We start from the raw sequence: 288,358 nt of genomic DNA, 5'->3' as shown, positions 1-288,358 counted from the left end.
CACATTCCACAGTTTTTACTCACAAAACAGGAACAATCAAGGGATTTCAATACCAATTTCGTGTTCGTGAGCATACTAAATTTTGTGTTAGACCATACGTAATTCCAGCACATTATAGGGACCGTGTTAGAACAGAAATACAATCTATGCTTGATGAGGGCATTATTGAGCCTGCAGCAAGCTCATACAACAATCCGTTACATGTTGTTGAGAAGAAAAATGGATCGATCAGACTTGTCTTAGATTCGAGACAAATCAATACTATCATTATTCCTGAAACAGACAGGCCGCAGACGATGGAAGAACTTCTTCAAAATTTTAATGGTGTAAAAGTGTTGTCTTCCATTGATCTCAGATCCAGCTTTTATCAGATCGAACTTCATCCAGAATGTAGAAAATACACAGCTTTCCTTTGTTTCGGCGTTTGTTATCAGTTTCGGAAACTTCCTTTTGGTTTGAACATTTCTTCAGCAGCATTCATTCGCGGGTTAAATTCCATATTACCTGAGTTCTTAAAACGTCACATCACCTTATATGTGGACGATATTCTAATAGCAGAAGCTTCATGGGAACAACATAACCGCATACTCAACAGTTTGTTACGTATTTTTGCAGAATCTGGAATTACAGTTAACTTGGAAAAGTCTGAATTCGGTAGGACGAAGGTGAAGTTTTTGGGACATATTATTTCTTCTGAAGGCATTCAGCCGGATCCTGAAAAGTTAGAAGCAATCAGAGCCATTCCAGTTCCATCTACAAAAAAACAAGTACGTAGTTTTTTAGGTCTCGTAAATTTTTACCGTCGTTTTCTGAATATGCAAATTCTAGTTACACCAAAACTTTGTTCTCTCATTGGAAAAAATACTATTTGGAACTGGGACGAACAAGCACAGTTGGAATTCAATTCTTTGAAAGAAGCGTTACTTCACGCGCCAATACTAGCTCATCCAGATCTGTCACAAGATTTCTGCCTTAGCACGGATTCTTCCAAAGTTGGTCTTGGTGCCCATTTATTTCAAGAAGCCATAGAAAATGACACTACCATACAGAAAACCATTGCTTTTGCTAGCCGAGTGCTAACAAAATCTGAAAAAAATTATTCCGTTACTGAATTAGAAGCTTTAGCTATCGTTTGGGCATTTAACAAATTCCGTTTCTTTCTTTCTGGTAAGCACGTAAAAGTATACAGTGATCATCGTGCATTACAATTTCTTATGTCTTCAAAATTAAATCATGACAGGCTAAAACGTTGGGCATTGTTTCTGCAAGAATTCCGCTTCACAATAGTCTACATTCCCGGCAAGGAGAACATTGTTGCGGACGCGCTGTCACGCGCACCGGCTGAGCTTGAGAAAAGTAACACAGAAGGCAACCTCGAGAAAAATTTCAGTATTCTTTACATTCAGAAAGTCGCCTTTGAAAACTTCATCACCACATCTTTAAAGGACATTGCTCATGAACAAGATAAAGATCCGATTTGGAAAGACATCAAAAGTAAATGGCATGAAAAGACACACACTCAGATTCGGCATTATTACCTGGTTAGAAACAACATACTCTTCAAACGCTGCACTGTTGATGACAAGCTATGGGTACTTTGCATTCCAAACGATTTTGTTAATAAGCTCATTTGGTACATTCATTTCAGCTACGCACATTTTGGCCCACGAAAATGTTATCATATTCTTCGAACGACTTGTTATTTTAACAATATGGAAAAGCGAATTCGAAGAGTCTTGTCTATTTGTAAACTTTGTCAAAAGGCGAAACCATCTACTATCTCACATCGTGCTCCGTTGTTTCCTATTATTCCTTCCAAATTAAAAGAATTTGCTGCTGTTGATCTCTTGGGACCCCTTGTCACAACATCGAATGGATTTTCGTACGTTCTAGTCGCTGTTGAACTTACTTCAAAATTTGTTTCTTTCACTCCGTTACGTAAAGCCACTGGACGGTCTGTATCCAACGCCTTTGTTAAAAATTTCTTACGTGAAGTGGGACACGTTAGTAAAGTCATTTCAGATAACGGACCGCAATTCAGATCTGCTGTTTGGTTACTCATGCTTCGGAATCATAAAATCAAACCTGTTTTTATTTCATTGTATTCACCACATTGTAACCCGTCTGAACGGATTATGAAAGAAATCAATAAGCTTTGCAGACTTTATTGTCACAGAAAGCATCAGCATTGGGACAGATATTTACACTTATTTCAAAATGTCCTGAATGAAATGCCTCATGATTCCACTGCTTTACCACCTACTCTTGTACTGAAGAATGTAGAACCTCCGAACAGAATCAGAGAGCTTGTACCTTTCCCGAATACACGTAAACTTCGACACAAAGACATAATTGATTTGGCTCTTAAAAATATAAAATCTGCAGCAGACAAAAAGGAGAAAACTACACGGTAAAGCAAATGCAAAGAAATTATATATTGGTCAGAAAGTTCTCATTAAAGCTCATTCATTGTCACATAAGAAGAAACACTTGAGTCACAAATTCTTTCTAGTTTACAATGGACCTTACAGAATCCGACGTATACCACATGATAATTGCGTTGAAGTTGAAACTCTGCGTACTAGGAAGAGTAAAGGTTTACACCACATTTCTCATGTAAAACGATTTATTGACAGATAATCTGCTTTTTAACTTTGTTTTTGCAATTTTCACTTCACACCACTTGTACAATTTGTCACACTGAGAAACTGGTAACATGCAACTATGTTTTAAAGCTAACTAACCATCCAGTCAAGAACATAGGTAACTTAGACAAGTAATTGCGAATGCATTATTATTGTGAACAGACGACACATTCCTCCTTGTTAGTTGCACGATTACATAACGAATATACGGCTTACATACTTAGAACATATACCAGCACTGCTAATGAAATTTTCATGCAACATTTTGGTTTGCTTGAGAGTGGATTCAGGATTTGAGGTGCTTTCTGTGAAATGCCAGATGACACAGTGGTTAGTTTATGTGACAGCTACACGATTTTATCACGACGCTGCTAATGCGTGACAATTTACAATGTTGCTTTTGCGGTGTATCTGTTTTATATCTGCACAGTTTTTTCTGAATTCTTCTATAAAGTAAAACATGTTTTAGTGGTGACTTTTGTGCTATTGCTACAAGGAGACAGCCTTTTCCGTAGGACAACAATACGTTACAGCACAGTACTTTCCTCATCACGGCAATAAGCGTAATAAGTATGATATCTATACGCAAAGCATTTCACTTTTGTGTATCATGAGGTAAGTACATTGACTTCTACAGAACTTAGCTTTCGGAGGACAATAACTACGACACTTCCCAGAGATTATCTTACAGCAAGACGCATATTTAGCGCTACTGGACACGTATTTGAGTGATTAATTTTGTACTTAAAACATTTATTTTTAAAGATTTTTGAATTACAAAGAAAGTTTTTCGTGATACATTTCATTCCATTGCTGTAATCTGTAACACCTGAGGATACAATTACAAAACCTCAGGGGGGTACACGCCTACTTTGTGTATCATGTGTTTGGCAAGCACAAGGAGCCCTAGCTAATATGGTATTTGCTTATACAACTTTACACATCGGTACCATATTTCTCTAACACATAAATTACACAACTATCTGATCATTTAACTGAGAGAGACAAATCTTTTTTACTACGTCAGTGACAGATGTTTACGCAATTGCACAGTTGGGTAACTTCACACTTACGAAATTGTATTTTGTCTGTACTGTGTGAACTGTTCATATTTTTTGGTACCATTGTGATACTATGAAAGCTTTGAATGATGTATTTGGTGTGAGATCATGATTTTTAAAGTACGTTTGAGGTAGATGACACTACTGAAATGAGCAGAGAATTTTCTTTAGATTTTGAAACAATTGCAGAAAGCTACGACGTTTTTGAGATTTGACTGAGGTGTTATGGTGTTATTTTTACGATGACTATGTGTACTATGCTGTTGCGGTATGTTTATGATCAATAAGCTGATGCTATATGAGTTATTTGAGTATGCTATGTATCTGTTATGATGAAATATTGAAAAAGTGTCGACGAATAAGGTAAGGTGTAATGAATAGAAGTTAGGGACTCTTGACTTGTGAAAAAGGTTGTTGGAAACCAAGAATCGTACTTTAAGAGTTATGAAATGTATGTAAATGCGTGAATGTATTACAATGCCGACGAAAATTTTTTGGACTCTGTTATGTCAATTGGATTTTGTCTCTACAGATTTGTAACGCAAATTCTTGACCTGTGAAATATTTTTATATGAGACTGTCACTGTAGCGGAAACTGCTGTCGTAAATATTTCCGTAAGAAAGTTAAGTGACCACCTGCACATAATGCGACGTGGGCACCCAGGTGTGTCAGACACCTGGAGAACAAGCCTTTTCAGACGCTCAGGTAGAAAAGAAAGCCATTAGGGTGTGCCAGAGGCACAGGTGGAAGAGAAGGACAAAGAGAGGCCTATACTACTGTTAATGACATTCCTTTGTAGAGGGCATCGCTAATGCGACACGCTCGTTACTTGAAAACATATGATTTTTGTAATGCGTTGTGGGCACACAGCTGTGTCAAACACCTGGAGAATAAGCCATTAGGATGTGCCTTTCATCGCTAATGCGACACCCTCGTTACTTAAAAATTTATGATATTTACTGAAATGCCTAACAAAATGACAAGAAATATTTTTACATCTGCACACCTGATTATGACAAGTGTCTTTCTACGAGAGTTGAGAGCCATTAACTTATGAAATGAAATGGCACATGACTACTGAATGATATTTTTATGCTTTGGTTTGTGTAATTGCTTATTTCATTTGATGTCTGGTTTCCAGCTGTGTTGCAGCATTGCTTTTATAAAATGAGATGCATTTGCTAATGTGAACTCTTTCTGTCAACAGATCTATTAAATGATAATTTTGTAATCCACATTCTTTAAAAAAGGAGCACTTGGAAAGGAAAGAACAATAAGAAGTAACTCGTAACAGTAACACTTAATTTTCTTTTCAGGTACATGGTAATATTTTTTTACAATAAGTTGTTATGGTGCACCACTTTAATTACATAGACATTAAGATGACCACTTTAATTACATAGACATTAGGATGTGAATATGCATTTTCCTTGTCTGCATTGTTGTTTTTACTGTAATATTTTTTCTGCTTGCGCTATGTCATGTTTAGGTATAAGTTGCTGCTGTTTGCAAGGCATAGTGTTATTGAATTTGACTTTTGCTAATTTATGCTGCTCGCTTTGCCAATTTGCATTTCTTTGTCATTTCTGTTTGTGTTGATTTGTTGTGATGCTGCATTGCCTCGTCCTTTGGTATATATATCTGAGCTCAGTAGATTTAAGTTAGCTTAAGAGGGGGTAGACTATATAAGAAACTGACTATGGAGAATAGGTAAAGAATGCATTGCGAAGAAAGATTTGGGCCCCAATGAGTATTGTACAATCAAAAATAATTATTTTGAAAGAAATATGGATAGAATACAGGAACGAGGTATAGGTAGGATTTTCTTGGAAATAAATGATGAGGTAAGCAATGTGTGAACATATAAATACAGAAAGCATGCTTGGATAGGATTTTTTTGGTGGAAACAAATGTTGAAATAAGACGAAAGATCTATCGAATGAAGTTGTGGGGTGGACTGCAGTACCAAATGTTACACTGAAAACAAACCCTGTCCTTTCCTTTTGTGTCATCCCACTATGTGTTTGGGTACCCTTGTGTATTTGTGTTTTTCCTGTCTTTATGTGTTTAGCTGATGAGAGCTTTGTTGTAGACTTTTTCTAATAATATGTTATTTACTTTGTAAAGATGCTTAGACATTATTTATTCTGTGTTGTTTTAATGCTCATGTGTGAAGTTGAATTTTTAAAAGTGATTCTGATCTTTTATGTATGTACTCATGTCATCATTCCTGTAACACTGATGTATATGTTTATTTCTATTGTTTTGTAAAGCCTGCACTACAAATATTATCTGTATTGTTATGTTTTTAATGATGTATTTTGTATCTTTGTAATTGTATTCTTATGTTATATAATTGTAATTGACACCAGTTACTCAAATTAAGTAACTTGTAAGCATTCATTTCACTGCACACATTTCTGTTGGTCATAGTATATGGACAATATGTGAGAAGTAGGGACTGTTAGTGTTTGCACGTGTGTTAATAATTCAGCAAGGGACTGGATAACAGCATTGCTGGTTCTAAGGACAATTCCAAAAACTTTGTGAGTGCACAAGTGGTGGTTATGGACTTGCTCTATTATCCGCAAGACTCTTCAATGGTGATTGTGCACCTGCACAGTCGCAACAGATGGCTGCTGGCCATCTCTACAAGGACAACAGTGGGTCTGCTCCTCTGGTGGCCCACCAATACCATACTCTCTACCAGGACTACAGTGGGTCTGCTCTGTGATGACCTACCTACCAATCTTCTTCAAAACGTCGAATGACTCTGCTGTGGGTTTGCTCTGTTGTGGCCCATTACCTGTCAGCATGTCAAGAGTCAGCACTGTCTTACCGTTGGAAGGACAATACTATTTCTTCAAGACTGCATGGAAATCCACTACTTCTATGTGCAATTTCTTTTACTAATGAGACTTTGTGAAAAACAAAAACTGTAATTACTATTATGATGAACAATCTGGACTGTCTTTATGGACTGTGAGAAAATTTTAGCTTTTGACCAACATTGTATAAATAAGTGTGTGCATTTGGTATCTTTGTTATTGTAATTATGAAAAATTTTATCAAATCTTTATTGGCCACTGCCCAAAAATATTTTGTAAAATTTTTTGTGGGGAGCATGGGGGCTGTGTAAGTAGGCTGTTTATGTTTTCTTTATGTAAGTTTGCTGTTTATGTTTTTTATTGGCAACGTTACATAGCACTCTATATGAAAATCACTGGCTGTGCTGTGTGCAGTATGTGGCTAGTTTGCATTGTTGTCTGCCATTGTTGTCATGAACTGCTATAGCTGGATGCGAACAGCGCGTAGCGCTGGGCAGTTGGAGGTGAGCCGCCAGCAGTGGTGGACGTGGGGAGAGAGATGGCGGAGTTTTGATAATCTGTAAGACTGAATGTCAATTATGAATATTAAGGTAAATACATTGTTTGTTCTCTATTAATATCTTTCATTTGCTAACTATCCCTATCAGTAGTTAGTACCTTCAGTAGTTTGAATCTTTTATTTAGCTGGCAGTAGTGGCGCTCGCTGTTTTGCAGTAGCTTGAGTAGCGAAGATTTTTGTGAGGTAAGTGATTTGTAAAAGGTATAGGTTAAAGTTAGTCAGGGCCATTGTTTTGTAGGGGTTATTGAAAGTCAGATTGCGTTGCGCTAAATAATATTGTGTGCCAGGTTAAGCATAGTCTTGTATAAATTGTTCTAAGGGGACGTTTCACATCTAAAATTGTTCAAAGGGGACGTTTCACGGTGTTAATGCTTCCATCATGGTGTAGGGGTCCATCGTGTGTAGCTTCTGGTGACAGTTGCTAGTGACTGAGGTACATCACGGATCTCTCGCGTCCTCAGGTGTTACCTCTCGAGTGAGAGTATCTTGGTGTCATTTTTCATCAGGACAGTACCCGTCCACACATGCCACGTATCTCCGTGAATTGTCTGCATCATAGCCAGGAATTCCCGTGGTCAGCAAAATTCCGAGATCTGTCCCCACTAGAACATGTATGGGACCAGTTCATATGTCAACTCCATCCCGGTGACAGTAACCAGGATATCAAGGGCCAGTTCCAACAGCTGTGGGCCAGGGTACAAGGGCTTGATGAGACCCTTCCCATCAGAATCAGTCCATTTATCCAGGCCGGACGGAATACAATGTCATACTAATAAATGAGCTCATACTGCCAACTTCTTTGTCAGTTTGCTTATGTTTTGTTAACTCTCCAATAAAAACAGTTACCTTCACAACCTGTGAAGTTTTATTTCATTTCGTCATCCTCTTCTGTGTGCTTCAGTTTTTTTGTCTGGCACTGTATTTTCGGAACAATTTAACCCATTATCTAGATGAGTTGTGTGAAAGTCCTCACTCTATTCATAGCTATATTGATTGCAGAGATATTAACATCAACTTCATTTCTGAAATGCAACTTTGGTAGTTTTACCGCTAGTATCGTAATTCCAAAAGAGAAAAAATCAATAACGTTTCACACTTCAAAGCCCGATTACTAATCTCGTTGCGATTACAATTCTTAGAACTTATGCTTAGTCTGTTTTGAACTGCTGTCTTATGCCGAAGTTATTGATTCCGTATCCAAATAAGGAAATACGAGAGGATCACGAGTAGTTTAGTCCTACACTTACGGGTATCCCAACAGGCGGGGTCTAACAAGAATGTCATTTCAGAGAATGTGAAAAAAAAGTTATCAGAAGAAACTGAAACACTACTCAGAGGGTAACGAGTGAGCTAGGAACGAGATGGGCGAACGAAATACGGTAGATGTTCTGCCAACTGTTGATCGCACTCCACGTGTTCCACCCGAGAAAATGGGAGTGCCTCTGCTATTAGTCAGCCCGGTTTTGTTCGCACTTTGCGTGCAAACAGCTTCCATAGATTTTCAGTCCGCCCAATAACTGCAAACCTGTATTGCATTAGACGATTGCAATTCGAATATTTAAAGCCGTAAATGGAATTTTAGGGAAGAGTTTTGTTTAGTGATTTCATTTTTGTTGCTGTACCTGAAGCAAAATTTGCAACGTAAGTATGTATCTTGACATTAATCTAATGATGCGAAGTTATTATTGAACAACCTTTATATCTCAACTCTCTCCTACAGATACATTCAATATAAGACACTTCTTTCACGACTCTGGCCGAAAAAAGAGCAGATATGTTACCGTAGTTAACAGGTCAATCACTCTTAGATGCCACGTCCTCCGATTTTCAGTTGGTTTGTTGGTCCCACCACAAGCAGCCAGCTTTGATTAGTATCAGTATTGAATTAAGCTTCTTTCAACAATTCCTCTTTTGTCAGTAGACCGTCTTCGTGGCGTCAAGTCTGACGCAACAGTTCCATGTATCAACATGAATTTCTGCAAAAGGCAGCAATTAATTTTTTATTCAAAACAGAGAAATGTTCAGTTCTAAATAATGTAATTATTTCTAAATTACTAATCTAATTTTGTCTCTTTTCGATTACGTTACTAGCAACAGAATTTACCACACTTCCATTTGAAAACCCTAAGTTAATACTGATATCTGGCTACACAACAATAACATCCCTATAATGGACTGGCTTGCACAGAGTGCTGACCTCAATCCTATAGAAAACCTTTGGGGTGTTTTGGAACGCTGACTTGGTGCCACGTCTCACCGACCGACATCTATGTCTCTCATTCACATCTACGTCTACATGGATACTCTGCAAATCACTTTTAAGTAAGTGCCTGGCAGAGGGTTCATCGAACAACCTTCACAGTTCTCTATTATTCCAATTTCATTTAGCACGCGGAAAGAACGAACACCTATATCTCCTCAGTGCACCATTCCGTGAAGAATGGGCTGCTATTCCCCAAGAAACCTTCCAGCACCTGACTGAACATATGCCTGCGAGAGTGGAAGCTGTCATCAAGGCTAAGGGTGGGGGAACACCATACTGAATTGCAGCATTACCAGTGGAGTGGCCACAAACTTTTCACCGAGATGTCCGGATACTTTTGATCACGTAGTGTATAAGGTAAAGGTGAAACACTTTTGAATTACGATTTTCCACACGAATTGTATCATGAAGGTGTATGTAAACTTAAACGTGGTAGTACTGCATTGCTATGGCAACTGGTAGCAAGCAGTTCATTATAACAATGAATTTTTTTACTCTGTCACGGATGTGGATGTAATAGAGGTACATTTAGATACAGAAATACTACAGTATAGCTGCGTATTAGTTCCTAAATGAGTAATCGTCAGGATCCAGTTCCGTAGCCGCTGTCTCTAACGTGGTGGAGGGCAAACTTCTGGTGGATGGAAGAAATGGTTCAAATGGCTCTGAGCACTATACGACTTGAATTCTGAGGTCATCAGTCACCTAGAACTCAGAACTAATAAAACCTAACTAACCTAAAGACATCACACACATCCAGGATTCAAACCTGCGACCGTAGCGGTCGCTCGGCTCCAGACTGTAGCGCCTAGAACCGCACGGCCACTCCGGCCGGCGGTGGATGAAAGACACTTATATAGTTGTTATTTGTCCGGCATGGATATGTGAAATGACTGCGTACAGATCCTCATCACCAGGCTTTTCGCCAGAAACGTAAGTGAAATTTCAAGCCTCTCCATGGCACCTCATGAGCTGAGGGCATGATTCACTTTTGCTGGGGATATGTCAGTCGGTAAAGATGCTACGAGTATATTCAGCAGTCCCCTCAGCACCGCTTGCGAGGAAGAAGCTAAAAAGGAAGCCCGACCATGTTCTACAATGCCCTTAGTTTCATTCAGCACTTATCCATAAGACGTAAAAAAGTTCGCTACGTTGCATAAGCAGTTACTGTAGTTTTCCACACGCGACGTGAATACACTTCACACTTCTCTTCCAAGTTGGAGGCAGGTAATGGAAAACCACTCCTACCAGTACCGCGCCAAAGAAATTACGCGGGTTCCTCCGAATTGCCACCATAGAAAGATAGTAAAGTGAGATACATAAATTTAGAAGCTGGGATAGTATGGTATATAGACTCAACTTTTAAACTCCAGTTACAATGAAATCAGCAACAAAAGCAGGCTGAGCTGGCAATAGAACAGGAAAAACAAACATCAGTTGTAGCGGCAGCTGGCTACTGCAAGAACAGCACCTGCAACAGTATTAAGAGCAAACGTAGTCATTGTTAACCAAAACATAAGTTATATCACATTCGTCTCTGCCATTGTTGTCTATCTTCACTGAAGTTTTAAATGAAAGAAAGATCTGCCATCACCGTTTGCAACGGCATTTTCAAGCTTCCCTGGTAATCAGAACAACAATGCACTGAATTTTCGTGATTTTTTCCTGATATACTTATTATGGAAACTGAAGTCAGTAGCTATCTCAAAGCCTTTCAGAGATTTATGATTTGTTCACTGCACACTTTTCATGCCAAAAAATGATGTGCTTACGGGTTCCACTTCTTATACCAGCTGGAATTTTCTCGGTTGCTGAATTGAGAGGAGCTTGCAGGCTTCATCATATTGTTTGTGATTCACGATCTACAAAAGTCCCAACAAACAACTCTTGTACATCAAATTTACCTCGTCTAGAGAATATTTTTCAGGACAAAAATGCAGATTGCAGTACTGAGTACGTTAAACAATGTTCTATTCTGTCCTCGGCCGTTGCGTCAACCTCATAACTTGGCACATGTAGCCCAAACTGTCGCAGAGAAACAATTGTTAAGTCGCATTGACTTTGCCCAGCATCGTCTTCAACGCGTGGTTCTAATTAATTTTTACCTTCTTCCCTTAGACTTCCATCATACCTGACTTAGTTTAAGTCACACATTTGGCCTGACTGCTTTCATAAGCGAGATATACGACTACAGCATCAAAGCGCTGGCCACATCTGAAATTTGTGTCAAAGGGCAACACTGTATGGCTGTAATGTCTCATTAAAGCAGCTTGCAATCTAGTGTTGAATATCTAAGGAGGGATGGTCTCAAATAATCTGCTTCTTCCAGTGCAAATTACGTGTGGACTACGTTGTTGGTGGACGTAAGTGTACCCATATCTTCGGTAAATTTAGAAATGTATGTCTGTCATCACTACAACGTAAACCGCACGCGTGAATTCCGATTAACCTTTCTGAAACAGCATTTACAATGGGTGGATTAAGAGTAGTCTGGAAGTGTTGTTGGGTTCTGATGGTGTTGGTTTGTGGGACGCTCAGCATCGCGGTCTTCAGCGCCCGTATACGACCTCAATCTTTCCATTTCCAGTCTCGCCGCGTCTCGAATGATGATGAGATGAGGGCAACACAACTACCCAGGCCCGGGGCGGAGAAAATCCCCGACCCGGCCGGGAATCGAACCGGGGACCCCGTGATCCAGAGGCGGTAATGCTGGCCACTAGACCACGAGCTGCTGACCTGGAGTCTGGATCTTAGTGCTCTCAGTGAGTCAGATTAAATGGTCGCAGCGGTGACCGCATTGAGGAAACAGCTTCAGAAGATTATGAGAGGAATTACCCGTCGTGAATTCAAGGCAGTTCTTAGTGAAAGTTTTTTTTACTAGGAACCGGCAGTAAAACTAAAAATAAAATAATTTTTTTGGCTCTTCTAATCCTTTATGCCCCACTATTAAAGTGCAAATCTCTGACGGTCTCTCGACTGTCCTCGGTAAACTTAATGCGTAAAACTGGTGAAAGATTAGCAACTTTCAAGAATATCCCCAGATGAAAAGCACAGCTGCCCGCTCACCCCAAAAAGGAAATGAAATGCAGTAATAAAAGGAAATCATTCGCCGCTTTCATGGAAAAATAGCTGACTGTCAACTCTATGAAAAATCCTATAAAGCTACAGCCGATTCACTGTCTTTGGTATCGATGTAATCGCCCCAGAGCGGGAACGACTACATCATATGTGGGTCCTACGCATCTCTTTGACAATCAGTCTCTTTCTTGGCGAAGGCAGTGGAGGATATTGTAGAAATCTAGGAATATATGCCAGTTTGACGTGACAAGTTCACCGAACATGTTTTATGCAACTCCGCCGCGAAGGAGATCGTGTTTGTATCTGGCGGAGTAGTAATTAAAATAGTAAAGCACAACAGTGTGCTATCAACAATAAGGAAGTTTCGCTAATATGATCGCAACTGAATAACCATACCTCCGAAAGCGCAGTATATTCAAAGGGCACTTCCTCTACGTAGAACGGTGGAAAGAAGTTACTTGATAAATTTATCCCATGATGTCATAGCAACTCTCGGTGAAGACGAGGAGAAAATGCAGCACTTGTTGAAATGAATGAACATTCTGGTGAGAACAGAATATGGATTGAGAGTAAATATGCAAGAACTGACGATTGGCAGAAATGAAATAAGCAAAGAACTTAACATCAAAATTGTGAAGTTAGGTAGTATCCCTACCTTGGAAGCGAAATAATAAAACAACAAAGAGCAGAGCTGCACATGCAAATAGAGCATTCCTGGCAGATAAAAGTCTACTACAGTCAAACATCAGCTTCAATTTGAAGAAGAAGTTCTGAGAATGTACACTACTGGCAATTAAAATTGCTACACCGAGAAGAAATGCAGATGATACACGGGTATTCATTGGACAAACGTATTATACCAGAACTGACATGTGATTACATTTTCACGCAATTTGGGTGCATAGATCCTGAGAAATCAGTACCCAGAACAACCACCTCTGGCCGTAATAACGGCCTTGATACGCCTGGGCATTGAGTCAAACTTAGCTTAGATGGCGTGTACAGGTACAGCTACCCATGCAGCTTCGACTCGATACCACAGTTCATCAAGAGTAGTGACTGGCGTATTGTGATGTGCCAGTTCAAATGGTTCAAATGGCTCTGAGCACTATGGGACTTAACTTCTGTGGTCATCAGTCCAGTAGAACTTAGAACTACTTAAACCTAACTAACCTAAGGACATCATACACATCCATGCCCGAGTCAGGATTCGAACCTGCGACCGTAGCAGTCCCGCGGTTCCGGACGATCTGCCAGTTGCTCGGCCACCATTCACCAGACGTTTTCAATTGGTGAGAAATCTGGAGAATGTGCTGGCCAGGGCAGTAGTCGAACATTTTCTGTATCCAGAAAGACCCGTACAGGACCTGCAATATGCGGTCGTGCATTATCCTGTTGAAATGTAGGGTTTCGCAGGGATCAAATGAAGGGCAGAGTCACGGGTCGCAACACATCTGAAATGTAACGCCCACTGTTCAAAGTGCCGTCAATGCGAACAAGAGGTCACCGAGACGTGTAACCAATGGCACCCCATACCATCACGCCGGGTGATACGCCAGTATGGCGATGACGAATACACGCTTCCAATGTGCGCTCACATCGATGTCGCCAACACGGATGCGACCATCATGATGCTGTAAACAGAACCTGGATTCATCCGAAAAAATGACGTTTTGCCATTCGTGCACCCAGGTTCGTCGTCGAGTACAGCATCGTGGGCGTTCCTGTCTGTGATGCAGCGTCAGGGATAGCCGCAGCCATGGTCTCCGAGCTGATAGCCCATGCTACTGCAAACGTCGTCGAACTGTTGGTGCAGATGGTTGTTGTCTTGCAAACGTCCCCATCTGTTGACTGAGGGATCGAGACGTGGCTGCACAATCCGTTACAGCCATGTGGATAAGATGCCTGTCATCTCGACTGCCAGTGATACGAGGCCGTTGGGATCTGGGATCCATTATGGTGTTCCGTACCCTCCTGAACCCACCGATTCCATATTCTGCTAACAGTCATTGCATCTCGACCAATGCGAGCAGCAATGTCGCGATACGATAAACCACAATCGCGATAGGCTACAATGCTACCTTTATCAAAGTCGGAAATGTGATGGTACGCATTTCTCCTCTTTACACAAGGCATCACAACAACGTTTCACCAGGCAACGCCGGTCAACTGTTGTTTGTGTATGAGAAATCGGTTGGAAACTTTCCTCATGTCAGCACGTTGTAGGTGTCGCCACCGGCGACAACCTTGTGTGAATGCTCTGAAAAGCTAATCATTTGGATATCACAGCATCTTCTTCCTGTCGGTTAAATTTCGCGTCTGTAGCACGTCATCTTCGTGGTGTAGCAATTTTAATGGCCAGTAGTGTACATTTGGAGCACAATATTGTGGATCACGGAATGCGAGAAAACCGGGAAAAAAGAGAATCGAAGCGGTTGCTGCAGCAAGATGTTGAGAATTAGGTAGACTGATAAGAAATGAGAAAGTTTTCTGCAGAATCGATGAGGAGAGAACACACGGAAAATATGGACAATAAGAAAGGACACGGGGGTAGGACATGGGTTAAGATATCAAGGAATAAAGGGGCTAAAAGCTGTAGAGGGAAACCTAGACGGAATATATTCAGTAAGCAATTTGGGACGTAGGGTGAAAATGCTACTCTGAGATGACGAGGTTGACACAAGAAAGGAATTCGTGGCGGGTCGCATGAAACGAATCGGAAGACAGTATAAAACACATAAAGTTAAATATCGATGCTACAGACTGAACACTCGCACGGCATCATACTCGGTAAATCCCTGGCAGGAACTGCTCCGTCCAAAAACTGCGTGTTTGGAATAGTGAGGTAATTTGCGTCCTCACGATTGTTTTGCGTAAGGTGATATGGATAAACGTTCAAAAGATTTGGGACGTTTGCAAACAAGAGTTCAATATATCCTATTACATCTGGCAGCCAGTATAGAAACGGTATTACCCTAGCGAGTAGCTGGAGCGTAACATGACGCCTGGGTAACCGCTGTCGGAGTTGGCCCGGGTATTAGCAGGCGCAAGGAGCTGCAGAGTTTGATCAAAGACTGACTGCTGCCTGGCCTCATTAGCGACACCTTTGAAGTGGCGGAGCCCCGCTCTGCTCTCCAGCGATCATCTTCATTAGACTCCAGCTGCCGGCACCTCCTCTGCTGCCGACTCTCCGTCCTCGCCCCGCCCCCCCCCCCCCCCCCCCCGCATCCTCTCTGTATCAACCAACAGTTAACACGGCGCTTCCGTAGCGACATACATCACTGACTCTTTTCGGTTTTAGACTTGGACGGAATTAAGAAGTATTGATAAAGATTAGTCAATCTAAAACGGACGTAACCTATTCTTTATTTTGGCTTATTCCGATTTACTACTGCTCTTCGGTTAAACTGTTTATGGAAAAACTTACATGGACTGTCATTCGGTTACGTATTCTGTAATGAATGCCACAGTGTCCTATAAGTAAATACGCAACTGATACCTTACGTCATCTTGTCAATTACCTTGTAAACTTTGAAAGTGACATACTGCACTTAACAAGTAAACATTCTATAGCAAACGTTCACCAAAACACATCGTAAAGTACTAGAATTAAAGCGCCACACACCCGTCCATTTAATTGAACCTCTACTCAGTCTGTTTCTATAATCTCATCTGCTAGATAGCATCCGTTTCTAAGAAAGTTTGAGTGATATCGCAAGTATGGGATACAAGCACACTTCAGTCCCATACAAAACAAGTACATATTAAGTGAGACACATAAACAGATAAAATATCTGCAAATATTATTTATCAAGAGCTGCTTTAACAATAGATAAGATTGGTATACCATTGAAGATGGATATGTGGGTAGGCAGTGCAACTTGGTTATACGAAAAACTAGTAAATCTGAAGCGTGTCGACTTATTATTGATAGAAATTTACGTCTGTCTGAAGTCGGAATGTCCTTGGTGGAAAACTGTCATTATTAAACAGTACAATAAACAAGTAAATGATCCCTCATTGGAAGGAAGTCAACGTCAACACTGAAGAATGAGTGATGATCAGGCTTGAAATGACGCAGCTGTAAACAGTTTCGACTTCAAATATTTGTTAACTGATTATAAATTCCATTATTGTTTCACGAGCACTGTCTTTAATAATGCGCGTTCACAGCATCATTAGAACAAAATTGTTGAATCTTTGTCACTAGTGTCTTCAAAATATCGGTTGTTAACTTCTAAACATTAGATCAATACACTTTCTTATGTGACAATTACGTAAAGTTCTGACATTGAAACTGCCCTTAACAGCACAAATGGAATTTTAATTTGAGGTGTTACTGAAGGACAACTGTGAAAATGTAAGCTTAAAACTGACTCAAAATTATGTAAGACCCTTTACTAATACATTTCTGTAGCAGTTTATTTGTATTGCATTGATTCTCCTGAGCAATGAAATGTCGGTTGACAAAGTGATTGCAGAGATCTGCGTATGGCAGCAACCTACCTGAGACTTCGACCATAGATTCTAGTAGACTGGCCTTGCTGTGCAGAAGCTATAGGGCTGGTGTGGCTCCAACATAAACCACGTGACTGTTGGCAAAACGTGGCGGGATTTCAAATCAGCGGTCTGCCATCCTATGTTTGTATCGTATTTTCTCCACATTTTTCAATTGACTGCCAAACGCTTCCGACAAAAATTACTTTTTTTATTTGCCAAAAATTATGCCAGAACTACATTTGACTTGGATTTGTTCACAGTACCATTTATAAAATCTAACAAATACATCGAACGCCACTCTGGTGGGCAGCGGGACGAAATTACTATAAACTATCAATTAAAGTAAAATGTCGTTAAAATTCTTTTAAACAGTAAGAGTGGGCTCGTGTCATAACTTTAAACATTGGATTCGCAGCGTTTCGAGCTCTAGTCACTTATAAAAGAAGATGGGATATGTGAATTATGTCAACAATAGATGCCAAAATTGCCGACTTTAAGAGCAGGTCCATTTTAGAGTATCAATTTTAGGTGCACTTCAAAGGTTCAGTTCCCACTATTTTTACAAAAGTTTAAACTATCAGTTTAAAAAAAAATATGATTTACGGAGCTTAGGCCTCTTCGATTTCATATGTTCCGGAAAATCAAAAAGTGTGGGGATAGCATCACTACTTAGCCAGTTCCCTCCAGTCTTAGCCCTATAAAAACATCAGGTTTAAAAATGACAGAAACTGTAAATATAAATTATAAATATACATTGTAAATAATGGAAATGAGCGTTTGGCGTCATTGGCCGGGAGGCCCCTCGCGGGGCAGGTCCGGCCGCCATGGCGCAGGTCTTATTACATTCGGCGCCACATTGGGCGACCTGCACGCCGGATGGGGATGAAATGATGATGAACACAACACAACACCCAGTCCCTGAGCGGAGAAAATCTCCGACCCAGCCGGGAATCGAACCCGGGCCCGGAGGACGGCAATCCGTCACGCTGACCACTCAGCTACTGGGGCGGACTTGTAAATAATAACTAACCATCAAAACACTTCTCCTCGAAGTGCTTCGAGCAAAGGCGCTTATGTGCAGATGGCTTAAAGTTTTTCCGTATGTGGGCCTGTATCCAAAGCTGCCTTCGGTTTTCATTCTTAGTGAACCTATGAGTAGGAGCGAGAAACAGTTATACTTACTTCTGTAACCGAATTATCACAGATAATTTCCAAAATGTAATATGAGTTTGACTTTACAGGCATCACTTTCAACACTTTTAATTTACGTGATATTCTATTTCAAGTGTAAAAAACATATAAAAGTCACTTCAGCAGATTTCAATAAACGCATCTACATTATCATAGAAACACGTGTGAAATGTAATGCCATTGCCCCCGACAAAACGCTGAGTACAGCCATAAGCGCTACACGAAACAACCATGTTTTGCCAACATCCACGTGACTTCAGCCCAGAGATGATGGAGCCACGAAAATGACGTCAGGGCCAGTCTATTATATTTATGGTCGAAGACCTGAGACGACTGCTGCAAGATCTTTGGTGCCGACGTTCAGCTGTTTCGCCGATCCCCGGTCCGTCAGAATACACCACAAATAAAACTTCACTGGTTCAGAAGCAAACGCGACAAGACAAATCGAGTTAATTTCATGCCAAGAACGCAGATTCCCGTAAACGACAGTGGACGGTCAGCCAAGCATCAACCCCGACGCGCAGACCGCCCGTTTATTTTTGGCTTAACCGAGATTAAACCTTTGATGAGCTCAGCCCCTCCACTTACGAGTATTCCAATACAGTTATGACATACCAAACCAGACCATAGACAGCTCACTGTCCCAAGTGAAGGCAGTTTATTTCACTCTTAATGTTCTGCGTAACACGTACTTGCAACGCAACGTAGCTCACTTTCGCTCCTCAACTGTCTCTTCATTATATTATTCACATATATTGAATTTTCTAACGGTCAGAAACTCCTGAAGTTGTAGCAAAATTACATACATATGTGGAATTAACATTACACAATAGATAACAATAGCGAGTCTACATAATACATTACACTGCATTTGCACGTACTAAACCATTACAATACAAGATAAACAACGTAAACAAAGAAAAGAGAAAAAAAAACACAATAATAAGTTGCATCTACCCCTGGTGTTGTACGGACTTATGCGAGCCCACTGAGGTTCGGCGGTCGTTAGTGCAAGCTCCCTGTCACATTCACGAACTCAGCACACAGAAAACCAAACAACCGAATCTGTGCTCAGATAGAATCCATCACTATCGTACAACCATTAAGCTGATAATTATGCACTCTGCTGTGTACTAATGCAGCTGAAGTTTCATTATCAACAAAATGAAAATTTAATTAAATTCATAATAATACAAGACAACCCATTTAACTTTCAAGTTTAAGGGTACATGCTCATGGAACTGACCAAAAATTTTAAAAAAGAACGTGGTCTATAGAAAAGAGCATTTCATGTTGATTCCAAAAATGTATAGTTTATGGCCATTATCGGCCATTATCATTTTACATTCATTCTAAAATTGAGGTTGAAAGTTATGTTGCACAGGGGCCACGCCCATGTGTCAGTTTGAAGTGCGTCAGAATACGTGTTGAATTATTTTGTTCTTCCTTTTTTTCCGTCGTTAGTTACGTATCGTTAACACAGGTGTATTGTAGAAGGCACTGACTCCCAGAACCAGAGAACAGGCATGTTTAGAAGGCTATGGTTCGAATGTAAACAAAGATCTGAGAATATACGATTTCGGAATTTCATATGCGTGTAGTTTTGTGGTTATTGTCTGTTGCTTTGTTTCTGCGTGTGTGTTTCCTGTGCTACAAATGCTGAGAGTAAAGAAATTTAGCCCCAAACAAAATCTTCGCGGCAACCAGTTCCAAACACAACCGAATAATACACATCAGTTGCTCTAAAAGTCGCCCACAGAAACTGTGTCTACAGGCAGTGTTTCTAGACGTAAACTTCCGCTTTCTGAATGTAATAAGAACAAGCCTAGTAGTATTTTGACGGGCAGTAAGGACGGAAATGTTACTGTGAACCTAAATATGCTGTCTAGACTTTCGAGGAATACTGTGAAAAGTAAGTACTGCAATTGTGAAGATAGTATTGACGTTTCTGAGGACATTTCAGCAAGTAAGGGACTTTCAGTTCGGGTAGTGATTGCCTGTAACTCGTGTAAGATGCACAGTGATACCATGACATCGCAGAAGAAGAAGCAGTAGCCTTGTCTGAGAATACAGACATTGTAGCAGCATTTGATGGATCTTGGCAGAAGAGAGGTCATACTTCTCTGAATGGGGTTGTAACTGCCTCATTTATAGAAACTGGTAAGATACTAGATTATGAATGTCTAACAAAGCACTGCCAGGGTTTTTAAAGTAAATTTATTGGCATCCACGTTTATGTAAAGAACTTTGATGGCCGAAGTGGAAACATGGAAACGAAAGGAGTTCTAAACATTTTTAGAAGGTCAGAGGTCAGTCGTGGTGTGAGGTATGTAGGCTACCTTGGGGATGGAGACTGTAAAAGACACACTACTGTTGTTAATGACAGACCACATGGGAACACTCTGATAGAAAAGCTTGAATGTGTTGGGCATGTACTAAAAAGAATGGGAGCTCGACTGAGAAAATTATGTAAAGACTTCAGTGAAACAAAAAAACAGTCAGACGGAAAACACATAGGTGTTCCATGTAGTCTTACAAAAAGTGAAATTGTTTCTTTGACTAAATATTATGGACTAACAATAAGGTGAAAAGTAAGAGATTTGGAGAACATGAGACGAGCTGTTTGGGCAACATGGTTTCACAGAGTGTCAACAGATGAAACCCCACAGCATGGTTTGTGTCCAAAAGGAGAAGTTTCTTGGTGCAAGTACTGGTTGAGCAATGTTACAGGTATACAATATACCCACAAGCATTCCTTACCATTTGCTTTAATGGAGGCAATTAGGCCTATATATATAGGGATCTGGCAAACAAAAATCTACTTAGGAAATATATGCACGGTCTCTCTCTGAATGCAAATGAATGCTTCAACAGCTGTATATGGGAGACAATACCCAAAACTGTATTTGTTGGGCTGACAATGCTGAAAATTGGTGTAATGGATGCAATAATAACATTCAATAATGGTGCAATTTCAAGGATCAATGTTATGAAGAAATTGAACATCCATACGGGAAGGAATATGGCTTCAGCTCTAACTGATGTTGATAAGCGGAGGGATAACCGAAGCAGAGACAGCTGAAGAAGCTGCTACAAAGGAGACAAGCATAAAGAAAAGGATGAAGAGAAAGAGTATGGAGGATAAGGAAAGAGGAGGACAACTGGAGTATGCAGCTGGAATGTTCTAAACGAGCATAGTGGTAAGTTAGTAAAACTGTAAATCTTCTCTTGCGAGTTACCGAAAACTTCAATTTTCATCATTCAGGTACACTTTTCTCCCAAATGACTGAAGTGAAACTCACAAAAATTCGTAAAGATGTTTAGAATTACCTCCTCTACCTCCCTTGCCAACTATTTCTAGAAAAATTTATAACATGATGACGATTTCGGTGATATTTGAGCTACATTTTTAAATATTTTTGTTATGGTAAAATAACTTACTTGTCTTTTTCACAGATGAGCATCAGGGAAGGGAATTGGAGGCAAAACACTTACGTGAATGTTGTCTGTACTCTGACTCTTTCTCCAAGCTGTGCAGCCAGTACTTCCAAAGAAACTGGTATCGCAGTGGAATAGTGTTCCATTTTTCATACTATTATAAATATTGTTGTCAGTACCAAAATACAATAAATATCTCAATTGTTTTTGGGAAATGCTTTGACTAATGACCCTAATTGTGTACAAGAATTTTGAGCTATCTCCCATTTATAGATGAGTTGCACTATGACGGTGAAGATAATTCTAAAACTGCAGTCAGTTCAGGGCGTAACCCCTTAGAAGAAAGCAATATGTTTCTCGTTTGGCACCTCTGTAACATTGGAAACACTGTCACACTGAGACTGCAAATCAGTGCGCAATAATACACTGACTATATTCTTTTCTATCAGCGTCACCTCATCAGAATGTTGTGGGGAATATGAAAGAATGAGAAAAGTTATTTTCAAATATAATAATTTATTTAGTGTCAGTTACTGTGATTTAAATTGAGGTTGTATTGAGCCACAATTACTTTCAACGGAAACGTAAATAGCAATATGATGATAATTTCTAGGTTTCTCTGTATCACCAACGTGGTAATATTCAAATTAATAAAAACTGTATCGGTGCAGAGCGCACCTGAATGCACCATGGAAGACTGTAGCTTGACATGCAAATCACTTTCCAAAGCGCTTCCACTGAATAGTATTAACTCCAGATCCCATTATGATAAAGAAATAAGGATAAAATTCTGCGAACACGACTGGTGTTGCGTGAGGTCAAGGGGTTACCCGATCTGCAAGTTTCGCAGGAGAGCTTCTGTCAAATTTGGAAGGCAGGAGACAAGGTACTGGTGAAAGCAAAGCTGTGAGGACGAGTCATACGTCGTGCTTGGATAGCTCAGCCGGTAGAGCACTTGCCCGCGAGAGGAAAAGGTTCCGTGTTCGAATCTCTGTTCATCACACAGTTTTAATCTGCCAGGAAGTTTCATATCAGCACGCACTCCGATGGAGAGTGAAAATTTCATTCTGAAAGTATGTTGATTGGCCCTGTCATCTGACATGACCTTCCAAAATAATGAATTATGAATTCAGCAACTACCAAATGAAACAACAATTCAGTTTACTACGATAAAGTAATAATAATTCTTAAGTAAAACTTCGGCACATCTGCCTAAGGGATCTGGCGGAAGATTCATTCTAATCAGGAAGCAAGTCATCAGAGTAATGCTTGAGGTCACTGTAATTCTATAAAAAGGACTTTACTGTCCCTACGGATCGTCTGACTGTCACACTTCTGTCTGACCATATCGATATTTAGGAAGAGGCTGAAGCGATTGTATAATCAGTCATTGGCGGCGCGCCACTGACCCGCGCCTACGGCTGATTTCTAGCCACCCGAAATCTTTTTAAGTCCCTCAGCTCATCTGCTAAGGGAGGGACCTTGGCGGCGACGAGTGTTGGCAGAGGAGATGACTCCTGGTGCTCAAGCAAAGAAGAAGTCAAAGTTTCGGATGATGGGTATTGAATTAATTTGTACCGACTGACTGTAAAATAGAGAACTCGTATTTCTGCATTTCGCATTCTTTACTCTATTCGTACTGGCTGAGCTACAGATATTCTGAGCACCTACCAGTGATAAGATTCATAAAAACGTGCTGGTACGTCATCTCAGTGTGCTTCCAAATGGCTTAATACTTATATATGCCATGAAAATCGGAATACAAATTTAAATTAAGATAATTCACTGTCACTGGTACTAATATGTATTTCAGTTCCCTTCGGTGATTAATGATTGCAGTTTAATGTTTTTGCATATTAGTTATAGGACCGTTTTGGAAAAAATGACTGTGTGACGTTGTCGTCTTGGAAGGCGAGTGTGTCCTCACAAGACTCATCACGAAGATTTAGAAGAAAATCCAACACTTCGTCACTGACAGTATTGACGTAAATGCCCTGGTGTATATTCAGAGTAATATAAATGAGTTGTCCCATCTCATGGTGCAGATAACACCCCAAAACATCGCAAAACAAGTACAGTATGACATTGCAGGTGAAACATCTCATTAGGTACATAATCGGTGCATTTGTCGACTTGTACCATTTGGAAAGGGGCCACACTATGTGCCTCCAGTCATATGCTGTACAGTTTGTACGCTATTTGGTCTCTTAAAGACGCTCAGAATTACGCACCACTATATGCAGTGACTTCTTCGAGATATTTGACTTCAAATGCGCAGTGCGTGCCGTTTCCTTCGCAATGTTCGGTCGTAAACTCGTTGAAATGGACCAGCATTCACTGGCAGCAGAAATTCCTGTTGGGTAACAAACCGACTGTCGTTGACATGGTGTGACACTCGTCACTGGTCGCTCTGATGATCATTATTAAGCGGTGTTATGTGGTAGAGAGTGGTACACCATTTCTTGTAGACAAACTAGACAACGCTGATGGACCAACGAATGTGAAAACTACGTCACAGTTCGGCATTGGGGACATCCGTACAGTACAGGTCCTTCGGTGCTATTGTGACACTATACTCCTATCCCGTGCGCACCTTATCTGGTATGCATTTGGCACTGATCTCATTTCTATAGATGACAATGCGCGACCAAATGGAATAGAAGATGTGTAGGAGTTCTTGAAACGAGAGGATATTCGGCGAATGGAGTGGCCGCCCATTCCAGCGAATTAAATCCCTACGAGCGCTTGTCGGATGAGAAGGGTAGGGGTATACCAGCACAGTCACATGCGCCAACGAAGGCCAAACAATTGACAACTGCGCTGGTGGAGGAATGTAATTCCCTACCACAAGAACTCCAAGCTTCTGGCCAGCATGGTTCAAATGGCTCTGAGTTCTATGGGACTTAACTTCTGAGGTCATCAGTCCCTAGAACTTAGAACTACTTAAACCTAACTAACCTAAGGACATCACACACATCAATGCCCGAGGCAGGATTCGAACCTGCGACCGTAGCGGTCGCTCGGTTCCAGACTGTAGCGCCTAGAACCGCTCGGCCACCCCGACCGGCTGGCCAGCATGGGAGTATGTTTCAGAGCATACATTGCCTTCCATGGTGATGTGACACATTGTTAAGAATATTGTCCCGTCATTTGTAATGCCCTGGGGCTATCATGAATTGTGGTGCTTCAGTGTAATCTTTGTCTTTGAATAAATGTATCACTTCTGTTCGTCTCATTGCACCTTTATTTCAGTTACCTTTTCCGGCATACTGTAGCAGTTATTTATGTGTATGGTCCAAGTTTCATCGAGCTATGTTATTTGCCAGTGTGTAAGTAGGCTGTTCAGGTTTTTATGTTGGTAACACCACGTAGCGCTCTGTATGAAAATCACTGACTGTGCTGTGTGCAGTCTGTGGCTGGTTGGCATTGTTGAAATATTCGCTTTTGTAGTGTTGGGCAGTTGGATGTGAACAGCGCGTAGCGTTGCGCAGTTGGAGGTGAGCCGCCAGCAGTGTGGGGAGAGAGATGGTGGAGTTTTGAGAGCGGATGATCTGGACGTGTGTCCATCAAAGGCAGTAAATTTGTAAGACTGGATGTCATGAACTGATATATATATTATGACTTTTGAGCACTATTAAGGTAAATACATTGTTTGTTTTCCAACAAAATCTTTCGTTTGCTAACTATGCCTATCAGTAGTTAGTGCCTTTAGTTGTTAGAATCTTTAATTTAGCTGGCAGTATTGGCGCTCGCTGTTTTGCAGTAATTCGAATAACGAAGATTTTTGTGAGGTAAGTGATTCATGAAAGGTATAATTTATTGTTAGTCGGGGCTATTATTTTGTAGGGATTTTTGAAAGTCAGATTGCGTTGCGCTAAAAATATTGAGTGTCAGTTTAGGCACAGTCATTTATAATTTTTCTAAGGGGACGTTTCAAGTGACATTCTATGGTGAAGTAAGTTTCGTCCTTAAGTTTTCCTTATCACTGTATCAGGTGCTCCACTTACGCCGTCCTCTGCAGTTTTATGTTTCCCGCACACGTTAGTGCAAGAAGGGTCCCTCTTCACTACCGTCGAAAGCGGAAGTGCACTTACAAGCTAACCTCCACCGAATTGTGCCGCCACCTGCGTGCGTTCTCCTCCTGGTTCCGTTCTGATACTGTCGAGTGGTAGTCTGGTTACAGTTCGAGTCAGGGCTTACAGTCAAACAGGTAACACCGAAGACTATACCGATATGATAGTGAACTGTAGGGAGACGAATCGCAATGCAGCTGAGGCCCGGAGGCTGTACTCACAACGTTTTCAAACGCGACGTCTCCTTTCTGCGTTTGTTTTTAGACGTACAGAGATGCGTTTAAGAACCAAGGGAGCTTTCCTCTTAAAAAATGTCATGGAAAAACCGATCCGCGGCGCACCCGATGTTGCCCGGAACGTTATTACGTATTTTGGAGCACATCCCACGCACAGTAAACATAATTTAAATGAAAATAACGTGTACGTTCAATGTAGTGTCAACGGAAGTGTTTCGTGCTATTGGGTTTAGGTTCATTATTAGTTTTACCTATCGTAATAATAAAAATAATATGGTTATTATTAATAATATTATGAAAGTCATTAGATCTAGCCCAGTAATGCCTATTTCTCATCGTAACTAGGACAAAAATGTATTGCAGTCGACTTGAGGATATCGTGGTCTTCGGTACAAAGGATTCTGTAGGAATGAAAATGGCACACCTTTAAGCTGCATCTACACCAACTACTATATTGTATGTATTGTACTGTATGTTAACCGGGGACCTAGAAACGACGGAGAGACTCCGTCCCTTGCCGGCCGCGATGGTCGTGCTGTTCTAGGCGCTCCAGTCCGGAGCCGCGCTGCTGCTACGGTCGCAGGTTCGAATCCTGCCTCGAGCGTGGATGTGTGTGATGTCCTTAGGTTAGTTAGGTTTAATTAGTTCTAAGTTCTAGGGGACTGATGACCACAGCAGTTGAGTCCCATAGTACTCAGAGCCATTTGAACCAGACTCCGTCCCTGCCGCAGCCGCAGTGGTCCACAACCCCACGACGATTACCGCAGTCCACTTCACCCCTGCGGCCCCCCACACCGAGCCCAGGGTTATTGACCGGTGCGACCCCTGGTGGACCCCAAATGTTTGCGTAGTAGAGTAATGGTGGTGTACGCGTACGTGGAGAACTTGTTTGCGCAGCAATCGCCGACATACTGTAACTGAGGCGGAATAAGGGAAACCAGCCCGCATTCGCCGAGTCAGATGTAAGACCGCCTAAAACCCATCCACAGACTGGCCGGTTCACCGGACCTCGACACAAATCCGCCGGTCGGATTCGTGCCGAGGACCAAGCGCTCCTTCCCGCCCGGAAAGCCGTGCGTTAGACCTCACAGCCAACGGGCGGGCTGAGAACTACTACATGGAAACGATTTCTAAAGTCGGGTATCTTTTTGCAGACGTCTAGTAAACGAAGTAGCCGTGAATCCGGATTTCAAAAAAATGTTCAAATGTGTGAAAATTCCTAAGGGGCCATACCGCGGAGGTCATCAGTCCCTACTACACACTACACACTACTTAAACTAATTTAGGCTAAGAACAACACACACATCCATGTCAGAGGGAGGACTCGAACCTCCGGCGGGATGGGACGCGCAATCCGTGACATGACGCCTCAAACCGCGCGGCCACTCCGCGCGGCAATCCGGATTTTATCAGGCAGATTTTATGGGGAGATTAATGCTATATCTCCAATGACGCCACTGTCAATAGACACACTCCACAAGACTGCATTCCAGATAATCCTTACTGGTTACGACCACATCACATGCAAGCGCAGTAGGATGTTAACGTATGGTGCGGCATTCTAGGTGACCACATCATTGGACCTGTTTATTTGGCTCCTAGGCTAACTGGTCGGCTGTATTTGCAATTCTGACAGAATGAACTGAATGTTGGGCATCTCCTAGAAAACATCCCACTTCAGTCAGCACTGGTTTCAGCACGATGGTGCACCACCCCATTGTGATAGAGGGGTCAAGGAATATCTCAAAAATGTGCACCCCGAACCTTGGATAGGTCATTCGATGGCTAGTGAGATTTAACGTCCTCTGATTTTTTTCTTATGGGGTTACACGAAAGCCAGTATTTACGAAACGGAACCGAAAAATCCAGATGTGTTTAAAGTATAAATACGTCACGCTTTCGCTTCAGTATCTGCAGAAATGGTTAGAGGTGTCCATCTTAATACCGAGAGGCGCTTACATCAATGCACACAACAAGGCAGATATGCATTTGAACGTTTGTATTATGAGTAACGCAATTATAAAGATCTGTCGGTCTATAAGACAGATTTAAAAGAACATCATTTATGACATTCATTATATTCATTGTTCTTTATTGCAATCAAAGATATGACAGCATTTGTGTAATACTGCAAATTGTGGAACTCGAATTGGTGCGTTATGTGTTGTTAATAAATTAGCTGTCATAGGCTGACATGCCTTGAAACAGATAATTAATACGCCTTAGCCCTTTTAGGTGTTGTTTTGATCATTCTTTTAGGCAGATACCTTTCTCGAGCCCAGAAATCGAACCCGGCACCCTTCCGATAGAAAGCAACTTTTCTAGCGACGAGCTAAAGAACGAGTCTAGCTGTAATATGTTTGTTTTCAAATGCTGGTCTTATGTTTAACAGGATCTCCTTTCTGTTGGTGTGGAGTCCTCTTTACTGTTCTGCATAGGCAAACCTTTCGGCGTCTGTAATATCTGGGATTAACTAACGTCAACAGGGGACGGCGTTTGTGAGTCACCTAGTACACGTGCTTTGCTAGTTTTGAGGGTTCTGTACCCCAGTCGGTAAAAACGGAACCGTCACAGGATCACTTTGGCATCCGTCTGTCTGTCTTTCTGTCTGCCTGTCCACTTTTTCCTCAGGAACTGATAAACGTATCAAATGGAGATTTATTAGTTGTATGGATCCTTGGTGGTGCAAAAAGTTAAACTTCTAAGTTGATGCAATCAGAAGATACCGCCTCCCATTGACATACAATCATGAAATTTCACAAGAATCAAGATTTCAAATTACATGTACAGGGAAAAAAATCAGAAAAATTGTTAATTTGCAATTATATCGCGCGAATTATCATTTGTTCTCCGAACTCAAAATTAAAATTAATACTTTCTCCAAAGTCTCAGAATTTCCGGAACAGATATCTTGCTAGTATGAATGTCGATAAAAGGGAAAATTCGCTGAGATTCTCGGTTCGAGTCATGGATGAACAGTCTAAGTACATAACTGAGTTTTCATGGAACCCTCGTGTGGGTCCAACTCGGATCTGGCCACTTTTTTTTTTTTGGCTACGAAGAAGTAAACAAAAGATATTTTTTTGTTTGATTATGCAGTCACTTTGCCTTTTTTATGGGATTGTACACTCCTGTTCAGTGCACCACCAGCAATGTAAGATAACTTTTTGAGAATGTTAGCCACTCGCACAAGCGAAAGGTGTTACTGGCCACTAAACGTGTTAGCAAAACCACGCACAGGTCGCACGCCCTCGTGTTCCCAGTCCCGTACTGGAGCAGCCCTCTCCGATGGGATGTCGGCAGAGCTGTTTGGCGGCGACTTAGCAAAGGGCAGAGTAATGGGCTACGTCCTGTGGCGGCCGTCGCCACGAGGGGCAGGTGTGTCCAATTAAAAGGGCAGCTCGCGATGCCTTCTTGCTGCCGGACAAGGCGTTGTGAGGAAGGGGGGTAGAGGGGAGCATGGTTGGGCACTTTCAAATGCGACCGCCCTTCAGCCTCAGTACAAATTAGCTCAGCGACAAGCACGTAATGGCTGACGCGTCCTGCATCCGGAGCAGCGCCCTTATCGCTCTGCACGCGTGGCCATCAGCGATCCACCGCCGTATCACCAGAGGCAACCATTCACCACTTAACATCCAAATCCAGTTTCAGCCTACAATTCTGTTTTAGGTATTGGCAGAGAGTTCAAGAATGTCAGTAATTCATTACAGACGGAATTTTTTTTCACTTCAGCTATATTTGCCATTACTATAGCTAAGTACTGGGCGTAACATTGATGTGTATTTATTCCTATCTTCTATTGATCTGTCTCTGTTCATCTCCCCCTGTCCTCTCTCTGTATCCTCCTCTCCTCTCTCTGCCCATCTCTCGCTCCTTCACCTAGATGCCCATGTCTTCTTTCCTTACTCTACATCCCCCTCTCCCATCTCTCTGTCCCTCTCTTTCTCTTCCCTTTCACTGCCCATTTTGCCTCCCTCCCTCTCTGTGCATCTCCTCCTCCCCCTATCTATCTCCTCCTTCACCCACTCTATCTGTCCATCTACATCTACATCTACATCTACATCCATACTCCGCAAGCCACCTGACGGTGCGTGGCGGAGGGTACCTTCAGTACCTCTATCGGTTCTCCCTTCTATTCCAGTTTCGTATTGTTCGTGGAAAGAAGGATTGTCGGTATGCCTCTGTGTGGGCTCTAATCTCTCTGATTTTATCCTCATGGTCTCTTCGCGAGATATACGTAGGAGGGAGCAATATACTGCTTGACTCTTCGGTGAAGGTATGTTCTCGAAACTTTGACAAAAGCCCGTACCGAGCAACTGAGCGTCTCTCCTGCAGAGTCTCCGTAACGCTTTCGCGATTACTAAATGATCCTGTAACGAAGCGCGCTGCTCTCCGTTGGATCTTCTCTATCTCTTCTATCAACCCTATCTGGTACGGATCCCACACTGCTGAGCAGTATTCAAGCAGTGGGCGAACAAGCGTACTGTAACCTACTTCCTTTGTTTTCGGATTGCATTTCCTTAGGATTCTTCCAATGAATCTCAGTCTGGCATCTGCTTTACCGACGATCAACATTATATGATCATTCCATTTTAAATCACTCCTAATGCGTACTCCCAGATAATTTATGGTATTAACTGCTACCAGTTGCTGACCTGCTATTTTGTAGCTAAATGATAAAGGATCTATCTTTCTGTATATTCGCAGCACATTACACTTGTCTACATTGAGATTCAATTGCCATTCCCTGCACCATGCGTCAATTCGCTGCAGATCCTCCTGCATTTCAGTACAATTTTCCATTGTTACAACCTCTCGGTACACCACAGCATCATCTGCAAAAAGCCTCAGTGAACTTCCGATGTCATCCACCAGGTCATTTATGTATATTGTGAATAGCAACGGTCCTATGACACTCCCCTGCGGCACACCTGAAATCACTCTTACTTCGGAAGACTTCTCTCCATTGAGAATAACATGCTGCGTCCTGTTATCTAGGAACTCCTCAATCCAATCACACAATTGGTCTGATAGTCCATATGCTCTTACTTTGTTCATTAAACGACTGTGGGGAACTGTATCGAACGCCTTGCGGAAGTCAAGAAACACGGCATCTACCTGTGAACCCGTGTCTATGGCCCTCTGAGTCTCGTGGACGAATAGCGCGAGCTGGGTTTCACATGACCGTCTTTTTCGAAACCCATGCTGATTCCTACAGAGTAGATTTCTAGTCTCCAGAAAAGTCATTATACTCGAACACAATACGTGTTCCAAAATTCTGCAACTGATCGACGTTAGAGATATAGGTCTATAGTTCTGCACATCTGCTCGACGTCCCTTCTTGAAAACGGGGATGACCTGTGCCCTTTTCCAATCCTTTGGAACGCTACGCTCTTCTAGAGACCTACGGTACACCGCTGCAAGAAGGGGGGCAAGTTCCTTCGCGTACTCTGTGTAAAATTGAACGGGTATCCCATCAGGTCCAGAGGCCTTTCCTCTTTTGAGCGATTTTAATTGTTTCTCTATCCCTCTGTCGTCTATTTCGATATCTACCATTTTGTCCATCTCCCCTACCCCGTTTTCTCCACGTTATCATCCGTACCACAGTAGGAGGTCTTGCTTCTAATCACCACAGTATTTACTTCCAGATACGTAGACGAAAACAAAACCGCAACAGCAAGAAGGAATTGTACGACATAAACGAAAGTTGGTAAGCGTGTTTCTAAGTCTGAAAGACTAAGTCTGTTCAGATTTCCCGTCAGTTGCATAGGAGTGGCGTTAGTAGCGCCACTAAAGGATGGAAATCAGGCCTGGTTTAAATACATGCTGTAACGCTGATGAGCGTTAGTTACCTTTGAGATTCGACTTCCTGAGTTGATGTTAGTAAAAAATGCCTTTAAGGCGACAAAGAGACCATTATCAACACCTCACAAAGTTCGAAAATGGTCGTGTAATAGGTCTACGAGGAGCTAGATGTCCTTTACGTGATACTGCAGAAAGCCTTGGGAGAACTGTAGCCTCTGTACAAGACTGCTGGCAGCGAAGATCACGAGAGTGTACATTCGCAAGAAAACCAGGCTCCGGACAGTCACGTGGCACTACCGAGAGGGGAGACCACAGTTTTAACATAATCCATTATGGAGTCGAGGTAGCAGTTGTCGTTATACTCGTTATCACTGTTAGCATTCAACCCCGATTCCTATACATATATTTTAACAACGCGTTTCAAGAGACAATGCTCCCATCATCAGGTTGTACAATCTATGTCATGAAATTAATTAGTCCGTTTAATTTCATGACATAGATTTTACAACCTGATGATGGGAGCATTGTCTCTTGAAACGCGTTGTTAAAATATATGTATAGGAATCGCGGTTGAATGCTAACAGTGGTAACCAGGAGACCACAGTGTTCGGCGTATGGCTCTGGCGCATTGTAATGCATGTGCAGCAGTAATCTGGGCAGCAGTTGGCACCACTGTGACGCAATGGACTGTTACAAATCGGTTACTTCAAATACAGCTCCGAGCCAGACGCTCTGTAATGCGCGTTCCATTGGCCACGACCAAACGAATTGCGATTTCAGTGTGTCAAGCGAGAGCTCATTGGAGGGCAGGGTGCAGGACTATTGTGCTTTATGGTTCCATCTCGATGCCAGTAATGGTCGTTTGTTGGTTAGAAGTAGGCCAGTCGAGGGCCTGCAACCAACCTGTCTGTGTGCCAGACACCCTGGACCTACACCTGCGATTTCATATGACAGTAGGAGCTGTTCGTGATTACCCCACGCATACTTACTGCAAATTCGAACGTCATTCTCGTGATACTACTTGTTGTGCTGCCTTTCATGAACATCATTCCGGGTGGTATTTTCCAACAGGATAACACTTGCCCATCTACCTCTTTTGTAACCCGACATGGTCTACAGCGAGTCGACATGTTGCCTTAACGTGCTCAGTCACCAGATCTGTCTCCAGTCGGGCATATACGGGACATCATCGGCCGACAATTCCAGCGACATCCACAAACAGCATTAACCGTCCCCGTATTGACCGACCAAGTGCCACAAGCATGGAACTTCAGCTCACGAACTGACGTCTGGCAGCTGTACAATGCAATGCATGCACGTTTGCATGCTTACATTCAATATTCTGGTGGTTACATCGATTATTAATGTCCAAATATTTCACATTTACAATGGTTTATCTCGCACTTGCATTGTCCTGTGATCTTGCAATGTTAAGCACTTAAACATGTGTCTAGACAAATATATTCCCGAAACTTCATTACGGTACATTAATTATTTTTTGGTGTTGCGATTTCTTTCAGTCAGTGTAGTAAATAATATGTGTACCAAATTTGGTTGTATTTGATCTGGTGGTTCAGAAGGAGATTTTTATCCGTGGTTTTGCCTGCGTATACGCATGTCATATATTTCACGGATATTTAACATGTTTCACTCTTATTTTTGCACATAGACCCCCTGTATCTCTAGCCAATCTCCCCATACAGTTTCGTTTCCACACAGCTCAATGTTCATGACGCCACATCTCCTGAACTATGACTTGGGCAATAATATGATTTTGTACGTACATTTAGCGGCATATATGGATATTGCGTGCGAAATGTTTCGCAAATAGAATTAGTAGAAAAGAAGTAATAAATGTGAACGTTATGTATGATACGGCAGTGTTTATCACATCATATCTCCTGATCAGTGTGTTGTACATTGATACAATTTTGCATGTACATTCAGTGGTACGTGTGGATATTGTCAGCAAAATGTGTCGCTACTCCGGATAGTAGTAAAGTAGTAATAAGTTAAAACAGCACACCTGATACAGCAGTTTTACAGCATGAATCACGAAAATGTAATAAGCTATAAACGTCTTTTCCTTTCATCATTTTCTAGACGTGTTCATCGACGAAAATTTTCTTAAGGCTTTGAAATTATATGTAAAGTTTGTTGCAAATCTCTAAGTGCTCTCATTTTCGAATAATGGTCAAAAAAATTGGGTATGCGCGCATTGTGACCTACACTTCTTTTTCACCCCCACCCCATACTACCTCTTTGATAGTTAGGTGATTTCTTCACCCACAGCGATGCTTGCCAATAGTAAGTGATACGTGTTCAAACTTTGGTTGAAACCGATACAGCGGTTTAAGAGGACATGTGGAACATACATACGTATACTTTTTAATGTGTCTGGATTTAACTAGTGGTCTAGGGATAGCGTCTTTCACTACTAAACAAAATCCCTTGTGTCTCGTGTTCGAATCCAGCCACTGCTTAAATTCGGACATCGACAACAGCGGCCGAGAATTTCCGATATAAGGGAAAACCGTCTTTCTACCTGTGACCTTGTCAAAGAGAAGCAGACAGAATTTCGGGGGATGGGGGGGGGCGGGGGGTGGAGAGAAGGTTAGTACCCTGTTCTTCAGGTGGAGAACTACCCCGAAAGGAGGGAGAACCAGCGTTTAACAAAATAATAAAAGCGCAGAAATCAATGGAAACGTCTCAGTTAAAGATACATCACGTGTCATGTGGCTTGTATTTGGAAAAAGTGTCATGGTGATCTCTCCACTAGCAGATGTTTCCAGTTTAGTCACGTTCGGGGACTGCAAAATGAGAGGTAACCATGAGAGCGATACGGAATAGCGAACCAAAGAGTAACAGTCTATGAGCCGGAGCGTGGAATGGTAGGAGAGACGGCAAGAAGGCGGTGTCATCAGCATAATGCAGGAGGTGGAGGGGAGAGGACAGAGCCATGGGGTACACCCATGGTGAGGTACAAGGTGCGGGAATCGGCGTAATGGTTGGTAATGTAAGAGGGGCTCCGTCCAGGAAAGAGAACCCGTATATATATATTGGCAAGCAAAGACCTTCTAAGGACACAACCCACAGATATCAACTCTTTCTCATAGATGTTGGCAATGGGGACGCAAGAGGGATAGTCAATACTACCCTTGAGCCAGTAGCGCCAGACAGAACAGTCTACTAACTCAATGGCACCATGGCTCAATTGTCACTCGTCGCCTCTGATTCCCAATGTAGCTGACGCCAATAGTCCTTTTCCTTTCCTTTCTCCCACCCTGCACCTGTAATTTACAAAATATGTATCACAGCTGCGGATTTTGAAAAAAAAACAGACCCCATGCATTCCTTTATTCTAGGAGACACTGCACAGAGGTATGGGATTTAAGCCAGGATTTTGGCACAAGTTGCATTATTTAGGAGTTTCACGTCACCACCTCGTCTTCATTTGCTAGCTTAACACTCCAGATGAAAAATTCTTGCACCATCACCATTTTTTCAGAATAGTTTTATTTTATTATCCTGGTGAACTTACAGATTTACACAATAAATCAAAATTAAGGTATAAATGAAATAATTTACGAAAGTTAGAACATGACACATTAATAGAAACGCAAAATAACTGTAATACATGGGATTAGACTCCAACAAATCCCGCATGCGAAGTAGGCACTCTCTTGTATCTTTTACAAAATTTTGTTTTTGTGGGTAATCATAATTAAAGACTTTCTACTTGATGAAATGCTTAAATCTTTCTTTACCCTTTCACCCTTGATGATGCTGTTCCGTCCTTCTCAGATGCCGTTTCTAATATGCTACCAAAGTAAATTTCTCAAAATACCGTCTCCATGTACACTTGGGAATTAACTACGTTAGCAAAGCAACAATTGTTGACTACGTTCTTCAGGTAATTCCGGAGGAACTACATCACAGTGGTTTTTTTTTCTTCTCTTTGAATAAAATTCTGTATCTCCATAGTTTACTTTCGTACTTTTCCTGAGCAGTGCTAATCTCTTTCGCACCGATTTCCGTTTATTCATCTGTTCACTGCAAGTGAATATGTGGACACATCATCCTATATTTTAAATATGTATCACTGTCGTACATTCCTATGTGACACAGTTTTTCATTTGTTTGCACCGACTTGCTGATGCAGATATCTGAGCCACATATTATACGAACCGGCTACCACGATGTCGCCAAAGTGGAGTGGCTCTTTAGATCAGTGTCACGGGTTCCTTTCTATGGGTCTGCAGTTGGCGAGAGGTTTAACATGTGGGATCCAGAACGCTCAACGTAACTGAGTTGGCAGTGGCTCCTGGCGAGCTGCAGCCGAAGTGATGGATGTTGAAACACACGCCAAAAGTGTGCAAGGTATTTCTCTAATGGATTTGGTTGAAGGCCAGTCTCCGACAAAGCGGTGGAGCCACTTAAAATGTTTCTCCACGTGGCCCTCTATCTAATTTCTGTCTCCGTGCTATCATTCAGCTGCTGAACAATCGCTAGTTATGTAGAATCGTTTTTGATTTTCATTTTAAGATTGTCTTGTACTTTGTTAATATTTAACAATTTTCCACTCCGTATTTCCTTATCTATTATTGGAAGTTGATGAGGCACAGGTTGTGACTCAAAAGTTACGAGAAAATTTTAAATTTTCATTTTCTTTAGTTTCCTGTCTTAAAAAATACAAATATCTTATATCAGTGTCTCCACAGACACCTACTTTCGTAATTTTTCAATAGATGGCTGCTGTAGTTGCCGTGGGCTACAGGGAATATAAGACACTTCCATCAAAGTTCAAAGAAACTTGGGCATGACTTCGCCTAGTGTCGCATCGTAGACTGTTACCCTAAATTTCAGGTACTGCTGTTTCAAGCACTTCATTTTTATAACTGGTACCTGGCATCAAGACCAAGATAACAGGCGAAGAATGGTGTATGATCTACAAACATCGCCAGTTCACTTCACTTAGCAGAATGTACCAGCATTGTTCTCTCTCTCTTTTATCTTCCGCTTTTTTGTAAGTTGAGATTGTGGAATACGCAGCATGTTCAAAAAGTATCGGAAATTTCCATTTTTTTAAAAATAATTTTATTTATTCGTCTCCATTTATCTTATCTCTTTCAAAGTAGTCACCATTAGATACTATACCTCATGCCAGCGCATCTTCCAACCCCCGAAACACTTCTGGAACTCGATCTTTGGGGTAGCACTTAGCTGTTTTAGCGATGCGCTTTTAATTTCATCTAAGCTTGTTAAACGACACCTTTTAATGTACACTTTCCATATCTGGTGAATATGGAAGCTGGGGAATCATAACAGTGTTGATTTTCGTCAGAACCCCACGACAAGCAGTGAAGTGGAAGCGGGTGTATTACTTCTACATCTACGTGATTACTCTGCTATTCACAATAAAGTGCCTGGTAGAGGGTTCAATGAACCACCTTCAAGCTGTCTCTCTCTCTACCCTTCCACTCTCGAACGTCGCGCGGGAAAAACAAGCACTTAAATTTTTCTGTGAGATCACTGATTTCTCTTATTATCATGGTTCAAAAGCCACGAATTGTTTCGCTACAGCTCCTGGAGTTGTTTTCGGATTGACTCCCACAAACGACGTTGAACTTGTAGATAGTACCCCTTCTTGATTGTCTGATCTTTTGGCGAGAACCCATGATGCACTGTGCCGTTAAAATCGACGAAAGCATTACATTCGACAGCACTTGCCGAGCTTTCTTCGGTCTTGTCGATCCAGAATGACTCCACTGGGACGTCTGAACCTTTGTTTCACCGTCATACCGTATACCCATGTTTCATCACGTAGCACGACATGTTTCAGTAGTTTTGCGTCATTGTTGGCCAGTTAGCGACTCTTGAGCAACTTCCATTATTTTTGTTCGAAATTCAACACTTTTGGCACAAATTCTGCTGTCACAAGTTTCATAACCAAAACATCCGAAAACATTTCATTGCATGAGGCAATTAATACGCCAACGTCATCAGCAACTTCTCTGATTGTGAATTGGTGATCCATCATAATCATTTCTTTACTTTTTCCACGTTTTCATCGATTGTTGACGTACTGGCGTTCAAAACGTTCGTCATCAGTTTCTTCACAGCCATCTTGGTAATGCTTATACCACTCTTAAACCCTTGCTTTGCTCACAGCACGCTCATGAAAAGCAGTATTTAACATTTTTAGGACATCGTTACTTTTTATTCCATTTTATAGCAAAAATTAATGCAAATTCTCTGATATATTTTTAAAACAGATCAATAATCGCCACTCGTAAGCAAATACGTGTTACCTTCTTGACATCTGTTCAAATGTTCAAATGTGTGTGAAATCTTATGGGACTTAACTGCTAAGGTCATCAGTCCCTAAGCTTACACACTGCTTAACCTAAATTATCCTAAGGACAAACACACACACCCATGCCCGAGGGAGGACTCGAATCTCCGCCGGGATCAGCCGCACAGTCATTGACTGCAGCGCCTGAGACCGCTCGGCTAATCCCGCATCCAATGTGGCTACCAGTGTACAGATACTTTTCAGACAAGTTTACCAATACGACAATGCAAAAATCGCACGAATCGAACTAATACGACCCCTGAAATTCCAAAATTCCCGATACTTTGAACATTTTATGTAGTATACTTATTGCTCTTATTATTTTTAGTGTGCGAAACTGTGTACTGGACTAAATTTTGAAGCAGGTTTCATGTCTCTTTCAACGAGGTGACTAGTAACCACACGCAAGTGTTGACGTGGGATGTGTGAAGTCCAAACAGCCGTGTGAATTGATCTCTAGGCGTGAATTTTTTTTTCTGTCATATTTATTTCTGGGAAAAAGCTGCAGCGTGATTCGGGTTTCACCATAAACTGTAGTTCTCCCATCCGGTTCGATTATACAAAGACAACAGCAAGCCAGTAACCTTCCCAGCAAGGCGCAGCACTATTAGCACCATCAGTTTGATAACAAGCGCTCTCTTGATACGAATACTCAAGTCTTGAGCATAAATTGTATGTAATTACTTATTCTTAAAGTAGCTCTTCGACAGGCAATTCTTTTATGCAGTACTCTAGCGCTCCAGGACAACCAGTGTGTGCCGGCCGTTGTAGCCTAGCGGTTCTAGGCGCTACAATCTGGAACCGCGTGACAGCTACGGTCGCAGGTTCGAATCTTGCCTCGGGCATGGATGTGTGTGATGTCCTTAGGTTAGTTAGGTTCAAGTAGTTCTAAGTTCTAGGGGACTGATGACCTCAGATGTTTAGTCCCATAGTGTTCAGAGCCATTTGAACCATTTTTAAGGAAGGGACCTCCAGACGTAAGTGCATCCTATTTGTTGTACGTTGTTATGACTCTTCCATTCCGTTTTGGAAGTTTTGACTGTTGAATTCCTTTGTTGTAACGTAGTTCATCACGTTCATTTATTGTTTTCATTTCTGTGAGAGGTCTATGCTGCATCTCGGCTGCTCTCACTATTCATCACATTTACTAACGACGGTAACATATTCTTACCACATGACTCATATTCTGTAATAAGTGTATAATACGACAACTGCCAAGACTACAGAAGGAAAAGAGACACGTCACAGACCGGACGGAACGCTCATAATTTTGTGGGAAAAAAAGTGTGGCTCGAAATACACTCCTGGAAATTGAAATAAGAACACCGTGAATTCATTGTCCCAGGAAGGGGAAACTTTATTGACACATTCCTGGGGTCAGATACATCACATGATCACACTGACAGAACCACAGGCACATAGACACAGGCAACAGAGCATGCACAATGTCGGCACTAGTACAGTGTATATCCACCTTTCGCAGCAATGCAGGCTGCTATTCTCCCATGGAGACGATCGTAGAGATGCTGGATGTAGTCCTGTGGAACGGCTTGCCATGCCATTTCCACCTGGCGCCTCAGTTGGACCAGCGTTCGTGCTGGACGTGCAGACCGCGTGAGACGACGCTTCATCCAGTCCCAAACATGCTCAATGGGGGACAGATCCGGACATCTTGCTGGCCAGGGTAGTTGACTTACACCTTCTAGAGCACGTTGGGTGGCACGGGATACATGCGGACGTGCATTGTCCTGTTGGAACAGCAAGTACCCTTGCCGGTCTAGGAATGGTAGAACGATGGGTTCGATGACGGTTTGGATGTACCGTGCACTATTCAGTGTCCCCTCGACGATCACCAGTGGTGTACGGCCAGTGTAGGAGATCGCTCCCCACACCATGATGCCGGGTGTTGGCCCTGTGTGCCTCGGTCGTATGCAGTCCTGATTGTGGCGCTCACCTGCACGGCGCCAAACACGCATACGACCATCATTGGCACCAAGACAGAAGCGACTCTCATCGCTGAAGACGACACGTCTCCATTCGTCCCTCCATTCACGCCTGTCGCGACACCACTGGAGGCGGGCTGCACGATGTTGGGGCGTGAGCGGAAGACGGCCTAACGGTGTGCGGGACCGTAGCCCAGCTTCATGGAGACGGTTGCGAATGGTCCTCGCCGATACCCCAGGAGCAACAGTGTCCCTAATTTGCTGGGAAGTGGCGGTGCGGTCCCCTACGGCACTGCGTAGGACCCTACGGTCTTGGCGTGCATCCGTGCGTCGCTGCGGTCCGGTCCCAGGTCGACGGGCACGTGCACCTTCCGCCGACCACTGGCGACAACATCGATGTACTGTGGAGACCTCACGCCCCACGTGTTGAGCAATTCGGCGGTACGTCCACCCGGCCTCCCGCATGCCCACTATACGCCCTCGCTCAAAGTCCGTCAACTGCACATACGGTTCACGTCCACGCTGTCGCGGCATGCTACCAGTGTTAAAGACTGGGATGGAGCTCCGTATGCCACGGCAAACTGGCTGACACTGACGGCGGCGGTGCCCAAATGCTGCGCAGCTAGCGCCATTCGACGGCCAACACCGCGGTTCCTGGTGTGTCCGCTGTGCCGTGCGTGTGATCATTGCTTGTACAGCCCTCTCGCAGTGTCCGGAGCAAGTATGGTGGGTCTGACACACCGGTGTCAATGTGTTCTTTTTTCCATTTCCAGGAGTGTAGATTTGAAGACGGGTCTCCTATGTTCTAGTCCAACATCGTCACCACACAACCACGATTCTAATTCGCTCGATGTTACATATCTTGAGCTTGGCCCTTTCAAGGTATCTATTTTGCTTCTTTCCTCACAGTTCAGTACACGTTCTTTCCGTTTTCATGCTTGATCTCTGTTCAGTTTTTGACGGGCTGTCTATTGGCCCATTTTATCACTAAATCTGAGGAGTGTGTGATTTAGAGTTTCCCTTGTGAAGAACAACTTGGCAAGGCTTATAAGTGCATGACAGTTTTGCGCCACTGACCAGAGTTATTGCACTGTGACATGTCCCATCAAACTGTGTCAACTCAGTGGCAGGGAACTAGCAGTTTATGACACAGCGCAGACCTGCGTAATGTCTCTGAGCTGTGGAGCGAACGAATTCAGACATCTGGAGGCAAATGGGCCCTACTTTGAAGGCCCCAGCTAATTGAAAAGTTCGGTAAACGAATAATTTTTCAGAATTGAGCTCGTTCTTTTGTGTCAGTCAGTACATACGATAATTTCCCGCGGTGCACAAGAACAGCCCTGAAGGAAAGTACTCACTTATTGCCAACGAGGAGATCGATTTGGGTAAATCTTTGAACGATTCTTTCGTCTGCTCTTCGGAGCTTTTGTGGCGTCTCACTAAAGGCTGCGGCCGGAATTCAAGCATTCTTAGGGATGCACGGCTTGCAAGAGACATTAACCGAAGGAAGTGAATCGAGGACGATAAATACACTCTAAGGGAAAAAAAAGGAAAACAAAAGATTACAGTTTCAGAAAAATTGAATGATTTATTCAAGAGAAAGTGCTTCACAAACTGAACAAGTAAACAACACGTTGGTCCACCTCTGGCTCTTATGCAAGCAGTTATTCGCTTTCACATTGATTGATAGAGTTGTTTGATGTCCTCCTTATGGATATCATGAAATATTTTGTCCAAATGGCGAGTTATACTGTCAAAATCTCGAGCTTCTTGCAGAGTCCTGCCCGTATTGCTACTAACGTTTTCAGTTGGGGAGAGATCCAGTGAATTTGCTTGCCAAAGTAGGATGTGCGGGCGGGCATTATCTTGCTGAAATGTAGGCCCCGATTACCAGCGAAGACAGGTCTGGGGACGTTCCGAAAAGCCGTGGGATACCAACCTGACTGTCTCCCACCATACAGCCCAACAGCCGGGACTAATGGTCTGGGATGCCGTTTCTTTTCTGAACAGGACGCCTTTGGTTGACACCCGCGGCGCCCTTACAGCGCAGCGGTACGTCGATGATATTCTACGATCCGTTTTGTTGCCCTTCATTGCAAGCCATCCTAGGGCTACGTTTCAGCAAGATAATTCCCGCCAGCACACGGCAAGAGTTTCTGCTGCTTCTCTTTCTGCTTGGCAGTACAACCTTGGCCAGCAAGTTCATGGCATCTCTCCCCCATTGTAAACGTCTGGAGCATTATGGGCAGGGCTCTGCAAGAAGCTCCAGATTTTGACAAGCTAAGGCAGCAACTGGACAGAATTTGACACAATATCCATCAGTAAGATATCCAATAACTCCACCATTCAGTACCGATTCGAATGATTGCTTGCATAAGAGCTGGAGGTGGATCAAAACGTTATTGGCTTGTTCTATTTGTGAAGGTCTTTCTCTCCAATAAATCATCCAATTTTTCTGGAACAGTAATTATTTATTTGTCTGTACATGTACACCACAGTACACCAAATCTACGGAATTCCCTCCCATTCGGCTAACTCTTCCTGGTGTGTAGCCTATTTTTTCAGAGTGTAGTTTAGACAAGAATAGAATAGATGCTTTTGAAATGTGGCTCTATAAAAGAATTTTGAAAATTAGATGAATAGGCCGAATAAGCAATGAGAATGTTCTGAATCGGATTCTGGGTAGAATAGGAGTGTGTCACCGCTTGACTAAAAGAAGTGATCGGATGACAGGCCAAATACTGCGCCATCAGGGAATCGTCAATATGGTATTGGAATAATGGAATCATCAGTACAGTAATGCAGTAATGGAAGGGACTGTATGTGTGTGTGTGCGTGTGTGCATGTGTGTGTGTGTGTGTGTGTGAGAGAGAGAGAGAGAGAGAGAGAGAGAGAGAGAGAGAAGAGGGGTGGGGAGTGGTAAAAGTGGTAGAGATACACCAACGCTTGGATACACTAAATACAGTAGATTCAAAGGATGTAGGTATGTAGACAGCAGTAGGTATTCAGAGATATATGGGCTTGCACAAAATAGTTTAGCGTGGAGAGCTGCAGCTGATCAGTCTTCAGAGTGAAGACCACAACAACAACAACAACAACATCTTTGAAGATTAACTGGAAAACCTTCACTATTTCACTCATGAAAACAAGTCTAAAAAAAGTCGGCAGCGTTGCCATGACTCGCGAGACGGTCAAACTTATCATTATTCCCAAATCAGCAGTCTAGTACCATACAGCTACCTACCAACATTCAGCAAGATTCCGAGACAGTACCACTGAACTGAAAAATGTACGCTGGTAACAGTTTACACATGGCCTCGAGCTGCTTGGTAGCAACTTTTGTCTACGATCTCAGCAAAGTCAAAACAGAATAATAGTTCGAAGTATGTTGGTCAAAAGACAAAAATACCAGACTTCATTGTTGACTTCAGTTAGCGACTCTTGAGCAACTTCTACGACAGAAAGAAATGGAATTTATTGGCTTCAATTAGATGTTGCAAAGTCCATCTCATTCATTAAAGACTACCTCCAGCCTTCAACTGGATCTATTATACGACACAAGGCCTCTGCCAAACTAACTCTGTGAAATTCCTATTGTCTTACATTGCATTTCATTACCGAAATTTCACGTTTTACTCCGACACTGCACATAGCCGAAGTAATTCACTGACTTAAGCAGCGCTGCAGAAGTCAATTGCACCGACCAAGAAGCTGGTTCTGACGGAGACATTTGTAAAGGATGAACCATATGGCATGCTAGTGAATCAGTAGAACGGGAAGACGTAAGCGAGTCTTGAGAACGAATCTCGCTCTGCCATGGATGTGTAGTGGAACCACAGTTGATGTGCAAAACATAGAATTTTCTTTAATATTAATTATCACAGTCCATTTTTGGCACAGTAAACACTAGGAGGAGCCTATGTGTCACGAGAGTTTTAGTATAGCAATACTACTACGCAGTAAATCAATTAAATTGCTAGACAAACAAATATTGGTAAGCTACCGACGATGTACGAGTAACTGCAAAGTTTTATGAAGTGTACAACAGATTTCGGCTGCTTGCCACAATCGCCACTCAGCGATAGTACGTACTCGGAGCCTCTTCTTAGGTGACAGTCAGCGTTAAGACGTATTCAGTACTCCTCCGCCTGTGATTGTCGGTTTTACCATGCTCCCGAATTTTATTAACTTTTTGAAATGAATTATTACAGACTACTTACTTGTGACTGTTTTACGGTGTTGGACAATAAGCACATCGTAATGACATCCTTGCACTTATTTCAAGTAAAAAACGTACCCGCTATCCACTTATAATCTCAGGTAGCCTGCTTACATCTGCTGAAGGATTTAATGAACTACAGAAACTACTTCCAGTGACATCATCAACGAGAGATTCACTGAACGCAGGTAGGAGGAAACCCTATGCGCTAATTCATTTCATCTACGTACATACTCCGCAAGACACCGTTCAGTGCGTCGATAAGGGTACATTACACCACTACTAGCCACTGTTCCAACCGCAGATAAAGTGAAGGAAAAGCTACTGTCTTTATGCCTCTGTACGATTCATAATTTCTCTTATCTTCGTGTCCTTATGCAAAATGTACGTTGGCAGCGGCAGGATCGTTCTACAGTCAGTTTAAAATGCCGGTCCTCTAAATTTTCCCGATAACGTTCCTCGAAATGAAAGACGTCTTCCCTCCAGACATTTCCATTTGTGCTCCCGAAACACCTCCGCAATACTTGCATGTTGATCGAACCAACCATTGATACTCTATGTGATCAAAAGTATGCGGACACCTCCAAAAACATACGTGTTTCATATTAGGTGCATTGTGCTGCCGCGTACTGCCAGGTACTCCATATCACCGACCTCAGGACCCATTAGACATCATGAGAGATCGGACTGGGAAACTCCGCAGAGCTCAAGGGCTTCGAAAGTGGTCATGTGATTGGATGTCACTAGTGTCATACGTCTGTACGCAAGATTTCCGAATTCTTAAGCATCGCTAGGTCCACTGTTTCCTATGTGGTAGTGAAGTGGAAACGCGAAGGGACACGTACAGCACAAAAGCGTACAAGCCGACCTCGTCTGACAGAGACCGCCGACAGTTGAAGAGGGTCGTAATGTGTAATAGGCTGACATCTATCCAGACCATCACTCAAAAATTCCAAACTGCATCAAGATACACTTCAAGTACTATGACAGTTAGTTGCAAAGTGATAAAACTTGGATTTCATGGTCGAGAAGCTGCTCATAAGCCACATGTCACGCCGGTAAATGTCAAACAAAGCCTTGTTTGGTGTCAGGAGCGTAAAGGACGATAGAAAAGTGGGAAAACGTTGTGTGGAGTGAGGAATTACGGTACACAATGTGGCGATCCGATGGCAGGGTGTGGGTATGGCGAATTCCTGGTGAACGCCATCTGACAGCGTGTGTAGTGCCAACAGTAACATTCGGAGGCGGTGGTGTTATGGTGTGGTCGTGTTTTTTTTATGGCAGGGGCTTGCAACCCTTGTTGTTTTGCGTGGCACTACCCCAGCGCAGGCCTACACTGATGTTTTGAGCACCTTCTTGCTTCCCACTGTTGAAGAGCAATTTGGGGATGGCGATCGCATCTTTCAACACGATCGAGCACGTGTCCATAACGCACGGCCTGTGGCGGAGTGGTTACACGACAATAACATCCCTGTAATGGACTGGCCTGCACAGAGTCCTGACCTGAATCCGATAGAACACCTCTGGGATGATTTGGAACGCCGACTTGGTGCCAGGCCTCACATACCGACAGCGATACCACTCCTCAGTGCAGTACTCCGTGACGAATGGACTGCCATTCCCCAAGAAACATTCCAGCACCTGTCTGAACGTATGCCTGCGAAAGTGGAAGCTGTCAAGGCCAAATGTGGGCCAACACCATACTGATTTCCAGCATTACCGATGGAGTGCGACATGAACTTGTAAGTTATTTTCAGCCAGGTGTCCGTATACTTTTGATCACATAGTGTATGTGCATTAGTGGGAAATTCAATCCATCAGCTGCTGCCTAGACACAGCCGCAATTCACCAAACACTAGTAGAAACCAGCAGTAGCGTTCAGAAGAGACAAGAGGACGAGTCCATAGTAACTATCGGGTATGATATGTTGCAACTTACTACATCATAAAGATCATAACGATACAATTTTTGATCCAAAACAGACACGAGGAGGACACCAGTATAAACAGATCACTAGCAATTGCGCCTGTGTCATTCTTTTGTATCGGACGTCGTATACTCATAAAATACAGCTTTCTGTTGTGTGCCTTCTCTAATACATGGTAATGGAGTTCATTTCTCTCTATTTTATTTCACAGCGTGGTATTGATAAGCTTAGTTTATGATTTTCGTATGCAAAAATACAGACAGATCATTGCACTTTCATTTTCGAACTTTGAACAGACAATGATTATGCGTCTAATCTTGTCACATTCAAATTCAACAGTTACTAATTTTTTGTGTCATTTTCTAATTACAATATAAAATTAAAACATTTCTATATAATTTCATCACTTTGTAGAATTAATTTCTATAAGTCCATATTATTATAATAAATATATGAAAAATAAAACTTAGAATAAAATTATTATTGTTTGTAAACACACAAAAACCATATTCCAGTACCTTTGCATGTAAGTTATATCGATAATTCGCTTCGTATCGAGATTTTTGGTGGAAGTGTTGGAATCACACTTGTAGCACGGAAAGTGGTGAGTAAAGTTGGGGGTAAAAAATCAGATTCACAGTGAGTGACAGAATGCAGTTATACAGTTTCCTGCTGTTACTCAACCAATAAGTTAAGAATAAATTGAAGTATTATTGAAAATGATATCTTAAAATTATACTGCCTGTCAAAAAAAAATGTAGCACTCAGCAAAAACTTGTTGATATCAGTGCAACTTTGTACGGGTACATGCCTTCAGCGTGTGAGATGGTCATAACTGCAATTTTCTGCTACAGGTACAAGGCTACCAGAGGACACCACGTTGTAAGAGTTTAGGTTTTTTTACCAGACCCGTTAGGGTATACAAGGCGAGTGAACAGCGCTAGATGTCGAGTGGTCACTGTGAACGAAACTGAGATGCAGCAGATTCGTCTGAGACAGTGTTAGCAGCACCTGACAAAATTTGAGAGAAACTTAAATTTGGGTCTCCATTTCACAAGCTGTTCGAGTCGTGCTATACTGTTAAGCTTATCCATTACGGAAGTTTTAGAACCCATGACTCTTTATTCAACATCGATACAACCAGTCACTTTTTTTAAATAGTTATTTATTATTACATCGACCGGTTTTCGAACTTTTTGACGCTCATATTCAGAGGGTTTTCCGGAAGATACATAACTATTTCAAGCATAAGGCTTGGTGCTGTCTCTGTGACAAGAAGGTAGAAAATGCTTTAATGTAGCGCCATAAGTATGGTTTGTCTGTCGATTTGATTCCAAAATTTAGTTTTGCCTGCTTCCATTGTGATGGCCAGTTGGTACCGCATCACACACTTTTACAAAGTATAACTGTGATAACGAAACTTTGCCGGCATTCGGAATGTGCTGTACAACTGTTTCTTATTAAAAAGATCTTGACATGAAAATAGGACATTCGTCTATTTTGCTAAGACATATTATTTGTTGCTGTCGGCATGTATTAAGGTAGTTATAAGGGCAAGTAGTTTCATCAAAACTGGCGTGAACATGAGAGTCCAAAATAAATGAATAAATAAATCAGTACAAGCACAAACGGCAAGTGATTTGGTGTCTTATATCTATTGTCTAATAATAAAGGAATAAGTCAACAGTTCAGCTGAAGTTTTGTTCTTGTTTTTAGATATAAAGTTCGTGGTCATACAAATAGCTGCAGTTAATTGCAAATATTATAACTCTGTATTATTTTATTTCTGGGCATTCATGATAATGCCAGTCTACAATAACGTAGCCTATTTGCTCATAAACTGACGGCATTATCCCTGCTGTTCTGTTCACTTTTACTTGACATATATACTGTTCGGGTCAATATGACCCGACATATCAAAATGCTTTAGAAACATAAATTTTGGTACAGTTTTAGCTATCGACATTGTTGTTCTATTCCAGTACCTTGTTAGTAATAATAATAATAATAATAATAATAATAATAATGGTAATAATAATAATAATAACAATGCATACAACTTTATTGAGGGATATTTTTCATTTAAATATGCACATAAATTTGAAACAACAGACAGTTTCCATTACAGGCATTCAACTTAGAAAGCACTACAGTTTTTCCATACTTCTATTCTTATTGTTGACAGTTTAGACGTAAGTATTGACATTTTCTAACAACAGACAGTTGTCATTACAGATATTCATCTTAGAGCACACTACAGTACAGAACACACTACAGTTTTTTTATTACATTCCAACATAGAAAGCACTACAACTTTAGAATCCTCTCTTCTTACTGATTGTAGTTTAGGCACAAGTATTCACATAAATTTGAAACAACAGAATTTTCAATACAATCATCTTATAAAATACTACAGTTCTTTTCTTACTGCTTGCACTGTGGACACAAGTAGGTTACATGTTTCTTGCAAATATGTTTACTACATTTTCCACACACCATGTTTGTTTTATTGTCATTACTTGATGGACAGAACTTACAGCGTGCACGTTTTGTAGATTTTCTTGTTGTTACCGATTCTGACACACCACCCACATCATTCGGGTTTTGGATGCTTGTGACCATTCTCAAAGAATCTTCTGTTCTTGGGAAATGCGTTCTTGATGCAATATGTTCTTTTATCAGTGACTTTCCAAGTTCCTCCAAGAATATTCTCCTTCTAGTCAATTTGCTTGCATTCCAATTAGGGTCAACCGAAATCCACAAAACGTATGCATTATAAGCAGAAACATCAAGAATATTGTAGAAAACTATCATTGGCCACCTATTACTTTTTCGTTTGCATGTATATGTACCTAATAACTGATCAAGCGTGTCTACAGCACCTTTGGTTGAATTATAGTCCAAAATCATTTTTGGCTTCTTATCAGCCCTGTCACTGATTTCCGCATCATGGTGGAGAGTGCTCATAAGTACAACATTCTTGTGTCTCTTAGGAATATAATTAACCACAGTAGTGTCATTTGTGAAGTAAAATGAAGAGCTGTGTACCTCCTTGTTGGTCATTTTGTGTGGAAGCTCCGGCTTATTTTTCCGTATAGTTCCCAACATAGTCAATTTCCTTTTCAGAAGCAGCTGCCCCAAATTGTACGACGTAAAAAAGTTGTCACACGTGATATTCTGACCACGTAACTCAGAAGTGAGATCAGATACCACCCTCATTCCCTGATTTCTTTCTGGTGCCGCTCCACTCACCTTTCCTGTATAAATTTGGGCTTTCAGTACGTATGAAGTTTTGCTGTCACACATGGTCCATATTTTGATCCCATATTTTGCCGGTTTACTTGGGATATACTGCTTGAATGGACAGCGACCTCTAAATGCTACTAACTGCTCGTCAACAGTAACATTTTCTCCTGGATTATACAGTTTAGGAAGGACCTCTACCCACTTCTCCCAAATACTACGAATTGCGGCAAGTTTGTCAGTACGTCGTCTTTCCTCTCTAGTAGATTTCTTGTCAAATCGCAGGACACGTGATATCTTACAGAATGTTTCATGAGACATGGTTGCTCGAAATATGTTTCGCCCAGTATCTTTATCCCACAAACTTTTTGTAGACTCCCCATGAGATCGATATACACCCGCTAGGAGTAAGAGTCCTAAGTATGCATGGAAAACAGAACCATCAATATCTGTCCACTGTTCACCATAAACTCGCTGCCCTTCAATATTTGTCATCTCTATTATTTCATTTTGAAGCGCTGTGTGAAATACTGCTTCAAATGAACATTTTACATCAGATATTCTGCTGACTGCATACCTGGTAACTCCTGGGGTACTCTTGATGATGTTCGAAGCTGGTAGGCGACCATGTTGTGCTGGTGGATGCAACTGCCATTCTATATTCCCATTTTTAGAAAGAAAAGTCTCTACACTATTTTGTATGGGCTGTGGACTGTCGTAACTGTCATCGGAACACTCGCTTTCAGATGCATTGCTGATGTGATCTTCAAACTCAGAAAGTGATCCTTCATCTGGTGAGGCATTTACTATTTCTTCCAACTCACGATCATTCAATGGTCTCATCGCCATGGTGTCACAAGTCAAACTGGGCAGAAACAAAGCATTCCAATTATTGAGAACTGCCAATTATTATTTCCTGGGGAAAGCAACAAACAAGCCCATTGTTGTGAACGCATGGAGCTTTAGGTGATTGTTGAGAGTAAGTTGGAATGATGCAGTCACTATTCCCACACAACACAACAAAAATAATTTTCGCCATTTCCAGATTTTAGAAATAAATACGAGTTACACTAAACATATTTGTGTCGGGTCATTATGACCCGAACATTACATATGCAACTATTACAGTTGAAGCCCAAACTTCTTAAACTTTTTTAAAACCTTTTAAAACACATGCTGCTCATCCATTTTCAGACAAAGTCACAAAGTTTCATAAATATATATTGGTATTTACATAATGTAAAATAACGTTCATATTCGTTTCGGGTCATATAGACCCGAACAGAACAGCAGGGTTATATGTTAACACACGAATAGAAATAATATAGCATATCATTTAAAGTTTGTTCTTGTAGTAATTTATTTATTTATTTTATTTTGGGCTCTCATGTTGAGCTCTAATGCTCTGCTCCCTGGATTCGGGTAGGCGTACTGGCCGCGGGTCGAATCCGCCCGGCGGTTTACCGACGTGGGTCAGTATGCCAGTCAGCTGGATGTGGTTTTTAGGCGGTTTTCCACATCCCACTAGATGAATACGTTGCTGGTCCCCACGTTACGCCTCAGTTACACGACTCGCAGACATTTGAACACATTCGCACAATTTCATGGCGTACACTAGACGCAGACGACTGCGGTAAACTAATTTCGTCCCAGGGGGTTCGGGGTGGTGAGAGGAAGAGCGTCTGGCCACCCTGTGCAACTAACGCTGCCAAATCCATAGTAACAAGACCGACCCCGCATTGAAGCGGGACAAAAGCCCCAAGGAAATGATGATGATGATTTTCGGCTCTCATATTAATATCAGTTTTGATTAAAATATTTGTCCATATGTCGACTTTAATACATGCGAACAAAAACAAAAAATATCTCTAAGCACAGTAGGCCTATGTCATATCTTCATGTCAACATCTCTGCAACAAGTAACAGTTGTACAGCACATGCTGGATGCTGGCAAAGTTCCGTTATCACGGTGTACGTACATACATACTGTGTAAAAGTGTGTGATGCCGCACCAACTGGCCATCACAATGGAAGCAGACAGATGGATACCGACAGAAAAAGCCGTCCACACTGTAGCAGTAAGCACAGAGCTAAATTTTGGATCCAAATCGGCAGATAAACAATACTTATGGCGATGCACACGGTCTGTGAGCAGAAACTCTCTAAATTTTTCAGTATTTTCGTGGATTAGAGCAGTTGATGGAAGTCCAGAATGAGGTTCATCATCAATCGACATATGGCCATTTTTAAATGGCGTAAACCACTTGTGCACTTGAGTTATATCCACAGCCTCTTCTTGGCAAGCTGGTTTCAACATTAAAAGAGTTTCAGCAGCATTTCACCGAGTAGAAAACAAAGTTTCACATCTGCACGTTGTTCACTTAAACTTAACGAAACAATAACAAATCGCGCTTGCAAAAAAAAAAATCACTGCATATGAACAGAACAAGCCAGGGCCAGGTCGACGCACAGGCGTCACTGAACTGGCAATTAGTTGCGCTATGCACGCTAGCGGCAGAAATGCGTACTACATAAGCTCCGCCCATGGCAATGTTAATCTGGTTATTTTTCGGGTATCCCTTGTATATTGTGGGTTGCATCGCCGCCGATTTGAATGTGAGGCGTCTGGAGCCCATTTGTACCGACACTGTACGAAGACAATTGCACTGCACTGTCTCAACAGCCGACAGTCGGCATCACATATCGTGCCTTCCCTTGAATTTAAGCTGTTAAGTTTATAACGTTCACCACTTACAGTGGCGCCGTTTTCCAAGCAATGCGGGACGCAGCCGGCGAAAGCCCCGCACGTCGTCCCACCGGATCCACGTGTGCTTCGGGTTATTTGTTTACTTATTTTTTTGCCGGCAGGTGTCGGCCCCGGGACCTCGCCCGCTTTACTCGGGCCGCTCGCCGCCGGCCGCGGTGCCCACTCGTTTCCCGTATCGCCGGCTGTCCGCAACCTGGCCGGCTATCGGCGATCTGGAGCCGGCGGCGTATTAATCGCGGGCGCGCCTATTAGAGAGCGGCGCGCCGGCCGCCTTTGTGCGGCCGCGATACAAATTAGCGGCTCGTTACGTTACGCCCCCGCGACTGATGGCCGGCCGCTATCGAGCCGTGTCCGCCATCTGTCTGCCGCCGCGCCGGACACGGGCCATTCCCAGCGAGCGCGCCGCGGCGGCGGCTAAGCGCTCCCACGACTGCGTCCCGCTAAAATAAAGCGCCCTCCGGCTGCAGCACAAAGGAACGGACGACTAAAATATTAGCAGTGTACATCGACGCCTACTCAGGTGCTGACCTAACCTCGTTACGTTGTACCGAATGAGCTTATCAGTCCAGTCACATTGATGTCACCACCGCTTAAGTTCGATGTCAATGTGCAATAACAGCTCACAGACGGCAGGTGGCAACTCTAGTACTGGTGGGTATATAAACGGTGTCGCACGATGAGGAGAACAATGCAGTCGTTGTCGTTACAAAATGGTTCAAATGGCTCTGAGCACTATGGGACTGAACTTCTGAGGTCATCAGTCCCCTAGAACTTAGAACTACTTAAACCTAACTACTTAAACCTAACTAACACGTCCATGCCCGAGGCAGGATTCGAACCTGCGACCGTAGCGGTCGCGCGGTTCCAGACTGTAGCGCCTAGAATAGGGTGTCCAAATTATTTTCGGTGAAAACAGGGACACATTCACCCGGGAGCCAATGGACACCTCATTCCACATGTACCCAGGTTGCTTAATTTTAAATATTAATGTTTTCTTGATACATTTTGTTAACCCGATTATTATAACTAATAAGAGGATACAAAAGATTGATATAATCTAGATTATCTGTATAATTAATGACATTTAATAAACGTATACAGTAATAAAGAAATGTATTACGATTTCACAAAATTTTACGGGCATTCAACTTTTAATCAATTAATATTAACATGAGCTTTAATATTACTCAGCACTTGTAGATGGAATTGACTGTCCTTGGAGAAAAGGGTATTTTTCACTGCCTCCAGCCTTCTTGATCATGTCTTTGTTCTTTGAGACACAGTGATAAAACTCGGCACAATCCATTTTGTAGTTGTACAGGATCTGCAGGATTGCTTCAAGAGAGTCCACCTCCATTCTGTTTCTTTCATCAGTCCACTGGATATTCATGAACGAAAATATTCTTTCCACATTGGCATTATGGGCTGGGATTGCTAATAAATACCTTGCAATTATTACCAACTCAGAGTAATGCTGAAGACAGTCACAGCTTTTAAAAAAACTCACCCACTTCTCATGACATTCCAATGGTGTTTTTTTTTCATCATTCCACTTGTGAAGACTTTCTTCAACAAAATTTGTCAGTATGCCGAATTGATCAAAGAGAATGGAATCATCGATTTCAATCTCTTTACTCTTCAAATAAGAAACTGTCTCTTCAACACTTTCCCATTTTGGCACTCTCTTCAGTAACATCCAATCAAACAGCGGCGATGAGGGTAAATATGAGGCCCTCCACTTGCTGAGATATTCTACACAAGTGTCATAAAACGTGTTAACTTCTTCTCTAAAACTCATTTCCGCTGCTTCTGATACTTCTGCTCTTTTAAGGACAGATTTAACATTAAAAGAAATGAAGTGCTGTTCTCTCCTCTTAGTAACAGTTTCCAGAGTATTTTTCAAAACATCATTTACCTCTATTACACTTTTCGTGCTTCCCTCAATTTCCTTTTATCCCATGCTGCAAACTGCTAAGCTGACTGTGAATGAACCATAAGTAGGCTTCACTCAAAGGGTTACTGAAAAACTGAACCAATATTTTGGGGGCTTTGTCTTCATTTAGGAAAAAATCTTTTAAAGGTTCAAACAGGCGGATTACTCTTTCAACTGCTGGAAACAGTGACAACCAGCGAGTTTTCGAGTGACACATTACATTCATATATTCAGTTCCCACATAATCACAGAACTCCGTAAGCCTCTCTGTTCTAACAGTATACATGTAACAGTGTGAGTATACCTTCATTACGATAGTTTCAACATCACAGCTTAAACTGTCAGCAGATTTCTGCACGCTATTGTGTAAAACATGTGCAGGGCACCCTATGCCTTCAATGTTTTCATGCAATGTTGCCTTTAATTTGGTAAATACGTTGCATTTGTCTTGTCTTTTTAAACCACCAAAGTTTGTGTTGGTGTTATCTCCACAAAATGCCACACATTTATTTTTCTCAACTTGAAACATTTAGATAGCACTCATGCAAAATCTTGAAATTTCGTCAGATGTTTCATTAGGTAGGGAACTCACCTTCAAAAGTTTGGTCTGAATTCCCTGATTAATATCGAAAAACTGAACAACAAACTGAAATATTTTAGTGCCCTTATGATTGCTGGCATCAGTGGATATCCCGTAGAAAGAAGACTTTTTGATGTATCCAAGGCTTTCCTTTACACTCTGGGGAGCAATAACTCCTTTCACTTAGGCTCACACTTTAGTACTTACTGAACTAAACTTTTTTTCAATGGAAGAATCATCAAACATAATGCTGTTAAGCTTATTAGTACAACCACTAGATCTATAAGTTTGGTGATGTTTTACCGTGTGGTAGGCTAGTGTAAGCTCGGCTGCTCGAACTTTCGTCTCTTCACTTGACTGATGTTTCACAAAATAATTTTGTAGAGTTTTAGTGGAGCTCGGTGCACTGTATCTGTTAATGTATTTCTTTGACCTGATGTGATCAACTGTGTCGGAACGTCCACCATGACTTATACTAATAAAACAGTTACATTCGGAACACACTGCTTCGTAATCAAAACGACCTTTCTTAATGAAATTCCATTCCTTGGAATAACAGTCACTGAACTTGTAGGCACGTTTCGGCATTGTGTTTCACAGTACTGCAGCAATAATACCACTAATATGAGAAAAAACTATTGCAGTTTGTCTGGCAAAATATCAACTACTACACTGTTCTGACAATGAGTGTGTAAGTGGCGCGGTTTCATAGCTTGTTACAATAATACAACTTACTACTTGTTGGCCAAAGTACCGCTCAAAGTAAATTATTGCCTGAGTGTATCAATACTGATACTGTGATTACTAGTATGGGACAATGGAGGTTTTAGACAAATAAGCTAAAATATATTAATTTCTTGTGTTGTATTTCCTTTAATATAGCGAAATCCCAAAAATTTGAGAAAGTTTCACGAAATGTATTTAAAAACTGAATTCCGGGACTTTTGAGCGTCCCGAAACAAATTTTCGGGACACAGGAACATAGGGATGAAAACCGGGACAATCTCGGTTTTCCGGGACGTTTGGTCACCCTAGCCTAGAACCACTTGGCCCACACCGACAAGCCGTTCTTACACGCACACTGAGCGATTTAACTGACGTTCAGATGGACACGATCAGTTGTTTTAGGGCAAAGGGAGTATGCATTTCCGAAACGAATAAGTTCTTAAGTTATTTACGTGCCTCCGTGGTTAAGGTATACACTGCACGTCACGATGGCGCTACAGAAACCGACGCCAAGGCAGTTGTAGTGCACTATGGGCCGTAGATGACACTGATGAATGACGGCTGCGGAGATGACCACAGGCGAACAGATGTGCAACTATTGGGAAACTGACCACCCAGGTGAACCAAGAGGCTATCAACGATGTATCGCCGCGCGGGATTAGCCGAGCGGTCTGGGGGCGTTGAGTCATGGACTGTGCGGCTGGTCCCGGCGGAAGTTCGAGTCCTCCCTCGGGCATGGGTGTGTGTGTTCGTCCTTAGGATAATTTAGGTTAAGTAGTGTGTAAGCTTAGGGACTGATGACCTTAGCAGTTAAGTCCCATAAGATTTCACACACATTTGAACATTTTGAGCAATGTATCCTCAACGAGCGTTCAGATAATGTTGCTGCGTATGGGCTTCCGCAGTAGGTACCTGATTCACGCACCCGTGTTGGCAGCTGTTGTTCGGCGATGGCGTCGGAATTAGCACGCCAGTACCGCAGCTCGACGTCTACTGAGGAGCGATAGGTGGTCTTTTCAGACGAATCACGTTTTCTGCTCCATCGGACAGGTGACTTATGGCCTGCACGGCCCTGCCGCAGATGGCGGACAGGTTCAGGCTAGAGGAAGAAGCGTTATGGTGTAGGGAATGTTTTCGTGGGATTCCCTGGATGATCCTGTCATTCTGGTGTGCTATGGATAAATAAAAATATACTTCTATCCTTGGGGACTAAGTCCACCCCTACATGCATTTTCTTTTTCCGCTGCACCATGGCACTTACCAGTTGGACAATCCAACGTGTCACACAGCTCTTGGTGCATGTGCGTGATTCGAGTTTACCATACTCCCCCTACCAGCAAACTCCCCGCATGTTCGCGCCATGGATAACCGAGAAACCGGTCGCAGTTGACCACAATACTGGAGTCGCCATGGTTCTACACCCATGACGATACATTCTACAACGTCACTGACTCTGTTCCTGCAACTCTCGCAGCGTTCCGCACTGCAAAAGCTGGTTATTAAGGACTTTGATAGGTGGTCACATTAATGTGACTGGACCGTGTAATTAACAGTCATTGCTTACACGTGTGGGATTGTGAGTCAAAAAATTAAATAAAACTCACCGTCTAACAGAGTCAACAAATTTGCTCTCAAATACTCTCCGTGTACCTTTACTTCCATGCAAAATATAGGACCAAGAAAATTTAATCAACATCATGCTCTCCAGTTGAATGAAATTCTCACACTAGGTGTCAAAATCGAAAACAGTGCGGACGGCAGTTCCCGGCCAATCAGAACTAAGTACATTTACAATAGGATCACGCACACGCAGTATCGTGGCGGTTGGCAAATCTTCTCACTGTGCAAAAATACTTACAGGTGTCCTACAAAAATATGGACACACGCCGAGCGACGCGTGCTTCAACGTAAATGCCTGCAAGTGGACCACGAAGGGCGCCTGTTCTCTGTCATCAATTCGCTGCAATTGTCAGTCGTCGTCAGAACAGTGTTGCGTATTATTGTGAGCGCATTACGTCGGAAGTAAGTGGATTCGAACTTAGACAAATTGTTGGTGCTCGTACGGTCTATGCTCTGGTAACCAAGGGAGCCGAAGTGTTTGTGTTTCAAGAGACGCCGTATCGTAGATTTATACCGTATACAGGATAAGCGGGAAAAACATCATTGTATAAGTCGCAATGCGGGCGATTTGTTGAGTGTTCATGACAGACGGTCACTGAAGAGGACTGTGACGAAAAATAAGGGGATGACAGCAGCAAAAGTCACTGCAGAACTGAATGTCGCAACTCGCGAACCCGGTCAGCACTAAAAGTAGATGAAGGGCGAGCTGGAATTCCAAAAGCATACCTCAGTGATGTAAATGTCAGAAACAGGAAAACGTGGTGCCAAAGCCATGAAACCTGAACTACGGAACAGTGGAAGAAAGTAATTTGGTCAGGTGAGTTGGGTTTCATACTTTTTCAACTTCTGGCCAAGCTTACGTCCCAACAGTCCAATATGGCGACGGTTCGGTGATGATTTGGGCAGCCATGTCGTGGTATTCCATAGGCCCAGTGGCGGATGCATATGGGGAACAACAGCATTGCCACCACCGTCGCCCCCGCAAGTCAGCCCGCACGCTATTCGTTCGTATCTTCGTATTCGTTCGTCAGTCGGCTCGTCTAAATCGAGTTACCCAGTAGTTGTACCTACCTATGTAGCACGCTCGGCCGCGTCATCATATTTTATACATTCTGTCTGGCACATATCTACACTATGTGATCAAAAGAATCCGGAAACACGGCTGAAAATGACTTAAAAGTTCGTGGCGCCCTGCGTCGGTATTGCTGGAATTAAATATGGTGTTGGCACACCCGTAGCCTTGATGATAGCTTTCACTCTCGCAGCCTTACGTTCAATCAGGTACTGGATGGTGTACTGGAATAAGGCAACCCATTGTTCACGGAGTGCTGCACTAACGAGAGGTATCAATGTCGGTCGGCGAGGCCTGGCACCAAGTCGGCGTTCCAAAACATCTCAAAGGTATTCTATAGGATTCAGGTCAGGACAGTGCAGGCCAGTCCATTGCAGGGATGTTATTGTCGTGTAAGCACTCCGCCACAGGCCGCGCATAATGAACAGGTGCTACATCGTGTTGAAAGATGAAATCGCCATCCCCGAAATGCTCTTCAGCAGTGGGAAACAAGGAGGTGCTTAAAAATCAATGTAAGCCTTTGCTGTGATAGTGCCATGAAAAACAACTAGGGGTGCAAGCCCCCTCCACGAAAAACATGACCACACCGTAACACCACCGCCTAGGAATTTTACTGTTGGCACTACACACGCTGGCAGATGACGTTCACCGGGCATTCGTCATACCCACACCCTGACATCGAATCGCCACATTGTGTACCGTAATTCCTGACTCCACACAACGTTTTCCCACTGTTCAATCGTACAATGTTTACGCTCCTTACACCAAGCGAGGCGTCGTTTGACATTTACCGGCGTGATGTGTGGCTTATGAGTAGCCACTCGACATGGAATACGAGTTTTCTCACCTCCCACCTAAGTGTCATTGTACTCGCAGTATATCCTGGAGCAGTTTGGAATTCCTGTGTGATGGTCTGGATAGATGTCTCCCTATTACACATTACTGCCCTCTTCAACTGTCTACGGTCTCCGTCAGACAACAGACCGAGGTCGGCCTGTACGCTTTTGTGTTTTACGTGTCCCTTCATGTTTCTACTTTCCTATCACATCGGGAAGAGTGGACCTAGGGATGTTTAGGAGTGTTGAAATCTCGCGTACAGACATATGACACAAGTGACAGCCAATCACCTGACCACATTCGAAGTCCGTGAGTTCCGTGGAGCGCCCCATTCTGGTCTCTCACGATGTCTAATGACTACTGAGGTCCCTGATATGTAGTACCTGGCAGTAGGTGGCAGCACAATGCATCTAATATGAGAAATGTATATTTCTGGAAGCGTCCGGATACTTTTAATAACATAGTGTAGCTAACACATACCTATGAGACAGTCGAGGCCGCTCTAGTGATCTCGATACGTTATTCCGTCTGGCATTTGTTCGAGGAAAGTCGCGAATATTCTACTGTTTTCTTGTACAGAGAACCTTCGATAAGTAGTGTTATAAGTACGTACTATTCATCGAATAGGAAGTTAGTTTACATTCAGAAGCAGAAATATTAAGACTGAAGAATGACTTAAATAAGAAGTCCTAGTTGTAGCAAGTGCAAGTGTGAAGATTAGTCAAGAGTGAGGGTGATCAGTTGATTGTGAAGTATTAATAACAGTAATTCACAGTAATTTCTCAGTAAAAATGTTCTTACGGGACTCTTAAAAATATTTTTACTAATAATGTAACAATAGTTTCCCATACATATCCCTTAATACTAGTCAGATATGGGAAACAATTGATGCGTATATTTCTGATAATAGTGATTTTCGAGAAGATTCCTAAAAACACGTTGTTACTGAAAAGCCCGCTAAACCCCCTGGGCAGAACAGGTGATCAGGATTGTGGAAAGGGCCAAATGAGGTGTTGGTCAGGTTCACTCAAAATTGTAATTTATTTTAATTTAGAAACACCTTTAAACCAAAACGGCACATAGCCGAACCTTTAGAACTACGGGTTTCAAAAAGGCAATTATTTGACGGCTGAAGGCCTCCAAACAAGAAATCCTAAAGCAACAAGATAAATCTCAACTGGTAAAAACATGCAGTTCAAATTGCAAATAAAATAATTAACATATATACACACAGCGAGGCTGAGAGCCTCAAGGCAGCGGTGAATAGACAAACATAAACAAGATGCAATACAAACAGCTGAAGGCCCACAGTAAAAATTTCAAGATTTTAAAATAAATTACCATAACCTTTCAAAAGGCAGGAGGCCCACAATTGATTATCCAAAATTCAAAAATACATAAAATCCAGTAAAAGCAAGAATTTTTTAAAATCATGGTTATGATAGACTATAAACGGACAATTAAACACCGATGAGGAGGACAATAAAGAAAACGGCACTCAGAAGCTTACAGGGAGGTCGGTTTGTTCTGCTCTCTTTCAGTTACGTGAAACAGATGGTAAACCCAACTACACTTCTCAAACACAAAAGGTACGAACGTGATTATCCACAGTGAAATATGTATTAGCTGTCAAAACTACAGACCATGTTGGACAGCGGCAACAGGTTACGTTAGTGGCCAGGGCAAGTAAGCGGAACACTAACGGCCACAAGGCAGAAAATTACGCTGGTACACTTGAATTTGAAATACGGTAATATAGTTAACTTCACCCAAAAAGAACACTGCTTGAATTTACGTCAGTGGCCAGGGCAGGTAACCAGAATACTATCAGCCACAAAGCAGAAAATTTCGCTGGTGCACTAGAATTGTAGTCAACCAATATATGTAGTTAATTGCACCGCACAGCGGCTCGATTTCACCACTACAAACACTCTGTGTTGCTCACAGGAAAAGTTCCCCAACAGCGAACCAACGAAACGAACGGCACAACATGAACGTACGTGGCTTGGCTAGTTGAAACCACCACTCAACTTTGACGTCATGTGTCGGTGAACCACGAAGTTGGTAACGATCGGACAGCTTCACACACGCTTCGACACTGCGCAGGGACCACCAGCGGACCCAGCCGATTGCACCGCGCGGAGATAACTTCCCTAGTCCGCAGCAACCGAACGACTCCTCTCAGAATGCCGACAACATCTAAAATAATCGTCAGTGGAAATAACGCCAACCTTACACACAACCTGACAAACACTTTCACGAAGACCTGACCGATACGCAACAGTAACTAAGCACAGACGAAGACAAATCGGGAGTCGATGCGCAAACACACACACACACACACACACACACACACGCACACACAGCCAACTCATGAACGATCTGCGAGCCACAACGCGTCGTCCGGGAGGACGACCGACCGACGATCCACCAAGGCTGTGGCCCGGCTCAAGGGATGCGTGGCGGCAATGGTCGGGCGAGCCATGTCAATGCAGACCCCATGGCTCCAACCCGACTGCGACAGTGCCCCATTGCAATTCCCCGACTGGCAGGTCTGGACTGCGCTCCAGACGCGTTCTAACTGTCTGGGAGCCCGAACTCGCGACCCGAACTGCCTTACGACAGACAACGACCGGGAAGTAATAGCAAGTCAAACAAATACAGGGCTATTACAAATGATTGAAGCGATTTCATGAATTCACTGTAGCTCCATTCATTGACATATGGTCACGACACACTACAGATACGTAGAAAAACTCATAAATTTTTGTTCGGCTGAAGCCGCACTTCAGGTTTCTGCCGCCAGAGCACTCGAGAGCGCAGTGAGACAAAATGGCGACAGGAGCCGAGAAAGCGTATGTCGTGCTTGAAATGCACTCACATCAGTCAGTCATAACAATGCAACGACACTTCAGGACGAAGTTCAACAAAGATCCACCAACTGATAATTCCATTCAGCGATGGTATGCGCAGTTTAAAGCTTCTGGATGCCTCTGTAAGGGGAAATCAACGGGTCGGCCTGCAGTGAGCGAAGAAACGGTTGAACGCGTGCGGGCAAGTTTCACGCTTAGCCCGCGGAAGTCGACGAATAAAGCAAGCATGGAGCTAAACGTACCACAGGATGGTGCTCCACCGCACTTCAATCATGATGTTCGGCATTTCTTAAACAGGCGATTGGAAAACCGATGGATCGGTCGTGGTGGAGATCATGATCAGCAATTCATGTCATGGCCTCCACGCCTCCCATGCGATTTCTTTCTGTGGGTTTAAACCTCCTCTACCAAGAAACGTGCCAGAACTGCGAGCTCGCATCAACGATGCTTTCGAACTCATTGATGGGGACATGCTGTGCCGAGTGTGGGAGGATCTAGATTATCGGCTTGATGTCTGCCGAATCAGTAAAGAGGCACACAGCGAACATTTGTGAATGCCTAAAAAAACTTTTTGAGTTTTTGTATGTGTATACAAAGCATTGTGAAAATATCTCAAATAATAAAGTTATTGTAGAGCTGTGAAATCGCTTCAATCATTTGTAATAATCCTGTATATTATGAGAGAGGATATATCGATAAGCGCTACTAACGCCGCTCACGGTCAGGTAAAGCTGCAACTCAGTGACAGTAGTAATTTAAATTAACGTGGTGAGATGCAAGTACGTTAAAAACAGCGTGTAAAATACATGATGGCGTGAACATGAGCCACGCACGGCTCAGTTACTATACTGTATAATCAGTTTAAATAAAACTTTCTTAACCTTTGCATGTGACTTGATTATTTTTTATTATGGTAAAAGTAAAGGTAGCTCAAGATATCTTTAACGCCCCCTCCTTGAGGTTTTTCTGCATTCGCCACTGCGTAGGCCCCATGGTTACTCTGCAATGCCGCGTTAATGCCAAGGATATGTCGTTGTTTTGGCTAATCAGATCTATCCCATGCTGGAATGTTTGTCCCCCAGCGGTGACGTTGTGTTCAGAGACGACAGGGCCACTCTTATCACAGCTCGCATTGTCGAGGAATGGTTTTGCGAGCACGAGGATGAATTGCCGCATCCCCCTGGCCACAAAAAACAAGAGATCTCAGTACTATTTAGCCTCTGTGGTCTGCTTTGGTGAGAAGAGAGCGTGATTGCTATCTACCTGCTTAATGGTTACGTGATCTTGCCACTATTTTTCCGGTAGTATAAGATTTCCTTGAAAACTTTATTTATCCATTCCGGGACGAGCAGAAGCTGTTTTGAATGCCAACGGATTTCCTTCGTCGTATTAGGCATTCATAATGTGTTGTGTTTTCGATGTTTCCTCGTTTTTTCGCAACCCGTGTAATTACTATGTGGAAAATCAGAACCTGAAAACCATCGTTAGTGCACTGAATTAATCGCGTTCTTTTACAAATAATCATAAAATTGTATAGTGGACGGAGGCATGTGGAACTACCACTGGATTTATATGCTGTTACTGCAGCAGCCTTTGACAGAAATTAGTAGTAAGAAAGACACTGCACTCCAAAAACTGAAAACAAGTCCGGAATTCATCTTCTAAGCAGAACAGCTTATAGTCGAAAGGAGGAACACTGACAGAGACTCACCGAATTACAGGGACCTCAACAAAACGTAAAGACGATCAAAAGAGATCAGAAAATACAAAACACAAGACCATAAAACCAATGTGATAACAGAGCCCTTTGATCCAGTCAGTGAAAATGCAAGGTTATGATCCACAAAATTGGGATGGTCGAGGAGAAGTTTTACTCGAAGAGATAGAATTATAAAAACTTTCAACGTCTTTTATCGGAAGCTCTACAGTCAATCAGTGACAAGCCGAAGCCTTCGAGATGAATCACGATGACATGTCGTGAATGTGGGATCTTAAGAACTGGAAGCTCTCGATAAAAATGAAAAGGAAGCACCTCTGAAAAAACTCCAGATCTCTAAGGCGCCAGCAGTTCAGGTCAAGAGAAATATGCTTAATACTTGAAAAGAGAAACTTGAAGAAGCACTTCAAAAATTAATAAAGTAAATGTCGCGAGGAAGGGAATAGTCCGGATTCACAGAAAAATGCACAGACGTCGAGGATTACAGGCCTATTACCCTTTGATCTATCTTTTGTAAGCTGCTAGTAAAAATCATTAATCTTGGAGAAATGCATAACAATATATTTATTCACTACCGGTTTCAGTCATGGACCGTCTTCACAGTGCTTGCAAAAAAAATGGAAACAAAGTGAAAACTGTAAATATCAACACAAATCACATTTTCATGAGAGTTATTAGTAGGAAACCTTAAGTGTAATTGCGAAAAACATATTGTGACAACACACGTCATGCGTACTATTCAACCAGAAAAGTATACCACATTTCTGACTTGAAAACGTTAACATAATACACAACGCTATAAAATTAGCTTAAGCTAGCAGAAAACATTGAAAACAGGGAAGTGTAACAGCAGTACGTGCACAGCACCATTGCTCAGGCACAACAACACCCAGTAGGCTAACACACAAGTGTCGATCAAAGAAGCGACAACCCAAAGTCAAAGTCAAAGACCAAGGTCAAAGAATAAGTTCCAAAATATGTGTACACTATAGCACAGTCCAAGAGAGATACGCATGCACTCAAGCTCCAATAAAACAAATACAATAAAAGAAGATACAAATGTATAAAAACACTTTTTCTTCGGTACATTTTTTTATTATTTATTTATTTTTTCCTTCTTCTACTTATTCTTTTCCTATTTTATTTTTCACGTTTTTCAATACAATATTATGTAATGTAATAGTCACATGATACTATTACAATGTTACATGATACAACGTCACACGATGAAACAAACCTGGAATTTTCTGAGAACCACAACATATAAAAATAAACATTATGTATAATTTTAACATTTTCAAGTCAGCAATGGTGTATAATTTTCTGGTTAAACAGCAGGTATGACGTGTGAAGTTGTCTCAGTAGATGGTTCTCTGAAGCATACTTAATTTTTCCGAATAATAATTCTCATGAAATTGTAATTTTTGTGTTGATATTCACAGTTTTCAATTTGTTTCCATTTCTGTGCTAGCACTGTGACGATGGTCTGTGATCGAAATCGATAATGAACATATATAACGTAAGACAACACAGTGTGTTATCATGCATTTCTCCAGGTATATCCATGCGTTGACAGTCGCCTGAAAAAAAATTTGAAAATCATTACGAATCACCTGAGTCAGAAATTTGACGTTTACAAGCTATTCTCACCCGCTTGGTTCAGAAAAGGAGTCAGAATAATTGACCATATCCAAACAGAACCCTCACTGATAGAGAAATGAACGGAGTACAGTATCTCACTTCACATGGCCTTTATGGACTACCAGAAAGAGTTCGACACGATCGAAAGCTGGGCAGTATTGAGAGCGATCAACAGAGCTCACATTGACCACAGATTTACGAGAATGCTACTCTACGTGTTAATAAAAGAAAGACTGTATGACTAGAAAGGTTCCCTTGAGAAGAAACATCAGACACGGAGACAAAAATTTCACGTAAGTTATTCGCTTTGGCTCTGGAGGGTGTGCTTAAGCTTCTGTCGTCGTGATAGATCGAAAACGTCCCAGACTTTCTCCGCTTTGCAGATGATATCATTTTTAGCAGCGACACAAGCGGTTAATAATGACCAATATTCAAAGGTGCTTCCCAAACAGTAGGCCTCAGAATCAGTATGCTGTCTTTCTGTAGTTACCATAGATACTGTAAACATATTTAGACAGTTATGTTAATGAGTTATTCATGTCCTCACAGATGAAAAAGCAACACACTAGCCAAGCTGTAACATAAACAATCAGCGTTCTTATTTGTCACCACCCTTGCACTCGATCGTTCAGTTTTGATATTAGAAAGCAGGGTCTCTCAAAGAAAAATACGTACATGGGGTACATACACACTGAAACATTTACTGTTTGCTCTCCAGAATACTGATCACTGGCATCCGAGTGTATGAATGTGGACTACACAAAACACAGTTCTACTGAAAGAGAATTCCTAAGTCGATGGAAATGGACCGCTTGCAGTCTCGTACCAGCGATCACTTTTCTTGGAGTCCAACTGTTTATCAGGGTAAGCATCCAGCTCTTAAATATTCCATAAGTCATGGTAGATTTAGTAATTGTCTCATCATTGCACAAGATCTGTGTTTATTTGCACAAGGAATATTGTAGCATTCATAGCAATTCGTTAAATTAAGTGACGCCATGGCGCTCAATTACACATTTCAGCATAAATAAAATCAGTCATGGCACCTTATTAACCACGCAAACTCTCTGAAACAACCTAGCATAAGACATATCATGTTCCTTTCTCCCTAAAAGACCAACCAGTTCAAATTAAAGTTCACTCTTCTTTTTTGCATACACAGTTAAGGAAACGCGCAGTGCGGAAGTATCTAGTTAAAACTCAGAATCGCTTACAGCGAACTTGTCGTTAAATAACGTGTTTCTTTCGTTGTCGTTCGACAAATACTGTACGTTCCTACAACTGATTCATTAGGATGCCCTTCGTGGGAACGAGATTTTTTTCATGAACATATTTTGCCTCACTAAGGCTACGTTTACTGACAAACAAGTATCAGTAGGAAAAGGAAGAGAAGGAAAAGTAGTATGTGAATTTCGAATGGGGGAAAGGAATGAAAGAGCAAGCCGCGTGGTAGAATTTTGCACAGAGCGTAACTTAATCATGTCTAACACTTGCTTTAAGAATCATGACAGAAGGCTGTATACGTGGAAGACGCCTGCAGACACTGAAAGATTTCAAATAGATTATATAATAGTTAGACAGAGATTTAGGAACCAGGTTTTAAATTGTAAGACATATCCAGGGGCAAATGTGGACTCTGACCACAATTTATTGGTTATGAACCGTATATTAAAAATGCAAAAAGATGGCATTTTAAGGAGATGGGACGTGGATAAATTGAAAGAACGAGAAGTTGTAGAGAATTTCTGAGCGTTAGGTAACGATTGACAACAACGTAGAAAAAAAAATACAGTAGAAGAAGACTGGATAGCTCTGAGAGATGAAATTGTGAAGGCAGAAAAGGTTCAAGTAGGTAAAAAAAAACGTGGGCTAGTAGAAATACATGGGTAACAGAAGAGATATTGAATTTAATTGATGAAAGGAGAAAACATTAAAATGCAGTAAATGAAGAAGGCGCAAAGGAATACAAACGTCTCAAAAAAAGAGGTCGACAGAAGGTGCAAAATGGCTAAGCAGGAATGGATAGAGAACAAATTTAAAGATGTAGAGGCATATATCACTAGGGGTAAGATAGATATAGCCTACATGAAAATTAAAGAGATCTTTGGAGAAAAGAGAATTACCTGTATGAATATCAAGGGCTCATGTGGAAAACCTGTTCGTAGCAAAGAAAGGAGAGCAGAAAGGTGGAAGGAATATATAGAGGGTCTATACAAAGGCGATGTACTTGAGGACAATGTTATGGAAATGGAAGAGGATGTAGATGAAGATGAAATGGGAGATACGATACTGTGTGAATAATTTGACAGAGCACTGAAAGACCTAAGTCGAAACAAGGCTCTGGGAGTAGACAACATTCCATTAGAACTACTGATAGCTTTGGGAGAGCCAGCCCTGACAAAACTTTACCATCTGGTGAGCAAGATGTATGAGACAGGCGAAATACCCTCAGACTTCAAGAAGAATATAATAATTCCAATCCCAAAGAAAGCAGGTGTTGACAGCTGTGAAAATTACCGAACTATCAGTTTAATAAGTCACGGCACTAAAATACTAACGCGAATTCTTTACAGACGAATGGAAAAACTGGTAGAAGCTGACCTCGGGGAAGATCAATTTGGATTCTGTAGAAATATTGGAACATGTGAGGCAATACTGACCCTACGACTTACCTTAGAAGAAAGATTAAGGAAAGGCAAACCTACGTTTCTAGCGTTTGTAGACTTAGAGAAAGCTTTTGACAATGTTGACTGGAATACTCTCTTTCAAATTCTAAAGGTGGCAGGGGTAAAATACAGGGAGCGAAAGGCTATTTACAATTTGTACAGAAAGCAGATGGCAGTTATAAGAGTCGAGGGGCATGAAAGGGAAGCAGTGGTTGGGAAGGGAGTGAGACGGGGTTGTAGCCTCTCCCCGATGTAATTCAATCTGTATATTGAGCAAGCAGTAAAGGAAACAAAAGAAAAATTCGGAGTAGGTATTAAAATCCATGGAGAAGAAATAAAAACTTTGAGGTTCGCCGATGACATTGTAATTCTGTCAGAGACAGCAAAGGACTTGGAAGAGCAGTTGAACGGAATGGATAGGGTCTTGAAACGAGGATATAAGATGAACATCAACAAAAGCAAAACGAGGATAATGGAATGTAGTCGAATTAAGTCGGGAGATGCTGAGGGAATTAGATTAGGAAATGAGACACTTAAAGTAGTAAAGGAATTTTGCTATTTGGGGAGCAAAATAACTGATGATGGTCGAAGTAGAGAGGATATAAAATGTAGACTGGCAATGGCAAGGAAAGCGTTTCTGAAGAAGAGAAATTTGTTAACATCAAGTATAGATTATAGATTTAAGTGTCAGGAAGTCCTTTCTGAAAGTATTTGTGGGGAGCGTAGCCATGTATGAAAGCCCATCCTGTTGGTAAATGAAGCTGTTCGACTCAGTCTCCAACTGTCGGAAAAGGAAGATTTCAAGCATATCGCGAAATCGGCAAAGAAAAACGGACCATACACATTTTCCCGTGAAACTGCATAAAACACATTAAATTTTGGAGAGTCCGTCTCATGTTGTATAACTTCATATGGTTGTTCCGTATCACATATTCTTACATTATGACGGTTCACACTGAGCACTATGGGACTTAACATCTGAGGTCATCAGTCCCCTAGAACTACTTAAATCTAACTAACCTAAGGACACCACACACATCCATGTCCGAGGCAGGATGCGAACCTGCGACCGTAGCGGCCGTGCGGTTCCAGACAGAAGCGCCTAGAACCGTTCGGCCACGCCGGTCGGCTATGACGGTTCACCTTTCCATTTAAATGGAATGTTACTTCGTCACTAAACACTAAACGTGGAAGGAAACTGCCGTCCTCCGTCTTGCCAACAACGAAATTACAGATCTCCACACATTGTTGTTTGTCACCTTCACGAAGAGCTTTCAGTACCTGGATTTTACGTGGTTTCATGCAGACGGACATCGGGGGCATGCTGAGCTGTCGAGCTGCATGACGACCGAATTTCAGCGGACTCCTTGTGAAACTAAGGCAGGATGCGTTCGACGTGTGTGTCAGACACTCGGAGACGGCCCAGCGATTTGCCTTTACACAACAACCTGTTTCTCGGAATTGTTCACGCCATCGTCTAATGCTATATGCTGTTGGAGGATCCACACCATACATAGCACAAAAGTCACGCTGAACAGTTATTGCTGACCCGCACTGCGTAAAACGTAGAAAACAAAACGTTTTCTGTTGTGCCGACACCATTTTTACTAGAACTGAAGTGGGTGCACACTGCTGATACCTAGCGGGAAACATGTAAAACTCGAGTGTGTGCTCTTTCTAACAGTACTTTGTTCAAGCTCACATCTCAAATAACATAATAGTTATGATATTTTTTAAATCGGGTCATTGTTATTGATACACCTTGTACTTTATTTCTGGTAAAAAGGGTTTGCATGCTAACGATTATACGAGGCTGACCATTACTAGTAGCTCTGTTAACAATGAAACAACTAGAATGCCATGGCATACTTAGTGAACTTCAAGTCTCCCCATTTGGGGTACATCTCTAAGGGAAACCATCGAAAACCTCGAAGGAGACGAGTCAACCTTGCGCTTGTTTCATAGTTTGTTAACTTTCTGCACACAGTTTAAACTGTCGGTATCAGACACTAAACCATTTTATGTAACCACATGGGATGCTACTCTTGCAGTGTGAATAAAATTTGAATAATAAATAGTAATCTAAATCATAATAAACTGTATTCCGTTATCACAAAATTGTGAACAGATGTTTGCTGGTATTGAACAGAGTTTCATCCATTAGCTATACTAAACAAGGTTCGGTGGCAGGGAACAGACAATTAGTATAAAACATTTGGTAAGGCCGGTATTACACTATCAAATTTCTTTGTCAAAGATTTGATCAAAGATGTGATCCAATATTCCGTCCAATATATTTGACAAAGATCTTTGACGTAGCGCTAGAGGGGGTATTACACTGTCATCAAATTTTTCGTCAAAGTTCAAGATGGCTGACAACAACTTGTTACTAACCGCAGCAGTTCTACGTACTCCAATTGCATTGTGTGCACATGCGGAAAAGAAGTGGGGGAAAAAATGGAACCATACATACGAGGTTGACAGTCTTAAAAGTCCTGGGATTACAACTTGATAACAAATTCAGTTGGGAGGAGCACACCACAGAACTGCAGAAAGGCCTTCGAGTGTTACCAGACATATGAAACATAAAAATGAAAAAGCTTGCATACTTTCATTCCATAATGTCATATGGGATAATATTTTGGGGTAAATCTTGAAGTCAAACAAGTTTTCAAGGTCCAAAAGCGTATAATACGTATTATTTGTGGAGTAAATTCACGGACCTCATGCAAAAACCTCTTCAAAGAACTGGGTATACTAACTACTGCCTCTCAGTATATTTACTTCTTAATGAAATTTGTCGTAAATAATATATCTTTTTTTCCAACAAACAACTCAGTTCATACATACAATACCAGGAACAAAAATGATCTGCACAAGGACTTAAAAGCGTCTGTGATCTATTCTGTTACTCGTTTTTATTCTCTATGGGTGTTTTTAGTATTTGGAAAAAGGGACCGATGACCATCGCAGTCTGGTCCCTTTAATCCCACAAACCAACCAACTTACTTTAGTTCAAAAAGGGGTCCACTACTCAGGAACACTCATCTTCAATAATTTGCCAGGAAACATAAAAAATTTAGTTAGAAATAAAGATCAGTTTAAAAGGAGCCTGAAAGACTTACTACTGGCCAACTCCTTCTGATCCATTGGCGAAATTTTTAATAGAAACAAATGATGTATTGTATTTATTCACACTATTAGTATTGTTATTTCAGCTTTAAAAAAATCGACATGTTCCACATCCACGAGGCTCTCCTCAGCACGGATCTATGGAACGAAAAACTAATCTAATCTGGGTGAAGCCATGGGTTTTACGACGACACGATAAAAACATTCAACAAAACTTGTTTCGTGAGCTTACAGTGGAAGACGTCAAGTCGTACATCAATTACTTAAGAATGGATGAGCATACATTTCTGTATGTGCTCAATGAAGTGTATCCTCATATCACAAAGCACAATATTCACTTAAGAACTGCTACATCTTCTGAAGACAGGCTCACTATAACACTCCCATTCCTTGCTACAGGAGAGGGTTATGTTATGTTAGGTTAGGTTAGGTTAGGTTAGATCAGGTTAGGTCTCCAATCTTCTTAATCTATTTTTGTATTCAGGGTGCCTCACGTTGTAAAGCACCTCATCAGCTTCAGACATCTCTATTAATTTTGTAGTTGTCGGCACACACCCATAGTATTTATTGGCAATGGTTATAAAAACACTACAGACGACAGTACGCTGCAGCGATGCTAGCGCTCCATGTGGTAACATGTCACATTGCAGTGAACAGAAGACAAGCGGTTTCTTTGATCAAATATACAGCGAGTCCCTAGATTTGATCAAATATTGGACGACATTTGACAAAGTCCCTATTACACTATCAAATATCTTTGACAAAGATATTGGACAAAAATATTGGACAAAGAAATTTGATAGCGTAATACCGGCCTAAGTGCCAGAGGATGAGATGGAAACAAATGGAAATCTGGTCGTATCTGAAGGGAAGGTGAAGTTCTAGTTGACGCCAGAAGCGGAGGCCTTCTTGGTAGTGAGGTAGTTGTGGATGGATCAGAAACTGAGTTGATTCTCAGTGATTGTCATGAAAGCAGTACCGGGAAAGTAGGTATGCACATAAATTATTTATAATTAGTCCACACACGGAAATTTTTGGAACTCCTCCCTGCACATCCGGAATCCGTGATTCAAGGAAAATTTTACTTTAATATCAAAACATATTGGTAAAATATTGATCCCCTTGTCGCCTGTGAAATGGTGATGACCTGTACCATTGTCACTGATTTTTCACAGAATAATCACGCGTTAGCAAGCATGCACATCACTTGAATGAGGCTCTCATTAACATAGTTGGTTCTATCGATCCGACCAACCCACCGTGCAACTCAAAATCTTCCACATACAGCAGGACACATCAACAGGTTGTGCGTTCTGATCGCTTATAGCCCCACCTAATGCAACTGAACGGCACTTGAACAGTCATTTCAGCTCTTGTAAATGACACATCTCCAGGGAAGTTCATTTCTGTTTGTCTGCAGATATGCACTTCCATTTCCTACTATCCGTGTAATCGCATGTCACACAGTTCCTACATTCAATAACATTTGTTTGAAGTGGAATACGACATCCGACTCAGAAAACTCAGTTCTGGAACACCATAATTTAATTGACTAAATCAGTCATTAAATGGATGACTCACACGCTGGCAATGTTCTCAAGACAAGACACACGCTGGCTTACCTCCATTACGTATCACCAATACAAGTCGAACCAATGAACAATAAATTTGGAAGCTGCAGAATTTCTCTTTTCATAAACATTTCTGCAAGAGGGAGATAACCTATCTTGCCTCTGCAATGGCATCAGTCTTTGATATTGCTATATAAAGATTGACTTTTTCTAATCCTGACACACTGTCACATGAAATTAAAGTATAAAACTACACAAAATCTTTCTCTTCCCAAAGGCAGAATCAGTTCGAATCCATATTATTTAGACAAATTAAAAGCCTGTTCTTCCTTCGTGATAAGTATCATAAACCTTACTGTAATACCTGAAACTCAAACACATGTATATTAAATTCATATTATATACAAGTCCCTACTCTCTTAGCCTTCTGTACAAAAAAATCATCATTAACCTCTTAAATAATACAAGATACATGCAGATGCTGTATAACTTATTTTCAATTCATCATCATACTACAATAACGAATTCTCTGGTTAAATCTCGCATCGTGCAAAATACTGTTTTAGATCTTGGCGTGGGTAAAGACATTTTATTCTGTACGTTCCACGATAGCCAAGTAAATATGTTTCTGAGCGTGGAATTCTTAATATACTGAATGATCTGTCATACAAAAGCTGCCACTTTCTGTTTCTTTTAGTCACTAACGAAGACTAACGATGCATCCTTAAAAGCACTAGTTCTCCAGTTGCACATATTAGCCTTTGTCATCTTCAACTCTCATCAGACTTTTTTCCATTGTATCACCTTTGCTGTTAAATTCACTAGTGTGGCTCTTACCTTTCCTTCCCAATGATTATTATCTCTAGGAACTTTAGTTATCTTATTGATCCACTCATTGTGCTCTTCCTTCCCATACCTTAGTCCTGCTGGGGTTTACCCAGCAGCTGTGCTGCACACATTATTCATCATCTCTTTAAACCTCTCAATGTAGTCAATCCACACAGTTTCTCCTGCATGACAATAGTGACAACAGGCACACATAAATCGTTTTAGCTCCCAGAAAACCCACGCTATGGGAGAATTTCTCTAATGTTAGTCTGTGCTACAGCATTTCTCCAGGAAAACACATAAAACTGGAGGCATTGTTTGATAGTACTGCAAACAATTCCCCGGTACACAGCAGGAAGTCTTTAAACAATCTTTCAAGATCGATGCACAAGTTGCTGTCTTTAATGGATATAGCTTGACATATTTACTAAACACGTCGATGAATGCATCTATATAGTGACAGCATATCCTGCCTGTTGATACGGGATGGCTCTTGGTATGGGGCTACAAACCTCTATACAATCATTAGTCAGAGGCTTGTCAGGCACAACATATTGTGTGCAGTCCTAAAGCATCGGCTGCACACTGACGAGTGCAGTGGTTTGGAACGACATCAACAAAGTGCTGATGCATATACCAGTGGGAAGAGCGGGCAGAGCCACACCTCTAGGAAGACAGAGTTAGCGCTCCATGTCAATGCTGACTTAAGCAGCCGCCCACCACTGGGCGCCCAGTTTGGTGACAGACTTCAAGAGCATCAGTACTGAGTAATAGGAAAGCACTACTTAGCCTGAATTCTCTGAGTGGTAGTAGAGTGTGCAGTACTTGCATATAGGAGGAGAGGAATCAAGTTATATTATGCTCATTGTCTTTTTTAGAAATAAAGTGTATCATGAGATATGCACAAATCATTTTAGATTCCAGCATGTTCCCTACTTCCTTGTTTGTGTCAGTACTGGCTCCCACTGTAGCCGACACAACAGAATGAAGTGGACCTTTATTCCTCGATTGTTTGGATATGTCTTATGAAAAATTTGACACAGTTTTGTTTCCTCATCACTTCATGTATAGTGTCTGTGGAATAACAGTAGGTTCTTATCTTAGTCAAGCAATTGAGTACTTCAGAGTGGCGTCATAAATCATGAGTATACTAAATAAACTTCCATTTGTACTCTGATCGAATACAAATGACCAGTTTCTTGCAATCTCACTCCCCCTGTGGAACGACACCTGATAGATGCTGTGATAGAATTTATATAACAATTATTCAAATCCTGTTGAAGTTGTTGTCCTTTGACCATCAATGATCTTGTTCTTCATCTACATCTACGTCTACTCCGCAAGCCACCTGACGGTGTGTGGCGGAGGGTACATTGAGTACCTCTATCGGTTCTCCCTTCTATTCCAGTCTCGTATTGTCGGTATGCTTCTGTGTGGGCTCTAATCTCTCTGATTTTATCCTCATGGCCTCTTCGCGAGATATACGTAGGAGGGAGCAATACACTGCTTGACTCTTCGGTGAAGGTATGTTCTCGAAACTTCAACAAAAGCCCGTACCGAGCTACTGAGCGTCTCTCCTGAAGAGTCTTCAACTGGAGTTTATCTGTCATATCCGTAACGCTTTCGCGATTGCTAAATGATCCTGTAACGAAGCGCGCTGCTCTCCGTTGCATCTTTTCTATCTCTTCTATCAACCCTATCTGGTACGGATCCCACACTGCTGAGCAGTATTCAAGCAGTGGGCGAACAAGCGTACTGTAACCTACTTCCTTTGTTTTCGGATTGCATTTCCTTAGGATTCTTCCAATGAATCTCAGTCTGGCATCTGCTTTACCAACGATTAACTTTATATGATCAATCCATTTTAAATCACTCCTAATGCGTACTCCCAGATAATTTATGGAATTAACTGCTTCCAGTTGCTGAGCTGCTATTTTGTAGCTAAATGATAAGGGATCTACCTTTCTATGTATTCGCAGCACATTACACTTGTCTACATTGAGATTCAATTGCCATTCCCTGCACCATGCGTAAATTCGCTGCAGATCCTCCTGCATTTCAGTGCAATTTTCCATTGTTATAACCTCTCGATATACCACAGCATCATCCGCAAAAAGCCTCAGTGAACTTCCGATGTCATCCAAAACCTCATTTATGTATATTGTGAATAGCAACGGTCCTACAACACTCCCCTGCGGCACATCTGAAATCACTCTTACTTCGGAAGACTTCTGTCCATTGAGAATGACATGCTGCGTTCTGTTATCTAGGAACTCTTCAATCCAATCACACAATTGGTCTGATAGTCCATATGCTCTTACTTTGTTCATTAAACGACTGTGGGGAACTGTATCGAACGCCTTGCGGAAGTCAAGAAACACGGCATCTACCTGTGAACCCGTGACTATGGCCCTCTGAGTCTCGTGGACGAATGGCGCGAGCTGGGTTTCACACGACCGTCTTTTCCGAAACCCATGCTGATTCGTACACAGTAGATTTCTAGTATCCAGAAAAGTCATTATACTCGAACATAATACGTGTTCCAAAATTTTACAACTGATCGACGTTAGAGACATAGGTCTATAGTTCTGCACATCTGTTCGACGTCCCTTCTTGAAAAAGGGGATGACCTGTGCCCTTTTCCAATCCTTTGGAACGCTACGCTCTTCTAGAGACCTACGGTACACCGCTGCAAGAAGGGGGGCTAGTTCCTTCGCGTACTCTGTGTAAAATCGAACTGGTATCCCTTCAGGTCCAGCGGCCTTTCCTCTTTTGAGCGATTTTAATTGTTTCTCTATCCCTCTGTCGTCTATTTCGATATCTACCATTTTGTCATCTGTGCGACAATCTAGAGAAGGAACTACAGTGCAATCTTCCTCTGTGAAACAGCTTTGGAAAAAGACATTTAGTATTTCGGCCTTTAGTTTGTCATCCTCTGTTTCAGTACCATTTTGGTGACAGAGTGTCTGGACATTTTGTTTTGATCCACCTACCGCTTTGACATAAGACCAAAATTTCTTAGGATTTTCTGCCAAGTCATAGAACTTTACTTTCGAATTCATTGAACGCCTCTCACATAGCCCCCCCCCCCCCCTCACACTACATTTCGCTTCGCGTAATTTTTGTTTGTCTGCAAGGCTTTAGCTATGTTTATGTTTGCTATGAAGTTCCCTTTGCTTCCGCAGCAGTTTTCTAACTCGGTTGTTGTACCACGGTGGCTCTTTTCCATCTCTTACGATCTTGCTTGGCAGATACTCATCTAACGCATATTGTACGATGGTTTTGAACTTTGTCCACTGACTCTCAACACTATCTGCGTTGAGCCGTCAGGTACTCTGTAATCTGCTTTTTGTCACTTTTGCTAAACAGAAAAATCTTCCTACCCTTTTTAATATTTCTATTTACGGCTGAAATCATCGATGCCGTAACCGCTTTATGATCGCTGATTCCCTGTTCTGCGTTAACAGTTTCAAATAGTTCGGGTCTGTTTGACACCAGAAGGTCTAATATGTTATCGCCACGAGTCGGTTCCCTGTTTAACTACTCAAGGTAGTTTTCAGATAAAGCACTTAAAAATTTTCACTGGATTCTTTGTCCCTGCCACCCGTTATGAACGTTTGAGTCTCCCAGTCTATATCAGGCAAATTAAAATCTCCACCCAGAACTATAACATAGTGGGGAAATCTACTCGAAATATTTTCCAAATTATCCTTCAGGTGCTCAGCCACAACAGCTGCTGAGCCAGGGGGCCTATAGAGACATCCAATTATCATGTCTGAGCCTGTTTTAACCGTGACCTTCACCCAAATTACACTCCGGGAAATTGAAATAAGAACACCGTGAATTCATTGTTCCAGGAAGGGGAAACTTTATTGACACATTCCTGGGGTCAGATACATCACATGATCACACTGACAGAACCACAGGCACATAGACACAGGCAACAGAGCATGCACAATGTCGGCACTAGTACAGTGTATATCCACCTTTCGCAGCAATGCAGGCTGCTATTCTCCCATGGAGACGATCGTAGAGATGCTGGATGTAGTCCTGTGGAACGGCTTGCCATGCCATTTCCACCTGGCGCCTCAGTTGGACCAGCGTTCGTGCTGGACGTGCAGACCGCGTGATACGACGCTTCATCCAGTCCCAAACATGCTCAACGGGGGACAGATCTGGAGATCTTGCTGGCCAGGGTAGTTGACTTACACCTTCTAGAGCACGTTGGGTGGCACGGGATACATGCGGACGTGCATTGTCCTGTTGGAACAGCAAGTTCCCTTGCCGGTCTAGGAATGGTAGAACGATGGGTTCGATGACGGTTTGGATGTACCGTGCACTATTCAGTGTCCCCTCGATGATCACCAGTGGTGTACGGCCAGTGTAGGAGATCGCTCCCCACACCATGATGCCGGGTGTTGGCCCTGTGTGCCTCGGTCGTATGCAGTCCTGATTGTGGCGCTCACCTGCACGGCGCCAAACACGCATACGACCATCATTGGCACCAAGGCAGAAGCGACTCTCATCGCTGAAGACGACACGTCTCCATTCGTCCCTCCATTCACGCCTGTCGCGACAAAACTGGAGGCGGGCTGCACGATGTTGGGGCGTGAGCGGAAGACGGCCTAACGGTGTGCGGGACCGTAGCCCAGCTTTATGGAGACGGTTCCGAATGGTCCTCGCCGATACCCCAGAAGCAACAGTGTCCCTAATTTGCTGCGAAGTGGCGGTGCGGTCCCCTACGGCACTGCGTAGGATCCTACGGTCTTGGCGTGCATCCGTGCGTCGCTGCGGTCCGGTCCCAGGTCGACGGGCACGTGCACCTTCCGCCGACCACTGGCGACAACATCGATGTACTGTGGAGACCTCACGCCCCACGTGTTGAGCAATTCGGCGGTACGTCCACCCGGCCTCCCGCATGCCCACTATACGCCCTCGCTCAGAGTCCGTCAACTGCACATATGGTTCACGTCCACGCTGTCGCGGCATGCTACCAGTGTTAAAGACTGCGATGGAGCTCCGTATGCCACGGCAAACTGGCTGACACTGACGGCGGCGGTGCACAAATGCTGCGCAGCTAGCGCCATTCGACGGCCAACACCGCGGTTCCTGGTGTGTCCGCTGTGCCGTGCGTGTGATCATTGCTTGTACAGCCCTCTCGCAGTGTCCAGAGCAAGTATGGTGGGTCTGACACACCGGTGTCAATGTGTTCTTTTTTCCATTTCCAGGAGTGTATTTCACATTTAGGATCTCCGTCAATTTCCTGCGACACTATTGCACTTCTTATTGCTATAAACACGCCTCCCCTTTCACTGTCCAGCCTGTCTCTATGGTATACATTCCAATCTGAGTTTAGAATTTCATTACTGTTTACATCTGGTTTCAGCCACCTTTCTGCCGTAGTGCTATATGGGCATTGTGACCGTTTATTAATGAGAGCAGTTCTGGGACCTTTCTATAGACGCTCCTGCAGTTTACTATTAGCACATTAATATTGTTATTCCCTGTTGCATTTTGCCTACTCCTACCTTGCCGCGTCTCAGGAGGCGTCTTATCGGGCCTAAGGAGGGAATTCTCTAACCTAAAAATCCCACATGTGCACTCCACACGTACTCCGGTACCCTTGTAGCCGCATCCGGCGTGTAGTGCACGCCTGACCTATTCAGGGGGACCCTAAATTTCTCCACCCGATAGCGGAGGTCGAGAAATTTGCACCCCAGATTCCCGCAGAATCGTCTGAGCCTCTGGTTTAAGCCTTCTACTCGGCTCCAAACCATAGGACCGCGATCGGTTCTGGGAACGAAACTACAAATAGTTAGCTCCGATTCCACCCCGCAAGCGAGGCTTTCCGCCTTCACCAATTCCGCCAACCGCCTGTACGAACTCTTGCAGCCTAGCCATGCTTTGAAACAACACCAAGTAATATTTCCTTTTAATACCACCCTGTATTGCCAAAATTGGAAATTTTCTTCCTCTGAAACTGTTTCTTGATTCAACCCTTCCTGTAGATGAGCTGTAGCCTCAGCAATAATGTTATCTCTCCCACTGATATAGACCATTCTAAAATCATACGCTTGGAAAGCCACCACCCATTTGCAAAGTCTTCAACGCAACAATTTACAGGTTTCCAGAAACTTAATGCCTATTGGTCGCAGTATTCTACTGTTTGGGATCTGTACGTGCAATAATTGAACCTCAGATAAGCCAAATGACTGACAGTGCCTCCTGCTCAGTGGTAGTATAGGATCTTCCAGAGGGAGATAATATTCAGCCCACAAAGGAGAGGAAGAGACGTGCTCCCAATCCTAGTGAAGATGCATTGCTCAAAAATCCAAATTCAGTTGATACAATAAATTTCAGTTGACCAGTGTGATCTTTATGTCATTGAATGTTGAGTGACAGTCCTCTGTTCATTGCCAAACTGAGCTTTTTTGCAACAAGTTAGATAATACTTCTGTGTTTAAACACTGATCTGGGTCAAAATGATGGAAAAACTATGCAAACCTGAGAAACAGTTTTAGTTGCCTTTTCTTTCTTAGCATCAGGAAGTTCCTAATTGCACATATCTTTTCAAAGTCAAGGAAAAATTCCCTCGGAATCAATCATATGGACTAAAATTTTATTTTTTCTTGGACAAAGTGTGATTTTCGCATGTTAACTGTTACTCCTGCCCTTCGAAAAGTAACTAGTACCCAAGTTAAGATGGACAGATGTTCTTCCCATGTCGAGGTATCGATTAATAAGTCATCGACAAATAATGTCAGGCAGCTCCATAACACTGGTCACAGTACATACTATACAACTATATCTACACAGATGCTCCGCAAGCTACCGGCGGTGTGTGGCAGGGGGTACCTTGTACCGCTACTTGTAATTTCCTTTCCTGTACCACTCGCAAATAGAGCAAAACGTCTGTGTGCCTCGGGATGAGCCCTAATTTCTCGTATCTTATCATCATGGCACTTACACGCAATGTATGTTGACGGCAGTAGAGTAGTTTGGTAGCCAGCTTCAAATGCTGGTTCTCTAACTTTCCTCAATACTGTTTCTTGAAAAGAACTTCGCCTTCCCTCCAGGGATCCCAATTTGAGTTCTCGAAGCATCTCTGTAACACTTAAATGTTGTTCAAACCTACTGGTAACAAATCTAGCAGCCCACCTCTGAACTGATTCTATCTCTTCCTTCTTTCCGATCTAGTATAGATCACAAACACTTGAGCAGTACTCAAGAATAGATCGCATCAGCGCCCTATATGTGGTCTCTTATATATGAACTACTCTTTCCCAAAATTCTCCTGTAACTAACCTGTTTCTACGGGTTATTACGTTATTATTGAGAATGTAAATACTTATTGCTTGGGAAGTTAACGTGAGAAGATTAGGGTCGCCACCAACTCTAACCATACAACTAATCGAAGGTTTGGTCGAGCCGGAAAATAATTAATTTGATCACAGACCAAAAACTTACAAAAATGCATACGTTGTGATGTCGCTCATAGCGGATACAATGTAACTAATAGTATTGCCCGCGCACTGTTCACGACAATCAAACATTTAAAATAAAATAGAAAATGCATGAACACTGCATAAGATCAGCTCCCAGAACACACCCGAAAATAAGACTTAATCTAAAGCACTTGTTTTAAAATAAAAAAGGAAACTAATCACTGGACCTGTGCGTAAGGAAACGCGTTGGATGTGCTAATGGGAAAGCTATGAGGTGAGTGGCTTAGGTGCAAAAACGTAACCTCGGAAAATTGTGGATAAAATCATTTATTCCTAAGACATTAAAGAAAAGCATCGATACATTCACCGTTATAATCTACTCCTAAAATCATTGGTGTGAGTCATTCATACCACTGCTGTTGCCTGATCGCGATAACTCGTAAAGCGGTACACGTTTCGCAGTACACCCGCGTGCCCACGTTGTTTGTGGAGACGCACTTCGTAGGTATCCTGTCCAAGTTGCAACAATATCACATCACACAATCATGAGCGGTTAAAGTTCTTTAAAACAAGCATGAGACCGCCCAGTTAGTGATGACGGTAGCCCAACAAAACTTTAATGTTCAACCACGTGGTCGGCTCCCCACAGACGAAAGATACATTAAGCAAGGAAAATTTACGAGAAGGCAAAACTATTAATATTTAGAAAAATGAAAGCTTATACAGGCACAGCTGAAGGCAAACAGACATTCATACAGAAGCGAGTGCTCACTTCTTATCGACACCTTTGTGTGGCGCTCTTCCGGTGGATCCAAGTCTGCTATAGAAATTTACTAAGTGAAACATCTGCCAAAGTTTTGCATTCCTTGCTGCGACAAGGCAAAGCAATCTTTCAGAGTTGAAAAGCGAGACCAAAAGCTAACAGCTCTCCCCTCGCCAAGTAACAACGCACCACGCGGTCAGTCTAACTCACCCTTCTTCGACTGGAGCACAGCTGTGGACGCTTCCCGTACCGGCGGCAGACTGCCTCCCGCTTCTTCTCCAGCCTCTTCCACGCTCCGCGTGGCCTGGAAAACCCAAAGATGCCATTTCCACCACCAACCTAACGCAGGTGGAGTTCTCACAAGTAGCGAAAACCTCTTTGCCTACTTGACCACTACGACAGTTGGCTATTCTGTACAACTGCTGCTGAATCTGTACGACTATCGCAGACTTTCTGCAGCAGACTACGCCACCGTCTAGCAACGTGACACACAACCACATTCATTCAATCACACCACTATGATAACTAAGAGAAAAGAGAAACAAGGAAGGAAAGAGAAATACTAATGAAAGGTGGCTACAGGATCCTTTCACTCCCAATAAACCAAAGTCGACCATTCGCATTCCCTACAAGAGTTCTCACATATTCATTCCATCTCTTATCACTTTTCAGATATTTAAACGACTTGACTGTGTCAAGCAGAACACTAGCAACACTGTATCGGAACATTACAGGTTCGATCTTTCTACTCATCCACATTAACTTTCATTTTTCCACGTTTTAGGGCTATCTACTATTCATCCCACCAAATGGAAATTCTGTCTAAGTCGTTTTGCATCTTCCTACAGTCACTCAACTTTGACACCTTACCGTACACCATGACATCACCAGCAAACAATAGATTGCTGTCCACCTTGTCAACCGAATCATTTAGGTATATGGAGAACAACAGCGCTGGGATGAACAGTATAGCGCTAACGTTGAGATCAAATGGCAGCAATTCTAACTGATAATTTGTACCAGCATATAATAATGCTATATACATTCTTGACACCTCTCAAAGGTAAACCTGCCATTATGAAGTTCATATGCCAACATTGGTTCGGTATTTAACTTCAAGAAATTTATAGGTAAGCTCGCCAATATACTCTGGATGTTTTTCTTTTGGCGCTATCATTGTGTTCACCACTTGGCCGTCAAGGACTCAGCTGACATTACAACCAGGTTTCGGTAGCACCAGGACTTGACTGCAGTAGGGTCCCTTCGAGATTGCGATCGAATTCATCTCAATCATTCTGTTGATTTCCCCTTATATGTTTGTTTCAATTTCCAGGGTATGATCTAAAAACTATGGCAGAAGGTTTTGTGAGGTAAAACTTCAAGGTTACGTGAATATCCTTTGATGATATTGGGCGTTTCCTTGAAAGCCTTGTAATAGCTGTTAAGTATGCTTGAAACTGATTCTTCTGCTCAGTTGTCAGATGCTTTGGTCCTTCTCTTACTTTTCCAACACCTAATCCTATAAATTGAGTACTTTAACCTCTTTCTCCTGACCTCTGGTGGTCTATCTACTTCCATCCCCTCGTCAGTACCTATCGTGTGTGCCTTCCTTCCACAACTGTCTAGTAGGACTATCGTGTCATCAGACTTCAATAAAAACTTTACAGCAGAAAAGTTGATTTTACCGTCCTTATCACAAATTCACGATGTAATCGAGTACTTAAACCATGAACACATATGGAACAGCTGCAGTTCCTAGTTTTGATGTCAACAGTGTTTGCATCCTTACTGGCTGAGATCGATTACACATGGCACCAGCTCTCCTACAGTTATTCACAGGAAGAGTTGAGTATTTCCTTTATTGAGACAGGCTACCAAAAAGCCTGCTCAAGGTGACATTAATAATTGCTGCATTATCCAACATTACAGAAAAAGGAATTTCTGCAGTTGTTGCTTTTAGGTGAGTTATTGGTGTGGGCTGATAGCTTCACATCTATTTGCATCGTCACAGAGTTCACCAACTGAGTTTACACTGCTATCATATCAGAAGAATTGAATCCTCTGCTCATAGCCCCTTAAAGTATCTTCAACTGCTCCTCCTGGGTGTGACGTGGTGGCAGTTAGTTTAATGTGCTAGTTCCATGTTGGACACGCTCAAATTACATGTGTTATTACAGGTACGTGCTCCCCCACAGACCTGGCTCTGTTGCTGTTATTGAATCCGGTGAGTCAGCTAATTCCACTGATTGTTATTGTTCGCATATAGATTGTTGTTATAAATGGGATTGAATCTTTGGTCCAATCTTTTTTGTCTTCCTCAGATCTAAAACCTAATCCATTACCATTCGATCTGTTCTGGTAATTATAGTCATTCTGACCATTGCTTCAATATTTATTGTACTGTGGTGGGTTTTGTCGACTAGTTATCTGATCTTGGAACAAAAAAATGGTTCAAATGGCTCTGAGCACTATGGGACTCAACATCTTAGGTCATAAGTCCCCTAGAACTTAGAACTACTTAAACCTAACTAACCTAAGGACATCACACACACCCATGCCCGAGGCAGGATTCGAACCTGCGACCGTAGCAGATCTTGGAACAGATTGAAAGTATTTGCATCCCCCCTTGACGTGCTTGGACCTTACAGATTTCCACTCCCTTGTTCATATCTTAGACTCTTATCTCCTTGAATAAAGTAAATGCAATCTAAGACAGACGTAAATTTCTCCACATTATCTTCATTCACATGCATCAGTTGATCTCGTATTTCAAATGGTAGTTTCGCTTTTAATATTCACAAGGGGTCTTTATGTGCTATCTTTTCATCCCAATAACGGACCCTACTCATATTTCCCAATATAAATCCTTAGATTCCCACATGTATACGAAAACTTGCATATTCAATCTCTTTTGCAAACCACATGACCAGTATTCAGAGAGAAATGCGCATTCAAACTTCTCATATGATTTATAGGTATCCATCATGTTGGTAGCCAAAGGGACTGAACCTTATTCATTTTATCTTGAATTTTTTCTGTTGGTCCATGTTTGTATAAAACAACAACATGGAATTGTGGGCCCACTTTGATGCAAAACACTTATGTCTTTATTTATTTTATTTTCTTTCCTATACTGGTACCAGCGACAATATCGTCATCATCAGTGGGTTTTTTCTTTATTCTAACACGTGCAAAAATAGCATCGTTATAAACATTACGTATATGTGTATGTTTGGTTTTAAATAATGTATTCTGTGAAAAGTTTCATACTATTTTATTTACTTTAACTCACAGAATGTCTCTTACGTTTGTTACCGTTATTTCGGAATATTTTCTGTGGTTTTGTTGTCATTTCTTCGGCATACACCAAGTCATCTGCAAATGTGTGAGCGGCTGTTATTAACGAATATGAAAAAAATGAACTAATATACGTCAGTGTTATATGATTGGGAGTTGCATTAGTTTGGTGGGTACAGTTTTGGTGTGCGCTAGGTTTTTACGTAATTTGTCTTAAAGTCACATTCCTTGGTCAGCTTGTAGTTGCTTTTAAGCTCAGAAAAATATAGCTTTTGCACCTTGGTTAAAATTCAAAACATTACACCATACTACTGTTCGCGTGTGTCGCGAGAATGTTTTGCATTTTACGAGAAGATTTTGAAAATTATAGCGGGAGTTCTGACGCCTTCTGTTCCTTATTTATGTGCAGTGTGTGAGCGATTTTGTGTGTATGTGTGTGTGCGTGTTTCCTATTCTGTGTCCTGTGTCAGTTCTCTTAGAACTATGAAGAGTGTGTTGCTGCAAAGTGTTGTGTTTTCATTTATTGCGTTTTTCCTTTGCACTGCAGTCTGTTGTGTGTAATAATTTTCTTCTGTTGTCATTTTCGCTGTAAATTGTTGCTGTGCTTCGGGATGTGCAAATCAGTTTCGATATTAGTGGAATGGTGGTTTTTATCCATTAGGTATTCTGTGAAAGTGGAATGTGTACTGGCAGTCTTCAGAGCTCTCCTGTGCTCTTTGTACCTTGTTTGGAAGTTCGTGCTTGTTTGTCCTATGCACTGGGCCTGACAGGAGCTACATGTGAGTTGGTATATTCCTGCATTGCTGAATTTGTTTGAGATTCTTTTGTCTGATCGTCGCCATTGTTAAATTGTGTTGTTTGTTGTAAATGTTATTGGTATTCCTTGCTTTTCAATATGCTTTCAATTTCATGTTATACTTCATTATTGTACGTTAATGTGTACCAGCTGTTTCTTTTTCCTGATGCGGCATTGTCTGCTATGTTGTCTGTGTGTTCTGCCTCTGTGTTTTCAGACCTTTGGTTGTGCTCCTGAGTGGGTGACCACCATCATTATCTTTCATTTTTACCTTGTTGCTGAGCTAGTTTATGGTGTCAATTTTGTATTCATTTTCACCAGCCATTTCTTTGATTACATTTAGTTCCTGTGTGCAGTTTACTGGTTTCAGCATCTACAGCATCAAGACGGACCCACAATCCCATATTGCTCTGCAGCGTACCCTACGACATAGCTTATCTTTTGATAATCAGTCAACACATGTGGTAAAACACCTCTGAAACCTCTTATAAAAAACTAGGTTAATAGTTCTCCTGTCTGCTGAGAAATGTTGAATTTAGCTATTCTGAAGCAATTATTCTTCTGTCAACAGAGCCATTTAGGGTTTCTATAGATCCTTGTTGTCTAAATGGATTGGGACTGCGACTGGTCAAAGACTTGAGTAACTGAAATACCGAGGCCGTAATTTTATTAATTATTTTCTTTCTCTACCTACACATGTAACTAGGTATGTCATCTAAACATCTATGCTATTATAGGAATCGCTAATTTCAAATGGGTACTATAGATTTATGAAACTTCTTTCTAGATGTGGAGTCACCACACCTCTCGTTGCAGGGTGGTGCTTTTAAATAAGATATACTCCTTATCCTTCCCCATCCTCTCCCTATCCCAATACTGCGCTCTGTCTCTAACGTCCTCGACATCTACAGAACTTTATACCCTAAACTTCATTTAACTGCTGTTTATGTGTGAAAACTTGGTTCTTTCATTGAATTATTCAAAAATTCACATATCAAACGAAGACAATAACATGAACCAACTTGAAGAAACAAAAACCTATTTCCAGAGGTGCACATCCCCAAATGATATCCCAAATGACTAAACAGATCTGCACAAAAAAATGTTTCTATGAAATTTTCATAAATTACTAACATTACAACCTACACATAAAGTATAGTCCTGACAAGAAAACAACAATAATAATAAATAAAAGGCCATAATTTTCTGATCTCCATCCCAATGTTACTATTTGGTACCTGCATACAATGTGAATTAAAAAAATCAAATGGCTCCAAGCACTATGGGACTTAACATTTGAGGTCATCAGTCCCCTAGACTTAGAACTACTTAAATCTAACTAACCTAAGGGCATCACACACATCCATTCCCGAGGCAGGATTCGAACCTGCGACCGTAGCAGCATCGCGGTTCCGGACTGAAGCGTCTGGAACAGCTCGGCCACAGCTACCGGCCAATGTCAATCAATTACATCTTGATTTGTTAAGAAAAAAAGCTCAGATATGTGTGAAATCTTATGGGACTTAACTGCTAAGGTCATCAGTCCCTAAGTTTACACACTAGTTAACCTAAATTATTCTAAGGACAAACACACACACCCATGCCCGAGGGAGGACTCGAACCTCCGCCGGTACCAGGCGCACAGTCCATGACTGCAATGCCTTTAGACCGCTTTTTTTTTTTTTTTTTGGATGGTCAGGGCGTGGTACACGCCGCACTAGCAGTGGGGTCTGTTCACGGCACTGCCAGTGCGTCGAGGCCCAAAACCCCTCCTACCCATTTTTCATGTTCCCTGTTGGGTCATAGCACTAAGTGTGCAGAAATCTTAACACAAATATTCCCATTCTCCGATGTAAGAAAGACAAAGAAACCTCTTCTCTGAGTAGAAACTGAACACTGATAAAAAAAAAAAAGGTTCCGGAAGCAAGGTTAAAGTAAATAATAATAAGGAACCAAGTGACTTTTATTTTTCTTCTGTTCGTTCTCGTTCAAGGTGTTGTAGTGGTTTCACATATTTAACCAACACCCATTCTTTCAAAAATGATCTTCAGCATGTTGCCATAGTGCTTCTTGTGGTTGCTATACGTGCTGATTTCTGCATATTCACACTTCATGTAAACGCGGAATTCTATCTCGTTGTCCGACCCAAGTGTGTGGATGACATAATTAACATATTTTCCCAGTAACCAGCTAATGTCGTTGGTTTTTAATTTCGGAAAGTATGTCATGTCTGGTCTCAGGAGGAGCGACGGCGTTATATATTGCGTAGAGGATCTGGTGAGAAAGGCGATTTGTTGCCTGATCCAATTCCAGTTATGCACATTGCCACCACAGGTGAATCTGTGGCTGAGTGTATCCACCAGATTGCATTTTCCACAAAGGTGTGTCTGGTTTAAACCGATCCCATATAGTCTCTCGTTGGTGCTGATGACATTATTAACTGTTTTGTACCGTGCGGAAATAGCGTCTGTAGATAACCCGGCATAGTTGATGTTCCGCCATACAGCTTTCCAGTCACAATTTGGGAATTTCGTTTCAATTTTGTTTCTACCCTCATTTAACTTCCTTTCAAGTATGATGTCGCGCGCTGTGATACGTGTGTTGCTTCTGATTTCGTCACTAAGATAACTTGCTTCGAGGAAAAAGTTCCTCACATACTGCAGACGGGCATTAATCCTTCGCACATCAATCGGCGCTTGCAGGCTATGGGGTGTCACAGCCTCAAAGAGCTTTGCGGTTATACATTGTGGAAGTTCTCTGAGTATATGGAAAGTCCGTTTGAGGAACAGAGCAGACGCTTTATTGCGAATATCCACCAAACCGAGGCCCCCATTTCTGACATCCAGTATAACCGTTGTCGCACCAACCCTGAATATGTCTCCTCGCCATAAATAATTGGTAACAGTGGACATGATCCCTTTCGCTACTAGTTTAGGGATTGGAAATACCTGCGCAGTGAAATACGCTTTAGACAAAACGCAGGAGTCGATGAATCTGACTTTTCGCACCAGGTCCATAGTTCGATGGATGTTCTCCATTACAGCACCATGAACTTTCCTCCTAGTTTGCGTCCAGTTAAAAGCAGCCATCCGCATCGGACATGCCATTAAGGTTATTCCCAAAGTTTTATGTTTGTTGTCTTGTTTTGCCCATGCCAGTCGAAGGTGATCCAGGCCCCGTAGATTCAATATTTGACTTTTGTTTTCATTTGCTGTCGCTCCCGACGCTAGACAATACCTTTGGATTTCTCTTTCCAGTGTAACTGTCTCCTCCTTATTCCTTACTACAACGCCCACGTCATCAGCATAAGCTCGTATGACAGTTTTCTCACCACTCAATGTTATGCATGTTAATCTTGCGTGGACAGTGCGGAGGAAGGGCTCTAAAGATACTGAAAATAAAAACATTGATAAGGGACTGCCCTGTGGAACCCCTCGCCTTATCTGTATGGGTTTAGATGTTTGGCCATTGATTGCTATTTTCGCATTTATACCTGTTGCAATATTCCTTAGCATGTTCACAATCTGGGGGTGGAAAGCCATTCTTGACAGCGTCGCAAAGAGGTATCTATGACTAACGCGGTCAAAAGCTTTGTTGAAATCTATAAAGATTGAAGCACATTTTATACTTGTCACTGAGGTAATTGCAATGACGTCTCTGTATGCAGATAGACTTTCGAATATCGTTCTGGTCGGGGAACAAGATTGGTGATGACTCAATATTTTGTTGGAAAAGGCAGAGAGTCTTTTGTTGATAATACGCGAAATTATTTTGTAATCAGAATTTAGAAGCGAAAGAGGCCGAAAATTGTTTAAGTTGGTTTTGCCTTTACTCTTAGGAATCAGTACTACACTCCTGGAAATGGAAAAAAGAACACATTGACACCAGTGTGTCAGACCCACCATACTTGCTCCGGACACTGCGAGAGGGCTGTACAAGCAATGATCACACGCACGGCACAGCGGACACACCAGGAACCGCGGTGTTGGCCGTCGAATGGCGCTAGCTGCGCAGCATTTGTGCACCGCCGCCGTCAGTGTCAGCCAGTTTGCCGTGGCATACGGAGCTCCATCGCAGTCTTTAACACTGGTAGCATGCCGCGACAGCGTGGACGTGAACCGTATGTGCAGTTGACGGACTTTGAGCGAGGGCGTATAGTGGGCATGCGGGAGGCCGGGTGGACGTACCGCCGAATTGCTCAACACGTGGGGCGTGAGGTCTCCACAGTACATCGATGTTGTCGCCAGTGGTCGGCGGAAGGTGCACGTGCCCGTCGACCTGGGACCGGACCGCAGCGACGCACGGATGCACGCCAAGACCGTAGGATCCTACGCAGTGCCGTAGGGGACCGCACCGCCACTTCCCAGCAAATTAGGGACACTGTTGCTCCTGGGGTATCGGCGAGGACCATTCGCAACCGTCTCCATGAAGCTGGGCTACGGTCCCGCACACCGTTAGGCCGTCTTCCGCTCACGCCCCAACATCGTGCAGCCCGCCTCCAGTGGTGTCGTGACAGGCGTGAATGGAGGGACGAATGGAGACGTGTCGTCTTCAGCGATGAGAGTCGCTTCTGCCTTGGTGCCAATGATGGTCGTATGCGTGTTTGGCGCCGTGCAGGTGAGCGCCACAATCAGGACTGCATACGACCGAGGCACACAGGGCCAACACCCGGCATCATGGTGTGGGGAGCGATCTCCTACACTGGCCGTACACCACTGGTGATCGTCGAGGGGACACTGAATAGTGCACGGTACATCCCCATTGAGCATGTTTGGGACTGGATGAAGCGTCGTCTCACGCGGTCTGCACGTCCAGCACGAACGCTGGTCCAACTGAGGCGCCAGGTGGAAATGGCATGGCAAGCCGTTCCACAGGACTACATCCAGCATCTCTACGATCGTCTCCATGGGAGAATAGCAGCCTGCATTGCTGCGAAAGGTGGATATACACTGTACTAGTGCCGACATTGTGCATGCTCTGTTGCCTGTGTCTATGTGCCTGTGGTTCTGTCAGTGTGATCATGTGATGTATCTGACCCCAGGAATGTGTCAATAAAGTTTCCCCTTCCTGGGACAATGAATTCACGGTGTTCTTATTTCAATTTCCAGGAGTGTATTTTACTTTCCTTAAACTCTGCAGGGACCGGTTTTCCGTTCAGGACCTCATTTGCCATGGAAGTGATCTTGTCCCCAATTATAGACCAGTAGCGGGCATAAAACTCCACAGGGAGGCCATCAAGTCCCGGAGATTTGTTGAGAGGTGAGTTACGCACTGCCCCATGCACTTCATCTTTAGTAATAGGTGACAGGATGTCAGCGTTGTCTGTTCCCGACAATTGTGGACCTAAAATAGTGAGAAAGTCCTCGAGAGCTGCATCTTCCACTGTGGTAGGGGCATATAAGGTTTCATAGTACCTGTGGACTTCGTCCAGTATTTGTTTCTGGCATGTGAGCCCGGCTAATCCCACGCGGCTTGATTTGTTCATTCTAAAATGCTAGTACAATATAAGAACCTATTAACTAACTTGTTCATTTACTGATTTGGTCATGTCAAAAAAAAAGGCCACACTTTCCTGTAATTTGTTCACCTCGTTAGGCATTTAATCCACAACCTTCAGAGTGGATACACATTTCGTTCAACCTCCAGTGTCAATTTAAAATTAGCGAGCATGGCGGACTGCGAAATGATGGCTCTGGGTAGGAGTGTGAGTCGGCTGGAAGCCTGCCAAGGTAGCCCACGCATTTGCGATAAACAATGTGTCTCGATGGCGCAGTGATTAACGCATTAACGCTGGTTCGAGTCCCAGTCCGCCACACGTCTTCACTCATCGACGCTGATTCTGCACAAAGCTGTTATCATAAGTTCCTTCCCTTTCCTTTCCTTTATGCCGCCTCCATCTTCAGTTACATAACAGCTGCGAAGAGTATTCCATTTAATGTACTGTTTTCTAGCATCAGTGTAAATATTTTTGGTTTAAACTTGCTTGATTTGCTCAACCAGGGGATGCAAGACATTGTGTTACAAATCATGTTTTAGTGCTTCATACTAATGCTTCTCACTTGAGCAGTAAGTACAGTGAACTTTTTGAAGCAGCGTTAGGAAGAGTTAAGGATTTTGAAGCGCATGTTACTGTTAAGGGTAATGTGCGACTTCGACTTTCTCATTCTCGGCCTGTCCCCCATGCAACATGTTAGCAGGTTGCGCAGGAACTGCAACGATAGAAAGAAAATGTAGTAATACAAACCATTTCTGTAAGTCAGTGGGCATGACCTTCGGTCGTATAATAAAAGCCATTAGGAGTTTTATGTCTGTGTGCTGAAACACAGAGATTTATTTCGTCAAAGCATCAATATACCCTCAAACAGTCTTGGATTCGTTTTCTCTCCCACAACCAGAGGAATTAATTGAAAGACTGGCACAAGGCAAATTCTTTTCCAAGACTGATTTACTTGAGAGATACTTACAGTTACCGGTGGATGAGCAGTACAAGCAATATTTTGTGATCAACCCTCGCCTGATTTTACTCCAGTTTCTAAGACTGCCTCTCGGAACTGCTTCTGCTCCTGCTATTTTTCAACGTTCCCTGGAATAATTAACAGCACAGGTCCCTTCATGTACAAACTACTTGGATGGTATTGTTGTTACAGGTCATACAGGTGCTGAACATTTGGCAAATTTATAATGTTTCTTTAAAGTATTTGCTGTTGCTGGACTGAAGTGTAACAAGGAAAAGCGCTTCTATTTCCTTGAACAACTTCAATATTTTTGATACGTTATAAATGCTCAGGGTATTCATCCTGCTTCTTCGCACTTGTTTACTATTAAAGATCTGCCTGTGCCTTGTAACATCAAGCAGCTACAGGCCATCATGACTAACAACAAACTCACATATTACATTACGTTTACTGTAAACGCTGCACAAATTGCTACTCCACTGAACTGGATGCTCCAGAAAGGTGTTCCTTTTGTGTGGTCCTAAGAATGTCAGGGAGAATTTCATCAGTTAAAGAAGGCATTGTCAAGTCCTCGTTGTATGATTCATTTGCATCAAGCTAAGCCCGTTGTGTTACCTTTGGATGGATATTCTTACAGGATTGGAGCTGCGCTCTCGCGTAGAATTGGTTCGTCTGATCGGCCTGTTGCATAAATTCTCAACAATGCGGAGTGCTGTTGTAGTCATAAAAAAGGGCGAGTCAGGAAAAAAAGTACATGCTTTGCGGGGTGACAGTACTGGTGACTATGAACAAAAAACTTGAAATGAATATGCGCCCTTTTTTTAAACGCATCCAACACACACCCGTTGGAAAATAAAGGGCGCTAGTCGAGTTTCCTCCTTCACCAGCACTGATATGTGAATATAACATATAACCAAAGCGACATTAGGCTACAGAATGTTGTCTTTACCGACAATTTCAATGGTGAGGGAACTTATTGTTCAAATTTTCCAAGTGTGTGCTCAAGGAAATCATCATACAAATGAGTGTAGATCAGCAACCTAACAGCTTTCTACAGGAGCTGCAAAACGCACTGTAGTTGACATCTTTTGTGAGGAAATGTACACAATTAAACAAAACAATGCTTCATTTACTATTACCTACATTTCTTCTATTCCTCACAGTCTTCATTGGTTTCCTGTTAAGAACAGGACTTACGTTTTTTTTTCAGAATCAGTTGTACTATTACCCCTGAAGTACCACTTCATTAAATTTCATCAGCCTTTAACGGCTTTAACTAGACAGCTTTTGAACGCTGACTTGTTGTCTCAGTTACCATTTGGTACTGACATAGCATTGGATTCGTCTGAGCAATCATGTTATCAAACCGATACACAAGGTTTTGAAATTGTTCAAAATTTCCCTCTCGATTTTTCGAGTGTTGCTGAGGCAGCTGCTTCCGTCCCAGCTCTTTGCATAATTTTGCAATATGTGTGTCATGGATGGTGACATAACCTGAAAGAACTTCCCCAGCTAGTGGCGTGTCGGTACCTTTCGCATCGTCACGCGCTATCCGCACTGTCAGATGTTCTCCTGTCGCATATATAGAGAGTGACTATGTATGGGTTGTGACTCGTCATTCCCTCCAGTGGAAATTTTTGTCTTCATCCCACCAAGTTCATTGGGGTGTACTTTGTATAAAGCAACTCGACCTTCGTCAATTTACTTGGCAGGCCGCGGAAGCCCAGATTTAGAAAATGTCCTCCATTCGTAATGTCTGTTCAGAACATTCATCAACTCCGCCACAACACTTTTTTCAGTGGCCACATCCGTCCAGACCGTGTTAGCGCATTCCACACAAGAAAAGGCGATGGTTGTTGGTTGATTGGTTGATTCGGGGGAGGGGGCCAAATAGTGAGGTCATCGGTCCCATTGGTTTAGGGAAGGATAGGGAAGGAAGTCGGCCGTGCCGTTTCAGAGGAACAATACCGTCATTTACCTGAAGTGATTTAAGGAAATCCTCTAGAATGCGGGCCCAGTGTGCTAACCACTGCACCACTTCGCTTGGTGATGGTTTTTGGCAGCAGACGCATACAGTAAATTTCCTTTTGTAGTCCCCATGACATCCAGCAGTACTGCTAGTACTGTATCTATTTTGTCTTCTACTCTGTGTCTTGAAGGTTTTCCTGAGGTCCTTGTCTCAGACAATGAACCGCAGTTCACGTTAACCGATTTTCAACACTTTTGTGCTGATAATGGAATAGACCATATAACTACCCCTCTTTTTCATTCTCATGGTAACGGTGAAGCTGAAAGGTACGTCTGAACGTTCAACAATCTGCTGAAGAAACTCCTTTCCCTCCACACATGGGAGCAAGGTTTAAGATTTTTCTTTCCTCCTGCTGCTTCTTATCACGTGACAGGAAGTCACTGGAAGAATTACTACACTGTCGTTGGCACAAAACGCTATAACATCTTCTGTGATGGCAGTGGATCATTTCGTTTCGCCGAGTTGGACAAAATTTCAGCCTTACGATGAAGTTTTCGTTAAATTTTGTGGCACAAAACAGCGTTGGGAGATCGATATCATAATGCAAGTCTTGGGTCGTTCTGCTTAGTCTTTCAAAGTTCCTTTAGGTTGCATCGGCGTCATCAGAACCGGATGTGGCGTTCTTACATCAGTAATTTTGCCGCGGGATTTTTGCCCTCAGACTCAGCATGTCGCTGGGTCTACAGCAGTCATCTCTGCCTCTCCGCCTCTCCCTCCGTAGCGGTCGGCGCGGCCGACACCTTCCAGAGGGGTGCCTAGGTGGTCGAGGTCGCGTCGTCGCAGTCGCCGTCGCCATCGTCGACGCCGCCGACGGTCCTGCAGCCTGAACCGAGGTGCGTGGAAGGACGGCCGCCAGACAGCCATCACGTTACTCCTGAAGTTCCACTTGTGTCAACACGACCACGGAGAGTGCATCAGTGTGTGCGTCAGCGTGTGTTCCCGGTCTCTCGCAAGGTGGATATTGGAGGGCGGACACGAGCTGCCATCCGCCGTCGTTACACTCGCCGCCTTCTCATCTACATCCATAGTCAGGCCTCGGGGGAGAGGTACATGGAGAAGAAAAGGAAGTTGTATGTTGTGTTCAGTGATCTTGAGAAGGCTTTTGACTGTTCCAGATGAGTCAGACTGATGGAAATCCTAAGGAAGCATAGAGTTGACTGGAGAGGTAGACGACAGAAATTCATGCTTGAACCAGAGAGCAAGAGTAAGAATAGGAGGTGTGATGAGTGAAGAAATTGAATTGGGAAGAGGTGTAAGGCAAGGTTGTTGTTTATCACCAACACTGTTCAATATCTATCTGGAGCAAATTATTAATGAAAGTTTTGATGGAAGGAGAGGAGTTTGTATAGGGGGTCGGAGAGTGTAGTGTATTAGATTTGCAGACGACATGGTTGTGATGGCAGAGAGTGAAAGAGAAATGGAACAAATGTTGGATGATCTAAACACAAAATTAGAAGAATATGGAATGAAGATTAACGAGAAGAAAACGAAAAGCATGATAACTGGAGGAAAGGGGAGAAAATGCCGTATGAAAATAGGTGGAGAGGAAATAGAGCAGGTGATTAACTTTAATTACTTGAGAAGTGTAATAATGAAAAGAACTGCAATGGCAAAAGAATGATTCAAGAGGAAACAGAAATTACTTTGCGGACCACTAAACAAAGATCTGAGGAAAAGACTTGCCACATGTTAAATCTGGAGAGTTGCAATGCGTGGTGCGGAGACCTGGACATTGAGGAAGGAACATGAAAGAACATTGGAGGCACTAGAGATATGGATATGGAGAAGAATGGAAAAAGTGAAATGGGAAGACCGAGTAAGGAATGAAGAAGCATTCGAGAAGAAAGAAACATGTTGAAAGTCATCAGAAAGAGAAAACGGAACTGGATTGGACATTGTTTGAGGAGAGATAGTTTATTGAAGAAAGGAATAGAAGGAATAGTGGAGGGAAAAAGGAGGAGAAGGAAAAAGGAGGAGAAGAGGAAAAAGAAGATATCAAATGCTGGACAATATCAAAGTCTTTCAGAAATGAAAAGGCTGGCTATGGACAGACAAAAATGGAAGAGGCTTAACCCATGACAAGATCTGCCGTAAGGCAGAGCACCACACTACTATTACTACCACACCCTCCCCCCCCCCCCCAAAAAAAATAATCACCACACTCATCACGTGACCCACTACACTACGATACTGCTGAGGTTTTCCTTGCGGGGGGGGGGGGGGGGGGGGGAAGGGCGGCAGAAGAACCTGATTTCGTCCGAAGAACGAGGTCTCATGTCAAAGTTGGTACCTCACGACATAACCACAAGAATAGTCGCTGCCTGATGCAGCAACGAATGAGGGACATTGGCACAAACACATCTTTCAGACGTCACATACGCCATCACTGCCAGAAGGTTACTAACGTCACGGCACAGTGCCATTCAGCTCCAGTCTATTGTCATCAGTTAAGATGACAGCATCATCTTACTTCAGAGCCAGCAGTGTGAGATGTATTACAATTCATAACCGCCCTGAAATTTATAGTCAGTTATACACTGAGAAGAGATTAGCATTCAGTATTGTATCAAATGATAAGTTATGTGTTCAGTAAAGTAACAAATACGTGGACATTCCTGTGGAAACGGGTTGCTTCCAAGTTGAATGTTTTAGACTTTTCGTAGTTTAAGAAAGTGGTCTAATATTTTGCGTGTGTTTTAGTATCCACTCGACTTTCTCCAGAATTAACTATAGGCACAAAGGAACTAAATATATTATCTGTCAGTGAGCATTGGTTCAAATCAATGGGAAAAGTTGAAAATTTGTGCCAGACCAGCATTCGAACCCAGGTCTCCTGTTTACATGGCGGATGCGCTGATCACTACGCCACCCGGACACGATGGTCATCTCAACTTATCGGACTATTCTAGCACGAGCCACGTTCTCAATTTATCCACACACTACTAATGTAGTGCCCATTGTTCACTATCCTCATTACTCGTGGGATTTCGCCGATCCCCGTAAGAGTGAGAACATGGTGTACATCCGCCTTAATGATATTTTTTCATATATTGAGCGAATAACCTTAAATTATCTTGAATATAAGTTTTTTGTGTCAGCTGTATGATTTATTTCCTGCATCATGGCCTGTCTCTAAACTGAACAACTGATTTACTCGTATATGGAAAAAGAAAGTTAGTTTGAGGCTTGACGCCCAACAGCCACATCAATTTCAGAGGACGTCCATGTTTCCTGTACAACACCTTTGGTACTTTTTCGAACTTCTGGAATAAAAATCATTACACTACGTTATATAAGATTATCCACAGCTCTGCATTGCAGTGCACTCCGATTACTGCATTTAACCTAGTACCCAAACTTACGTGCAATAAAGTTTCTTGAGTTTGAGACCAGATTTATTTCCAGAAGAGCCTATGGACACACAGAGCAGTGATAAAAATTACCGAAGACACCGCAGATAATTAGATGAAACATATTTCATTAAGAAGCAAGTAGCATTCCATTGCAAAAACTGAGCTCCAGTTATCTTTATCTACAAGATTGAAGGAACTTAAATAAATAAGGTTGCCATGACATTCCGAACAATCATCAGGTATGTAAAAAGTAGAACCACAAAATACCCAAATGATTATAAACTGGTTGCTGACACATCATCTTTTTACGTTCAAATGAGTCTTGTTGAATCACCAGTCTCGTGAGTGGTTTGATGTGGCCCACCAAGGATTCCTTTATCTCCTCTTCGTCTCAGAGTAGCACTTGCACACTACACTCTCAGTTATTTGTTATAAGTATTCGAATCACTGTCTTGACTGCAGTTTCTACCGCCTACAGCTCCAGTTTGTATAAAAGACGTTATTCCCTGATTTTGTGAGACATATGTCAGTGCCAGAATGAGATTTTCACTCTGCAGCGGAGTGTGCGCTGATGTGAAACTTCCTGGCAGATTAAAACTGTGTACCGGACCGAGACTCGAACTCGGGACCTTTGCCTTTCGCGCGTAAGTGCTCTACCAACTGAGCTATCCAAGCACAAGTGCTTGGATAGCCTAGTTGGTAGAGCACTTGCGCGCGAAAGGCAAAGGTCCCGAGTTCGATTCTCGGTCCGGCACACAGTTTTAATCTGCCAGGAAGTTTTACATATTTCAGTGTTTTGCACACGTTCCTTTCCTCGCTGATTCTATACAAAATCACCTCATTTCTTGTGTCGTAAATTCATCTAATTATGGATATCGTTCTATAGCACCACATCTGAAACGCTTCTCTTCTTTCCTCAAACTCCATGATTCACTACCATATCAATCTCTAACCCAAACGTATATTCTCAAAAATTTCTTCCTCCCCATACTTGCCTGCTTTTGATATACACCTTACATTGTCCACCATGTGTTAATTTCTTCCAATGTTTTTAATTTTTTTAACTTTGCTGATTGCTTTCTTGATGTAGTGGACTGACAAGACAGCCAGTCCACAGTGACGGGTAACCGAAAGGTATGCGTTTAATTCACGCAGGCTTGCTTAGGTCTGAAACAGGATACGTAATGAATGCTATAAAGAAAAGTACGTAGCTGCTGGAATACTTAACTTTAATCCATCATTTGTATACAGCATTCTTGATGATACAAGCGAGACTCTCTCTAGAAATGGTTAATAGCGCCTTGCTAGGTCGTAGCCATGGACTTAGCTGAAGGCTATTCTACTTCTCTCGGCAAATGAGAGAAAGGCTTCGTCAGTGTAGTCGCTAGCAAAGTCGTCCGTACAACTGGGGCGAGTGCTAGTCAGTCTCTCTAGACCTGCCGTGTGGTGGCGCTCGGTCTGCGATCACTGACAGTGGCGACACGCGGGTCCGACATGTACTAATGGACCGCGGCCGATTTAAAGCTACCACCTAGCAAGTGTGGTGTCTGGCGGTGACACCACACTTGATGCACTTGATGTAGGTTAAACAGTAGGGGCAAAAGAGTGCATCACCTTCTTATACCCTTTGTAGCCAGAGCACTTCGATTTTGCTCGTCCATTCTCATTGTTCCCTCTTGATTCATGTATGTATTGTACATAATTTGTCTTTCCCGATACCTTACTACTATTTTTATCACAATTTCAAACGTCTTGCAACGCTTTACATTATTTAACCATTTTTCTAGGTCGTAAATAGTTTGAATGTATCTTGATTTTTCTTAAGTCTGGATTCCATCATCAATCTAAATGTCAAATCTGCCTCTCTGGTGCTGTTACCTTTCTTAAATCCAAGTTGATCTTCATTTTTATAGATTCTGAATTTTCTTTCCCTGTCTTCTGTATATTATTCTTTATAGCAACCATCATGCATGACCTACTAAACTGACTGTGCGATTATTGTAACACTTGTGTGCTCTTGCCATCTACGGTATTGTGTGGGTGGTGTTTCTTTCGAAAGTCTCATCGCATATCTTATGTCTCATAGTGTCTAACAACGAGCTTGAATAGTTGTTTGGTTGTCAGTTCCCCCATTGGTTTTAGGGATTTTGAAGAATGTTATCCGTACCTTCAGCCTTATTTAATCGCTGCCTCTAATACTAGATCCCTTATATATTACATGTCGACTGTTATTTCTACTTCTGTCACATGAGACTGGTGGTCCATTCCATGTACTTTTTAGCAACCCATTCAGTGAGCTCCAGCTATTAAATAAAGAACAAGAAAGAGATAGTCAAACAGTACCATGATATTTTTAAGCTTTAATACTGCATGTAGCAGAACAGGCACAATTAGAAGTGAAGACTTCTTCACATTATTTGTACGCAGCAAACACAAAAAAGAACGTGAAAAGATGGAACGAATGCCTTCGTAAAGTTGATACAGGAAGATAACAAACCAAATTTAAAAATAATTAATGTAAAAAATGCGAAGGAAACTGGCAGACCAAGGGAAAGATATTAGTGACAGGCACAAAGTCGTCGAATGCATGATGGGGAAGAGGAAAGGAAAACCAAAATATGTTTTATTTCAGGAAAGAAGAACGCACTGAAATTCTTTTGCTTATAATTAGTGATGAAAAACATTTAAAATCAATTTTTTTTCACTGTGCATCACCCGCGTTTTCGAAACCCAAATATAGTAATAATCGCGAAACTTCGCCGGAGCCATTTTGGGTAACAGCTTTTAAATCACTATGGCCCCCAAGCAATTTGTAGATTTTTTTCAGAAGCGGACCACGCACAGGCCCTGCTGCTACGCGAAAGGCGACCTAAACTTATTTCAGTAGAACATTTTATTTTTCCTCATACATCAGTTTCCAAATTTTGCAGCTATCTCAATGAATTGGAAGAAACACATTAATGATGTGCTGAAAAGGTTAGGTTCAGCTAATTATGCTATTACGGTTATTGCAAATTTTGGTGATAAACATATCAGTAAATTAGCCTACTACCCCTATTTTCATTCACTGCTTTCATATGGCATCATATTTTGGGCAATTCGTCATTAAGAGAGAAAGTATTCATTGCACAAAATCGTGTAATCAGAATAATAGCTGGAGCCCACCCAAGATCACCTTGCAGACATTTATTTAAGGAACTCGGGATATTCACAGTACCTACGCAATACATATATTTAATAATTAAATTTGTCCTTAATAACCCATCCCAATTCAAAAATAACAGCGAAGTGCATAGCTACAACACTAGAAGAAAGGATGATCTTCACTATTCTGGATTAAATCTCACTTTGGCACTGAAAAAGGTGAATTATGCTGCCACAAAAATCTTTGGTCATTTGCCAAATAGTATTAAAAGCCTGACAGATAGCCAACCAACATTTAAAAGCAAATTAAAAGAATTTCTGAGTGACAACTCCTTTTACTCAGTAGATGAGTTCTTAGATATGAAGTAGTAACTGTAAAAAAAAAAAAGAATTAATTAATTATTTTCTCTAAAGAAAACTTACTTTAAAGTGGCACTTTCCACATCATTATGAAATGTCGTATTCATGATCTATGTAACATGGATTAATGTATGCATGTAATGTATGTATGTATGTACAGGGTAGCATGAGAACGAAGTGCCTCGGAAATGTCCGGGAATTCTGTGAGTTGTACAATCAGCACAAAATACTGTTCAGTTGCTTCTGTGACGGACTCCTGTCGTCTGTAGCCGTATCACTTGGTTGGCACCATTTTAGCCAAGCAAAGACGCACATTCCCAGATTCATCGTACCTGCCATCAACAAAAAATACGACACGGTCCATAAATTCACAGGTAGAGCCGACAAACCATAGGATGTTGGGTAAGGGAAGACAGTAAGGAAAAAAAAAACTGTCCACTGAGAAGGAAGATAACAAAGACTGACATCCTGATCGTAGGTGGAAACGACTGAAAAAACAACATTCACTTCATTTACACGCGCTCATATCTGGTGTTGACAGTTGCACTGGTAAGTGAAATACTGCTAATGGTGAGTACACAGTTTGATTTTATATCGTCTGGCTGAAATCGGTCCAATGGTTTAGGAGGAGACGTAGAACATATATACCTGCACTGAAGTGACGAAAGTCATGGGAAACCCCCTGAGATCGTGCCGGACCTCCTTTCGCCCGACATAAAGCATGAAATCGACGTGGCATGAACTCAATGGGTCATTGAAAGTCCTCTGCAGAAATATTGAGCCACGCTGCCTCTAAAGCCTTCCATAATTGCAGGATTTTGTTCACGAACTCACCTCTCGATTATGTCCCACGAATGTTCAATGGGGTTCATGTCGAGGGATCTGGGTGCCCAAATCATTCGCTCTAATCGTTTAGAATGTTCTTCAAACCAATTGCGATCAATTGTGGCCAGGTGACATGGCGCATTTTCATCCATAAAAATTCCATCGTTATTCGCGGACATGAAGTCCATGAATGGCTGCAAATTATCTCCAACTAGCTGAACATTGGCATTTCCAGTCAATCATCGGTTCAGTTGAACCAGAGGACCAAGTCCATTCCTTGTAAACACAGCCCACACCATTATGGAGCCACCACCAGTTTGTACAATGCCTTGTTGACAACATGGGTCCATGGATTCATGGGGCCTGCGCCACACTCGAAACCTACCATCAGCTCTTACCAACTGAAACTGGGACTCATCTCAGCAGGTTATGGTTTTCCAGGAGTCTAGGGTCCCATCGATATTGTCACAAGCCCAGCAGAGGCGCTGCAGGCGTTGTCGTGCTAGAGAGCCTGTATACAGAGAGAGGGCCATAGGTGAAGTTGCCCGTGATTGGTTGATTAGCTTTGGCAGAAAAATGGCGCCAAACGTCTCTTCGCGCTTCCTATGTTCGCCGTGCTTTTGAGTTGAATTGAAGTTCAGAGGACTTTTGGAAACGATTAAATGGTATTTGAGTTATTGTGCATGCATGTTCGATTTAGTTGTATATCGTTTTTAGTACGTAATTAGCGTTTGCGATCTTAAATACGAGTTGAAATAATGAAGCGTTTTGTGATGAAGTCGGTAGGCCTACATGTTTGAAGTAAAACCGTTAGTAATTGTACAATATTGTTTTGGACATCTGTAATTCGTTCTGCAGACGTTCGTAAACTATGCCAGGTTGTGCTGCATTTGGTTGTTCCAATAGAGGCGAAGGTGGACTTCGCATGTTAGCATTTCCGCGCAATGAAGAAAGACGAAAGCAGTGGGCAGTCGCAGTGAACAGGGCTGACATAAATCAAACAGGAGCCTTGTGGAAACCAACCAAATACTCTTATCTATGCGAAGTAAGTCGTTTTTGCTTTTTACTACATATAAAACAACTTGCAATATACATAGTTAAATTTGTAAACAGACATGTATGTTGGCTGTGCGAAAATTATTATAACACATTATTCTTATAAACAAAGGCATTTAACGAATGATTTCGCAATATTGTCTTGTGCTTTTGATTCGGTGAGTGTGTACTCCACTACTCCACTACTGGCAATTCAAAAGTCCCGCCCGCAGTTTGGCAGAAAAATGGCCGCCGTATCGTCCGGTTGGCCACTCTCTCCCTATACAGGCTCTCTATGTCGTGATATTAGCAAAGGCACTCGCGTCGGTCGTCTGCTGCCGTAGCCCATTAACGCCAAATTTCGACACACTGTCCTAACGGATACGTTCTTCGTACGTCCCGCGTTGATTTTTGCGGTTGCTTCGCGCAGTGTCTCTTGGCTGTTAGCAGTGAGAACTCTATGCAAACACCGCTGCTCCATTCCTAAACCTGAAATCAACATTTTTATCTCTGGAAATGGTTATACTCTGTAGATGCACAAGTTTAAAATCTTTGATCCAACAAAATTTCACTGCACGACATACTTATTTTTGTACCTGATGACGGCGTAACAGCCGAAAACCGGTTTGTGAAATAAATAGTAATAAATGTTATGGAATACTGCACCAGTATTGTGTATTCACAAAATATTATTTTAAAAATTTTATATATTTTGTTATTAAAACATAATAAACTGGACTCCGCTCCATAAAGCGAACCTGCAGGTCTTTTGACTTTGCATTCTCTTGAACTCTAGTGGGACGAAATATAAATAGTGGTTTAGGCTTGTACCGGTCTCTAGTGGGGTGCACAAGTCGCTCGCTTCACTTGTTACGTAGCAGTTAATCATTAAATGGAAATGGAAAAAAGTTTTTACATTGTGTGTCTTTCCGAGTTAATTAATTTTGAAGTTTTCCAATCAGGCCGTTTCTTTTTTATAATAACTTGTCATCATACACTGCTGGCTACCCAAAATGTGACACCGTGAGGGAAGCATCCAAATCAGATGAAACTGGCAGCATGCATTTGGCGCGACGACAGTTGCTCATGATTAGCATTTGAGCGCAGGCGCACATCACGGGCGCCAGTATCACAACCTGCAAGCGCCATATAAAGGGGAAACTGACACCCATTTGGACGTACTGGTTCATCCGTGCGGTTCTTTTGCGTAAAAAGCTTCAGTATCCCTCGTAGAAGACATCGAGTGAGTGTCTTTCGAGTACATTTCAGAGTTCGACCGAGGAAAGGTATTTGTCTATCGGGATGGCGGATTATCCTTCAGAAAAATCGGTGGATGTGTCGGATGGCACCAAGCAACTGTAATGCGGATGTGTAAACGGTGAATGCAGGAGGGAACGAGAGACCGACGGGTCCGATACCACCCACCTCGCTGCACCACGAGGAATGATGACGAGAAGATGGCAGTGATGGATCGCTCTGCCACGTCACGAACCACATCAAACAAAATTCGGTCTGTTGCGTAGCAAGCCGTGTCCGCGCGTACCATTCTTCGTCGTTTGCTGCAGCGACTGTCCGCAATGCGTCAATTGCTGCGTTCACCGGTGAGTCAACGCCTTAGGCGTTTGCGTCGGTAATGGCGCCATGAACGGCGGACGTGGACAACCAAAGGGAACGACATTGATTTTACCGACGAATTCCGATTCTGCCTACACCAGCACGATGGTCGGATTAGAGTCTGGAGACAGCTTGGTGAGAGATTGTTTAACTGTTGCCTCATGGATCGCCATACCTATCCTGCACCCGACGCTATGGTTCGGGGTGGTATTGAATTCCGCTCCCGCACCCCCCTAGTAGCTATTGCCACTACACTAACGAGCCAGTGTTACGTCTCTGAAGTGTTGAAGCCCGTTACTCTCCCATACCTTTGGAGCTTACAGAAAGCCACATTTCAACAGGACTATGCGCCCCCCTCCCTCCCTCCCACCCTCCCCACTCACCGCCCCACCGTGGCACTCAGTGTTCAAGACTTCTTCGTCGCACATCGGATTGCATTGCTGCCTTGGCCTCTCTCTTCTCTCGATATCTTGCTTATCGAAATCGTCTGGTCGGTGATTGCGGGACGACTCAGCCGCGATACACCGTCCGCTGCTACACCAGACCAACTTTGACAAAATGTGGAAGCAGCAGGGACTGTTACACCCAAACAAGACATCTTCAGTCTCTCTTTGAATCGATGCCAAGGCAAGTAGCAGCGGCTATAACCAGCAATAGCGGCAACACTCAGTACTGATGATAATTAATCGAAGCCCCCAGCTGCCAACAGGTGTTGTTGAGCTGTTGGGAGAGCTGAACATGTGTGCCCCGACCGGGACTCGAACCCTGGATCTCCTGCTTAAATGGCAGACTGTCTATCCATCTGAGTCACCGAGGGCACAGAGGATAGCGCGACTGCAGGAACTTATCCCTTGCATGCTTCCCGTGAGACCCACATTCCCAACTGTCCACAACATTCTTAATGTTCCTAAAAGATATTTGCCCATTCACTCGGTACTCGCGCCAACTAAGGTGACAATTCCCGTAAGAGTTCGGGCAAAGTGTGCGCATTCGCACATAAGAAGGTAAGTGGCCGGGTAGCCTTTAAATATATGAAGATAGTAACTGCTCCGAAAGAACAGATACCAATAATTACCACGCAGCTTCTCTAGAAAGAAATGATAATTAATCGAAACCCTCAGATGCCAACAGGTGTTGTTATTATACCTCAATTGGGACAACTGAAAATGTGTGCCACCACCGGAACGCGAACCCGGGATTGAGCAAAATATCCTTTAGGAACATTACGAATGTTGTGGACTGTTCGGAATGTGGGTCTCACGGGAAGCGTGCAAGGGATAAGTCCCTGCAATCGCGCTATCCTCTGTGCCCTCAGTGGCTCAGAAGGATAGAGCGTCTGCCATGTAAGCAGGAGATCCCGATTTCGAGTCCTGGTCGGGGCACACATTTTCAGCGGTCCCCATTGAGGTATATCAGCAACACCTGTTGGCAGCTTAGTGTTTCGATTAATTGTCATTTCTTTCTACAGAAGCTGCATGATCATCATTGGTATCTGGTCTTTCGGAACAGTTACTATTTTCACTCTGTACTGATCTCGTCATCTTCCTCACTTCAAATGGGGCCATATTTTCCGTAGTGACTTTTGCACGTGTTATTTCCCAAACCAGTCTGGCTGCAATATCTCCGGTTCTTCTTGATGTTGCATATTGGGTGGCCAGCAGTGTATTTTCTAAGAGTAAAATGTAAATGGTGTACAACACTATAAAAAAATGTTAAATACTTTTAAAACATAGATTTTTACTATTTTCTGTTTTCTAAAAATCAAAAGCAAAATAGGGTTCTTGTTTTAGGCAATTTTCTCTGTTGAACTCGTAGGCACCTGTGGGACGTTAAAACTTATGGGTGTTCGCGAGTGAAATTTTGAGGTTGGGACGGGCGGGGGGGGGGGGGGGGGGGGCGGGCGGGGAGGGGGGAGAGAGGAAGTAGTTATAAACTGTGAGCCCCGTCACCACCCCACTCCGAACCTTCTATCACCGAACCCTTAATCCCCACCACGCGAGGTAACTACAAACGTGTGCAGTGTTAGGCTGCTGAAGTTCGCTCCTGCTGCTTTGCTACCTCTGTGTTGGAAATCACGACGGCACCCTGCACCCAGGCAGCTGCGCCGGTGGTCAGTCGTAGTTAATAGCGGCTGTGACCTGAACTGACAACTCGGTTCCGAGGTCGCGTATCGCGACGGGTGGAATGGGCCCTGATAGGGTCGGCTACTCGCAACAAATTAGAGCGCTCGCCGATGATGTCTATCGGCGCCGGCTCGGTCTACGAGTGATGACACCTGCTCCACCCTGCCCTCGCCCATCAGGATAGGGACAGCCTACAGCCTGTCCTCTACTGAACAGGCCCATTCCCGTTCTCCACCGCCAACCTTTATTCTCTCAGAAATGACGTGAACTCGTCGAGTAGATAGCCGACGACCCAAAAGTTACTTCTGAAAGACACACAAAAAGTAAATGAAGGGGGCGCAGATTTATAGATCAACGTCTCTGACGTCCTAAAAACCCTTTAAAGCTATCTTAGTAAATAAAACAGATAATCATGATTATGTGAATGTGCACCTGCTTACTTTACTTCTGGATTGTCTCCCTCTCAATGTATACAGGATGGTCCATTGATAGTGACCGGGCCAAATATCTCACGAAATAAGCATCAAACGAAATAATTACAAGGAACGAAACTCATCTAGCTTGAAGGGGGAAACCAGTTGGCGCTGTGGTTAGGCCGCTAGATGGCGCTGCCATAGGTCAAACGGATATCAACTGTGTTTCTTTAAATAGGAACCCCCATTTTTTATTACATATTCGTGCAGTACGTAAAGAAATATGAATGTTTTAGTTGGACCACTTTTTTCGCTTTGTGATAGTTGGCGCTGTAATAGTCACAAACGTATAACTACGTGGTATCACGTAACATTGCACCAGTGCGGGCTGTATTTGCTTTGTGATACGTTACCCGTGTTAAAATGGACCGTTTCCCAATCGCGGAAAAGGTCGATATCGTGTTGTATGGCTATTGTGATCAAAATGCCCAACGGGCGTGTGCTATGTATGCTGCTCGGTATTCTGGACGACATCATCCAAGTGTCCGGACCGATCGCCGGATAGTTACGTTATTAAAGGAAACAGGAAGTGTTCAGCCACATGTGGAATGTCAGCCACGACCTGCAACAAATGATGATGCCCAAGTAAGTGTTTTAGCTGCTGTCGCGGCTAATCCGCTCGTCAGTAGCAGACTAATTGCGCGAGAATCGGGAATCTCAAAAACGTCGGCGTTGAGAATGCTACATCAACATCGATTGCACCCGTACCATATATCTATGCACCAGGAATTGCATGGGGACGACTTTGAACGTCGTGTACAGTTCTGCCACTTGGCACAAGAGAAATTATACGGGACGATGACAGAATTGTTGCACGCGTTCTATTTAGCGACGAAGCGTCATTCACCAACAGCGGTAACGTAAACCGGCGTAATATGCACTATTGTACAACGGAAAATCCACGATGGCTGCGACAAGTGGAACATCAGCGAACTTGGCGGGTTGATGTATGGTGCGGCATTATGGGAGGAAAGATAATTGGCCGCCATTTTATCGATGACAATCTAAATGGTGCTATGTATGCTGATTTCCTAAGCAATGCTCCAACGATGTTACTACAAGATGTTTCACTGCATGACAGAATGGCGATCTACTTCCAACATGATGGATGTCCGGCACATAGCTCGCGTGCGGTTGAAACGGTATTGAATAGCATATTTGATGACAGGTGGATTGGTCGTCGAAGCACCATACCATGGCCCGCACGTTCACTGGATCTGACGTCCCCGGATTTCTTTCTGAGGGGAAAGTTGAGGGATATTTGCTATCGTGATCCACCGACAACGCCTGACAACATTACTCGCTGTTGAAAGGAATGTTGTTACACGTATTGCCAAATGCACTGAGGTTGACGGACATCATTTTGAGCATTTATTGCATTAATGTGGTATTTACAGGTAATCACGTTGTAACAGCATGCGTTCTGAGAAATGATAAGTTCACAAAGATACATGTATCACATTGGAACAACCTAAATAAAATGTTCAAACGTACCTACGTTCAGTATTTTAATTTAAAAAACCTACCTGTTACCAACTGTTTGTCTAAAACTGTGAGTCATATATTTGTGACTATTACAGCGCCGTCTATCACAAAGCGAAAAAAGTGGTCCAACTAAAACATTCATATTTCTTTACGTACTACACGAATATGTAACATAAATGGGGGTTCATATTTTAGAAAAAAAAAACGTAGTTGATATCCGTTTGACCTATGGCAGCGCTACCTAGCGGGCGAACAATAGCGCCATCTGCTTTACGCCTTCAAGCTAGACAAGTTTCGTTCTTTGTAGTTTTTTAGTTTGACGCTTATTTCGTGAGATATTTGGCTCTGTCACGATCAATGGACCACCCTGTAGTCTCTTCATGAGTGTAAGCTGTTACACACCCAAAAATTCCATTCACAGTAAAGATATATGTGCGTAAGGTAACCTTACGCTCACAGTTTTAGAACTAAATCTGTCTGCGAGAAGGAGAAGCGAATCTGACTGCGAGAATGTAAGTATGTCCTGCCTCAACCAATACTGTCTGTTAGGAAAAAGTAAATTGACTCTAAACTTCAATGACCCCGTGAAACTGAAAACTCTTATCCCCTGAATTTGGCTTACCTGTGTCGCCGTGGAAAACGCCATGTAGCTGCTAGCGAAGAAATAAAGGTGCTTGTCAATTACTGAGCTGCTACTAACTAAAGAGAATCGCGGTAGTGCAATGTGTGACATCTCAAATACGAGATCTGTTCAAAAAATTCAGGAAAATTCGTAATTACGCGCCTGTGGTGTATTGGAGCGAAATGCGGTTGGCATCCCTGAACACGCCTGTGTTTAATGTGAAACTTCCGGGAGTTTCATTGTTGTATGACTGTTAGTTACTGTTCCGTACTGTATTGAGTAGAACGTTGTGTCGTGAATTTCGAGACGGCAGAGTTGGAGGAGCAATGCGTCTGCATTAAATTTTGCATGAAACTCATGAAAACTTCTACAGGGACGCACCAAATGATGCGGGAATCCCACGCTGATGAGTTCTTGACCCGCCCTCGATGTTACGAATGGTTCACAAGGTTTAGAAATGGCCGGACGAAAGTTAAAGATGACTGTCGTTGAGGACAGTCTTCAACGTCTACCGACGATAGTTATGTCTGGAACGTCAACGAAATTGTACGTGCCAATCGAAGACTGACCGTCCGAGAGATGCAGAAGAGTGTAACATTTCAGTTGGATCATGTCATGGAATTCTGACACAGCCACTTGGAATGCATCATGTTGCCGCCGAGTTCGTCCCGCGGCTCATGAGTCAAGACCTTGCAATCCGTGAAGAGCTTTTGGATCGCGAAAATGAGAACGATATGTTATTCAAGAGAATCATACTTGGTGACGAGACGTGGAACTACGGTTGTGATTCTGAGACCAAGGTTCAGTCTCACAATGGATCGGGAAAAGTTCTCCAAGACCAAGAAAAGCTCGTCAGGTCAATCAAATGGAAAGCCATGCCGATAGTTTTCTTTGACTCTGAAGGATTAGTTCATCATGAATTCGTGCCACAGGGGCAAACTGTTAATCGGTGGTACTAGCCGCGCTTGTTGCGACGCCTGCGAGGAAATGTGAGAAGGAAACGGCCCGAAGTGCAATGAAACAATTCATGGCTCTTGCATCACGATAACGCACCCGCACAATTAATCTCTGTTGGTGCGTGACTGTTACACAAGAAATGAAATCACTGTATTACATCATCCTCCGTACTCTTCAGATCTGACCCCTGCGGACATTTTTTCTTTCCAAAGTTGAAAACTCCGTTGAAAGGACGAAGATATGCAACGATAGACAAGAGAAAATAAAATTCTTAGACGGCGTTTCGCTCGATCCAGCAAGGGGCGTACCAAGACTGCTTCCTGAAGTGGAAACCGCGTTTGGCAGCATCGTATCAATTGTGGAGGAAAGTATATCGAAGAAGAGCATGCAAAATAAGTAAAAGGTACGCGTATAAAAATTTTGTTGACAAAATTCCAGAATTTTTTGAACAGACCTCTTACGTGCTGTGCAAACTTGGTTTTCATTTAATTTGTCTCTCATTAAAAAAAGAATGCACCAGGTACTGGGAGCTGGATAATGACGTAGGATTATCTGAGTTCTGTCTAGTCAAAAATTCTTCTCAAGAAACTGAATTAAAAAAGTCATCTTGTAACATTCATTTTATAAAAATTATGAGAAAGATTACGATTACATTGGATGAATTCTTAACTGTGGAATGGATACTGAACTCGAATTGTCGTGTTGTATGTTGTAAGTGCAAGTAGTATGCTTACTCTGTCTTATTGCTAGCAAAACTTTACACGAATTGATTGGGCAATGCAACTCCCAATACCAATAACGAGATACAGTTACTGTAAAATACATTCAGCCCCTTAGGCACTGAATCATCTGGCCCTGTTCAAAACTGATAACTTTGGTCCATGTGCACATAACAAATAAATTAAAGTGTCTTACCTCTTACGCAGCAACAGAGTAACGCGATATATTCTGGTCTCTCATAAAAAATTTGGATATGCTAACTACAAGCTCAGCAGTGTGCAATGCTGGCCATAATACTAGAAATGCACTTGATAATTCTTTTGGCTGATAAACGAGAACATTTAAGAAAATTTAACTTCTTTAAAAAAATATATGACCTGGACTGAGAGCCGGTACTGATTGTGGTGAATTACTAACACTCAGTGGTTTCAGCAAAATGATATTGCAAATTGAGTTTGTCTTTTCGAAAACATCCGACAATTGAAGCTACATTACTCATAATTGATTCACAAACAATGAGATTTAAACAGCAAGTATTATCTATCTTCATTAACCTAACATAAATGCAGATCATCATATAACACACAGCTCTATTAACAAATCTTAAATCATTACAAAAATGAAATATCTAACTAGCTTCTTTATCAAAATCGTTTACGTACATTCTGAGGTCACTCAACAATTGAAAATTATCAGCCAACTCATCTATACTAACGAGCCCGCAAAAACAGAAATCATAATTATTTGACGCTTTTATCTTATTTACATGAAGACTTCTGCTTCAATGTTCAGCAATATTGACATACCTACATTAATCTAACTCTTGGTGGCTTCACACACCACACCCCAAAAACTGCCTACTCCATCGCCTTTCCCACACAGATAGCTACCTACAACTGTGCGCTCAGAACACATGACGGATCCATTTGTACGTGGAGCTCAATTTTCTAATATAGTTCATGAAAAATAACATGTAATTTCACATGTAGAAGAGATTGTACGAGGGTGAGTATAATGAAAACCTTAAATTTGTAATAACAAATCAAAATTTCGCGCCCTTGTCCTGTAAGTTGGTAAGCGTGCTACAAACAGCGTGCAGAATGGCCTACAGGTGGCAGCATAGTGCAGATGCACACATACAGTCGTAGTATCAGTATAAAGATGGTTGCCCCACTTGCGACTTGCACCAGGGAAGGTTTTTGCATAGTGAAGGTGTGAAACCGATTGAAATTCATTGACGAATGATAGTTCAGTGCGGTGATGCATGTTTGTCACAGCAGCAAGTCTACGAATGGAGTAGGAAGTTCGCAAATGGTGTGACCTTAGTGGAAGATGCTCCTAGTCCAGGTCAGGCACAACCAGTTGTGACTCCACAGAACATTGCAGTAGTTGAAGCCATAGTGAAGGAAAACCGCCGAGTGACACAGAATGACATTGCAGCTTGTTTACAGATTAGTCATGGGTCAGCACACCAGGTTGTGCATAATGTGCTCCAGTTTCACAACGTGTCTGCAAGATGGATGCCACGGCAGCTGACTCCTGAAATGAGAGAACGACGTGTTGATGCTTGTGAAGAACTTCTTCGGCGCTTTGAACGAGAAGGTGATGGCTTCCTTGCAAAAATCGTTCCTGGGGACGAAACCTGGGTTCAATTCCACCAACTGGAAACGAAGAGAGCGAGCAAGGAATGGCGCCGTTCCTCATCACCAAGTGATTTCCATATATTTGGACCACTCAAAGACGCAATGGAAGGAAAGAAGTTCCGTTCTGATGAAGAGGTACGCCACGCGGTGCATGAGTGGTAGCGCAGATTATTAAAAGAATTTTTTTCTAAAAGAAATGTATGCGCTTTGTAAGCGCTGGAGGACTTGCATTGAGCGTGGGGGTGATTGTGTTGAAAAGTGATACAGCTTTTTACCACTACTGCACAATAAATAATATTTTAAAAAATATTTAAAGTTTTTATTTGACTCAACCTCGTTTCTTTGGCACCGCTGAACCAAAGACGTCCATAACCGCGAAAATGTTACCGGTGCAGGATTTCGTGAACGAACTTACCACTCCATTACGTCCTACAGATTTTCGATGGAATTCATGTCGAGAGCGCTCTAATTTTCCAGAAAGTTCTTCAAATCAATCGCGAACAAATGTGGGCCAGTGACACGGCGCATTATCATCCATAAAAATTCCATCCTTTTTCGGAGACATGAAGTCCATGAATGGTTGCAAATTATCTCCAAGTAGCTGAACATTATTTCCAGTCAATGATCGGTTCAGACGGACCAGAGGACACAGTCCATTCGACTAATACACAGCGTACACTATTACGAAGCAACCACCAGCTTGCAGAGTGCCTTGTTGAAACCTGGGTCCATGGTTTCGTGGGGTCTGCGTCACACTCGAACCCCACTATCACCTCTTACCACCTGAAATCACGACTCATCTGACCAGAACACATTTTTCCAGACGTCTAGGGCCCAACCGATATGGTCACGAGCGCAAGAGAGGTGTTGCAGATGATGTCGTACTTTTAAACGAAGGCAGTCACGTCGGTCGTCTTTTGCCATAGCACATTAACGCCGACTTTTGCCGCTATGCCCTAACGGACACCTTCGTCCTAGGTCTCACATTGATTTCTGCGGTTATGTTACGCAATGTTGTTGTCTGTTAGCACTGAAGTCTGCACGCAAACGTTGTTGCTCTCGGTCGTTAAGTGGAGGCCGTTGGTCACTGTGTTGTCAATGGTGAGAGGTAATGCTTCAAAATTGATTCTCCCACACACACTTGACACCTTGGATCTCTGATTACTTAATTTCTTAACGAGTTCCGATATGGAATCTTCCATTCGTCTAACTCCAGCTAGCGTTCCGCATTCAGAATCTGTCTATTTCCGTCGTGCGGCCTTAATCGTGTCGGTCAGCTTTTCACGTGGATCACCTAAGTACAAATGACGGCTTCGCCAGTGCACTGCCCTTTTTACATCTTGTTTACGCGATACTATCACCATCTGCATATGTGCATATTGCTATCCAATGACTTTAGCCGCACGGTGTAACTGTGCGGCTTAAGGCGCCTTGCCACGGTTCGCGCGGCTTCCAAATCGCTCTCGGGCATGGGTGTGTGTATTGTCCTTAGCGTAAGTTAGTTTAAGTTAGATTAAGTAGTGTGTAAGGCTAGGGACCGATGACCTCAGCAATTTGGGCCCATGAGCACTTACCACAACTTTCCAAATTTCCATGACTTTTGTTACCTCAGTGTACAACTACCTGGAGGCGACATAGCGAATGTTCCTTTGCCGTCGTCGAATTCTGTGTTGTTTCAGACTCAACATTTAAAAAGCTCACACATGGCTCTTCCCCTAATTAACAATAGCCGTGAAGCGCTGTTTACTGAGTCAGCACCTTTATTATCGTGACCAAAGACCATCTGAGACAATATTTCCATGGAGTTGCATGGATTTCAGCCTTGTATTCGATAGCAGAGGCGTCCACTATGAGGGACTGCTGACTGGTGCTTTGTCTCCTGTTACCGCGCTCTCCACGCACCTTCCATATTTTCCATTGGCGCACTTTTGCCTCCTTAACACAGAGGGACGTCCCTCTGGCTTCTCCTCTTCTGTCTTTACAACTCTATCGATATTTACATAGACCAGCAACCACTCAATATTCTCACGGACTATTTAGTTTCCTGTAACAGTTGCACGTATATTCCTTAATGGTGCTTAGCTTAAAACGTGTCCGTTGCTTTTCAAACGATTGACACAACATTGCCGTCAGCAGTTACGTGAAATTTGCTTTATATTCCGAACCTGGTAATCAAGAGCATTAAATGTTCTGAAAAATTATTTGTCGGAACACTGTCTTATACATAAGAAAACTGGGTCCTATTTTTATCTTTGGTTTAATTTCACTTATTTCCCTAAAAATGAAGAATGATTACAATATTGTTAAATTTAATTTACTTTAAAACTGCAAAACTGCTACGGTCTATAGTAAACTCGGAAACACTTAATTTGGTCTTTTACTGGCCGTGAAAAAGAATGGACTTTACCTTCGTAATAATTGTAATCAAAAAATTATTGAACTTTGAGAAAAATAACTTACCACAGGTTCTTAATGAATGTAATGAGCAAATAGTAATTAGGCGTAAAACAGCTTTTGAAATTCACGCTAACAAAACGAAAAGTTTCTGTTTTTTACTTCCCCAGTTTTTATGACTGAAATCTATGTTTCCCTTTCTATTCAAAATGAAAGAGGATCTTCAAATAACATAGTCGTAATATGTAGTGTATTTTTATGCTTTAATGAACAGTCAGTCTGCACACTTAAATATAACTCACATTTAGTAAGACAGTTCAGCGACAGCGATAAAAAAGAGACGTATTTCCCAACACGACCTAAACGTAAGAGAATAAAAGCGCAAGAGAAAGACAGCTAAAGAGAAAGTGAGCTTTTCACACTTCTACATGTCTTTTTGTAATTTTCCAACAGTTTTATCTTCGCGTTCTTACCTGTTGCTGATCTAGATATACAGATTAGAAATGTGTGGAGGTTGTGGTTGTGGTAACTATAAGGGTAAGTAAGTTGCTGTTCGTACTGCGAAGTGAACTATGAAGTGTTTCGTCAGCGTACAGCATGGGAAGAAGCAACCGCAACAACGCAGACGGATACTGGGTCGATGGCGATTTGGTAGTCGTCCAAAATACAGGGGACGACTGGATTGAGATCCATCGGACCAGATAGAAGATCTCCGTTATGGATGCAAAATCACACCGATGGATAATAATAACTCACTTGAGATCCGGACATTCTGTACGAGTGATCAGGACAAAGTGTGGAAGGTGATGAATAACTATATTACTGAAGATGCAATTAAGACAGTTCTTCAGAAGAAGACGCCACAAGTTATGGCTCAGTTATGAGGACTAACCTGGATGTTCGATGTGAAAACAGTGCGACAGGCGCTGATGAACCGTGGATGGGATGGCATGGTAAAAGTTCACAATCGAAGTAATAAGAAGAAACCACCGCTGTTCACTCTCGCAGTAGATCCGACTACTGATGCGGTTACTTTGAAGAAGACACAAGACATCTTGAAGGCGACGGACTTGGTTGGCTTTGGAGTAACAATAGAACCTCTCCCAGCTAGATTTGACACTAAACCACGATGTTATAAATGCCAAGAGCAGGGGCATGTTGCTGAATATTGCTACAATAAAGTGAAATGCGTTAACTATGCCGGTAGTGATGACAGCCGCATCTGTATGCAGAAGACTGAAGTTAATCCAATGTGTGCCCGCTGCGAGCTGGAGTGGCTGCAAGGCCTTCAGAGTTACTGACAACGTTGGAGATAAGAAACAAGAGAAATCGTTAAGAAGAGGAGGAGACGAAGAAGACGCGAGAATCGCGGGACATCATAGCCTGGGAAGTGCCCCGGAAGGCGGCTCTGAACCCGGTCTCCAACCATCACCCCCTGCCAGTGACAGTAGTGGTGGGGAGCCGGGGCTGGCGGAGCCGAGACACCGAGATGGAGGGGATTCTGAAATGGAGTTATTGGTGAAGATAGAGGCACTCGCCGATGTTGCAGTGAGGAAACTTTTCCATAAGCTCGAGATCAGGCACCTGAAGAGAATAGATGAGATGGTTCAAGCCGCAGTTGACAGGTCAAGATAGCACTTTGCGCATTTTTCATTCCCATCCTAGGTTTTTAGAGAGGTTTTCCTTAAGGAAAATCCGGGAATAACATTTCCTCCTGTGCTCGGCAAGTGCTATACCTATTTGCTCTTGCAACAAATCCTACCCTAATTAAAACAAGTAAATGGTGTCAAAACAGAATAAAAGTCTACAGCTGAAAAGAGGTAAGCTCTAGATGCAGCCAACCCTCAGCAGAGGGGATGAAAGATGTAAAAATGACCTCATTTACAATTTGAAGTCGTTACTAGGTCGAGACATCAAAGCTTTTCTTACTTCGTGTATACATTCACTGCCAATGTCACCATGTGATGAATTAACTGCCCTTGAAATACGGTTTGCCTTATTCACGGTTTGAAGGAGTTAAGGTTGTAGCATTTTCGTGAATTATTGTAGCCAAAATAATTAGTTCAACTCGTAAATCTGACTAATAAGCAACCTAAATTATTGTTAGAATTCTTCACATATCATCCGCCTCAGACGTCACTGTTTTAATTTGTAGTTTATGTATACATTCGCTGTCAATGTTTCCAATTGATTAATTAAGTTCCGCTGAAGTCTGGTTTTTCTCATTTACGGTTTGAAGGAGTTAAGATTATTGTAGTCAAAGTAGAATTAGTTCAACTTGTAAATTCGACTAATAAGCAACTTAAATTATTTTCAGAATTTCTTACGTATCATTAGCTCTAAATACCACAGTTTTAATTTGTAGTTTATGTATACATTCGCTGCCAACGTTACCATGTGATTAATTTTGACTTTATTTTTACCCTAAATATTTCTGCTGTATTGAATGCATGGATAAGCATTATCAGAATTGTTCACGAATAATTAGCTCCAGATATCACAGTTCCAATTTGTATTTTATTTCTACATTTTCTGCCTAAGTTGCCACATAATTAATTTTGACCTAAGTTTGTTAAGTGTATTTCTGGTGTGCTGAATGAATGGATAAACATCGTTTGCGTATAGATTACGCGCTGAATGTACAGGTAGTACTATAACAAAGAGTCATACATGTCGGGTTCCGTTATCTTTTTGTGTGTGTAAGAGTAATAGTTTAAACGTTGAGCGGATACATAAGAATCGGTTTACCAGTGGAAAGATAAGAGATTATTGAAGAATCAGTTTATCCTAGAACAACAGTTTACTAAAGAAAGGGCAGCAATCGTTTTAGCGAAGGGTAAAGATTTAGCGAAGCGGATAAATGTCCTTCGCTTCACAATAGATGATAGTCTCTTGCGCGATTTTTTTCTTTTTTTTTGTGACAGGGTTACTTATCTGCAATATACCGAGGAAACCTCAAGAAGAGCTGCCTTTGCTCGAAATCTGTAACGGCGATGGAATTGAAAATCATTTAAACATTAAATCTGTTTAGTGGCTACTAGAAAATTTCGCATGAAGGAAAATGTCGGAAATATTCATGATACACTGCTTTTGACGATACAATTTTGTCATGCTTCAATACCATCAGAGGCTTAGCACTTTTAAATCAGGGAAAAATAGCGGTATAATGCACAGCTAATTATTTTCCGCTAAAGTTAGCAAAAGACGTTTCAAAACTACTTCAGTTTGAAACTTTCACATAGCTGCGAAAAGGTCTGTGGAGTACCTCGGACAGGACATAATTAGTACTTGGTTCGTGAACGAGAAAAATTTGGCCTCGCTATTCTGGATCCCAGCGCAAATTGTATCCCTTTTCCTTAACATAAAAGCACTACAGATGTTTAAGTTAAGCACGTAGTCGAAAAATTAATTTCTCCGGAAGCAGAGTATGCGCACTGAAGCTGTGGAACAGAAATATTGCCTGCGAGCCTGTGTTTCTACAATTGTCTGAAACTGTTTGGTAATGTAAAGAATATTATTTGCATGCCATGTAAAACAAGTTGCTGGTTCCCAGCCCTGAATTTTTGCACAACATTTTCTCATTTCTTTCATCTCGTCTTGTAATTTTATATTTAATTATCGTCTCGAATTTATCTTCACCACTGCCATTATTTTTCACTTGGCCTTTTGTTTCGTTTTACGACGGGGTTATAAAATGCAGCCCTCGCTGCACATTTGTACCTAACCATCTTTCTCGCCTTCCTCATCTCTCCCCTTCTTTCTCCGCTGAGTCACATTAAAACATCTGGATATTACAAATCAACACATCTCACTGAATAATATTTCATCTCTACCCGCATAGGTACCGAGGTTGCTGACTCTAGAGGCTGAAATCTCAATGAAATTTGTCTCCATCTGTTGATTCAAGTAAACAGATTTTAATCATGTCGGGTTTCTTCGAATGTACAGGAAGGTATATAACGTTGTCCATGGGCTTTTTCCCTTGTATTGTGCAGTGTAACTAGGTAAAAAGTTGTCAGAAATATTTTGTGTAGTGCTATGGAAACTAGTTAAAGTAGTTAAACGTGAATTAAGTCATTTGTAAGATATACCGTTGACTAAGGAAAGAAGGCGTCTAAGATGTGATCTACCGAACAAATGAAGAGAAAAGCAGGCAAAAGTTTAAATCTGCGGAAGGCGAAATATCTTTAGATAGTATTCCAGCAGCGCAAGATGAAAGCAGTAAAGCGCTAATGAGAGATGAGAAACGGTGTTAATGCGCACAGTTATTTTCAAGGAATTATTTTGCTGTCTAGAATCGGTAGTCTTTCGATTGTAATTTTGAGACACGAAGAAAAACTGTGTGATAAGATGAGACTGCATAGTACCAGTGTTTCTTGATTATAATTTTCCTAATGCTAATTTTCTGACGCTTAGTGTTACAACAAAAACACCGCTATCTGGAAAGTCTGAGAACCTCCCAGGACTCTGGTGAGTCTTCCCCCTGGCATGAATAAGACTGATGCGCAGCTCAGACGTTTATTTACACCTTTCAGAAAACGTGCGTGTTGTTTGCATCTGATTGGAGCAGGCGACAGACGTAATTATTCCACAGCCAGTAATTAGAGTTGAAGACAGATTCACGCAGTACGCCTAAACCAGAGATCATCGGTCGACTGTCTGCTTGCTTTCATCAAAGAGGTAGGAGAACCGTCGTTTGTTTGTATCACGTCGGAACTTAACTTCGCCGCAATGAATTTCTGTGGAGAGAAGCATAAATAAATGATAGCGATAGGGAAAATTAAGTACAGAAACTAAATTACCGTACTCATAACTGAAGTGTCACGAGCGTCTTTGGATATAAGAAGCGTAGAATTAGGCACAGGAATTTCAACTGCACGAAACATACTACGTTAACTACGAAACAAATGTTGCTGCAGTGTTTTAGTCGTTGTTGTTGTTGTGGTCTTCAGTCCTGAGACTGGTTTGATGCAGCTCTCCATGCTACTCTATCCTGTGCAAGCTTCTTCATCTCCCAATACCTACTGCAGCCTACATCCTTCTGAACCGGTTAGTGTATTCATCTCTTGCTCTCCCTCTACGATTTTTACCCTCCACGCTGCCCTCAGTACCAAACTGGTGATCCCTTGATGCCTCAGAACATGTCCTACCTACCGATCCCTTCTTCTAGTCACGTTGTGCCACAAACTCTTCTTCTCCCCTATTCTGTTCAATACCTCCTCATTAGTTATGTGATCTACCCATCTAATCTTCAGCATTCTTCTGTAGCACCACATTTCGAAAGCTTCTATTCTCTTCTTGTCTAAACTATTTATCGTCCATATTTCACTTCCATACATGGCTACACTCCATACAAATACTTTCAGAAACGACTTCCTGACAGATAAATCTATACTCGATGTTAACAAATTTCTCTTCTTCAGAAACGTTTTCCTTGCCATTGCCAGTCTGCATTTTATATCCTCTCTACTTCGACCATCATCAGTTATTCTGCTCCCCAAATAGCAAAACTCCTTTACTACTTTAAGTGTCTCATTTCCTAATCTAATTCCCTCAGCATCACCCGATTTAATTCGACTACATTCCATTATCCTCGTTTTGCTTTTGTTGATGTTCATCTTATAACCTCCTTTCAAGACACTATCCATTCCGTTCAACAGCTCTTCCAAGTCCTTTGCTGTCTCTGACAGAATTACAATGTCATCAGCAAACCTCAAAGTTTTTATTTCTTCTCCATGGATTTTAATACCTACTCCGAACTTTTCTTTTGTTTCCTTTACAGCTTGCTCAATATACAGATTGAATAACATCGGGGAGAGGCTACAACCCTGTCTTACTTCCTTCCCAACAACTGCTTCACTTTCATGTCCCTCGACTCTTATAACTGCCATCTGGTTTCTGTACAAATTGTAAATAGCCTGTCGCTCCCTGTGTTGTACCCCTGGCACCTTAAGAATTTGAAAGAGAGTTTTCCAGTCAACACTGTCAAAAGCTTTCTTTAAGTCTGCAAATGCTAGAAACGTAGGTTTGCCTTTCCTTAATCTTTCTTCTAAGGTAAGTCGTAGGGTCAGTATTGCCTCACGAGTTCCAACATTTCTACGGAATCCAAACTGATCTTCCCCGAGGTCAACTTCTACCAGTTTTTCCATTTGTCTGTAAAGAATTCGCGTTAGTATTTTGCGGCTGTGGTTTATTAAACTGATAGTTCGGTAGTTTTCACATCTGTCAACACCTGCTTTCTTTGGGATCGAAATTACTATATTCTTCTTGAAGTCTGAGGAATTTCGCCTGTCTCATACATCTTGCTCACCAGATGGTAGAGTTTTGTTAAGCCTGGCTCTCCCAAGGCTGTCAGTAGTTCCAATGGAATGTTGTCTACTCCCGGGGCCTTGTTTCGACTTAGGTCTTTCAGTGCTCTGTCAAACTCTTCACGCAGTATCATATCTCCCATTTCATCTTCATCTACCTCCTCTTCCATTTCCATAATATTGTCCTCAAGAACATCGCCCTTGTATAGACCCTCTATATACTCCTTCCACTTTTCTGCTTTCTCTTCTTTGCTTAGAACTGGGTTTCCATCTGAGCTCTTGATATTCATGCAAGTGGTTCTCTTATCTCCAAAGGTCTCTTTAATTTTCCTGTAGGCAGTATCTATCTTACCCCTCGTGAGATAAGCCTCTACATCCTTACATTTGTCCTCTAGCCATCCCTGCTTAGCATTTGCACATCCTGTCGATCTCATTTTTGAGACGTTTGTATTCCTTTTTGCCTGCTTCATATACTGCATTTTTGTATTGTCTCCTTTCATCAATTAAATTCATTATCTCTTCTGTTATCCAAGGATTTCTACTAGCCCTCGTCTTTTTACCTACTTGATCCTCTGCTGCCTTCACTATTTCATTCCTCAAAGCTACCCATTCTTCTTCTGCTGTATTTCTTTCTCCCATTCCTGTCAATTGTTCCCTTATGCTCTCCCTGAAGCTCTGTACAACCTCTGGTTCTTTCAGTTTATCCAGGTCCCATCTCCTTAAATTCCCATCTTTTTGCAGTTTCTTCAGTTTTAATCTACAGTTCATAACTAATAGATTGTGGTCAGAACCCACATCTGCCCCTGGAAATGTCTTACAATTTAAAACCTGGTTCCTAAATCTCTGTCTTACCATTATATAATCTATCTGAAATCTCTAGTTATTCCGGCCTGTGTGGCCGAGCGGTTCTAGGCGCTTCAGTCTGGAACCGCACGACCGCTACGTTCGCAGGTTCGAATCCTGCCTCAGGCATGGATGTGTGTGATGTCCTTAGGTTAGTTAGGTTTAAGTACTTCTAAGTTCTAGGGGACTGATGACCTCAGAAGTTAAGTCCCATAGTGCTCAGAGCCAGTCTCTAGTTATGGCAAGGAAATTAATGAGTTAACTGAAAGTTTTCGGAAGTCAGGAAAACTTAGGCGATTTCAGTTTGCTGTATGATGAACTACAAATAAAGCCGCACAAAATAATACTTCCAGTCTTAACCAATAGAATCTAGCAGTGAACTATACCTGTTATTAACCCTCCGAGACCTAATATTTTTCTGGAGTAAGGAAAATTTTTCTTCCAAACCTACTTTGTGCACTTGACTTCATTTTATGGACTAAAACAATTAATCTCGAAATATTTTCTATTGTAACAAATAGTGAAATGATTATTCAATAATTACCATCCAAAATAACAATAACAATATTCAATTATATAGTGAAATATGGCGAACCAACCACATTTCTGTATTCTGTTGGTCAAGAGCTGCTGCGCACTGCCACGTTGACTTGCTGATGTTTTCGAAGTGATGCCCAACAGGTGGCAGCATTTGTACATGATGAAAAGCTGAACATCCGCAGATGTGAACCTCAGGTTTGCATTGGGAAGAAATACACTCCTGGAAATTGAAATAAGAACACCGTGAATTCATTGTCCCAGGAAGGGGAAACTTTATTGACACATTCCTGGGGTCAGATACATCACATGATCACACTGACAGAACCACAGGCACATAGACACAGGCAACAGAGCATGCACAATGTCGGCACTAGTACAGTGTATATCCACCTTTCGCAGCAATGCAGGCTGCTATTCTCCCATGGAGACGATCGTAGAGATGCTGGATGTAGTCCTGTGGAACGGCTTGACATGCCATTTCCACCTGGCGCCTCAGTTGGACCAGCGTTCGTGCTGGACGTGCAGACCGCGTGAGACGACGCTTCATCCAGTCCCAAACATGCTCAATGGGGGACAGATCCGGAGATCTTGCTGGCCAGGGTAGTTGACGTACACCTTCTAGAGCACGTTGGGTGGCACGGGATACATGCGGACGTGCATTGTCCTGTTGGAACAGCAAGTTCCCTTGCCGGTCTAGGAATGGTAGAACGATGGGTTCGATGACGGTTTGGATGTACCGTGCACTATTCAGAGTCCCCTCGACGATCACCAGTGGTGTACGGCCAGTGTAGGAGATCGCTCCCCACACCATGATGCCGGGTGTTGGCCCTGTGTGCCTCGGTCGTATTGTGGCGCTCACCTGCACGGCGCCAAACACGCATACGACCATCATTGGCACCAAGGCAGAAGCGACTCTCATCGCTGAAGACGACACGTCTCCATTCGTCCCTCCATTCACGCCTGTCGCGACACCACTGGAGGCGGGCTGCACGATGTTGGGGCGTGAGCGGAAGACGGCCTAACGGTGTGCGGGACCGTAGCCCAGCATCATGGAGACGGTTGCGAATGGTCCTCGCCGATACCCCAGGAGCAACAGTGTCCCTAATCTGCTGGGAAGTGGCGGTGCGGTCCCCTATGGCACTGCGTAGGATCCTACGGTCTTGGCGTGCATCCGTGCGTCGCTGCGGTCCGGTCCCAGGTCGACGGGCACGTGCACCTTCCGCCGACCACTGGCGACAACATCGATGTACTGTGGAGACCTCACGCCCCACGTGTTGAGCAATTCGGCGGTACGTCCACCCGGCCTCCCGCATGCCCACTATACGCCCTCGCTCAAAGTCCGTCAACTGCACATACGGTTCACGTCCACGCTGTCGCGGCATGCTACCAGTGTTAAAGACTGCGATGGAGCTCCGTATGCCACGGCAAACTGGCTGACACTGACGGCGGCGGTGCACAAATGCTGCGCAGCTAGCGCCATTCGACAGCCAACACCGCGGTTCCTGGTGTGTCCGCTGTGCCGTGCGTGTGATCATTGCTTGTACAGCCCTCTCGCAGTGTCCGGAGCAAGTCTGGTGGGTCTGACACACCGGTGTCAATGTGTTCTTTTTTCCATTTCCAGGAGTGTACTTCTGTTACAGCTAAGACACAGTGTAATTTAATATACACATTTGTAGCTAGTCACATTATAAGGTAATCACTGAACTTCAAATCTTCGAAGAATCGATATCCCTTGTGTAAAACAAAAACAGCTGCAAACATTTGATAATTTGCAAATAAGTTGAAGTGTTAAATATTTTGCTTTAAGTCTGTAACCGAGAAATTGTTTAGGCAAGATTTGAAATTATGGTTCAAGCGTCTTTGGGAATTGCTAAGTGCTCTCATATGTTATTTAACACTGGGTGAATTTAGTCTGGGAAACCTGCTTTGTAGTTTGAGCCAAAGCTAGTTTACCACGCTTCTAAATGTTTAAAACGCCATACCTGCTGTAGTATGTGTCGTACCGCTATATAATTTTGAAGGTACATTCAGTGGTATACGGGGAAAAGGTCTGCGGACTGTATTGCATATAGAGACAGTAGTAAATAAGTAATAAATTAATGTAAAGCGTGACACAGACGTTTGACTGCAGAAACTGTGAAAATGTAGATTGTGAATTTTTTTTTCCTTTGGAAGTTGTATGTATGTAATTTTATACGTGATTTCCTTGTGTTTGGGTATCTTAGGATACACATGCAACATTTGTATCGTTGAGTTATGCGCGTGCAGCCATGTCAGAGACGTTGCGCTGCCCAGAGACTAGTCAGGTCATCTTTGCTCTGCGGAGATGCTCGGATGTTGAGTATGCTAAGTGTTGATCGCAGGAGAGGAGATAGGGATGTATAACGGGGGTATCGTGGCAGTGAACTTGTACGGAGAGGACGCTGAACATCGCGCTCTTGGGAATTATTTTATTAATCTGGTGGAATATATTATTATTACAAAAGGAATATTATCATTATGTATTGAATGAGGTGGATTTACTAAGACAGACACTATTTTCAGAAGACTAGCATTTAAGGTAATCAATGAACATATTTTACTTTATTACAGTAGCATTTAGTTAGGCATTCTTGATTCAACATAGACACACTAAACAGGAAGTTTATAATGTTTTGTCACAGTCGGTGTTAATCGATTTGAAAGACAAAAAGAGTTTAATGATTAGTACGAAGCTTTTAGTGTGAGAATCAATTTTCGTGTTGAGTTACATTTTTGTCTTTCTCCAGTATTGATGTAATGTAGTTTTAATTTCTAACGAAATATTTTCTTATTGTTTGCTAAGGTCACTTGACACATGTTTAAGGCCTGTGGAATGCAACTTCTGCTCTGGAATGACAGTGGGCCTGATATGTAATACCTCATGGAACTGTCTACCAACATAAAGTGTGCGCCTTTTAAATGCATCACAACACCACACATGAACAAAACTTTCATAATGGTCCAGGTACTCAATTTTATAGGATAGAAAACATTTTTAAATTACCATGTTGCTCATTTCCAGTTCACCAAAGCAATAGTTAATTCCATATGTCAGTGAATGTGGTAGCCACAATGCTAGTCACAACAGGTGAATCTAGTCTTATGGCACTTTTCTTGCAGAAAAGCACCAGTGCTGTTTGCTTTTGCCATCTACATGTCTACTTGCTATACTCCTCCATGTAAGTTAATTTTTTAAAACTGGGTTTTAGTTCATGAACTACAGTAAATTAATCCTGCTGCCTTGTAAGCAATCAATTGTAGTTTACCAGTGTAATCCATAGACATTATAAAAATGTATATATGTATGCCCCACATCTCTTCCTAAACCACTGGACTGATTTCAGCCGAACTTGGTACACATATTATTATCTGGAAAGAAATATTGTGGGGATAAGAACCAGCAACCTCAAATTAACCAGCATATGGTGAGGGGGTGGGGGGAAGATGACATGGACACGGAGGTGGGGGAGGAGGAGACAGACACAATGAGGGGAGGGGGAAATGGCCAAAGGAAGGCAAGAGTAGTAGCTGAACAGAGAGAAGGTGGAGGTAGAGGAGGAGAGTATGAGGAGGACAGTGGAGTGATGGAGAAGAGGAAGTGAACAGAGAAAGGTAAGAAATTGACAGATAGAGGGATTAGAAGGAGAAAAATGGAGTGAGGAGGAGACATAGAAACAGGAGGAGATGTACTGGAAGATGGAAGGAGGAGGTTGGCAGGAGGGGGGGAGGAAGAGGAAGAGGAAAAGGAGGAGGAGGAGGAGGAGATGTCCAAGGGGGGATGAGGATATGTGTGGAGGGAGGAAGAGGATATGGGGGGGGACTTGGAGGGGCAGAGAGGGAGGGGCAGGAGATGGGAACAAAGGAGATGGCCTAATGGAATAAATACCTACCTGATCAATGCCAGGCACTCAGCTAGTGAAAATATAATGTTCAAATTGTGCACTGTCTACACTAGATGCAACTTCTAATGACAGACATTTTGAAAGATGCATGATCAGTAGTGACATGTGGTGTGGGGCAGAAATTTTAATAGTCTTTTAGGATGAAGAGATCAATTTTTTGACTTAACATGTTTATTTCCATCACTCAACTAACTGTCATTTCTTCAAAGACTTTTTAAGTCTGTTTTAAAGGAAATTTTCTTCTCTTTCCATTGTCACCAGCCATAATACTGGGACACTGTAACCACAGTCTATACACAGGAATTTGTAATTTGAGTTGTGGGCATTAAAGGGAAGTAGTATTTCTATTTTGAGGGCTCGAATGACCCTTCATAATGAGATTACAACAAATCTGATATGATATTTTGACTCTATAGAAAAATATTTTACATAAGAGTGGAAAATTTCAACTATTTCTTATTTCAGTTTTAGGAGATATTTAATAAATTTGAAACTCCGTATTGTAAATGAACCAACAAACCACATGTGCCAAATTTCATACAAATTAGAGCTGGTGGGTTTTGCATGCTGTGGCTCATTTGATATGGAATGACACACCAACTTCTAGTGGGTCATTCATCTGTCAACATTCACTGATTCTCTCTTATAAATGGTTCTAATAAACTTGGACTTCCTATGCTGACCTTGTGATCCTCCTGTTGCAACATTTAATAAATTCTTTACTGGCCGATAGTAGACGGTGCAATAAATGTGCAGTATATACCAAGTGTAGAATATGACACGGTGTTTCGCCAGAGGCAGGTAGTTATAGGGTCTGATGGCAGAGTTTTAATATTGAATAAAATAGTATCACAGCAATTTGCCATGTTTATCATGAGTTTCTACTTCTAAATCACATGTAACATCTGTTAAAGGTTTACAGGCAATCTGTCTATACCATTAGCTATTAACAAGTCTTGTCTTGCAGTTCATATTGAAGTTTCCAATAAGGTAAAAGCTCTTTCTGTAAAAAAAATACTTTGATACTTTCAGGAAAGTTCATGGTTCATGGTGTGGGTTCCTGTAGTCATGAACCACGGGCAACGTATGAGCGCCCAAGTAAGTGGTCCCGACAGTCGGGATACCAGTTACTTTGGAATAAGGCTGGGCATCTCGGACATATTCTGAGTCGTGGTCACCTTTGTGCTCATATGGCAAAAACTACCAAATCCACCGGTTAGTCCCTCAGTCGTTAGGGGTAAAACCCAATGGGACTCGGGGCAAGTAAGGCTAGCAACCTGCTTCCCTGGTACATTAAATATGATGCTGGCAACCATCAGATCAAAATGCCTCGGACCTTTGGAGGTGACGGAGTCCCACCTCTAACTGACAAACCAGGGACTCCTAAGATACGACTTGGCAAACAAATGGTAATGAGATGGGGAGCTATTAATATCAATGGAGGCTACTCTGGGAAGAAGGTAGAGCTGGCAGAGGCTGCAAGTAAGATGGGACTGGACGTTTTAGCTGTTAGTGACATTCGGGTAAGGGGTGAGAAAGAAGAGGAAGTGGGAGAATACAAGGTCTACCTGTCAGGAGTCAAAGCAGGAATAGCACAATGGGGTGTAGGGCTTTATATCAGGAAAGAAATGGAACCCAGCGTAGTTGCAATAAGGTATGTAAACGAACGACTGATGTGGATAGATTTGACAGTGTCTAGCAAGAAAATTAGGATTGTGTCAGTATATTCGCATTGTGAAGGGACAGATCAAGATAAGATGGGTAGTTTTTATGAGGCACTCAGTGATGTAGTTGTTAGAGTAAAGGACAACGACAGTGTTCTGCTCATGGGTGATTTTAACGCCAGGATTTGAAATCGAACAGAAGGGTATGAAAAGGTTATGGGTAAATTTGGAGAGGATATGGAGGCCAACAGGAACGGGAAACAACTCTTGGATTTCTGTGCCAGTATGGGCTTAGTAATCACAAACTCCTTTTTTAAACATAAGAACATTCACCGGTATACTTGGGAAGGCAGGGGAACCAGATCTGTCTTGACTATATAATAACAGATCAGGAATTCAGGAAGGCTGTGAGGGACACACGTGTATTCAGGGGATTCTTTGATGACACTGATCATTATTTAATCTGCAGCGAAATTGGGATTGTGAGGCCGAAAGTGCAGGAGGTCAGGTCCATATGTAGGAGGATAAGAGTGGAGAAACTTCAGGATAAGGAAATCAGTCTCAAGTACATAACAGCAATCTCAGCATCCAAGAAGAAATCGTGGAAAGACTTTGGAAACAGGTTGGAGACAATGGGTCAAGCTGCTGGAAAACCATTCTGGAGTGTAATTAGCAGTCTTCGAAAGGGAGGTAAGAAGGAAATGACAAGTATTTTGGACAGGTCAGGAAAACTGCTGGTGAATCCTGAGGATGCCTTGGGCAGATGGAGGGAATATTTTGAAGAGTTGCTCAATGTAGGTGAAAATGCGATCAGTAATGTTTCAGATTTCGAGGTAGAATGGGATAGGAATGATGATGGAAATAGGATCACATTTGAGGAAGTGAAAAAAATGGTCAATAGACTGCAGTACAATAAAGCAGCTGGGGTGGAAGAATTTAAGTCGGAACTCATCAAATACAGTGGAATGTCAGGTCTTAAATGACTACACATGATAATTGAAATGGCCTGGGAGTTGGGACAGGTTCCATCAGACTGGACAAAAGCAGTAATCACACCAATCTTTAAACATGGAAACAGAAAAGATTGTAAAAACTACAGAGGTATCTCTTTAATCAGCGTTGTGGGTAAAATCTTCTCAGGTATTGTTGAAAGGAAAGTGCGAGTATTAGTTGAGGACCAATTGGATGAAAATCAGTGTGGGTTTAGGACTCTTTGAGGTTGTCAGGACCAGATCTTTAGCTTACGGCAAATAATGGAGAAGTGTTATGAGTGGAACAGGGAATTGTATCTATGCTTTATAGATCTAGAAAAGGCATATGACCGGGTTCCTAGGAGGAAGTTATTGTCTGTTCTACAAGATTATGGAATAGGAGGCAAACTTTTGCAAGCAATTAAAGGTCTTTACATGGATAGTCAGGCAGCAGTTAGAGTTGACGGTAAATTGAGTTCATGGTTCAGAGTAGTTTCAGGGGTAAGACAAGGCTGCAACCTGTCTCCACTGTTGTTCATATTATTTATGGATCATATGTTGAAAACAATAGACTGGCTGGGTGAGATTAAGATATGTGAACACAAAATAAGCAGTCTTGCATATGCGGATGACTTAGTTGTGATGGCAGATTCGATTGAAAGTTTGCAAAGTAATATTTCAGAGCTAGATCAGAAATGAAAGGACTATGGTATGAAGATTAGCATCTCCAAAACGAAAGTAATGTCAGTGGGAAAGAAATATAAACGGATTGAGTGCCAAATAGGAGGAACAAAGTTAGAACAGGTGGACGGTTTCAAGTACTTAGGATGCATATTCTCACAGGATGGCAACATAGTAAAAGAACTGGAAGCGAGGTGTAGCAAAGCTAATGCAGTGAGCGCTCAGCTACGATCTACTCTCTTCTGCAAGAAGGAAGTCAGTACCAAGACTAAGTTATCTGTGCACCGTTCAATCTTTCGACCAACTTTGTTGTATGGGAGCGAAAGCTGGGTGGATTCAGGTTACCTTATCAACAAGGTTGAGGTTACGGATATGAAAGTAGCTAGGATGATTGCAGGTACTAGTAGATGGGAACAATGGCAGGAGGGTGTCCACAATGAGGAAATCAAAGAAAAACTGGGAATGAACTCTATAGATGTAGCACTCAGGGCGAACAGGCTTAGATGGTTGAGTCATGTTACACGCATGGGAGAAGCAAGGTTACCCAAGAGACTCATGGATTCAGCAGTAGAGGGTAGGAGGAGTTGGGGAAGACCGAGGAGAAGGTACCTGGATTCGGTTAAGAATGCTTTTGAAGTAATAGGTATAACATCAGAAGAGGCACCAATGTTAGCACTGAATAGGGGATCATGGAGGAACTGTATAAGGGGGGTTATGCTCCAGACTGAACGCTGAAAGGCATAATCAGTCTTAAATGATGATGATGATGATGATGATGAGGGTTTGCTAAGCCTTAAATGGCGAAATTTTGTAAGCGGATTACTGTCAAGAAATTCTTTTGACATGAATTTTTTAAATACATTTTCTTGCGCAGAATTTTTTACCAGAGAGAACTCAGATTTTCCTGCATCACTATGCAGCCCCTGTTACCTGATGAACGTCCTTTGCAAAAACAGACATAATGTCTTATGGGATAACAGCAATCAGTGATTTTATAATTTTACTTAAAATCCGTCTTGATTGCAATTTTTTTTTATTATTACAGGAGTAACCCGTCCAAATCCAGCAACTTTCACATGCTACGTCACATGATGTGACGTAGCATGTGAAAGTTGCTGGATTTGGACGGGTTACTCCTGTAACTGAAATATCAGATCTGAATATGGTTCTGAATGAACCGAAACCGGTCATATGAATAATAATAATAAAAAAAATTGCAATCAAGACGGATTTTTAGCAAAATTATGAACGTCCTATTTTTATGAAAGTTCATCAGAACCACGTTTACACTGCACGTATTTAAGAGATCGCATACTACTACCGCAATTCTCTGTAGTTAGTAGCGGCACAGAAGTTGAGACACCCCTTTACTTGTACTGGGGCAATTGCACGGTGGTTCACATTGTGACGCAGGTAAGCCGACTGCAGGGGGTAGGAGTTTTTACTTTCACAACTGTGTTGCGTTTAGTTATTCTCATTAACGTTCATAGTCAATTTTTTTTTTTTGTTGTAACAGACAGTGTTGGTTTAGACAGGGCATACTTCATTTACATTCTCGCAGTCAGATTTGCTTTTCACTCTCGCAGGCAGATTAACTGCGAATGGTTCGCAGCTCGAGGTAGTGCGGTAGCGTTCTTGCTTCTCACGCCCGGGTTCCCGGGTACGATTCCCGGCGGGGTCATGGATTTTCTCTGCCTCGTGATGACTGGGTGTTGTGTGATGTCGTTAGGTTTAAGTAGTCCTAAGTTCTAGGGGACTGATGACCATAGATGTTAAGTCCCATAGTGCTCAGAGCCATTTGAACTGTGAACGTGAGGTTACTTTATGTACACGTTTTTTCTCTATGAATGGAATTTTTGGTGTGTATCAGCTTACACTCATGAAGAGACTATATATTCAGAGACAGACCATCCATAAATAAAGAAAAACAGGCGCACATTCACACAGTCTTCTTTGGCTTTATGGAGATAACTTTCACCTTTTATCATTTTGTGGGGAAAGTCAACGAGAAAAAGTTTTGTATTGTTTTGAAATTATTAGTTAAGTCTGATGGAGGTCGGTAAGTGCTCTGATTCTCAAATACTGTATGAATAAAGTCCAGGTATTTGCGCGCCGTCTGTTGTACTGCCACAAGACAAACACACAGTTTCTGACTGTATTGCTTGTATTATTGTGTTAAACTTCTAACATTAGATTATACCTCTTAATGAGCAGACGGAAGTTTACAATGGGTCAATAGTTACACCAAATATTTAAAGTGAAATTTTTGTTGTCCCCTATAATTCACCGGCGTGAGGCAATAATTTATGGACTACAAAATTCCTGAAATGGTATGGCCTGTCCGGAATCCTGACTAAACCCAACAGATCACCATTGAGATCAATTAGAACGTCGACTTCACTTCAGGTCCCACCGCCCAACATGGCTATCTTCTCTGGTTTTCGGCTCTTTCCTCAACAGACAATCAGACACCTCATTGGAAGTGTCCCCAATAGACATCAAGCGGTAATAAAGGCGAATGGTGGACACCATGCAACCGATAGGGAAGTGCACGGAGTTGTGTAAGTTAGCGCTGTGCAGTTTGTAACCCATGTCTTATCTAAATAGAATGTAGTTTAGCAGAATAGATGAGTTAATTGTGGCGAGTGCTAAGCCTCTTACTGTATTTCTATGGAGTGAAGCAATTTTACGTTTGTGCTCCCCCAACAGCCTGATGTGTGTAGGGACCGCACGTATTTACGTTGTCAGATTTGCGGCGTATAGCTTCCGCCGCCACAACCAGGAGGAGTATGCTAGTATCCTGGATAAAGCGGACAGAAGAATAGCCTGGAACAATGGCCGGTGCCTTCTAGCACCTTGTTGTGGACACACAGAGAAATCGTCCCAACCGAAAGCTTGAAACCACTTTGTGCCCTGTCGAGTTTTCAGAATATTTAAGAACTCTGCTTTCAGAATGTAATTGGTCATCTGAGAACGTTATTAGACGAATTTTCGAAAAATTCGAAAATCTGTAACAGCATATGTCTTGCAACATCCACTTGAGATGAAAAGCTAAAGGCGTACCTTGTCAGTGTAGATCCGATGTAGAGAAAGTGAATATTTTTGACGTTGTTATATTAGGTGACATGTTACATCACGGCTTAACTTGTGGATCATAGTACGTAATCAGGAACTTGTGGGGAAAGTATTGGCTTTTAAAGGTTAAAGTAGTATCGTATTGTAATTTGGAGATCATTAGTAGGTACGTTTTACAATAAACATAAATCTACATTTCCTGAAATAAAGTTATAACAATAGAAGCACACACAAACATACACTGTTTTTATTTTTTCACGGCAACATTATTCCAGAAATAAATTGAAAATAGTTAAATCTCCTAGTTCCGACAAAGGTTTGTTATACTGTGAATGTTATACCCTCCATCCACTTCCAACTGAGAACACTTTTGTGCTTTTCAAATTATAGCTTGATTAAGTTTGGTATTTTCTGTAATCATACGCCAAAAATAGCTTACCAGGAGGCTGCAAAACGAACTACAATAGATCTCTGGTGATTCTATCTCCGGTTTCCGAGGTTCCGCGTAATTCGAACTAGTCTTAACAAAAATTAAGATTTTACATGATACGTTTTCATACGTTATCCACGTCTACGTTTTACGCGCTTTTGAATGGGTTACATTTTGAACTTCCTTTCAATTTTACATCTACAATACCGGTAAAACTGTCCCACTTAGGATTCTTGTTCATGATGCCCAGGACTAACCTTGGCCTCAGAGGTCGGAGGTTCGAGTTCTCCCTCGGGCATGGGTGCGTAAGTTAGTTTAAGCTAGATTAAGTAGTGTGTAAGCCTACGGACCGATGACCTCGGCAGTGTGGTCCCATAGGAACTTATCACCACAACCACCACACGCTCTCAGAACACGTTTACTTACTGATCACTAACTCAAAATAAATAAATAAAAACGTTTACACTCACAGATACAACAGCTAGCGACGTTCGAGTATGGGCACCAAGACGTCCTCACTGACGTCATGGATACAACCTCAGTAACGTGTTTCCTTCTGTGCACTGTTTACTGTATCCTCCCGCTATGTTCAGGTTCACTTGTAACAGTCGTAGAGATACGCTGATGGAGCCCAATCACAATAGCGGTCGAAATGTTGGTTCATTAAAGACATGACGCGGTGAATAACCGAAAATTTGGTAACATTCTTGATCTCACTACGTAGTCCAGTTTGACACAGCTCTAAAAGTATGTTTATCCTGTGCTAATTCTTCGTCTTTACATAGTTATTGCAACCTACATCCTTTTGAACCTGTTTGCGGCAATAGTCAAACATTGATCTTCTCGAAGTATCTTCCCCATTCCAAAATGTACTTTTCTCCCCACCATCTAATTGGTGATGCCTGGTTGCCCCAGGAAAAGTTCTATAAATTTCTTTCTACACTCCTGGATATTGAAATAAGAACACCGTGAATTCATTGTCCCAGGAAGGGGAAACTTTATTGACACATTCCTGGGGTCAGATACATCACATGATCACACTGACAGAACCACAGGCACATAGACACAGGCAACAGAGCATGCACAATGTCGGCACTAGTACAGTGTATATCCACCTTTCGCAGCAATGCAGGCTGCTATTCTCCCATGGAGACGATCGTAGAGATGCTGGATGTAGTCCTGTGGAACGGCTTGCCATGCCATTTCCACCTGGCGCCTCAGTTGGACCAGCGTTCGTGCTGGACGTGCAGACCGCGTGAGACGACGCTTCATCCAGTCCCAAACATGCTCAATGGGGGACAGATCCGGAGATCTTGCTGGCCAGGGTAGTTGACTTACACCTTCTAGAGCACGTTGGGTGGCACGGGATACATGCGGACGTGCATTGTCCTGTTGGAACAGCAAGTTCCCTTGCCGGTCTAGGAATGGTAGAACGATGGGTTCGATGACGGTTTGGATGTACCGTGCACTATTCAGTGTCCCCTGGACGATCACCAGTGGTGTACGGCCAGTGTAGGAGATCGCTCCCCACACCATGATGCCGGGTGTTGGCCCTGTGTGCCTCGGTCGTATGCAGTCCTGATTGTGGCGCTCACCTGCACGGCGCCAAACACGCATACGACCATCATTGGCACCAAGGCAGAAGCGACTCTCATCGCTGAAGACGACACGTCTCCATTCGTCCCTCCATTCACGCCTGTCGCGACACCGCTGGAGACGGGCTGCACGATGTTGGGGCGTGAGCGGAAGACGGCCTAACGGTGTGCGGGACCGTAGCCCAGCTTCATGGAGACGGTTGCGAATGGTCCTCGCCGATACCCCAGGAGCAACAGTGTCCCTACTTTGCTGGGAAGTGGCGGTGCGGTCCCCTACGGCACTGCGTAGGATCCTACGGTCTTGGCGTGCATCCGTGCGTCGCTGCGGTCCGGTCCCAGGTCGACGGGCACGTGCACCTTCCGCCGACCACTGGCGACAACATCGATGTACTGTGAAGATCTCACGCCCCACGTGTTGAGCAATTCGGCGGTACGTCCACCCGGCCTCCCGCATGCCCACTATACGCCCTCGCTCAAAGTCCGTCAACTGCACATACGGTTCACGTCCACGCTGTCGCGGCATGCTACCAGTGTTAAAGACTGCGATGGAGCTCCGTATGCCACGGCAAACTGGCTGACACTGACGGCGACGGTGCACAAATGCTGCGCAGCTAGCGCCATTCGACGGCCAACACCGCGGTTCCTGGTGTGTCCGCTGTGCCGTGCGTGTGATCATTGCTTGTACAGCCCTCTCGCAGTGTCCGGAGCAAGTATGGTGGGTCTGACACACCGGTGTCAATGTGTTCTTTTTTCCATTTCCAGGAGTGTATTTTTTTGAAGTTATGTCGTAATGCACTTTTCTCGACAATTCTATTCAGTACATCTTCATTAGTTAACTGATCTACGCATCAAATCTGTAGCATTCTACTGTAGCAACGCGTTTCAAAACTTTTTGTTCTCGCCATGCCTATATCGTTTATCGTCCACGTAACAATTCTATACAAGACTCCACATAAATAACTGCAGAAAATACTACCCAACATCCAAATGTATGATAGAAGTTAGCAAATTTCTTTTTTAATACGTGGTTTTCTTGTAAAAGCCGATCTAACTCCTGAGTTTTACCATTAGTAGATTTTTTTCTCCGAAAACACGTGAAATACACAAAGATTAAATTTGCGTCATTTTAAATTTTCTTAACAGTTGATTGCTGACGTATTCAAAAACATTTACCTTTCTTTCCCCTACACGTCGCAAACCTGCAACATTGTGTTTTCTCATAGAGCACGCCATTTGTAAAGCGTAAACTTATTGAGACTGCGGTTTATTGTTCACGTTAAATACGGTGTTGCAAAACTTCCCTCTAAAACTAATTTGGGTATTGTTCGCAGTGTTTTGTACCAAGGCTACAAATGGATTATGGCATTAGTAAAAGAACTACAAGATGCCGAAAGAGTATACCTAACAAAATTTTAAATTTTTATTTTTTTCATCACCCGATAACTGGAGTGTAACTCTATGCACCGTGCAGAAGGATCAACAAGATATACCCACTGGAATATGGCTTCAGTGGCTGTTGATTATCTTGAAAGATCCAGAATGGACATATCTAGCACAGGTGCAAAGTTGGGAGTGTCGATCACGTGGCACTGTATGTTTACCGTGAAGAAACTGCTAAGAGAACGCCTGATGAAATTTGTCGCTTTATGTTGGTCTACAGTCAACAAAATATGAAAGAGTAAGATGTGCGGCATCTGATGTTGTCCAGTGACGTATCTTCTGGACAAAATAGAAATCATCCACTCGTTTGTTTTCTGCTGTACGGTTGATGACAATATAATGAAAACTATGACCCACTACTTCCCTGTACGAGCACAATACTTTTCGCCCCGCACTTTCTGCCTTGTAACAGGGATTTCGGGGATATTACACGACTCATCAGGAAGAATGACAGACGGTACAGGATGTTGCAGGGTAGTATGTGCTGATAAATAATTATTAAGAGAAAAAATTCTATGCGTTGCACCGTTCCCGAATTGATTAGCGTTGAAACCAGCCAATGAAGCCGTTGTGAGAGCAAATTCAAGCGGCTCGTCAGAGACGGTGTCACCAAAACGCGTTCTTCGTTTGCTTTCCTAAAACCGATTAAGACAGCAAGGGTGTGGGGGGGGGGGGGGGTAGTAAGGATCGAGCACAAGCCAAAGGCTCGTATCTTGTTGGCCACTGGCATTTATGCGCCCAACAGTCCGATAGGTTAATTTCAGTGCTAATTAATTCGGGAACGGCGCGACGCATAGAGTTTTTGTCGTAACGATTATTCATCAACACAACCTACCCTGCAATACCCTTACAAGATTTTCAGACCTTTTTTGACCACCCTCTATCCAATGGAAGAATACTGTGAGCTTATGAATAAAGAACAGTGCTCCTGGACCTTTCTCCATCACAGTGCTGAATTCAGATGATATTATAGCTTTCAAGAAATGGTGGCCCAGGTACTATAAAAAGGTGAGTCTATCAGATGATTCAGCAGGAAGTGGTATCCCTAAGGAAAATAAAATTACTTTTCGACTGCCCAATGCGAAGAATATTGAATATAAATGAGATATGAAAGGGATGATTGTTGCTTATGAATTTATTGATGGACTAGACAAGCACACATATTCTCTTAAATGCTTTAACACCCCACCGAGTCTATTCATAAGAAAGCATACATCACTAATGGTGTTCCAATAATTATGAACAAAGTGAAGGCTCTGCAAAAACTTGCACAAAATATTCCTGCGGGTAATGAGACGCTTTTAAACAGCCCACAACATACAAAGAAGAAGAGGATAATGAATGAGAAGAAAAGCTCTCTGTAATTACGCTATACTAAGTTTTTCTGGAAATTCCTATCAGTTTTGCTCGCTCCCTAATTTTCTCCCATGTGAAATAATAATAAAAGTTTTTTTCTGGTAGTTTATTGTTTATTTCATTAAAATTTTTAAAATTCCTCTGATTGTGAAAATCATACTTTCCAAAAAAAAAAAAAAGGTATACATACACTACATATAATGCACAAAAATTGCCTGATACCTTGCATGTTGAGTGATTTTCCTTTCGGTATTGTGACAAAATTGCAAAGCTGCAGAAAAATTTCATGTGGAAACTGTGTTTCAAACTATCTACAAAGTTTTTTGTGTCTACTGAACATTTTTACTTGTTTTAGATACGTTCCTTCTACATCTTGTAGTTCTAATGTACTATTGTAGTGACTGGTTGATTTTACCTGCCGCACTGAGTGTCTAACTGAATCATAATGGCTAAAACTGGTAAAGTAAAGTAACAGAGAATCATTTCAGTACTTGCCGTTAACAATAGAACAAGTAATAAGGAATAAAGCCAACTTCTTCGTTACCTTAGTCTATAGATAGCTTTAAAAAATTTATGTTACTAATAAGATGTCCCCCTTGTAAAAATGAAGAAAGATACGATTAAATCCTTAGCATCGTCGGGTTAAAATTGCAGAAGCAGGCAAGTAATGCATAGAAACCGAAAAAACCGTGAGGGAGCAGTAAAAGTGTAAAATTCAGAAAGACAATTTAGTATTACGAAGCTTTCAAGGCAGGATTACAGGGGACCAACACTCGCTTAAATAGCATGTCGAAAACGCAATACAGAAGGCGACGGAAAATTTTGTTGCAGGATTGAAAGTTCAGAGATACAAAAATAAGGTTTTAAAACGATGGAGTGTATGGAGTATTTATCAAAATTGTTGGTTCCAATAGAGGTCTATTTTGGGTTCAGAATAAACAGAATAACGACTTAATTGTAGAAAAATAGAAACGAGATTGCTGTCTCTGTAATAATCAAAACTGAGGCAGACGTATTAGCAGCAATGTAAGATCTTCAGATCATGAAGAACGGTGAAGCAGACAAGCGCTCAGAAGCAGACTGACGCAGGGCAATGCTGGTATGAATTGTCGATGTAGACTTGAAAATGATGCGTATGAAACGAGAAACCTGACTCCGGATCACAAGAGTGCAAGATGCGGTACACGCTGGAGGGAAATGAGTTCCTGTACAGAATCATCACAGGTGATGAGACGTTGGTGCACCACTTTACCGGGGTAATGGCCCCCTCAGTGACATGGAAGGATCCTAGTTCACCATTGCGGAAAAAAATTCAGACGGTATCCCTCCACAGGAAGGGTTATGGCCACAGTGTTCTTGGACCTCAAAGGTTTGAGTCTTGAGGGATTTCTCCAGCAAGTGCAGTTTGATGCAGCACTATGCTGCGACACCCTCACCAAACTCGGGTCCACCATTCGACGAAAGAGACCAGGGCTCTTGAGTGAAGGTGGTGTGTTGTTGGACGACAACGCAAAACCACACACAGCAAGGCACGCATAGGATCTGACTTGTCACTTCAAATGGCAGAGACTGGATCATCCGGTCTACAGCCCCAATCTTGCCCCATCAGACTTTCACCTGCATTCAGCATTGAAAGCCACATTCTCGGGATGTGACTTCCAAATCAATGCTGAAGTGAAGCAGGCTGTGCGACAATTCCTTGCAATGCAAACTACTTGCACGCTAAGACAAATGTTGGTGGTGACTACGTCGAAAAATAGTGCGAAGTGTGTATAGTTCATGATGCTAAGGTGCATTTGTTTTTGGCAGTAATTTTCCGTGTGAACAACAATGATGAAACTTGCTTTTGGAACTTCCCTCGTAATAGACGGTGGAATATATCATTGTCTGTGGTACCTTGATTCTTAAAGTCCTCGCCCTTCTTACCTGAAAAATGGCCACTCACTATGCAAGAGTAAGCTGGACATCAACAATATACTTACTTTTTGAGTGGTTGCTTCCTGGTGCAAATTCTCATGCTAAGCACCTTTCCGACGGCTTGCGTGTCTTGACATATGTGTAACTGTATACTGCCGGAAACTGTGATGAGTGTGTGTAAAGTTCAATATTGATTATTGAATGAATGTTTTACATGCGCAGTAAATGATAACTTGGTTTTGTAGGAATATCTTTTCTAAACGACTACATAGGAGGGGTGATTTTCACACTAATTTCTTATTCACTTGTGTCCTCGGTAGCTCTCCTCAGATATCTGATACCTGTCGTAATTCCACAACTACAATACCAGGTCTGGTGCGTCCAGTATCTTGGCTGTACCTGTGTATCGTTCTCCATCTAGTTTGTTAGTTCATCCACACGCCTGCAGAACAAATTACCCTGTAACTTGTGTCTTATCCATGATCATTCTGCATTCAAGAGAATATTCAAGCTTTACCTTTTATTATCGATGTAGCTTCCCTTTCGGCATCTCTTCGATAGGAAACATACACAGCTGTCACACTGTGAACTATCTGTGTTTTTCTTATCACTTTACATTTCTGCTTTCTTCATTCCACCTCACCTGATAAGCTTACACTATTGTATCTCACTCGTCCCCTGACCAGTCAACACTTCCTCCATATCGATTTCTTCTGTACTGTTCTCACAGGTATTTTTAGCTCTCACTATTCACATTTGACAAAAATTTAATGAGCAAATTGCTTAACATTGATGAGACTGACAGTTCTTAGATTCCAAATATTCGTTACTATGTATCATCATTATCATTCACCTATCCATCCATCAGTCATACACTCTAAGACAAAAAAAAAAGACGCGCCACGAAGGAGTTATGGAGATTGGTCACAAACTGATATTCATGCAAGTATAGACGCAAAATGCAAAACCGTAAACTTAGGTGGCCGATGGATCAAAGTGTGACGCTTGCAGCACAGTTTCACCGCGCAGCTGGCAAGGACAGTAAGCAGGGGACATGTTGATACCAGGGCATAAAGTATTTGCGAATTTCATTCCACTTACTGAGTTGGGCAGTAGCTATGCATCGCAGACGGCCGCGTGACCGATATACACAGATGTCAACATTTGGTAGAGAACCTGTAGTTGGGCTCAAAGAAGTCGGCTGGAGTAATCAGCGAATCGCTAGACGTTCGGACAGGAGCGATGCCACTATTCGACGATGTTAGCAGGTTTGGGTGTACCATGGCCGAACGCAGGGTCAACAAAGAAGTGGTCCACATAGAGACACGAGAAAACATGAGTACTGGTACATCGTCAGAGAGGCACTCGCGGCCTCGGATTCACCATTATCAAAGATCCGATGCGCATCTGGTGCTTCGGTGACCTCCAGGAACATTAATAGGCGGCTCACTGAAAGGGGGCTGAGCTCACGGAGCGCCGACTACCATTCGCCTCTGTACACCAATAAGCCCGTTTGCAGCGGTTCCGTCTGAAATCTCATTGAATGGAGTAGAACTGTCTTCGCTGATGAGTCCCGCTTCGAACTGAGCCCCGATAACACGAGAAGACGTGTGGCAGGATACCAACCTGACTGCTTCTCGCCATACGACTCGACAACCTGTAGTGATGGTCTGAGATGCCTTTCCATTTCATTTCATAGTAGGATCCCTCTGGTTGTCATCTGCGGTACCCTTACAGCGCAGGGCTACGTCGACGATATTCTACGCCCAGTTTTGTTGCCCTTCGTGGTAAGCCACAATGCCCGTAAGCACATGGCTAGAATTTGTACTGCTTACCTCCGTGCTTGCCAAATTACCTTGGCCACCAAGGTAGCCGGATCTTTCCACAATCGAGAACATTTGGAGCATTATGGGCAGGACTCCCCAACCACCTCCTGACTATCTAATGTTTCAATTGGAGAATTGCCATGATATCCCTCAGGACGACACCCAACAGCTCTGTCAATGTCAAGCCAAACAACTGCTTGCACAAGGACCAGAGGCGGACCAACGCCTTATTGGCTGCTCAATCTGCGAAGCTCTTTGTCTGGAATATCTCATCCAATTTTTCTGAAACTGTAATCATATGTTTGTCTGTACATGTACATCACATCTACCGATTTCCGTCCCATTCGGGTATTCCTTCGTGGTGCGTCGTTTTTATATGGGTTTAATTATACTAATAGAGAAGGGTGAATGTTTCAATTTAAGGTAAGGGGCCCTAGTCCGGAAACGACCGAGTCGAAAGGTAGAAGCGAAAATCTAGTCACGTTCCACCTTAGCCTCGCGCAGCGCTCAGACTAAGTGCCCCAACTTCTGAAACCTAAAGATGATGAAGTACAGATTACCCACTGAATACTCTCCAACACCCTAAGATTATTTCCCCTGTTAATAAACTAGTAACGGTGCACGTAACTTGATGTCAGAGAGAACAAAATCCAAAGTCTACGGTACAGTAATAATGAGTGCTATTTTCCTGCACAAGTTTCACAAGCTGCTACATTTACAACAGTTATTCAGAATGGCGTCCCCCAGCGTCAAGGCAGGCACGGTACTATAGCGCAAGTTCTGTCCCAACCGTTCTAATATCCCTGGTGTCGTTTCAACAATATGGTAGGCAGCAAAAATTGTTGCCAGGAAATGCTCGTCAGTCAATATAGGCGTCTCATATACAAGACTTTCCATACGGCCCCACAACAAGAAATCAAGTGGGGTGGAATCAGGTGAATGTGCTGGCCACGAAACGGTACATCCTCTGCCTATCCACTGTTCATCAAATGTCTGATGCAGGTATACGTGAACCCTCAGTCTATAGTGAGATGGAACAACTTCCGTTGACGAACAACAAGTGGGATATGTTCCAGGAACTTCGGTAGTGGGTCTCTGATAAACACTATGTATACTGGTACATTTCCGCGGGTAGGAAGAAGAAACGGGCCTAATGCATAATCTCTGACTATGCCTACCCCAAATTGGCGGATAACTTGTGTTGATGACTCTTCACAGCTGTAGCGGGGGAATTCTCATCAGCCTCAAAATGAGTACTGCGACCATTTGGAACTCCACGTCTGGTGAAACAGGCTTCATCCGTGAAAAGTACATATGCAGGAAAGAGAGGATCGATTGTAAGGCGCTGCACGATCCCTTGGCTGAAAACGACACGAGGTCCGAAGTCAGCAAGAGTAAAAACATGTACGTTCTGTGAAGTTTTTATCATCATCACGGAATCACCTTGCATATCGCTAATGTACCATTCAAATTGTCATGTTACTAACCGAGGAAGTCTTATTAGATGTAAGAAAGAGTCTGAAGGCCCTAATCTTGCCAGTTGAAATAAATACACGAATAAAATAAATAGCCCATTTTACTCAGTTTTACAGAGATTATGACTAAAGATAGCTTTACTCATGTAACGCTGTTGATCTTTTGCTACGTATAATTGAAATTAGGTTTGTACATTTATAGTTATAAAATACCACACTGTCCAAGAAGCATAAAAAGTAAAGTCATTGATGATTAACAGTGAGTTCAAATAATAAAAATTTTGGGCTTGCAAGAAGCTTCATAACTGCAGTCGTAGAATGGGTGGTGGGGAGGGGAGGGGGGCAGAAGAAGCACATTTAATAAAAGCACACATAACTTAGTTTCAATAAATTGTTTACTTGCAACGTAAATGACAAGAAACAAATGGCACATTCAAAAATCACGTTTATAACTATCATACATTTACTTACACATCGGTGTCTATGAGTGATACGTCATACGAACGCTGCATGATACATATATAATAAAGAAATATACACATACAGAGCATAATGATGAGTCGATAATTCCGCCTAATTAAGAGAAAACTGAGTGCAAATCGAAAGCACGCTGTTAAAGTGGCGGGCAGTTTGATTTGCTGTTTCAGTGAGCTTCCCAGCTTCCGTAACCTTAACACACCATCTTTAACAACTAAAATTTCAGTAGAGTGATTGCTTTATAATGTTTCTAATGAGAACATAATTTTAGTATTTCCGTTATCTGGAACACTCGCCGCTGCAACAGGCCTTAGGTGCAATTTCAGGATTGGAATCCAGTTCTTCAAAATTAAAGGCCTCCAACACTGTAGAGCATCTACAATGAGAATGAAATCCCATCCATAACACAATGTACCCCAAGCGAATCTCTGTTTAAATACAATGCAGTATAATTCTGCAGGCAGTATAGGCTACTACTGAGACAAACATCGTACAGTATCATCATTAGAGGACGCTTAATCTACGCCAAACATTTTCCGTTACTATACAGTCATCCGTATGTAGCCTAGAACATTATTTTGGAACAGCTGGTAAGAAGCTGCAAGAACGGTTCATATTTCATTGCCATCGCTGAAACAGCACCTCGCTAACTGCCTTGCCGTACTGTACATATACTTATGTTGGAGAGCAAGGCAAGTGATCTGCGTCAGTCATATTAGTGCTTATGTCACTATAAACGGTAATAACTTACTTACTACCAGTCGAAAATTTTGCCAACTTCCAAAATAATCTCTAACACTGAAGCAAACTAAAATGTTTTCAAAGATGCCAGCGTTTTCTTATAGTTCGTTGAAATAGCTTCATCTTACGCAATATTTGTTGCCACTGTAGCAGTGGCGTTAAGCAACTTTCGCTGAACAAAAGAAGTACATTATTAATTCTATTATTACAAAGACAGTAAACGATAAAAATAATTTCTACTATGTCGCACAGCACGAAAAATACAACAAACTTTCAATCGATAAATAAATTATGAAAAGTCGCAGCACAAAACGTTCTTAACAGTATCATTGCACATATGTGTTAGTAGCCTTACTGTTTACAGTGAAATAATCATTAATATAATATTCCTAACATGGAAATAGTGGCAACACTTATCCACTTAATCGTAAAGGTTGGCTTCTCGTACGATCTCCCGGCGAAAGCCTTAAATTACGAGGAATACATATTTGTTTGCTCTATTTAATACAACAGGGCATGGAGGAAAGCGCAGAACCATATGGTGGCACACGGTGAATGATATACTACAAAACAGTCTACTCACAACGGCTATGTACGAAACTCCAATGTCTTTTTCTGTGCTGCCGATCAGCTGCAGACATAGCAACTGCTACTCTCATTTGGGTCACGTGGATCTCCACTAGCGAATATTATACTATTTACACAAGAAAATCGTAAGCAGTTCTTGCGGGCAACAGCAGCCGCACATTTAGTACGTCAGAGCTTCGTGGCGTCTGTACATACACACACACACACACACACAGCTCCAACTCGCAAGCACCTGCGAGATCAAAATGCCTCCTTGTTAGTTACATCTGTCTTGAGAAAAACTATTTACAAAACTCTTGCTGCATCTGTGTGACGAACAACCTGTGCAGGCACACCCGCCAAACAATGACTGACCCAACTCGTCACAATATTTCTTGATAACGTGGTTACCTGCTATCTGAAAACGTAAAAATAGTCTTCAATGCAAATTATCACGCCAGAACATTATATATTTGCACGCCTAATATTTTAAATACCTAACTTTTGCTACATGTAACGGAAGGTTTCTGCGGAACCTCACCACGACTCAAATGGTACAAAGATACACGACATCTGAAATCAGATTAGTTTGGCTTATTCCACAATGGCCTTCTCACAAGAATGTTGCGTCACGTTTTTAAATATACTCTTCATTAAATTCAGACTTTAGGCTACAGCACTGTCACCACAGACATTACGTCCTACATTTCTCATTGCTTACACGGCTGCGACAAACATTTCGATTCGAAGTGAAATGCTTGAGAGCCATTTACTTCATTTCTACACAGGCGCTAATCCTGCACTGTGCTTCTTGCTTGTACAAGTCCTGTGACTCAAGAAAAATTCTCCTGGCCTGTAGTCACCAATACCGCAATGAACTTTCTTTTGTCGTTCTGTAGTTTGGATATCATAATTTTAAGTGTGAAGTCTCTTATTGCACTCTTTTGCGGTTGTCTTCGACACCACAGCTCCCACCTTTGACTGAAATACTATTAAATATCAGAAATCTAGGCTTTCACAAGTATGTAATTACAGATGATTTTTGAGAAGTCTGAATTCCACTGTGTTATTCGTATGTCACATATGTACGGCTAAACAGAAGGACCGTTAGCTGCGTTCAGTGCTCGAGATCTGGAAGAGATTCACACTTGATGTCCAGGAACGCCGCGTGCCGTGCGCCGAGTACTGGATGGACACTTAGGCCCGCGGAGTCGGCTGTGGGAGGCTGCTACGGTGTGGCGGTTTCGGCTGTGGTGGTGCCGTCCTCAGGAGCGGAGCAGATGCGAGCACGCGCAGGCGAGGTCCTGGGGCTGTGGGTGCGCCGGCTGGAGCCCAGCGGCGCGCCTAGCCTCAGAACCAGTACAGGTCCTTGGACGACTCCTGCACCTGCGCCTCCAGCCCTGGAACACGACAGCACACACCGTTAGCGAGACCTTGCAGCACTTGGATTCCAAAATGTGAAGTGAGGGGGTGCATCTGCCCTCCTCTCTTAACAAACATATAGGAGGAACATTTCATAAATAATGCACAGGTTGGTATTACTGTGGATTGTTTGATACAACAACAATTGCAGATACAGTCCGGAGCTTGAGGAAGAAGGACGTGTTTTTGTTTTTATGCTTTGTACTCTAACATAAAATTGTCGAAAGGTGGAAATGGAACCTACACGTGTCTCGGATATTGTGACTGTTAAGACCAGAGGTCGTATATCAAGATCTAAACTTTAGGCAGCAAAAACCCGACAGAAATCCACAATGCCTCAAGTTAAGTTAGTGGCGTGTTTACATTTGAGCGCAGTACGGTTGCACATTGGGTTAATCGTTTTGTGGTGGTCGTATGAGCACAGACGATAATCCAAGGCCCGGAAGACACAAAACGTCAACAGATGAACGAACTGTGAAACTTGTGGTAGATGCACTTGAAGAAGATCTCAGTGCGAGTTCGAGGAACTCTCTGAAGCCACGGGAGTTCTCCCATCAGTATTCTGTATTCTGGAAAACGATTTGAAGAAGAGAGAAATTCCTGCGAGATGCATCCCACAGTGTTCGACTGCTGAAGAGAAGCAGAAACGCTGGACATTGCAACCTTGTTCAAACAAAGATTCGACCGTGAAGATCAAGGATTCTTGTGTGGAATTGTCGCTATTGATGAAACGTGGATTAGAGACGTTGAACCGGAGTTGAAATCACAGTCCAATGAGAGGAGAGCTTCAGATTCTCCACGTCCAGAAAAATTTCGGCGAGCCCAATCAAAGCTCAGTTAAATGATAATTTTTGCTTATGATCGCCAAGGAGTCGTCATGGCAGATAGAGTCCCATGTGGAAAAAGTATCACAGCAGTGTACTATGGTAACTTCATGCACAAAACCCGACCTCAGTTGCTCGAAGTTGGAACACTCACTCTCCACGAAAATGCACGAATATGGATGGGAAGTGCTGCCGCATCCTCCGTACACCCCCCAAATAAGTCCATTAGAGTTCTACTTGTTCCTCTAGTTGACAAAACCTATGCGTGGACGTCGTTATCTATTTCTGGAAAATCTTTCTACCATCTTTACCTGAGCCATTCGACAGATGTACAGAAGTGGTGTCCTGGATGGAATAACAGAGCTTCCGAGACGTTGGGATTCAGTCATAGAGAAGCAGGGAGAGTATACTGAAAGACTGTAAAGAGGTATTGACAAATAAGTGGGTAAGCAAAAAAATAGTGCGCATTATTTATGAAATGTTTTTCGTAGGCAAAATATTCAAATTAGTAGGGAGTTGCCATTAGTGTATAACTAATCTCTCAGCGTAAAAGAAATTAAGAAAAGAGACTTATCTTTAGCTTGACAAACTTCAGTAGCCCAATTTAACATGATATTTCTAAATCGCCGGAACAGCTCGTCAGCTCACTAAATCATCCTCTACTTCTACGTTCGTACCACCAAATATTACACTGATTATACATGTAACATATATGGCTCTAGGAGCCATAATATCCCCTCCAAAATCTCATTTCGTTATTGGGAAAGTAAGTGTTAGCTGATGTATGACGCAAGAAGTGTAGTGAAGTGCAGACAAATTTTCAGTTAATACTACTTCTCTAACACGTAATTCAGATTTTATCGACATTCATCGCAGTGATTCTTCATAGTAAGCTACCATACACAAAACTTTGATTCGTTTCATTACCTTTCTAAAGGGCAGTGAATGGTCTCAGAAAATACGGGAAACAAGCGTTACAAACAAAATATACTGTGCAACAAAATTAAAGGATAACTTTTTCGAAACCCGGTAGGTGTTTCCCACAGCGGCATGTAAGTTTCAAATTTGACTCAAAGGTGCCCACAACATTCCTCTGTAATGGTACAGAAGCATGGCAACCCGTGACGTCACCTTCGGGCTCGGCGACACTTCAAACAGCAAAGTGTCGACACATGCGAAAGAAAGGCTACAGTTCAGAAGCTCTGAAGTGTAAGGTGTGTTAACGGCGTCACATTGTCTCCAAATTGCACCACAGTTCTGACCAGCTACACCGTGGATGTGTCATACCATGCGAAGGTCATCGCACCCCCTCTTGCCCACATTTCAGCCCTTCTTTGTCGCCTTCGCGATCGAGGCCAAGACCGTGACGCCCAGAATTGAACTCACGCGCTTTTCTTCTGGGTGGCCGAGAAGAAGATTTCAGACGCATCGCCGCTCAGAATCGACAAAAAAAAGGGTTAGAGGGTGGCATCAGAAAGGGCTTAAATGAAACTCCTCTTTCCTATGGGCGTATACATCCTTACATTTCGGGGTCGAAACAGGCAGATGTTAGTGTGACAAGCAACAGAACGACGTTTTTGACAACCTTTGACGCTGCTGACATCCCTGGACGTAACAACACCTCTCTAAGGACATTGTGAGGCTGCATCCCCATTGAACGTGATTGCACCCCTTTGGAGTGCAGCGCGACTGCAATTTTTGCTCACGTGTACAGTATGAAACCAACTAGTGACAGTTCAAAATCAACTGAGAGAATTTGAAAGTAATTTGAAACAGCAAAGGATACTTATGCTTTTTAAACCCTCCCATTTGACGCCCTCCTGTAGCGGAATCCCGGAAGGGTGAGAACACATGCGTGAAAACAATGGCAATAGGTCCCACCACTTCAGCAATACCCTCAGTGGCACTCATCCACATTTACTGAGGATTTTAAAAATGTGTGCGTTTACAGTGAAAACCTACGAAGTAGTCCTAAAACCTGGAGGCAGCTAACTGGTATCAAAAGGGTGTAAAGTGGTTGCCAGTCAACAGACATGTAGATCTAATTCACAGTTTTCCTCTGTAAAGGCACATTTTCAAAGTCCTCAATAAATGTGGGCAGGTGCTACAGAATATATTGCCAAACGGGTGGGAGTCTCAGAAGAACCCTTTGTCATTGTATTCACATATGTGCTAGTGTCGCACCTCTCCGTGATTACACGGCAGGAGGGCTTGAAACAAGAGGGCTGAAAACGCACAAGCACTCTTTGCTGCTTCAGTTCACGTTCAAATTTTGTCGAATGATTTTGAACGATCCCTAACGGTTCCATTAAATACACGAGAGCGAAAACAGCGGTCGCGCTGCACTCTAAAGGGGTGCCATCACGTTCAGTGGGGATGCCGAGAGAGGTTAAAAAGTCTAGGGGTGTCAGCAGCATGAAAGGAGTCAAGAATGTCGCCCTGTTTTTACCGCGATGTGTGGGAATCAACGCGACAAGGAAAGGTGTGATTTCATTGACTCCCTTTATGCCACCCTCTGATGCCTTTTCGGGTCGATTTTGAGCGGCAGTGTGTCAAGTGTTTTCCTCTGCCACCTGCAGGGTGTAAATTTTAAGCTGACAAAGCAGAATAGCTCGAAAAATAAGCTTCACACGAAAAAATGTATAGAATCCAAAGGTGATTATTTTCGAGGGGGACATCTGCTGGTGCTAAAATTATCCCGCCACCCCAACCCCCTGGGTGTGGAGCGGGAGGAAACTTTAACATCTCAAATGGGAACCTCCATTTTTTATTGCAGAATAAGATTCTACATAAAAAAACGGCGTACAGTTTGTCTTAAGCATTTGTTTTGATTCTTGATAGTTGGCGCTGTGATTCAAGGAAATCCATGTTCTCATTTTTGAGTGGCAAATGGTTACGGATAGATAAAAAATACTTATTTACTTCGTAAATTTTGATTCGCTAGAACTAAAACTCTTCCTCTGCCCCCATAGGGTGGGGTTTGAGAGAGAGGAATTACAGCTTTACAAATGTTGATCCAAATATTAATTTTTCCGCAGATTCGGATACGTTTTGTTTGTTTCGTGGTCATGAGGTCACACAACTTTATATATCCAACAGATTATCTGACTAGCTAACTAACTAACCAAACATCCTACTTACTCACAGAGTAAACAAAGTAAAAGACTAACTGAGGAAGAGACTAACCCACTCGCCAGCTAAAGATGAACGTGTTCCCCTTTAAGATTTTCTTGAATTACAGCGCCAACTACCAAGAATAAAAACAAATGCTTAAGACAAAATGTACGTAGTTTTTTTATGTAGAATCTGATTCTGCAATAAAAAATGGGGGTTCGCATTTGAAATTTTAAAATTGCCTCCCACCCCAACCCCAGGGGGCTGGGGTGGTGGGCTAATTTTAGGACTAGCAGATGTCCCCCTCGAAAATAATCAACTTTGGATTCTACACATTTTTACGTGTGAACCTTATTTTTCGAGTTAATCTGATCCGTCAACTTAAAATTTACACCCTGTATAAGAAAACCGCGTCATTTCAACCCTGGGTGTCGCCGTTCTGGACCCTATCGCAGAGGCGTCAAAATAAGGGGTGAAATATACCCATCGTGTGACACATCCACTATGATGCTGGGTAGAACAGTGGTGAAATTTGGTGCCAATGAGACATCATTATGGTTCAAATGGCTCTGAGCACTATGGGACTTAACATCTGAGATCATCGGTCCCCTAGAACTAAGAACTACTTAAACCTAACTAACCTAAGGACATCACACACAGCCATGCCCAAGGCAGGATTCTAACCTGCGACCGTAGCAGCAGCGCGGTTCCAGACTGAAGTGCCTAGAATCGCTCGGCCACAGCGGCCGGCAGACATCATTAACCCGTCTTCCAATACACATGAACATCTGATTTCCACCGTCACCAAAACTGCTGAATACGAGCGTCTCCCGCGAGTAGGCAAAGTAGTCTAGAATGCTTGTGCAAGGGACAGACTACAGTTAGTACAGTTAGTCACTTTCACTAGACCAAACTGTCATTACAATTCAGAATGAAAAACTGTAAACATGAGCTGTGCCGTAACAACACCTGCTAAAGTAGAATGACGTAGTATTGGCTGAAACATTCATTCAGAAAAGTGCTGCTGGCTAATTACTTGCACAAAATAAAATGTTAATGCCACCCTGACAGTGTGTTAAGCTTTTAACGATTCAGGAAACCGATAGGACAGTTCACTAAATCTGGAAAGTAGTGCAACATCTTCATCTTCTTATGGTAAATAGCAAGCAAATCGACTGTCAAATTAGCTTCTGCCCTTAAATGTGAATATAAAATTCAACGGATTAAAATGTGAAATACTGACATCTATACTGCTTAAGCATTAAACATTGGTGACTGAACAGGAATAAGTCCTATACAATAGCGAGTGAGGTCTCGTTTGACGAGGGAAGCAATCAAGTAATGTGTCGGTCATTTCACTCATCCTTCCCTACGACAGTCGGACGTAGTTCTATGTAACGAGTGCTGCTGAAGTACAATGTCCTGCTCAAACGTTTTCGAGAAATCGAAGTTCAAAGTTTTGCGAGCCTGTTGAATACCAACAGGGAGCGCCAGTCATCGAGCAGCAGAATTGATGCAACCAGCTCGGACGGAAAACTACAAATCTGCCCATCCTGCGATCCTGTCACGTGGCAGGAACCACCAGAACCACTACAACGAGTCTAGTTATTTTGGAAATGAATAGCAGAGGTGTTGATGCCGCGGCTGCTGCTTCTGCTGCTGCTGACGACGACGACGACGACGACGACGACGACAAAGATGATCAGGATAATTACTATTATTGTTTCTTTCTGAAGAAAAGTGTTTAGTTGTGGTGATACAGATGTTTGGTAGAAGACCAGGAAGCAATACGAAATGATGATAATCGAGCTCAGTCATGAAGATTCGTAGTGCGCCGCCTTAGCTCGTGGCGCATTATGCTGCTGCTCGGTGGCTGACGCTATCTTTGTAAAACCAAGAACTTCGATTTCTCCAAAAAGTTTAGAAGAACATTGTACTACAGCGGCATGCATTACTACAATCGTGCGAAAGATGAGCAAAATCAGGAATTCGTTGGGGGCGTTCTTCTTATTAGAACAATTAAAAAGACGTGCCCACGATCGAGTAGTTGGCTTCATCAATCGACGCTTATCGTCCACCGTTTGAAGTTTCTCAGTCCAACCGACGCTTAACTCGGTACGCCAACAATCCAACAATGAACTGACGACACACTGAGCCACATTTACACTGAGATGACAAAAATCATGGGGTATCTACTTGTATCGTGTCGGACATCCTTTTGCCTGGTTTAGTGCAGCAAATGGATGTAACATGGACGCAGAAAATCGTTGGAAGTCCCCTGCACAAATGTTGACCCATGCTCCCTACATAACCGTCCATATGTGTGAAAGTGTTACCGGTGCAGTATTTTGAGCACCAACTGACCTCTCGATTATTTCCGATAAATATTCGATGGGATTCACGTCGGCGATCTGAGTGGCTAAGTCGCCCGCTCGAATTGTCCAGAATGTTCCACAAACCAATCGCGAATAATTGTGGCCTGGTGATTTGGCGGATTGTCACCATAAAAACTCCGTCGTTGTTTGGGAACATGTCTGGTCTCGGAAACTGACATACGGCTGGAAGAGCGGTGTGCTGACCACATGCCCCTCCATATCCGCGTCCAGTGACGCCTGTGGGCTGAGGGTGACACGGTGGCCGGCCGGTACCGTTGGGCTTTGATCGCCTGTTCGGGAGGAGTTTAGTTTTTAGTTTTTTGGGGACATGAAGTCCATGAATGACTGCAAATAGTCTCAAAGTAGTCGAACATAATCATTTCCAGTCTATGATCGGTTCTGTTGACCAGTAGGACCAATCCGTTCCATGTAAAAGCACTCCACGTCATTATGGAGCCCCCATCAGTTTACACAGTACCTTGTTGACGACATGGGTCCATAGCTTCGTGGGGTCTGCGCCAAACGCGATCGCTACTGTCAGGTCTTACCAACTGAAATAGGGACTCATCTGACCAGGCCATGGTTTTCCAGTCGTCGATGGTCGAGCCGGTATGGTCACGAGCACAGGAGAGCCGGTGCAGGCGATATTGTGCTGTTACCAAAGGCACTCGCGTCTGCCTTCTGAAGCCATAACCCATTAGCGACAAATTTCGCCGCACCGTCCTAACGGATACCTTCGTCGTACGTCCCATATTGATTTCTGCAGTTGTTTCACACAGTGTTGTTTGTCTGTTTGCAATGACAACTGTGCGCAAATGCCGCTGCTCCTCGTCGTTGAGTGAAGGTCCCCGGTCACTGCGTGGCCTTTGGTGACAGATAATGCCTGACATTTGGTATTCTAGGCACACTCTTGACGCTGTGAATCTCGGAATACTGAATTCCCAAACGATTTCAGAAATAGAATGTCCCATACGTCTAGCTCCAACGACCAACCGGCGTTCAGAGTCTTTTGATTCCAATCTTGGGGCCATAGTCAAGTCGGAAACCTTTTCACGTGAGTCATGTGACTACAATCGATAGATCCGGCAATGCACTGCCCTCCTACCCCTTGTGTATGCCATTTGTATACGAGGTGCGACAATAAAGTAATGAGACTGCTTTTCTTTGCAAGACGTGGCAACCCTGCAGGCTTGCGTAGGCACGATATCTTTGACCTTTGCTTCAAGCTGTTTCTAGTCCAAGCGGCACATCGATGCAAATGGTCAGTCGTGAGTTGTGCTGTAATACGTTAACACGTGTTCGTGTCTCTCGTCAAGGGAATGGAACCCCATAATATTGCGCAACGGTATGCCATTTCTGTTTGCGTTAAATTGGGTGAAAACGTGACGACACCTTACGGTAAGCCTCAGAGGGCTTTTGGAGAGGAGGTTATGTCAAGAGCTCACGTTTTTCGTTGGCATAAAATGTTTAGTGAAGGCAGAACGAATGTTGAAGATGAAGACGGATGTCAATTTGGCCAGGGCGCATGAACTCGTACGATCTGGTCGAAGATTATTCATGAAAATGATTGCAGAAGAACTGAACATCAATCGAGAAACGGTTCGTCTAATAATAACTGAAGATCTTGGTATGAGAAAGATTTGTGCAAAAATGGTCCCCAAAAATCTCACACCACAACAGCAAGAAACACGGAAAAATGTGGCAGTCGATCTGTTAGAGCAAACGGAAATCAATCCAGAATTGTTGAGCTGTGTTATCACTGGTAATGAAAGTTGGTTTTTTCAGTACGATCCAGAGACAAAACGCCAAAGTTCGCAATGGTGCTCAAAGGGATCACCCAGACCAAAAAAAGTTCATCGAAAGTGAAATGCATGCTTCTGTGCTTCTTTGATTCCAAGGGAATTGTTCATAAAGAATGGGTGCCTCCTGGACAAACAGTTAACCAATATTACTACAAAGAAATTTTAGAAAGACATCGTAAAAGAGTTCTACGCGTCCGTGCCAACACTGCTGATAATTGGATTCTGCATCACGATAATGCACCGTCCCATACTGCTCTGTCAGTAGAGTATTTATAACCTCAAAACAAATTTCGGTACTACCACAGCCACCTCATTCAGCAGATATCGCTCCGTGCGCCTTTTTTCTATTTCCAAGAGTCAAAACGGCGGTCCAGGGACACCATTTTCAAACAACAAAAGATCTCCAAAAAGCTGTGGCGAGGGTCATGGAGGATATTACAGAAGAAGAGTTCCAGAAGTGTTACCATCAATGGCAGAAGCGCTGGAAAAAGTTTGTGCAATCAGAAGGGAAGTACTTTGAAGGGGACAACACTAAACTTGACTAAAACGGAAAGCAACATTTTTTTTTCACAGCAGTCTCATTACTTTATTGTCACACCTCGCATGTGCATATCGCTATGCCATGACTTTTATCAACTCATTGTATTTGAGTACTTGATTGCTGGCTGGCACATCTGTGAGTCGTGTGAACAGTTCTTGTGCAGCAAGGTATCGGTAGAATCGGTGGCAGACAGGGGGAGCAGTTAGCCGACACTCAGCGTACTGTGGAGAGCGCGGTGTGTCGCAGCTGATCAGACGGCGGCTGGGGAGACGACACGTGCAATATTCGCCCCCTCCGCTATCACCCCTCCCATGCCGCGAACCCAGTCGCTTTGTTTGCGCAATATTAGTCTTGGAGTGGCCCCCGCTGAGCGGAAAATGCGAACATCAGCCCTCTCATGTTGGGGTGTGCAGCAGCACATACTTCCCCGGGGGCGCAGGGTCACGGCTTGTCGTGGCGAACACACGGATGCGTCGGGGGTTAGGGGGTGCTTCTCTCCATGTGATTACACCTCAAGTGCCGATTCGAGAAGAACGTTATTGAACATCTACAGAAGAGGCTCTATCAGTTCCACATTTAAAATCAGGCGGCCTTCCAATTTATGAAAAAAGAAGTTGGGCTGCCCTAAAATAAATTGATGTGACCGGCCGGGGTGGCCGAGCGGTTCTAGGCGCTAAAGTCTGGAACCGAGCGACCGCTACGGTCGCAGGTTCGAATCCTGCCTCGGGCATGGATGTGTGTGATGTCCATAGGTTAGTTAGGTTTAAGTAGTTCTAAGTTCTAGGGAACTGATGACCTTAGAAGTTAAGTCCCATAGTGCTCAGAGCCATTTGAACCATTTTTGAAATCGATGTGTTACTGGGTGTACACACATGTATAATAGATAGCTCCGAATTGACGTAAATTCTTATCCTGGAAAAATCAGCTACTGATCGCTTGTTGCAAAAATATCGCTGTATCCTGAATATTTCCACCGAGATAGAGTGCACGTACCACTTAAGAGTACAAAAAGAGACACCTTTAACTAATGCAGTGTTTCCCAAACATTTCCGGCTCCCGGAATTCATCAGAATTTTTTCCGCGGCGCCATTAGTCGCAGCACTGGTCTATCTGCCGCTACTGAAGTGCAATTAATGCACTTAGAATAGTTTTCAAATAAAATAATAAATGAAACACATTTTAAATTCACAAATTATCTATTGAACAGATTTATTATTAACATGGAATACGAAGACGTTTTGCTCATCATCCAGCTTCTCTAATGTTGGAATTAATAGGCTTACACGTACCCTCCTTTCCTGTTTCACGTAATCACAACTTCATGCCACGTTCCTTACAATGTACCACGAAGTCAATGAATTTTTATGCATTATCGAGGTATGTGTTCCTGTTGCGGAAAATTTGTAATGAAATGTTCTATCGGTCGAAACCGCTAAAAACCTGCACTTTTTTATAACCTTATCACAGTTTTAGCGTACCCAAACAACTCAGTCACAAGTCGTTTTCAGCACAACACGTCATTCGCTAAGAGGTAGTGTTTCTCTCTCTCTTTCTCTCTCAATTGTTAAATCCTCATTAAAACCTTCCACACAAACAGAATTCAGCCGCTGATAAGCAAAACATAAAAAATTGTACGCTTACTGCATACACCGAAGAAAGACGTTTTTAGCACTCATAATCTGATGTACAAACACCCACTACGCCTTCATAGTATCGTCTACGACGTATACCCCTAGGAACTAGATAAAAAGTAGGTTCTGAAATATTTTTGGCAAGTGGTGTTCCACAACCATCAGCTGCAGTATAAATTTTATTAAAATGTGCTTCTAGTTTCCGTCTATGTTTACCATTTTCTGGCACTGGCCAAAAATTCGTTGTAGCATTTTGTTTGCTGATGTATTAAATATAGTTGCCTTAATATTGACTCATGTAGCCAAACTTCAGTAGTGACGTGTAATGTAAACAGTGATATTACTCTGTTTATGTCAGTATTAAGGCAGTTATGTTTACTACATCAGAACCCAATATGCTATTACTGTATATAGACAGACTAGTAGCTCATTTTAATAAAGGTTTCGGGAGGATGGAATAATAAGGATCCAAGACTCCGTTTCTGACCTAACTTTTTGTTTTTTTTGTTTTTTGAAGGGCAAATAAGGAGGCTGGAAATCCACCCAAAATTTCACAATTTGGCATCCTCCGACTGATTCTCTGTTTACTGGTAATGTAATGGAAAAAGCCGAACTATACAATGGCCGGATTTGAAACAGCCCAGTTACTTATTTAGTGTCAGGGAAAGTCCAACAACTTTCATTTTCTTCTGAAGTCGCTGTGTTGCCGATCTAGTTCTTTTCACGATTTATAACAAAGTAGGCAGATACTTGAAGGGATATTCTTTCTGCAGCATTGGGTTGCCAGGAATTCTAATTACAAAGACTACACCCTTAGGTTTCTCCGAAATGCAGTCAAGTGAGCAACGAGGGACCTAAGGTTCATTGTGAAGTCCCAGTCACATTGGATTTTTTCACATCGAAGTCACGAAACCGGCAGAAGGGGAGGAGTGCTAAGTAGAAGCAGAAATTTTTGAATTTGTGAAATGCCAGTCTTACATTTAAACAACTCAATTATACAACCACAGTCTTATTATTGGACAAAGATGAATTTCTTCAATATCTCTTCGTGTCCTTGTTGACGTAGTCTAATTCGCAGCAAAATGTCTTACGACGCAGTATACTTCTTTCATGTCACTGTATCATTCTTACTGCACATTTTCCTCATAATTCCAGAACATAATGAGTTATAAAATAAAAATTACGAGCAGATTGCGTTACATTAGGACACGTGACAAATAACAAATACGTCGATAGTGATGACATAAACAATTCAGTCGTGATCGACAGTATAAAAAGCACAAATAAACCATATTCATAAAATATTTTGGTCGTACTCAGTTTTCGTTTGGCAGTTAAAATTAGACAAGATAATCCAAGCGCAAAGGTGACAAACGAAATTTATAAAAGTAGCTCTACGAAACTAGTTTGTATTATATGTGATACTAATCAAGAACAGAATATTTCAGCGTAGATCAAAACCTCCGAAAGGAACGTTGGATACAACACACTTACAAATATTGAAAAATTCTCGCTTACTAACAACGATTAAAAAGAAGCGTGAGGCGACCATGAAAAACAAATTTTTTTTCAGAAGACAATTTTCTTACCTTTTTTGCCCTGTAATCATTGGTGTGAACTTCACATGCTATCGACATCGGTGCAAGGTAGCTTTAAGCGCGTTGACAGGACTCAGGAAATAGTTATTATCCGCAAACTAGTGTTGCCTTGTATAAACCCCTTGTATAAACCCCCTGCCCCTACCTACGGGTTTTACACAACTCGCTACGCCTTCAAGAACCACGCACGACTTTTTCACATTCTCTCGCTCGCTAAGCACAAACTGTTAATATCACAGAAAAAATGAGCAGAACATTCTTGTAAGAAATTTAATGTACTTCCATTTTGTACTGGGATACATTTTCGCTGGAGGCCATAGTTCTCGAATTATTCCAGAAAGATTTTAAAAAAATTACCTTCAAATGCGTTTCTCTTGATGATTAGAAACCCGTGGTCTCCCGTGAAAACGTATTCTAGTACTGAATTTAGCTACATTAATTTTCCTATTAAATGGTCCTATTCTTTTTTTTTCTGTGGGACTAATAGTTTGCATGTAGTGACTGAGAGAATACGAAAATCCCTCACATTGTACAGGGTGTTTATAAATGAATATCGGGGTTTGAACGCTTTATAATATTTGTTACATTAAACTTACAGCTATGAATGATATGTCAAATGAAAGAGCAACTCAGTTTTACCAACAAGCGATGTTTTCCTTTGGGGCTTTATCAAGGATCGTGTGTAAGTGCCTCCGCTATCAACCGACCTCCCTGAATTAAGAAACGGGATTGAAGCAGCTGTTGCTACAATCACTGAAGACACACTTATCAACGATTGGGAAGAACTCGGCTATAGACTTGATGTGTGCCGTATGACGAATGGTGCTCACATTGAACATTTATAAGGTTGTTGGTAAAACTGTCTGAGTTGCTCTTTCATTTCACATATCATTTATAACTGTAAGTTTAATATAATAAATATTATAAAGCGTTAAAACCCTGATATTAATTTATAAACAACCTGTATTAGAGAGTGTTGGAGGCTGCATAAAACCCACAGGTAGGTATAGCTGAATCACCTTGTATTTCTCATCTGCCTGTATCACCTTTGCTTGAAATACAGTGTGGCTACTGAATCATTAGACAGGTCTTAAGACAAGTGGTCTATACCGGGAGGCTTTTTAGTTTTGTATGAGACAGCACAACTTCACGGATCTCAGTGATTCTTGAATCTAGCTCTGAAATCGACATGAAAAGAAAAAAGTCTGTTGTCATTGATGAGTGAGTGATATACTTCTACCTTGCATTGTCTGAAAAGTTTGTCTGAAGGATTGGATCAAACAGTAGAGAATAAGATGTGAAAGGGTGGAATGGGAAGGGTGGGCGGGGGGGGGGGGGGGGGAGGAGGATACTGATACTAAAAAGGAATGGTTGGTTTCGACTCTTTGATGGTCAGTTTAAAGGCACTCAGGAATTAATAAAAATGTGCAGTGTTAGAACAACACTCCGGTTACTGTTGCGTCCAGTTTCCATTTTATATGATTGTATGATGGGTGGGTTACATATCCAGCAACTTTTACACAATCTGATGATGCTCCAAAAGGGTGAAACGTTTTGAGGGATTACGAATCGCGGCGGACTCTACTACCTGTCCTTATTCGGCTCCATCTCTCTCTCCTTTCTTTCTCTCACTCTCTGTCTCTGTCTCTGTAGAACTCAGAGAACGAATTGCTGCAGATGTCTCTACAGCAAGGAGAAACGAATTATTATCGATATAAAGCTTTAGATTTATCGACAAAGAGGGTACCTTGTGAAGCTTGAAGTCTGAAGCCTTTCGCCCATTGCACCCAGACGGCTGGGGTCGTGGAAAGGAAAAAGATTTCAATAAGGGCCGATTAGCGGCGACGCGTAACGTGAGTAAGAGTTCGAGAGGGGAGGGGAGGGGAGGGGAGAGGAGAGGAAACCGAATCCGCCGTGTCACTCGTCGCCCCTGCAGGCCGCTTTTTAATTACACCGGCCAGCTATATTGCACTCTGACCGCCGCACACGTCACTGCACCGAGAATTCAAATAAATTTTGATTGGTTTTCGCGGGAGGCTCAGACGGCTACCGGGGAGGGTGGCGGCGCATTGACGGCCCGCGATATTGAAAACCCGCCTGAGGGGTACTGGGGTTGGGGATGCGTATCGCATTGCACGGCCGCCTGCCCTCAACAGGTGACCGGGCGCGACCCCCCCTGCGCAGTATTTATTAGCGAGTAATGTTGCGCAAACAATGCGCTCCGCTTCACGCTGGGGTAAGCACCCCCGTGCCCGCTTTTGTTGCCTTTTACACTCGGCGCTGCGACCCCAGCAGCCCACTGGAGGGTGAGTCCTGCCACCGCGGCTTCCGCACCATTTCTAAAACGAATGACCTGCAGTAAAGAAACGGAGCTATAGGCCCATTTGTTCTGCACTAAACGCATAATCGCATCTCTGTATGTGCAGGTGTTACCACCATAGAGTCCACTCCAGCTGGAAGCTTCGTAAAATGGTGTTAAATGGCTTGAATGATATTCTGAAATACGCATATTCAGGATTACTGGCGCAAATATTACGATCTGTCTCTCTTAGTCTCCCTTGTTTTCTTTTTCTTCGGAAGGATCTATTTCTAGTCTATCTGTAGCAACATCTCCTTCGTTATACAAAGTGGCGCACATAAAAGCGGCCCCTGCGTTGAAGGGAATTTGAATGAAGAAAATCAACATACATCATCGCTTTCTTACATTTTTATTGCACAGTTTCATTATTAACTAGTTTAAGTAACAGATTTCCTTTTATAAGTTTAATAAGCATATTTTAGAAAGGAATTTAAAGTCTGTGTTCAAAATGTTCTCCGCCAACATCCCAGCAAAGTTGTGCACGTCGAAGCATTTTAAGGAAAACACTTTTCAGAACTCTTTGAAGAAAATCTTGACATATGTTGTTTTTTAAGAGGGGGTAGGACGTCAAACAGGCCGACTTGGAGCAGAAGAGTCACCACAGGACATTTTAATTTCTACTACCTATACTTTTACAAATACATTCACAAAACTTTTTCGCCATGACCAGGAAGGATTGAGGACTCACACTCATCGCAGTGAAAGTTCAAAAACGTAGCAAAATACTTTTTTTTACATGTGAAATTTCATCATTTTTTTCACTTATTACTGGCTCCATTTGTTACTATAGGTACTCTTTTCTTCCTAAGTAAGAGAGATTCTTTGAGCAATTTTTCATAGCATAGAAACAGTAGTTACAGGTGAATGAAAGTCTAGAATTTTCCAAATCTATTAAAAAACTGTGGAAAAAATTGAGATAATTAACTATAAAACTTCAGTTTTTTCTAAACTTGAAGTTTAAAATGTAACAGTTCATTCATTGTTTTCATAAATTTAATAACTTATAGAGTTTCATACACCTGTAACTATGGTTTGTATGCTGTGTAAAAGTCATCGAAGAATCTCTTTTGCTTAGAAAGAAAAGTGCACATATAGCAACAAATGCAGCCAGTAGTAAGTGAAAAAATCATGAAACTTCACATGTAAAAAAATGTGTTTTGTTACGTTTTGTGAGCTTCCACTGCTATGACTATGAATACTGAATCCTTCCTGGTCATGCTGTTAAAGTTTTATGAATTTATTTGTAAAAGTATAGACACTGCAAATTAAAATGTCCTGTGGTGCCTCTCCTGCTCCAAGTTGGCCCGTTTGACCTCCTACCCCCCCCTTAATGTGTCAAATGTTCTGGGATTGTCGCGGTAGACTAGCCTTTAGAAGATTGTTGCGGTAGACTCTAGCCTTTAGAAATCCCCAGAGGTAAAAGTCACATGGTGACAAATCGGGAGAGTGGGGTGGCCACAAGCCCTTACTAATTGTCCTCTCTTCTGTAAAATCAGTATGTATACGAGATAGAACAAATCCGACGTATGAGAAGTTGCCCCATCTTGCTGGAAATATGCAAAATATTTTTCGTTTGGAGTTAACAGAGGCAAAAAATTCAATGTAGAATTGCAAGTAAACATGTGTGTTGACATTTCTTTAACGTCAGTACCGCCATTAGACTGTTGTTTATTTACAGTGTTACACTTACACAGTCATGATTTCTGCTTCAAAGTGCCAGTATTAACGGCTGAAGATAAAATTACACTTGATAATGCACTTTGAAGCCGGAATCATGATTTTGTAAGTGTAAATGTAACACTATAAATAAACAACAGTCTAATGGTGGTACTGACGTTAAAGAAATATATTACGACTGTGGCCTGGCATTATGAAAAAATATGTGTGTTGACAGTTTCGTTAAAAAACAATGGCCCGAAAATTCTGTTACCAGATACAGCACACCGTACACCAATTTTTAAATAGCGTAACGGCTTTCGCAGTATACCATGAGGATTCTCTGCGCCCAGTGTCTTGTGTTTCGTGAATTAACGCAACCCGACAGATGAAACCAAGATTCATCCGTCGAAAAAAGGAGGAACTGATAAAGATGTCTCCCGGCAACATTTTCCAGCAACCAATTACAGTAATGTGTACGCGTACCCTTGTCCGCTTCTTTTATTTGATGAACAACACTCACACGGTAAGGTTTCATTTTTAAGCCATTAAGGATGCATTGACATGACCTGTGAGATATTCCAAATTGCTGTGATAATCGTCTTGTTGACTTGTAGGAACTTTTTTCAATGTTTGCCACAACTTCAAGTGTATGTACAGTCGGTGCCTTATTTCTCTTTGAATTAACAACACTGCCTGACGAACGCTACTTTCTCACTAGATCCTGAATCGTTGATTTTGCAGGAATATTACTTTCAGGAAACTTTTCACGAAAAGTGTCACGAACAACTTTAATGGATTCAGACCGCACATATTCTTCAACAGTGAACACACGCTCTTCAGTGGAGTAAGGCATGACAATGAAGTACACGGTTTATAACTACTACTTTCCGTATGAATTACTCACCTGCTACTGCTGTTGGAAGCTGACAAGCTAGTAACGCTACTCACGCGCGTTCGCAATCCGAATGCAGAAGCGCGATGCAAAGTTCCTTCAGTCATGCATGCATGTCGGAAGGAAGAGGCACTGCGGCGAGTACAGCCGTTAAGAAATACATGAAATGTGTTCGTGGTTGCGAATATGTACAAGCAGCAGCTGGAATGACGACAGTAAAAATTTGTGCCGGACCGGCAGTCGAACCCGGATTTCCCACTTATCGTTAGCGGTCGCCTAACGATAAGGCTATTCGAGCACGATTCATAGCAAGACCCAAACCTCAATACGTCGTCAACCATGTCTCCAATTTGCACTCGTATATCCCCATACAGGAGAGACATTTTAATTAAGTCACTTGCCACGTTTCGACGGATAAATACAATGCTGCAGTCCCTCTTTTGTTCAGAAGTACGATGCGAAGTTCCTTCGCCTGTACTGGAATATTCTGTACATAATGGATATACGAGCACAGGCTGTAGACACATGGTTGACGACAGAGGGAAATTTCGATCTGGCTGAAAGCGGTGCTCGAATGCCTAATGATAGGGCAACCGCTTGCTATAAAGGGGAAATCCGGGCTCGAGTCCTGGTCCGTTACACATTTTCAATGTCATCATTCCATTATACAGCTGATGGTTGCCCATATTCGCAACTGCGAAAACATTTCATATACCTCCTTCGTTAATCTCCTCACTAGACCACACAATGTTTCCTTCTCTCCTATAGCACCAGAAAGAGTTCTCTTCGAATTTCATTCTCTCTTAATTTTTCTAATGCTAACTTTGAATTGCAAAGTCACCCCGCAGCAAAATTTGCAAAAACCATTTTCTACCCTTCTTAATCTTGAATTTAATTTTCTGTCACGCTGCCCTTCTCTGAATGTTTTTCAATGTCCTCAGTCAGTCCTGTCTACTAAGGATCACTTATTGCATCAATAATTCAGAAAAGAACGGGGAAGTTAGTGTAGGTAGTCTGCTTATTAGACCTGTTGCAGCTTCTAAGTGTTCTGCAAATAAAACGCAGTCTTTGATTCGACTTCTTTCATCACAGCATTTGTACGTCATGGTTCCCACTTCAGTTCTTCGTATTTGTAATACGTAGGTGTTTAGTTGAGTTGATAACCTTTGAAGTGGCTGATTATAGTGTAAAAGGAATTTAACAGTTTTTTTTACTCAAACTTTTTATTCTTTAAAGTTAATTTGTCGCACCATGCAAATATCTTCTGTAAATCTTTCTGCAGTTCGATTTGATCTTCTGACAACTATAGCACACGTAATGATCGTATGGCATATTTGCCCAGGAGATCACATCGGGGCTTTTTAGGACATTTAGCTCAAGACTTTTTATTTGATGCCAGTTCGGGGACTTGTGCACCGATAATGGTGAAATGCTGATGAGGACAACACAACATTCGGTTCCGGGGTGGGTAAAATCTCCGACTGCAAAATCTAAGAAGACTGCTAAATTAGTTTTCTAAATCTTTTATTTAAATTATGAAAAGCGCAAAGTCTCTTGTGCTTCGTTGGGAATTCCAAGGTATCATATCTGTTTCACTAGGTGACTTACCGTCAATTATTACGAGCAGTGATCAATCTGACAGGAAATCATGCAACTAAGACGATACTCCACACGCACTTTGTATGGTTACACGATTAGAAGCCGCTTTTGAGGAACGGAGTCAAATGCTTTTTGGAAATCTAGATAAGTGGAGCCATCCTGAGATCTCCTGCCGATAGCACCTGTTTCTATGTGTGAATAAAGAGCCAGTTGTGTTTCACAAGTACGATATTTTTCTGAATCAGTGCTGGTTGTGTGTTGATCGATCGTTTTCTACGAGGTATATCACAATGCTGCAACACAGTACACGTTCCAAGATCCTACCGCAAATCGATGTTAATGATACGGATCTATAACTCAGTAGATTGCCTCTACATCTACATCAGTACTTCGCAAACGGAGGCTTCTTTCGGCACTATTGTCTCAACCCGCTTCCCCCCCCCCCCCCCCTTTCCCCTTTCACTCTGCCATTCGCGAACGGAGTATAGGAAGAATAACTGCCGCTCTAATTTCTACAATTTTCTCGTTGTGGTCATTTCGCGAGACGTAGGTGGGAGGAAGTAATACATTGTTTAACGCTACCCGGAACGTACTCTTCGGAATTTCAATAGTAAACCGCTCTGTGATGCACAATGCCTCTGTTGTAGCATCTGACAGTGGAGTGTGGTGAGCTGCATAACGCTCTCGCGCCGACAAACGACGCTCTGGCGAAGCGCACTTCTGTTGGTCGGATCTTTTCTGTCCCTTCCATTAGTCCCACCTCGTAAGGCTCCCAGTACCCAAGAATCGATCGAGAAGTATTTTGTAAGCCACTATTTTCTTGGACGAGATAAATTTCCTTCATATTCTTCGTATGAATCTCAGTACACTATCTAGTTTGTTTTCTTACACTTGAGGTCGCTCTGGATGGTTACCCCTAAATATCTTACACTATGTGATCAAAAGTATCCGGACACCTGACTGAAAATGATTTACAACTTCGTGGCACCCTCCATCGGTAATGTTGGAAATCAATATGGTTTTGGCCCACCTTTAGCCTTGATGACAGCTTCCACTCTCGCAGGAGCTGGAAGGCTTCTTGGGGAACGAAAATCCATTCTTCACGGAGTGCTGCACTGAGGAGAGGTATCGATGTCGGTCGGTGAGGCCTGGCACGAAGTCGGCATTCCAAAACATCTCAAATGTGTTCTGTAGGATTCAAGTCAGGACTCTGCGCAGACCAGTCCATTACAGGGATGTTATTGTCGTGTAACCACTCCACCACAGGCCGTGCATTATAAGCAGCTGCTCGATCATGTTGAAAGATGCAATCGCCATCCCCGAATTGCTCTTCAAAGTGGGAAGCAAAAAGGTGGTTAAAGCATCACTGTAGGCCTGTGCTGTGAGAGTGCCACGCAAGACAACAAGTTGTGCAAGCCCCCTTCAATGGTCCAGTGTTTACGCTCCTCACACCAACCAGGGCGGCGTTTGGCATTTACCGGCGTGATGTGTGGCGTATGAACAGCCACTCGATTACGAAATCCAAGTTTTCTCACCTCCCGCCAAAGTGCCACAGTACTTGCAGTGTATCCTGATGCAGTTTGGAATTCCTGTGTGATGGTCTGGATAGATGTCTGCCTATTACACATTACGACCCCTTCAACTGTCGGTGATCTCTGTCAGTCAACAGACGAAGTCGGCAGCTACGCTTTTGTGCTGCACGTGTCCCTTCATGTTTCCACTTCACTGTCGCATCGGAAACAGTTGTCCTAGTGATGTTTAGGAGCGTGGAAACCTCGCGTACAGGCGTATGACACAAGTGACACCCAATAGCCTGACCACGATCAAAGTCCGTGAGTTTCGCAAAGCGCCCCATTCTGCTCTTTCACGATGTCTAATGACTACTGAGGTCGCTGATATGGAGTATCTGGTAGTAGGTGGCAGCACAATGCACCTAATATGACAAACATATGTTTTTGGGGGTGTCCGTATACTTTTTATCACAAAATGTATGTTAGATATGGTTCCAATAATTGGTCATCAATTGTGTGCTTGTACTGTAGTGGATTTCTTCTCCTATGTATACGCAATATATCATATTTATTTACATTCATCTTCACTTAACAGATCCTGCACCATTTATCAATTCTCTGCAGGTCATTCTGCATATCGGTACTGTCTTCTGGCGTTGCTACTTTCCTACTAACGACCGCACAACATGCGAACAGTCTTAAGAAGCATCCGACACTTTCTACTAGATCATTTATATAAATTGTAATCAACAACGGTCCTACCACACTTCCTTGGGGTACTCCGAAAATTACCTCCACATCAGTCAATTTTATTCCGTTGAGAGAGACAAGTTGAGATCGACCTGAAAGGAAGTTTTGAATCCAGTCGCAAAAATCTGGTCCGATGCTCTGTAACCGCTTTCCTTTTTATTTTATTTTTTTCGCTAACCATCAGTTCGGGACAGTGTCAAATACCTTCCTGAAGTCAAGGAACACGGCATCAACCTGAGCGCCGTTATCTTCAGCGCTGTAGATCTCACAGAGGAATAGGGCGAGCTAAGTTTTGCAAGATCTGTGTTTGCAGAACCCATGCTGATTTTTACAGAGGAAATTTTCGTTCTCCAGAAACGTCGTACCTCTTAAGCATAAAATATGTTCCGCAATTCTACAACTGATGTGCGTGGGCATTATCAACCTACAATTATGTGCATCTGTTCTACGACTTCTTGAAACAGGAATAACCTGCAGTTTTTCTAGTGGCTATGTACCCTTCGTTGCTCCAGAAATCTACGATAAACTGTTAGTAGGAGAGCAATTCGATTGCATAAACTCTGCAGAACCTTGCAGCTATCTCTCATCTGATCCTGATGTCCTTCCACTACTACACGATGTACTTCATTTTCTGTTCCGCTGTTGTCTATTTCAATATCCGCCATTTTGACGTTAGTACGATGACTGAATGGTGGCCTGTATTACGATCTTCTGCGCTGAAGCAATTTCGAAAGACCGAAGTCAGTAACTCGGTTGTGTCTCCATCGTCTTCCGTTTCGGTGCCAGTACGCTACCTGTGTGACTGAATAGAAAATTACGATCCGCTTGCTGATTCTACGTAAGATCAGAACCTTTTAGGGTTTTTAGTCAGATCTGTTGACAAAGTATTACTTTCAAAGTCAGTGAACGCTTGTCTCATCGATCTCCTTACGCTCATTTGCGCTTCAAAAATGGCTCTGAGCACTATGCGACTTAACTTCTGAGGTCATCAGTCGCCTAGAACTTAGAACTAATTAAACCTAACTAACCTAAGGACATCACACACAACCATGCCCGAGGCAGGATTCGAACCTGCGACCGTAGCGGTCGCTCGGTTCCAGACTGCAGCGCCTAGAACCGCACGGCCACTCCGGCCGGCTATTTGCGCTTCGTTCAGCTTTTGTTTGCCTACTGGGTTTTGATTTCTCTTGAATCTGTGATGAAACTTTCTTTGTTTATGTAGTAGTTTCCTAACAAGGTTATTAAACCACGGTGGGTCTGTCCTATCCCTTAACACTTTTCTCGGGAAATGCTTGTCTAAGGCATATTAAACGATACTTCTGATCTTCTTTCATTTGTACTCTACTTCTTCGGCCTCAGCAATGAATATTTGGTGTTGACCACTCACTCAAATAGTCAGCAATTTGTGTCCTGTCACGCTTGCTAAGCTAAAATATTTTCCTGCATTTCTTAACATCCTTGTAATATCCGTCGTCACATATGCTACCAGTGCCTCCCTCGTGTATTGACGTGACGTATGCGACTTCCCAGTCTCTAGATACTTCGTCGACCGAGCATTTGTGGATGACTGCCAAAAGTAGAACTACTTAATAAGCATATTCCGAAATTAACGTAGTCGGTATACGGCCTGCACAGGAAGACTTAAGTTTATTCAGTGACTTACGTTCGTTAAACTGAAGGTATCTCCTTCTAAATTCCACATGTCAGCTGTGTGGATTTCATCAAGTAGTTAACAAGATAACAAAGCTGCAAACCACTGTTTTGCGATCAGCAGGAAAGTACTGTTGGCCAACGCATTCAGCCGGCCGAAGTGGCCGCGCGGTTCTGGCGCTGCAGTCTGGAACCGTGAGACCGCTACGGTCGCAGGTTCGAATCCTGCCTCGGGCATGGATGTGTGTGATGTCCTTAGGTTAGTTAGGTTTAACTAGTTCTAAGTTAGGGGACTAATGACCTCAGCAGTTGAGTCCCATAGTGCTCAGAGCCATTTTGAACCAACGCATTCAAATAGTGTGACTGGTGTCAGCTCTTCACAAAAGGAACCTCTCTCTCGCACGATTCAAATTTCCATGAAAAATGGTTAAGTTCTACCCTTAAACTGTGACGAGAACCTGTGGAGAAATGATTGGTAGAAAATGAGAGCTAGACGTCTCATCAGCTAGCTCACATTAATGTGACTGGATCTTATATTTGTTTTATCATCAGGAAAATAATGTCAGGTCTCAAAACAAGCAAATTAAGAGCAAGAGCAACGCAGGACTTCTTTTTGTTTATAATAAAAATGTTAGTTCTAAGCAGTTTCATGAAAAAAGTGAAATTTTGTTTAAAATCGAAGTAATAATTAAATATTCCTGCGAAGTGCACTGGTCAGTAGCTCAGGAACCGTCACCAGTGCTACAGCGGTAAACGATCACGTGCTTTTATTTGCTCGTCGTCTCGAGCGGTAATACTAGCCTGAAAGTCCGACTCACTTGTCAGTAAATCGAATTCGCTGACGAGCTCTAGTGTGAATTGTAATGGATATGCTAAATTACAGAATAATATCTTTACTGTCGGTCTACACCTACACTTCCCAAGAGTGCTTGGTGGAGGGTACTTCGTTCCAGTGTTAGTTGTGTCTCCATACGAGTATTGAGCGAAGTGAAACTTAGAGAGCCGGCCGCGGTGGTCTAGCGGTTCTGGCGCTGCAGTCCGGAACCGCGGGACTGCTACGGTCGCAGGTTCGAATCCTGCCTCGGGCATGGGTGTGTGTGATGTCCTTAGGTTAGTTAGGTTTAAGTAGTTCTAAGTTCTAGGGGACTTATGACCTAAGATGTTGAGTCTCATAGTGCTCAGAGCCATTTGTACCATTTTTGAAAATTAGAGACACACAAGTCACAGACGGCCGACCGCACCAACCTCGATTAAAAGTTAACCGCGGTAATGTCGCCATTTAAAGCTATCCAACCCAAAATTCTGGTGGACTCACATCGATCAAATTTGAACGAAGGAGTCTGACCGTAGATCACACCCGATTTTCACGAGATGACCAGATATTTTATAAACGTACGGTATTAAGATGGCTCCGCGTTTCAGTGTACTGAGACCGACTCGAGGCCACCGTGCCCTATACTCCAGATGAATCCGGAAAGATTATTAATTTATGACTCAAACTGACCAGGAGTAGAATTAAATTGTGTCTCCGCATGTAACCACATTGTTTGTTTTTCTCTAACAAGGTAATCACTCGACAGTCGGATTTCTGTAAATTTTTATATTTATAGTATGTGAAGTTCAAAGCTCAAATTTAACTGTCCCAAAACAGTTTGATAAAACTCTCGAGAAAATCGACTTCTAAGTTTTCCGACCATGTTTAATTCGCTAAATTAAGGTAGAAAATTTTCAATGCATTATTTTCGATAAGTTGGTTGCTATGGGCTAAAGTATTTTTCGCTGGTTTGGAGACTTGGGTTCGATATCACTTGGATTCAAATTTTAGAGAAGCGTAAAGTACAAAAAAATAGAAAAGAGTTTTTGTAATTTTTTTAATCATTTCGTCGTGATTGACAATCTTATAAAAGATCGTATTTAAGAATTTCTGTTTGCAATGAAAATTGCAGTGTGCGATGTATAGTTTTGTTTATAAAACTGATTATTAGATTTGTTACTTAGCATATTTTTGATGAATTTTATATTTAGATGACGTAGGTGTTCGAATAGAACAAAATAAAACAAACGAAAAATCGGTGTGCTACTTTTGTTTCCCATTTCACTGAACATAAACGAACGGCCTCGTAGCCAGGTATAAACACACTTCTGCTTGTTGACGAAATAGAGCGCGTGTGACAATGACGTCACCTACCGGCGACTGTCTATAAAACTTATGAATAGAGCGTGAAACCACAATAAGAGGAGATGCCGCAACAGATTAAGCTGTAAGTTGCTTTGAAGCCGACGCCGCTATGTTAGATGCTCCAAAACATTATCGGACGACTGCTTCAAGTCGCATTTTCTCTCTCGTGCGCGCAAGAGCTGTTTTAAATGGAATATCTTACAGTGCTTTCGCGAATAAAACAACTTGAGGAAGCCATTTTCAGGCGTTTCTCTGGTCTTAAGCCTATATCTGATACAGTAATAAGACGCATTCCGCGTCGTTTTTGTTTTACATTTCGAATAACCAAGGAGAGAAGTAAGTGGCGCTTCAACGAGTTCACTTAAGAATGAAATGTGAGTCCTTTACATTTTAGACTATGATCAGAATGATTAGTACACTAGTACATGACGCAATCTGGCATTTCTGATCGAAACACTTCCACCCGAAGCTAATACTTGGGGCAACTAAAATGACAGATGTAGTTTGTGACGTAATAACAGCACCCCTTATGTTATATCTCCATGGTAAAGGGGCTCTATTAACAACTTTGCGTCCCCTGGGCGCCTTCCATTGCTATACACGGAATTAGCTGCGGTCAAATGCACTGGTGGCTGACGACCGTTTGCTGACCGGCGGATAAGGTTGGTGCAACACAGAGACAGTTTGAACGTCGTTTACTTTTAACTGTGATCCCGGGACCTTGGTTATCTCGCCAACCGAGGTCGGTGCACTGGATCGGTACTGTTGTTGACGCTGCGGAAAGCAGTTCACCTGTTACTTTACAGCGAGTACTTTTTTGCACAGCGGTGTGGTGAATTTCCCCCTAGCAGACGGCGGTGTGCGCAGACGCCGTCGGGCTTGTGTGCCGGCCACGGAGGCGCGAGGGTCAGCGAGCCCCGAGACCAATATCTGGTGCCCGCGCCGCGGAATATTAAACGCGCCGCATTCCTGCCTGCCCTCTGCCGCCACCGCTGCCCCCGCCTTTTGTCCCGGCCGAGCGCAATATCGCTCCTCTCCGTTCTATTCCGTTCTGGTCAAGCCCACTGGTCGCCGTCGCCCGCTCTCTTTGCGCCGGACCAGCTCACACCCGTGGTTCACATTTTCACCCGCACAATCTTCCGAAGTGTTCAGAGTTCAATTAGATTGCAGTGCAATTGTTTAACCTCGATTATTTAAGTTCATGTCTCTAATGTTGAAAATGCAAACGCAAAGGGATGCTAATGAATGTAGCGCGAGGTTATAAACCGTCGAAAAAGAAAAAAAAAAAAAATTAGTGCACCTGGAAGGAAGATGTTGATTTTGATTCCATGACAGCATGTACCAACCGGGGGGTTATTAAATGTATTGGTAAAGATTTAAACGTCGTCCGCCAACTGATACCGTAGTGGCATAGCTACCAAAGCGCCATCTCTGCCTACCATTTAATATAAAATGCTCGCAGCCAGTAGGCACAAAGTGGAGCAAACGTGAAGCGAGTAGGCAATCACCCCACAGAGATTCCAATTGAAAGAAAAACAGCTTTCGGTCACTATTTTTAACAAATTAACCTGGTTTCGACACTGCTAGGAGTGTCTTCTTCAGAATTTAAAACAAAGAATGGTCTACATTCCATACCATGGTCACAGAATAATGACTAAAACGTTTTGCAACCTGCACCACGCAAGTAACGAGCACCCCTTAATGGCTCGCCATCACAGTTTTCTTTATCTTAAATATCTTTGTGACTAATGCCCTTTTGCCATATTTATTATTTTATAAATGACATATAAATACTGTCAGTCTTTTACGATGATTCCGTACTTATACCCTAACATACGTTTTTAGTCATTATTCTGTGACCATGTTAGAGAATATAGACCATTCTTTGTTTTAAATTCTGAAGAAGATACTCCTAGCAGTGTCGAAACCAGGTAAATTTGTTTAAAATAGTGACCGAGGGCTGTTTTTCTTTCAGTTGTAACTATTCACGTTCTTTGAACGTGCACCCATGTGCAAAATTTTGCCACAGAGATTCACTCGTTCTTACTACAGCGAATTAGAAAGGAGTCATTCTGTGGCCTCTTGAGTGGCGTGATGCTCCATTCGGAGAATCGCCTCACAAGTTAAAGGTGTTGCGTCACTTGGGCAACGATGCTGGCATCAGTGGTCGTGTAAACATTCCCACGCCGTAGACGAGGTTTCGGACGTCCACAAAGCACAGACGGGCACCAGGATCGTCATATTGTAAGGGCAGCAGTCGCAGATCCTACAGCTACCACAGCAGAGAAAGGAGGGCTTGTAAGCCCAGCCGTGTCAACACGAACTGTTGCGAACCAGTTATTAGCACTGGGACTGCAGGCGCGCATACCTGTAGTCACGCGCCGGCGGTACAAGTTGTACCTTATACTCCATTGAAAGTGGATGCGCACTGTTTAGTATGTGTACAGCATGTACACAGATGTGCTATTGTGTACCGTATTTCCATCATGTAACAAGCATCTGTGAGCAATATGGTCTTTTGGAGCAGATGATGTCGTTGTGGCCGAGTGGTTCTAGGCGCTTCAGTCCGGAACCGTGCTGCTGCTACGGTCGCAGGTTCGAATTCTGCCTCGGACATGGATGTGTGTGATGTCCTTAGGTTAGTTAGGTTTAAGTAGTTTTAAGTCTACGGGACTGATGACCTCAGATGTTAAGTCCCATAGTGCTTAGAGCCATTTGAACTATTTGAACCAGATGATGTGTGTTTTTAAATATTTTAGCGATGACAAACGTTTATAATGTGCTGAGTTTTATCCAACGTGACATCTTGTTCCTGAGTTTCAGCGTAAATGAACAGGTTTTATTAAAAAAAAATGTTTTGGACCTGAAGATGACGGTTAAGACTGTTGAAACCGGTATATAAAATGTAGAAAGTGTTGGAAGCTCTTTGCCCACAGATGATATGGTTGTCTGTAAGAAAGCAGCAACGCCAGAAAACAGTGCTGATTTGCAGAATGACCTTCGGAGGAGTGGTGAATGGTGCAGGCTCTGGCAGTTGTTCCTGAACGTGTATAAATGTAAATATTGCGCATAAACAGGAAGAGATGGTTCAAATGGCTCTGAGCACTATGGGACTTAACATCTGAGGTCATCAGTCCCCTAGAACTTAGAACTAGTTAAACCTAACCAACCTAAGGACGTCACACACATCCATGCCCGAGGCAGGATTCGAATCTATGGCCGTAGTGGTCGCGCGGTTGCAGACTGAAGCGCCTTGAACCGCTTGGCCACACCGGCAGGCTACAGGAAGAGAAATACTGTACAACTACACTACTGAAGACCAACTGCTTGATACAGTATCTAAAGTAAAATACCTAGGAGTAACTATCCAGAGCGACCATAAGTGGAACGACCATATAAAACAAATAGCAGGAAATAGATATGCAAGACAGATTCATAGGCAGAAACTTACAAAAATGTATCTTACCCACGAAATAAGTGGGTCAAGAAATAGTTCTTTGACAGCGTCTTGAGTATTGCTTATCACTCTGGGACCTATACCAGATAGGACTAATAGAAGAATACCAGATAGGACTAATAGAAGAATTTAAGAATATCCAACGAAGGGCGGTGCGTTGCGTCACTGAATCATTTAGTCGCCGCGAGAGGGTTAGACAGTTGTCAGGTTGCGTTGTGCATCACGGAGAGGTTTACTACTTAAATTTCGAGAGAGCACATTCCGGGAAGAGTCGGACATATTACTTCCTCCCACATACCTCTTGCAAAATTACCACGACTAGAAAACTGGAAAAATTAGAGCTAAAATAGAAGTTTACCGACAATACTTCCCACGCGCCATTCGCGAGTTGAATAAGGAACGGGGGATCCGTTTGTCGTACCAGAAATACCCGTCGCCTCACACCGTTAAGTGGCTTGCGGAGAATGATGAAGATGAGACATGTGATACATAATGTTGTTCCTGTGCGGTGGAAAGTTTTGAGCACATGTGAGACACACTTGTGCTAGCTAGACTATATAAGATTATTTTACGTCACGACTGCACGACAACTACTCGATGACCGGTTTCGGTTTTTAAAACCATCTTCAGATTTGTAGTGTCGGTGTGCGAATGTAGGCTTACGTGCCAATGGCAAAAGGAACGGGAAAGTGAGAAAGTATTGGTGCTGTCCTCGACCGCACACCGTAAGGTGGCTTTCACAGTGTACTCTGCAAAACTAAAGGACGAGATATATAAAGTAACATATCATATTAACAACACGTTGGAAATGAGTTAAAATGCGGAATGATGTTGCCAGAGGTCTCCTAGTCGTGCAAAGAAGGCTGGTGTGAGATGAGCGTGATTATATAATCAAAATGGGGCTGAGGATATCAAATTAAACACCTTTCAGCTGTAAATTTTCAACCTTATTTTATTAGGCAACCAGATTCGGCGCTTTACTACGCTATCCTTAGGCCCCTGACCGACGTGTAGGAATAATCTACCTCGCTTGTGATCCAAGCAGGGGCCAGCAAGTAGCTATCTACTTGCTACAGTTGTAAGTAGGCTGTTTAGGTTCTTATTGGTAACGCCACGTGGCGCTCTGTATGAAAATCACTGGCTGTGCTGTGTGCAGTCTGTGCCTAGTTTGCATTGTTGTCTGCCATTGTAGTGTTGGGCAGCTGGATGTTAACAGCGTGTAGCGTTGCGCAGTTGGAGGTGAGCCGCCAGCAGTGGTGGATGTGGGGAGAGAAATGGCGGAGTTTTGAAATTTTTAAGACTGGATGTCATGAACTGCTATATATATTATGACTTTTGATCACTAGTAAGGTAAATACATTGTTTGTTCTCTATCAAAATCTTTCATTTGCTAACTATGCCTATCAGTAGTTAGTGACTTCAGTAGTTTGAATCTTTTATTTAGCTGGCAGTAGTGGCGCTCGCTGTATTGCAGTAGTTCGAGTAACGAAGATTTTTGGTGAGGTAAGTAATTTGTGAAAGGTATAGGTTAACGTTAGTCAGGGCCATTCTTTTGTAGGGATTTTTGAAAGTCAGATTGCGTTGCGCTAAAAATATTGTGTGTCAGTTTAAACACAGTCATGTATAATTGTTCTAAGGGGACGTTTCACAGTGACCGCTTCAAGCATCACTCACCGACTGTTCGATCACAAGCGAGGTAGAGTATTCCTGCACGTCGGTCAGGGGCCTGAAAATGGCATAATAAGGTGCCGAAACTGGTTGCCTAATAAAATAAGGTTGAAAATTGACGGCTGAAAGATGTTTAATTTGACATCCTAATTTGAACAGCTGACTCCCGCGACCATCGCTGAAAAGATGGACATACAGCGGTCAGATGGGACTGGTCCCGCTACATGAGACAGTTGAAGAAATGGGAAAAGTCAGTGACGCAATCAGCGAGAAGTTACACCTCAGTACTACGGTGCTCTTCATTGCAACAAGGACCGATGACATTTGGCGGACTTCAGTAGCAAAGAATTATGGTGAAACTGAAAGAACGACGAGGTCTCACGAGCGGAGCCCGGGAGTTTCGTATTACTCACAGCATTCTTTCGCGAGCACGTTGAGCGATCCCAAACACAGCCATTGCTGCCCGAAGGAGCAGAGCTGGTCGTCCACAGTTAACTACAGCAGTAAATACCACTACATTGTGTAACAGGCAAGAGGGATCTAACTTTAAAGATCGTCTGCAGATGGAGCAACATTTAACAGCACTGCGAGGCACGCAATTTCATAATCCAAGGAGGCTCGGCGTCTGCATGGGGATGGTCCCTTCACCCGATGCCACGGTTTGCGATGGTGCGAAGAGACTGGAAGGGACTGGACCAAAGAGGAGCAGGACCGCGGGCTATCCTAGTATGAGAACAGGTTCAATCTGAGTAGGGATTCTGTAGATACCCTCGCCGGCCGAGGTGGCCGAGCGGTTCTAGGCGCTACAGTCTGGAACTGTGCGACCGCTACGGTCGCAGGTTCGAATCCTGCCTCGGGCATGGATGTGTGTGATGTCCTTAGGTTAGTTAGGTTTAAGTAGTTCTAAGTTCTAGGGGACTAATGACCATAGATGTTAAGTCCCATAGTGCTCAGAACCATTTTGTAGATATCCTCAAATGGATGATTTGGTGTTATGGTGTTTCGTCGGCGTTCTAGCCTCCAAATCTCTGCACAAGGCACACTCACCGGTCAGAGCTATTGTGACAGTACTCCTTCCCCATGTGCGTCCATTCAGAGGTGCATTCGGTCCAGGCCTCATTTTTATGGATGACAACGGGCGGCCGCATCGAAAAGCGCATATGGAGGAGCTCTTAGAACGAGAGAATATTCGGCGAACGGACTGACCTGCCCGTTCACATGACTTAAATTCCATCGGGCAGGTGTGGGATACATTGGGGTGAGGTATTGCGGCACGCGCACGTGCACTGCCGAGCATCCAGCAGTTGTCAACGACACTGGTGGAGGCGTGGAACACCCTTCCACAAGAATTTCTTGTCAGCATTATGGTCAGCATAGGAACACGTTCCAGAGCATGCATTTCCGTGATCGCACACCCTAATAAGAATCATGTCGTGCCTTTATTCAAAATGGTTCAAATGGCTCTGAGCACTTTGGGACTTAACTTCTGAGGTTATCAGTCCCATAGAACTTAGAACTACTTAAACCTAACTAACCTAAGGACATCACACACATCCATGCCCGAGGCAGGATTCGAACCTGCGACCGTAGTAGCCGCGCGGTTCCAGACTGTAGCGCCTAGAACCACTCGGCCACTCCGGCCGGCCTGCCTTTATTAATGCCCAGTGGAACATCATAAATCGCGGTAACTTCAATGTAATTATTATCAATGAATAAAAGTGTCCGGCCATCCTGATTTAGGTTTTCCGTGATTTCCCTAAATCGCTTCAGGCAAATGCTGGGATGGTTCCTTTGAAAGAGCACGGCCAACTTCCTTTCCCATCCTTCCCTAATCCAATGAGACCGATGACCTCGCTGTTTGGTCTCTTCCACCAAATCAACCCAATGAATAAAAGTGTCGCTTATGTTCGTCTCATTGCGAACACCATCCAGTTACCTTCTGTACTCTAGCAATTCGTTCTATGTACTGTCCAAGCTGCATCGAGTTATGTTACTTGTCAATGACACGTCATGCGGAAGTTACTTTCTTCCTCGAGTTTTGCACACCAGTGCAAAAGCGCCCACCTAAGCTCAGCCAGTCGCACTCTGACGACACGGCAGTGGCCGCTGTTTTCTCAGTAATTGTGCCGGCAACAGATCCGCTGTTATCGCCTGTTAAGACGCCACAAGCGGTGGACAGCTAGGAGCGGAACCCTTTAAAGGTCGCGCGCTGTCCGAGGGCAGAGTGCTGTTCCTGATAGCGGGCGCTTCGAAATTAATAAAGGGAGCCAAGCGCGGCGCGCACTTTATCTGCCAGCTTCAGCTCTGCGCTCGTGAAATTCCAGCGGGGGCTCACTACAGGCGGCGGAATGCGTGCGGCTTCCTTTGAGAGAAAGAGAGAGAGAGAGAGAGAGAGAGAGAGAGAGAGAGAGAGAGAGAGAGAGGGGCGGGCGCCGCCGCCGTTCTTTGCTCCGCTTGTATCGAGGAAACAAATTATCGGAAATTGGCGTCGGGATACGCTCGCCTCGCTGCTCCCGCTACGGTGAAAGGAAACGTAAAAGATCCGGCGGCAGTTCTTTGCAGCTGTGTTTCCTGTAGGTGAAAAGTCGCAGTCCAAAACATTTGCCGATGTGGTCGGTTATTGTTCAGTGGTTCGGTTCTGTAGAGTCGCGCCGACGGAGATCATTTTGAACCTTGTGTTCCTTACCGTGTAACAAACGTACTCTCCTCCGGTGGCGTGTTTCATACCATACATCTTGATATTTTGTCCAGCTGCATTTTGCAGTACAGATTTGCAACTGCAGTAATTGAGAAGAAACATAGACGAGTCATTCTGCTGCTTTGCATTTCCACTGTAATATAAGTGTAGCTCGAGGGGTCAATGATGTACTTACTTCGGTGGAACATGTACTAAAGCTGGAATGATTCTGTGATGATATTACAAACTTTGAGGGATGATGTGGAGAAGTATAAATACATCAAGCTGAGGTAAGAAACCGTGTTCTGGAAACGAGCGAGTCGGAAGTTATAAACGAAAATCATTATGATAACTCTGACAGTGAAGTACATAGATCGGTACTGTTGCTACTAGGACCGTACGGTGGACAAGTTCGAGAGGTGGTAGTAAGGATAAAAACAAAGACCAGCAAATATGGTCTCTATAACGCACACCTTCAGAGGCATGGGCTCTTCTTCGTGGAAGATACATGTTTCACGTTAGCGAAGATGAACAACTGCTACTGGCTCGTAAGGTATCCATTCTAGAGCCCCCGATTTCCTTGTTTTGATCCTTAATACTAGCTCTGAAAGTTGCCTGCCCTTCCGCCTTAGCAACAACAGTACCGGCACATGTGACACTGTCAGTGTCACATATTGAAGCCAAAGAATAGTCTGACATTTTCGATGTTTCACAGATTATAGTTCCATCTTTTAATAAGTTTAACTTTGTAAGTTTCACAAGTAAGTTTCAAGGTCAAAGAAAGGCAACGGCACAGCACCTATTGAACCATGCCTACTAAAACACTGCGGTAGTCAGACCAACCTTCGTATTGATTACAGCTTTACCTTTTTCTATCCCATATGCCGCGATTGGTGCAATTGCTTTTAACCTCTTCCTGTAGTCTTAGTAAACTGCTTATTTGCTTATGTATTTGTTTTAATTGTGTACCTTGTGGTTTCAGGCTCCCTTTTACGTCTAATCAGGCATCTGTAGAGATACTCTTCACACCTAACATGAGGATGCGGATAGAAAATAATTTACAACCACAAATAATAACAAACGGAATGTACAGGTGAACGCTGTGCTAGACGCAGTTACGTTAATGAAAAGAAATTCCGTCAAAAGGAAAAACGGACAACCTCCAGAATGCGGCATTGAGCTTAGTACGCCTCCTAATTTGTCGATTAGTGTAATAGTAATAACTTATTATAAAACAAAAATCTGACACTGCAATGCAGTTATCAAACCAGAATCGCTATTTTGTCTAAAACACGCACATTTCACATAAAAGACGACATGGAAAACAGCCTGAAGGAGAAGCACAAAATTGGGAGAGATATTCTGCCTAAACAGAACGGAATGGGTACACGTTCAAAGAGAAACAATTATCCAACATCGCGGCATATATCCGGAAAAGACGAACAAAATTTTATGGAAAGATGCATAAACTCCCAACGCGAAGACTTAGCCAAAAACTTTTAACGCATACGGAACGACTGAGAACTATACTCTGTATTAAGTAAGTCTAAAATGTGGGTAGACCTTGAAGGTTTTATACACACACTATTGAAGACAATAAACTGAAATATGAGGAGCGCAGTCGGTGAACGAAATCGGGTTCGATCCCCGGCTGGGTCGGAGATTTTCTCCGCCCAGAGACTGGGTGTTGTGTTGTCTTCATCATCATCATCACCATCATTATCATCACCTCATCCAACATGGTGGCAACAGGAAGAGTATCCGGCCACTCCTCAAATTAATCATCTCAGACCCGACCCTAACCATGCCGCCCCTGTGAAACTGCCGGACAAAGGCACAAGGAAAAGAAGATTATAACTATGAACACACATCTCAAAAATGTTACTTTCCTGTCGCATAGGAATAATAATATATTAACAGGAAGACGTGGCAGCGCTACGGAAAGATTTAAACCTGGAGAGGGAGTTAGCTGGACCGGGGAAGGGCAAGGAACAACAAGAAGAAATCTACAGAAACCAACAAGAGAGTTAGTTCGTGGACTTAAAATGGAGAAGGACGTCGATTTGTAGTGCATAAAGCGAAAACATTCAAAGAAACATGTGTTGCATTATAGTTATGGAAAGCTGATAGGAATCTGATACGCGAGTAGTCTAATGACCAACGTAGGTCACCGAGCTTGTTGAAGATCACGTCGGTTATCAGTTCGCATCCAACCTATCTATGCATAAAGAGCGTTAACATGAATAAACAACCGAATGTTGCACCGACACCGACGGATACCTCTAGACACCTGGAGCCTGCGTTTTGCAGTGAACTATGTCTCAGTAAGAACAGGTTGGTAGGACCAATTTTGTATTATGCTGGATGAAAATATCTATCCAATTTTTGAATTTTATGTAGACAAAAGAGTGATTTCTATATATGCTGTGACATCTGTTTTTCCCAACGTGTTTCATGCTCATTGAGAACTAGGCAACGGTATTTTACAGTTTCTCATAGAATAATGAGGTACCACCAAAACACATGTGGAGGAACGGCTAACAAAAATTGTCCCTGATCGACTCACCCTGCGATATAAATAGAAAGTTTATATTCAAGCTAGCAGACGCGATATTTTTAGGGTCGATACTGTGATTCAGCAACATCCAAGCGACTCACAAGTGATAGACAGAAGAATGTACAGCGACATAGGGAGGAAAACAACGAACCAATGACTGAACCGCGAGTGTATCGAGTAATTCAAGCAGCTTCATTTTCAAAAGTAAAGTATAGAAATCTGCAGAAAGAAATGTTTGGTGTAGGCGCTGCTGGACAGATTTGATGTAGGTTAGAAATAAAGTTGTGTAATACACGACTGCAATACTTCACTTTTATTAAAGAAGATTGATTTCTGTCATGAATTCCAACATCTTTCGGCGCCAAAAAGGTAATCAGCTGTGCGTTGCACAGTTACACTGCCCAATGGAACTCTTAAAATGCTTCACTCTTAATACAGCGGCTTATGTGTAACAGCCATGTCTTGTAAACATCAAACACGCTTGTGCCTAAACTGTTCTCTCATTTTGAACTCAAGTGAGAAAACAAGGCTGACACAGGTATGTTTGATGTTTAGAAGACATGATTATTACACATAGACAGCTGTATTAAGAATGAAATTTTTAGAAGTTTCTTTAGGCATTGAATTGTGCGGTGCATAATTTATGTCAACTACTCAGGTAATATTTTTACATACAAATTTACATTTATTTCCCATTATACATATTGCAATTTTCTTTTGTGCAAGATTAACCATTAGTCTAATTCTGACTTCTCCCTGACACCGTGGCATTACAGTGTGGTTCTTATTGATTACGTGGTGTCATGCGTGATCGTTCGACCATTAATATGAGCTTTTGCCTTGGGTTACTATTTTTGTTTCTGGCAGTCACGGTAAAAATTTTTCTTTCTTCTGTCTTTGCAATACTTGCTGTAAGGTTGTTTCAGTTAGAACGCACAAACTGAAAACGTATTTCTGAATCGTCAAGTTGGTAATTATTATCTCAGACATATCCTTTTGCCAAGTGATTTTGCTCAGATTTCTAATTTTATAGCGCCGACCTCACAATTCAGTATTCATTCAACCTACTAGCTTTGCTCCAATATTCCCTACCGATACTTTGATTAATTCTACTCATTTGTCGTTGGCTGTGAGCTCCACTCTTGTCGGGTATATTTCTAAGAAGGCTCTAGCCTTTCGTGTATCAAAAAAAATGGCTCTGAGCACTATGGGACTCAACTGCTGAGGTCATTAGTCCCCTAGAACTTAGAACTAGTTAAACCTAACTAACCTAAGGACATCACATACATCCATGCCCGAGGCAGGATTCGAACCTGCGACCGTAGCGGTCTCGCGGTTCCAGACTGCAGCGCCAGAACCGCGTTCGTGTATCATAGCCGTACAAGTCGGCAATAAAAATTCCTCGTGGGTTTGTCTTATTGACGTTAAGAAAATAGGGAACTAAAACTCCCTACAGTTCCAAGAGTTTTTTTATTCCGAATTGGTATTACAGAGTCTGCTAGTGACTTACTGGATAAACAACACAATGAGACGTCACAAACTACACAGTAATTATAAAAATTGTCAAGCAAGTTTTTCCCTGACTGTTACACAATATTTTAGACGAAGCGTTCGTTATTTTTTTCTTTCTTCTTCTCTCTTTCTTCGTTTCTGTCGGACGCCCTCTGAATGTTAAACCACTTGCTGTCGCTGCAGCTTCGAGACACTGATAAACGTGTAACAAGTTCTGATCTTTTATAATTAAAAAAAAATGTTCACTCAGTTTCGTACCACTAGTTGCTTCTGTGAACAGAGCACTGCGTTAACAATAAGATTTTTTCGTGTTGTGATGACGTTTTTGATACTGGTGGCGGCGGTCGACAATGACGTACAGGGTATCTATAAAGTCGTGCTATCACTTCAAAAAGTCGTAACTTGGAAATTATCAGAGCATCCCTGTTTGTTGAACAACGTTGAGCAGCTCTCAGGTATTTCTTTCCTTCGTCTTTTGTTGCAAATTTGACTTGGAGTGCATTAATATGGCGACAGACCAGCAGAAGCCGCAATGTCTCATCTCATACGTAAAATCCAAATCTGCGGCAAAGGTACTGTGGAATTATTAACGCCGGTGTAGAAGGACACCAACGGCAAAACGAAGAATATGAGGTCGTGCAAAAGCTTTAAATAGTCCTTCCTCTAAGTGAACTACCCTGGGCCTCAAGCGCGTGTTGATAGAGTGCATCTTGCATTTCAGCCCACCCCACAGATTTCAATTCGTCGTGCATTACGTGAACTGCACGTAGGTGGGTCAACTGTCCAGAAAATGTTACATAAGCGGTTACGGATTTCTGTGTTCAAAGTTCAAATGTTCCAAGAACTACAGCCCAACGAACTTCCTCTACGATATGCATGCAATTATGTCTGCATCTACATGGATACTCGGCAATTCACACTAAAGTCACTGGCAGAGTATTCTTCGAACCACCTTCAGACTACTCTGTCAGTCCACACTCTAACAGCGCTTGGGAAAACTGAGCACTTAAATCTTTCATTACAAGCTCTAATTTCTCTTATTTTATTATATTTATCATTCCTCCCTATGTAGGTAGGTGACAATAATTTTCACATTCAGAACAGAAATTTGGTGGTTGAAATTTCGTAAAAAGATCTCGCCGCAACGAAAAACACATTTGTTATAATGGTTGCCATCTAAACTCGCTTATCATATCCGTGACATTCTCTCCCATAATTGGCGTTAAAGCAGAACGAGTTGTGCTTCTTTGAACCTTTTCGATCTCCTCCATCAGTCCTATCTGGCAAGGATCCCGTACGGCACAGCAATACTCCAGTAGAAGACGAACAAGCGTAGTGTAAGCAGTCGGTTCAGTAGACCTGTCGCATCTTCTACGAATTCTGCCAATAAAATGTTTGGTTTGCCTTCCCCAAAACATTATCTATGTGATCTTTCCAATTTAAATTGTTTATAATTGTAATTACTATGTATTTAGTCAAACTGGCAGCCTCTAAATTTGTGTGATTTGTAGTGTAACTGAAATTTAATGGATCTATTTTCGTACTCATGTGCATGATCTCAAACTTTTTCTTATTGAGAGAGAATTGCAACTTTTCAAATTTGCTTTTGACCTTCCGATGACTTTACAAGATGGCAAATGACAGTATCATCTGCGAAGCATATAAGAGTGCTGCTCAGATTGTCCCCTAAGCCGTTTATGTAGGTTAGGAGCAGCAAAGGGCCTACAATACTTTCTTGAGGAACGCCGGATATCACTTCTGTTTGAGTCGATGATTTTCCGTCGATTGCTACGTACTGGGACCTTTCTGACAGGAAATCACAAATCCAATTGTACAACTGAAGCGATACTCCATAGGCACGGAATTTCCTTATAAGTCTCTTGTGAAGACCTGCGTCAAAAGCGTAGAACTGGAATCACTATGAGATCTCATGCCACAGAAGTCATTACTTCATGCGAATAAATATCTAGTTGTGTTTCACAATAACGATATTATCTGAATCCGTGCTGACTGTCTTTCAATAGATCATTACCATCGAGGTAATCCACAGAGTTCGAATACAGCGTATGTTCCAGAATTGTACCATCGACGTTAGTTATAATGGTCTGTAATTCAGCGAATTACTCCTGTTTCCTTTATTAAATACTGGCGTGACCTGTGCAACTTTCCGGTGTTTTGGTAGGGATCTTTCGTTGAGTGAGCGGTTGTATATGTTTGATAATTATGGGGCTATTGTATCGGCGTACTCTGGAAGTAACCCTCCAGGTATGTTATCTGGACCGGAAGATTAGCCTTTATTAAGTACTTCAAGCTGCTTCGCTACACCGAGGATATCTGCTTCTAAGTTACTCGTGTTGACAGTTTTTCTCGATTCGAACTTGGTATTCTTTGGTGAAAGAATTTCGGAAAATTGAGTTTAATAACTCAGCTTTAGCGATATTGTCATCGGTAATATAACCATTTCTATCACGCAGTGAATGTATTTATCGTTTCCTGCCTCTGTTGTACTTTACATACGACCAAAATGTATTCGGATTTTCTGTCAGATTTCGAGAGAGTTTTGTTGTGGAAGCTACTTCGTGTGTTCCATACTGGCCTCCCAATATCCTGTTAATGACTGTCTGAAAAATGTGCCTGTTTTCAGATGTTGGAACTTACCCCACTTCTGGATAATTTAATCGCAGGAACGTTACGATCTGGGGCTCAGAAAACCCGCAAAACACACTTGAGTTTACCCATGATAGCCCGAGGCTTAATGTATGGTGTCGCCTAATGCACGACAGGGCCCATTTTTCTTCGCAGAGAAAACCATAACGGAAAATGTTTACCCGGACATGCTCCAACAGTTCCTGCTACCACAGATCGAAGAGCTGCAGCCGGCTAACATCTTACATGATGATGGTGCACTCCCACGTTGGAGTTTGAATTTGCGGGGTGTGATGACTGACACATTACCCAGGAGATGAACGGATGGTGATATTCCTATCGCAAGGCCATATGCTCTCGCGATGTCACGGCATTAGACTTCTTTTTATGGAGTTACGTCAGGATCACATGTGCATAACACCAGTCAGTAACACGCTCCACTGATTCGTGTGGGCCAGATAGCAAGAAGAACTGCCGATGCTGCAGTGTTGAACCGTACATGTGCAAAACTCGAAAATCGCCTTGATGGTCTGCGAAGTAGAGAACAATTGTAGCACAACAGGAAAAAAAGTACAACTGCTAAACGTTTTACAACAAACCACTCCAATAGTTTCCCAATTAACGACCTTCTGAAATCGTAGCGTAACTTTACGGACTTCTGTTTTTCATGTTAGTATTCCGGTTCCTGTGGGTTTATTTATCGATTGTCATTTTTGTTTGTAGTTCACTGTTGCTATTTGCGTTTACATATTGTCATTTTGTGACATGTGGATAGTGAATAGAGCAGTGCATTCTAGAAAATGTAGTGCCAAGTGGATAAAATCGGAACATTTCCGACATATTCTTCTGTTTGAGTTCAACAGAGGGGCGACAGCAGCGGAGGCAGCAAGAAACATTTGCGTCATATGTGGGGATAATGTCTCTGGAAAAGTACGACAAGAGAATAGTTTACTCGTTTTAAGGAGGATCGTTTTGACATTAGTGGCTCTCCGCGTTCAGGGAGACTTTCGGGGTTTGATGGAGATCGTTCAAACGCATTAATCCATGATGATCCACGTCAGTGCACTGGAGAACTGACAGATGAGATGAATTGTGATCATTCCACCACCGTGTAACATTTGCATGCAATGGGAAAGTTCAAAAATCGGTTGTACGGATACCGCATGCTCTAAGCCAAAATCACAAAAATCAGCAGATGGCCATATGTGCATCTCTGCTTGCTCATCATCAACTGGCTCGGAACAACACCGATCATCCTTATCCTGTATCGTTACTGGTGACGAGAAATGGTATCTTTATGCTAAAATAAGGAAAAGATAGGAATGGTTGTGTCCAAATAAAGCTGCAACTATCCGTACAAAGTCATGCACACATCCACAAAAGATAATGATCTGCATATGGCGAAACAGTTTCGGCGTGGTGTACTACGAATTGATTCCCCGAGGTGTAACCGTTACTGCTGATATTTACTGTCAACAAATTAGACGTCTTGCAGACGCAATTCAAGAACAACGACCAGGGAGACAGTGTCGAATGATTCTACTCCAGCCGGCCGCGGTGGCCGAGCGGTTCTAGGCGCTTCAGTCCGCAACCGCGTGACTGCTACAGTTGCAGGTTCGAATCCTGCCTCGGGCATGGATGTGTGTGATGTCCTTAGGTTGGTTAGGTTTAAGTAGTTCTAAGTTCTAGGGGACTGATGACCTCGGATGTTAAGTCCCATAGTGCTCAGAGCCATTTGAACCTTTTTTTTTTTCTATTCTACTCCACGACATCGCTCGCCTGCATTCCACTAGACTGACAGGATTGGGAAGTTATTCAGCACCCACTTTATTCATCTGATATTTCACCCTCAGATTTCCACCCTTTCCGTTGTCTGTCGAATAACCTTCGAGGAGTTTCCTTTCCAGATGAAAATGCGCTCCGAACATGGCCCAACGAGTTCTTCCCCAGAAAAACACGTTATTTCTACAGTCGCGGAATCGAAAAGTTACCCCGTCGTTGGCAGACTGTTATAAACAGTGAATTAGAGTATATTAATGATGACTGAAGTCTATGTTATGTTTAACTGTTGTGATTGTTGGAAAAAAAAATCAAGAGTTTTTTGTCGATGAAGGGTTGAATGTCATTGTTTGTCATAATAGGCTGCAAACAAACTGCAATTTTTTAAAGTGTATCTGCAAACTGATTTGCTTTCGTTAGTTTTGTCAACATAAATTAAGTTTGCAGTAATTTTTACGCCACGACCAAGGCAGAGAAAGAAATTTTATATCTAAAGATAGTTGGAACTGCCTACACCGTTCCGTTAATAAGTCACAAGTCTCTTACTCTTGATGTATTTTATTCCTTTTTTAGATCCTATCGATTGCGGTTTATAGATGTAATGTAGTTCAAATGGTTCAAATGGTTTTGAGTACTATGGGACTTAACATCTGAGGTCATCAGTCACCTACAACTTAGAAGTACTTAAACCTAGCTAACCTAAGGACATCACACACATCCATGCCCAAGGCAGGATTCGAATCTGCGACCGTAGCAGTCGCGCATCGGCGCAGAGTCTTTGGGCCATTTTCAGTTGAATACTGACGAAAGTTGGGGCTGGGCAAACGATACTCACGACCGAACAAGCTCGAGATTTCCAACACACCGCAAAGTTCGACAGAGTATCGAGTGCTGTTCGAGCATCACGTGACATTTGCTTCATCCAGCGTGACAGAAAACTATCGTGGAAATAAAAAATTACCACAGGAGCAAACTATGGCTCCGCTTGAAATTTGACAGTTTCGTGAAACGTGAGTTGGAATGGTAAGAAATCCTACCACCATACAACCTCCTTTTGTATTTGAACTAATTTACCTAGGAAGTTCTCATGCAGTATTTATGGTTACCACACGTAAGTATTTGTGATGATTTTTTATGTAATGCTAAAAATCTAAAAGCGAAAAAAATTGTCATTCAAAAATATTACTCTACTCTCAACATAATACAATGTATTCTTTTGTTGTAATTGACTATAATAAATCACTAAGTGAGATGCAAATGATGATACCTGTTGACACATTACAATAATGTATAAAGAAGTTAGCAGTTTTTGACCAGCTTTAAAACGGCCTGGTAGCATTCAGGTGAAAAGAGGAAAGAAATTACTTGAGATCTGGATGTGTAGTAAAAGAAACATACAAAACAGACAGTAACTGCGATAGCAAGAATAAATAACAGTGGCAAGACCTGGAGATAGTATCAACAGATGTCAGTAGACTGCGGGACGAGCTAAAGCTCTACAGTTACATTGAATCATCACTGCGATTGTTTGTTTATTAAATGCTATGTTTACATACGAGCTCTACTATGAGCTCTACTCTATAAGACACAGTATGTGTTTCACATTTATTTTTAGGATTAAAATCCATTATATATTATGGAGATAGTACCAAAAGAAGTTGCTAGATAGTGCTGTAATTGAAAGCTCTAACAAAGCCACATGTAGAGTGGTGCTGCAGCATAGCACAAGAGAATTCCATTTGAGACCCTGCTGGTGCATGCGTGGTGTAGTCAGTTGTCACTGCGCATGCGTTGCTAGAGCGCATGCGCTTCTGCTACAAGTCTGTACGTTGCTGTGAGCGCCCTCCATGGTGAAAGCTCGCCTCAGCCATAGCCGATATGTCGTTTTCACACGGTAAAAATCGCAACACGACGCCGGCTATTCAGAGCGCGAAGTTTTTCTATTACAAGATCCCATGTATTATCTACCTGGGAACCTATACACGGTGGTCAGAACCAGTTTGGATAGCTTGTAAAGGTGTTGCAGGGGAGTTTGTGCTGAAAAATAACTTTTCAGAAAAAAATTCGATACGTTGCACCATTTCAGAGTTATTTAGCATTGACTTTAGCCAATCGTCGTGTGCTCAAATTCATTCAGCCTGCCAAGAACATTGTTACCAAACTGCCTCTTCGTTTGGTTTCCTCAAAGTCAAAAAACGTAGCTTTTTCTCATCTAGCTTAAATTTATCTCTTCCGAAAAGTCCCATTTTAACACGCTTTGAGCATTTTAACAAGTGGTAAGAGCATCACCACATTTTACCGAATATAAGTGCTTGCATTTGCGCGCGCAGCGATCAGATTGGTTAACTTCAGTGCTGAATAACCCGGAGATGGCGCAACGTATCGAATTCTTAACAAGTATTTGTCGGCACAACCTACCCTGCAACTACGTTACAAGCTTTTCAGATTGTTTCTGAGCTCCATGTATAAGATTTGCCGCTACTACTTTCTACTGATTCTTAGATATATGACTGCACATTAACAAAACTCACAAAATTATCGCAATTTATTCCCTTTTACATATTGATTTCACTTATGAGATAATTGCGCCCGTACATTCCGTGATGGAGCGAAACAGGGACGTTGTTACGGTTGCTTCTTCCACACAGATATGTGGAATATTAGATACAATAATCATTACATTTTTATTTACTGCGATCCAGTTGATAACGGTCAAGTATGCGAAATTAGCTAATAGCTAATTAATAAAACAAAGTTGTTATTTCAAAGTAAAAGAGCTTAGTCAGGAAAAATTATTTTCGTCAAGAATATCGCGGCGGCTGTGACCCCACTTATACAAAAGACTGCAGACCCATGGAAAGCGACGAACTAAAATTAAAAAGGTTTAAATTCAAATGGTTTTCAGCACTATGGGACTTAACACCGGAGTCATCAGTCCCCTAGAACTTAGGACTACTTAAACCTAACTAACCTAAGGACATCACACACATCCATGCCCGAGGCAGGAGTCGAACCTGCGACCGTAGCAGTCGCGTGGTTCCGGACTGAAGCACCCAGAACCGCTCGTCCACAGCGGCCAGCAATTAAAAAAAAGGAGAGGTTTTCAGAAGCAAGGAGGACCGGAACAAAGAAGTAGAAAGAAACAGACATAATACAACTTCCGTCCGGTGTTGGTATATTCATCATCGTCATCGTCATCGTCATCGTCATCATCATCACAAGTTGCTGTGCTCATTGTTGAGCGTCGTGACCTCATGAACCGAGATCCTCCATCCGGGACGGCTACCACATCCTCCTAGAGCCTGCTCATGTTGTCTCCACCTCTTCTCACAAAATGGCCGAAGAACTGAAGAATTTTTTGGTTGACACGAAAAGTTAGACGCCTGGAAACACTTAATTGCTCAGTAATGGACACATTTGTTGTTCGTTCCGTCCATTTTATGGGCAATATCCTGCGCCAGCACGGAATCCTAAACGCTTGGAGCCGCTGTTTGTCTTTGGCTTTAAGGGTTCATGTCTAGTAACCATAAAAGAAGACAGAAGACACGAGAATTTCAACAAGCCCGTCCTTCGTGGTGTTTGTTATTGCTCTGTTCTGGCAGATCTTGGTGAGCTTCTTCACAGCCACTCGCCTAGAGTGATCCGTCTTCTTATCTTCACAGCTTCCCGTGTCACAGACGGTCGACCCAAAGTAGATAAAGAACTAACTACACTATTTATTGACTGGCGATTACGTTAGTGAACACACTAGGCTAACTCTCGCAGACTCCGCGAGAAGGCTTTCCCCTGAACACCCGGCAACCCAGCAAGCAGTATTTCCCCATACGCGAGCGGGAGCTGGCGCGATCGATATATGGCTATGGCTCTGAGCACTATGGGACTTAACATCTATGGTCATCAGTCCCCTAGATTTTAGAACTACTTAAACCTAACTAACCTAAGGACAGCACACAACACCCAGCCATCACGAGGCAGAGAAAATCCCTGACCCCGCCGGGAATCGAACCCGGGAACCCGGGCGTGGGAAGCGAGAACGCTACCACACGACCACGAGATGCGGGCGCGATCGATATGGCATGTCCCTGCACACGACGCTCAGCTCGAGTGGGATGTGCATTTTAAACCCGGACAACATAAGCTGTGGACAGATGTTTTACTCGACAAAGGGAACCGTAAAACCGGCCGTACAGAGAACCAGCCCGGTCGTGTGACTAAGTGCAACCACGTTCTAGCTAAATCAGCGCGCGTTGCTAACTCGCAGTCTAAATACGCTAAACGATCAAGGATGATACCTTTCCGAGTGGAATTTAATTATCTACAAACAAAATGCACACAGTAAATATCTCAATGACGAAGTAGTCTCAGAAAAATCACTTTATGTTTCTGTCTCTTATTCAGAATCACACAATGAGACTATTGCGCGTGCTTTGAGGAAAGTGAAATTGCAGGTCAGTTTTCGTACGCGGAAGAAATTGTGTATTTTGTTGCGTAATTCTGTTGATGACAACCGTGATATATATAACAGCTCAGGAGTCTACAAAATTAAATGTGGCTCCTCTGATTCGATTCACTTGGGTCAAGCTGTCAGGAACTAGATTTCGTGAACACTCTTATCAAAATAATTCTGCACTTGGTTGCCATTTATCAGAGGAAGGGCACCTTATGTTACTCATAGATAAAGGACTGCAGATACTCCGTGTTGAGGCAAAACGGCGTGAGATAGATATATTACAGGAATTTGATATCTTTATACACCAATCGCGCAACCCATTTTTAATTTGAACAAACAGCTCTGTTCTGTTCGCAAGCGGTTCTATACAATATTCCTTGAAATACTGGGACTGTAATATCAGCCATTCCCGCAAGAATTATTCCATTCTTTTTATCTTTACTTCCATGCAACTGTTTCCCACACTTACCACTTCGGCTACATGTATTTCTTGAGGGATGGAACCCCCGACATCCATGACGTCTAATATCATAATTAATGCTCATTTACCGAATTGGTTGTTGTTACCGATTAGCTTATTGGTTTTGGATTTTATAATATGCCCACTATTTCCCTTTGCGTTCCTATGGTATTTTATTACTACATTATTTATTTTGTGTTTTAACGAATTTCACCTGCACGATCTCCCTTAACTAATCTTGCGAGTCGTTGTCTTATCTTACGATTGCTTTGATTATTTTTATTACTTATTGACTGGCTATTACGTAAGTTTGTATGTTGGTTTGACTGACGACCATAGATGTTAAGTCCCATAGTGCTCAGAGCCATTTTGTATGTCGGTTTGAATTCATATAACTGTTCTGGAATTTTTATTCTGTTTATCCGTCATTTTACATGAATGTCTTTTGTCGATAGTATGTTCTATATAACTGCAAAATTCTATTCTTTGTTAATTTTATTAATCATACTCTGTATACTTTTGTAAAATTTTAATTCTGTGTTCTACATTTCTTATGGAAAAGGAAAAAAGTTCAGCTTTTGTCGCTACGTGACACTACTTTCGTATTTATCACCGTCCTCTGGTAGCTTAAACTGTCTTCCTGGTTATCGCGTTGTAGCCAGTCCGTTAGTCTGTCATGACCGCTTCATTTGTCACATACCATCTTTTTATATATCTCAGATCAACAAGATGTTCATGGTGTGTATTTCAGTTGTTTAGCTCCGACACCACTTAGTTTCATATTCTTGAATATTCTTTGTAACATTTTGTTATTTGCGCTGTGTTTCTGGTTTGCAGACATTTGAGAACGGGTTGTACCCGAAGCGCGTCAGATAAAATTAGTTTATCAGCTGGTGGCTTTTTATTTAGTGACCAACACAGCAATTGTGCAGTGTTACTATTGATGGATAAATGTGTTAAGAAGTACCGACTTTACGAAAAAGAACTGCAATTTTTGTCGCTCAGAACCAGACTTAAAAGTAAGCAAGAAAACTCTGAGAAAAGTTATTCTGTTAATTAGATTTGATTTTAAAAGGTGCCAGGAAAAGAAGTCGCCTTGTGTGAGAACGAGACTGCAACAATTTTTACAAAAAATGAATCATCAACGTTTATGAGACCAGTGGTCTGTTCAGACAATACAAGCATTCAATAGACTTTAAGTGACGAAGAACTTGTGTGTTCGTAATCTATCTTAAGCCTTGTATCGTTTGAGTGAACCGTGCTCCCGTTGTCTGACGAATGTTTCAATATAGTCCGATAGTTCAATTCATTGCAGGCGTATGACGACGTAGTTTTTCGCGGCGACGTTATTAAATAAGTGCTTTGCAAAGATCTTGCAGCGTCAGATTGATATTCACTTTCAAGCTTCCGACGATTTCCTCCGTCCTCAGCGTCGGGAGATTTCAGTAGGGCGTTAGTTATTTTATTTAGCTGCCCGAATTGTGTCATGGACACCACAATAAGTCGTGGAGCTTACATATGCTACCAGAAATTAAGTTGATGACTATGACTGTTGGCGATGCTGATACCTTTAGATAGTGGATGTCTGAGCACTCACAAGGGCCCGTTTTATGCACTGCTAATTGTGTAGCCACTGTCCCTCTTAAAGCTGTTATTACACATTTTAATTTCAACGGCTTCTTTGATGACAAAATATCAGTAGGTACTTGCATGGGATAACGCCTCTATTTCATCAGACCTAATTGTAAGTTTGTGCAAGTTCGGCAACAGCAGATTCTGTTTGATAAAACGAAACTATTATCCCAAGCATCTACTGACTGAGGCCGCTGAGAACAGAATCTGTAACAGCAACTTTAACTGGGGCAGTTGTTTCACGCTTTTTAGTACATGACAACTGCCGTCTGATATCGAAAAGCAACAGAGAAATCAGCTGAGACATGCACTATCAAACTATATCAGCCTCGCTACCAATGTGCAGCAGTCATAGTTATCGACATAATCTCTTTTAACACGAACTTACTCAACTGTGATGTCTCCATGACACAATTCGGCTGACTAAATAAAGCACCTACATGCCTACTGAAATGTCTTAACAATGGCGAATGAGGAAGTCGTCGAAAGTTTGAGACTGAATACAAACCTGACCCGTTTAGAACACCGTGAAGTATTTAGTCATTACAGTCATAATTACACAGACTATGACTGTAATTGCTACTTCACGATGTTCTAACCTGGTTAGACTTGTAGAACACCATAAAATGAGTGCTTTGAGATAAGGGGAAGAATATTTAGTTTCTCGTTGACGTAAACAAGTTACACTTTTTGACAACCCCTTGTGCTCATAACAATAGTTTGAAAATGACTGCCGGTCTCAATACATATGAGGTGTGATGAAAAAGGAACGCAATTTTTTTAACTTCGTTGGCTTTGTACATCCGATTTTTAAAATATTTTTGTCTTGTTCCTACACATGTTCCTGATGTACGTTTGAATTTTAAATTGTTTTGAATATTTATTTTATTGTGGACAGTCGCAAATGTGCCATGTGTTTTCCAAAAAAATTTCTCCAATCGCTATGGAACTTAACACCTGAGGTCATCAGTCCCCTAGGCTTAGAACTACTTAAACCTAACTACCCTAAGGACATCACACACATTCATGCCCCAGGCAGGATTCGAAAAAATTATCTCTGAGCACTGTGGGACTTAACATCAGAGGTACCAGTCCCCTAGACTCAGAAATACTTAAATCTAACTAACCTAAGGACATCACACACATCCATGCCCGAGGCAGGATTCGAACCTGTGACCGTAGCGGTCGCGCAGTTCCAGACTGTAGCGCCTAGAACCGCTCGGCCACCCTGGCCGGCTCAGGATTCGAACCTGCGACCGTAGCAGCAGCGAGGTTCCGGACTGAAGCGCCTAGAACTGCTCGGCCACAACGATCGGCTACGTGTTTTCCACTGTTCGGTGAATTTTTACTTTCGAAAAAATGGAACAAGGAATTTGCATCAAATTTTGCGTGAAAAATGGAATAAGGTGTTGCGCCGCATTCAAAATGTTGAATGTGGAAGAAGTAAAGAAAATGGATCTGGAAAACCGCGAATTATCGTCAGAGATGTTGTTGATGATGTCGGCATACTCTTTGGCTCATGCTAAGCAACGTTTTCGGATATTTTGGGCGTGAAGCCTATAGCAGTAATGTTTATTCGGAAATTGTTGAATTTCGACCAAAATGGACATCGTGCAGACATCGCACAGGAATTGCTGAACGAAATCGACAACGATCCAAACTTCTAAAGAATGCTACAAATGTGATGAAACATTGATATACGGGTAACACGTCGAAAACCAAGGCCCAAAAGTCCCAGTGGAAACTGCCTGAAGGGCTAAGACTGAAAAAAATTCGACAAGTTCGAAGCGAAGGTTCTTCTCACTGTTTTCTTCGATTAAAATGGGATAATGTATCATGAGTTTCTTTCTTACTGTCGTACAGTCAATAAGGACTATTACCTGGAACTGTGCGCCGTTTGCGTGAATCAGTTCGCCAGACCAGAATCGTGGCAACACCACTCGTGGAAACTGCATCACAATAATGCTCCCGCTCACACCTCAGCGCTTGTTCCTGATTTTTTTGGTAAAAACCAAAACCGTTGTGTTGCGTTAGCCACCGTACTCGCCGGTCATGGCTCCCAGCGACTTATTTTTATTCCCGACGCCGAAGAGAACCATGAAAGGACGTCGTTTTGCCAGCATTGGTAAGAAGAAAACGTTATCACTGAAGAAGGTGAACACCACAACGAAAAGTGAGTTCCTGAGGCGCTTCTAAGATCGGAAAAAACGCTGCCATAAGTGTATTATATCTGAGGGGGATTACTTTAAAAGGAACAAAGTTGATGTTGATGAACAAATAAAGATTCTTCAAGAAAAACAAAAATTCCTCTTAATTTCTGAGCACACATCGTAGATTAAAACTGCTTTTAAAATTATTTCCCAGTGTCTAAAATACCCCTGTGTTCTGTTTCTGTATAATGAAAGATGTTAAGTAAGACACAGTTTCTCTCCACTATATAATGGAGTGGCGTACACCGTCGATTTTATGTATTCCCACACGGAACAAGTCATGGGAAGGAAATGCGGCAATAGCGCTGGCCGTTGGATAAAACCTCTCATTCCAGTAATGAAGATGTCTGTTGATTAGATGCTCACGGATGTTAGTAGCGAAGTACGATGATGTATTTTCGTGTAGAAATAACGAAAAAAAAAGGTTCAAATGGCTCTAACCACTATGGGACTTAACATCTGAGGTCATCAGTCCCCTAGACTTGGAACTACTTAAACCTAACTAACCTAAGGACATCACTCACATCCATGCCCGAGGCAGGATTCGAACCTGCGACCGTAACAGCAACGCGGTTCCGGACTGAAGCGCCTAGAACCGCTCGGTCACAGAGGCCGGCTAGAAATAACGCTCGCGAACGACAAGAGGTATTGTTTCCAGCAATTGTTGTAGCATGTTTCAAATGACCATCAGGCAATGTGCACGATTCAAACGGGTTGTAGCACATAAGGTCCTAATGCCCTACCTGCGATTAATTTTACGTGGCCGTTTCACTTTACATCACTCCGTACTGGATGATGTTTTTCAATTCCAGTACACGAACTGATAGACAATCATTGCTGATGAGCGCAGAAGAGTATGATGCACGTGTTTTCACCATTCCAGCTGGCTATAATAATCTACTGACAGAACTGACCCCTGGACTGAAAATCGTCTGGACAGAGAACCACGCAATGCTGAGCGGGCGCTGTGTCATCCTCTGCCAAATGACGTCATTTAAATGCAGAATGGAGGGGCATGCAGGAAGCATACCGCTCCCCCAAGCCATTGTCAGGTTTGCAGAACTTGGAGCCGCTACTTCTCATTCAAGTAGCTCCTTAATTGGCCTCACGAGACTGACTGCATCACCCTTTCAATCCACCAAGCAAAAAGAAAAAAAATCTCGCAGAACCGCGAATTAAACCCGTGACCTTCGTCTGTCAGTCAATCGCACCGTCTGCACAGTAACGAGGAGGCGCGATACGGTTTATGATGGATTTGTAAATGCCACACCGGCTGTGCTATCGACAGTGTATTTTTTCAGGTACACACTTTACGGCCAAGTTCACGGCAGATTGTTGATGAACCTCCTCTCCAACTATCTAACACCACGGCCCGAAATCCTAGTGTACGAACAATTCTTTGTCGATAATGTTGTCCAGCGCTCTGTGGCTTGACTAACCCGGTTACTCTTACGTTTCTCTACAGCGTGATAGATTGCTTCCAGTGGGGATGTCACCTGCTGTGAAATTTTTCTTTGTGCACTCCTTCAGCTTACCGAGCCCAACATCCTGTTACACATACGTCAGACAGGTTTGCCATTACGTGCATTGATAGAAACTCATAAATAGCAGTGTAGATCCTTCTCTTAATCGTCGCACAAAAGTCAAAGTGACAGATACTGAAACAAGACACCATGGGATAGAAAAGCACTTGAAATCGCTCAACAGAGAAAAGGGCAGCGGACCTGACGGGATACCAGTACGATCCTACATAGAGTATGCGAAAGAACTTTCTCCTCTTCTAGTAGCAGGATACCGTAGGCCGCTGGAGGAGCAAAGCGTTCCTAAGAACTGGAAAAAAACGCATGTCATCTCCGTTTTCAAGAAGAATCGTCGAACAGATACGAAAAACTGTAAGCCTATTTCTCTGATGTCGTTCTGGAGTAGAAATTTTGAACATGTTTTAGCCCGCGTATTATGACATACCTGGAGACCGAAAATCTCCTCTTTGTGAATCAAAATGGGATCTCAAAACAACGATAGCGTGAAACCCAGATCACTTAGTTCGTTCACGAGTGTATCGGTGCTGTAGGTTAGTGCCCTGCTCCTTGATTCCGCAAGGTGTTTTGATACAGTTCTACTGTGCCACCTAACGAATAAATTACGAGAGTATTAATATCGGGACAGATGTGCGATTGGAATGAAGAGCATGTAGCTAACCGAACACAGAATGTCATTCACTCCGAAGAGAAATTTTCGGACGGAACTTAGGGTGTACCCAAACGGACTGTTACAAGACTATTATGTTTCAAAACATGTATAAATGACATGGTGGATAACATCGGAAGGAGGCTTTACGCAGATGGTAATTCTGTTTAGAGAAAAGTCCCAGGTCGGCCGGAGTGGCCGTGCGGTTTTAGGCGTTACAGTCTGGAGCCGAGCGACCGCTACGGTCGCAGGTTCGAATCCTGCCTCGGGCATGGATGTGTGTGACGTCCTTAGGTTAGTTAGGTTTAATTAGTTATAAGTTCTAGGCGACTGATGACCTCAGAAGTTAAGTCGCATAGTGCTCAGAGCCATTTGAATCCCCACACTTGGAAATTGCAGCAAAATGCAGAAAAACATGCGGAGAATCGACGTTTGATGAAGCGATGTGCAGTTGCCTATTAACATGAGCAAATGTAAGGTACAGTGCAAAAAATGGGTAGAAATCCACATTATTATATGGTTAAATTGTAGCAGAACTATCATTGGAAGCGTTCACATCAATTAAATGCCTGAGAATACGCAAACGGAGCGTTTTAAAGTGGAACAAACACATAAAATCAATCCCAGGTAAGGCAGATGGCAGACCGAGATTCATAGAAATAAACATCAGGAAGTGTAGTCCATCAACGAAAGAGGTAGCTTACAAAACTCTGTCTAGACAGTGTCAGATAGAACTGAAGAACGCGAAAGAGACAATCCGAGGAAGAGCAACGCGTTTTGTCACAGCTTCCTTTAGTAAGTGCAAAAGCGCCACGGAGATGTTGAGACAACTTGCACGCGCTGCAAGAGATGCGTTTTGCGTTACTCTGTGGTTCACTGTTAGGACTCTGAGAGCCGTGGAGGTAAAAATCGGAAAGAGTCGACATCATACGAAGTTAACGTTCCAGCGAACTTTTCGCGAGTGGAGCACAATAGCGGACAAGTGACAGTGAAACGCAAAGTATCCTCCGCTTCCGGAGTGTAAATGTATATATAGATAAACTATAAACAGTACTTGTGCTGATACATCCTAGGCGATTATTTATTGTTTTTAAAGGTAGCGTTACCAAAGGAGTGTTAAACACACTGACTGCTACGATGCCGCCGGTGGACATTCTTTCATTGTGTTTAGTACAATATATAATGCAGGACTGTGCATTAATTTATACTTACTGAATGAGCTGACGTCAGTGTAGAAGAATTTCAATACAATATGTTGTTCAGCGTTTCGTATTCTTGCAACTTCACCTTTCACAAAATTTCTATGACCAATTTTCATCAAATTTCAACGTCACTCTACATCCATTATAAATCTTGCTGCCGTTTATATTTTGGTATGAACAGTGACACTTGCTTTATCATATAACATGGGCATAAATTTTTCGCTCAAATGGATCTCATACCGTCAGCCAGTTGGACTGCATGGCATTGCAAACGTAAAAAAAATTACTGGTTTTCATAAGGTGAATTTTTGAGGTTGTTGAAATAAACAGTTTTTGATGTCGGTTATTCAGGCTTGTCGGAGTTTTATGACAAAGGAAACGCATTTATGGACACATCTGATAGTGATAGTAATCACAGTGATCTGTGTTGGTAATAGTGATGGCCATGGACCGCAGGATATCTATAGCAAGTACAACTCTTGGAAGCCACAGCTGCAACCGAGGCTAAAATGATAACATATAAGAAACTATCAGCTTCGATTGCGGTAATGCAACCAACCTTTACCTAGGTTTCAGCCCATGTAATTGAGCCTTCTTCAGAAAATAAACCTGATTCTATAATATTTCTACGAGGCCATAGTCTAGAAATAAAACTATAACAGCCTGAATAGGCGTAGTCACATTTTAAAAATGCGGTATATAGGTACTAAGTCACCACCAAGACTTAACGCATTTTTGAAATGTGACTACACGTATTCAGGCTGTTTTAGTTTTATTTCTAGACCATTCCCTCATAGACATATTATAGAATCAGGTTTATCTTCTGCAGAAGGCTCAATTACTTGGGCTGAAACCTAGGTAAAGGTTGGTTTCATTACCGCAATCAAAGCTGATAGTTTCTTATATATTAGATTACCACGATTGCTGACTGGGCTGAAATGTTAAAAGTACTAAAATGATAACAGTTTGCCAGCCCAAGATTGCATCTTGGCCACATGCTACCAAGTATATGTTTCATCAACATGCCTCACGTGGCTGTCATTATATTAGAAACACGCCATTCAAGGATGTGTTATACTAAACACAATCTAGTTTTTTACGGTATTATGGGTAAGACTCTACTGTTTACACCGGCGGCATCGTGGCTAAGTGTTATTGACATTGCCACTGACTATGCATTAAAGTAAAACCTTTGCGAAATCTAATTGGTATGTAGCTTAAATTCGTGCAGAACTCGAAGTAGGAAACAAGTTTGATATGACCAGACGAAACTACTTTCTTCCGACTCTAATTGAGGGGGTCTTTGATTGCTCTGATAGAAGGCTCATCTAACTAGAACACATGAAGTATTAGGTCACTTTATTACATAAATGAATAAAAGATTTACTTAACTTTGAGACACTATTTTGCCACAGGAGTACTGGGTAATTCACAACTGTCAATGACTGGAAAAACATCACCTGATGCTCTAATTACAAACTATTACTTGAGGTACAATATTAAACCTGTACTGAAGTACAAGTTCATCTCAAAATTTGACAACTATCCGTGTCCTACACGATGACGCTGACTGTTGTAGCTGAGGTCTCGAACTGAGGCAGGGCTCTTGCACGCTAGACATTATACTGATCTCTGCGTGAGGACGCTACTATACAGAGAGGAGGGGCGTGTCTTCTGGAGTGTCTGCCATTGCTTTTTGCGGATTGCAGAGAGCCATCGCTAACGCCTGGTATCGATGCCTGTTGTCGACTTTGGTGTGGCATCTCGTTCTCTGGACGTTATCACAAAGATAACCATCCTGGCATTCATCTGCAATTTCGCTTCGTGCAGACGTTTCAGACAGGTATTCTGAAAAGGAATGGAGGAAAGGAGTTTTGTGGTTTTGACGTCCCGATGAACTCGAGACTGAGCACTAGCTCGCGTCGATCAAAGATGGGGCATTAAATCAGCAGCGGCTTATTTAAAGAAACCATCCCAGTGTTAAGCTGAAGCGAAGTAAGAGAACCTCTTGAAACCGTAATCAAATTCATCGAGCGGAAATCGAAGCCACACTCCTTCCAACTACCGGTAGAGGCGATCTGCAATGCTTCCCCAACGAGTTGCTTGCTCTCTGTTCAGTCATGAGGGAAAGTGTCACTGGTACGCGAGCAATATAAGCGAGCGATATATCGGCAGATGCGACAGAGGAAAATCCTACTTTCTTTATGCTGTACTGTATTTGGAAAACGTTGTGTAAGTGTTGTCTGCCACTAGAGGCACTGTTCTCTTACGTACCGTTAATCTAAAGAATGATTTGTACAGTGTAAATCTGACACTTTGAAAATGCTTCATGCTGCAGACCCAACAAAAGAAATGTCATCTCTTACTGCATAAGCATGTAATACGAATATGTTAAGTTGTGTTACCATACTTCCACACATTCCGCATGCCGTTTCGTTCTCATTGCGCAGTTTGTGTTGCGTTATGTAATTAATTCTTAACAAACGCTCTATGTTTCTGACAATGTGAAAAATTTGTAATTGCGGGTAGATCGAGATAGCGAGCTTTACACCGAGTTTGTTCCAAGTGACTCTTCTTAAGTGGATCAATGACGACTCCCAACAAGCCGCAAGGGCTTTTAAAGTCGACGTTGAGTGACTTAAAATGTACGAATAGTAAACACTGACGAGAAAATTGCGGAGAAAACGTTGAGAGCGGCGGTTCTGCGACAACTGTATAGAGCTTTCTCTAGCAGGAGACAAGATAAATACCAGTGTTCTCCACCATGTGCTTAAGAAATCTCCTGGGGGAAAATATTGCAAAACGAGACGAAAGCATTCAGCTTCCTAAAATTTTTACTGTAGCATACCTTGTGAAACTTTTTTTTCTGATGTAACTAACGGTCACCGATGTTTCAGAGAGGGAGTGGAGTTTATTGTTGTTATTCACTGACATAAAAGACAACATCAAGTACAGCAAGTGAGATCACTATGCTGGTTTCCTTATTTCATCACAAATCGGCTATTTCCCAAGCCCATACGACTGCGTGATGTATCGTGGAACAATGCCTGCCTAGCACAGTAAAGTGACTTATTTTAGTTGGGTAATATATCTTTTATTGACGTCCGTGGTCTTCAACTTAACATTGTTCTATTTTGGAACTGTTATCGGAGTTCAAAGATCAACTGCAACCAGTTGTTCTCTTTTGTGCAAGAGTCGCTGAAGTTAGATTTTTCAGGTCTTCCTAGTTTGTCAATTTTTCCAACAGATTTTTGTTGATTCTGCTGTAGCCTGAAAGATCTATTCCAACGATCTACGCTTTCTTTTCCTCCACAACAGTGATGTCCAGCGTATTGCGTGTCAGATCATTCTGAAAGTCAGAAGTATCATAGTACTTTCGCTTGTTCATTTTCAGCCACTTTTTCTGGCTTATGATACAACCAGTTCTTTGCCACTGCCACACTGTATTTTTGCCACACGTTCCAGTGCATCACTTGTTCCGCCAAAACTTGCTGTTTCTGCTTGTAGCCCGTCTGAACGATCGTTTATCAACAGCTCTTGGAGTCTGCGGTTGTTCCATCAGCTTCTTTGGAAATTCTGCCGATTTCTCAATAATAGTTTTGATAACATGCATTTTGATTACTTGTTCCTGTGCATCCTAAAATCAGTCCCATTAATTTTTCAGTGTCCCACTGGTTAGCCACAACTAGATCTTTTCCTTGTTTACTTTGCCTTCGATATCATCCGAGAATTTCTCGTGCATTACTTTACTGCTTCTTTCTGTCCACCCCAGTTTGCTGCTCTCTGGTGTTGCTTCTTCAGTTGTTGCACTTCCGAAATGATTTTCTCGCTTGATAATTTCCTCGCTTTTTTCCAGACAGTCTGGTAACCCATGATTTTCTGCGTGTAAATAATGACACAGGGTGCTCCCGATAGGGGTCAGGCGGCGAAATAAACTTAACGCCCAGCTTGCCTGTGCTGGTTTATCTTTCACTAACGATTTTCCCACGCAGTTCCTCCAAAAATGCCTGTTCGCGAGTAATTTGGTCAACAAGTCCTCTCAGTCTGCCGCTGGTGAGAGGGTAAATCATCTGAAACATAAAGAGGTGCGAAACTTGGAGGACATCAGCATGAGGCTGTAACCTAACAGTTGACTATAATAACTGCACCTTTTCCAAACTGGAATCAGTAGACTAAATCGCTATACCCTGAAGTATCCTGTCGGGTAGCTACTGGTATCGAGTTTAATGGGAAACTATGGACGAAAGATGACGTAGTTCTCATTAAACCTTGTTGGAGAATCCTTCATTCAGAGACACGTCGAGCCAGAAGTATGCAGACAGTAGGGGTGTTATACTGTATCGCGCTTCACGTCAATAAACGTTTAGTGCTGCAAACTTGTGTAAGATTAGGCGAAAAACATCTGTACCAAAGGGGGAGTGTAAGTACACGGCCGGTCGGTGTGGCCGAGCGATTCTAGGCGCTACAGTGTGGAACCGCGCGACCGCTACGGTCGCAGGTTCAAATCCTGCCTCTGGCATGGATGTGTGTGATTTCCTTAGGTTAGTTAGTTCTAGGGGACTGATGACCTCAGCAGTTAAGTCCCATAGAGATCAGAGCCATTTGAACCTTTTCTTTGTTTTTTTTTTCTTTTTGTAAGTACCCGACGTTTCCTGACGTGAACAAATACCTGACAATGCAAACCAACACTGATGATATTTTATTTGGTGATAAAAAATGCTTTCTTGGCGTTACACAGCCCGGATACATTCAGTGCTTGTAGGGGAAATTTAGATAACCGCTATTCGAGGTAGATTGAGAGGCAATTCTGCTGACACCTCCGTTCGTCCCGCATTGGAATCATGTAAAGTAAAATTCGTGTGGTATGATTGGCTGAGTTCCCCAAGACGTTGTCGTTCAGCCACCTGTTTGCAAGTTTTTCCAATTCGGTGCCACTTCAACAACTTGCGCTCCCTTTACCCACCCCTGTAATCCTTCCAGGGAAGGGGGACCTACAGTTAAACGCGGAATGCGAATCACGTGTCGTTTCTGGCAAATTCTCACACCATTCAGAGGTGAAGGGTAGCGTAAAAGCAGACAAATTTCCGGTATCTGACCGTGGTTAGATCCCGCGACCTTACGGTCTCCAGGTTCGTACTTTATAGCTATATAACAAAATCAATAATACTGGTATGAAACACCCTCCACCACTCACTGTAAAATGGTGATCTAAATAGGAAAGCAGATACCGCAGTGGCTACTTTCTTAATTATTCCCTGTGTGATAACCCTAGGAACCGTTTCCTCAGATGATACGCCATGGCTGAAAGGTGAAATTATGATAAATATAAATTCAGTGTTTTCGTTCCCCGACCCGTCTTGTACAACTCGAAGAGATCTGAAGAGCCAGATTTAAGTCCGTTTACAACGTTCATTTAACTACTCCAGAAAATCCGCACCTGTAATTCGATAAAAATCTTGATCCTGTAGCAGTCGACGAATGTTTTGGTGGTGACATGTAAACTGCGTTTCGTTCACACAAACCTTCTTGCGATATCTGAGTCATAATGATTGTGTAATACGATCAAAATACCTAGGATTTTCACTGTACCTCACAGCTTCTACAATTTGATCTAGCGGAAGCCTAAAGTCTAATTCAGTATGCCTAGTCTACTGCAGTTTTTTTCTGCGGCGATTAGCGAGGATAGCTTTGAAACAATAAATGCGCCCTTGTTCTAGTAGGTGTAGTAGGTGGGTATAAAGAAGTGGGCAGTGGTCTGAACTACTTCTTTTTTATTTTATTTTCCTTTTTGCCTCTAGCGAGCAAACGCTTGCAGCTGATAGGAGAAGCAAAAAGCTACGACACAAGTCTATGAATCCTGAGTCGATAGTTCTGTACAACTTGGGAGAAGCACAAAGCTAGGTGTTACGTTACGAAACAAAAGTACATTGCTGGTAAGTGCAGGGACACGCGAAACAATACTGAAGATACGACGTATCTTGAGTCCAAACAGAAAAAAATGCGAATCTACGTATATAAAATATGTATATTCCGTGAAAGCTTTCTATAATGTTGACCAAAATATTCTGTTTGAAATTGTGAAGGTAGCACACACAGAATACAAGCAGTGAAAGATTATCTACAATTTGCACAGAAACCAGACTGCAGATACCAGCGTCGAAGGACATTACAAGGGAGTCTATCGCCCATGTCGTTCATTGGTTCAAATGGCTCGGAGCACTATGGAACTTAACATCTGAGGTCATCAGTCCCCTAGAACTTAGAACTACTTAAACCTAACTAACCTAAGGACATCACACACATCCATGCCCGAGGCAGGATTCGAACCTGTGACCGTAGCAGTCGTGCGGTTCTGGACTGAAGCGCCTAGAACCGCTCGGCCACCGTGGCCGGCTGTCGTTCATTGTGTATAGAACTTAAGTTCAGAGAGAAGAAATAAAATCTGCGAGTTTTCTCGATGACATTGTAATTCTGTCAGAGAAGGCAAAGAGCTCGAAAGAGCAGTTGAACGGAATGGATAGTATCTTGAAGTGAAGTTGTCATTATCCCCTAAGCTTGGATTGAACAGCACAGTGTAGGGTCCTGTTGGAGGAGATATGCTGTTGCCTTAGAACCACGGTGGAGGTCAGCAATGAACATTGCTGTGATAAAAGGAATGGTTAGTGAAACGTAAAAATCCTGTGAGTGACCTGGGGCTGAATCCGGCACCTGTAGATCTGTAAGCATGCTCTTTACGAGTGAGATTGCATGATTAATATCACTTAAATTACAAACAAGTTGAATGGATGTAGGATAGCCGAATTAAATCCTTAGGGGATCAGTTTAAGAAATGGGACCCTAAAAGTAGAGGATACCTTTTCGTATTTTGGCAGAAAAATAAATGACAGTGGACAAATTAGAGGTGATTCAAAATGCTGGCTCGCAATAGCAAGAAAAGTGCTTCTGAAAAGTTGAAATTGTTAATATAGAACATAAATTTAAAATACGTTAATTGTGTACATTAGAATTTTTTCAATTTTTTTATTTCTGCTAGCAAATGAGCAAGGTCATGAGCAATGTGCAATTGGAAAGGCTATGTGAAGTGAAATGTGGTCTACTATCAATTTTTAACCTCTGCTGTGTGAATCTATCGCCTAAAAGAGAATCAATAGACACCCGAAAAGAAAAGAAACATTAAAACTATTGATGAATACGCAAAACCTGTTTCACTAGAAACAAAATAAACATTCAGTTTCAAAACACGGAATTTTTCATAACTACCAGGCCGTGCTGAACAGTAATGTCTCCGAATTCTTCATGTGAAAACTCGTAAAGCATTTTAAATAAAATGAACTTTACTAACATCCTACACTGTTATTCCTCATTTGTACAAATATGCAGACCTCTGCCACTGTCGGGTTCCGAACTGTAGCATGTAACATGGCGGCGTGTAAAGAAGTCATGTCGGTGCATGAGAAACAGCGAGTTCGTCCACACACGGAGCACACTCTCTTTCGTCGTAACAGTGCCAGACCACACACGAAAGCGGCGACATCTATAACAATCCGACGCCATGGTTTAACTGTGACTATAATTCTCTATGCAGTCCCTACTTGGTCCTCTCTGATTTTCATCTGTTTCCAAAACTTAAAAAACACCTTGGAAGGCTTCGCTTCGTATTGATGCAGCGGCACATGCAGAAGTGAGGTTATGGTTCCGTCAACAAAGTAAAACATTCTACAGTGACGGTGTCAACAAAAACTGGTCTCTCATTGGGAGAAACGTTTTCATCGCCGGGGTAATTGTGTTGAAAAATAAATATATAGACAAGAATAATAACAATGTAGAGTGTTAATAACGTTTGTTTTGTTTAGAAAGCTTTTACTAGTTTTCACACAAAACATTCGAAGGCGTTGCTTCTCAGCACATCCTCGTACATGATAAACATAAAAGTAAGTACTGAGGAAAAACGAAGGCTAATATTAACAATAATAAATTCAGATGTTAGGAATTCTTTATCAAAAGTCACTTGTGAGAAGTTAAACTTTTTACTGAACGGAACGTAGACAATTCAGACAAGAAGTTAACAGAACCCTGTGAAATGTGGTGCTACATTCTGAAAAATTAAATGAGTAGATCGGGTAACTGATGGGGGAGTACTGAATCAAATTCGGGAGAAATTAAATTTTTCGTAAAGCTTCATTAAAAGAAGAAATCGGTTGATGTGGCACCAATGAAAGGTAAATTTGGAAGTGTGAGAGGTAAATATTATAGGACACAGAGGCTTGACTATGGCAGTTTCAAATTCAAATAGGAAGGATATATGAAGATGCTTGCACACGACCGATTACAGTCGTTCTTGGACTGAACGTACAATAGGTTATTTAGGATGAGTAAAAGCATGTGTAAGCACTTCAGCACCGAAAAATATCATGTTGCTTTACGGTCTTTCGCCGTTTTACGCTACCTCCACAAGATGTCGCCTACTCTATTGTTGGCCATTTAAATCACGTACAAGCGCCTGGTCAAGAACAGCAGCGCAGCGGATTCCACGATGACACAGTAATAGTGGGGAATATGCGGCTGGGTTGATTTGCGCGGTGTCCTTTGTTTATCCCGATCAGCGGGGGAGGTGCTCCCGCAGGATTTACGAGGTCGCCTCCCGGGTAGGCGCCGCCCTTTGTCGCTGGCGTGCCATTCCCGTCCGAGTTGCAACGGATTTAAATAAGCGAACGGCTGCAGTCTGCGCCCGGCGGCCATAATAAATTAGCTGCACGGCCGAGGAGTGGGGGCACATCCGCAGTAATTGCGCGCGCGCCGCGCCGGCCAATGGCTGACCGACACCCCCCACCCCGGCCACGCGCGGTGCCGGACAACGCCGCGTTGCCATAGCGACCGCGCTGCCGTGACGTCACAGCGGCCATTAGCATTCCCCGTCCCTCCCTAGCCGGCAGGCGAGCAGACTCTTCGCTACTGTTTTGCAGGATGGAGGGGAAATGGCGAATGTAGTCTTCGATCTGCTGATTTAACAAGTGTCGGCTACTGAAAAAAACGAGGCAATAATTTCAAGGACTCACTACGGCACACAGAAACTCGCTGGGAGAAATGTAAGTTTCAAACGTTCATCTCTCCGACGAGCGCAATACAATCGACACGCATGGGCTGGTTACAGAATGACGGGTAATAGATTAATTCAGTGACTTTCTCAACATTTTCATTTATTTACTACTATCATTTTGTTTCCATTTTATTGTTTGGTTCAACTTGGTCAGTTTTATTATTTGTTCATTTTATGAAGAGTTACGGCGCGGTGACCGACGGGAATAGCAATTTCAAATCATCGCGGTCGGTGGTAATAGCTACTTCAGCGCAGCCAACCAAGTCAGTCAGCAGTTGACAATGTCTTCAGAGAGCATGCGTACACGTAAACAAAAGCTGACCTACAGGAGTTAGAGATCACATAACTGTTATGTGTAATTGGTTTTGAAAGACTTAAATTCGTTCATATGCTCAGTGGTGGCACTCTTCACAAACGTTACTGAAAGCTAAGGTAGGTAGCGACCAAAAACAAGAGAATATCGATTCGACGTTGTATACAATTCACTGAAATAGCTACTCTCATCAGCCACTGCGCTGTAACTCTTCATAAAGTGAACAAGTTATAGACAAAATGCGTCCTAGACAGGGCTATTCACAACGGCCTCTGCTGTTCGTTTTCGACATTTTTTAGAACTTACTCATAACCCTCGATCGGTGAATATACTGCTGTAATTTTAGGCGCTATACAGCAACGTCATCAGTGTCTGCTTCCAATAAAGTTTATCAACAGTCACTATTCTTGAAATTGAAGGTAAACGATAACAGGAGATTCGGACATTATGGAAAAATCTGGCAGTACGGAATACCGCGGTTCTCCTCTGTTAAGCTACTTCTAAGGACTCCCGTGATGCTATGTGAGAGCGTCGGCCACAACATTCACCATCTTCTTTGCTTTTCAGCAATGTTTGTTTCAGTTTTGTGAAATTTCTTTACGTAGTCAACTACATTCTGCGTCAACTGTTAGATGTGTGTCTTAGACACTGAGATTAAATGTAATGCACTTTCAAAGAGTATTGGTTTACTGGCTGCGACTTTCTCTTCACCGATAGGAAGGATATTTTCCAAGTTGGTGTGTCAGCTTGTATAGAATATCTCAGCGTTCTGGCGCAACTGTTCCTTGTTCTTATACGTGTTGTTATGCTCCGGCTCGTTGTCCATCGAAAACTTTGGTACTGATCTTGAAGATACCACCACCATTAAATAAAAGAAAGCTGTTCAATAGCAACAGAAAAGTTAGGACAATACCTATGGTAACTATTCTCCATACAAAAGCGAACTGGAACTCAAACCAAAAACGAAGCAACGCACCAAAGGCGAAGACATTCTAGGATCGAAAACATAAAACACAAGAAGCCATAAGCTTCCGAACAAAATAAAAACTCTAAAAATTTACAATTACATGTACGAATGATTTAAGTGATGTATCGTTTGGTTCAAATGGCTCTGAGCACTATGGGACTTAACATCTGAGATCATCAGTCCCCTAGAACTTAGAACTACTTAAACCTAACTAACCTAAGGACATCACACACATCCATGCCCGAGGCAGGATTCGAACCTGCGACCGTAGCGGTCGCCGGTTCCAGACTGAAGCGCCTAGAACCGCTCGGCCACACCGGCCGGCGTATCGTTCGGAATGGACATCGTATCCCATGCTGTACTGGAAGACAATGACTGTGAAAGTCCGTACATAAACAAGGAATATTCTGGGTGCAATGTTTGACTTACTCTCTTTGGGCTCACCTCGACTGTGATAGCACAGAAAATAAAGACTATATTAATGATCTCTACACAGAAAATAAGCTAAACTGGTTTAAAAAAGGTGAAAAACTGTATTGTCTGTCAATAAATCTTGCTTTTTGACATGTATAATTTGTTTTCTATATTCTGAATCCTCTATGCCATATTATCTGACTCTTTCGTATTTCCCTACATTTGACACTTCTCCATTCCATTTCTTTGTAATAAGGAGAATGTTTTCAAATTTCTTTTTGAGAACGTATAACATTTCACAGTAAGTTTCAGTCTCTATTCGTTTCGGCTTTCGGCATTCTATAGATGCCGGTAGCAAATTATTGTCACAATGGTATTCCATAATGACCGAACCTCCTACGTAACAATTAAAATGTTGCACATACATTGGTCGTACTGTTCTCGTATATTTAAAGTATTGATGAAACAGTATGGCTGTAAGGAGAGCGCAGTTAATAAGACTGAACAACTTAAAATCTCCTTCCAGTCAAAGGGGGCAGGAGATCTGACAACACACGAAAATTTAACAGTGTTCTGATCGCCGCATTAACGGCTAAAATTGATGGTAAGTCTGTCGTTAGGCCAAATTCTTCCCGCTTATCACCATGTCTAATAAAAATATTGGCAATTAATGAAACGATACACACCGAACTGTTTCGTCCTAAATATGCAGGAGGTAAACGATGCATCAGGGTAAACCAGTTTCTTAAATCCGCAGAGCTAGAAATATGCAAAGAAAATAAACCATTTTGAATTTGCGAAGATTTTTTGTTGGTGTATGTAATTCTTGCCCATGGAATTTTCTATTCCAGCGCCGTAAAAAGATTCAAATGGATGTGGGAGGCTATAATGTGAAAGCTATCTCGTCATATTAGCTGAGAGACTGTTATGCTGAACGCCTCCAAAGAGAGAATTTTAAATTTTTTGCTGCTCTCCTGATATTATAAATTTTCTATTATGTTTTCCTTTGTCCAAATTAGAATATGGATGACGTTCGCTAACAGGTACAACTGGAACTGATATTGTCCTAAAAGTCATATGTGAACGCCATTAACATTTTGATCTAAGCCAGATTCATAAGCTTAAAAACTGATCTTGTGGAAAGAGTAACACACAATCTGTAACTGCTGGGTATTGATGGTTATAGGTTCTGTTTGCTCGACAAGGTGGCCATTATACCCCTTATTCTATTTACTGCATCTACGGCTATACTCCGGAAGACACTGCGTCGAGATGATTGGGTGTTTGTGTTGTCCTCGTCATTTCATCATCATTCATGAAAGTGGCGAGATTGGACTGAGAAAAGGTTGGTAATTTGTAGGGGCGCTGATAACCGCGTAGTTGAGCGCCCCACAAACCAAACATCATCATCATCATCATCATCATCATCATCATCATCATCATATCATCATCCGGAAGCCACCTTGAAGTGTGTGGTGGGGGGTACCCCTATCATACCCTCTCTCTTTTACATTTGCAAATGCTTCGTGGAAGGAAGATGTTGATATACCTTCGAATGAGATCTATGTCCTGTGATTTTTCTCATAATGATCATTTCGCGAGACATATGTGGAAGAACGTCATCTGTTGCTCAATTTTTTTTTATCGAAGATCAATAGTAAACTACTCCGTAACGATGCCCCATGCCATTCCTGTAGTCTACCACTGGAGTTTGTAGAGTATTTCCGCAATGCCCTCCAACGTTTTAAAGGACTGTGTGATGAAACGAGCCGTTCTTCGCTCTACTCTGTCCCTTTTATTAATGCAAGCTCATGAGCAATAATCAGGTACCTGCCTTATAAGCAATTTGTAAACCAGTTCTTTGGGGATGCTTTATATTTGCAAGGTCGTCCCAATCTCAGTCTGTAGAAAATTCCGGAAAATCTCTAAAAGACGATAGAGATAAAATTATACATTTCAAGAGACAAGTATCTAAAACAATGTTTGTAAAAAGTTGAGTACGTGTTGAAACGCAAAGTGAAGTAGTGAAACAGTTACAGGTAAAAACAACAACCCAGGTAAATGTGAGTGATTTATCAAATGGCTCTGAGCACTATGGGACTTAACATCTATGGTCATCAGTCCCCTAGAACTTAGAACTACTTAAACCTAACTAACCTAAGGACATCACACACATCCATGCCCGAGGCAGGATTCGAACCTGCGACCGTAGCAGTCGCGCGGCTCCGGACTGAGCGCCTAGAACCGCGAGACCACCGCGGCCGGCAGTGATTTATCACTGACCAAAAGAAGGCTAAAACGGACAACATAACACACACTAAATTACGTTACTGCAACATCCCCATTCGCCTAGCTGTAACTTTACATGCGTTCAGGCTACGGCTAACGTTCCAGTTCTTACCACAATATTTGTCCTTCCTAATTATCATTAAGTGAAACTTAAGGGCCTGGATGAAGACTGTTAAAGGTTCTGCTTTAACGGCGAGAACATTTTTAGCTGAAACATGCTGATGTAATAAATGATGAATTTCCATGAAAATCATCTATTGACAAAATGAAATAAGGGTATACTGTGTCCCATAGTATGAGTTTACCGTGACTAATAACCTACATGGATTTTAATTACTTTGGCATCAGTGTTATTCCCCCCCCCCTGCCGTCTCCCCCCCCTCTCTCTCTCTCTCTCTCTCTCTCTCTCTCTCTGACACACACACACACACACACACACACACACACACACACACATACCCTGCGTAATCAGCATTGTTAAACTCTAAAAGTAGTTCTATTGTTATCAGCGATTACGAATTTCGCTTCAGTTGCGCAGTATTATCTCCAGGACCGGTTCCAGTGCATTTTTCTATACAAGCTTAGTCCCATTTGACGTCCTCCTCTTCCCTCCCACTCTCGTACATTAGTCGACGTTCCTTGAACTCTTTCTAAGACATTTAAAAATAAATTTTGATATAGTGAGCGTAGAAGTAGCTTTCTTTTGCTACTGTTTCTCGTATATACTGTATACACGCCCCTCTGAACAGGATACAAAAAGACAAACGTGCTGTCCTTTAATCAGAGCAAAAACCCAGTCAATCACAATACAGTACACAGTACCTGTAAACTGTACGACACACGGTTGGGTGGTCCTTTCACAGGAGGGGGCCATTGGTGAGAGGACGACGATGCTTTATTCTTAAGCTCGTTAAAGCCGCTATAACTGTGTCGGCATCCGCCGCCAGAGTCAATGAAGGGGAAGTTTTCTAGGAACGGTACCCGTCATACTACAAGTAGCTATCACTGATAAACCAAAATTCCTTCTACTTTTCAGTCTACTGAATACGCAGAAGAAGGCCATTGTAACGTGGCGAAAACGTTGGTTCATCAGTGATATTTGTAGTACGACGTGGTACCACACCCAGAAAACTTTCATGTTCACGTTAAACTCATTTCTTTCCATCTTTGTGATGAAAGACTGTACATTGTTGTTTTGTATATTCAGCCAGTTACCCCTCGCTTGGACAATACGCAGTGAAATCGGCCAAGTCTCGTGATATACGGGGTGTTACAAAAAGGTACGGCCAAACTTTCAGGAAACATTCCTCACACACAAATAAAGAAAAGATGTTATGTGGACATGTGTCCGGAAACGCTTAATTTCCATGTTAGAGCTCATTTTAGTTTCGTTCCACCTACGCTCAATGGAGCACGTTATAATTATTTCATACGGGATACTCTACCTGTGCTGCTAGAACATGTGACTTTACAAGTACAACACAACATGTGGTTCATGCACGATGGAGCTCCTGCACATTTCAGTCGAAGTGTTCTTACGCTTCTCAACAACAGATTCGGTGACCGATGGATTGGTAGAGGCGGACCAATTCCATGGTCTCCACGCTCTCCTGATCTCAACCCTCTTGACTTTCATTTATGGGGGCATTTGAAAGCTCTTGTCTACGCAACCCCGGTACCAAATGTAGAGACTCTCCGTGCTCGTATTGTGGACGGCTGTGATACAATACGCCATTCTCCAGGGCTGCATCAGCGCATCAGGGATTCCATGCGACGGAGGGTGGATCCATGTATCCTCGCTAACGGAGGACATTTTGAACATTTCCTGTAACAAAGTGTTTGAAGTCACGCTGGTACGTTCTGTTGCTGTGTGTTTCCATTGCATGATTAATGTGATTTGAACAGAAGTAATAAAATGAGCTCTAACATGGAAAGTAAGCGTTTCCAAAAATGGTTCAAATGGCTCTGAGCACTATGGGACTTAACATCTGTGGTCATCAGTCCCCTAGAACTTAGAACTACGTAAACCTAACCAACCTAAGGACATCACACACATCCACGCCCGAGGCAGGATTCGAACCTGCGACAGTAGTAGTCCCGCGGTTCCGGACTGAGCGCCTGAACCGCTAGACCACCGCGGCCGGCAAGCGTTTCCGGACACATGTCCACATAACGTATTTTCTTTCTTTGTGTGTGAGGAATGTTTCCTGAAAGTTTGGCCGTACCTTTTTGTAACACCCTGTATCTATCAGGGTACTATAACCGGAACAAGCTGAGGCCAAACCCTTCTAAGACACAAGTCTGTACATTCCATCTAGGGAACTTAGAAGCTCTACGTCGGCTCCGAAACAACTGACAGTAACGCTTGACAAAAATTTTGCATCCAGAAACATTTTTTACGGGCAACGAAATGGACATCTCCGCGTAAAATAATCTGATTCGTAAACGGGCAGGATCAAAATGTGGCTCTCATCCTCGAACAAACGGTACACAGTGGTACCTTTGAATCTTTTGGACTGACGGCGTATGCTTCGGTACCTTCGGTGCCCGACATCCAACACTAAAGATATAATCATTCTTCACACGTCGATTGTCTTGTAGGTTGTGGAGTTCTCGGCACCTGTGATATCAATATAAAAAGTCAGCGCATGCATTGTATTTTCCCGTTCTAAGTTCTCTATTTCCTGACTTGATTGTCACCATGTTTTCTTTTTGTGTTTCTGATTGGACATAAATATTCTCCCACTAATACCAGTTCTCTTGAAGAACTAGATAATAACACCCAATGTGAAAGCGTGTGCTGGCAGCTTGTTTTGATTGAAAGCACCATTACGGCCCTGAGAGATACATCACTTGATTGTATGTGCGTGACCTGCAGCAGAATGACGCCGCCTTCCCTTGTCGTTGTATCCTAATAGATGAATGGTGTCTTTGGACCTATTATTTTTCGTCTGCTATGTACATCTGCCTAATTACCTGATAGGCACTCGGGGAAAAAATGGAAATTACTCCTAGAACACGATTCCTAAATATATATTCAGGAAACGCATTAAGCAACCTGTATAGTGAACTGGAGATTTTCGGTGCTTATCTTAATACAGTAAGCACCTGATCAGCACAGGGTGAAATGTTCTTTTATAATTAGAACTAATATTTTCGTTTGGAATACATTATTACGTATATTACTGTTTCTTCTGTGCACTGTAAAAAATCCCCGAAATACCAGAATAAATTTTCCGTCTACAGCGGACTGTGCGCTGATGTGAATTCTTCTGTCAAATTATAACAGTAAGCAGGGCCATAAATCGAACCAGGGAATTTTGCCTTTATGGGCAAGTGCTGTGTCGCAAGGTAGGCAGGAGAACCTCTGTAAATTTTCCACCTTTTTTGGGAGTATTATTACATCTTGCACCGATATTTTGGCCGACAACCGTTCAATCATTCTCAAGGTGTGTCGTTTGCAAGATTTTCAAAGCACTTTACACTGTGGAGTAAACGTGCACGTGTGTGTGAGATAAAATTGCCGGTAATAAGAGCGTCAGTCACAGATAAAACGTTACACCCCAAAGAGTAAAACAAAGCAAACGCAGAGTCACCGAATTCACAGTATTTGGTTGGGCCGCCTCGGTAGCTGCGCGGTCAGCGTGGTCGATTGCTAATCGAAGGGGCCCAAGTTCGATTCCCGGCCCCGTAGGAATTTTCTCGTCTCGGGGACTGGGTATGGAATTGTGTGGAATTGTATTTTCGTGTCCTTGCGTTCGTGTCGCCAGAAATGACATCTGTTGAGATGGCTGTATAGACGCATCCCGAAAGACAATAACAAGTATTCGATTGATTGTTACTGATACCGTATGCTGGAATACGAGGCTATGAAGACATAGGACAATAATTCCTTTGAGAGCGCACACGTGAAATGAGAAATTTCTATGATTTTATCGAGTGTGAAACCCTCGTCTCAGTTTTACTCTTAGAGGCGTGAAGTTTTATCTATGACTGACGCTCTTGTTACCAACGGTATTATCTGTGGCGCATGCGCGTGTATTCTGCAATGCTGTGTTTCATAAATTTTGCAAAAGCGGCTCAACTTGCAAATGACTGAGAGATCGTCAGCCGAAATATCGATGTAAGAGTTAATAATATCTCGGACACAGTCCCGAAAAATAATAGAATACTCGATCTGTCGGGAAAAGTTCAAGAAAAACTTCTGAAAAGTTTGGAAGTGGGGAGAGGGGTACTGACTGAACAACAGCTGTAAGGGCAGCTCATGAATCGTGCTAGAGAAGCTGAGTCGGTAGCACACTTGGATGCGAAATGCAGTTCCAGTTCGGCACACAGTTTCAGTCTGCCAAGAAGTTTCATGCGTACACTGTTATCTTTCTCGTTGTATCTTCAGGTAAACGCGTCCCGTAAGAATTCTTGTTGTGTGTTGAATTGCAATGAAGGCGCTATTGCCAAACAATGCCAGGAGGAATGCATTGTTGATTGCACTTTTCCAGCAGCCGACAGATCTGTGTAACAGCGTAGCTTCTAAAATGGTATTAACCTCTGTCACTTTCGTAGTTGTTTTAAGTTACGAACGGTTTGCGTGTGCTAGGAAGGTGACAGAGAAACGGGAACGTTATTCCAGCGTGTTAGAAGTAACTAGAAGTTCTAGATTAGTCTAAAAAGGGTGAAACTGCAGTGAAAAATTGGGTTTATGGGGTAGACATACAAACACAGAGACTTTAAAAAAACAACGAAAAACTGTTCAATTTTTCAACCAGAGCTGACGGCAGTTTTCGGAGAGCAAAGGATAAGATAGCAGTGGGTTTTCAAGTGCTATTTTTATAAATATAATCAAAAAGCAGTTTCCGGTAAAAAAAAAGTGTGCATTTTGAATTTTCAGTGTTGTTGGGTTATCCATGTAGTCTATTGTCCACATTAATACGGATAATCGGGGGCTTTCTGTATACGTAGAAGCACGTTTAAAAATTAGTATTATTTGCCAGACATCTTGTGCTTCGTCGAATTTTAAATGTGGCTGAACCGTGCTACCGACCAAGGAGGATATTTGCTCCAATCCGTAATGGCACATTCTAGTCTGTAACAGGAATCTCAGCAAGTCGTTCCTTCGCTTGGATCCCAAGCGGGCACATAGAGTGCTTAGGACTGTGGAACTGATCGGGCCTGATACACATGTGTCTCCGTTACTCTGTGCTGTTGCATCAGCCGTAGCACAAGAGTTATTGAATGGCCTCGTGGAAATAATGTGACGTATCGACCTTCTCAGAGAACCGTGTCACTGGCTGCAAATGATCTTTGTTTACTTCAGATCGTCGACCTTGATTGGAAGGCTGGAGTGGCCAGTAATTTCCAGTCTGCCCATCTAGCTTTATATTGAAAGAAATGACACTGGTTGTAGGCAGGGATGACTCCCTGGAAATGACACGACCAATTTCCTGCACAGCTCTCTTAACTCTCAGCTTGTATTCCTCCTCTACAATGTGTCAGCTGCACTCAAAGTCCTTACATGTCACGTTGGAATTCATCTGAGAAACTTTGCAGTACAGTTCAGCTTAAGTCGATACGCTATTCATCCAGATATATGGTGTTTATTATTCCCCTTTTTTCTAAATTATTAAGATAACCTACCGCTCCACAGAGGGAACGACACAACGAATCTTCGACGTTTTAAATTTGAACGTCTGTCGAAACAAATGATTCACTTTTCCTTTGCACAGGGTCTTGTCTCTCTCACTCTCTCTTCTGTCTTTGCTTCCCGATGTAGATGCACGCTGTAATAGGATGTGCAGTATTTTAGTGCACAGATTCTGTGTCAATGTATCACTAAAACTCTGAAATGTTCTTATTTAAAGTGAATTTACTGCATCTGCCTTGTCGAAAACCGTATTTATCTGTTTCAGCCTTAATTTGAGACAAGGCGACGTGGAAGTCTGGCTAAGGTGATGCAATTGATCGGCCGCCATTGTGGCACCCCATAGGCAAATTTGCCTGATCAATGATAGGACCTGCTTTCATTATTTTACAAATTGCTATACGCAGTTTTATGCACGCCAGCACTGGCGATTCAAACCTTTGTGACCGATACACGGTCTAGCATCTGTTAATGTCTGACCAACGAAAACCAGCTACGCCGGTTTTGAAGTATGATTTTTATTCATTTCATTTTCTTTATCAGGACGTCTCGTGTATGCCTGTAATATTGCTGTTCTTGTCAGTTCCATTAGCAAACATCTATGATTAACTCGGAACCAGAACAGGAATATGTGTTGTCATCGTAGTCGAATTAGACATGTCGTGCATTTTGCGTGCTGACCGATCTCTCTCTCTCTCTCTCTCTCTCTCTCTCTCTCTCTCTCTCTGTCTGTGTGTCTGTGTGTGTGTGTGTGTGTGTGTGTGTGTGTGTGTGTGTGTTTGTGTGTGTGTAGGTGTGTGTGTGTGCGTGCGTGGTAATCGAGATTGCTCATGTTACTAAGGAAATATTTCTCGACATCTGTGTGTACGAGACTACAGATATTTTTCGTCCACGAATTGCATCCTTAAGCTGTGACAAGTTTCATCAACTCAGTGCCGGTGGACGAGGAGTTTACTTAACGCATTTGCAAATCCGAAATTTGAGCAGTTGAATTTCTTAGCATGATTACACATTTACTCGTTGCTTTCCACTACGTTAATCACAGCTACTTCGCAAATATTCCGAACACCCTCACAGTCATTTAGTGAGGAATTGTCGAGCCTCCCCATTATTGACCGCTCCGTCTGCTGTGATAAAAGAAGTTTAGGGTTTAACCTCCCATTGACGACAAGTCATTAGAGAAGGAATGAAAACTCCGTATTGAGGAAGGATGCGAAAGGAAAACGGCTGTGCCTTTCCGGAGGAAACATCCCAGCACCCACCTAATACGATTTCGGTAAATCACGGAAAACTTAAATGTGGATGGCCGCCTCCCCGAATAAGAGTCCAGTGTTCATATTGCCTCTACAGAAATGGTATGGACCACATGACAACAGCAATATGCTGCATGCATCTTACTGTTGACACTCGCAAATAATGCGATAGTTACAATCTTCTGAAGAACTGGTTGCTGATTATTTCGATATAAATAAAACGAAACTTCATGCATAATATGTAAGATATTATTCCTTACTTGGTTTATTTATTTATTATTCCGAGGTTTCGTGTGGGAGTCTACACCATTTCAATTACTTCAGTCTGAAGGTCTGGTGCAGGCATTATAATATACATCCATTGTGATAAAAGAGACATGAGAGTAATGGTTAACGACATCCAAAGGCATTTATATTACTGTTCATTTCTCATTAGTTGCATCAGATAAAGAATTTTTTAAACGCAACATAAATATTGGAACATGTTAATCAAGAACCGACTCGGCAACGTTTCTCAAATTTCTTACCGACTGTATTACTAAAGTTGTTGTTGTTGTTGTGGTCTTCAGTCCTGAGACTGGTTTGATGCAGCTCTCCATGCTACTCTATCCTGTGCAAGCTTCTTCATCTCCCAGTACCTACTGCAACCTACATCCTTCTGAATCTGCTTAGTGTATTCATCTCTTGGTCTCCCCCTACAATTTTTACCCTCCACGCTGCCCTCCAATACTAAATTGATGATCCCTTGATGCCTCAGAACATGTCCTACAAACCGATCCCTTCTTCTGGTCAAGTTGTGCCACAAACTTCTCTTCTCCCCAATCCTATTCAATACTTCCTCATTAGTTATGTGATCTACCCATCTAATCTTCATCATTCTTCTGTAGCACCACATTTCGAAAGCTTCTATTCTCTTCTTGTCCAAACTATTTACCGTCCATGTTTCACTTCCATACATGGCTACACTCCATACAAATACTTTCAGAAACGACTTCCTGACACTTAAATCTATACTCGATGTCAACAAATTTCTCTTCTTCAGAAACGTTTTCCTTGCCATTGCCAGTCTACATTTTATATCCTCTCTACTTCGACCATCATCAGTTATTTTGCTACCTAAATAGCAGAACTCCTTTACTACTTTAAGTGTCTCATTTCCTAATCTAATTCCCTCAGCATCACCCGACGTAATTCGACTACATTCCATTATCCTCGTTTTGCTTTTGTTGATGTTCATCTTATATCCTCCTTTCAAGACACTGTGCATTCCGTTCAACTGCTCTTCCAAGTCCTTTGCTGTCTCTGACAGAATTACAATGTCATCGGCGAACCTCAAAGTTACTAAAGTAGGCAGCAACAATTATTTTAAGATAACGAACTAGTACACAAAGCATTAAAAATGAATAAAAACTTCGTGCTGGGGAAGGCTGTGAAAGGAAATCGACTGAGAGAACTTATTTCAAGGTTAACTAACACCTGTCTCTCTGGTTAGTAAATAACATCTAATGTGGCTAGAGACGATTCGCACAACAGCTAAGGCCAACTGCTCAGATATAACTACATCTTGCGTCTTCTGTAAAAATGCTACGGAATGTCTTTGCAAACTACCAAATTAACAATAGCACCACTAAGAAGACGATGAGAAATAACAACACAACAGTAAATCGAGTATCTGTTAACAAATTAGTACACTGTAATCTCAAAAATAAAATTACAGTCGTTTTACAACGCTTAGCGTCACGATTAATCGCTGCGCGCCGCTGATGTGACTTCACTGCCCCATTATAATTACAGGCGCTGTGACATGGGCGTTTAAATACAGACACATAAAAGCTACTCAGTGCAGCCAGGACGCCGATCTCACGCTTGATAACTGAGTACTTAACCGGTGGGGGTCATTTGCACCAGAGTCGCAGAACTCACGAGTTGGTTTTCAGCAGCTGCCATAAGGCATTAGCGTACGAGTAATTAAGATATATTACTTCCTGTCTTGTGATAGGCGCAATGACCTGTTTAGTCTGTCCGCTTGCAACGCTTGTTAATATGGCGCGATGAAATATCACCTAGCATACCAGACATGTCACATGTCCACGGCAGGCTACTGTTTACTATTAATTTCGCGGTTGAATGACATTAGGAGAAACTTTGTCGCCTGCATGAGTGTTACTGCTCGTTTCATTTACCGAATCCGTAGCGGCTTCACCTGACTAAGGGGCAGAGAGAACTACATCATACAATTATTCAAAAAGCATCTGTTACTTGATTGTAACATCAATATATTACAGCGAACACCTGTTTCATAGTGTAAGATTCATCTTCATGGTTCTGCCGTATACTACCGTTATCGACGAAAATTTTGTTCCCGTTTCATGTACGTGAAAACTGCACAAGTATAAGCATGACGATTTTTTTTCCACAGACGTGAATAAGAATTAAGGTTTAAGCAAAACGGCCACTACAATTTCAGATACAAAGCTCGACGTGCTACCTACTTAGCTACTTACCGCGATTTATCAATGGGCGCGACAGTTTTCGGTCTTAAATTGTGTTCTTACTTTGTGATAATTCTCATCAAAGTCGATCAATATTTTGCCAGTGGACGCCGTCCAGGGCATAGCGCGCGACGCACTAAATCTTGTCTTCGCCGATTATTTCCAAATCGCTGGATTTGACAGACGAAGTGGTAATGTATCTTGGCTGGTCTCCGTTCACCATATTTCACGCCCTTTGATTCTTTCTTCCCTGGGGAAAGCTAAAATATACTGTTTACAAGGACATAAGGACTACACCAGATGGTATGCGTATTACTGCTGCCTATGATGAAATTTCTGATGAAATGCTAGAAAGTGTGTATTGATCTTTACAGGACGGATTGAAAGCTTCTATTTAAGCAGGTGGTCGGCATTTTGAACACCACCTTTGAAGGCAAATTGTTTCTCTTCTTCAGCAACTTAAGCATATGTTATATGTTTATTCGATTTTTCCCTTGGAGCAGGCAACTGCCGGTATTTACAATTTTCCAACTGTGATTGCTCATGGATTACTTGTACTACAGGCTGTGAACACCCTAACTTGCCCACTTCGTAAACATTTACTCCCCTGCTTGTCTGCTACGGGTGTTTCATCATTAGCATTATTTGATAATCGGTTGGCTGAAGTTCACGAAGTAGAACATATTGAAATGTCAGTATTAGTATATTATACCCATCGTGCTTAATGCACTCTATCCCAACGATTATCAAACAATATTAATGACGAAACAATCCATAAATGGCAAGGATGAGAGTATTTATCAACGAAGTGAGCAAACTATGAGGCAGCAACGGCGATTTCATAAAGCTAAAAGAAAGATTACAACTTAATTTATTATAGCTTCTTTTTATTTATGTCAATAGGCACTGAGTCCTTTAAAAAATTACTTTCTGAAATAGACACTCATTCTAGAGAGAAATAAGATCTGTGTTTAGAGAGGAAATGTGGTCCTTGGGTACACTTCATTTCGCAAAACACCGCATTTCTCTCTCTCTCTCTCTCTCTCTCTCTCTCTCTCTGTGTGTGTGTGTGTGTGTGTGTGTGTGTGTGTGTGTGTAGAGGGAGATGGTGTTAGGGGGAAGGATTGCGTAATTAAGCCATATAACAATTACGTAGGTGTAGAAAGATATTATGTTATAAAAAATATCTAAACTTAGGCTCTGAGGTTCTTGCGTTGGAGTAAAACGCACGAATGGGAATTTTATGCGATACTCCATTAATTGTGTACAACTCTTCTGACTATTTGCATGAAATACATTGGAATCAAAGTCTACGTAGATTAGGTGTACTGAGATACGGTCGCAATTCATTCCATTTACACTACTCGGAAAATATTCTGTGCCCTAAGTTTATTACTTTATAATTCTAATAGGTTTACAATGAGTTTAGCAATAAAATTAGTTGAAAATATACTAGCCAATGGAGAATGCATACAGAGCGACAGAACGTATCTAGAATTACTATTCTGGAACCAAGCAGCCGCACAGCTTCATTTGAAAACAAGAATTTTACATCCCCGTTTCACTGATTACTAAGGTTATCTAAATGGGTACTAAGGTCACAACAGCAGGCAAGGGCCACAATAACTGTTCGTCAAACTAAAATTAGATTATCATTTAACGTGTCAAAAAGTTGTGAAGTGTAATAGAAGCTTCACCCTGTATGTGAGATTCCAGGAAGACACGCTACCCAGAGACCTCGGAGGCCGGATTTTTGAAATAATCTCGTTCCCTGTTCTATCGGAGCAACTCGCTGGCTCAGACACAAATGGCGCGAAATCTACGCCTCCAGAAAACCGCCTCGTGAGCAGCACTACATGAAATCCGTCCAGATTTTGTGTCTATAGTAATTAAAGACGCAACCGAGTGACCAGAGGTGAAGAGAAGTGTAAAAATGGTACGTAATGCTTTTGGTAAACTAAATAGGGTTTTCGAAACGAAGCTTCCGATGGGCCGGAAAAGGAAGGCTTTCAATTTGTATTGCATGTACATCTTCGTATATGTACACTTTGCAGGCCACAGTGCAAGGTATTTTTCTAATTTTCCCTTCTTGGTCTTTTCGCGAGATGACGCTGCAGTGGTTCAAATGGCTCTGAGCACTATGGGACTTAACTTCTGAGGTCATCGGTCCCCTAGAACTATTTAAACCTAAGGACATCAAACACATCCATGCCCGAGACAGGATTCGAACCTGCGACCGTAGCGGCCGCGCGGTTCCAGACTGTAGCGCCTAGAACCGCTCGGCCACTCTGGCCGGCCGACGCTGCAGTGACTGGTAATTAACAAGGTGGAAGTTCTTTTAACAGTCGCTTTCTAAAAGTAGCAGCAAATGTAGAATTAAATGGTTCAGTTGAAGAAACAAGAGAATATATTTAAAATATCATTCCAAAAAAACCTTAAGCATCTGGAAGTAGGACCTATAGCCTTCACTGAAATCAATACAATTATAAAAATTATAAAAAAAACAAAAACTTTTACGAGGGTGATGTAATTTCAAACAGAATTCTGAAAAGTTGTTCCAACTTAATAAATACTGTCCCTAGTAATAAGTGCAATGCATCACTGGCACAGGGAATTTTTCCAGACAGGTTAAAATATGCAGTTATTAAACTACTTCATCAAACAGTGACCAGACCGACTTAAACAATTATCGCCCAGTTTCCTTACTGATCTCTTTCCCCAAAATATTCGAAAAAGTGATGTACTCTTGGGTAGTCACACCCTTAAGAGGGAAAAATTTACGTAGTGTATCATCGTTTGGATTCCAGAGAGGTTGCTCGTCTGGGGATGTTATTGATACATTCATTCATCAAGTAGTACAAGCTCTGAATAATGATATATGACCAGTTGGTATTTTTTGTTATCTGTCCAAGGCCTTTGACGGTGTGTACCTTGATACTCTCTTTGAAAAACTCGAGTTACATGATGGAAATGATGGGTTTTCACACAGCTGGTTTAGAATCATACTTGACAAACAGAATGCAAAAGTTGTGCGAATAATTCAGACAATGTCTGAAAGGTAGAAAAATTTAGGGAGTCGAGTAAAATCACAAAATTTGTCCCACAGAGTTCACTTTTTGGTCCACTATTATACCATATATAATTGAATGACGTTCCACTTAACATTCAACAAGCAAAATTGGTACTTTTTGCAGATGGCTATTGTTACAATGAACCGAATTAGATAGAAAGCAACAGAACAGTTAGTAAATGATATTTTCCAAGGAATTATCAACTGCTTCTCTGAAAATGGATTCTCCCTAAATTTTGAAAAAAAACGCACTACATTCAGTTCTCTACAACGAATAGAGTCATAAAAGAAATTGATGTAGCACATTATCAGGAGACCATAAGTAGGGTAGAATTCTACAAATTTTTGGGTGTACATGTTGATGAAAACTTGAACTGGAACAATCATATTATTGCGCTTCTCGAACAACTAAGTTCGGCTACTTTTCCTCTTCGTATAATTGCTAACCTTGGAAACAAACGTATCGACCTACTGACACACTTGGCATATTTCCACTCAGTAATGTCGTACAGAATAATTTTCTGGGGTAACGCATCACATAGAAAGAAAGAATTGCTTGAGCACAAGAGAGCAGTAAGAATAATATGTGGTGTTCACCCAAGGACGTCATCTAGGTACCTCTTCAAGGAGCTAGGCATTTTAACTCCGCCCCACAATACATATTTCGCTTATGAAATTCGTCATAAATAATCCACCACAATTTGAGAAGAACAGTGATGTACATACTTACAGCACTACAGGGAGAAATTACTTTTATTACCCACTGTTAAAGCTGTCAGTGGCTCGGAGAAGAGTTCAATATCCAGCAATAAATTTTTTTGATCGTTTGCCCAATAACATAAAATGTCTGAAAGGTAGCGAAGCGAGTTTTAAATCTGACTTAAGATCATTTCTCCTAGACAGCTCCTTCTATTCCACTGATTAATTTTTATTTAAATACTGGTGGCCTGTAAAAAATAAAGAAAACTTAATTTTTAAGTGGAATTGCAGGAGTAGGAATAAAAATTTACATGTTCGTTATTGTTAACATTGATCATGTATACATACGCTGTAAACTGACTCGTTCCACATCATTTCGTTGTGGAATAGTTCAGATGGTCTATGGAATACGTAACTAACTAATTAATTAACCACTTTTAAACACTCCGAATGGATATTCCCAGGTATTTCATTGATGTGACTGCTTCCAGTGATTGTTCTGGAGTCGTGTAAGCGTACTATAACGGGTCTTTTTGCCTTATTTCAACGCAGCATGTTGCATTTGTTATTACTAAGAATCCACTGCGAATCCATGCACCAAGCGTCGGCTCTCTGCAAGTCTTCCTGAATTTGGCTGCATTTTCTATCGTTGCGACTTCACTACATGCAACGGCACCATCCGTGAGAAGCCTCACTTAACTTCCGGCGCTAATCACAAGGGCTTTTATATATACAAAGAGGTAAGGAAGAGCATGAGATACCTCTCAATATCGTGTCGGACCTCCGTTTGCCCGGCTTAGTGCAGAACCGCGGCGTAGTAACAACTCAACAGGTCATTGGAAGTTCCTTGCAGAAAAATTGGCCATGCTCCGTCCATAGCTGTCCGTAATGGCGCAAGTATTGCCGGCGCAGGACTTCGTGCACGACCCGACCTCCCGACTGTGTCCCATAAATGTTCGACTGGTGGCCAAATTAATAGCTTGAATTGTCCAGAATGTTCTTCAAACCAGTCGCGAACAACTGTGGCATTGTTATCCGTAACAATTCCATCGTTGTTCGGGAATATGAGGTCCATGAACGGCTGCAAATTGTCTCCAAGTTGCCAGACATAACCATTTCCGATCAGTGATCGTTTCAGTTGGATCAGAGGACCCAGTCAATTCCTTGTGAACACAGCCCACACCAATATGGAGCCACCAACTGCTTGCACAGTGCCTTGTTGACAACTTGGGTCCATGGCTACGTCATGTCTGCGTCACACTCGAATCCTACCAACAGCTCTTACCAACTGAAATCGGGACTTATCAGACCAGACCATGGTTCTCTAACCGATATGTTCCAGAGCCCAGGAGAGGCTTTGGAGGCGATGTCGTGCTGTTAGCGAAGGCACTCGCGCCCGTCGTCTGCTACCGTAGCCACTCAATGATAAATTTCGCCGCACTGTCCTAACGGATACGTTAGTCGTACATCGCACGTTGATTTCTGCGGTTATTTCAACTAGTGTTGCTTGTCTGTTAGCGATGACAACTGTACGCAAACGCCGTTGCTCTCGGTCGCGGTCGTTAGTGATGGCCGACCGTCACTGTGTCATTCGTAGTGAGAAGCAATGCCTGAAATTTGGCATTCTCTGCACACACTTGACACTGTCAATTTCGGAATATTGAGTTCCTTAACGATTTCCGAACTGGAATGTCTCATACGTCTACCTTCAACTATCATTCAGCGATCAATTTCTGTTAATTCCCGTCGTTCTGCCGTAATCGCGTCGCAAACCTTTCCACATCAGTCATATGAGTGCAAGTGACAGTTTCGCTAATGAAGTGCAGTTTTATTCCTGAGGTAAGCGATACTGCCGCCAGAAGTATACGTGCATATCGCTTTTTTGTCGCCTCAGTATACTGTATTGTGAAAATTAATGGTCGCATAACACTTCCTTGATGTACGCCAAAGTTACTTTTACGTCTACACATTTCTCTCCGTTGAGAATGACCCTCTGTGTTCAGTTTCCTAAAAAATTTTTCAATCAAATTACAAAGCTGGTACGATATTCCGTAATTCGTGTCTGTTCATCAGGCGGCTTCAACCCGAGCGCCGGTTTCTACTGCTTTCTGGGTCTCGTGGACGAACAGGGCCAGCTGTGTTTCACACGATCGTTGCTTTCGGAACCAAGGTTGGTTTCTACAGAGCGGATTTGGATTTCTCAGTCTCCACAATTTTTTTCTCGCGAAAATCGTTGACAAACTGTTATTCAGACATCTACGAAAAGACGCACGCCTGGAATTACGAGACACGAAAATGAATAAACGCTCCAGAGAACAGACTGAAGTGGAGGACGTAAGGAACGCAAGTGTGATCCAAATGTAAATCGAACAGAGATGGGTGGAACATGCAGCTAAGCGTTTGGATAGTAGATGGACCAAGGAAGTTCACTGCTGAATTCCACGAGACAAGCAAAGAAGCCGGGAGAGAGAGAGAGAGAGAGAGAGAGAGAGAGAGAGGGAGAGAGAGGGGGGGGAGGAGGTGGCGTGGAGGTTGAAGTGATTAGACTGATTTAGTGCACATGCTGAAGCATTACAGATGCGTATATCTGAAGACGGTAATTGCACCAAAATTCTAGAGGCATACTTTAGCATTGGGTTTTAAATTTGTGATGGTGGTGATGATGGCGACGATCATTATCAAATACAATAGATACACTTCTGGTAAGGAGATACTGTAAAGTCACCGAACAGCTAATAATGAATGAAACACTGATGGAGAAAACTGTCATCTATGATGGCGATTCTGTCGCCACCATGGTTCGAAATTTTGCCTAATGGTAGAGCGACGTCAAAAAAGTGTCATTAAGTGAATAAAAGCTGCCAGTGAATAAAACTAAGTCAGTGGTTTTCATTCCTAACGACGATGGCGGAACCAGCCATCAAAATGTCGCGAAGCTTATACGAGCTGACGCGGCTTGAAAACTGATAAGACTTTATTCAGACATGCCGCCACGAAAGACTCCTTAGACATACCGATAAAATATCAGACGAGTTCCAAGTCATTGCAATTCCTTTCCTCTGGAGAAGGGGATGTAGACAGTAACCGTCATTTTTAAGGCCAAATATGTTAGTGCTTCTGACTTTTTTATCGGGGTGAAGAAAATAAAAATATTTTTTTGAAACTTTCTTGTAATGTTAGCATATTCTTCGTAACAACCGGCTAATTATTCTATTATGTTCAAGAAACTAAAATATGGGTGCAAAATGTGTTTTGGGAATTTTTAGTGGCATTTGAAGTTACCATTACCTGGCAATGTATAAATAGGTGACCTTGATACGCCTACTTTCGTGATAACCACTTCAAAAAATGGTTCAAATAGCTCTGAGCACTATGGGACTCAACATCTTAGGTCATAAGTCCCCTAGAACTTAGAACCACTTAAATCTAACTAACCTAAGGACATCACACACACCCATGCCCGAGGCAGGATTCGAACCTGCGACCGTAGCATTCCGGGTTCCGGACTGCAGCGCCAGAACCGCTAGACCACCGCGGCCGGCTAACCACTTCACCCATCTGTCTTACAAGCTGTTTTGAATCAGGTAACCAAATGCCATTTCAGTCGGAATGTCACTGTATGGAGCAGGGAAAGCCTCAAGAAGCCACGTACGGAGAGCACGGTGGATGAGAAGCAGATATTTTGATTTTGGACAAGAACTGCTTGGCACTCAGCGCTGCATAAGTGGAGCGAAGTCGTGGTGCAGGAGTAAACCCTTCGACCGTTTCTTCCTCAATGCTTCCTGTAATCGCTTTAGAACTTAAAAGCACTAATGCAGAAGAAATATACCAACACGGTTTCCACACACCTGGTTCTCAGTTGCTTTGTTTTCTTCGGATGTGATGATGAATCGACTGCTGGTTCATTTCTGCTTGTAATGGGTTTTGATAGAAACTCGCTATCAGCACGTTATTCTGTCAAGGTGGACAGCGGTAAAATCGCAGATACGTGAAACATCCTTTGCAAAAAGAAGCCCTCCGACCTAAGTACCTCTTCCGAATGTACAACTGTTGGTCACACTGTGTAGTAGAAGCACCTAGCGGGAGATCCAGTGACTATTATCTCCCTGCCTACAGGAAATAAATTCTGGTCATTTGTTTACCTCCTCGTACACAGACACTTGACATTGAACCTAAAAATTTAATGCGTCCTTTTTTTTCAAATATCAAAGTTACAGTACAGTGGCTCGGCTTATGCAGCATACGTTTCAAAGTTGCACGCAATACTGATTCCGGAAGCTCTGACTCAGTAGATGGAAAAGTTGTTGATTCTGTATATTATATTCACAGTGTCTCGGAAACAGTAAAAATCTTCAGTATTTAATTAGTCCAGAATGACTGACAGTCTAATCCATAGACGTTGATTAGTTAAAATGATGTTTACATTTTAACCAAAACTTAATCGGACTATGCAGGACTTTCTAGAAGAATTAAATGTCAATTACATCATGTCTTAATGTTCTGAGCAATTTAGTTAAATAAGTGAGACGGTAATGTGGGTTAACCAAATACACCATAAAAAGGAATAAAAAAGTAGTGAAAGTGGCAGAAAACGGTCGGGGAATTTACGTCATTGTTACCATTTTCGGTGTACTGTAAATAAATTGTAATGCACAATGCATAAGACGTGTAACATAAATATTAGGTGTATCTTTTCTGTCAATAACACATTGAAAACAATGAAATAAGACAAAAATAAATAATGAAGAAAAATAAATTGAGAGGATCTTGTTAAAGATTGTTCAGTACCAGTTCGGTTTAGGGAAGGACGTTTTAGAACAGAGAAGATGTTCAACTTGAAAAACGTGATCAGATACGACAGGTAGGTACGACTGTTTTGACTATTTGGTTGTATTCATTGTTTTTAAAAAGACGTGTAATTCAAACCGTGTGTCTTTATTGAATGTCCTGCAAGAATTTGGGGTGGATGATACTTTCAGAAATCTGATTAAAACGACTCTGACCAACACAGTGTCAAAAGTGAAATACGTTGTGTGGTCTCGGAGCTTTTCGAAATCAAAACAGGCGTGAGACAAGATGATGGACTCTATCCACTCCTTTTTAACTGTCTCAAGAAAAAGATCATTCGAGAACGGAGGAAGGCACTGAGCCAAGAAGAGGGGACTGAAGAACCGTTCAGGGTAGGGCCAAAAAGTGAAAAAAGTGTACGTTGATTGCTTGGTCTTTGCAGATGACATGGCCATTTCTGTCAACGACATTAACTCAGCAGTCACAAAGATTAATCGATTGGCAGAGATAGCTCAGAAAGTAGGCTAACAGATCTTTTTGAGGGAAAAAATGCATGACAAACATCAGTGATGATCGATACTAGATGATTTGAAACTAATCACGTGAATAAATTTAGATACCTAGATTACACAATCCAACAGAAAGGATTAGCACCGGCAGCGATCATTGTTAGGATTTGCGAATGGGACCGTGCTTGTCACCTGACGAAAAATGTCTGTAATAAGAAATGGCTGAGCAAAAAAGTCGAGTTTAATCCCTACATTACGGTTGTCTAACCAGAAAGATTGTATGCTCCGAAAACTTTGACAATAAAGGGACGGGTATTAGCTGACATAATAGTAAAAAGATCGCAGAATATTAAGGAAGATTTTAGGCAACAGATGGATTAATGGACACACTGTTTGAAATAAAATGATGAACTGTACGAAAAGATAGAACTAGCAACATCATCGGTTAAAAAGTAAAGCTACTTCTATGGGAACATTTTCGGAATGGAATTTCATAAAGCCGAAGACAAAAATATTGTGATGCTTCTAAGAATGTAATAAATATCTTAAAGGAATCCGTAGCTCAGAGGACAAAATCATGGATAAAAATGAATCTAGACAAGTGGTGGAAAACTGTCGGGGTTTTGCGCTAGGAGAAAAAAGCTGGAAGTACAGAGGGGGCCTCTGCTAGAAGACCAGAAGACGGGCTCAAGAGATACTGGTAGGACATCAAAGCTAACGGACGGACAAGAACTAAGAACGGAAAGTGACTCATAGTCCATAGTTCAAGTGTTAAAAAATGTAACTGAAAAAGAAATGACCACAAAATAAGGCGTATTATACAAATATTGCCAACGGCCTTGTCGCAGTGGTAATACCGAAGTTAAGCGCTGTCGGGGTTGGCTAACAGCTGAATGGGTGAACGTCGGTCTGCCAAAAACAGGGAGCTCTCAGCTCTTGTGAGGCAAATTGAGGGGCTACTTGATTGAGAAGCAGCGGCTTCGGTCATGAAAACTGACAACTGCTGGGAAAGCGGTGTGCTGATCTCACGCTCCTCCATTTCCACATCCTATACTCTGAGGATGACACGGCGGTCGGTCAGTACCATTGGGTCTTCTGAGACCTGTTCGGACGAAGTTTAGAGTTATTATACAACTATTTGGTTAATTTATATTTCGTCTAGCTGGGAGACCTGGGTGCCTATTTATTCCAATCTTCTGTTAGTGCAGTTTCTCCTCTCCCTCTCTCCATCTCCTCTTCCCCTCTCTCTTACCTGTCCACCTCTACCCTTCCCTCTCTCTGTCCACGTCCTCCTCTTCCCCCCTCTGTCCATCTCATTCTCTCAACTTTCTCTGTCCATCTCCTCCTCTCCCTCTTTCTGTACATCACCTCCTCCCCCATTCTCTGCCTGTCTCTTCCTTCCCCAGTCTCTGTTCATCTCCTCTTTCCTTTCTCTGTCCATCTACTCCTCTGCCCATTTCCCACGCCGGATTATGTGTCCACCAAATCGAACTCACTCTACTAGGCCTGGTGGTCCCTACCCCTACAGTTTTTCTTTCCAGAGTGTAAAAAATGTGTTTACCAAATTTGATTGAAATCGTTCGAGGAGCTTATGATGAGTTTTTACCGGTGGCTTTGCTCGCATAGTCTGATGTCAGATATATTTCACACATATTTAACAAATTTCACACGTACTTGTGTGTATATTTCACTTTTATGTCTGGCGAATTTCGCCCTGCCGTTTAATTTTCACGCAGCTTAATGTTGAAGACGTTGTATCTCCAGAAGTATGTACTGTACAATGATATAATTTTGTAAGTAGATCCATTGGCACGTGCGCCTACAGTCTGCAAAATGTGTTGTGAATGGATTTTTAGTGAAAAAGTATTTAATTAAAACGCCATGCATGAAGCGGCCGTTTCTCACGCATCTCAGTATTTGATGTTGTATCTCCCGGAGTATGCGTCGTTCAATGGTGCAATTTTTCTGGTGCGTTTAGTGGTATGTGTAAAACACGTGTGCAAGTTACTGCAATTAGTAGTTAAGGGGTACTAAATTAAAATGTCACGCTTCATGTGGCAGTTTTACTGCATTATCAGCAAAAATGTAGTAAGTGACAAACCTTTTTTCTTTCATAATTTTGTGGCGGCTGTCAGGGAAAAAATGTCTCGTAAAGGTTTGGATTATGTGTGTAGTTTGTTGCAAGTCTCTAACTACTCTCATTCTCAAGTACTGGATAAGTAGAGAATGGCTATTCGCATAGCGTGGGTTACGCTGGTTTTTCGCCCTCATCCATCCTCCCGTCCCCTTTGATAAATGTTTGGCCCTAACCAATACAGTGATTCTTTCCAGACAGTAAATGACATGTGTACCAAGTTTGTCTGAAATAGGTGCAGTGGTTTATGAGGAGATGCAAAACGATCATTCATACATACATACATTTTTATAATTTGTACGGATACAACATCGAAAGCAAACATGACAAAAATAAATAATGAGGGAAATAACTGAAAGGAAACAGTCACGAAATAAAACGTGTTTTTCCTGTCTTTTACAACACGCGACTGCTTCACACTGCAATATGGTGTGTCTTACAGAAAAAACGGACGCCTTCCTCCTACCTGTGGTGGTCACGCACCAGAGCGGAAGGCAGGCTTTGGCGTGGAGTGGAGTTCGCTGTTTGAAGGGCGGTTAGACGCCGCGGTGGCCTGCGTCACATAGACGGCTCGTTGCTCCCCCCCCCCCCTCCCCGTTCCTTTTCCTTCCTTCCCTCCCTCCCCCCCCCCACCACTGGACTGCCAACGACCTCTGCCTCTACTTGCTCGCACTACCTCCTGTAATTACGATAAACTGCACAGCGGCCTAGTCTCAGGTCACCAACTATCTGGCCTGAATGCTGGCCCCAACTTATTCACTGTTACATCCATACGTGTGTGTGTGTGTGTGTGTGTGTGTGTGTGTGTGTGTGTGTGCACGCGCGCGCATATATATGTGAGTGTGCGTGCGTGTAGTATGCACGTATGTTCACATCTCCTCCTAAACCACTGGGCCGAGTTCAACCAAACTAGTACAAATATCATTTACCGTCTGGGAAAATCCGCTCTGGGAGTAAGAACCATCTGCCTATCAAAAGAGTGGGGGTAGGGACAAAAAAGCAGTGTAGCCCACGACGAGTGAATAGCCATACTTCAGTCATGCAGTGCTTGAGAATGATAGCAACAACCTTTACACATAATTTCAAACCTTATGAAACCTTTTTCTCGCTGACAACCCGCACAAGATGATGAAAGGCAAAAAGTTTATCGCTCAGTACATTTTCACTTTTCATGCAGTAAAACTGCCGCATAAAGCACGATGATTTAATTTATTACCCTTCTTTACTACCAACTGCATTCGCGACACATTCTGCAGGCAGTATTCATGTACAGCATTAAATGTAGCAGCAAAATTACATAACTGAATGACACATAATTCAAGAGATAGGGCGTCAAATACTGAGATCCGTGAACAACTTCGTCGTTATGGACGTTTCAATTTATTGCTTCGTTACTACCAACAACACTACTGGCGACACATTCGCAAGCAGTACCCACATACGCCGCTGAATTTACCTAGAAAAACATTTCTTTGTACGGCACATCGCTCAGGAGATATAACGCCATAAACACTGAGATGCGTAAAAAACTGCCGCGTCAAGCGTGACACTTTGTCATAGTAAATGATATTTGATAATAAATGTGAAAGTGTCTTGGAACTTGACTTGAACTGACATTAGCGGTATATGTAAACACTGTCTGAGAAATTTATTGCGAATACAGTTAGTAGCGCAGAAGTAATAAATTTAAACGTCGTGCATGATGCGGCAGTTTTCCACGCCTCTCATTGTTTATGATGTCATATCTCCCGAACTATTATAGGCAGATGTATCTCCTAGACTACTATAGGTACGTGGTTCTCAACATCACAGCGATTGTTGAATGACATAAGGGATAAGTGTACCAAGTTTGGTTGAAACCTGTCCGGTTGTTTAAGAGGAGCTGTGGAACATACATACACTGCTGAAAAAAAAAAAAAGAAAAAAAACACTAGCGCACCTGGAAAGATGACGTCGATTGTGATCCGATGACGGCATATGTTATCCGGGGGATAGTAGATGTGCTGATAATGGTTTCAAGGTCGTCCACCAACAGATATCGTAGTGCATAGCTGTCAGAACGCCATCCGTATCTACGCTTTAAGAGGGAATGCTTACAGCCAGAAGGCCCAGTGTGGTGCAAACGTGTGAAGCAAGCAGCCAACCACGCCACTGAGAGGCACTCGTGCTTCCTACAGCCAACTGAGGGAGTTTCAAAGGGGTCAATATGTGGGATTCCGAGCGGAAGGGTGGTTCTTTCAAAGAACTGCCACACAAGTTGAACGTGCTGTGTCACTTGTGCAATGATGCTGGTTTCAGTGGTCATGTAGACATTCTCGCACCCGTAGAAGCGGTTCTAGTTGCCTACGCAGCACAGATTCTCGCCTGTAGACTTGATGAGTGCTGTGTTGTAGAGTGCATTCGTCCAAGGCACACTGGCCAGACCAAAGGCCTTATGGTATGGAAGTTACAACTCTCGTTCATCTTTGGTATTTCTTGAGGCGACGCTAAGCAGCACTTGGTATGTGTAGAATGGTTTCAGACCCGTTCTTTTGCCATTCTTGTAGCAGGTAGTTTGTGTGTCTTTCCAAGAAGCCAATGCTCGTCCACACACTGCCCGTGAAACTCAACGTGCTCTGCAATACATGCAGCAAGTTCACTGGTTGGACTTATTTTCAGTCGCTACGGTCGCAGGTTCGAATCCTGCCTCGGGCATGGATGTGTGTGATGTCCTTAGGTTAGTTAGGTTTAAGTAGCTCTAAGTTCTAGGGGACTGATGACCACAGATGTTAAGTCCCATAGTGCTCAGAGCCACTTATTTTCAGTCGAGCACAAGTGTGATATGATGGAACGAAAAGTTACCAGTGTGACACGTCCCCCCCCCCCCCCACCCCTCCCAACAACACTTACAGAACTACGTCAAAAGGTAGAGCAAGCACGGAATAACGTATCCCATAACAATAACGTTTGGTCGACTGGATCCAAGAGTCAGTGCATGCATTGCCCGCCATGGAGTCTAAAAATGGCTCTAAGCACTATGGAACTTACCATCTGAGGTCATCGGTCCCCTAGACTTAGAACTACGTAAACCTAACTAACCTAAGGAAATCACACACATCCATGGCCGAGGCAGGATTCGAACCTGCGACAGTAGCGCTGGCCGGAGTGGCCAAGCGGTTCTAGGCGTTACTGTCTGGAATCACGCGACCGCTTCGGTCGCAGATTCAAATCCTGCCTCGGACATGGAAGTGTGTGATGTCCTTAGGTTGGTTGGGTTTAAGTAGTTCTAAGTTCTATGGGACTGATGACCTCAGATGTTAAGTCCCATAATGCTCAGAGCCATTTGAACCATTTTTTGCGACCGTAGCAGCCGCGTGGTTCCGGACTGAAGCGCCATGGAGTCTACATCGCGCACTAATATTGGTATTTCAACACGGGTCTATACCCGGTACCTCAGAACCGCTTGAGCTATTGATCTCTAAATGTTGTCATTTCCTGTACTCCAAATTCACTGTCGCACTAACAAATCTTGAGCGAATAAATTTATAAAATGGTGTATTAGTTTTTTTCCGGGAGTGTACACACACTCATACATTTCTATTATACGAGTCTAAGAGGACGTGCTGAAAAGTAATGCTTCCTAATTTTTTATTTGAAAACTCTTACAGTTTCTTAAAGAAAACGAACGTTATTATCATTCTTTATATTCATTCTTCATGTCTACGTATTTATTTCTCAACATATTCACCCTGGCGACGAACACGTTTCTCCCTACGAGAGACCAGTTAGTTGATACTGTTACTGTCGAATGTTTGTTGCTGGAGTCACAGCCTCACTCTGCTTGCACCGCTTCATCACTATTAAAATGAAGACCTCTAAGGTGTTTTAGAAACAATGAAAACCGGATGAAGCGAAGCCAGGACTGTATGGAGGATGTTCGAAGACCGTCAACCCAAGGCGTGCGATTGTTGCAGATGTCACAGGGCTCGTATATGGTCTGGCATTGTCATGCTAACGGAGAGGGATTTCCATGCGGGGACGGACTCTTCGAATACGTGCTTTCTGTTTTCTGAGTGTCTCGCAGTACCTTGCGACTTTACACTGGTGCCTTTTCGCATAAATTCCAAATGCACCACGCCTTGAATATTCCTGAACATTGTGAGCTTAATTTTGCCTGCTGATGGGATGGTATTTGATTTTTTTTTGGCATCAGTGATCCTTCGTGGCAGAACTCCATTGCTGCTCTCTTGTTTCTGGGGTCAAAATGGCGAACTAAGCTTTCAGCACGTCTCACAATGTTAGTGGAGAGCCCATCATCCTAGCGGTCAAAACGCAAACGGGACTGTTGACTGACGTCCAGTCTCCTCTGTTCATGTCAGGAGTGGTGATTCGAGGTACCCACTGTACACCAAGTTTTCTGTACCACAGTTCTTCGTAATAGCCTGTATACACTCTCGTCATACACCAGACTTACGTGACGTCTGTGTCTGTGTTATCTGACGATTTTCTCCGTTAAGCCCATCAGCCCGATTCTGGTGAGTCTCGCCCTAAGCGGTCGTCCGCTCTGACCTTTGTCACACACGTTGAGGTCAAGACCACCGTTCCTTCACTACGAGCACGAACAACTTAACGTCGCCCATTACTGATGTCGATACAGTCATCACCGCTTTCATTCTTCTAAGGATGTCAATACTGAAGGCACATTTTCTGCGGCTAGAAACACGATTACAGCACGCAGTTTCTCACCCACCGACATAGTTACGTTACTCACCTACAATTTAGAGCCGTGTAGCGGCAGTGGGTTACAGCTTGCGTCAGCAAAGGGGGGAAAGTCAACTGAGTAAATTGCGTGACATTTAACACTACAAGTGATATTGAGAAAAGAATAAACAATTCGGAGACATTACTTTCCAGTTCGCCTTCGCAGGTACAGTGTGTCTCTCCTAAGAGTCGTCATGAGCATTTTCCTGTGGTGTTTCTGCAGATATTTGCAGTTTCGTATTTGCGATGTGTAGGTGGAGTTAACGCAAACAAATATTGGTCATCATGTCTTTCGAGCGACGCCGTGTCGAAGGAAAACGGCAGCTTGCTTCACGTCACAAACAAAATAATACATGGAGCGGAATTTAACATGCCTCTCAGATTAGCCTAGTGTGACATTTGTTTTACTGATATGTGTTAACAGAGGCAATAAAACACAAAGAATAACCATATTCCCAGCAGTGACAGCATCGCTCTGGTCCGCGCTGATTTACTGCCTTGAAGCAGCGCTACTCATTCGCTGCTGGAGTAATGCTTATCCTTCGTGTTTCACTGTCCCTGTTAAAACATATCGCTGAAACGAAGATCGCAACAGATCAATCCGGGACCGCTCTATCGAATGGGCATGTAAAATTCCGGTTTAAAAATCATTTCATGTGTAACGGGAAAAACGACGCTTTCCACTGTCACTGGGAGTTGCACGAAAGACATGATGAGCAGTATTTGTTTTGGGTGACTCCAGATACACATTGCAGAAATGGAATTGCAGACATCTTCCGGAACATCAGAGAAAATGCAGTTTCAAAGACTTTGAATCAAACGTCTAGGGGTGAGATATCGCGTTATAGGGAACAGCTTTCCTTTGAGACATAATCTTCGCCGACGCTTCCCAGAGATACTAGGCGTCTTTTAGTATTCGACGGTCCAGGGACCACGAGTTTTCTACTGACAAGGTGTGCAGCATACTACCTATCCCAGTAAGCTGAGAGTGATCTTCAATAAGAATACCATAATAATGGCTGTGTATAAGCTGATAAAGGTAACGAAGTTTATCAGGAACCTCAATTTTGCACGGCTTGTCGCCTTTCACGTTGAGCTGATGACTGGGTGATAGGCAACACACATTGCACGCAAACGCTGCAAAGTGTCTATGACCTGCGTCTCTCATGGGCATAACCAGTCTTAAACATTTTATCCCAAGTAAAAATTGTTCCCATGAAGTGGTTCATCATCCCTACCCTAGAAGTTTGTCACAAATACTTCGAATCAACCTGTATATCTAGTTTCACTGTTTCATGTTATCCAGTCTTATCGCGTATCAAATTAATATGTAATGTTATAGTAGGTAGTTTCGGAAGAAACGCTATGAGAGTGGGTAGGGAGTCGTGTTTAGATTGCTCAGTCGGTAGAGCATTTGCCCGCAAAATACAAAGGTTCCAGGTTCGACACACAGATTCAATCTGCTAGGAGGTTTCTACGTCTAAGCTAGCTTGATACGGGATGGACAAATTGCTGTCTGCTAATGTTTTTAACGCCATTCGACCACTTGCGATAGACTAATATCGGTAGCTCATTAAAATTTGATAAACCATGCTACTGAGATACCGGGCTCTGGACCAGCAAGGCCCGCCATTCTCAAAGTGGAAGAACTAAGATCAGGATTTAATATCTCAGCGACGATGAGGTTGTTAGTTTGTGTTTGATTACTCATTTTTGACATAAATTGGGAAGCAAAGCGTTTTCTGTTCAGACTAATATAGCAGCATTCGCCTCACCAACGCAACGCCAGTGCGCTAAGCAGGTTGCTCTGCTCTCTGTCTTAAAGCAGCAGCGCTGTGCTTGGCAAAAGGGCTCGCATTCGGGAGGAATCCGGTTCAAATCCTCATACGGCCATCCTTATTAACCTTTCAGTAGTTTTCCTAAATAACTTATGACGAATGGCGAATCGTTCCTTTGAAATGGTCACGATCGGTTACTTATGGATAGTTGCCTAACATGAAACTGATAAACTTATTATCGGAAGTACGTTAATGTCTAAACTTCCTTTCGTATTTCCTCCTCCTGGAAATCAACGATACCAGCACTAGCACTAGACGTTACCAAAGTAATTTCTGTTTCAGCCAGTGATGAACCAAAATATCATGACTGCTGCCATCCTCGAGTTAAAATTTCGACTGATGGCGTTGCGATCACCTCGCATGGTAAAAACGTACGAGGTGCGTTCAAAAAGTAATGCAACCCATTTGTTTTCCTCGGCCTATTTAAGTTGAAAAAATGTGGAATTTGTTATGGGACGTCGAGGAACATTCACGCTTCAGCCCCTGTAGTTTCGTGACGTTATGGAAGGTGGTGGCCCTGTACGTAGGCTTCAAAATGGCGTTCGTAACGGAGGTGCGTTCCAAGCAGAGAGGTGTCATTAAGTTTCTTTAGGCAAGATGAGCATCGCAGATATTCATAGACGCTTGCAGAATGTCTACGGAGACCCGTGAGTGAGTAAGAGCACTGTGGGATGTTGGGCTAGGCGTTGGTTATCATCGCAACAAAGTAGCGGAAACCTGTCCCATCTCCCGCTTTCCGGCACGAAACACACAACTGTGGGTCCCGGAATGTTGGTTCGTGTGGGCACTTGCATTCACAACCAAACTTTTGCCTGCTCAACTGGAAGTCGCTGTTCGTAGTGCTGATACATTCGTCCGCAAGTTGGGATACTCAAAGGGGTGTACGCGCTGGGTTCCTCGCCACTTAACAGAAGACCATAAAGATAAACGAAAAAGGCTTGCGCGTTACGAGGGCGATTGTAAATTTTTTTTGTCGAAAATCGTGACAAGCGATGAAACGTGGGATCGTCACTTCGAACCGGAAACAAAACGGCAATCCACTGAGCGACGCCACAGCACGCTTCCTCCGAAAAAGAAGTTCAGAGCCGCACTCTCAGTCAATAGAGCCATGGCGACGGTCTTCTGGGGCTCTGAAGAGGTTATTCTGTTTGATGTTCTCCTTGCTGGTGCAACAGCCAACTCGGAAGTGTTCTGAGCTCCCTCAGGAAATTAAAGAAACAACTCCAGCTTGTTCGTTACCATAAAAGAACAAAGGAAATTCTTCTTCTGCATGACTACGTGAGGCCTCATACTAGCCTACGCACCTGAGAAGTCCCCATTAAACTTCATTGGACGGTTCTTCCTCATCCACGCTACAGCCAGGATCTCGCACCTACCGACTTCCATCAGTTTGGTCCAATGAAGGATGCTCTTCGCGGGTAGCTGTGATGGGCAGGTTATTGATACAGCAAGACGTTGACTGCGACATCGACCAGAGTTGTACCACGTGGGCATACAGGCCCTTCCAGTAAGGAGGCGTAAGGCCGTTGCACTGAACAGTATTGGAAAACAGATATTGTAGCCAAATGAGTGAGGAATAATATGGGGTATTGGAATCCTGAATAAAATCGACATGTTTTCAGAAAAAAATTTGTTGCGTTACTAATTGCACGCCCCTCGTGTATAAGCGAAGCAGATACGAAACGGCAATCATTCTAGTAACGATATGGGACGCAGGTGGCGAAATCCACTGACATACGCGACTTTGACAAAAGGAATATTGTCATGTCCCGAAGGGTAGAAACGAGGAACGAGGATCTCGGAAACGGAGAATCTGATCAGCTGTCACGAGCATCAATGGAAAAAAGGAGTAGGTGACGAGGTGTTGAACGTCCACATCTCATCAAGGAACATAGAGTTCGGAGATTTGATCGATTTGTAAAGGAGGACAGGCGACGATTTGTGGCAGAGTTGACAACAGCACAATGCCGGCGCAGGCACAAGAGTTTCTGAGTACATCGTTCAGCGCACATTGCTGACGATTGGTTTCCGCAATACAAGCCCTACGTTAATCCCTATGTTGTTCCAACCAAATCGTAAATTGTAATTGCAGAGGGCACGGATTCATCAAGATTGGATCGTGGATCAACGGCAACGTGTCGCTTGAGTTACGTTCATTGTTAAACAAGGTTGATGATTGTGTACAGATGCATGCGGCACACGGCTGCTCGAACAAGCATCGGGCATTGTTATGTTATGGGGAACATTCACGTGCGCTTTCGTGGAACCAGCGATAGAAATCGAAACCACCTTAAAAGCTGTGGATTACGCGAGCAGCACAACGAATCACCTGCACCCCTTCATGCTTGATATCTTCCCCGACGGTGATGGCATCTTTCAGCACGATGAATGTCCGTCAAAAGGCCAGAATCGTGCTACACTGTTTTTTAGGATACAGCTACTGAGCTCATGTTGCTGTCTTGGCCTCCATATTCGTCTGATTTGTATCTGCTGGTACACACCTGAAACGCTATTGGGCGCCGACTCTGTGCGCACAAACCACAGGCCTGTATTTTAAGTAGACATCCGGTGCGTCTTGCCTCTAGAAACCTACCAAAGATTGGTCGAATACTTGCCACGCATGTATTACGCTCCAGAAGTGGCACGTGTGTATCTTCCTTAACGTGGCGGGAGCTGTCCAGGCGACCAAGAATTGCTTATTTCCAAAACAGAGTGTTATTGACAACTTCCTCGAATAGTTCAGTAACGATGTACGGGAGTGTGAACGGAATGTGGAAATCCCGGTCTCGTATGTGAGCTGTCGCTAGTTTTTTATAGACACAAGAACTCTTTTAAAATATTGCGGCCACCATAGGAGCACCTCGCAGAGCATGCATTTCTGTGTGTGGTGATCATAAACACTATTAAGAGCTATGTCCCGACTTTTGTAATGCCAGGGCGACCATCAATGACATTGGCTTCTGCGTAATTGTTGTCTTTGAATAAAAATGTCATTCATGCATTTCTCTCAGGCAGCTTGTGGACTACACTGTAACAGTCCTTACTATATATCGTCCAAGTTTCATCGAGCTATGTTACTTGGCGGTGACTCATACAAAGGTTACTGTCGTCCTTAACTTCTGCACACAAGTGTATGAGACGTGGCAGTGATGTTGGAGCAGAGCACGAACGTCGCAAGTCTTACACAGACCAAACAACGTGCACCGTTCCGGAGCATTTCGTCGATCGTCAAGAAAGAACACTGCGTTTCTGAAGGTCATACGATGGACAACAATTAAACCTATGACTCATCCACCGACATCAGGTCGGTGGCTAAAGGGAGAGATAATTCGATTTCATGTCAGTAAAAGGATTGTTTCTGCCACTTATCGCTTTTTTTACCCATTGTTATTGAGTTTCTATTGTTGTTATTGCCTTCAATCCAAAGAGTGGTTTGGCAGAACTGTTTAAGTTAATTCATACGGTGAAAGACTCTTCATCTTTGAATAACTGCGGCAGCCTAAACCCAATCTGCCTTTCTCTCCAAATTTTACACATCATATTATCCTCCACCAGAAAACTCACAATTCATTGATGCCCCAGGATATGTCCTATCAACCAAACCTTTCTTTTAGTCATGTTGTAGCACCTCAAATTTACTCTTACCATTCAATTTATATCGCATCTTCGCGATTCTGATCTTCAGCGTTCTTCCGTAACGCCACGTTTTAAAAGCCTATATTCTCTTCTTGTCCATAGAAGTCTACTCACTAGACAAATAACTTCAGAAAAGCACCCAGACCCTTTAAATTTACAATCTTCAGAAATGCTTTTCTAGTTATTACCAGTACCCATTTTACACTCTCTCTACTTTAACAATCGTCAGTTATTTTGCTGCCCACATAACACTAATCTCTTGCTTTTAGTATCTCATTTGATTACCTAATCTCCTCAGCATCAGTTGCAACTCGCGATCACATTTGGTGTTCGTGCAGGATAAAGTAACAAGGGCCCGCTATGTTCCAGAGGCTGCTGGGCCCGCGCTACTGCCATTTCTTCGACAGCAAGCAGGACGCTTGCGGACGCTCACATACGGCTGCCGCGGTGCAGCGTGCTCTTCGTGGTGTACAATAACTGCTCTGACCAGCGAGATCACCGGGCCTCACACCAACTGAACACGACGGGGACGTGATGATTGGGAAAGTAAACTCTTTCCTCAGGGAGTGCAAAAACCATAGCCAAAATGCACAAGATGCTTGGCACAATCTATCGCAGCGTTACATTATGCAGCTTTATTATCACTGCCAGATTACGTGCCTGCGTTGGCTCCAGTGCCTGCGTTGGCCACAGTGCACACTGACGCGGCTGTCCAGGCACCCTCTGCTGTGACATTTCTTTCGTTTGGGCTGAATTTGTTATTGTATACTCCTACAATGATTAACTACCTGCCACACAACTTGTTAATAAAATGTCCTTGTCCTTGAGGGTGTTGCATTTTTTCCCCGACAGTTCATTTGGGTGAGCGAGCTTTAAGACTGCTCGCCAGGGATGACAAGCTGCCTATGTTTTAAGGGTGCCCATTATATCACATGTTAGCTACGATAGAGAAAAATATTTGGTAAATATTGTAAGTAGGCTGTTTATGTTTTCTTTATGTAAGTAGGCTGTTTATGTTTTCTTATTGGCAACGTTACGTAGCGCTCTATATGAAAATCACTGGCTGTGCTGTGTGCAGTCTGTGGCTAGTTTGCATTGTTGTCTGCCATTGTAGTGTTGGGCAGCGGCAGCTGGATGAAACAGCGCGTAGCGTTGCGCAGTTAGAGGTGAGCCGCCAGCAGTGGTGGATGTGTGGAAGGAAATGGCGGAGTTTTGAAATTACATATATTATGACTTTTGATGATATTAAGGTAAATACATTGTTTGTTCTCTATTAAAATCTTTCATTTGCTAACTATGCTTATCAGTAGTTAGTGCCTTCCGTAGTTTGAATCTTTTATTTAGCTGGCAGTAGTGGCGCTCGCTGTATTGCAGTAGTTCGAGTAACGTAGATTTTTGTGAGGTAAGTGATTTGTGAAAGGTATAGTTTAATGTTTGTCTGGGCCATTCTTTTGTAGGGATTTTTGATAGTCAGATTGCGTTGCACTAAAATTATTGTGTGTCAGTTTAAGCACAGTCGTGTATACTTATTGAAACGGGACGTTTCAATATTCCTTAAGGAATATTTTAACTACGTATTGCCGTACCGATGACAGTACTTGGCACCGAAACCAGTAGTTATTAGAAGAGCGACTACATACTAAAGTAAATAATTTTTTTATCATTGTGTTGGTTGCTGTTACAGCCGACAGCCGGTAATATATACATTCTAAGAAAAAAAAAAAAGAAAGGAAAAAGGAACTACGTTCCACGAAGGAATTTTCCGAATGAAACGGAAATCTGTAGCCGAGATGTATACGTACAGACAAAAATGATTACAGTTTCAGAAAAATTGTATGATTTATTCAGGAGAAAGAGCTTCACAAATTGAGCAAGTCAATAACGTAGATCCACCTCGCAGTTATTAGGTTAGGTTAGGTTAGATTGTTTGGGGAAGGAGACCAGACAGCGAGGTCATCGGTTTCATCGGATTAGGGAAGGACGGGGAAGGAAATCGGCCGTGCCCTTTCAAAGGAACCATCCCGGCATTTGCCTGGAGCGCTTTAGGAAAATCACGGAAAATCTAAATCAGGATGGCCGGACGCGAGATTGAACCGTCGTCCTCCTGAATGCGAGTCCAGAGTACTAGCCACTGCACCACCTCGCTCGGTTTCTGCAGTTAGTCCCATAGCACTGACTGACAGGGTCGTTGGTTGTCCTCCTAAGGGATATCGTGAAAAATTCTGACCAAATGGTGCGTTAGATCGTCCAGAACCCGAGCTGGTTGGAGGACCCTGCCCGTAATGCTCCACACGTTCTCAACTGGGGTGATATCCGGCGACATTGCTGGCCAAGGTAGGGTTTCATAAGCACGAAGAAAAGCAGTAGAAACTCTCGCCTTATGCCGACGGTCATTATCTTGCTGAAATGTAAACTCAGGATGACTTGCCATGAAGAGCAGCAAAACAGGGCGTAGAGTAACGTCGATTGCCGCCGTGCCGTAAGGGTGTCGCGCGTGACAACCAAAGGGGTCCTGCTATGACAGGAAATGGCACTGCAGACCGTCACTGCTGGTAATCGGGCCGTACGGCGGGTGGCAGTCAGGTTGGTATCCCACCGTTGTTCGGGGCGTCTCGAGACAAGTCTTCGGCGTGGAATCTCATCGGCTGGGGTAGAATAGCCTTCAGCGATGAGTTCCACTTCTAACTATGCCATGACGGCCAGCGAAGAGATGATCCGGACAGCACTGTGATATCAAGTTGACTGTGGCTGGCATACGGCTCGACAACCAAGAGTGATGATCTGAGGCCCCATTTCTTTTCATAGCAGGACTACATTTGGTTGTAGTCCGCGGCAATCGTACAGTGCAGTGATATGTCGACGATATTCTACGTCCCGTTTTGTTGCTCTTGATGGCAAGCCGTCCTCGGCCTATATTTCAACAATATGAAGCCCACCGACACACGGCGAGAGTTTCTACTGCTTGGCTTTGTGCTTGCCAAACACTACTTTGGCCATCAAGGTCACCGGACCACTCCCCAATTGGAGCATTATGGGCAGGTCCCCCCAACGTAGTCGGGACTTTGGGGATCTCGAGCGCCAGTTGGAGGACATCCAAAAACTCTAACAATCACTACGAAGCCGAATAACTGTTTGCATGAAGGCCAGAGGTGGACAACAAGTTACTGACTTCTCAGTTGTGATGATCTTTCGCTTTGGTAAACCATCCTATTTTCCTGAAATTGTAATCATTTGTTTGTCTGCACAAGTACACTACTGGCCATTGAAATTGCTACACCAAGAAGAAATGCAGACGATAAACGGCTATTCATTGAACAAATATATTATAGTAGAACTGACATGTGATTACATTTTCAGGCAATTTGGGTGCATAGATACTGAGAAATCAATACCCAGAACAACCACCTCTGGCCGTAATAACGGCCTTGATACGCCTGGGCGTTGAGTCAAACACAGCTAGGATGGCGTGTACGAGGTACAGCTGCCCATGCATCTTCAACACCATATCACAGTTCATCAAGAGTAGTGACTGGCGTATTGTGACGAGCCAGTTGCTCGGCCAGCATTGACCAGACGTTTTCAGTTGGTGAGAGATGTGGAGAATGTGCTGGCCAGGGCAGCAGTCAAACATGTTCTGTATCCAGAAAGGCCTGTACAGGACCTGCAACATGCGATCGTGCATTATCCTGCTGAAATGTAGGGTTTCGCAGGGATCCAATGAAGGGTAGAGCCACGGGTCATAACAATTTGAAACGTAGCGTGCACTTTTCAGAGTGCCGTCAATGCGAACAAGAGGTGACCGAGACGTGTAACCAATGGCACCCCATACCATCACGCCGGGTGATACGCCAGTATGGTGATGACTTGCAGTGTGCGTTCACCGCGATATCGCCAAACACAGATGCGACCATCATGATGCTGCAAACAGAACCTGGATTCATCCGAAAAAATGACGGTTTGCCATTCGTGCACCCAGGTTCGTCGTTGAGTACACCATCACAGGCGCTACTGTCTGTGATGCAGCGTCAAGGGTAATCGCAGCCGTGGTCTCCGAGCTGATAGTCCATGCTGCTGCAAACGTCGTCGAACTGTTCGTGCAGATGGTTGTTGTCTTGCAAACGTCCCCATCTGTTGACTCAGGGATCCAGACGTGGCTGCACGATCCGTCACAGCCATGCGGATAAGATGCCTGTCATCTCGACTGCTAGTGATACGAGGCCGTTGGGATGCAGCACGGCGTTCCATATTATCCTACTGAACCCACCGATTCAATATTCTGCTAAGTCATTGGATGTCGACCAGCGTGAGAAACAATGTCGCGATACGATAAACCGCAATCGCGATAGGCTACAATCCGACTTTTATCAAAGTCGGAAACATGATGGAACGGATTTCTCCTCCTTACACGAGGCATCACAACAACGTTTCACCAAGCAACGCCGGTCAACTGCTGTTTGTGTATGAGAAATCTGTTGGAAAGTTTCCTCATGTCAGTACGTTGTAGTTGTCGCCACCGGCGCCAAAGTTGTGTGAATGCTCTGAAAAGCTTATGATTTGCATGTCACAGCATCTTCTTCCTGTCGGTTAAATTTTGCGTCTGTAGCACGTCATCTTCGTGGTGTAGCAATTTTAATGGCCAGTAGTGTACATCACGTCCGCCCTCGTGGTGTCGCGGTAGCGTTCTCGCTTCCCGAGTACGGGATCCCGGGTTTGATTCCCGGCGGGGTCAGGGATTTTTCCTGCCTAGAGATGACTGGGTGTTGTTGTGTCGTCTTCATCATCATCATTCATCCCAATTATGGTCGGAGGAAGGCAACGGCAAACGACCTCCATTAGGACCTTGCCTAGTAAGGCGGTGCGGGTCTCCCGCATCGTTCCCCTACGCTCTGTAAGGAAGCATGGGACTTTATTTCCATTTGCATTTTTCCAGTGTACATCCCATCTACTGATTTTCGTCCCATTAATCTATTAGGATAATTCCGTCATGGTACTTTTTTCCCCCTCTATTTGAGAGGGAGCAGGGTTGGTGAGCCGGCCAGCTTGGATGAGGTTTATAGGCGGTGTACCACACTACTTGCCTGGTAACCATGTAGCGTCTCAGATACACGCTACACAAACATGTAGGAAACTTTCTCACACTTGCACATAGGATTTACTCTAGGCGCAGAGAAATGAGTTACTGTTTCCGTAGTGGTGCCTTCGAACCCATGAACACCAACAGCAACAGCTATATTACATTCTCCTTACAGTCCTCAAAAGAAGTTCTGCCGTGCAGCGACGCCACTGCCGCTGGTGTAGCGAGGCACAGCGCAGCGCCCAGCGCCTGCCTTTGGCGCCAGAGCGCCGGCGCGCGGTGTCGCTGGTCCGGGCTGCCCCCACCAGGCGGGTCTCGCTGCCCGCTCGCTCCGGGCGCAGGGCTAGGACCGAGCGCGCCGCGCCGCGCCGCGCCGGCCGCCGTATTAATTCGGAGGCGGCGAGCTGTGAGCGCGGCGACTTCAGTAGCAGCCGCGCCGCTCGTTAAGCCTTTTTGTCTCCGGCCGCGGTGTCCGCCATTTGATGTCGGACGTGTAAGCCGGCCTATAGAAAACACGGGTACGTGGCGGCAAAAACGAGCAGGCCGGCGAGTCGCGCGGGCGCCTCCGGCCTGGCCCCTGCCTGTCGTTTTTATTGTCTCCGCTGGCCGGCGATGGCCCGGCCGGGCCGCGCAAGAAGGCCAATGGACGGCCGGCAGATTGCTTCGCGGAAAGCGCCAGCAAACTGCTGACCCCGCTGATGAAAGTGCCGGCGGAAAAACCGCAACTGGCTCATCCGGCGCTGGAATTCCGAGGCCGCGGGCCCGCCGCCACCGGAAATGGTTCTGCCGAACCACTCACTACCTCTTGGCTATAGATGGCGGATCGCATCTGTTGCGCTCTCCATTTCGTTTTAGTACTAATAGCTGCAACGTCGACATATCGTTCTTGTCACTGACTTCGTCATTGTTGTTGTTGTTGTTACAACAACACAACGATGACAACTGAAAGTTTTAGTAGAAGTAGTGGGTGCAGCAAAATCAAAGTGGTTAGAGTAGTAGGTATTCGTCCAGACCGTGGAAGCCAAGGGATGTCTACCGGCTGCCGTGTCATCCTCTTACTCGCGACGTTGTGCTCAATGGATGGGAGTGTGGTCAGCGCACCGCTGGGCTGGCCGTTCTGCAGACTTTCCAGACTGTGCAGCCCTACTATTCGGTCAAGTAGCCCCTCAATTGGCATCACGAGGCTGAGTTCACACCATACCTGTCCTCCCACCAAAATAAAATCCTTCGCAGAACTGGAATCGTATCGGGCCCTACGCAGGGCAACCATCTACAGTGACCACTCACGCTACGGAGGCGGACGAATAGTAATAAGGATTTCTGACGTTTGTAACTTTTGTTGTTGCTGGATGTTGCTTGGATGGTCCGTCACTCCGTTTAGTCCGGCCATGCTCAGTGCTCAGTGTCGCGAGCCCGTGCCGACTTGTCACTGACTGGGCGCCTGTCGGGCCATTGTTGCGGTGTCTGTCGCTGTGCATATTGTTATACTGTACGTTATTGTGCAGTTTTATCCTTTGTTGGAATTAAAAAGCTCGTTGTTCGCTTTATTCCGTGTTCTCTACGGTACTTATTACAGTAGATTCATTGCGTGTACAGTTGTCCGTTTTCAACATGTCTAGATTCAAACGTAAACACGTAACTCTTTCACTAAATCAAACATTAGCAGTGCTACAAAGACTGGACGAAGGAGAATCGCTCCAAAAAATTGCAAAGGAACTGAATATAGGTAGTACGACAATTAAGGCTTGGAGGAAGAATCGGAAAGACATTGAATCCTATAGAGTTACGATTGATGGTGAAAACACTCTGAAGAATCGCAAAACATTAAAAAAGCCTAAACGTGAACTGCTTGATGTGGTTTTGTCAAGAAAGAAGGAAAGGAACTCCAATATCCGGGCCAAGAAAAAGCTACAGTTTTGCACAAAAAACTGGAAGCCGAAAGTAAATTTGCTGCCAGTGAAGGCTGGATTGATCGTTGGAAAACTCGTCATGGTGTCCGATTTGTTTCTATTTCCGGTGAAAAACTATCTGCCGATGCCGCAGCTGCTACGAAGTTTTTTGTTAAGTTTTAAGAAATTGTAGAAGAAAATGAACTGTTACCCTCCCATGTGTATAACATCGACGAGACAGGGCTGAACTTTAAAATGTTGCCAACAAAAACGCTCGCAGCTTCAAATGAATCCATCGTAGGAATGAAACTTATAAAAGAATAACAGTCATGCCTTGTAGCAACGCAGATGGTACCCACAAGGTCCCATTGTTCGTCACTGGCAAATCTAAGAAGCCAAGGGCATTCAAAAATATAAACTTATCTTCCTTGCCGGTTTATTACCACAATCAACAATTTGCTTGGATGGACTGCAAACTTTTTAAATCCTGGTTTTTCGACGAGTTTGTGCTATCGATCGAAAAAGACGTGAAGCAAAAAAATCTGCCTGCTCGTGCTCTAATGCTGTTGGATAACGCGCCATCACATCCGTCTGAGGAAGATTTGGTGAAAGGGGACATAAAAGCTCTCTTTCTGTCTCCTAATGTCACCTCATTCATCCAACCAGTGGATCAGGGCGTTATCGAATGGTTAAAAAGGCGATATCGCAGAAAGTATATCAGCTCAGTCTTGGAAAAATCTGAATGAGGTTATAATTATTTGAGGCAATGAAATCCCTGAACATCAAAGATGCTATCTACAAAATCGCTGCAGCAAGGGATGAACTGAAACCTGACACACTACGGAAATCGTGGCGTAAGCTTTGGCCACAAGTTATGACTGAAAATGAGCATACCGAAGATGAGAAAACCAACGACGCAATGGAAATCGTTAAAGATCTACAAACTCTGGATCCGAACGTCCCTGCCAATGAAGTTGAGGAGTGGATCAACGAATGTGACAAAGACTGTGACACTTTTGAAGAGTTCAGTGACGACCAGACTGTTGCCGCTGTTAGCCAGGAAACTGTGAATGAGGACTCGGACGGCGAAGACGAACCCCCCACCCGGATTTCACACAACGATGCAAAAGACGCTTTTGACATCGCCCTTCAATACATCGAGCAGAATCCCACTTCAACTCCAATGGACGTTTTGTGGATAAAAAAATGGAGGCAGACTGCAGCTAAATCTAGAATAACACCTGCTAAACAAAAATGTATCACTGAATTTTTTTGCAAGTAATTTGTTTTCGTTTTTACTGTAAAAACAATGCATACAGTGTAATCACTTCTTAGTTTATACATACAGAAGTTTATTTCTTTGTAAAAAAATTCTCTTTTATATACAGTGCTATAAACATTTTTTATTTTACAGTATATCTCGTTTATACGTTATTAAGTACAGTAGAGTACTGTAATTTGTTTGTCGTTTTTCTTTTAAAACCAGTACATATTATAGTGTGTGTAGACGTTTTTTAGTTAATATATTGTTTTACACTGTGTAAAAAAAAATCTTTTTATATTCCTGTAGACGTTTAATTTTTTGTACTAAACGTCTTTTTATATTTTTTGCAATAAATATTAGATTTTTCTCATAATCCGACCTTTTCTTCGTTCTGAGCATTGGCCCGGTCCCGAAGGTGACGGATTAGAGGGGTTCTACTGTAGTCACCTAAATGTTTGAGCGACAGTAATGAAAACAAACTCAGACAAGGAATAACAATATACAAAATCGCAACACCAAGTAGAAAGTGTTTGACGCAAACGAAAGTTTATAGGCGTGTTTCTGCATCTGAAAGATGATTTCTATTTATACTTCACGCCAGTCGGTAAGAATGGCGCTAGTAGCGCCACTGTGAGGGTGCAAATCGGGTTTGCCTTTAAATACGCGCTGTAACGGTCGTGAGCGTTAGTTACCTCTGAGACTGGACGTGGTGAACTAGTGTTAGACAAGAATGCCTTTAAGGCGACAAAAATGCCACTGTCAAAAACTCTCTGAGCCTGAACGACATTGTGTGTTAGGGCTACGAGAAGCTGGATGTTCCTCCTGCGATATTTCAGAAAGACTTGGCAGGGATGTAGCCACTGAGCATGACTGCTGGCAGCGCTAGTCACGGCAATGTGCGGTCCCAAGAAGACCCGGCTCTGGGCGGTCACGTGACACTACCGAGAGGGAAGACCATCGTACCGGCGTATGGCTCTGTCGCATCGTACTGCATCTGCAGCAGTAATTTCAGCACTTGTTGGTACGACAGTGACACAACGAACTGTTGCAAATGGTTTACTTCACAGCCAGGCGCCCTGTAGCATACATTCCACTGACACCCAACCATCGTCATTTGTGGCTTCAGTGGTGCCAAGCGAGAGCTCACTGCAGGGGAGTGTGGCCACGTGTTGGCTAGGAAGAGGCCAGTCGAGGGCCTGCAACCAACCTGTCTGTGCCCTGGACACACCAGACCTGCGCCTGGAGTAATGGACGGGGCTGCGATTATGTACGACAGAAGGAGCATTCCCGCGGTATTCCACACACTCTGGCTGCAAAAATCTTATGGTGGTTCGACCTGTTTAGCTGCCATTCAAGAACAGCATTCAAGGTGGTGTTTTCCACTAGAATGCAGATCGCCCACATACCGCTGTTGTAAGCCAAAACGCACTACAGAATGTCGGTATGTTACTTTGGACTTCTCGATCACCGGATCTGTCACCAGTCGAGCACATGTGGGACATCAAAGGACGACAGCTCCAGCGTCCGTTATCAACCGTCCCCGTACCGACCGACCAAGTGCAACAGGCATGTAACTCCATCCCACAAACTGGCATCCGGCACCTGTACAACACAAAGCATGCACGTTTGCATGCTTGCATTCAGCATTCTGGCAGTTTCACCGGTTATTAATGTACCAGCAGTCGCAGTGGTTTATCTTGCGCTTACATTAACCCGTGCTCTTGCAATGTATTCACTCAAATATTTTACCTAGAAAAATGTATTCCCAAAATTTCATTACTCTACATGAATTATTTTTGTCATTACAATCTTTTTTCCGGCAGTGTAATTGAGGTTCTCGTGGGCGCTTGTCGACTTACTGCCTGTTGGCTCTCGTCTCGTGATCTTCGGCTAACGTTTGATTACTGATTTCTCTGACGTTCTGCCAGCATGAATAATTCGTCTTTTGAAAAACTCGCTCTTATTCCGCTACCAGAACCCGAGGTAGAATCTTTAACAATTCCAATTACGCGCGTTGGTGAAACGTCGGAAAAATCTTTAAACGAGCGTCGGTCGAAGATCGCGAGACGAAACCAAAAGGCAACATGAAAAATAGTGTGACAGATACAGTAAACTTCGTTGAGTATTGATAAAAGAAGGAAAAAAGATTGTCATAATGATCATAAATGTAATTTGATACGTAATGGTTCATTGTTACCGGGATGAAAGTGGATTAAAGTGAATAAATAAATACAGAGATCTCCTTTTTTTGCCTCTGCTGTTTACATATTGTCATAATGTTTACCCTTTCTTTTGTAGTCCGACAGTACCGTGCTTTTCCCTGTATCTTCCCGCCTTCAGCCGCAGTTTCTTTTCATTAAATATTTTTCGCCGTTTTAAATGGTTAAGTAATGTAATGGCCTTCGGTTTCCTTGTTGTGTGGATAAATATTTATAAAAGAAGGAAACAATTTTATTAATGTGATGTCCATTGCATCAAAAATATTAACTGTGAAAACCGCCGTTAACCTTCTTTAAAAATGCATGTTATACATAAATCAGTAACTAATAAAGTAAAATATGGAGATAAATTTAAGAATTTCAACAGTTCAAAAAAATGTTCAAATGTGTGTGAAATCTTATGGGACTTAACTGCTAAGGTCATCAGTCCCTAAGCTTACACACTACTTAATCTAAATTATCCTAAGGACAAACACACACACCCATGCCCGATGGAGGACTCGATCCTCCACCGGGACCAGCCACACATTCCATGACTGTAGCGCCTTAATTTATTCTCATGATCCCTTCGTAAGAGATATGATGGTGGTAACATAACGGTCGACATTGTTCTACGGATGCAGATACTCTAAATTTGTCCAAAACTGTTTCACGAAAAAAGTGCGATTCGTCGTTCTTTCAGGGAGTCCCATTTAAAATTGCCCAGCGTCACTGTTACACTTTCGTATGATCTATGAAGACCTGCTAGAACCGTACTAGAGCATCTCTGAACTTGCTTCATGTGTCTTTTCACGCTTGCTAGAGAGGACTCCAAAAACGAAAAATACTCCGGAACTGGTTGCAGTAATGTTCCATATGCGACTTCCTTCTCCGACGCAATGCATTTTCCCAAAACACTTTCAAAGCATTAAGTATTGCATTACCCTTTCCTAATAATGATTTTACGTTATCGTCCCTTTTTCATATCGCTTGTTAGTATTACTCCTACGACGTGCTCACGGCGTTCACCGCTAATGTCGTAATAGTATATTGTCAGTAACCTCCGAATCTTTAAAGAATGGAAGTCCCAAGTTTAAAACAGCTACCAGCGTCAGACTACTTTGCAAATGAGTTAATGAGCTAAATATCTGATTTAAACCTGATAACTGAGATAAAGTCTAGGAAATGTTTGAAATTCTGCTTAAAGTTTGCTTGATGGCGCTAACTGTTCTCATTATCAAACCCTGGATGAATAGAGTATGGGTAATTTGCGCTCCATTTTTTAGCAAAAGCTACTTTTTCAAGCATATAAAAGTTTATGACGTATTTCCTGAAAAAAATGGCTCTGAGCACTATGGGACTTAACATCTGTGGTCATCAGTCACCTAGAACTTAGAACTACTTAAACCTAACTAACCTAAGGACATCACACACATCTATGCCCAAGGCAGGATTCTAACCTGCGACCGTAGCAGTCCCGCGGTTCCGGACTGAGCGCCTAGAACCGCTCGGCCACCACGGCCAGCGTATTTCCTGAAGTATGTGTCGTACAATGATAGAGGATGTCCCAGGAGTAAGGGTCAGTATTCAGGATTGTGATAGGGATGATCATTGGAAGGGAAAAAGTCTCGTAAACATGGGCTCTAAGATGCAGACCTTAAGACCCATGAGCACTATTCCATCTTCGATGCTGTGGAACAAGAAAACAGTGCCCCGTAAAGTACATACCATTTGAACCATCAGTACCTGTTCATCTGTGCTACAGTGACACACGTCTCTTGTACTGAACGAGTCCTCATGGCTCTTAGGGTATGGATGGTAGAACCCATGTTTACTAGACTTCCTTACTTCGAATGATCGTTATGTCATATCCCTGAAAATTGAGCATTCCTCCTGGGACGACCTGAATAATTCTATAGGTACACTCAGTGAGGTATGTAGATATCGTCTTCAAAGTATGCTGTCAACAGAGTTATTAGTGAAGAGGTAATAAATTAAAACGTCAAGCGAAAATGTAGTAAACGATAACATTTCTTTTCCTTTCATCATTTTGTAGGGACGTCAGCGGGGCAAAGTTTCGAAAAGGTTTGAAGTTATGTGTAAAGTTTGCTGGTAGTCGCTAACTGCTCTAATTCTCAAATTTTGGATGAATGAAGTCGGTTGCGCTGCCTCAACACAACACAGAATTTCTGCCTGTAATACTTGTGTCACTGTGTTGAGATTTTAACTGAAGATTATGCCTCTTAATGAGTAGATCGACAGTATTTTAATTTTTTAAATAGCGTGAGTACTTCCGCGAAAGATTGAAAATTAGATTTTTGTTGCTACTGGAAGCTGCTACATAGACAATCTGCAACATGCCCTGCATTCGGGTTCCGGGATAGTCGACTATTAATACAGATTGCTTCTTATCTTCTGTCGTCGGCTTCTAACGTTTTATTTGACAATGGAGCGAACGGCAACAAGAAGCCGTAGGATCCCGCTGGTCGGGTTATTAAAGTGGTATCAACAGCACGTTAATTGAATTGCTTTATCAAAGGTACAGGAAAGCATCATACGTTTTTGAAACTGTTTTGCTGCATAAAAATTAAATATTTTTCTATGAATACGTGTACCAAAAGATAAGGATTTTATTAAAAAAAAAAAGAAACAGTCTTGGTTCTGAAATTATCTAATATCAGTGACGTGTTTCACGCTTTTGGGGCGTCATCAGATTGTGTGCACCCACAGGGACATTGTGCTGCGTGCAGCTCAAGCCGCGTCTATTTTGTAAGGGAGACCCTATTTTGTGTTACAATGCCGGAGTCAGCTGGAGTGTTCAAGGTTCACCCTGCATTTTGTATGTTTTTATGACGGGTGGATTAAACATCCAGTTACTGTTGTGCCCACTTACCATTTTATGTGGCTTTACGACGGACAGGTTTTACATCCACCCACTTTTATTCAATCTGACAATGCCCCAAAAGGATAAAACGCTTCACTGATGTTAAATAATTTCGCAACCAAGACTAATTTTAATCTGAAATTATTTGAAAGTGGTTGCTGTAGTACCCTATCACAATGGGATAGAATAATTTTTATAACAATTTTACTTAATTTTCGTGTTTCTCACTCCCCGTTAAAGGGCACGCGCACTTGTGTGTGTGTGTGTGTGTGTGTGTGTGTGTGTGTGTGTGTGTGTGTGTGTCTATGTATGTGTTTTCACGAGCAAATTACGTATCTGCGTCATACGTTAGACATGATGGGCGCCTTGGGTACTCTTACTGACGCAGTTAGGCTGTTTCTTTCCCAAGTACTGACGATGCTTCAAAAGACCCCTTTGTCAAGTTACAACAAACACACTGTGGCGCAGTTGCTCTAACGGCGTTAACAGTTTCATTGTGCCTGTCCTTCACATGTCCGTTGAAATCGAAAAGTTGAAATTTTAAATTCTGTGCCAATGAGATACGTTTTCATTCTTGAGTCACTCTGGAACTGGGAGCACTACGCAGGCGCTAGACCATTGCAGACTTTAGCGACAGCGTTAGTAGCGACCTAGTTTTTTGTGCGACAGCGAGCCGTACACACCACGTATTGTAGCTGCCTGCATTTATTCATGAGCTTCTGCAAACTGGAAACTTCATCTGTGGGCGTGGCACTGTTCTCGTTGCCGCGCACGTGTATACGCGGCAAGATCTTTTCTTGGTTTATAATCTTCTGGGTAAAATATACTATTCGTTAAATTTTCCATAGACTCACCAGATTACATTTCATTTTATTTATTCTGGTGGTTTCTAACCCGGTGTTACAAGCGTCTTAAGTGTGTCTCGTGTAGTTGACTGTTAAGTGTGCGTTTATAGTGTTGCGTCGTCGTCGATGGTGGTTTGCGGTGAAGGTGATGGTGGTGGTGGTGGTGATGATGTGGAAAGAAACGACGAAATGGAGGGAGTGAAACCAGGTGACGTCACATAATCTACAGCTCTCGACTAGCACCAAGGGATCCGCCGGGATTAGAGTTACCTCAACAGTGTCACATGCGGCACTCCATGAGGCATTACATGGAGGTTCAGCAGAACTATTTGTAAAATCATAAAAGTTCGTTTAGGGTTGGTCTTTTGTCGATGACTGAACGTATTCGTAAAATGGAAATCAAAGGAAATTCATACATCGGTTAGAATATCTCGTTAAAGTAAGGAAGGATAAGAGTTTTGAGAAGTCGCGTTAAACATCACAGAGCGAGATTGTTGCATTTCGTTCCGCTAGCAATGCGACAGTTTCACGTAAATTTTTGAAAGAATACACTGTCATTTGACGTCTGTTACTATATTTTTCTTATGCACAATATAGATTTCGACTTTTCCACCATTCTTGAGTAAAATGCTAAAAGTTCTTAGACCATTAACACAACATATCTGGTAAAGTCTAGGAGGCTTTAGCATTGTACCGGATAATAGCGTGAAAACTGAAATCTAGATTGTACAGAAGAAAATTACAGTACTGTACAGTCAAATGAAGGTGTATTCTTTCAAAAAATACTGTATGAGTGCGGCTCAGCACCATCGAAAAAATTCACCTTAGTTCCCTCTTGAGTGAGTGAGAAGCGAATAGTGGTAACCGAAGTCCTGACAAGAGCAGACAGGACTTATTTATTCTATATCGAGGATTAAACGTTTGACAGTAACAGAATCTCAGTGGAGACATTTATCAACATATGTGGCGGATTGGCAACAGCCAAAGTAGAAAAATTCCGCACTATTAAAAACACGTTGTTATCAAGCTCGTTGCTTCCGTTATCGTAGCCAGACATTATTCTGAAACACATTGCCAACAAAATACGCACGCACACAGCAGTGGTAACGGGGAGGGAGGAGGGTTTAAGCGTTCGGCGAGCCATCAAAAATCACACAGACGTTACATTTCATTAGCGGTTTCTGTTGTCACAGGAATCATCTTCAGGTCATGCTATTGCCATGGAAGTATATCAACAAATTTTTCATTTTCACATACATACGACGACAAAACTCAGTTCAGTGGCATAAACTAGAAAAGATCAAAGCGGAATACTCGAAGGCACTTATTTTGTGGATGTGTCTGACTCAAACACGAATGATAGCACAACTTCAAATAGTTCGAAAAAGAGCCTTCTCATCGTTTTATAAACGTTGCCAAATGCTTGACGGCCAATGGAGGCGAATAAATGTACTCTGCTGTTTTCCTTTTTTGTACCATAAATTGTAGATCTCTTTGGTAGCAACATGAGTTAAAATGGCTCTGACCACTATGGGACTTAACATCGATGGTCATCAGTCCCCTAGAACTTAGAACTACTTAAACCTAACTAACCTAAGGACATCACACAACACCCAGTCATAACGAGGCAGAGAAAATCCCTGACCCCGCCGGGAATCGAACCCGGGAAAATATCTTCCTTAAAAATATGCTCTATTCGTATGACGTATTGACTAACTGCGACTTTCAGAGTGACGCCTCAGTGTGTTGGATTTATAGTATGTAGTTTCCTTAAAATCAGAAGCGATGCAGATATTTAAGTGGGTAAACGAATAAGAAAAACTACAGTTTCTTCGAATCTCACACTTATGATTCAGAAGAAATATGAAGACCTAACCAAGGTTGCTTTGTTCACACACTTATGCTTAATTTTGTTCTTATGGCTAGAACAACACAGATTTACCACTAGCGATCGTAGAGTCGTTTTGTTAGTGACTGACTGCAGTGATTGCGTGATGGATCATCTGGTCGATCTCATGTTTCATTTCATTCATTATATACCACCGTGTAAATCTTTCAAGTGGCTTATTCAGCAAATTTTTTTTAATTTCTGAATGAAGGTTTGAGAGGACAAGGACTTCCAACACATACTATAGGGGGTAAGAATTTGAACATGGTAAGTATCAATGCACTACCAAAGAAAAAACCGGTAACTTATTTCAACAAGAAGAGAATGAATACCATGCACGTCAACGTACAGAATAACTTTGTTCTGTTCTGTTCTGTTTTGAAAGTTAATAGTCCCCGTGCAGAGCCAAACTTACTTACTACACTACAAATTAAAAAAATCCATTGTTGTTATATTTTTTTCATACTCGGTCTTAATCCCTGTACTGGTTTCTGTTTTGAAGAGCGAAAAGAAATTAAATGAAACCTAACTTGCGTGATTGTTGATACCCAACCCAGATGTGAGGATGAAATCTTTCTGACTGAGGCTGACGTAGACCTTGAGAGTGACATTTCGTGTTTCCTTCAAAGCTGATGTGCACGGTACTGACTGTTAGTGAAACTACCGCAGGAAAAGTCCAAGTTAGAACGTTAGTTTAAGCTGACTGCACGATGAGCCGAGAGTATTAGTCCTGCTTGTCGTTCCATGCCGGAAAGACGCTAGCACGTTTATCCTAGATGACTGCGCAGCCAAGCAGTTTCACGGAAAACATTTCTGCAGAGGCGAGAAGCGAGAGAAAACCAGGAAATGTCCCTTCACGCACGCCTTGAAACATGTTGCCTGCTCGCTGACTTGCTACTTCAGGTACAGGTGCAGTTTTTGCGTCCGTAATTGTTCTAGAATGCGTTCTAGGACGACACGGTCACTTTGCTCCAAGATTTATGGCTGTACAGTCGTCTAGAGTGTCAGTCCGGTTCTGCACGTGCAGTTATGCCAACTGCAAGTGAACAATATGAGCCATTACTGAACTGCGAATATTTACAAAGAGTAAGTGTAAGGAAAGTCATTATTGCAGTGCATTTATTTAACTGTAACGCCGATAGACAATGGCGAACTTTTCGAAGTCATGTCACGATGTTAAGCTCTTTTAAATAGGCCCTTTTTCATGTAGTACAGATCGCCTCTGATTTTGGAACGCTGGCGCTCCAGGTTTAAGTCATCTGTGGTTTCTCTAAATCATTGACGACTCCTTTGAAATTACAGTTAAGTATCCATTCCAGTCCGTCTGCTCGTTGAAGATAGCCTGTGGAAATGTAGCTGCCATTCTTTCTTTCTTTATTCGTTTAACCCCCTTTTCACAAGAAGGACTATAAACAATACCCGTCCACCTTTAAAACAGCGGAGAATTTTTGGCAGAACTGCAGTTACCATTGTCGTTAACAGCAGTTTCTGCAGGTACAGAAACTCTGTCCTTGAGCTGACAAAATGTACATAATATCCCAACTTTCTTAAGATGTGCTTTCACTACCAAGTAAACTTCCGCAAGTAGTTCGCAGAAGCTACCTCTGCAAGTCCTCTGGCGTTGAAACAACCCGAGAAAAACGACTTCCTCGAGTTTATCCACAGTCCACATGTAAGTTTCGCATTTTACTAAGTTTCTAGCGTATTACCGCAAGTGCTTGCCGAATTTGCCATTTGCTGAAAGTTTTTCTCAAACTTTCAGAAGCTTTATGTGTTCGATTCAGGTTCGAAAATATCAGTACCGAAAAGGAGAAAGGCGCGATGACAGCTGGACCGAAACAAACGTACCGTCGAAACCTCTAAACATATAGTGTGTTACGCGTGTAAGTGCAGACGATGTGATCATTGGTATCTTACTAAAATCATCATTATCATCATCATTTATTGCATTACCGGGCCTTTGAGGCCTATAGCAGAAGAACAATAGGGAAAAAAACATAAAAAACACAAAAAACAATAAAAGGAGGTCACAAGAGAGGAGTTATTTGCTGCAGATGGTACTCCATCTTTTTCGGTCTCTAGTATCATCCTCCACAGCCACCGGTTTCACTTCTTGAAGATCGTCGTCACTCGATTCTTACATCACGTTCTTGGGCGTCCTCTCGGGCGTTTTCCTGTGGGTTGAGAGTGGAGGATTCTCTCAGGAAGGGATCTGTCCGCTCGTAAGATGTGAACAAACCATTGTAGTCACCTCCGTCCCAATACTCGTCTAATGTGTGGCTTTCCAATCCTCTGGTACTGGTCATCTTTCTTTGTTCTTTCCCATTTATCTACCATGTTATTGTAGACGGGTCCATAGACCTTCCGAAGTACCTTTCTCTCAAACGCACGTATTGAATCTTCTGTCGTTGCTGATGTCGCCCTAGTTTCACAACCGTATGAAAGTACTGGCCTCACCAGTATCGTGTACAGATGGACTTTGTTCTTCTGGGATATCACACGAGATTTCAAAAGATTGTTCAGTCTAAAGAACACGCGATTAGCACTTGTTAGGCGTTGATGTACTTCTTTCTTTATAGAATGATGGCAGAAATTCGCAACACCAAGATGGAGTTGTGAAACTTAAAGGAAAGATGGTAGGCATGTTTTTACATCTGAAAGACGATGTCTACTTAAATTTCGCCCCAATCGCATAAGTGTGGCGCTAGGAACTCCACTGCGGGACTGCAAATCAGGTTTGCTTTAAATACACGCTGTAACGGTCGTGAGCGTTAGTTAGCTTTGAGACTGGACGTGTTGAGTTTATGTTAGTCAAGAATGTCTTTGAAGCGACAGAAATACCATTATCAACACCTCAGTGAGTCTGAGCGATGTAGCGTAATGGGGCTTCAAGAAGATGGATATTCCTACTGCAATATTGCAGAAAGCCTTGGCAGCAATGTAGCCACTGTGCATGATTGCCAGCAGCGCTGGTCACGGGAATGAGCAGTAGCAAGGTGACTTTGCTCCGGACAGCCATGTGGTATTACCGAGAGGGAAGACCATCGTATTCGGCGTATGGCCCCGGCTCACCGTACTGCATCTGCATCTGCATCAGCAATTTGAGCAGAAGTTGGCACCGCAGTGATGCAACGAACTATTAGAAATCGGTTACTTCAAGGACAGTTCCGAACTAGACGCCCTGTAGATGCTCCGAGCCAGGCGCCCAAACACCGCTATTTGCGACCTCAGCGGTGTCTGCCGAGAGATAATTGGAGGGCACGGTGGTTAGAAGAACAGTTGAGGGTGTGCAACCAACCAGTCTGCGTTCTACACACATTGGGCGTACCTCTCGAGTTATCGTCTGTGGTGCGGTATCGTTTGACAGCAAGAGCACTATCGTGGTTATCCCACGCCCCCTGACTGCAAATTTGTACGTTAGTTGATGATTCGATGTGTTGTCCTGCGATTCATAAACATCATTCCAGGGGGTATTGTCTAACAGGATAACGCTCGGTCATATACCGATGCTGTAACCTACATCTACATCCATACTCCGCAAGCCACCTGATGGTGTGTGGCGGAGGGTACCTGGAGTACCTCTATCGGTTCTCCCTTATATTACAGTCTCGTATTGTTAGTGGAAAGAAAGATTGTCGGTATGCCTCTGTGTGGGCTCTAATCTCTCTGATTTTATCCTCATGGTCTCTTAGCGACATATACGTAGGAGTGAGCGATATATTTCTTGACTCCTCGGTTAAGGTATGTTCTCGAAACCTCAACAAAAGCCCGTACCGAGCTACTGAGCGTCTCTCTTGCAGGGTCTTCCACTGGAGTTTATCTAACATCTCCGTAACGCTTTCGCAATTACTAAATGATCCTGTAACGAAGCGCGCTGCTCTCCGTTGGATCTTCTCTATCTCTTCTATCAACCCTATCTAGCACGGATCCTACACCGGTGAGCAGTATTCAAGCAGTGGGCGAACAAGTGTACTGTAACCCACTTCCTTTGTTCTCGGACTGCATTTCCTTAGGATTCTTCCAGTGAATCTCAGTCTGGCATCTGCTTTACCGACGATTAATTTTATATGGTCATTCCATTTTAAATCACTCCTAATGCTTACTCCCAGATAATTTATGGAATTAACTGCTTCCAGTTGCTGACCTGCTATACTGTAGCTAGATGATAAAGGATCTTTCTTTCTATGTATTCGCAGCACATTACACTTGTCGACATTGAGATTCAATTGCCATTCCCTGCACCATGCGTCACTTCGTTGCAGGTCTTCCTGCATTTCAGTACAATTTTCCATTGTTACAACCTCTCGATATACTACAGCATCATCCGCAAAAAGCCTCAGTGAAATTCCGATGTTATCCACAAGGTCATTTATATATATTGTGAATAGCAACGGTCCTGCGACACTCCTCTGCGCCACACGTGAAACCACTCTTATTTCGGAAGACTTCGCTCCATTGAGAATGACATGCTGCGTTCTGTTATCTAGGAACTCTTCAATCCAATCACACAATTGGTCTGATAGCCCACATGCTTTTACTTTGTTCATTAAACGACTGAGGGGAACTGTATCGAACGCCTTGCTCTACTGAGCGTCGACATGTTGCTATGGCCTGCGCGATCACCAGATCTGTCTCCAATCGATGACATAATCGGACGACAACTCCAGCGTCATTCACAACCAGCATTAACCGTCGCTGTATTGACCGACCAAGTGTAACAGCCATGGAACTCCAGCCCACAATCTGACATCCGGCACCTGTACAACACAATGCGTGCACGTTTGCGTGCTTGCATTCAACATTCTGGCAGCTACATCGGCTTTTAATGTACCAGAATGTCATTTTTGTGATGACTTGTCTCACGTTTACATTAACTTGTGATCGCGCACTGTTAATCACTTCAACATGTTACCTAGAAAAATGTATTTCTGAAACTTCGTTACTCTAAATTAATTACTTTTTGGAGTTGTGATTTTTTTCCCACTCTGTGTGTATCAATTTCAGCGTGCTCGCTGGTTTTTCTGTGTGTCTAACGGTCATCCCACAAAAAAGTCACATAACTACCAGACGTATTCTACACGATCGTAACTCCACCACTATTTGGACTACACCAGTCAGTATAGACTAAGCGTTCTGCGTCCCACTGCAACAACTGACCTGCTTCCCAGGAAAAAATAAGCATTAATGGTTTCCCCTTGCCACTTGGAGAGAATAATCAACCTAAAAGCATATAACTCCTAACAGCTATAATTATAAGACTGCAAATGAAATATATACTGATGTAGTGTTGTTCAGTACTCTATCCTCAGTCACCAACAGAAATATCTGCACTTACAAGCTTAACACCGGTTATGTAATTGGACATCGTCAGCCAAGGAAGTGCAAAATAAATTTACAGATCACTTTCTTTCACCAGAAAAGTAGTATGTCAGTACATACGTATTTAAATTTTAGGTGACTTTTAATATTAGCGTAAACATAAATGCATTATGAGTACATTTATAACAGAAGTAATAAATACTGTTTACAAAAATCGAAGTGTAATTGAAAGGCGAAGCAGGTATAGTTTGCGGACTTTTTGTTTCCGTTTTTGAGTATTTTATTGTACAACAGACAAGAGAAGTGAAACCTGCATACAGCACTCTCACGAATCTTTTAATCTGAACGAAGCATAATAACTTTAGTTTATTCACTAGTGTTTTTTGATGACTTCAACATGCACACCTCTGTATCCATTTCTTCACCGAAACAGTTCTTTAGTTCTGTTTTTCTTCACGATTTTTTTCCCATAATAATGATGAGACAACGGTGGCGACTGCTATGGTTTTTCAACACGACACCGTAAATTCCCAGAAGTTTGCCTATCTCATGGCGCAACTCTAGTAAAAACACTTCTCCAAATACTTGTATCAAGTTCCTGAAATTAAATTACTCAAGCGACTTGCAGAAATAAACTTGCGCAAGCTTTTTTGTAATGTAAACCCTTCACCAAGTGCTTGCAGAAGTTACTTGCGGAAGTTACTTGCTAGCAGACAAACGTCTTTACGACGAAATCGATGGAACAGGTTCAGAACAACTACGTAGAAGTCTGTTGTCTCAGTTTTTTCAAAATATTAATTGTCGGCATTGATTTAGCATAAAGGAAAACTAATATAGCTTCAACATGAAGTGACGCTTACTCAGAATATCATTCCCCTTTAAACGACTGTTGATATTTTTCATATTTGTGGCCGTAGTGTCCGTAGTTGCTTTAAATTCTTGAGGATATTTATGTTCTGTCGTTGCAATTACAAAAATGCGTGTTTTTATTTTTTTATTTTTTTATTACCAGACGCGTCTCGCTTTATTGAAGTAAAGCATCATCAGTGGTCTGTAATTAAGTTACTTACAGTTTGATTTGCTTTAGGGTCGAAAAACAGAGTAAGTTGATTTGTACTTACGGTGTTTTCAGTCGATTTCTCGCTCACATCAGGAAATGCTGTCTGCCAGCACATTTTTGTTTTTCTGCTTTAGAAACTGATAATTTTGGTCTAATTTTGAGTTGTTCTACAGCACTATGTATTTCTTATGTTTTTCACAACACATTTTTATGCATACCGCTGTATAAAGTGGAACGTATCCGTCAACAGTACTGATGGTTGATCGGAGGTTGTGCAGAGAAATTAAGTTGTGAGACTTGAGTTTCTCCTGGCATTTACAGTGTTCAAATAACTTATAGGAATGCAGCCGAGTGCCGTCGTCGACAGACGCCGATATTTCGACGAGTGACCATTCTGTCATTCTAAGGGCAAGATTGCAGCAAATAAGGGCTGTGCAAGTGAAATTAAAACCTCAAAATTTTTTGCTAACAGTTCGTACTAATTGCCGACTCATCAGTCAAGTTGTAGCCATAACTACAAAACAACTTTCGATATATTTAGCATGTTGGCAGTAACCATGAATAACACACAAATATTTCTCCCTCACCTCCTCCACTTCAGACATATATCCTTGGGGAAAACTACCAACTAATAAACGTCTGATTCATGACCATACTGCGGTCTAAGACTGTGGATATCATTGGCGTACCTTCTCACCTAACTTCTTCCTGTCTAACTGGGAACCAGAATTTCCATCCCATTATTAACCAACTCTCAGTTTTCCTCAGCCTTTTCTTCAATTATTTTATCTCCCAATTACTACCTGCCATTTCTCACTTATCCCCGTTCCAGTTAACATCCTCATCAGGTTTGATTATTTTGATACTGCTGCCTTGCCTTTCTTTTGATATATCATTAACCGAATTTGGCAAGGACGTAACATAATGGAATTTGGCAGGAACTTAATATTATCAAAATGGTTTTTATCACAATGTTAATAGGGCTTACATTAATAAAATATTCACTACTTTACTTACATTCTTTGTTATTACGTTCATAACAATCGTTCTGTGTGGGTGACCGAGTTTCTATTCACACTTCAGCGTCGACTGTGAAGAAAAACTAAGAACACCAAGTTAGATCTAAGCCGGCTGCGCAGCTAGGTGCCTAGTAATTTCGTATGCACTCTACAGGTGGAGTATAGCGGACCCCGTGCTAGACGGGATTAGCTCTAAGAGGTAATCGAAGACTGTAAATCAAGAAATGTTATTATTTCCATTACAGATTAAAATTAAAAAAACTTCAAATATGAAATTACAGACAGGTTATCAGAAAAACAGCCGAATGGTACGGAAAAGTACGACGGTGCCTGGAAAGCAATGCTTCACATTTCTTTCTTCAAAAACCATTTGTTCCGCACAAAAAAAATTACACACACGAAAGAATGATCTTTTATCTACAAACCCTAATTTTCCACGTACTCTCCTTCCTCTTCTACGGCTTTCCTGCAGCGTCACACAAGAGAGTATATGCCCTCTACGTACAAATCCTTATTCTAGTCATGAAGCTATTTCTTCACTGTGCGAATCACCCCCTCGTCATCCTCAAAATGTGTTCTTCTCTACAGCCCAAACGCGTATAAGTCCGAGGCAGCTAGGTCAGGGATGTCGTGTGCATGGGTTAACACTGTCCAGCTCAGTTTCGTGATGTACTAACAAGTTCTCAAACTCCTGCGAGGACGAGTGTTATCACGTTGAATAAGAACATCCCCTGAGTTGGTACGGCGCCGAAGCCGCTGGAAGCCCATCTTCAGAGCGAGAACTTCAGCGTTACAGTGTATAAAGTGTGGCAGTCGTGGACGATCTTCCCACTCGCTGTAAATCGTGGAGCTCCGCCGAACCGACTTCTGATGGCCTCATCGTCTGTGCCGCGAACGGCCTTGTCGCGGTCACTACACCGATGCCCCTGAGATCACCAAAGGTAAGCGGTCAGTACTTAGATGGGTAGCCGCCTGGGTACGCAGTGTGCTGTTGGCTGCTTTCCCTTTGCCTTTAGGGTAAAAGGCAGGACGGGTGGTGGCGTTAAGTCAGAAAACACCAGTCTTTGCGCTAATGTTCTGGGTTAAATTCCAAACCTCTCTGTAGCGTCTCATGAAGTGAGGGCATGCAGCACTAGTGATGGCGATCCGTCCGCCCTTGTTGCTATTCGATAGGATTAGGCGATGTGGCGCCACCGGATTTCACCCTCTCGTTTCTCTCATCGTCATCCAACACAAGCATGACATTACACTATACACACCCTATACAGTCACATTTATTGCATACATTTGCATATACATATCAGATACACTTAATCACACAACTCTCCCACTTCACGAAATTAAGATGTCATTGTACGCGAAGGACAGGAGAACATTCTAAATTAGACGAATGAACGTGAAATTTGGGGTCTCCCAGGCGATAGTGCCATACGACTTTACTCTTAAGTGTCAGTGTCTAGTGGTAACCGTACTCCTGTCGACTGCAGCCTTACGTGACACACACTTACGTGACTACAAAGTTTTCAGTGATGCTGAGCCACAAACATACAACATTTGCTGAAAGAATTCACCGCCATTTGACTGTATAATAATGTATTTTTCTTCTGTACACTCTAGATTTTAGCGTTTCCCCTAATATCGAGTACCATTCTAAACGTTATTAGACCACTGACACGACGTATCTGGTAAAGTCAGCCCAAAATATGTTTGCAAATAGCATAACAATGGTCATGGAATAGAAATAAGCTTGTAGGACCATAAAATAGGATTTTAATTTAAAAAAAAGTGTTTGAATACAGCAGCGTTTTGACTCACTAAACGATGTCATTACAAATCAATTATTTATTACTAAAAACGCAATGGGTTTTGGGATTACAACGAAACTCCAGAAGAAGGAACGATTTATTTTCGTCTGGCTTTTCTTTACCTTACTGCCATGTTAAAATTGGCTTATTTTGCCAAAACACATTGTGCTTTGCACAATTTCACCTCATTAACATGCTAATATAGTTGCAGTTCCGACAGAATCCGGAGACAGTCTATTATTAAACAAACAGCCGAGGACAAGAAAGGTGAGTATCTCATGAACAGCTCAGTATAAAACTAAATGTGTGATTCCTTCCCTTACGTTGTTACAAACCTATGTTAACTGTCATTTCACCAGCTATGGGTGTCGCTTACAATGATAACCTTATTTCACTGTAAAAAATCTGGAGTTACTTTTATATTTCAATAAATAAGAGAGTTTCACAAGTTAACTAAATTGCAAAATATTCTAATTTTGTGTGATATCATTGGCCAAAAACTCGTTTCAGTGTCTCGAACTATCTATGAGATATGAAGTACGTTATCGATGCTAACTGTCATTTCACCAGCTAGGGATGTCGCTTAAAATGATAACCTTATTTCATTGTAAAAAATCTGGAGTTATTTTAACATTGCAGTAGATAAGTGAGTTTGACAAATTAACTAAATGGCAAAATAATCTGAATTTGCGTGATATCATTGGCCAAAAACTCGTTTCAGTGTCTCGAACTATCTATACGGTATGAAGTACGTTATCGATATTTCAATGTCAATTTATCGTTTGCGCGTGTGACTGGAAGTGACTACACTACATACAACCAGTTTTATTGAGACAATAGATTTAAACCTTACATCAAGTTTAAAGACAATCTGAATATGTTAGCTAACTTTCGTACAAAGCAACGTATGGCCTAACCTACAGCAACTGGAAACTCACGGTGGCCCTATTTTTAATTGCAAACTATTCGAATTTCGCACAGTACCTTATTTAATGTCGAAATATCGGAATAACTATGGCAATTAACGAAATGATAGACAGTTAATTATGAAGCTGACGAATATGGCTACGAAATGCGAAAGAATCAAATTTTGTTACCGAATAGTTTTTTTAATAGTTTGAGAAAAAATTCTGAGTAGCCACCGTGCGTCCATTCCCGCGGTGTAGTCTAAATGGGCAGAAGCTTTTTCGTACATAACGCACAAAGTAGGCTCAGTGAATTGAGGCCCTTCCGAACAGAGGGGTGGACTCGCCCAGCACTGGGAAAGTTACGTCGCGCAAGCTCTACTATTGTGGTATCATAGATCGATACCGTCTTCACAGTTGGCAACGGAAGCGCACGTTTCCGATGGATGGTGACAGAGGTCTTGTGGACACCCATCGGATCCAATGATGCACACCCGCTGAGCCACACCTTCAGTGCCTCCTACTACGAGCACCCTCTGCCGCCGCAATATAGGGTAGCCGGCGGCAGCTACCTGTTCCAGTGTCAGTCCCAGTCGCAAAGTTCAACAGTCTTCAGTCTTAGTCAGCCTTCGACAGATTGCTCGTGCATTAGTAGCAAGAGTCTCACACTGCATGACACCCATACTTGCTTATTGTAATAGATGGACTTTATTGCTGTTTGTTCTTTTGTAAGGTTTCATTGCAATGAATGGAGGAATCTACGAGTTAAATAAAACTTCAGTTCACTGCGTTTCTGCTTCTGTCCAGCTTCCCAAAGACAACAGCTGCGGCACCACTTGTATCCCACCCTCCTTACCCTTGTGTACGAAGTAGTACACAACAGCTACTCTATCAAAAACTTGTGAAAACCGACAGTATCTCAAATCACGGATAGATTTTACAATCACTGATGGATAGATATGAGCTGATAGAATATCTACCAGAATCGTTTCATCAAAGATAAGCTTTGGTACCTCATGACATCGACATTTTTCTTCCAGTATTTTTATGGGTACGCAACTCTGCTTACGACACTTTTCGCTAGTACGCCGCGCCCCCTCGGTGCACAGCGCCGTACTCACCCGCCATGGAGGCGGCAGGGTAGGCGGGGTAGGCGGCGGCCGCGGCGGCGTCGAGGTGGTGGGCGGCGGCGGCGGCGGCGGCGGCGGGCTGGTCGTGGTGCAGGCGCGCGCCGTGCGCGGGGGCGGACACCCACGCGTCGCCGGCCGCCTTGCCGCCGTACTGCGGCAGCCGCGCGCCCGGCAGCAGCAGCCCGCTGTAGCCCGCCATGTTGTGGTGGTGGTGGTGGTGGTGGTGGTAGTCGTGCACTGCCCTGCGCAACACGTCACCCACTCAGTACCTCACTCTGGCACCCAGCACCCCACGACACCCCAATCTGCGTCGGGTAATGGGACACAGCAGGTCGGCGCCCTGGTTGATGCCGTGTTTCCTGACATCCGGAAAGCATTTGATACACTCTGCACTGCCGCTTAGTGAATAACATACGAGCTTACTCAGAATCGCAGCAGATATATGACTGGGTTAAACACTCTCGTGCAAATAGAGATTAACAGATCACTCTTAATGAAACGAAATCGACAGATGCGGCTGTACTTTCAGGAGTACCCTAAGAGCCTGTGATAGGACCATTTCTTTCTCTTTTCTGCCTTTAACTGTTTCGGTACAGAGTGAGCATTTCTATACAGGGTGATTCAACCGCCCCTACCGTTGTGTTTTATGCAATCCGCAACACCTTCAGATGCCACATGCACGAGATTTATATTCCCTCGATGACTTCATGCAAACTATTAGTCCTCAAGAACAAATTGTAAGTAGGCTGTTTATGTTTTCTTATCGGCAACGTTACGTAGCGCTCGGTATGAAAATCACTGGCTGTGCTGTGTGCAGTCTGCGGCTAGTTTGCATTGTTGTCTGCCATTGTAGTGTTGGGCAGCGGCAGCTGGATGTGAACAGCGCGTAGCGTTGCGCAGTTGGAGGTGAGCCGCCAGCAGTGGTGGATGTGGGGAGAGAGATGGCGGAGTTTTGAAATTTGTCATGAACTGCTATATATATCATGACTATTAAGGTAAATACATTGCTTGTTCTCTATTAAAATCTTTCATTTGCTAACTATGCCTATCAGTAGTTAGTACCTTCCGTAGTTTGAATCTGTTATTTAGCTGGCAGTAGTGGCGCTCGCTGTATTGCAGTAGTTCGAGTAACGAAGATTTTTGGTGAGGTAAGTGATTTGTGAAAGGTATAGGTTAATGTTAGTCAGGGCCATTGTTTTGTAGGGATTATTGAAAGTCAGACTGCGTTGCGCTAAAAAATATTGTGTGTCAGTTTAAGCACAGTCATGTATAATTTTTATAAGGGAACGTTTCAAAATGAACATGACATTTCCGAAATAAATTTAATACAGCTGAACTTTGTACTGGGGTGAGTTTTTTCTAGAATTATTAAAAAAAACTATAAAAAAATGTTTAACATTTTAAAGAACATAGTTCTTGTATAGGAAAACAACGATCTGTAATTATTATAAATAAACTGGAAGCAGTCTTGATCGCTCTTTTTTAATGGTGACCCGTTTCGATCTTTTTACCAGATCATCTTCGGACCTACAATAAAAAGGAATTGGTATGAAAATATAAAGAACGAAATCATATATTCATAAAGCAGTAAATAACGCTTATATACCATGAATGTCTGCCGGAGGCGGTGGCGCATGGCAATGCTCTTGTTTGTGGCTGGTGGTGTACTGCAATGTGAAGAACAGCAGCAGCTAATTCAATACATGAAGCCCCGACCACCGTCTCCGGCATTACATCGTGGATAGCCAGTCACGTAAGTTGCATTTCTGCCGCTATCCATGACGTAATGCCGGAGACGGTGGTCGGGGCTTCATCTATTTAATTAGCGGCTGGTGTTCTTCACGTTGCTTCTTCACTGCTCGAGTGTATGGGATGGCAAATAGTTCGGATTAAAGGAAGACACCGAAGGAATTGAGAGGCGGTCTGTTAGATTTGTTAGCGGTGGGTTCGATCAGCACATGGGTATTACGAAGATCCATCGTGCACTCGAATGGGAATCCTTGGAGAAGACACAACATTCTTTTCACGAAACAATTTTGAGAAAATTTAGAGGATCGGTATTTGAAGCTGACTGCAGTGCGATTCTACTGCCGCCAACGAACATTTTCCGTAAGGACCGGGAAGATAAGAAAAACTAGGGCTCCCGCGGAGGCACTGAGACACTCAAGTCTCCCTCGCTCTATTTACGAGTGGAGCAGGGAAGTAAACGACTAGTAGTGGTACACGGTACCCTCTGCCATGCACCATACAGTGGCCTGAAGAGTACGTATGTAGAGGGAAATGTAGACTGGAGGACGTTAAGGACATTGGAAAGAAATGACCCATAGGAGACATCAGCTTAATACTGTCTAACACGGCTTCTAGCCTTCAGTTCAGCAAAGAAGAGAGTCCGCAAGTTTATTCAGCATCGAGCTGAAGCTACCCACTGATCCTTAGATTTAGGGTCTGTTCATTTTACGGTTCACCCACTGTTCCAAATAGTATCGCACATTTTCTATGGCACTAAGATCGGATCATTTAGCGGGTGATTCGAGGTGAGACAGGATTCCAGAATGCATGCATGGCTATGAACATGTATGTCTCATCTTGGAAGATGGGAATGTCCACGGCATGCTCATCATGAAAATATATACAAAAGGCAATACTTGGTCACCGAGAATATTGAAAGAGACTTCCTGGTTTATGTTCATGCGTATCTGAATGAGTGGACAGGAGTCATGGTTCACCCCGAAAACACGACAGGACCATCAACCGCCTATACCTCCCATACAGTGTGGGATATGTGCCTTACACATCGTCGGTGCACTCAGTGCCTTGCATCATTTGAAAAGATTCAGAACTGCGGAATTCCAGCTTGTGTGTTTGTCCGACTGAAGACGTGCAGTTTTATTCACCGCTGTGAGAAATGGCTTTTTGCCCGCCCGCCTAGCCGCGCGGTCTAACGCGCTGCTTCCGGAGTGGAGGCCGGTCCCCGACACGAATCCGCCCGGCGGATTAGTGTCGAGGTCCGGTGTGTCGGCCAGCCTGTGGATGGTTTTTAAGGCGGTTTTCCATCTGCCTCGGCGAATGCCGGCTGGTTCCCCTTATTCCGCCTGAGTTACCCTGTCGGCGACTGATGCGCAAACACTGTCTCCACGTCCACGCACATCATAATTACTCTAACATTTGGGGCTACTCTCGTCTAATGTGAGACGTTCCAGGGAGGAGGGGGGGTGGGTCAACTAGGGGTCGAACCGCTCAAAATCCCTGGGTTCGGTATGGGGCAGCTTTGGGGTTGGTGGACTGCTGTGGCCTGTTGTGGGGTTGTGAACCACTGAGGGCTACGGCGGGGTGAAGCCCATCCGTCGTTTGTAGGTCCCTGGTTCAATACTCAATGGCTTTTTACGAGGGACCTGACTCCAAATGTCTACGTCTATTTTCTGGCAGAGTAACTAGCAGGTAGTCGGAATGAGATTCCTCTGAAAAAGGATTAGGCAATAGTCATGTTGCTTGTATCAGAAAGTCAGAGAGATGTCACATTCGTAACAAAGGAGCAAGGCAGATAAGCTCATGATTATCAATCTTATATGGGCATAAAAAGCGAAGCACTCAGAAGGGAGAGGGTAGGGGAAACATAATGGCATTTCATGGACTGAGAGGGCATGTGATGTTGTTTCAGTGACCACAAAGTCGAGTCAGATTTACAAGAACTTGGTATGTGAGCCTACTGATCAGTATGATGCGATTTGGACGCAAGCACTGATTCATGTGGAAAGGGTGTTTAAGGCCGGTGTATCCTCCAATGAGACAAAATGACCCACTATTGTTGTCATTAGTCCTTGATATGCTAGATACTACCACTAGGAGGAGTTGACGTCCGAGGTGCTCTCTCACAAGTTCTATCTGGGCAGATTTGAGGATCTAGCTGGCCACAGGAGCAACTCAGTACCACACAAACATTTCAGAGAGGGACTGCCATGTGTGCATTCTGCTGTTTAAAAACGGCACCACAATACTGTCGCACGAGTGATGATACAAGAGGACGCAGATTGATGGTGAATTATCGTTGTGCCGTCAGAGTTCCCTCAGTCACTACCAGCTGTACCATGAAGTCATACCTAATTGCAGCCCATAGCTTGACGCCAGGAGTAACACCTGTCTGCCACTCAAAAACATTTGAAGAATGGGACCCCTCCCCAGCTCATCGCCATCTGAGGAGTGCAAAACCGTGAGTCATCGCTGAACACAATGAGACGCTATTTCATCAGCAGTCAATGCTTCGCGATCACAGTCCCATTCCAAAGTAACAGTTTGTGCTGTGGCGTTAAGAGCAGCCTATGATTAGGTTGGTAATTATCTAGTCTGGCTGTTGCTGACCTCTGACTAATGGTGCGGATGACAGAATGTTCCAGGGACTACTTTACTAGTTCTCGGATGGCAGGCGTAGATGCAAAGGGGTTACGATATATGTGGTGCACATTAAGGGTGGTAGGACGTCAAACGGGCCGTCTTGGAGCAGGAGAGACCCCACAGGACATTTTAATTTCCACTGTCTATACTTTTACGAATAAATTCATAAAACTTTGTCAGCATGACCAGGAAGGATTAAGGATTCACAATCATAGCAGTGGAAGTTAAAAAAAAATAACAAAATGGTTTGTATGTTGTGCGAAATTCATTGAAGAATCTCCCTTACTTATGAACAAAAGTGTACCTATAGCAACAAATGCAGCAAATGGTAAGTGAAAAAAAGGTGAAATACAAATGTCAAAAAAATAAATTATTTTCTTAAATTTTTGAACTTCCATCACTATAAGTGTAAATCGTGAATCTTTTCTGGTCATTCTGACAAAGTTCTATGAATTTATTTTTAAAAGTACAGACAGTGGAAATTAAAATGTCCTGTAGTGTCTCTCCTGCTCCAAGTCGTCCCGTTTGACGTCCTACTCCCCTTAAGGTGCTCCTTCCTCGTAGTGGTCAGAGGTGGTCGACCGAATCTCGACGACGAGTATGCCTGCCCTCACGTTCCCATGCATCCAACATCGGCCCACTGTTAGAGCCAAATGCCCCACAAACTTTGGTATTGCGCAATTCGACCAATTGCCAAATGGAGACTCGCAATGAGGCCCCTTTCAAACTCTGCCGGGTGCTGATAACGCTGTCTCACATGACTACGTCTTATCTCTCTATCCTTCACAGTGCTCACTATACAACTGATGCTGTTCATCCCGCTTGCACACCCTACCAGGCGTGGTAACATCATCATGTCCTCTTCACGTTTTATGTTACAGATCGACAAAAGAAAGGACAATCAGGAGAATGTGATAGCTCCTGTAAATATTAGTGTCACTACCAAAAGGGACCCTAGTGTTCAACGAAAAGGGGGCGTGCTGAAGCACTGAGGCGGCTTACCTGTGGTGCGTGTACTGCTGGTAGTGCGAGTGCCACGGGTCGGACTGGTGGTGCTGGTGGTGGTGGTAGGGGTCGGTGGCGGAGGCGGCGGCGGCCGCCGCGGCGGAGTACAGGTCGTGGTGCGCGCCGCCAGCGGACCCGCTGCCGCCCGCCCCGCCCACTGCCGCCCCCGCAGACGCCGCCCCAGACGTCGCTGCCGTGGGCGGCGGCACGTAGTTGCTGTTCCAGAAGCTGGCGGGGAAGTTGCGCGCTGACATCGGCGACGACTCTGTACGCACAGCAAGTGGCATCCTCGTCACTTACTTATTAATTAAGGAAGTTGCTGCTGGGTCGTTATTTAAATGAATAAGTAAGAGATATTTTTGCATTTGTTAATATCATTAGATGTTATTCTTATTTGCACTCTCAAGACTTTGCAGATTTCTTTAGTCCCACCTATAGTAACTACGCTTCCTACTTAAATGCAAAAGTACATAAAATCGTGACAATTAGCACTCGGACCGTGGGTGCAAGGGATCACCTCCGTTTCAGCAAGCAAACAGACAACATAATTGCGTAGACGTCCGCGGCCAGAGTCAGTTGAGTAGACCCAGAAGAAGGCCGCTACAACCGTGGCCGAAACGTTGGTTTTCTCCAGCAGTAGTTTTATATAGTATGACGCGGGACCATACCCAGAAAACATGTATGTCGACATACGACATGCTCGAGGAAATTAACAGCAACTTCTTTTTAGTGTGTGCAGTAACGTTTTGGCATATGCTGTCGTCACCCTCGGAGATGTTGAAGAAAACCTAATATGGAGGAATATTCTCTTCCTTTATTGGTCTGTTGTTCATATCAAGAATTTTAAACAGACACTCATTTTGCTCATATGAAATAGCTGTCTTCTTGTGGTATGTTTAGTTGCCTCCATTGCTATGGCTTCTTGGTTCACCGCTCATTAACTTCCAAGGGACACATAAAACATGACATCAAAAACCAACTCTACTCTACAATAGACACAATACAGTGGTCTCAACAAAGTTTGTTTCGATTTAACAATCTATGTGTCGATTCTGGTACTATTACTCACTTGTAGTGTTATCTGCACATATTGCAGTCGCACCTCTGATGTTGGTCGACGAAATACACTCTAAGATAAAAAAGCGACGCATCGCGGTGGGATTAACCGAATATGACGCAAATCTGTAGATGTGATGTGCGTGTACAGGCAAACAAATGATTACAATTTCAGAAAAATTGGATGAATTATGCAGAAGAAACAGCTTCACAAATTGAGCAAGTCAATAAGACGTTGGTCCGCCTTTGGCGCTCACACAAGCAGTTACTCGGCTTGGCGTTGACTCGTGGAGTTGTTGGATCTCCTTCTGAGAGATGCGTAGTCGCATGTCCTCCTGAGGGATACCGTGCCTAACTCGGTCTAAGTGGCGTGTTACATTAGCAAAATCCCGAGCTGGTTGGAGGGCCCTGCTCATAATGTTCCAAACGCAGTCAGTTGGGGAGAGATCCGATGCCGCTACTGGCCAAGGATGGGCTTGGCAAGCACGAAGACAGGCAGTAGAAACTCTCGTCGTTATCTGGCTGAAATTTAAGCCCAGGATGGCTTACCATGAAGGGCAACAAAACGGGTAGTAGAATATTGTCGACGTATCACTGTCCTGTACGGGTGCCGCAGATACCACCAAAGGGTGTGCAATGAAATGAAATGGCACCCCGAACCACCACTGCTGGATGTCGGGCTGTCTGGCCAGCGACAATCAGGTTGGTATCCCACCACTGTCCTGAACGTCTCCAGACACATCTTCACTCGTCATCGTGGCTCAGTTCTAAGCGTGATTCGTCACTGAAGAGAATTCTATCCCAGTCAATGAAATTCCAGACCGAAGACGTGTCTTGAGACGCCCTCAACAGCAGTCTGATACGAACCTGACGGTCGCCCGCCGTATCTCCCGACAACGAGCAGTGATGGTCCGGAGTGCCACTTCACATCATAGCAGAATCCCTTTGGTTGTCATCCGCGACATGCATACAGCACACTGGTACGTGGACCTCCCCCAAAAGAGAAAACATTTGGAGTATTATCGGCAGGGCCCATACATAACCAGCTCGTGATTTCTAGCACGACATCCTCAGGATGGCATCCAGCAACTCTCTCAATCAATGCCGAGCCGAATAACTGCTTTAACGAGGACCAGAGATAGTCAAACATATTCTTCACTTCCTAAATTTGCGAAACTCTTTCTCCCGCATAAACCAAGCAATATTTCTGAAATTGCAGTCATTTGTTTGTGTGTACATGTACATAATCGATCTACTGATTTCTGTCCCATTCCGAAAATTCCTTCATCTGCGTCTTTTTTTTCCTTTTTTTTCGTAGAGATTGTTTTAGGCTTCTTATTGGAACGTAAGCACTAGGAATTTTAACAGTAAACCTTCCCGTGGTACACAGAGTCTCTGATGTAGCGTCTACCACTGCAGTCTGAAGAGCGTTCCAGAGACGCCCTCACACTTACTCAGTGAATACGTTTGGTACAACTTCGCTCTGCTTTGCATGTTGTCTGCCTCCTCTATTAATGTTGCCTAGCAAGGGTTTCAGACTGATTAACAACACGCGAATGTTTTGTAAGCCACCTTTTTGGTGTGGATGAATTCCATTTCCTCAAGATTCTCCCTATGAACCACCGCCCGGCACCTGCCGTCCTAAAACAATTTTTAAAGGGTCTTTCCACTTATAATCTATCCAGATGCATGCACCTAGACATTTTACAATTATTAATGCGCCCTGTAGTTCATCGCCAAGAGTGTAGTCGACCAGTAATATATCGACCGTGTGTGTGTGTGTGTGTGTGTGATGATCAGTAATGACCCCATCACACACTACTGGGGCACTTCCGAAGTTATACAGCGAGTGCAAAGTCCGAGGAGAAATGGCCAATATTAGGGGATTTGGCAGGAAGCGAAAAACTCTACTTAACATCGGCGCTAAACTGCATACCTTAAGAGCTATGAGCACTTCTTCGCCTTAGATACTGTGAAACACATATCTACTACTGAAAGAGTCCTCGTAGTTCTTAAGGTGTGTATTTTAGAACCCGTGTTCAATGGACATTTTTTTGTTTTGGTCCATGTTAGCGCCTCTCAAAATATGGAAAGCGAAGAGCGTGCAGTAGAAGAGAGATTTTTCACAGCACCGAAGATGAAGTTCTCATAGCTCTTAAGGTACGAATTTTAGAGTCCTTGTTTACTAGACTTCTGGGCTTCGAATGATCGCTCCTGTCTTGTACCTGAACACTGACTATTCCTTCTGGGACAACATATGTATTCGACGATTTCACACAGTTAAAAACTATTGTTGACTTTTATCTACTAGAAAACTGAGAACACCCGAGATCGTATGTTCCTAGAAGCGTGACCGACTATATTGATGCGTGCTACGCATATCCCGCGAAACGACCACGAATGTATATTTTAGGGTGGTTCGGGAACACACAGAAGCCTACCAGCAAACATTCCCGAGCACCATTCCCGAATGAACCACGAAAAGAAAGTGGTGCCAACGCTACACAAACTAGTCTCCTCCACACACCGTAGGGTGTGTTGTAACCGGCCGAAACTACTTTCGTCCGCCCACAACTTTGGGTTATTTGAATGCTATGGGACAAGGCTCGTCAAACTAGGACACTTGAAATGTTAGTTCACTTTAGTACATTAATGAATAAAAGATTTACTTAATTTCGACACACCTTTTGCCACTGGAGTTTTGGATAAGTTACAGATGCTGTGGACTAGCATCAATTGATGCAGTAATTAACAAACTGTTATCTTGAAGTACAATGTTCAACATTAACAATACTACAAGCTCATCTGAAACTTTAACACTTCATTGGTCCTACACTGAGATGTCCATATGCTGTAGCTGACGTCTCGAACCGGTGCGTAGCGCTTGAATGCTCAACACTGTACGGACCTCAGTACGAGGATGCTGCAGTTGCTGTATGAGGGAGGCTTCTGAAGCACTCCCATACCTCGTTGTAAATTGCACCGACCCCTCGCTAATGTCTGTGGTATGGTATCGATTCGCATTGTCAACTTTGGTCAACACGATTCACATAATGCCTTGCAGAGTGTGTACCTGTATGTAGGTGCACATGTAGAGTGTCATAAAGCTTATTCGATATTATATTTACTGAAAGATAATGTTGCTGTGTAGACTGCCTGCGTCAGTTCATAAGATCTCTGTTTATGGAAACCATGTTGATTCGTACAGAGGAGATGAAGCACTTGTTGCAGCAGTTTCGGAAGTCTTACTCACTTCTTGGCAACATTCCAAGTAGAAAAATGGAAGAACGGTGCCTCGAGTGTTGTTACTTGAGCAGCATTGTCTTACATAATGGACTTTTCGAAATACAGAGTGACAGTTTAGCCTTATTACTGTATCCAACAACGTCCATGTAGTAACAACCTCTCTCTCTCTTCCTGACTTAATAGTTTACTTGGATGGGAGACAAAGGCTTCGCGCAAATTTACAAGGGTTGTGGGTTTGGCAGACGGACCCGCACTCCGTTTCGCAATAACTGCGCAGCAGCGGGCGATATTTCGCAGCGACACCGGGCATCGAGTACAAGTGCCGCCGCTGTCCCCGGGAGCAAATTCGCGCTGTAAACAGCCACTTGCCGGCTGTCGCTTGTCGCGGCCGCAGGTGGTTCGGCTCGGCGCTAAGTGGGCCGGCCCCGGCCAGCCAGAATAGACGAGCCCGGCCGTGTCGGCATTCCGCCGCGCCGCGCCGCCCCTACCGGCTATCTATACTCGCGTCGCCGCAGTCCGCCTCCGCCACGCACACGTCGACGCCTCGCATTCCTCCCTGGTCGCCCAGGCGAGCTGCTCGCCTCATCGCGTCGCTATTTCGGCTTGTGTGTGAAAGTCTTTCCTATCGAGGCGGAAAATAAAAGAGTCCAAAAGCGTAATAACACGATATACGTCACTAACAACTTGATGCTACGATCTGATACTACTACACTAGTAACTTCGGCAAAGCAGTTCATACCGTCAGCTTCGACTTACCGTTACTATGAGTATAACAGCTAAAATTTTGAGATACTACGCTAAGTGGTTTGGAAGCCACATCTAAAAAAGATAGCAACGCATTGTCTCTGGGAATCTAAAGTCGCCCTGAGAGCATGTTCTCTCAGGATTGCCACAGGGATCAGCCTTGGGCCCACCAATCTTTTGCTTGTACGTCAACGATATCTCGTCTGTTCTATCCTGCTGTAAATATTTCTATGCTGGCGATTTTCGGCTTTACCTAAGCGTCAGACCTGAAAACATCAATACTGCGATTATCTACATAAATGATGCTGTGCCTTAAGTGGTACGAGGTGACACATTGGACTCGTATTCGGGGGTGGGCGACGGTTCAAATCTGCGTCTGCCAATCCATATTTAAGTTCCCTGTGACTTCCTTAAATCGCCCGAGGCAAATGACGGGACGGTTCCCTTGAAAGGGAAGGCCGATTGCCTTCCCCATACTTTCCGTCTCTAATGATCTCACTATCGATGGGACATTAAACCTAAGCTTCCATCATTCTTTCCATCCCATAAGTGACATGGTGCGCAAAATCTGGGACTTTGTGAAAGAGTTCCAAGTAGAATGAGATTTTCACTCTGCAGCGGAGTGTGCGCTGATATGAAACTTCCTGGCAGATTAAAACTGTGTGCCGGACCGAGACTCGAACTCGGGACCTTTGCCTTTCGCGGGCAAGTGCTCTACCAACTGAGCTACCCAAGCACGACTCACGCCCCGTCCTCACAGCTTTACTTCTGCAAGTTATTTTAATATCCATCAGAAGTTACTATGTTTTCAAGTCCGCGAGCAATGTCCTCCTATTCTTCTCGACAGTATTTCGATACCTTACCAAAGGAACAATGAAGAACTTGGGTGTAGTTTGGATGAACATTTCACCTGGGCATAGAATACTGTCGTCACATACAGAACTTGCCCTTACAAAGCTTTGCAATATATTTCCACGGGATGTTAAACGTAAACTTGTGCAATCAATCGTTCTACCGAACCTCCACTATTGCGATGTCATCTAGCACAGCACGAGCAGTAATAACACTAGACAGTTAGAACTGACCGTGAGTAGTTGTGTTCGTTACATCTGAAACATCTGTCTACTTCACGGTGTCAGTGTTTTATGCATCTAGTTAGGCTGGTTGCGCCTAAACAAGTTACGTGACTACCACGCGCTATGTTTACTTCATCGGCTCCTCAGTGCACATGCATCCCAGTGTCTGACATTTGAAATTACGTAACTGTCGTCACATCATAATCTAAACATGAGGTCGCACTTACAGCTGTACTCGTCATTAAAACAAAAACATTCGAAAACTACCTCTCTGTTATTGCCCACCTCTAGAACAACCTGCCCCGTTGTTTTCAAATGCCGGACGGGGTGGCAGAGCGGTTCTAGGCGCTACAGTCTGGAACCGCGCGACCGCTACGGTCGCAGGTTCGAATCCTGCCTAGGGCATGGATGTGTGTGATGTCCTTAGGTTAGTTAGGTTTAAGTAGTTCTAAGTTCTAGGGGACTGATGACCTCAGAAGTTAATTCCCATAGTGCTCAGAGCCATTTAAACCACTGCAGCCAATCTGGTCGGCAATCACGTGGTAGGTGCGAGCCACTGCTAGGTCTATGCGTCTTCCGTTATCATTCAAGCTATTGTCATGTATTAATACGAAACGTGAATCTTTCTACATCTACATCTACATATATACTCCGCTAGCCACCAAGCGGTGTGTGGCGGAGGACACAATTCGCGCCAAAGTCATATTTCCACCCCTCTGTTCCACTCGCGGATCGCGCGAGGCAAAAACGACTGTCTGAACGCCTCAGTACGAGTTCTGATTTCCCTATTACAATTTATGTTGACAAGAACCTCTACCTGTGGGCATTTACTAGTGAGCATTCATTCTGAAGTACGATATATGTAAGCTGGCTGCTATCTAAAGCCATGGCTTGCGATAATTCTCGTTTTGTCGATTTGGTTTATGACAAGAGCCGCTCGGCTTCATCTAATCTAATGTACCAACATGTGATGTAACAAGACCCACTACTTCTGAAGAATATATCTCTAGAAATATCGAAAATTAGGTCAAGGGCTAATAAACCTTTATTTGAAACTGGTTGGCTGATTTTTCAACCTCTTCGCAGATTTAATTATTTACAGTGATTAAAAGACATGACACTCGGGGACTGCATCAAAATTAATTAATGTCCAAGTATCAGTTTGTCACAGTGGCCAATATTACGTGAAGAGGAACACCAGAGGAAGAATCGATCGAGATTTAGTAACTAAATGGTTCTGCAGTAATCATTCACTTCACGAAGGATAAACTTATGTCACTATGAAATAGCTACAGACATCCTCATTCTGACTCCTAGCATCTATTTCAACTTCAAAAGGAAACTCATACTCTCCACTCGTAATATACCAAGTCGTGTAAACAATATGTTAGGTTCAAGAATGGACTGTTGTGTGTAGACAGTATCGCAGTGACCACTGCTTCCAGATACGTCGTTGAACAAATGGCTCTGAGCGCTATGGGACTTAACTTCTAAGGTCATCAGTCCCCTAGTAGAACTACTTAAACCTAACTAACCTAAGGACATCACACACATCCATGCCCGAGGCAGGATTCGAACCTGCGACCGTAGCGGTCGCGCGGTTCCAGACTGTAGCGCCTAGAACCGCTCGGCCACCCCGGCCGTCGTTGAACAATTCAGAATTGTTACTAACACTGTTGCCATGACAAGATGAGCTTGTCAGAACTGAGTTGGCTGTCAGCGCTCGGGGCAGAAGTGACTAACTTACGGCCGAGACTCTGACTACTGCTTCTGTTGGAGACACCTCCGTCTGTTACACAGTCTGACAGCGCATTCCATCAGACCGTTAGATGCGCATGTCCCCTCAACCTTTGCATCTTCAACAGAGCACTTCGCTTTCGCGACTGAAAGATTTACAATTACCTACTGCTACAAAGGAAGAAAATGGGACTGTGATGGATATTTATGTCTGCTCCTCCGGAGCGAGGGGCAATATTTTTTACTGCGCCTTTGGCAGACAACGATTCGCGATGCGGACAAATCGCAGGACGGGAACGACGTATGCTCTCCGCCTGAAGATACACATTTGTCCGACACATCGTTTTTTTCTGTCGTTGTTGCAGGGATTCTGAAATCGGTCCTCATCTCTGAGGAACTGCAAGACAGCTTCAAGGATATATTTGAATTTGTTTCGGATACAATTCGTCCCTTGTCACGTGACTGTAAACATGGTTCCTACTGTGCAACTTACGTTACATCTTGATCGTTGGAAATATGTATCTGAGATGATACATGATACGCCAGGTATCTTTTAAGTTCGTTTTTGGAATTTAAAACTACGTGTGTGGAGCTGGCACAAATATAGTTATTAGCTTTTCCTTTTTTCCCTTTCATTGTCCTGGTAATTACGTAGGCTATACAGCCTCTCTTTTTATTAAGACGAAATTCTGATGAAAAGAAGTTGATGTGAGAATTTTCGTCAAGACTGAAACAGTAACCTGCTAGAATGAAAACCAAAATGTTTCGGTGGACGTTCTATCTCACACTTCATGATCATGCGACAAATGGCGAGATTCGCAAAGTACGGAGTGGAACCTATTGCTGAGAAGATGAGGGGAAGTCGTGGGACACCGAGCAGTCCAAGATGCAACTGCACTCGTTTCCACAGGCAATCGATGATGAACAAGCTAATGGGAGACCTATGCACCGTTTGCTAGGTGCCCTCCATATAATCTGAACAAAAGTATCCGGACACCTAATAGTATACATCAATATGGGTGTGCCAATCTTTCGCCTGTATGACGTCTCGAAGTCTGCTGGGGACGTTTTAAATGAGGTATCAAAATGTCTTTGGAGGACTGGGAGCCCATTCGTTCTAAAGAGCCGAAAATAGACAAGGCAGTGACACTGTATGCTGTGTCTGGAGCTAATTCAACGTCCTGACTCACTCCAAAGGCGTTCCACTGTGGGTTCAGGTCGGGACTCTGAGCAAACCAGTCCATTTCAGGAATGTTATCGTCCACAAACAACTGCCTCACGTAAGCTGCTACAACAGGGTGTATTGTCATGTTGATACATACGATCATCGTCACCGAAATGTTTACCTGTAGAGCGCAGAACAAAATGCTGTGAAAAGTGTTCATAACTGTCAGCATTTACCCCTTTCTTAAGCGTAGTAAGAGGAGGACAACCTGACCACGGAAAATACCGCCACACAGTTACATAATCGCCTCCGTATTTCACAGCTGCCACTACATATTATGATAGGCAAAGTTCTCCAGGCTTCAGCAAATCCAAACCCTTCCATTGGGTTGCCACGTGGTATAGTATGATTCATCGCTGCAAATCACTCGTTTCCAATCACCCACTGTCTGGTAGAGTCGCCCCTTACGCCACCACAAGTGTCACTTAGCACTGAATACAGAAACGTGTGACTTATGGGGAGTTGCTCGACCATTCTCACTCACTTTTTTTCAACTGCTTACGCACAGTCAGTCTGCTAGCTGGACTGCTTGCATCACTCGAAGTCACGAGTGGCTCTTGCGTTGGTTTTATGAACTTTGTACAACGACAATGTGCTATGTTCGACGATCCCTGTTCGTCAGTACATGAGGTTTACCTGATCTTAGTTTAGATGTGGTTATTCCTTCGCGTTTCCACTTTATAATCACTTCACCAAAAGTCGAATTGGGAAGCCTTAGAAGGCTGAAAGATCTGTGATCAATTTGCTTCTCACATGAGATCGAATGGTTAGTCACTCACCTCTCCTGACCGATCCAGGTAGCGGATCCACCTCTCCAGACATCGAGTGACCAATTTCTAATTATGTAGAGATTCTCGTAGACCTCAAGATAGCGGGTCTCCACACTGACCAAGCATAAGATCGCTTCAAGCGCAGACAGAGCGCCAAAAGATCGGGACAAGTGCTGAGAAGGAAGAAGAAGAAGAAGAAGAAGAAGAAGAAGACTGTATTACCGTAACTAACTTGGGTAGTTTTTAAACTGCACTGTACACTACTAGATTTTCTTTTGTACTGTTCTTAGCACTACCTCACTCTTCTCTATTCTGGTCTATTGCTCGATTATAGCATTAATTTTCATACTTCAATAATCTGGACTGTTTATCTTCTGTTCTTATGTTGCGAATTGTACACCAAATACTCCTTCCGTCTAAATTAACATTATGCTAAGTATTAGTTTGCCAAGGCGTTATGTCACCACTGTGCTCACAGTTCTCATTAGACATTAACAATGTTATTTTTATCCAGCCTTTAATGAAGTCTTCGTGTAAAGTTGGGCATTGAATGGTGATGGGAACAACCGAATGAAAAAAAAAATCGACTTAGTCGGTTGCTGGAAAACAATCGACTTATTCGGGTGTAGTTTTATGTATCGGTAGAATTAGTTATTCGTTCTTTAGAGTGAAACTAGCCTATGAAAGCAACAGAATGAAACCAGTCGCTGCAGTCCGGTGCATTCGGTTCTGAGAGGAAAAATTCGATCGTTTTGCCGTTTTTAAATCATTGACTGCACTCTATTACCTGTTATCTGCCGTTACTGTTATTGTTTTTAAGATATTTGCATTTTATTGAGTGCTAAGGTGGGAATTTAAGGAGATAGGACCTGGATAAACTGAAAGAACCAGAGGTTGTACGGAGTTTCAGGGAGAGCATAAGGGAACAATTGACAGCAATGGGGGAAAGAAATACAGTAGAAGAAGAATGGGTAGCTCTCAGGGATGAAGTAGTGAAGGTGGCAGAGGATCAAGTAGGTAAAAAGACGAGGGCTAGTAGAAATCCTTGGGTAACAGAAGAAATATTGAATTTAATTGATGAAAGGAGAAAATATAAAAATGCAGTAAATGAAACAGGAAAAAACGAATACAAAGGTCTCAGAAATGAGATCGACAGGAAGAGCAAAATGGCTAAGCAGGGATGGCTACAGGACAAATGTAAGGATGTAGAGGCTTATCTCACTAGGGGTAAGATAGATACTGCCTACAGGAAAATTAAAGAGACCTTTGGAGATAAGAGAACCACTTGTATGAACATCAAGAGCTCAGATGGAAAGCCAGTTCTAAGCAAAGAAGGGAAAGCAGAAAGGTGGAAGGGGTATATAGAGGGTCTATACAAGGGCGATGTACTTGAGGACAATATTATGGAAATGGAAGAGGATGTAGATGAAGATGAAATGGGAGCTAAGATACTGCGTGAAGAGTTTGACAGAGCACTGAAAGACCTGAGTCGAAACAAGGCCCCCGGAGTAGACAACATTCCATTGGAACTACTGACGGCCTTGGGAGAGCCAGTCCTGACGAAACTCTACCAACTGGTGAGCAAGATGAATGAGACAGGCGAAATACCCTCAGACTTCAAGAAAAATATAATAATTCCAATCCCAAAGAAAGCATGTGTTGACAGATGTGAAAATTATCGAACTATCAGTTTAATAAATCATAGCTGCAAAATACTAACGCGAATGCTTTACAGACGAATGGAAAAACTGGTAGAAGCCGACCTCGGGGAAGATCAGTTTGGATTCCGTAGAAATGTTGGAACACGTGAGGCAATACTGACCCTACGACTTATCTTAGAAGCTAGATTCAGGAAGGGCAAACCTACGTTTCTAGCTTTTGTAGACTTAGAGAAAGCTTTTGACAATGTTGACTGGAATAGTCTCTTTCAAATTCTGAAGGTGGCAGGGGTAAAATACAGAGAGCGAAAGGCTATTTACAATTTGTGTAGAAACCAGATGGCAGTTACAAGAGTCGATGGGCATGAAAGGGAAGCAGCGGTTGGGAAGGGAGTGAGACAGGATTGTAGCCTGTCCCAGATGTTATTCAATCTGTATATTGAGCAAGCAGTAAAGGAAACAAAAGAAAAATTTGGAGTGGGTATTAAAATCCATGGAGAAGAAATAAAAACTTTGAGGTTCGCCGATGACATTGTAATTCTGTCAGACAGCAAAGGACTTGGAAGAGCAGTTGAACGGAATGGACAGTGTCTTGAAAGGAGGATATAAGATGAACATCAACAAAAGCAAAACGAGGATAATGGAATGTAGTCGAATTAAGTCGGGTGATGCTGAGGGAATTAGATTAGGGAATGAGACACTTAAAGTAGTAAAGGAGTTTTGCTATTTGGGGAGCAAAATAACTGATGATGGTCGAAGTAGAGAGGATATAAAATGTAGACTGGCAATGGCAAGGAAAGCGTTTCTGAAGAAGAGAAATTTGTTAACATCGAGTACAGATTTAAGTGTCAGGAAGTCGTTTCTGAAAGTAGTTGTATGGAGTGTAGCCATGTATGGAAGTGAAACGTGGACGATAAATGGTTTGGACAAGAAGAGAATAGAAGCTTTCGAAATGTGGTGCTACAGAAGAATGCTGAAGATTAGATGGGTAGATCATGTAACTAATGAGGAGGTATTGAATAGAATTGGGGAGGAGAGGAGTTTGTGGCACAACTTGACAAGAACAAGGGACCGTTTGGTAGGACATGTTCTGAGGCATCAATGGATCACAAATTTAGCATTAGAGGGTAGCGTAGAGGGTAAAAATCGTAGAGGGAGACCAAGAGATGAATACACTAAGCAGATTCAGAACGATGTAGGTTGCAGTAGTTACTGGGAGATGAAGAAGCTTGCACAGGATAGAGTAGCATGGAGAGCTGCATCAA

At 42.7% G+C, this 288,358-nt stretch overlaps 1 long non-coding RNA gene across 1 annotated transcript; it reads right to left on the bottom strand.

Annotated features, from left to right (window-relative positions):
• Positions 1 to 143,282: 143,282 nt before the first annotated feature.
• LOC126100941 (uncharacterized) lies at positions 143,283 to 270,276 on the bottom strand. The gene is made up of 2 exons (XR_007522232.1): positions 270,179 to 270,276; positions 143,283 to 146,090 (listed from the first exon to the last, which is right to left on the bottom strand). It is a non-coding gene; the product is annotated as an uncharacterized LOC126100941 (long non-coding RNA).
• Positions 270,277 to 288,358: the final 18,082 nt, after the last annotated feature.

Source organism: Schistocerca cancellata, chromosome 9, assembly GCF_023864275.1.
Source record: "Schistocerca cancellata isolate TAMUIC-IGC-003103 chromosome 9, iqSchCanc2.1, whole genome shotgun sequence".
NCBI classification, from domain to species: Eukaryota; Metazoa; Arthropoda; class Insecta; order Orthoptera; family Acrididae; genus Schistocerca; species Schistocerca cancellata.
The sequence above is the reverse complement of the archived record's forward strand: the minus strand, read 5'-3'. Positions and strand labels throughout refer to the sequence as shown.